General features: G+C 37.6%; 1 protein-coding gene across 1 annotated transcript; it reads right to left on the reverse strand.

Annotated features, from left to right (window-relative positions):
* Positions 1–48,962: 48,962 nt before the first annotated feature.
* On the reverse strand, positions 48,963–220,414 carry TTLL7 (tubulin tyrosine ligase like 7). The gene is made up of 21 exons (XM_012931648.2): positions 220,185–220,414; positions 173,800–173,988; positions 172,322–172,453; positions 166,433–166,554; positions 165,164–165,231; positions 159,524–159,682; positions 154,992–155,208; positions 147,719–147,883; positions 142,831–142,989; positions 133,966–134,060; positions 125,419–125,566; positions 125,261–125,334; positions 123,829–123,964; positions 109,273–109,359; positions 99,059–99,245; positions 94,724–94,923; positions 93,398–93,532; positions 90,765–90,845; positions 77,322–77,482; positions 71,586–71,759; positions 48,963–53,970 (listed from the first exon to the last, which is right to left on the reverse strand). The coding sequence occupies exons 2-21, from the start codon at positions 173,822–173,824 to the stop codon at positions 53,865–53,867; spliced, it is 2,631 nt and encodes an 876-aa protein (XP_012787102.2). The 5' UTR covers positions 173,825–173,988; positions 220,185–220,414; the 3' UTR covers positions 48,963–53,864.
* Between the last annotated feature and the right edge of the window lie 47,158 nt (positions 220,415–267,572).

Consider the following 267,572-nt stretch of genomic DNA (forward strand, 5'->3'; position numbering starts at 1 on the left):
GTGTCATCTCCTCAGGATGGTGTACAGTATTGTAGGTGACTTATGAGAAGCCGGGAGTAGAGAGCTAGTAGTCTTGAGAGGGAATTTATTGCTTTCTTTTCTATTCACTTCAGAAATCAGGGGAAATGCATTATGGGTCAGGACCAATAGAACACTGATATGCTTTGGATGCTAACATCCCACCAGCTTCCTTCAGAAAAATCAGATAATGCCTGAGTCTCACTTGATCTACATTGTATCAGAACTGTTCCCATCACCACTTTCTTGGGGAGCCATGAATTACTCTTTGCAGTAAAAGAAAAACTCATTCATTACTTCTAACCAGGTACTTACCCAGGGAGCTGAGGTGAGAACAGAGTCACTTAATTTTTTTTTTTTTGCTTATTTTTTTTTCTTTTTGGGTCACACCCAGCGATGCTCAGGGGTTATTCCTGGCTTTGCACTCATGAATTACTCCTGGCGGTGCTTGAAGGACCATATGGGATGCCAGGGATCGAACCCAGTTTGGCCACGTGCAAGGCAAATGCCCTACCCGCTGTGCTATAGCTCCGGCCCCCAGAGTTGCTTAATTATAGATACAGGTGGACAGTGACCTCTAATTGAGTCTGATTGAAAAAAAAAAGTATTTACAAATACCAAGCCATTATAGACTGGATAATAATAGACTGGATAATAAAATAAATAATTAATTAAATAAATAAATAAATCCATAATAGACCGGATAATAAAAATATTTCATATAAAGATTTAGTAGCTCTTATAGAGCAATCCATTCCTTAGAATGGGGCTATCCACCACAGAAACCTTGAGGTTCCAGAGTAGGGCATAAGCAACATACACAATATGCACTAGTATTTACTTTCTTAGGTCTACTAAAGAAATAAAAGTTAGGTCTAAGGAGAATAGTAAGTTTTTTATTTTAAAAATGATTTTGGCTCCTTTTTTTTTTTTTTTTTTTGCTTTTTGGGTTATACCCAGCGATGCACAGGGGTTACTCCTGGCTCATACACTCAGCAATTACTCCTGGTGGTGCTTGGGGAACCATATGGGATGTTGGGAATCGAACCCCGGTCTGCCGCATGCAAGACAAATGCCCTACCCACTGTGCTATCGCTCCAACCCCTGATTTTGACTCCTTGATAAGAGTAGGTCAGTTAATTTTCTGTCAGTCTTGTCACTGGTTGATGTAGACAAAACTAAGTTTATCCTAGAAAGATTAACCTCATGAGAAATTCTGTTAAGTTTTAAAGAAGTGGAAAGTTCAGGATACCTTGGTCAGGTACCTTCTACTTACACAGTGCTTAATCCAAAGAAGATCTAGTTTTTCAGGATTTTAGTAAGACCCAGTTATCAGGCTGAATTTTGGTGGGGGTTTCTATAATTCTCCTTGGGCTGAGACAAAACTGCATTTCTATAGCTTCGAGTTGCCTGCTGTATTTTTTTATATATGAATAACACACTTAGTTAATTCTAAACTTTCTAAGTCTGGTGAAAAATCTGTTTTTAAAATAGGACTACAATATAATAAATTAAAGGAACTTAGTTGAAGTTCTACCTTGGAGCTATTCTGTAGCTGTAAAGGGTTTTAGGCAAGAAAGAGAGTCACAACTCAGGATCTCTTCAAATATTTTACTAGTACTCTTAAGGTATGATTAAAATTCTCCATCTTTCCTGATGATTTGGGATGCCAGGATAGATGTAGTATATAATTAATCTTTAAAGCAGAAGCTGAAAAATGAATTACCACTTCGAAGTCAAAGAAGTTACATTGTCACTCTATAATGACCTGGGGGTAAGCCAAATTGGGTAAGCCAAATTTCCTTAAACAAGATTTCTCTGGATTTTCCAGTACTGGGCAAATATACCTCTACCCAGTCAGTAAAGGTATCAATAAGAACCAATAAATAATTGAATATGAATCAGAGAGTTAGATGGATGTCAGGTGAACTGACAATGAATTCTCAGAAAAATCAAGAAGTGATTCAAAGAAGTTACTCTGTCACTAAATTAAGCCAAAAAAAAAACAACATGAAAGCCAGACGAAGGCTAGACCCACTTTGCAAACTGGGGTGATAAGTCTATAACCAATGTTGGTTCTGGCCCAGTAGAGGCTGGATTCTCTCCAAAGAGGAGATGCTTTAGAAGAACCATCTTCTAAATGTGATAAGAAATTGAAGTGAACCAAAGAAAAAAGTTCAAAGGTCTTTCTCTTGTCTAGTGCCGTAGCAACAGTCTCTTGGCTACATGGAAAGCCCAAGGTGGAGGCAGGTGGGGAGCAATCTATAAAAGAAACTTGACAAAGGTAAGCAGCATGCTTCTCTATTTGGGGGAATCGCCTGTATCTCATCCTGGGATATGTAATTCCTTTATTTTACTTTATGGGGTACTCTCAGCTCGCTCCCCTCTGGAGAAGCCTGTGCTCTCTCTTGAACACAATACTCTCTTTCTTTTCTTTGTTGTAATCTCAGAATAAAGCTGTTTCACTTCACTATTCACTTTCTCCTGAAATTCATTTCTGCAATGGAAAGTGACAGACATATAAAGAACCTGTACAGAGGCTAGGACTGATTTTCCTTTTCCTAAGAGTAATTCCTCACTTCAGCCTAAGTTCCACGGTACTGTGAGAAATTAGGTGAAATAAATTTTCACACTATATAGACCCAAGTAGAACTCAGACATGACTTGATGATTGCTGACTTGTCAGAAACAAGTGTTCACCCTGTAGACATGCTCCTGGAAGACTATCAGTGCTGTGACCCTCCCAGGTACTTTCCTGAGTGACCAAGGAGGATAGAGAGTAAAGTGACAGATGTCTGTCTCAACGCTACTGTTACTTCTCCCCATTTGACATAAATCACTGTAGTATAACATTTTAGGATTGGTCTCAACCTACTTTTATACCCTCATCTTCTTCATTTTTATATTTATCTTTAATTGCTGTCATCTTCATCTTCAACACACGTTGAAGTGTTGAGGACCTCCAGAACCCTGCCACAGCCATGCTCAAGGCCACTCTTCACACTCTTGGAGAGCTTAGCAAGCTAATGAGAGTATCTTGCCTGCACAGCAAGTCTCACAATGGAGATGTTACTGGTGCCCACTTGAGCAAATCAATGAGCAATGGGATGACAGCAACATTGACAGTGATGTATTTGTTTGAGGAGGAATGAACAGAGTCTCTTGCCCCTGCACCTGGCTATCTTCACCAGGGCCACTCGGAGGGGGTGGTTTGAATCTCCCTCCCTGCCCCAAGCAGAGCCCCAGCAGCCAAAGACCTCTGGAATCCAGCCACAGCCATGCTCAAGGCCTATCTCCACATGTTTGGAGGAGCCTCATGCATGAAGGAACTGGCAGAGGAACCCAGGTGTGCGGGACCTGGGGCTGAGATCTCCAAGCCTGCTTGGATCGGGACTGGGCCTCTTTGCCCAGAACCCCCATTTTCCAGTAGCGAGGAGGTCACACTCAGAAACTGCCCCTGGCACCATAAAATCCCATCAATGGCCAACATCCAGAGACTATAAAACCAAGCTCCCAGAAGCATGAGACATCTTATAGCCTAGTTCTCCGTCTCGGAGAACCTGCAAGCTACCGAGAGTTTCCTGTCTGCATGGGAGAACCTAGCAAGCTCCCCATGACATATTCATATGCCAAATACAATAACAATGATGGGTCTCATTCCCCTGGCCCTGAAGAAGCCTCTAATTCGGCCCCATTTGGAAGGATGAGTAAAGAGAGACTGCTGAAATCTTAGGGCTGGGACAAATGGAGACTTACTGGGCCTGTTCAGCAAACTGATGATCAAGGGCATGGTAGTGATAGTGATAGTGATGTATTTGTTCCCTTTTGTTACTATAATAGATTATCACAAGCCTAACGCCTCACTGTAGTGCATATGCATTACCCTTTGTGTAGCGGAGTTTAGAGTCAGGACTAAATTAGACCAGCAGGGCTGGTTTCCTTCTGGAGATTAACAGGAGAGTTCATTTCCTTGTTTTGATCAGTTTCTGAGGACCACACTTCTTGGTTTATGACCTTTTCTTCCTTCTTCAAAGTCAGCAGCAATACCACATCTTCAATCTCCCTCTGACTTTGTTTTGGTCTTTATCTCTCTTCCTTTGATTGTGACATGGCTATACTATAACATAGGGATAATCCAAATAACCTCCTATCTCAAAATCTTTGGCTTATCACGTTGGCAAAGTCCTTATACCATGAAAGGTGACATGTAGTTTCTGAAAATTAGGACAACTTGGGAGACTCTTAGATTAAGAAACAGTGTCATGGAAAGTACATTAAGATTGGTACTGACTTTAATTGGACTGGAACGATAGCACAGCGGGTAGGGCATTTGCCTTGCATGTGGCCAACCTGAGTTCAATTCCTCTGTCCCTCTCGAAGAGTCTGGCAAGCTACTGAGAGTATCCGACCTGCATGGCAGAGCTTGGGACGCTTCCCATGGTGTATTCGATATGCCAAAAACAGTAACAATAAGAGGTCTCATTCCTCTTACCCTGAAAGAGCCTCCAATCGTTGGGAAAGATGAGTAAGTAAAGGCTGCTAAAATCTCAGAGCTGGGGTGAATGGAGATGTTACTGGTACCCGCTCAAGTAAACCAGTGAACAATGGGATGACAGTGATGACAGTGATGATGGGTAATCAATCCCTACCATGATTTCTGGTTCAGAGGGTAAAAAATTAAAATTTATCTGTTGGTTAAAACTGAACTGATAGTTGCAGATGTGTGTAGCATCTCTAAAATCTGAGTGTGTGACTTACTCAGAAAACAATTATTCCATTTAAAATTTCCCAGAGAAAGAAACTTGCTCCACCCAGTGTCATTCAGAACCTTAAATAACATTGCTAAACCAGGTCTAGAGTAATGAAAACTCCTTTCTCTTGTTACCTGTTAAGACTGGTTAGTTCCACTGCATTGAAAGGCCAATTAAATGAGAGACAAGATCAAGAGAGAACTTTCTTGAGGACATGCTGGCAAGTTTGAAGATGGTAGATTCATGTCTGCATGGTCACAAAGAGTTTTTGTAGGGGAAGAATAAACAGTGAAATGGGGGCAGCTGACCAACAAGAGCCAGAGAGAATGGTAAGAAACCTTTTGGGTGTGGTTCAAATCTAAACAAAGAGTAAGACTTTTCAGGGAAGGGTAAACTGAGGTTAAGCAGTCTTTAACTTCAGGCAAGGACAGTTCACTTTGTCTAATGTTGATCTTTTACCTGTCTTTAAAATGATACTAGAATGACACTGGAATCCTAGTGTCTTCAAAATGACACTAGAATCCTAGCCACTAGACCTGTCACAACAATTTAAATATAATGCAATGGCCAATTAAGAATTCTTTGAATAAGTGTTAAAGGTCAGGAAAACAAATTGGTCATAGGTATGTTTCCTGTCAGCCTCCCTGGAATTTCCATTTTTCTTTTCCTTTTTTTTTTTTTTGGTGTAGAGTACAGAAATAAGTTGCTGATTTGGTTGATGCAAGTACATTCTCAAGCAACTTGAAACTACTTCAAACACCAATGATCATGTTCAAGGAAAAGAGATGAAATGTAGTTCATAGGAAGTAAATTTTTGATTATGTTGGAATGAAAGGGTATGTGCTGCACTCTTAAAGTTTACAGAGAAGAGCACCACCATGCTTTACTTCTGTGTTAGACACAAAGCTGGTAATTCACTGTGTAAAATAAACAGATGGAGAGGAATAGAAAGATGGTATCTCTGCTTTTTAACTATATTCTTCAAGGGTCATCACAGAGAGGAAAGTAATAATACAACAGTCTTCTCTTGCCTCAAAAGCTTTATAGGCAAATTGTTTACTGCTAACTTTTGGGGAAAGACTAGTTTAAGTATATCAAAGCTTTATGACCGGAATGGGATCCATTACATATAGAGGCTGACCTAACTGTTACTCATAAGGAGACCAGAGACTGGTATTCAAGAAACAATATTGTTACCATTGCAAAGAGGGACCAGGATTGTCCTAGGAGATCAGTTTGAGTAGCCAAAGAAGTAGTTTCCTTTAACTTCAATATGCAAGGGCAGTAAGTGTGGTAGGGGAAGGAAGGAAGGAAGGAAGGAAGGAAGGAAGGAAGGAAGGAAGGAAGGAAGGAAGGAAGGAAGGAAGGAAGGAAGGAAGGAAGGAAGGAAGGAAGGAAGGAAGGAAGGAAGGAAGGAAGGAAGGAAGGAAGGAAGGAAGGAAGGAAGGAAGGAAGGAAGGAAGGAAGGAAGGAAGGAAGGAAGAACTTCTACAAACACTACCCTGAGAATTTTGTGGGCATATGTTTAAGGGCTAAGTTACAACTACCATTAGTCGTTCACTTCAAAGGGTCACAACCAACGCAGATGAAATAAAATGCAAAACAATTAGATCTAAACTTTGAGTAGCTAGTTTTCAGCTATTTGTTGAGCTGTTAGAGACACGTGAATGGTTGTGTCTTAATCCCTTCTTGGTTTTCTTAATCCCTTCTTCATAACAGGAATAGTAATTGATCCTTTTTGTTCATTTTCTTTTCCCATGATCCCCTTTCCACTCAGCCCAGGCATTATCACTTCAGACCTGTTCCAGAGTCTCCTAAGGGAACTTCTTCCTAAAAAGACTTTCTTTTTGCCCATCTCTTTTTTATAACCTTACCACAACTGTCTCCTTAAACATGATTTGAATAACATCAGCTCCCAGCCACTTTTTTTCTTCTAGGAAACTGTAGCTTTTTTATTCTAACCATATGTTTCAAACTACCTCCTGAGTTTAGTGGAGATATAGAACTTTCTAGGAGTTACAAAGAGTCTTGTGGGAAGGGGGGAACTCTGGGTTGCAAGTCTAAGCATTTCTGTGTAGGAATTTCTGGTAAATTGTTTAAAGAATTTTTAAAAGACAGAGATCTGAATCTTCAAGGTTCCAGTAATAGGTGAGCTTATTTAGTCATTGTAAATGATTTTTCTTTTTTATACTTAATTTTACATTCATAATTTATATTGTGGGTTTTTTTTTGACTTTTTGGGTCACACACGGCGATGCACAGGGGTTACTCCTGGCTCTGCACTCAGGAATCACCCCTGGCAGTGCTCAAGGGACCATATGTGATGCTGGGAATTGAACCCAAGTTGGCCGTGTGCAAGGCAAATGCCCTGCCCACTGTGCTATCGCTTCAGCCCTATTGTTTTTCTTTTTTTTTTTTTTTTTTTTTTTGCTTTTTGGGTCACACCTGGCCATGCACAGGGGTTACTCCTGGCTCTGCACTCAGGAATTACCCCTGGCCGTGCTCAGGGGACCATATGGGATGCTGGGATTTGAACCCGTGTCGGCCGCGTGCAAGGCAAACGCCCTACCCGCTGTGCTATCTCTCCAGCCCCCCTATTGTTTTTCTTAAAGAAGGACCTTAAGTTATACTAGGTCTAAGCTAATGTTACAAAGCAATTATATACGTAACTACATTCTCCTCCAGGAAAGGTTTCATTCCAGCCACATTCCATAGGATGCCCCTTACCACATGTTTTCTGAGTTCCTGGCTCCTCACCTCCATGTCAGTCCTTCATTGTCCTTCACTTTCCACTTTCTAACTTAGTGGCCTTTGACTATTCTTTAGGCCTTGAAATGCCCTTTTTCTCACCTGGGTCAGCCAACAACTCTTACGTTCCTCTCCTGCTAGAAATCTCATTTATTCCTTGAGATTCACCCAAACAAATACACCCAGATAGCACAGCGAGTAGGGCGTTTACCTTGCACGCAGCCGACCTGGGTTCGATTCCTCCGACCCTCTTGGAGAGCCCAGCAAGCTACTGAGAGTATCCCACCCACAGGACTGAGCCTGGAAAACTATCCGTGGCAAAAACAGTAACAACAAGTCTCACAATGAGATGTTACTGGTGCCTGCTTGAGCAAATCGATGAACAACTGGACGACAGTGCTGCAGTGCTACTCTTTCTTCACACTTTGTAGAAACTGAATAAATATTCATTTGATGCAACTGAATTCTAATCCATAAGGATTAGAATACTTATGGGAACTTGGATATGTTACCTGCATGTCAATATTTCTCTCTTCTTCCTGAAATTTTGGAAGTTGGCCTCTCTTCGGCCCTTCTCACTGCCTCCTACATAGTGAGAGTCCAGAAAACAACTGAATTTCATTAAGCAGATGTGCTCATTAATTGCTGTTGATTGACTAAAGAGTGAAGATTTCCAAAGATTTCTATTTAGGGAGATATTTCCTACCTCAGCTTCCTGGTGTATGGCCGTGGAGGCAACTGTTTCCATTTATCAGATTCTTCCTCTTTAGCAAAGGGAAGCACACAGTGGGGAAACCAGCATAGCAGTCTTGCACTCCCTGGAGCTGGAATTGAATTCCTGTGCAAATGATTTCCCTTTCCCTTAGGACTTCAGCCAACAATTATAACTCATTAAGCTCCTTTGAGTCCCTACAGGGACTGAATGTTGTTAGTTTGTAATATCTCCCTGGCAATCAATATCTTACTTAGAACTTTCACTGAACAAGTCCTGCTGGAGGATATGAAAAGAAAGGCACTGCCAGAGGACCTAGGGGTAGATGGGAAAGCCATGTGTAGAGCAAAATCTCTAAGGAAATAAATAGCAGAACCAATCCTGATTCAAGGCATGTCACATAGAGTTATCTGGGGTGTTTTGTTAACCACATTTATCAGTTTTATTTGTTGGGGGGAGAAGGGGGAAGTTATTCAGGCAACTTTAAGACCCAGACTAGATGGCAAGGCTTTTCCTGTGTTGTACACACCTGTTAGGAGGATGTTGTTTGCAATAGAATATTTCCTGTTTGAGTTTGAAATCTGAGAAAGCGGGTTCCTTTTGCAAGTTCAGGTTACCAGCACAAAGGAGGCAATCCCATTTCCAGTCAGCCTCAGGTACCTCACTTAGGATGGAGGAAAAGTATTTCAGACTGGCCAGGGCATCACTGGAATCACCTAGCAGAAAGACAAAAGACTTGAATTCAACTTCTGCCCAGCCCAGGAAGACTGAGTTTGCTCTCAGTGTTGGAAGAGCTCCCAGAGTTTAGTGAGCGCTCCTCTTCCGTGCTCTGCTTTGTTACATAGCAAAGAATTTCAGACCTTAAAATTGTCCTGCTTGACCCCGAGCTCTCTCTGTAACAGCAACTTTTCCTGTTGCTGTTTGAACATTTTCCCAATAATCCTTTTCATATCTGTATATGAGATTTTTGTTTCAAATGAAGGAAATAATGCTCCATTTGAGCTGTTTACCAAGTGTCCCAAAAGATTTATCACAGGTGCATAGAGATTCACAGTCATAAATGTGCACTTTTTGTTCTTGTCTATCTGTCCAGTTCTGAACGCCTTCAAAATGCCATTCCACTTAGAGTTAGCCTATATGGATCACCAGTGCTATTTGACAAGCAGAAACTACCTTGGCAATATCCTTTTTTAATTTAGAATTTGGTGGTCTGATGAACTCTAAGAGACATAGATTAGTCTTCTATATAAATTGGATTTAGGCATAAAACTGCATTTGAATGTGTGCTCCAATTACTTGGCCAATTCACTTCATCTCGCTGCCATTTACTTTTCTCTCTATAAAATGGGAACAATAACACGACCTATCCCATAAGGTTGGATTTTAAGTAATAAGTATGTATGAAGTTTTTATTATGTTTCTAGAACATGATACCACAAAAAATAAATTGTGTCATCTCATTTGCAATAAAAAATTTACAGATGTTGGCTCCTGAATGGCCATGATCCTAGAGGCACACAAACCAATCTCGGAACCCAGCAGCTTTTGGCAGAAATGCATCTGGACTGTGCATTAAACATGGGATGGGGGGTGGAACCAGGCCTCCTCCCCGCCCCGACGAGACCTCGAGTTGCCACCACGAATGGCTCCTCCGGCTCCTGAACAGCCATGATCCCAGAGGCACGCTAACCAATCTCGGAATCCAGCAGCTTTTGGCAGAAATCCCTCCAGACCTAATTACTAAAATATCAGAAATCCAAAATCGCGTGGCTGCCATGACATCATATGCTCTTCATAATCAGCAATAGAAAACAAATTATCTAATGATGCCTTTTTGGCAGGTCTGTAGTGGGAGCACTGTGATGGGAATAACCTAATAAACCTAAACTACCTGAGGCTATGTTATCCTACATATAACCATCATCCCTTTATATATACTACCCATAATTCCATAACTTTTAATAAAAATGTTAAAAAGGTTCATATACCACAAACAAAACAGAAAGTTTTAAAAAATAAAGATAAATTGCAAGAATACTTGTTCATATAATAAACTCATAGAAAAGTGGCACAAGAATTAAACTATTTTTGGGGGGCTGGAGTGATAGCACAGCGGGTAGGGTGTTTGCCTTTGCACGCAACCGACCCGGGTTCAAATCCTAGCATCCCATATGGTCCTCTGAGCACTGCCAGGGGTGATTCCCGAGTGCATGAGCCAGGAGTGACCCCTGTGCATTGCTGGGTGTGACCCAAAAAGCAAAAAAAAAAAAGTTAAACTATTTTACTTAGAGAAAGTACTCTCTTGTAGAATAGAGAAGATAAAATACACACGTGGAATAGAAGAACTATCTTTATTTTTCAATGCAAAAAAAGCTTAGAAATAATTTCTTTAAAAGTGCATCACCAGGTGTGACTTTTTAAAATACAACTTTAAAATAATATATCTTAAACACTTATTAATACTAATAATTAACAATATTATTATTTTTAAATCTAAAATCACAAGATTTTCTCTATGTACAAAGATGTGAAAACAAAGTTATAGCATTCAATTAATTATAAATGGATTAAATACTTAAAAAGCTCCTCGGGGTTATTTCAACTTATCTACGTTTTTTTCTGTTAGCTTATCTCTTTGTCATTATCTGAGCACCCTCTTCATAATAATTTATTTTCTAAAATTTCACTCATGGAATAATTAAAAAGAAAAACAAATTACTAATAAAGTCTTAGAAAAAGTAAAGGAGACTTCTAAAATCTTATTCATTCATCCTTAAGAATTTGACAATTCCTTTTCAACTTATATTTCCCAGAAAAGATACTATGTCATTAGTATATCTCTAAGGTTAAAAGTAAAATCATACATGTGCGAGAAATAGGAATAATACAATACAATGGCATTAAAATTTCCATAAATTATGTGATCCAGAGAAAAACATTACACAGATCCATAACTTAATCAGGAAGTTTAGAAAATACAGAGAAAATTTGGGGCAACTCATTGCATATTATAAATGGGGATATATAGACTGCTAGCCTGCTAGCTAACCAAATTAGCTGAAGCAATTATATAAAAAATATATCTTTAATCCAAGAAACAGGAGCTGAAAAACAAATCTCTTCTGAAGAATATAGTTTAAATCCCTAGTTTTCAAAGTGACAACTAAAAAGTACTCTGAGTGTACATATTTGAGATAGAGAAGAATAACCTTTAACAAAAAAGCATCAGATTCTACAATTAATATGAAAATATATTCCTAAGTAAGTGTCATTCCAAAACCAGAATGGTTTAGAATTAATTATGAAGCTGATGGTGTATTAGTACTTTTGTGACAAGTTCAAGAATAGGTTTATAATCATTGGGACAATTTGTGTATAGTCAGTAGTTAAAGTGTTGGTAATGATTTAGAATCGGTATATTAAATGCTCTGACAGATTTGTCTTGTTATTTTAATTTAAAATATGTAATTTACTTGTGATTTCAAGTTGAAGGTATATAATTTTAAACTAAGTTTGTAAACAGAATTATATGTTTAAGGGAACTAAATTTACTCTATTTATAAACTTAATAATTTATTAGTTGAAATGACTTATTTAAATTCTCAAGTCAGTTTTACCCATTAAATACATATATTTGTCTGGTCAAGTACCTAATGTGCTTAAAACAAAAACTGAATATATTACATTTATAGCAGACATTTAAAATATCCAAGCCTGTAGCAAGGTTGATAGCTTAAAATAAATTAACTGCTAAGTTAATCAAACAATTATTACTCAGTTCTTATTTTTAATTTTCAATTACATACTTTAACAATAATAATATTTATAAAGAACTTCAAGATTTGGGAAAATTAGATTAAATTTATGAATTCAATATTAATAATATTGAATAATAAATAACCTGATACAAAATTTGCTACATTTTAAAATTTGTCTGTAATTCCCTGAAAAATTTTTCTCTTGAATATGTTATTTAGAGAGTCAGAACTTTCTGAAAATCAAATAGAAATAAGAAGACCTAAAGATGGTTCCAGCCTGAGGTGTGTCAATATTAATCAAGTATATTTTGAGTTCTCTCTGTCTCTCTCTGTCTGTCTCTCTGTCTCTGTCTGTCTGTCTGTCTCTCTCTCATACACACACACACACACACACACACACACACACACACTCACTCCACAGGAAATAAGAGAAATAGTGAAAATCTCTAGGGAGGAAAAAGGTTTGAAGCATCCCTCTCTACGAGTAATCCACTAACAAATTGGATAATGTGAGGTGGTCATATGCCATCACTCTAGTTCAAGTTATTCAAAGAAAGACTCTTAGTTCCTCTTAGAGGAAAGAACAAAAATTAGTAATCAAAAGTCAACCTGAGATTGACTGAGTAAAGGCAACTCTGCATAAATTAAGTAAAGGTTTAACTTTTTTAAAATAAATTGAAAACCTTATCTCCTCCTAGGCAATTCATTGTATTACTGTATCACTGTCATCCTGTTGTTCATCGATTTACTCAAGCGGGCTCCAGTAACGTCTCCATTTTTCTTTGTTGTTTTTAATTACCTAGGAGAGTTAGGATTCGGTGCTCTCTTACGCAATTAAAAACAAATTAAAAAATAATTTCAGTATAAGGTATTGTTTTACAACTCCTCTAAAGGAGACATAGAGTCACAGCGACTAGTATGTGTCTCTGAAACACTGGTGACCAGACTAAATCTTTCAGGAAAGACAAAATCTTGACATTTAGTATGGCTGAGCTCAACATCCTGTAAAACTGCTAGCATCTGACTTTGTGGTTTTAAAACAAAAAGCCTCTAGGATTTTTAAGACCTCAAGAAATGAATGACCAGTGTTTCTCTGGTGGGAAATGAAGTGCCATCAGATAATGTAAAAGCATGACCTTAAAGTCAGATTGCTTGGGTTCAAGGCTTTGCTCAGACACATATCAATTCAGTGACCTTGGACAAGTCACTTAATAGATTTATAGGTAGAGAAGGTAATAACTATCTCTTAAGGTTGTAAAATATCTTAAATAGCTTAGCATCATGACTAACACTCTAAGAAGCAATCAGTAAATTACATTACTGTTTTCATCAAATTTTACAAATAAGAAGAGAGAAAACAAGTATACAATTAACATTATTGTACTTTTCTTTTCAATCTTCATAATCTGACCTAGTAGTATACAAAACTGTTTTACATTAAGTTTGTGTTTCTCATACTGTTTAAAGCAAGTTGTCTCTTTAAAAATCAAGAATGATGCACTGTCATCTGTTAACTATTTGAAAAAAAATGGCATGAATGCTGAAGGCTTTTATTAAAATGTCTCTAGATATGAAATAACATTCTTCTTACTGAATGGTCATAAATTGAGAAGAAAGAGGAAATCCAGCTTGCACAGCTGTGAGTGTTGAGTTATTATAAACTAGAATTTGTCTTTTCAAAAGTTTTTCCCATTCATGCAGCAACTTCAAAAATTATTAAAATGTGGAGAAGTTTTAGAGTATTAGACATGATTTTATTGTTTTAGAAATGGCCATGTCGTACCTTGCAATCAAATTAATTCTCACTTATTAAGACTGATCAATTTAAAACCTTAATAAAATGTGGGGCTGGAGCGATAGCCCAGCGGATAGGGCATTTGCCTTGCATGCGGCCGATCCGTGTTTGATTCCTCCGTCTCTCTTGGAGAGCCCAACAAGCTACCAAAAGTATCCCGTCTGCACGGCAGACCCTGACAAGCTACCCATGGTATATCCAATATGCCAAAAACAGTAATAACAAGTCTCACAATGGAGATGTTACTGGTGCACGATGGAGCAAATCAATGAACAACGGGATGACAGTGACAGAGATAATGACAATAAAATGTGGACATACCTTGTGTATTGTTAGATAAATTTGGGGATATGGGGAGGACTATCCAAATCAATCTCATCCGAAATTTCTAAAGCCACCCTGGTATAATAAAGCTTCTGGAAAATCACCACCTGGTTTACATGTACATACCAAGGTTTCAATGAGAACAGTAGCACTGTAGCACTATTGTCCCATTATTCATCAATTTGCTCGAGCAGGCACCAGTAACGACTCCATTGCTCAACAAATGTTTATTTAAGAGATGTTTGAAATTTCAGTGGTAAAGGGCATTTTTCAAGACAAGGTGTCAGCAGAATTTCCGTAAGTGTCAACTTTTGCTAAATTGGAAAGAACTAGAGTTTCATGATTTTAAACAATTTGAATATTTTAAACAAAGATTTTAGGATGTCATTTTAAAATCAGAGTTAGCGGTAAGACTATAATGAACAAAGCAACTTTATACAGACATACTAGTTCTTTCTTCATGTGGAAGGAAAAAAATTCAATCACAAAAGAAAGTTCTTAAACACACAAGATGTTTAGTTACTGAAAATAACTGAAGACTTATGAACTTCATTGTCCAGAAGTCATTCAAAGAACAATCCAAACTTATCTTCTATGATAAGGTTCTCCTGGGCCAAGTGCCATTATGAATCTAAATATCCCATTTCTAGTAATGTACTGTGAGGTTTTTCTGTGTCCAAAAACTGAAATTCACTGTTTAGGAAAACATTTGGATTATTAAACACTGTAGTAAAATAATGAAAGAGAAGACAGATATATTTAAAAACAATCCTGTTCACAATAGTGCCTGAAAAAATCAAGTAACTTGAAATCAGCTTAACTAAAGAGGTGAAGGACCTATATAAAGAAAGCTAAAAAACACTACTTCAACAACTAAAAGCAGACACTAGGAAATGGAGACACATCCCCTGCTTATGGATAAGGATGATTAACATTGTCAAAATGACAATACTCCCCAAAGCATTATCCAGATTCAATGGAGTCCCTGTAAGGATACCCATGACATTTTTCTAGGAAATAGACAAAACACTACTGAAATTCATATGGAGAAATAAACCACTACAAATAACTAAAACAATACTTAGGGAAAAGAAGATGGGGGGGCATAACCTTCCCAATTTCAAACTATACTACAAAGCAGTAGTAATTAAAACAGCATGGTATTGGAAAAGCAAGAGACTTGCAGACCAATGGAACAGAGTTGAATATTCTGACACAGCCTCTCAAGTATATTATCACTTAATCTTTGATAAAGGAGCAAGAAATGTGAAGTGAAGCAAGGAAAGCTTCTTCAATGAGTGGTGCAGGGAAAACTGGATAGCTACCTGCAAAAAAAGTGAACTCAGACCCCTATCTAACATCAAGCACAAAAGTCAGATCCAAATGGATTGAAGACCTTAATATCAGATCTGAATCCATAAGGTACAAAGAGGGAAATGTAAGCAGAACCCTCCATGACATTGATGCTAAAGGCATCTTCAAGGATAAAATACCACCGACCAAACGAGTGGAAACAAACAAGGCATTACATAAAACTAAGAGGCTTCTGCACCTCAAAAGAAACAGTGACCAAAATACAGATAGATCCCATGGAATGGGAAAAATTATTTACACAATATCCATCAGATAGTGGCTTAATGTCCAAGATAAACAAGACACTGGTAGAACTTTACAAGAAAAAACCCTGCAAGCCTATCAAAAAAAATGGGGAGAAGAAATAAACAGAAATTTCCTCAAAAAAGAAATTCAAATGGCCAAAGGCACATGAAAAAATGCTCCACATCACTAATCACCAGGGAGATGCAAATCAAAACAACAATGAGATTCATCTTACACTACAGAAACTAGCACACATCAAAAAGAATAAGAACAACCAGTGCTGGTGCAGATGTGGGGAGAAATGGACTCATTCATTGTTGGTGAAAATGGCAACTTTTTTGGAAAGCAATAGGGACATTTGTTCAAAAACTAGAAATTGGCTCCCATATGACCCAGCAATACCACTTCTGGAAATATATTCCAGAGATGCAAAAAAAGTGCAATAGAAATGACACCTGCACTTGTGTGTTTATTGCAGCACTGATTACAATAGCCAGAATCTGAAAAAAAAACCTGAGTGCCCGAGAACAGACAACTGGTTAAAGAAACTTTGGCACATTTACACAATGGAATACTATGCAGCTATTAGAAAAAATTAAATCATAAAATTTGCATATAAGTGGATGGACATGGAAAGTGTTATGCTAAGTGAAATGAGTCAGAAATAGAGGGACAAATATATAGAATGACTGCATTCATTTGTGGAATATAAAATAACATAATTGGAGACTAACATCTAAGGACAGTAGAGATAAGGGCCTGGAGGATCGCACCATGGTTTGGAAGCCGGCCCCACATGTTGGGAGATAAGGCAGCTGGGATAGAGAAGGGATCACTAGGTAAATGATGGAGGGATCACTTGGGATGGGAAATGTGTGCTGAAAGTAGACTATGGACCAGACATGATGGCCTCTTAGTACCTATATTGCAAGTCATAACACCCAAAAGGAAAGAGAGGAAGGGGGAATGTGCCTGCCACAGAGGAAGGAGGTGGGGGGGGGTGGAGGTGGTGGGACGGATACTGGGAACATTGGTGGTGGAGAATGGGCACTGGTGGAGGGATGGGTGTTTGATCATTGTATAATTGAAACTCAAACATGAAAGCTTTGTAACTGTAGGGGCTGGAGCAATAGCACAGTGGGTGGGGTGTTTGTCTTGCATGCGGTTGACCTGGGTTCAGTTCCCAGCATCCCATATGGTCCCTCAAGCACCACCAGGAGTAATTCCTGAGTGCATGTGCCAGTAGTGACCCCTGTGCATCAACAGGTGTGACTCAAAAAGCAAAAAAAGAAAAAAAGAAAGCTTTGTAACTGTATCTCATGGTGATTCAATAATAATAAAAAAATGATAATTATGACTCAAAGAAATATAAAGATCTATTATGCAGTGCTAACACATTCTCCACTCAAAATAAAGTACATTTAATCAGCAGCTTTAAAAAAAATGCTGGACCAGATGGCATTTCTGCCAACAATGAAGGAGAGTCCCTTTCTCCCAACACTCATGCCAGCGCTAGTTGCTCTTGTTCTTTTGATGTGTCAGTAACTCGTGTGAAAAGATGTCTTATTGCTGTTTTGATTTGCATGTCCTGGTTGATTAACTATGTAGAGCATTTTAAATGCTATTTTTAGCCATTTTTATTTCTTCTAAGGGGTTAATATTCAATATGTATAGGTGTTGGGGACTGCTCAGGACCCTGAACAAAAGAGGACCCCGAAACCTTTACCCTGGACAAACTGGAAAATTCCATTACCAGCTTTGCTTGACCTGAGGCACAGGTGCCCTTGTGACAAAGGAAATAGCCAAACTCAAGAGGTAAAAGTAGCCCAGGGCAGTTAACTAAGAGACCCCAAAAAGCCCGTAAGTAGAGTGCCTTCCTCTACACTAAAAGCCTTGTGCATTCCTCCTGCCAGATGCTCCTGCCAGATAGACCCTTGCCTTCCCCTCCCCACTATTTCTCAATCTACTCTTGGAGAATGTTGTAAGCCCACCTAATACACCCCGAACCTTTCCTTATTTGGTCTGAGAAGACACTTCCCTGATGATTGACAACTTATGTACCAACCCCCTGCTAAGAAAAGTATAAAACCAGCATGGCAGTTAATAAAGTTGCCCTTGATCGGCATGTGTAGTCTTGGGCCCCCTATTTATTATCCTCACTAGTTTTATTTCAGGTCGGAACCGCTCACAGAACCCACCCAATTAGGAGCGCTTTCCACTGTTGTCTCTCCGCGGGCTGGAGAGATCTCCAGGGGAAAGCGCATATAGGCACTGGTAGAATTTTACAAGAAAGTGGGGACATCCAGCCCCATCAAAAAAAGGGGGAAGAAATGACAGAAACTTCTTTAAAATATATACATGGACTTTGATTCATTTGTTCCTAAACTATTTCTGGTTTTGCCATATACTGTTTGAATACTGATGATATATTCACAAACAAATAAAGGACAAAGGTCTGGTCTTGGTAGCCTAAGTCTAGTCTGAGAATAAAGTCAGCAAATTAGCATAAATAAAATGCCAGGTGATAAAAGTGCTATACCAAAAAATATGAGAGGGGGGAAAAAAGGTAATTTGTAAATGTGATAAAAATATTATCATGGTTATTTTTTTAGAGAATTGAAAGTCATAAATGAGTTGTATAGATATCTAGAAGGGGAGCTTAATAAACAGGGAATAATAAAAGTAAAAGTCTTTGGATTGCTCAGTACATAGTCTCAAACTATAATTCTACACACATTAAACAAGCACTTCCCTTTTTCTTCTTGTGTCTACATTTTGGTAATCTATCCTCTATTACTACAAAGTGGGTTTTTGTATATATCTCATAGAAGTGCGCTGGAGCCATAGCGCATTGGGTAGGTGTTTGCCTTGCATGCAGCTGACCTGAGTTCGATTCCTCTGCCCTTCTCAGAGAGCCTAGCAAGCTACCGAGAATATTCTACCCCACACGGCAGAGCCTGGCAAGTTACCTGGCGTATTTGATATGCCAAAAACAGTAAGAACAGTCTCACAATGGAGATGTTACTGGTGCCTGCTCGAGCAAATCGATGAGCAACAGGATGACAGTGACAGTGACAGTGATCTCATAGAAGTGAAAGCATACAGTAATTGTCTTTCTGTGGGACTTGTCTTGTACACAGCTGATTTAGGCTCTCTCGATTCCCAGCACTGCATACGGTACTCAGAGGACCACCAAGAGTGGCCTCTGAGCACAATCAAGCGTAGCTCTACCAAATTAAATATATATGCATATATATATTTCACTTATTTCTGATGAATTTCACTTAGCAAAGTTTCGTCAAATTTCATTCAGATCGTACCATGCATCGAATTTTATTTTCTTAAGGGGCAAGTGTTTTATGGTGTAAACGTTCAAACATTTGGCTGCTGTGTATAACACTTCTATGTTCCCCACCTGTGCAGAGAGTGTGCAAGGGTTCTAATTGCTCTATGTCATCATCAGTACTTATTATTTTCTGTTTTTTACATTGTTATATTTATATATTTTATATACTGGAGCGATAGCACAGTTGGTAGGGCATTTGCCTTGCACTGGCCGACCTGGGCTCGATTCCTCTGTCCCTCTCCGAGAGCCCGCTGGCTGCAGAGGGTATCCCACCAGCATGGCAGAGCCTGGCAAGCTACCTGTGGCTTATTCTATATGCCAAAAACAGTAACAACAAGTCTCACAATGAAGACGTTACTGGTGCCCGCTCGAGCAAATCGATAAAAAATGGGACAACAGTGCTACAGTGCATATATTTTATATATATTTATGGCTTTTATAATATCTTTCCTAATAGGTAGATAGTGGAGTTTTTTTCTTTGTTTTTCTTTGATTTTGATTTAGTTTTCCAAAAATTAGTGATATTGAGTGCCTTTAAGTAATCTGTATATCTGCTTTGGAAAAATATTTGTTTCATTTCTTCATTAATTTTGGGGGTCATTTTATTTTATTGTTGAGTTATATATTTATACATATTCTGGATGCTAATTTCTAGTAAAATATAAAATGACATGTAGAAAATTTTCATCCATTCTATTGGTTGTATTTTCACCATATTGATCAGACTTTATCCATATTATATCACATTTAATCATCTTTTTGCAGGGGAGGGGCACACCTATCTGTGTTCAGGACTTACTTCTGGATGGTTCTGTGATTAGGAATCACTCTTGGTAGTTCTTAGGGTAACATATTAGTTCCTAAGTATCAAATCCAAATTGACCACATTCAAGACAACTTTAACTTCTTTGCTATACTTCTGGATCCAAAGAAATAGATACTAAAAGAAAATCTCAAACATACAAAGATGAAAATCTTGAACAGCCAGAGGTAAACTCTCAAACATCCATAGACTAAATAATATGCTTCTTACACAACTCAACGGCACAAAGTCAAACAATCCTGTCACTGTCACTGTCACTGTCATCCCGTTGCTCAGCAATTTGCTTGAGTGCCCACTCAAGCAAGTAACATCTCCATTGTGAGATTTGTTGTTACTGTTTTTGGCATATCGAATACGCCACGGGTAGCTTGCTAGGCTCTGCCATGCGGGCAGATACTCTTGATAGCTTACTGGGCTCTCCAAAAGGAACGGAGGAATTGAACCCGGGTCTGCAGCGTGCAAAGCAAAGGCCCTGCCCGCTGTGCTATCTAGATAGCACAGATAGATAGATAGATAGATAGATAGATAGATAGATAGATAGATAGATATAGATAGATAGATAGCACAAGCAATCCTACCCCCCCAAAATGAGCAAAAATACTTGAATAGACATTTCTCCAAAGAAGCATATAGATGGCTCACAGACAAATGAATAAAATGCTCATATCATCCACTATTAGGTAAATTCAACCAAGAGTGAGATATTACCTTTTACCAGAATTAATGTTCTATTTTTTTTTAAATGGAAACATGTGTTGGTGAGGACTTAAAGAAAAGATAACTTTACAACACGATTGGTGGGAATATATATTGATGTAATCACTATGAAAAACAACATGGGATTTTCTTTGTAACTAAAAATGAAACTACCATGGATCCAGCAATACCACTTCTTGACATTTATCCAAAGAATACCTAGATGAAAAGCTATTGCATCTCTATGTCCATAATATGCTCATTATCCCCATGAGGCAATAGAATCTACCTAAATACTCATTGACACACAACTGGGTGAAAATGCTGTGTGTCATTTGCTGTATATGTACTCAACAGCATACTATTTTGCTATTAAAAAGATTAAATTATTCCTTTCGTGACAAATGGATGGATCTTGAGGTTATTGTACTAAGCGAAAGAAACAAGAAAGTTAAAGACAATTGCTAGATGGTTTCATTCATATGTGAAATACAAATAACTGAAACAAGTGAACTGACGAAAACAACAGAACATAATGAAACTTGGTAAAAACATGTGTTTATGGACAGAAATGAGAAGGAGATGTGAGGAATGGAAAGAGGGGTCATTTTGTGAGTAAGATGACACCAGAAATCTGTTGGTGAATGCAGTGAGTCTTATAAATATATAAAGATATGAACTATGTTCTTGAAACTTATTGGTATTGTATACCAATTGTAAGTTATTAAAAATTTGTTAATATATTTATTAAAACATAGCATAAAGGGGCTGGAGTGATAGCACAGCAGGTAGGGTGTTTAACTTGCATGCGGCCGACCTGGGTTTGATTCCCAGCATCCCATATGGTCCCCTGAGCATGGCCAGGAGTCATTTCTGAGTGCATGAGCCAGGAGTAACATCTCTGCATTGCCAGGTGTGACTCAAAAACCAAAACCAAATAATAATAAATAAAATAAAATAAAATAAAATGTAGCATAAAGAAAACGTGGATCAAGGTATGTTGTTTTTATAGTCAGGTGATACTTCAACATTTTTTACAATGATTCAGAAATGAGGGAATATGCCAAGATGCAAAAAAAAAGGAAAGACAAATATAAGGATACATTCTTGAGAGGACTGAGGGTGGGGTATCTTTGACAAATAGTGATCACCAGAAGAGAGAGGAAAAGAAAATGGATAAATCAGATATAGGTGTTCAATTGTATCCTGAAGAGTAGAACTGAATTTTTTGTTTGTTTGTTTTCTTTTTTGTTTTGTTTTATTGTTTTTCCTCCTTTTTCTTTGTTTAGTTTTTCCTAGAAAAAGAAAGAGCACCAATTTGGGAGAAGGATTTAAGATAACAATAACTCTTGTAACTATTCTCAAAAGACCAGTTCAGTAAAGAGGGGAAATACATGAAACATTTTGGTCCAATGCAGAGTTAAGAACCAAATTAAGGCCACAGTAAGGTAACTATTACTTATCCATTCTTCATTTTCTTTTATTTATTTTGTGATGCAGGAACTACATTAAAGAGTTGGGGACCAGTGATTATTCTCACCTTTCTCCACTTCGTACAGGTTGAAAAATTCAACCGTAATATAAATGATACATATGAATTAACAGCCTGTGATTTCTGTAAGCCTCACTTATTTAGAATGTTATTATTAACATATATAGACCTACTCACACACAGAGCGGGAGGGGGAGAAGGAGAGGGAGAGAGAGAGAGAGAGAGACTATGTCTACAAATAACCAGTTTGAGATTAGTAATCAGGAATTAAAAGGATAGGAACCTTTGATAAAAGCTAAATGTAAATGTCAAAGTGGATTTTTAATATGAGAAAGAACAACACTTAACTATATTTTCCTACTGGAATACTTTGTCGTTTTGCCTCTATTTTTGCTCCTAATTGTTCCTATAGGTAGTAGGTTAACATGTAACTACTTAGAGAAAGAAGCAATAGAATATGACAGAGATACTGAAAGAAAGGACTCAATAAAAGAGCAGCATGTGCTCTAATCTGGCCTTTTACAACATCCACTATCAAAGAGCTTTGGGGGTTTAAGGGGATTAGATACCATAACCCATCTGTCAGGTCATTATATAAGAAAATGTCCCTGCTGTTTTCAAGGGGAGATGTCCTACTGTATATTATTATCATTAAGCATTTGTGGAATACTTTAAACTGACAAGCACTTTCAAAGCTCTTTTTTTTTTTATCAGTTTTTTCTTTCAGGAAATTGTCAACTATAAGAATTATTTACAAATAAAGAGACTAAGGTACAGGAAGATGATGGCAAATGTCTTAATTATCTAGGGAATAGCAGGAGCTGTGATAGGAACTTGAAATTTTGAATAGACAGAACACCGCCTCTCTCTCTCTCTACCTAAAAGTATAGCAAACTGCCTCTCTCTCTCTATACCTAAAAGTATACCAAACGGTCTTATGTTTGTTTGCTTGCCTTTTCAAGTCAAGACCAATTCTCATGTGTTTTCCTGGGCTCTTATACATTATTCTATAACAAGTACTTATGGGTTATTTTCTGTAGACACAGAATGCATCTCAACAATAGTTGTATATCATGATTGACACTGTTCCATATGGGAGGAGAAGCAGGGTGCATTCAAGCATGTACATGTGTAAAGATGGACTGATACAGCTTAACTATCATTTACCAAACTAGAGATCCCAAACATAAAGCATAATGAGGCAAAAATAAAATACTACATGCCCATTCATCCATATTGTTTATAATTTGCTAGAAGTAATTTAGTATTCCAGTAAACCCTAAAAAGCAACTTCGAAAACAGAGAAAAAGGAAAATGCCTTCTGGAAAATAGAAGCACCAAGATAGGTTCTCTGAGAGCTCTAATGCCTGAATAATAAGGGTTTGATGTCTGAAAACACTTATTTTTTCGAATATTTTCCCTTCTATTTAAAACAGAATTATGGGTGTCATTTTATAAATTTGTTTCAAAGGATGACAATGTTTCTTTGAAAGAGTATCTAATCCATATATAAAATAAAGTAACAAATAGAATGGAGATATTTGTATCAAAATGTCTGGAAATATATTCCATGATTGGACAAAATAATACAAGTATATTTATAAGATTGGAAAATACATATTTTAAAGTTGTGTTTTCCATTAATTAGAATATTCTTTAACCATGAGTTGTCAAGAATTACTATTCACTAATTTATTATCAACTGACAGTTACTATTTGGTATATATGATCTCTTTTCTAGGAGTTCATGTCCTAAAAGAAGTATGATGTATTTAGAGATCCCTAATAACAGTATCATAATTTCATAAGTATAAGTGATTTATGGGCAAATTATTTACTCTGGAGCTAAAGGAAGTTCTTTGGATAGGATTTGACTTCATTCACTGAAAAATACAGGTGTGAGATGTGGAAGAGCTTTGTATCATAGTTTTTAACTGTCATCCCACTCATTGCCAATCTGTAGAAATTTCCTACCAATTTGCAGGTAAAGTTATCAATGCTTAGCACATGTAGATCTCAATCTTTTAGTGGTCTATCCACCCCTCTTGGAGAACCCGGCAAGCTACCGAGAGTATCAGAGTATCTTGCCCCCAGGCAGAGCCTGGCAAGCTACCTGGGGCGTATTTGATATGCTAAAACAGTAACAAATAAGTCTCACAATGAGAGACGTTACTGGTGCCGGCTCGAACAAATCAATAAGCAACGGGATGACAATGACAGTGATATTTATATAAAAATACATGTTGGTATATATCCTTATTATAAACAATGACTTATTTCTTCTTAGCTGTTCATGAAATATTTTTTCTATTTTCACCAGTCTGCAGATGTAAAAAGGTTAAAAATCACTGCTTCATACTTCAGATTTCAATTAAAGTGGTTGTCCAAGGATGTGGAGAATTAAGCGAACAAAGAAACAGGAGCAGAAAGTGGCACACATAAAAAGACAGGAGCAGAGAATGTGTGAAAGGCCATTGATGAGGAATTGACAATCATTTACTATTATTTAAGCTAGACATAAGTATGTGTAAGAGGAATTAAGAGAGGAGGCAAAGGTAGACCAATCAGTGCCATAGTTTGGAGATTTGTTTAACTTGAGATTCTGAGTAAAGTACTCTCTTCACAGCCACAGCCTTTGATTACGCCCAGAGCATTCAGAATCTCAAATCAGAGCTGGGTAGCACTGAAATTTCTCCTTATGAAGCATGTTTTTCAGGGTCCAAGAGTGTAGCTTTGTGATAGAGAGTCCTGAGTTCAATACCCTGAAAAAAAGTGTCTTCAAATATCCACTGTCACTACTTATTTTAGGTCCCCATTTCCTCTCACCTGGAAGGTTGTAGCAGTCTCTTGACTCACCTTCTTATTATATGCATTATCCTTCCTACTCTAAAACTTTGATAGATGTATGTTGCCTATTATTTGAAGGGAATGGTATAGTAGGTTAACCAAAATTCAAGCTAATCCATCTTGCTTTATCTACTTCCATCACAAAAGTATATACACACATGTCCTCAACATTTCGTAAAGCCAATTCAGCCTCTATTGGAATTCCCTATACAGACCTTCTCTCCCACCAGAGATGTTTCTTTTCTGGAAATCTATTTTAAATTATCTGAAATGTGTGTGAGAGAGAGAAAGAGAGAGAATTTTTCTTTATACCCATTTCCTATTATTTCCCATCTTACTCTCTAACTCAGTCATAAGAACTTGCAATTTTCATGATCTTCCTTCCTTTGCAAATAGCCTTCCTCTATTTTCACTTCTGTTGAATTCTCTGTTTTTCACTATAATAACCATTTTAGTTGCTCCTTCCTTGGAGTCATCTCTGTTTTTCCAGATATTTAGCTGCTACTATCACCTGACTTTTATAGTACCTGAACATCTCTCTTCATTATCACACTCATACATGGACTGTAACAAAAACATACTATCTTTCACTCTCTAAACCTCAAGGGCTCAGACAACAAGAAGCTTCTCTTATCTAGTTGAGTACTTTATCATTAGTATTGAGTCGACACTTGTAAAGAAATTAATAAATGATTCAAAGAAAGAGTCATGAAAACTTAAACTGGGTGTTTTAAAGACTGTTGCCTGTTAAATGTGAATGGTGAAGCAAAGAGACATTTTGAAGACAAAGTCAAACCAGGTGGTGGTAGTTTTAATAGGAAAGAGGATACTCTTGCCAAAAAAATCAGTAAATGCAAGATAAGACTTTGAAAGAAAGATATTGAGAAATTTAGCCTGGAAGAAGGCAAGAAAAAAGAACATTATGAATTCCATGCATAGCTGTATTAGACATATGTGTCCGCCCATTTGTGCCTCTTTGTAGAGTGGGTAAATGTGAATCTTTTCATATTTTCCCTATAATCACTCTAATTTTAGCTTTCATGATGTTGATACACAGTGAAGCTTGCCATTATTCATTGTATGACTATGTAAGAATCAATAGATGTATAACCAGTTTATTGAAAAGACTGAACATATTAAATATGAACAAGAAGCATCTGTATTTTTCCCCTACCACACTGCCTTTCAGCCTGTCAGTTTCCTTTCCTATACCCTAATGCCATTTAAGACAGCTCCTATAACACTCGGTTCATTTTCAACAACAAAAAGATCAGCCTCATTTCAGTAGTAATGATTCACTTCTAGGTAGAAGAAGGTTCTGTTAAATTCAAGGCCAGTAGACCACAGTGGTGGTCTCCTCAAAGCTCAAAACTCAGTCAGAACTTCTCTTCTGTCTCAAGCATAGTTTCAGGCTCAGCTAAATTCAGGCTCCCAAAGATATTGGGCCATGTTCTGTTTTTGCACTCTTCCCTTTCTCTCCTCCATTTATGGGCTCTTCTAGAGTCTGTTCCATGAAAAGGAGAGTTTAGAGAAGGGCAAAAAATTTTCACTTCTAGGTGATGTCACTTACTGTTTTTTAATAATGATCCCTATTTACACATCATCTGGATGTCTACATATTACTCTTTTCAGGGTCTATTTATGGGTATGTAAAAGTGTTCTACTTTGCTGATGCAGCATCTTAGGATTCGCACACACACACACACACACACACACACACACACACACACACACATGAGGGGCCCATAAAAGCAGCTAGATTCTATTACTCTGAGCACTTCTCCATTGAAACACATGTCACACAATCCCCAAAACAGCTTCCATAGTACTCTCTCTTCAACTTGCACAGGTAACACCATAAGGCCCACATAATCTTGATGAACCAGTAACAACAACAATAATAATAACTAGTGTTAACATGAAGACGAACTCAATAAGTGAATAGCCCTCTTTATCCATGGAAGAGAAGCTTTGTAATAGTAGAAATGAAAAGAAAAAATAAACAATGATGTTTTTCCATCTGAAAGTAGATTTATGAAATTGATAACAGAGATAAATATGTGAAAGCTTGAGTTTTTTTCCCCGAAGAACTAGGGTTGGTTTTTGCCACTCTAAATTAATTCAAAACCATGACTTAGGGAATTGGGTAAGAAATAAAAAGGAATAAAAATAAATAAACAAACAAATAATAAAAATAAAAAAGAATTAAAAGAGGAGGTCAGACAATAAAGTTTACATCAAAATCTTCAATTAGAAAGTCCAAAAGAAAGCCAGGCTATGGCACTCTGGAGAGGGGAAAAAGACTGAGGGCTGGAAGAGGGAAGGCAAGAATGGATGACAGTATTTCTACGGGGAAAATTCAGTGCAGTGAAGCCCAGGATGGGGGCCTGAGTAAGAAGAAGAAACATAATGGACACTGAAAAGACTCAAGTTTTGCCATATCAGAAGCTCAATGTAATCATAGAGCCAAAGAAAACCATCCGACTTCCATTCCAAATGGACTACTAGTGCCTCTTGTGTGCTGAAAAATTCCCTCTCTTGTCCTTTCCATTACATTTCAGGGAAATTTACTACCCACTGCGGTCTACTTGTCACCTGGTGATCATGCGTATGTATTCAACTGTTTCTGAATTTTCCTTTGTGAACAATTCTTCTCCTGTGTCAAAACAAGACAGCTTTAAAATGTTTCTCTTAAAAATACAGCTTAAACACACCTTAATAACTGTTTCACCTACTTGAAAAGCATAACAACAGTGGAAATAAACCTGGTGATTTGGCAAAAGCAGAATAAGGCTACATAGGTTTCCATCTCTGAGAAAAGTAAGAAAAAATATTTTTTAAGAAAATATGTTATGTCATATAGCTTCTAGGACTTGTCAAAAGAAAGTAAGAAGAAAATGTACAGACAATGGCTGTGAGAAGCTTCAATATCAAATCAATACAAGTAATGAGAGGCACTCCATGTTGAATTCGATAGTTTCAAAATTAGATACCTAAAATTTACCAAGCCATAGAAAAATCTTAGCAGTGTAGTCTACATTTCTTTGGATATTTATAGATAAGGATTTCAATCTTAGATTATATTTCAGAAGGTGTTTTGAAATGTATTTATATTGACCATTTCAGAACATAAGCAGTGCTGACCTTAACAATTCCAGCTCACAGCTCTATTCTTTCCATGGCTTTTCACATCAATAGGCTTAAAACACAGGTAGAAAAATTCAATATTCATTTAATTTCTTCCAATCCTGAGAGGAGTGACTAAAGTTTATATATTCTATTTATGCCGATAGTTGCAAAGTACCTGTAGGTTTTGAGATGCTGAATTGAAGAAATATAAAATGTATTCACAGGTTTTCAACATTTTAACAAAAACATTTACTAGCAACCTCCTCTGTGTGAAAGGAGCTGAAAATTCAAAGATAAATGAGAAATAAGTCTTGACTTTAAGGAATTCATAATCCCTTTCCTTTAGTGTATTATATGTGTATTCTTTCTTTTTGCTATTCAATTTATGCAGATAAAGAGGTGTTGATGTTAAACTTTTCATTCTTTGTTATCTTACTGTGTTTGAAAGAGAGATCAGATTATTCCTTTTTCTCCAGTTCTCCATATGAATATTAGAAATAATAGAAATATTACAAATCTGCCCCCTGCTTTCGTTCTCTCCCTCCATGAACCTCAAAGTTTCTGATATTTGTCCTATTCCTACTAAGTGAGGATAATTTTGTTTCATATTTGTTAGATCTTATTTTTGTGTGTGCTTTAGTTCTTTTTGAGAGGGGGACATCTGGGTGTGCTCAAAGTTTACGTCTCCCTGTGTCAGGGAACCTGTGCAAGGCAAGCACTTTACCCACTGTACTATCTCTCTGGACCCAAGATGTGTCAGGTTTTATGTTTCCCAATCTTGCCCTAATTTTTACATGTAAAATTTGTCTTTACTAATGCTCACATAGCCCTTCTTTAATTTTCTCCCTTTACTTGATAGCACAGTGGGTAGGGCGTTTGTCTTGCACGTGGCCGACCGGGATTTGATTCCTCTGTCCCTCTCGGAGAGCCTGGCAAGCTACCGAAAGTATTGCACCCACACGGGAGAGCCTGGCAAGCTATCATGGCATATTTGATATGCCAAAAGCAGTAACAACAAGTCTCACAATGGAGATGTTGCTGGTGCTCGCTCGAGCAAATCGATGAGCAACGGGATGACAGTGACATGACAATGAACAAGTTCTCTATCTTCTGGTTAATGTTACTGATTTATTACATTATTTGTGTTACAGGTGTAGCACTGTAGCACTGTCGTCCCATTGTTCGATTTGCTCAAACGGGCACCTGTAACGTCTCCATTGTGATACTTCTTGTTACTGTTGTTGGCATATTGAATACGCCAAGGGTAGCTTGCCAGGCTCTCCGAGAGGGATGGAGAGATTGAACCCAGGTCAGCAAACGTGCAAGGCAAATGCTATTAGTATATTTTATTCTCCCTTATCATTTGCTAAGGGTCAGTGCTAAGGATTCTTCTAAGCACAAAGTATTGCTTTTGCCATTACCATGCTCAAGCACTTTAGCTAAGACAGAAAAGAACATTGGTCTTATAACCTCCACCATTTCTGATCTGGGAAGAAAAGTTGATCTTGAGCTCTCAACCCCTCAGAGCTTTTGCTGTCACCCTCATCTCAGCCTACAGGAGCAGAAAGCAGACTGAAATCCCAGTTGCAGCGAGGAAAGTCCCTGACCTGATAATAATGAGCCTAGCCAAAGACTGTTTTCAAAAACCCCAGTAGCCCTTCTGAGTGAATAGTCTGCATGAATGAAGAAGAGCCTTCCCCAGTGTGTTTGAATCCTCTTGGCTTGGAGAAACAAAACAACTCTTCCAACTTGAAGTCTATTGAATAATCCTTCTTTTATCAACAGCAAGAACCCCACTAACTGGGAAATTTTCTGGGTAATATGAGTAAACTATGAGGTATAGAGATAGATAGATAGATAGATAGATAGATAGATAGATAGATAGATAGATAGATAGATGATAGATAGATAGATAGATAGATAGATAGATAGATAGATAGATAGATGATAGATCGATAGATAGATAGATAGATAGATAGATAGATAGATAGATAGATAGATAGATAGATGATAGATAGATAGATAGATAGATAGATAGATAGATGATAGATAGATAGAGACTTAGCTTTTGATGTTTTTGTTTTGTTTTGTTTTGTTTTGTTTTGTTTTGTTTTGGAGGGGTCATACCCTGTGGTGTTCAGTGCTTACTCAGGCTCTCTGCTCAGGAATCACTGCTGGCAATGCTCAGAGGATGCTATGCAATGCTAGGAATCGAACCCAGGTCAGCTATGTGCAAGGCAAATACCCTTCCCACTATGTTATCGCTCCAGTCCCAATAGACTTAGCATTTATCCCCAAAAAGGTCTCGTTGAATACACCACTCACAATAATGGTAAGATGATTATGTTCAATTCTCGTTTCTACTCACTTGTATGTTGTCTCACTATAATTCTTATTAGGTTTGATCTGTGTTCTTTTTTTTTATAGGATGTAGGCCAGGGTAAAAGAATTTAATTTGAGAGAAATAAGAAAGATTATTAAAATAAATCAAGAAATGGACAGATTGTGAGCAAGAAGAAGAAAAATTCTATAATACCTAGAAAACAACACTGACAATCATGACTCAATAACTTTTGGGGGTGGGAGGGGGGTTGGGGTCACACCTGGCTGTGCTCAGGGGATGATGTGGGGTACTGAGGATCAAACCCAAGTGAGCTGTATGCAAGGCAAATGCCCTACCTGCTATATTACCACTTTGGTCCCAGACCCAATAACATTTCACTTTATGCCATACCCCTGCGTAATTAACTTGATAGTAGCACTGTAGTACTGCAGCACTTTCTTCCAGTTCATTGATTTGCTCGAGCAGGCACCAGTAATGTCTCCATTGTGAGACTTGTAGTTACTATTTTTGGAATATCTAATACACTACGGGTAGCTTGCCAGGCTCTGTCGTGCCAGTGGGATACTCTCAGTAGATAAGATCCAGTTTTCAAATATATTAATTACACACTATTTTAGAAAACTCCAGTATTCCAAAGTCAACCCTATAATTCACTATATTCATTCTTGAGGACTTTTAACTAGGAACACTTAGCCTTAGTCTGAGCCCCAGTATGGAGTGAACATATTATCAACAAGAATCGTTGCCTCTCTCCAATCTGCTATATGTGACCATGTGACCTTAGCCACAGCTGTCGATTGTTGTAGCTCCCCATTTCTCTAAGGCTACACACCAGGTCTACTTTCTTTCTGCAGAAAGATTTAATCCCTTTTTCCGTCAGCTCCATTCTTTGTTGCATGATAGGAGGAATGTCAAAGCTTTTTGGTTATGTATATGCATATGGAGTTTAAACTGAGAAGTTATGCTGCATTTGCATTCCTACCTAGAACATCTGGGCAGTCACACTTTCCCTTCATTCTGCTTATCCCATCCCCACGTGTCCTTACTTGAGGCTTGACTCACATAGCAAGTCTAAAACAAATCAGTTGAATTGTTTGGAATGCACACTCTGTGCCACACATTGTTAGATATTATATATATTTTTTAATTTTACCTTTTTTGGGGGGAGGGGGGACTGTATGCCCCAAAAGGTGCTCTGGGAACCTAGGGGGGTCTTTTAAAGTATTCCTGTCAGCCAGGTCAGTGGTTTAATGTGAGTTTCTGGGAATATGGTGCTCTTCAGATCTGATACTGGCCACTCTGGGAGTACTCGAAGGCCGCCAGAGCTGCACCTGCTGGTACTCAAGGAACCATGTGTGGCGGGAAATCAAACCAGGATCAGTGGCACCCAAAGCACGCACTCTTTAACCCCTGTTTTCACTCTCCTATCTCCCTCTAGATCCCTCCTCCTAACATCTTCTCAGGTTTACTGTAGTTTTATTGCCAATGTCCACCAATTTCTCTCTCTTTTTTCTATCTCTCCACTCCCCCTCCCTTATTTGTTTTGCAATTACCAGGCATCTCACTCTCTTTCTCTCTCATTCTTAGTCTCTCTTGCTCTCTTGCTCTCTCTTCCCTCATATCTTAACCAACACTTGTTGCTTTTGATGTCACTAATATTGTGTTTGGAGAAACACAATAAAAAAGACAAGAACACTGTTTATTTGAATAGCAGAGCAAACTGTAACTATCACAGAAGCAGTTATGCATCTTTAGAAAGGCACACAAACTTTAACATAACAGACAAAGACAGCTCTGAATGGGGATAGGTGAGTCCAGTGGAGATTTGGATATATTTCAGGAAAAGGGAATGTGATTTTACCAAAGAGGAGGTCAGAGGATGAATAGTAATACTTCTAAGGATAAGTGAGGGGGCAGAGCGATAGTACAGCGGATAGGGCATTTGCCCTGCACAAGGCCATCTGGTTTCCCATTTGGTCTACTGAGCACCATCAGGAATAATTCCTAAGTGAGAGCCAGGAGTAACCTCTGAGCATTGCTGGGTGTGACCCAAAAGGCCCCAAAAGGCAAAAAAAAAAAGTTAATAAAAATAAAAATAAATTAAAAATGAATAAGAATAAATGAAAAAGCATACATAACAGATAAGAAAAGATCAGATCTCTCTCTCTTTCTCTCTCTCTCTCTCTCTCTCTCATTGTGGGGGCTGCCAAGTGGTATTCTGGGGGCCTAGGGGCCACTCCCAGTGATTCTCAGCCAACCAGTCAGCAGTTCAATGCAAGGGACTATGGATGTGGTGCTGCTCAGAATCTGCAGTGCCAATGATCAAAGGGCCATGCTAGCAGCGCTGAGTTTCCATTCTACCCTGCAATGCCAGGGATCAAACTAGGGCTGGCCACATGGAAAGCATGTGTCTTCACTATCATGCTATCTCCCCCTCCCTGTGAGAGCCGCTTATCTGAAAGGATTAAGATAATCTAACTGGTATTAGATTTAGTATGCAGACATACTCAGGATCTTTCCTCCTGCCTGCCTGCCTCAGAAGAGCAGGCGATTCACTCTCCGTATGACATCTATGTGGCTAAGCCAGAAGCCTCCCTGGTTCTCTGTCAGTACCCAGGGTTTCTGCTTTATGTTCAATCTAGCTGAAATTCCCTTTGTTCACCCACTGAAATTGCTACTGTTGAGGTCACAAACAGTCGCCTATTAACTAATCCATCTCTTCTCATTTTACTCAGGGCAGCTGTCATCAGTCTTGAAGCAGTCCGACCTTGTGGCTGCCATTGGCCTTCCAGAATTCCGCTTTTCCTGGAACCTCAGTGTTCCCTGGCCTAGTTCCCAACCGCTTCAACACCTCTAACACTTGAGTGTCATGCTTGCCTGCGCATCTCTCCTCTGCACAAATCTTTTTCTCTAGAGTCAGCTCCTATCACCCCACTCCCACCTCCAGCCACCCACCCACAGTTTTTAATACCTCCAACGGTTTGGTTTTACTGGGATTTATCTTGCAGAGCCTGGCAAGCTACCCAGGGCATATTTGATAAGCCAAAAATAGTAACAATAACAGGTCTTATTCCCCTGACCCTGAAAGAGCCTCCAATATGGCAGCATTGGGAAAGACGAGTAAGGAGAGGCTGCTAAAATCTCAGGGCTGGGACGAATGGAGATATTACTGGAACCCACTCGAGTAAATCGATGAACAATGGGATGATAGTCATATAGTGATATCTAATCCCTTGCTTTGTTTCTTTATAATCTGTATGAGAGTGATCATCTGGCATATTTTTTCTAATTCGCTTTGATTAATATTACCAATTTTTACATGTAACTATCTTCCCAAGTGTTTAACTTGTGCATAATATTAAGCACAGCCTAACTGAATTCTGTATTTCCCTAACTCCTCATTAAGCTACATTGCCCAATTTCAATAGATGACTTTATCATACACTTAGATTCTCAAGACAAAAACTAAAAACATCCTCAATTTCTTCCCTTTGGTGATTTCCAGCACCAGCAAATCTCATGTTTACCTCCTTAAATGTATGTACCTTGAGGGGCCAAAGTGATAATACAGTGGGTAGGGCATTTGCCTGTAAGCAAATTACCTGGGTTCAATCCCAGCATCTCATATGGTCTCCCAAGTACCGCCAGGAGGAACTCCTAAGTGCAGAGCCAGGAGTAACCCCTGAGTATCGCTGGGTCTGACCCAAAAAGAAGAAAAATGTTTGAACCTCAAAAATCTCCAGTTATCTTCACTTATCTTTACCATGCTAATCATACAATCATCTTCTCTAACTTGGGCAATGTTACTAGCCTCCCAACTGATCTTTCTTTCTGAATTTTTGCCAAACTATAAACTATTTGTCACATAGATGCAAAAGTTACAGCAGTTTTTAGGATTACAGGTACTTCTAAAAACCTTTAGGTCTGTTTAAAACCATTATGTTAGACAGTGACGTGGCTCTGGATTTGACGAGGCCCTGGATTTGACTGCATGGTCCACTAACCACCACCTGAGCAATCCCAAGTACAGAGATGGGATTAATCTTCAGGTAGTACTGAGTGTAACACCACCCCAGAACAAAACAATTATTTGAGACACAGAGATAGCTCTCTGGGCTAGGTGTGTGTTTTGCATGCTGGAGGCTAAAGTTTAGGCATGACATAGTGCCCTGAGCAATGCCAGGAGAGACCACGGAGTTCAAGCCTAGGGGCAGCCTGTGAGCACTGGCAATGTGGCCCCAATTCTCCCCTTAAAAGTTAAATTTTAGGGGCTGGAGTGATAGCACAGCAGGTAGAGTGTTTGCCTTGCACGCGGCCGACTGGGTTCGATTCCCAGCATCCCATATGGTCCCCTGAGCACCTCCAGGAGTAATTCCTGTGTGCATGAGCCAGAAGTAACCCCTGAACATCGCTGGGTGTGACCCAAAAAGAAAAAAAAGCTAAATTTTAAAGTCAAAATCTTCAACTTTTTTAAAGTTTATTTTTAAAAATGTGTTTAAAATCACAATCACACAATCACAATATCCCATTAATCACCGATTTCTCGGGCGGGCTCAGTAACATCTCATTTCGTCCCTTCCCTGAGATCTTAGGAGTCTATTTCGACTCGGCCCTCCTAACGATGTTGCACTGTGGGCTCTTCAGGGTCAGGGGCATGAGATCCAGCTTGTTACTGGATTTTGCATATGAATACACCATGGGAAGCTTGCAAGGCTGTCCCATGGGGGCAGGAAACTCTCAGAAGATTGCCAGTTTCTCCTAGAGGAAGAAGTAGGGTAAAGATATCTGGTTCTGAGAGCTTGCTTTTAAGTCTCTCTCTGGATGTTAGCCGTTGATGGGATTATACACACCTGGGTTCCTCTGCTGTTACCTTCATGCATGAGGCCTGTCCGAACGTGTAGAGAGTTCGAACGTGTTTAAAATAGGTTTTAAAAAACTATTAGCTTGTTTCCTCTTATATTTTATGAAGAAAATAGTAAAATAAGTTACTTTTCTCAAAGTATATATGAGTTCAATAGCCAAAGGCATGTGTTATTAATAGAAAAAACAAAACCTGTTCTACTAATCTTAAAATCTGAGCTCCACACCAAGGCCTACAAAGTTTTGTGTGAAAAGTTTCTTCCTCTCCATCGTGCTCTCTTCCCCACCTCCAGGACTCGTTACTGTGTTCCTGAAATACACCTTTAGACACCATTCTATAACCTATGAAACTCAGTGAAATGTTCTTCCTTTCTCAGAGATCTTTCACCATCTCTGAGATGGCATACATTATTATATATTATAAAGAACTTTTTTGAAGTACTGTGCTAGTTTGCCGAATACATGAAATTCCTTACATTCTAAAGTATCTTGCTAAATGCATGAAATTTGTTATATTCTAAACTAACCAAGGGGATATGGTGCTGCCAACAGGTCAGCTTGCACCTGTGTTGCAAGTGCATCAGAAGCCTGATGGTGTCTTCAGGCTTCCTGACACCCCAAAATTGCCGTTGTGCCTCTGGCCGGACCCCAATAACTTGGGACCAAGTTTACCAAGAAATTAAGGAGCCAAAAGTTGAGTATGTGGGAGCCATGCCCACAAACCACCTCCGGCTCAGCTATACAAGCTTATTTATTGGCCTTCTTTCAGAGACCCATAGATAAATCTTGAAAGAGATCAAAAGCCCTTGCTACATGCCAAGGGGAAATGCATGCATAATCATCAATCCTTGCTTCAAATACAGTATTACCCAACACAGAAATAGACATAAAAATGAATCAATACAATATTACTAGATTTCAATGCTATCAATAGAAGAGGATAATAAAGTTTTCTGACTTTAAAAAATAATAATAAAAAAAATAAAGTAACCATGCCAAGTGTAGAATTAAACCTAGGATCTAAAATACAGTTGTAGTTTTAACAAAACTTCATATGAAAGGACAAGTATTAACAGACCTTGAGGGGACAACTGCACAGGGCAATGCCTTCCTCTGATGTTAATATTCCTAACACGTGTCTGTCAACATTCCTACAGCAAGCCACAGAAACCATGAGAATATTTACAAAGAATTTTTTAAACTACACGTTTCTTCTGATAAAGATTTCTAAAATAAATATTTAAAAAATTGATTTTTCTGTCTTTTGATTGTTTCTGAATTTTTCTGTTTAAATGCATATGAAAATAACATTCTTAAAAATCACAGACCAGATGCATTTATTTGAAACCATGACCTTTTTTTTATCTTTTTCTTTCCTCACCTGGTAAATGCCCCCCCTGAGATTGACAAGTATCTAAAGATACATAAAACACAACTTTAATATGTACATAAATCATTTCTCACTGGCGTTTTTAAGATTTGGTCTTATCAAGTTTTAACTGATATGTTTTGCAGGTACTCTTGCTGTTATATGGAAGCAATATAAGTTTAATACTTAGTTACTGCAACGTAAAAACACATGTTTTACTGAAGTATGGAACTCTTGAGAGGCAATTGTGTCCCTAAAATAATTAAGGCAATATTTTAAACCAAAATTCTAGCAACATTTCTAATGAAATTATAACATAATTAACTTTTTGAAAGTACTATTTTCATTGTGTGTCCAAGTGCCACCTGCTTACGTTCAAAACTGCAGTATATTTAATAGTACTAAGATCTTCCTAGAAAAAAATCCAGACTTAGTTATTCTCTTAAAATTGCATATTACAAAAAAATCCCTTATTATAAATGCTATTATTTGAAAGTAGTGCCCCTTCCCCAAGTACAGTGTTCAGTATATCTGAACACTGAAAATATCTTCAATTTTACCTTGCTTTATTGTGTGAGGTACAGAAAATGCATTTGTTGAAAACCCTTCCTGACAGTAAAAACAAAGTCAATATTCAGAAATTCATAAACACGGACAATAAGTGAAGTCATCAAGAACATATTGTGCATAAAAATGATCAAGACAAAAGTATGATCTCTATGGAAGTCAACGGTGCCTGTTAAAATCCTAACTAATCACTGAACTCTGTCCATCAAATTCAAAGGCAGGAAAGTAATAGATTCCTAGCAAAGCTTAGACATGGTGCTCCCATGTATAATGTAAAAGGGCCACTTGAATGTATTTTTGTAAAGTGTGCTTATATTGCTCTCTCTTGGTGAAAAAGTAGTACTGTTCAAACTGACTGCTCCTGATTTTTACTTTTGAAAGGATTTTCTTTTTGGAAAAAAAAGAGTATGTTTTTGATGTAGCTTTTTTAGTGCCATTTGTACAAATTAAAGTGCTAATTGCGAACCTTCAAACAGCTAGAACTACTTTAAATAATTGTGATTCTCTAAATTGATGTGAATTAAAAGCCATTTGGAATACGCACTCAGATGTTTTCATTTGTGGACTCCCAAGAAATTTTGTTTTGTCATGAAATATAAAGAAAATCACAGGAGAATACAAAATATATTTTTAAATCAGCTTTAAAAACTGAATTCACTGAAGAAGGGTAACATATTTGTAAACTCGTAAGTGCTCTAGCCATGTACATACCATATACATATTTGCAGAAACAAATTACAATCCACCTGAAAAGAAAATTTTCTGGACAGACATCAGTAGTAGCAGAAGTTCAAATGTTTAAAAACAAACCTGTCTGAGAAGCAATTTTAAAATTAGCACCAGAGGTTTGTGAGAGTCAATTGATGCCCGTTTGCAAGAGCTGACTATTCAAATGACTTCCCAACTTCATGGTCAATGACATAACTTTGATCATTGAAATGTGTCATGGTAGGAGTATTTCCCATACAAAAATTATCAAGCACTCTCTATCCGGGATTTTGCTTTGCTTTGTGCATATGTGCATGTCCCTCTTGTCACGCATACACTTAAGGAACTATTATGAAATGTGTACCCAGCACATTAGAAAAACTGAAGGGCATGCCAAAAGAAGACCTTTTCCTTTGACTATGATATCTGACATATAACTACAAATTTTATTTATTGGATGTTTAGAAATGATGAATAAAGACTTGCAAAAAAGAAGTCATTACATACAAAACAATTTATGAGTAAAATCACACTAAATTTAGTGTCATCTACTAACTCAAAGGTTATCTTTTTCCCTCTTTAATTCACTTATAAGTCAAACCATGTCTAGCATTATACTGTCAGTGTAGAAAAACTAATCACGATTGCCCTTTATTTCCTCATTTCACCTCCTCTAAATCAAATATTTTCAGAGAGATACTCCAGCCATATTTTCAACCAATTTTCTACAGTAGTCAAGTAGATCTGAGTAAATGTGGGAGGTTTATTGTTAATTTTTTTAATTTTTATTTTGTTTTTTGGGGTCATGCCCAGCAGTGCTTTGGGTTTACTCCGGGCTCTACATTCAGGGATTACTCTTTGTGATACTTGGAGGACTATTCGCAGTGCCAGGGATCAAACCCAGGTCAGTAGCTTACAAGAGAAGTGCCTTGTACTATCTGTGCTAAATATAAGCACCATACTCTCTCTCTGTCCCCAAACTTGGGAAACTGAAAAAAATTCAAAAAACACTCTCAAAGAAAATATTTTTTTAGATTTTAAATATGATACCAAATAAGGTGGATGATCATGGTAGTAATGCAATCAAAGTGTAAGCAAAGTTATCTGGCAAAGAGTTGAAAATGTTCTATATGCCAAACCCTGCACATATTCATTGGATTACATTCACCTTTGGTAGGTGAGATTTGGGATTGTCAGTCTTCCTCTTAGAAGTACTATCCATCAGGTTTATGGAAATAACCTAAACAAATTTTTATATTTAAAACCTTAGAGCAGGATTTCTTATCTACAAGACTTGAAAACTTCACTTTTAATGTATCAGAATCTTTTAGCCAACACATGTCAAAGGCAATAAAATTAATTCAACACATCATTTGGTGACTTATATTTTTAAAGCGCAGCTCACTGTATGGAGAGGATTATCAAGGGAAGCTTTGTTTATTATTTTTAGTTATGCACATGGTTTCAGACCCACTTGAATATATTATAAGATGACTATTTTACTGAAAAATAAATTGATTAATAATTTCATGTAAATATGAGAGAAACTAAATCAATGTTTCAATTAAATAGCTCCAGCAATGCAACAATGCCACTAACAGGTACAGAACAGTTGAACAATTGATACAACAATACTATCATCAGGGGCAGAAAGAAAGGCTTTTAAATTAATTTTATGTATTTTCTCATAATAGATGACACTAGCAAAATCCTAGCTTAGATAAAAATATATTAAAAATATATATAATCATTAAACCAACAAGAGTTGTCTCAGTCACTTAAACTTCAGAAAGAAATCATATCTGGTAATATGAGTGTTTCTAATATTATTGACAGAAGCACAAAAAGATAATCATACCAGCAATATAGAAAGAATAATCACACTGCAAAGAACAATCAATGGGAATGCAATTTTCAATATTAAAAGTCATTAAGTTGAAGATATAAGAGAATCAATTTTCAAAATTACATATAATCAGAACCTATTGTGAAGCAATATAATAAAAATAATCTTTTAAATGTGCCAAGTCAATAAGTCATTTAATAAAATAAAAATATGACACCTCTGGTATAGTTATTTTGAAGGTTCGCTAACATAGGGATGAAAAAGGGATTTCATCTCAATGATGACCATAGAAATATACAAATCAGTCTCCACAACTGATGAGCAATGTCATAATCATCCCCATTTTACAGATAAGGGGAAAAGAAACAGGCACTAAGGAGCTTATTCATGCTAGACTAACAGAATGTGGTGTCATTGATTTCAAACCCTAGCAGTTCGAGCAATTGATTGTCTTTTAGCAGCTTTATTGCACACCTCTCATTGCTTGAATTAAAATAAAACTAAAAATTCTGAAAATTCAGGACCACTTTCTGAAGTGAGGGTTTATCTTTAACTTTTCTTTTTTCCTTTCTAACATCAACTCTGCTTTTTGTTAAGCAAATCACTTATGATATCTGGTACCTCTAAGAACTATTTTTTTCCTGGAAACCAGAGAATTTGGCCCTCATACTACATGGAGGTACAAACAGTGACAGTAGATTACATAGAATTTCCTGTATAAACATATTTTTCATCCTTGATATGTTCCATGGTAATTGTTTAGAATGATTTTTTATTTTAGTAGGAATGGAGTTGTGGAAAGTGAGGGTTTCTTCTTAAAGTTTGATTCTCTGTTATATAGCATAGTTTTTGACACACTGCTGATATTCAATGCATCTGTCAAAATGAAATTACATGCCATAGTAAAGAAAAGCAAGCTTGAAAAGAATAATGCTAACCTGCATATTAAACAATCACTTTTATACTGAGTAAAAGTTTTCATAACAATGAAAAAAAATTGACAATTTTTTTCATTCCTCACACAAAACAGGTCAAAGATACCAAAAAGAAGAAATATACTTTTGTCATGAATGTCTCAAATCTGGATTGCTCTCACCCCCCACATAATTGGAGGCCCTCTTTCTAACTGCTTGCCCTCACCATTGTGTCCTTGTTACCTTCCTGCCATCAGCTGTACTTGGAAACACAGTGTTCCTCCCTTTTAACAAAGCCAAAAGAGCCAATTCCATATACAGCAGAATCCTACCTATGTTTTTGAATATGTTATTTTAAATATGGCTATTGATTCCACTTTGTGAAAGATATAACTCAACTCAGAAATATGCATGTAAAAATCCTGTGGCTTGCATATTTCCATCAATGCTACACTCCTATGCATATTGAGCCACACTGAACTTCTCTATTCCCTGAGACACTCTGGTTGGTCACATGACATCACCTTTGTTGGAAACACCTTTTCCACTGTTGAAATCCTGCTCTCATACTAAGACCCCACTCAACTGTTTTGTGCGACACCATTCCCAGCTGTATTCCACGGGGGACATTCATTAATTCTGCTATATTACCTTAAATCACTCATCTCCACTGTCCCACTTGTCTGCATTTATATTATTTCACAATGACTGTGTGTCTTTCCACCTAGCATGTGAGCTTTGTGTTTTAATTTATTTTTTATTTTTTTATTGCATCACTGTGAGATATACCTTTACAAATCTGTTCATGATTAAGTTTTAGTCATACAGTGTCCCAATACCCATCCCTCCACCACTGTACATTTCCCAGCACCAGTGTCCTCAGTTTCCCTCCCGTCACCTCCTCTTCCCCCGCCAAGCCTGCCTCTCTCCCTCTCTCTCTCTCTCCCTCTTTCTCTCTCTCTCTCTCTCTCTCTCTCTCTCTCTCTCTCACACACACACACACACACACACACACACACACACACACCCCTCCTTTTGGGCATTGTGGTTTGCAATACTCATACTGAAAGCTTATCAGGAATTCCCTTTACCTACCTTTAACACTCAGTTCTTGTCCAGAGTGATCACTCCCAGCTATTATTGTCATACTGGTCTTTTCTCTTTCTTACCTACCCTCCGCCCCATACACACTTGTGGTTGATTTCAACCATTGACCAGTGCACGTGAGCTTTTTATACCAGAGTACAACACAACAGTGTTTGGCAGAGAGTAGCCCTAGTGTTTATGGCACTAAGAACATTCATCAAGCCCTACTGAATAACTGATTAAAAACTTCCATCAGAAATACTACAGCAGTAAGTGCCTGAGGTGGCTCTGACCTTGTAGTGCTGGGGACCACCAGGGACAACCTGGTAGTGCTCAGAATCCTCCAGAGTCACATCTGGCAAAACTTAAAAGGCATGTGGGGCCTGGGACCAAATCTGGGTTGGATTCTAGCATTAGCCCAGCAAGTAAATTGGCTGAGTATCACCAGGAATGTGATACTCAAGTTCCCCTAAATACTTCTTGAGAGGTCCCTCTACACCAAATGAAATGCAAATTTCATAATGATTTTTCTACATTCCAAAACGGTATAAGCCTATGTTTAAACTAAACATTTTCAAAGAATAAATTCTGAACAACTTCATGCAGATGGTACAATTCTTCCTTTTATTCAATGTCTGATACATCTTGCTGGAGAGAATTTGGGGGGAGTTGAAGGATGGCACTGTTCCCTTGTCCATAGCTTCCACATGATTAAGAGCTAGAAAGTGAGGCCACTGGATGTGTGATGAGAATGAATGAATTCCGAGGGAAAGACCGAGAAAATCATATTGGTATTGGCAGCTCTTAATCCTAAAATACATTGACAAAATTTTAGTTTTCTAGTGATAGAAGAGACAGGGATTATGTGGAAGTTAAAACAACATTTACTGGAATCACATGCTAGATTCTGAACTTTACATAGACTATACCAGCTACTTTTCTTACAACACAACAGAGGGGAACCCACACTAACATACAGAAACGGAGGATTAATCATTTTTTCCAGGGGCCCTGGGTATCTTTGATGTTGTTTCTGCTGTTGTTGTTTGGGGGCCATACCCAGCAGTACTCAGGGCTTATTCCTTGTTCTTTGCTCAGAGGTCACTACTGGTGGGCTTAGGGAATCATATGGGGTGCAAGACAAATGCTCTATCCACTGTACCATTGCTCATACCCAGGCTCTGGGTAGTAAACCCAGGTCACTGGGATCTCAGGCAACTCTTATAACCACCATTTTACCTTATTAGGACTAACAACATCTGGGATTTTGCTTTATTTCTTCTAAAATTTCTGGATATGTAATACTTGGTTGTTACTTTGTTTTGTTTATTTTGAGGGCTCACGCAGCCCAACATTCAGCACTTCAGTCTGAACTCTGGGAGTACGTATCTTTTCTTTTTTATATTCAGTTTTTTGGCCACACCCGGTAGTGCTCAGGAGTTACTCTGGGTTCTGCACTCAGGAATTACTTCCTGTGGTGCTCAGGAGACCATCTAGGATACTGAGTACTGGACCCAGATGGTCTATATGCGAGGCAAGTGCCCTAGCCACTGTGCAATGGCTGGGGCCCTAAGACCATTCATTCACTGTGAGGCAGTAGTGGGATATGAGAAATACTTTTTAAAAAATACTTTTAAAAATTATTTTATTTATTTATTATTGAGACAGAGTCTCTTGCCCCTGCACCTGGCTGTATTCACCAGGGCCCCTCAGAGGGGGGCAGGTTGAGTTTCCCTCCTCGCCTGGAGCAGAGCCCCAGCAGTCAAAGACCTCCCAAACCCAGCCACAGTCATGCTCAAGGCCACTCTCCACATGCTCGGATGAGCCTCATGCATGAAGGAACCGGCATAGGAACCCAGGTGTGCAGGACCTGGGGCTGAGATCTCCAAACCTGCTCTGATTGGGACTGGGCCTCTCCACCCAGATCCCCCATTTTCCAGTAGCTTGGCAGCCACACCCACAAACTGCCCCCGTGTCATGTAATCCCATCAATGGCCAAGATCCAGACTATAAAACAACGCTACTGGAATCGCGTGGCCACATTTGCGGCTTCATAACCTCTTATAGCCTAATTCTCCCTCTTAGAGAACCTGGCAAGGTACCAAGAGCATCCTGCCCACACTGCAGAGCCTGGCAAGCTTTCCGTGGTGTATTCAATATGCCAAATACAGTAACAATGATGGGTCTCATTCCCTTACCCTGAAAGAGCCTCCAATGAGGCACTGCTGGGAAGAACGAGTAAAGAGGCTGCTAAAATCTCAGGGCTAGGACAAATGAAGACATTGCTGGCACCTGCTTGAGCAAATCGATGATCAATGGGATAACAGTGATACAGTGGTACAGTGATTTATTATTGAATCATCATGAGATAGAGCATTACAACATTGTTCTTGATTGCATTTCAATCATACAATGTTCCATCACCCATTCCTTCACCAGTGTAATTTTCCAGCACATGTCCCCAGTTTCCGTCCCACCCCTTGAAGCCACCCTCCACCCCAGCCTGCCTTTGGCAGGTACCTCTCCTCCATCTCTCCCTCCTTCCCTCCCCCCCACCTTTCTCTCATTTTAGGCATTATGGTTTGCGATATGGATGCTGAAAGGTTATCATGTATATTCCTTTAGATACTTTACCTTGTAAAACTCTAAATCTAAACTAGGTGAGAGGATCAAAGGTTACTCAGAGATAGGATGACTACTACTTGGCAACCCATTTTTTTCAGTACCAGTCTTAGAGATCTGAAACCCAATGTTACCCACAGGATTTAGAATTCTGACAATCAGTGGAATATCTTATAGGAAAGGTTTATTTGGTTTGGGGCCACACCCAGATTGTGCTCAGGGCTTACTACTGGCTCTACCCTCAGGGGGTTGTTCCTGGCAGCTTGTGAGACCATGCAGGAGACTGAATCTGGATTGGCTACGGGCTGGGCCCGCACTCCACTATCTCTCCAGACACTGTGGAATAATTTTTAAAGCAAAATATTATTTTACTTTATTACAGAGAGTAGCACTCAATTTTCTTTGTAACAAACCTCTCTTGAAGACAAAGTGACTTATATTTGTAGGAAACAAAGACCTGGCCTCACCAAGAAGTTAGTTCATAGCAGAACCAAGATTGAAAATCACCTCTTCCACTTGTTTTCAGTCTATTTCTATACATTTTTTAAGTGTCGGTAGGGTGTTCCCCTTTCACGCAGCTGATCCGTGTTCGAGTCCTCCGCCCCTCTCGGAGAGCCCGGCAAGCTATGGAGAGTATCGCGCCTGAACGGCAGAGGCTGGCAAGCTATCCGTGGTGTATTGGATATGCCAAAAACAGTAACAAATATGTCTCACGATGAGAGACGTTACCGGTGCCCACTCAAACAAATCGATGAGCAACGGGATGACAGAGGTAAGATACTGAGGAATATGATAGAGAATCCAATACTTGCAAGAATCTTCATTTTATTTTCAATGCCTTGGAATTACTTAGCCAGATGTTACAGCACCAATGGAGTCTTAAAAACCCTAGCCCTGGCATCTGATAATTAAGTATCTCGGTCAATTAAGTATCTGAAAACTGATGCAATTTCTAGCTTGTGTAGGAACAAGAAAAATTAGAACATTTTGGATCCAGAAGAGGGCCTTCATAATTTAGGGGGATATATATTCTCAAGTAGTCCGTATAATTAAGAGATGTTGTAACCAATTACCAGCTGTTCAGAGAAATAGAATACTATGACCATGAGCCAATTGCTTAACAAATGTATTCTTCCAGTATAAAAAATATCACAAAATTGGAATATGCCTTTTTTCTTTCCATACGTGCATGGTAAATGTATTTCATCATTGTTCTTTATTTGACTAAATTACTAAGAACTCAGTGCTTAAATCAAATAACCAGAACAAGCAATTTCACTTAGTAAAATTATAGTGGGAGTAAGTGGTAAGACTTCACCTTCAAAAAGGGACCTTGATAAAATGCAGAAACTTAGAAATGTTTAGGACAAGAACTCAAACTGCAAATACAAGCAATATTTGGCTGAGAAGTCTGAGGCTAAAATAAAAGTCAAGGTAATTTCTAAGAAATCTACTTGTTCTTTATGTGTAGTAAATGTTTTATAACATGTCTATTGCTTAACTTAACGAAGAATATAAACCATCATGGAATTAGATATTTATTTTTAAAATCTCTTTAATTTCTTGCTCAAATTTGAGGGGTTTTTCCTGCATTATTATATAAAAGACCTAATGACTAAAAACCAATTTGAACTGAAATACTAAGTTTTGATGGCCTACCAATTTTTAGCCTAATAATTGATATTAGAAGTTCATATTTTCATCATTTGAAAATGAATATGCTGAAATATTTTCTTTACTATATTATGTCTTATATACTCTAGACTTTTTTTGTCTGTGGGCCTGATATCTGGTGGTGTTTAGTGTTGACTCCTGACTCTGCTCTCAGGAATCACACCTGGCAGTGCTTGAGGAAAATATGTGGTGCCATGAATTAAACTGGAATTGACTGCATGAACTCAGATGGCCATCAGTGCTTCTAATTATGTTCATTATACAAAGCTATCATCTGCTGATGGATGACGTTACATGCTTCTTAAAAAACTTTCCTAATGTTATAACCAGGACACAGTATCTTTTATAAGCAAATGCTTTAATCACATTCTTCAACATTTATGTTACATGTATATCACAATTATGTTGCAAATGACTAATGTAAATCTTGTTTAGCACTAAGGTTATCTATTTATGACCTTTCTTCTTTTTAAATATTTTTTTATTTTTAAAACTTTTTTATTGAATCACCGTGAGATAGATCATTACAAAACTGTTCATGATTGCATTTCAGTCATACAATGAGCCAACACCCATCCCTCCAGCAGTGTAATTTCCCAGCACCAGTGTCTCCAGTTTCCCTCCCACCTTTTCAAGCCACCTCTCACCCTCACCTGCTGCTATGACAGGCACCTCTCTCTGTCTCTGTTTCTCTGTCTCTGTCACTGTCTCTCTCTCATTTAGGCATTTTGGTTGACAATAAAGCCACTGAAAGGTTATCATGTATACCACTTTGCCTACTTTCAACACTCAGTTCTTGTCAACAGTGATCATTTCCAAAAGTATTGTCATAATGGACCCTCTTCTTTTTTTTCACTTTTTTATTGGATCACTTTGAGATAGACACTTATAAAACTGTTCGTGATTGGATTTCAGTCACACAATATTCCAACACCCATCCCTCCACCAGCGTACATTTTCCAGTACCAGTGTCCCCAGGCTCCCTCCCTCCCCCACCCGCCACCCCCACCTGCCTCTATGGCAGGTGCTTTTCTTCTCTCTCTCTCTCTCTCCTCTCTCTCTCTCTCTCTCTCTCTCTCTCTCTCTCTCTGTCTCTCTCTCTCTTCCGCCCTCTTCCCTCCCCTTTTGCCTTTTGGGCATTGTGGTCTGCAATATTGATAATGAAAGGTTTTCAGGAAAATCCCTTTACCTATTTTTAACCCTCAGATTTTGTCCAGTGTGATCATCCCCAGCTATTATTGTCATACTGGACTCTTCTCTATCTTACCTATCCTCAGCCCCACAAACATATGTGGTAATTCCCAACCACTGACCAGTCTTCCTGGTACATTTCCCCTGGCTTGGATATTAGTTTCATACTATTTTTTAAAAATTATCATTTATATCCCACAAATAAATGCAGTATGACCTTCCTTCTTAGGTCAGATTATCCCTGATAAAGCTTGGTTCAAACATTTCTCCTGGAAAAAGATTTTTAACATTTGCATAAGTAAATCTTTGTATTGTGAATATTTATGGTTTTGCTAGAGTATATTTATCAATGCATCTCCTAGGGATGGTCTTCTACTGGCCAAACTTTGAAAACAGAAAACTAAACCAGTAATTGTACAATAAACCAATAACAATAATTATATAATTGTTAAATACTCTGAGATATTTTGAAAGTCAAAAATCAGATTCTAATTTTTATACCAATGTTTTCCAAATTTACCATACCATGGTGAAGGATATTGTATTACCATATCCCATAGGCACATGATGAATCACTGAAACAACATCCCAGTAACAACTTAGCTTAAGGATCTTAGTTTTAAGATCTACTGTCTTACTCTACAAAAGGACTAAATGCCAATATTGTTTTAGAGCATAATATGACACTTTCAAAAATAAAACTATGTCAGGATAATATATTCGTAATCTAAAAAGATTTTCAATCATTTGAGAAAAATTTTAAATTTATATAAATACATGACTTTGTATGTAAATCTATACTTAGTACCTGCATATAAATATATTGTGCATATTCTTATACATTATAAAATAAGGAAGCAAGTAACTTAGCTTTCATTTTATCTTTCATTGAAAAGAACAATTCAACTTTTTAAACTTCTATAGAACATTTTAACTTTATAAAACACAAATCTTTTTTTAAAAAATATTTTTAATTTTGCATTTATGCTATTTATTAATTTCAAAATGTATGTCATACATGCCTTAATATCCCTGCTACATGGTAGAATTTTTATTGAAAGTGCTCTGTTTCATTAAAAAAATAGTGTGTTACTTTACATAAGTACAACTTAATGGTATTAATGGCAAAGAAACTAAGAGATATGTGGGTCTGGAGTGATAGTACCAGTGATAGTACATGGATGACTGGCCTTGCAGTCATCAGTCCTTGGTTCAGTCTCCTGAGCACCTCTAGAAGTGATCTCTGAAGACAAAGCCAGGAGTAAGTCCTGAACACAGTCAGGTGTGGCCTCCCAAACAACAAACAAACAAATAAAAAAATATATGTTCCTATTGAGGTTTAGCGTGCTAATTTTTAACAATGATAACAGGTAAGTTCTTGGGGGAAAAATCTTTATGGCTGAGATAATAATATCATTTAATCAGACAGTTGACATTGTTGTTATAATCTAGGAATCTAGGAAGACGTAAAAGTGCCATTTCTAAATTTTGAATAGTGTGCCTTCCGGCTGAGAGAGGACCTGACACCAATTCTATTTACTCGACCTGACTTTAATAGCAAAGAAAGTTATCCCCAAAGTACTATTTTGTCTGCACCACAGAAGAAAATTACTGTGAAAAATATCACCTTGAAAGCTTAATTGAGAGTCAATCTATTTTGTGCTGAGAAACCTGTGTTTGTGTGTAAAAAAAAAAAAAAACAGAAACAACCATTTGATGATATATTGTAGTGTTCTTATATCAAACATTTTTATTATAATAGCTGAATAATTAGAATAATTTCACTATACAGACATCACATGCTGAAGCATGACAATGCAATGTTCACTTTTCAGGCATATTTTTGTAACATTTTCATTCATATACACATGAAGTAAGTCACACACATGAATATTATTTGAGTTGTATTTCATGTTAGGAAATGCATTGCTTTTAGGCTAATCTTCAATCCCAGAATCTTTAGCAAATCTAGTAATATTTGATGTTGAAGCATGTACTCCAGTTACTCTGCGAACCAAATAGCTCATGACCAAGAATTGTTGTCAGCCTTTGAAAGAGGAATATCAGCATTATCGGATTACGATTGTTATGTCCTTTATATTAATTGAATAGATTATAAATGACTATGAGTTATCTTACCAGTTTTCAAGTTAGCGAGTGTATAAAAATAAAGCTATATAGCTCCTCTTAGATAATACAGCCCAGTTAATGCAATACGTGTTACCTGTATATTTCTCTTCCCATGTCCCATAAAGCCATTTATGATACTGCAAATAAAATGCTGCAGAAAAAGGGGACAGTAATCTAAAGGATGCATTAAGTTGTAGTACATCATTTGGGGGTAGCACAAGACTATTATTGAAGAAATATATATTCGTTCATATGGACCCAGACAATTAATATTTTTCAGTCATGGAAATTTCAACCTAGTCTTAGAATCTCAGCAGAAAAACTGAACTTGACTCAGTAATACATTTTATCTAAGTTTTATTGTTGTGACAAAAACAAAACCAAATATACAGCAAAAACCATTTTTTATAAAACAAAATTCTCTTTTCTTGACTTTGTCCATGCATCAAGTACAACTTCAATAAAACTTAAAATTTAAAAGAGAGGAAAAGAAAGTAGTATAAGAAACAAAGTTTTGACTATTAATATATATCCAACCTTAAAATTTATTCATTATTAACATTAGCCCAAATATTTGGGTAACTAATTCAGTTCTAAAAAAAAATTCAAATTAAAGAGAATAAAAATAATCATCAGATCACAGAAACATAATTATTTGTACTTAAACATTTTATTATTAAATCCCTAGAGCCAAACAAAAGCTTAAAATAGAAATTAACATTATAGAATAGAAAGGGAAGGTATTTTAAGTCACTCTTCTAATCTATTTTCTATTATTTTTAAACATACATTAAAGAATGAATTAGTTTTATAGAAAATTAGAAATAATAAAAAATTAAAAGCTGTCCTTTTTGGTATTTTGAAAAGGTCAAGTAATGATTATATTTAGATTTAATGATAATTTTTAATGGAATGGCTTTGACATGCTTTTTTAAAAAGCATTTACACTATACCAAAGCATCTGAATTTTTTGTTTTCGTTTGGGGGCCACACCCCTCAGTCCTCAGGCTTACTACTAGCTCTGAGCTCAGGGATCACTCCTGGCAGGGATCAGGGATCACTCCTGGCAGGGACCTTTAGGGTACTAGGCATCAAACCCAAGTTTGCTGCACTCAAGGCAAGTGCCCTATCCACTGCCCTAACTCTCCAGCCCTAAAATTTTAAGTTATGACTTAAAAAATTATATAATCACATATTGGATTCAAATTAAAAGATAACTCGAGTTAAATACTTTTTTTAGTACATATAAGCCATTAACTATGATTTAGTTGTATGTGAATATTTGAGGAACATAACATTGTTTAATTTTAGGGAGAAGAATCCAAGTTTTATGTATTTATATATCACTGACATGAAAAATCTGTATAGATCTTTACATCTTATTAGAATCAGATATGTTCAACTATCTAGAAAGAAGTTACTATTTTCCATATTTCATCCTGTTAAGAATTTATCTTTATACATGCAGATAAATTAAATGCAGTAAAACAAAGTCTGTTGCTAGTAAACAATCATAATATGAATCACAATAGTTTCTTTAACAGGTTACATAAAGCAAGTAGTGATTTAATGCTGGATTTTTAAAATGAAAATTAATCTCATACTACATTCATAAATGATTTAAAGTTACTTTGTATACAATCCTGGAAGCCATTTCAATCATATACAAGTCTAGAGAGAATTGCCATCTCAGATTTGCAGAATTATTAAATACTTTTTAAATAATAAAACAAAAATATGCTTTTATTTAAGTAAATCAAAATCTCTATTTAAATCTTCTTGTCAGACTAGTAGGTTTGGGAGTTTTTCAAATGAGTTATTTTCTCTCCTTGAGGAGAAAGTGTTAGAACCATATTATCACTTCTATGTTTTAACTTGATAAATTAAAATTGTATAACAAATTTGAGGACTATTTTATACCTCTAAAACATTTCTATGAACAGTAGATACATCCATGGATTATTACTATCTCTTAGTTTCTCATTAAGGAGTAAGCAGTAACAGTACTCTGAAACTACCAGGTAGTATAAATAAATAATGAACACATGACCTTTACTCAAAACTTTATCATATTAAACTAAATCATATAAATTGGAAATGTGGGCATTAAAAGTATAGTTCTCAAAAAATCTAGAGCTAAGTTGCTAGACCAATAAAATTTGTTCATCAATTAGTTGATATTCATATTTCATTTCTATTTTTTTAACATTTTTGTGGGTTATTCCCATGAGGGTGAAGTTTTTTTACCCAAATTACACATTTATCTTTTTTGTTTGAAATTAAAATTTTACTTTTGCACAATTAAGAATATAAATGTCAAAAGTTAAAAATAAGTAACCATTTTTAAATTTAAACCAATGTAAACAAGCATTCAATAAACACATATACTTTCAGTTGATGCGCTCATGTTGAAATCATTTAAAGAAAAATTACTAAAGCTGCTCTGACAGAAGACCTTCTTGCAGATCATTTTTATAATAATATCCCAATATTCTTATGATTTATTCCAAGAAATATAACATATTTAGGAATTCATAAAATGAAGTAGGTAATAAGCACTTCAGGTTGCTCTGCAAGTGTCCCTTTTCTTTTTGTACAAAGTTCTTCTTTTGGGATACATTCATCCCAGAAAGTAATCTACTAGAACATGAATATTAGATGGTCATAAAGAATCAAAGCCTCCAGTTGTTGGGAAAGACGAGTAAGGAGAGGCTGCTAAAATCTCAGGGCTGGGAGGAATAGAGGCGTTACTGGTCCTGCTTGAGTAAATCAACGAGCAACGGGATGACAGTGATGCAGTGATAAAGAATCAGAGAGTTAGCAATAATATGGGGAGTGTAAATTCACTTCTGCCTAAATGGCCTCAGAATATGACTCTAAAGACAAAATGTATCTAACTTACAAATTTGGGTTGCCACTTATCCAACTTGAAGATTAAACCAATCCAGTTTGACTCTCAGGTCCCCTTCTGCTTTGTAGCCAGTTTTTGATTTACTGAAAAAATGCTCAGAGGACAGTGAAAGAAATTCGTAAAAACAAGTAAAACATTTACGAATTTTTCAAATCAGCATCAAGGAAAAATTATAGAGAGAAGTTTAAGAAAACTTCTGAATGGTGAGTGACTATTGCAATTTCTAAGAATTTCCATTTCAGTGATTGTGTGGATTATGTGTTTTATGGAAAACTTAAAACTTACTCATTGTTTTTGAAAAGTAAGCAAGACAAGAAAGTAAACTGTCATGAAACATGCATAATCACTTTGAACAGGAAGAAAACTTCGTATTCCGTTTTGATTTTTAAAAAATTCTCAAGGGTGTATCAGTAATGACTAATAATGCCAAGTAATAAGAATCTTCTACTGCAATAATTTAGCCTGTTTTCTATTATACAATGTGACCTCTACATTAGACAGTAATGAAAGTAGGTCACAAGACTGAAAGATTTAAAGTGTAATGCGTTGGCCTGTAAGACTGAAATGAATTTGAAATGCCAGCTCTTTTATTTCAGAAAAACAGAAATAACTATTTATCCATTGGACATATACAAATTAAATTAATTGAATAGTTTGAGATATTTAAAAAATCATATAGAAAGACTTTATTGTTGTTATCATTTTCTCTTTTTCCGCTTTTTGGATCACCCCCGGCAACGCACAGGGGTTACTCCTGGCTCATGCACTTAGGAATGACTCCTGGCGGTGCTCAGGGAACCATATGAGATGCTGGAAATCGAACCCCTGTCGGCTGTGTGCAAGGCAAACACCCTACCCGCTGTGCTATCACTCCAGCCCCTGTTGCTATCATTTTCTATTATGTAACTCCTGAGGAAAATTAAAATTAAAGTTAGTTCATGTTTATTCTTGACCCTCTAGATTGTCTTCCATTTTTGATAATAATGTGATTTTACCTGATCTTTACTGAGATATATATTATCAGAAGTACATTAATTTCCAGAGAAAAATAAAAATGATCAAGAATCAGGTTCAAATCTTTATAGCACTTTATAGTGTGCTATAGTAGTGCTAGACCTGTCTTACACTTAATCCTATCATCAAGCAACACCATTTCTAATTTTTTGTATTAAATGGCTATAATATATAATAAATAAGTTATCAGATTATTAATGCTCCAAGTCAAAAGATGTGTTTTATAGAAAATAATTTAATACTGTAATGGAATCTTCAAGATCAATTGTTTTATATACTCTGCAGCAAAAATAACATTTCTAGTAGGAATTAATTATAAACCTAGCAAATTCTAATCAACATACTTTTGTGAACAATTTTAACATACTTTATTATATTTCAGAAATATTATCTTATATCAGTTATGCTAATTATTTCACATTTCTAATAAATATATATCATTATGTGCATTGTGTATTATTTCACATATATCTATGTCATATATACATAAAACAGCACTTAATGGCCACTTTGCATGTTAAAATTAGGGGGATAAATTGATAATATGTATAACCCATATGATCTCTCCATCTGTTACACAAATGGTCATATCAGGATGTAAACAAAACACTGGAGCGAGTCATTCCAGGTGAATTGTATTTAAAATTGTAGGTTGGTGTTCTCATGAAGAACTGTGTACTTCCTGGTAGCAAATACCTAAAAAATAATATTTTAAAATTAGACTTTTTAAACAAATCAGTATTACATTTTATTAAAGAATTATTTGTAGATGCTACATTAGAAATGAAATAGAGCCAGAGATAGTACAGTGCGTGGAGTGCTTGCCTTACACACTGCTTACCCAGGTTCAGTCCCTGGTACCCATGTTCAGTCCTCCACGTACTGCCATGAGTGCAGAGTTGGGAATAAGCCCCATGAACAGTGGATGTGCCCCCAAAACCACACACACAGAACAGTGACACAGTAGTTGGACCCAAGATATAGTTCAGCAGGTCAGGCAATTGCCTTGCATGCTACTAACTCGTATTTGATCCTCTGAACCAGAGATGGTGCCCTGAGCCCTACTAAGAGTGATCCCTTAGGACAGAGCCAGGCCCTGAGCAAAGCTGGGTGTGGCCCCCAAATGAACAAATTTTAAAAAAGAAAAGATAATAAAAAGAAAAGATAATGCCTTATACATAAAAACCTCCTGTCTCAGATTGAATAGGGAAGTAGACAGGGTCACAGGACTTTTAGAGTTGAGTAATATATGGTATTAGTATGGTAATGTAAGGCATATAATATTAGTAGCCCCAGTCTTTCCAAAAAAGAGGTATTGTCTCCAAATGCTAGGAAACTGTTTCACCTGAACTTGGAATTCATCATGAATCTCTATAATTAATAAGTGAATTCAGTCAGATACTCTTTTAAACATGTGAGAAAAATTTGGCTGGTCTCATAACCAATAAGTATGTCACGAATGTTAGAATCGGTTATGATCAATGAATAACCAAAAATAAAAGTTAAAAATTAACATTCTTAGGTTATGCCTGTTATATTCTTTAACCACAGGGTGCTTATTATTTCACATATCATCAAAAAACAATCCTGATTAAAGATTGAACATAATTCCCACAGATATATGAGGTAAGAGTATATTTTCAAGATTTTTGGTTGATAATATGAAATGTATACTATACACATATAACATCTTCATTTGTAACAAATCAGATTTCATGTCAATTGATGGAAGATTTGGAAAAACTTTGTTACTTTTGTTTTTTTTTTCAAGCTCTGGTTATTAGAAATTACCATCAGACAGGCCATTATCTGTGTAATCTAATTTCCTTGGAAAAAAAACCTTATTAACATTAGACTGGTCCAAACTATATGTCTAGTTAAATTAATAAAAAATTCACATCAATAAATAAAAGTAAATATTACTATTAAAAGTTAAAAGACATACTATAATGTCAGGACGAAAATATCTATAAAGAATTTTAGGTGTAGAACTAAAAACAGGTCATTTGTAATTAGCTTAAGAGTAGTCATGAAAAATTAACAATGGTAGAATATCAATTTATTGTTTTTATCTGATGAAAGATTATTCTAATGCCGGCATCATGTTTCATAGATACATGAAGAAACTGATGACCAAGAGCACTCTTAGCTACACATTATATATTATTGTATATAAATAATACTTATAACTACTCTATACCTCAATGGCCAATTAAATTTATAGTTATATGATATAAATTTCATAGACCATGAATTCATTATGATGAAAATGCTTACAGCATTCAGATTAAAATGGTAATATAATCTATAATATTCAAAAACATATTTTCCTCCTGAACAATCTGATTATATATCCTAAATCTCTTGCTTAATATCACAAACTATAATTTCCCAACTCATTAAGTAATAAAACATTAAAATAATATACAAGCCAAATTAAATCAAAATTGTACAATAGGTGACAAATGATAAAAGAATTTCTTACATTATAAATTTTAAAATTATTTTTTAAATTTAGCTTGGGTAATTTATATGAATCATTGTCAGGAGAGAGTGTACTTATAGTGATTGATAACTTCTGACATGTAAAGACCATCTTTCCTATTTAGAAAAAAGGTGCTAAAATTTAAAACTCATTGTTTGATTAAAGCCCATAGCTCTGTTTTATATTAGTTGAGCTTTATTGTATCTTCCATTAAATTGCATGCTGATTATACTAATAATTACCACAATAAACAGTAACTTCTATCAGCTTTCAATTGAAGTATTCCCTAGAAAAAGTTATTATTGAATAATATTCTTAAGTCCTTTGAGTTAGAGATATCCATCTACCAGTTGAACAAATTAAAACACAAATATTATGGCTATATGGTGGCATATTCGATATGCCAAAAACAGTAACAGTCTCACAATGGAGATGTAACTGGTGCCCGCTCAAGCAAATCGATGAGCAATGGATGACAGTGATAGAGTGATCATGGCTATAGCTAACTTATTCTACTTTATTTAACAATATTGAATATTTAAGTAATAAGATCTATGTGTCTGGCACCATTTTTATCGCGTATAAATTAATTTAGTCTTTGTAATAATTTTATACAAGATATATTATTGAAGATTCTATTTTACAAAGAATTAATGAACATGCAAGGTGATTTATATGGCTTGCCTACATAAGTGACCATTTGAATAGCCACTTCAAGTATTTGAAACTGCTTCACATAGTGCTCCTCACAACTATAGTATGTTGTTCATTCTGTTTATGAATTTCAATTTTTATTATAAATATGATTTACTCTTTTTTTAGAAATATGAATTCTAAAATAATCATACAAGTATAAAATATTCTGAACTTTTTTTTTTTTGCTTTTTGGGTCACACCTGGTGATGCACAGGGGTTACTCCTGGCTCTGCACTCAGGAATCACCTCTACTGGTGCTCAGGGGATTATATGGGATGCTGGAAATCGAACCCCGTCGGCCACATGCAAGGCAAACACTCTACCCGCTGTGCTATTGCTCCAGCCCCATATTCTGAACTTTTTAATAGAAAAACTGATAAAACAAAAGGTAAAAGTCCATCTTTTTAAAAAGGTCATCTTAAAAATGAAGCTTTTTAAGACCTAAAAAAAAAAATTCAGTATGCACTAAAAAATGGTGTGAAATTACATAGAAAGAAACACTTTTCTTTCCTAAAGCAAGTACTGTGAGATATTTTAAAGCATTATAGGAAACCACAAAGGATTATTTGCTTTAACATTTCCATTAATATCTCTGGGGAGATCCCACACTAGCTAAATATCATAGATTACTTTTGAAATGTTCTTTGCAATAAAGTCAAATAATACAATTTGGGCTTTTTAGTAGGAAGAATATCTCTAGGAATTGGATTTATAGACTCTATCTAAAGAGGTTGTGTAAAGTACCAGAAAATGTGAAAAGTTTTACTTTTATTCTGGTATACTTTTAAGATACAGCTATCAAGCCAGCTAGCTAACTAGCTAGCTAATTTTACTAATTTGAGCCAAGTAGAAATATCTGAGTAGCCTATTTGCATTACACACATGTTCACTCTTCTCTGAGGCTAGCTATGTACTTCTTTATATATCAATCTATGAAGACCTTAAACATTGTCTAAATCCTACTTCATGTAGATTGGTTGGACTGCCAGGTACTGACGTACTGATGACCATAGACAATCTCCAGACTGGCAAGCAATGAGCCTAAAAACTTAAATTACACCCACCTTCTGAGCTCCCTTGCAAATCAAAAAAGATCAAGACCTCTAAGCCCCCAGAATAAATTCAGCCTCAAGGTTTGGAGAACCAGGGGATTAAAAGTGCTGTAATATTTGTCCTGTATTTTAAAAATCACTTTGTTGTGGTAAAAATATGAGTGTAACATAAAACTTGCTAGTTTCTCACCTTAAAGTACATAATACTGGCTTGGTAATCTTTATCACAATCTATCTTCAGAGCTTTGTCATTATTTCCAACAGGAACTTTGCCCCCATTAAATACTTCATCCCCATTTCTTCAGACCAATACCTAGTAATATCACTGTCACTGTCACTGTCATCCCGTTGGTCATTGATTTGCTCGAGCTGGCACCAGTAACGTCTCCATCGTGAGACTTGTTACTGTTTTTGGCAAATCTAATATGCCACGGGTAGCTTGCCAGGATCTGCCATGCAGGCGAGATACTCTCGGTAGCTTGCCGGGCTCTCCAATAGAGGCAGAAGGAATCGAACCCGGGTCAGCCGCGTGGAAGGCAAATGCCCGACCGCTGTGCTATTATCGCTCCAGCATCAATTTTACTTATTTTTATGTGTTTATAGATACTTCAGATTACTAGCATTGTATTTGATTCTTTTGTGTCTGGCTTATTAAATTATTGTATTTTAAAAGATTTTTTTATGTTGCAGTATATACCAAAATTCCATTATATTGTATATAATGGATATAGATAGCATTATTCTTAATTCATTCACATATATACTATGGTCATCTGCTGATGGGCTTGGCTTGTTCTCTTTTTTTGCTACTATAAATAATGTCCCTAGGAACACAGGTGTACAAGTATCCATGAACCCTTATTTTTCTTTTTTTCTTTTGGGGAGGAGATTCTATAATAAGAAGCAGAATTGCTGAGCTGTATCACAATATTTAATTTTTTGAGGAAACAGGATTTTTTTTGTCAAACTGTTTTCCCGCCAGCCACACCATTTTACATATCAGCTTTGAATAAGAGGTATGACTTATTTTAATGTCCTCACCAATACTTTATATTTTGCAAGTTTTAATAATAGCAATCCAAATGCATTCACACTGTCCTGTAGTTTTGACTTTGGTTCTGAGTTGGGGAGCAGGAGATGCCTAGTTTTGTGTCTTCCTATTGTCACATGTTTACATGAAAGAGTCCCTAAATCCTCAATGATCTTATCAGTGAAAAGTCTAAAGGTTTCTGGCATGCTTGGCTCACAGAGCATTCAAGCACCGAAACAGAGCACTTAGATGAAACAGTATTACCTAGGAACTGGGGCCCATTACAAACTATATAAGCAAATGTACAGTTTGACAAGTATTATAGAGTACTGTCACTGTCATTGTCACTGTCATCCCGTTACTCATCAATTTGTTCGAGCGGGCACCAGTAACATCCTTTGATTGTGAGACTTATTTGTTACTGTTTTTGGCACATCCAATATGCCAGGCTCTGCCGGATGGGCACGATACTCTCGGTAGCTTGCCAGGCTCTCCGAGAGGGGCGGAAGAATCGAACACGATTGGCCACGTGAAAGGCAAATGCCCTACCGCTGTGCTATCGCTCCAGCCCATTATAGAGTATTAGTTTTAATAATTGTTAGCCAGATTAAATGGACATTCCTAGTACCCCAAAACCCTTGTGTAGCACTTCTCTCCCCATAAACTTAACCATCATTCTGACTTTCACAGTAACTACTTCTATGCTTGCCCTACACATAGATATTTTACAAATATCATAATATGAATTTGCCTGTTTTTCACTTTTTGAAAGGGTGGGCAGGGGTGGGCCACACACAGTGGTGCTTGGGAGTCACTCCTGCATTGTGCTCAGGGATCACTCGAGGTAATGCTCAGGGGTCCCAGGTACCTGGGACTGACCCCTGGAAATCATCTCCAAAATAGAAATGTTTTTCCTTAGAATTTGTAAGAGTTCTTAAATAGTCTATATGAAAGTCAGTTAGAGGTTATATAGGTTGCAAATATCTCCTTCCATTCTATGGTTTGCTTTATCACTCAGCGAGAAATTATTATGCATATGGTTTATTAATACTGATCTAGTAAATTCACTTTCCATTTCTGATATGTACTTTTTTTTCCTATTTTTTTATCTTTGCATTCCTAATCGACATAAAATATCTTATATTATTATCTTCTGGGTGGAGAAAGAAGACTCCATCCAGATCCCCCATTTTCCGGTAATTTGGCAGCCACACCCACAAACTTCCCCTGGCACCATATAATCCTATCAATGGCCAAGATCCAGAAAATATAAAACAACGCTCCTTGAAAGCGCGTGGCCTCTTGACCTCTTATAGCCTAGTTATCCCTCTCAGAGAACCTGGTGAGGTACCGAGAGCATCCTGCCCCCACTGCAGAGCCTGGCAAGCTCTCTGTTGTGTATTCGATATGCCAAATACAATAACAATGATGGGTCTCATTCCCCTTACCCTGAAAGAACCTCCAATGCAGCACCACTGTGAAGAACGTAAAGAGAGGCTGCTAAAATATTAGGGCTAGAACGAATGGAGATGTTACTGGCATCCGCTCAAGCAAATCAATGATCAATGGGATGACAGTGATACAGTGATACAGTGATGTTATCTTCTGAAATAGTTTAGTCTCACATCTATGTATTTAGTTCACTGGAAATAATTTTTATGTATGATGTAGGTAAAGTTCCTTTTTATTATTCAGAAACCTAATTGACCCAGCACTATTTACTCAGACAAATCTCCTATTTCCATAAGTAATAAGCTAAATATATCTATAAATCAAGTCTTAATGTATGACTCATCTATTAATGACTTTTCTGAATTGTTGCATTGACCTTTTTTGCTTATCCTGTAGAATTCTTACACTGTCTTAAATCACTTTAGTTTTATTACAAGTCCTAGTACGTTGTAGTTAATAAATCCTATCATTTTATTACTCTATTTCAAGTGTCTTTTCTATTTGTTAACCTTTGCTTATATGTATAGATGTTATGAAAAACCTTGGTCAAATACTGTACTCCAAACTAACTTCTGGAATTTGTTAGGATTACATGAGCTTACAGATATAGCACCATTAGGACATAAATATTGACATATTGATAACACTGATTCCAATGATAAATAAGGAAAATCTTTTCGTTACCTATTTTACACATTTTATTACTTTCATTCCTAACAATTATTTTTGATGTTACAACAAACACCTAAAGTTTCATACCCTAATTATTTTTATTGACATAGAAAAAAAATTTTTTTAATTCTCAATACTGAGTACATGAAGCTAACTATTTACAGAACAGTATATATATACATATACATATATATATTTAGAGATTAAGGAACAAAATTACATTTGAGAGTATATAAAGCTTTAGTTCTTTCAAAACTGATGCCTTTTATATTTAAACCTTTTTTCACTAAACCAACCAGGTTTGCTTCAATACCAAAAAGAAGTGATAATACAGATAATCTTGTGCTACTTCCTATCTAAAAGGGAAAGTCTTCAACACTTTACCATTAGGTATACTTGTTACCGGTTTTGGGGTATTTATCCTTTGTCATGTTAAGAAATTTTTCTTTTGCTTTCAAATTTGTTATGCACTTTTAAAAACATGATTATATAAAATTTGATCAAATGACTTATTGTTAGCTTTTAAAACTATTTTTATTCAGGAGAATGGGCAGTGGTGGAGGGATGGGTACTCAAGCTGTGTATGACCAAAACATAAGCATGAGAATATGTAAATCTGTATTTGTACCCCCATGGTAATTCATTAATAAAAAGGGAAAAAAAGAAGTAAAAAAAACTCTAAAAAATGAAAATTTAAAAAATTTTTTAAAATAAAACTATTTTTATTCAACTATTATGCAACTTTCATTTGACATGATATAATATCAAGTTTAAAGTTTATGGGTTCATTTTATAATATTTTACTTATACTTTTGGCATCTAGTTTTACGAGTGATATTTGTCATTATCCTTCACTATGATGTACTATCATACTATCAGTTTGAAGGAGCCTGATAAAACAAACTCAAGGCTTTTCCCTCTTCATATTCCAGATGAATTAATAGCACTGGGTAGTAGAAACATTAATCTGGGGGGTTTATTTTATTTTGTGGGAAACTTAATTATTAATTCAATTGTTTCACTAGTTAGTATTGTCAAAAGTTTCTATATCTTCTTTTGTCATTTTGATAAGATCGTGTTTTTTGAGATTTTGTTTAATAACCAAATTTATCATCCTGAAAATTTTCATAGGTTTTAATAAAAACTTTAATGATTATAGGTAGAACTTATAGGATACTTTCTGTTTGCTTTGATATTACCTATTTCTGTCATCCATCTAATAGGTTTTTTCACTTCAATTTTATTAGTTTTTTTTAGAAATGCAATTATAGACATGTTGAACATATTTATTCTGATTTTTGATTATTAATTTTGTTATCATTTCATTACTCCCTTTTTCTGTACTCGTTGGGTTAGTTTATTTTTAAAAATGCTTTCTATTGGACCACATTGATAAACACATTTATGAAGTTGATCATGATTGAATTTCAGTCGTATAATGTTCCAACAACCATCCCTTGACCCGTGCATTTTTCACACCACCAATGTTTCCCTCCCATCCTCCACCCCCATTTCACCTGCCACCATGGTAGGCTCGATATCTCTCTCTCTCTTTCTCCCTCTCTCTCTCTCTCCCTCTCTCTCTCCCTCTCTCTCTGTCTCTCTCCCTCTCTCTCTCTCTCTCTCTCTCTCTGTCTCTCTCTCTCTCTCTTCTCTCCCCACCCCCTTTTGGGCCTTATGGTTTGCAATACAGATAAATACAGATAGTGTAAGCTTATCAGGATTATCCCTTTACCTACTTTCAACACTTAGTTCCTGTCCAAATGATTATTTCCAACTATCATTGTCATGCTGGTCCCTTCTCTATCCTAACTGTCCTTTGCTCTACACACATTCTTGTGGCAAGCTTCTAAGAATTGACCAGTCCTCCTGGCTACTGTTTACCCTCCCCTTGGATATTTGTCTCATTATATATATCCCACAAATGAATGCAGTTATTCTATACCAGTCCCTTTCCTTCTGACTCATTTCACTTAGCCACTCAGCATGATACTCTTTATGTCCATTTTGGGTTTATTTTAATGTCAATTTGTCACTTCTTATCTTGGTTAATTAGCTTATTTACTTTTGTCTTTCCTCTTTTCTATATACTCATGTCTATAAGCATTCAGATGACTTAGCCACATATTGCAAGTTTTATTTGCAATATTTATATGTCGGTTTAATATATTTTCATGGGTGAATTATGATTTAGTCTTTGATTCTGTATTTTTAAGTATTTTTAAAACAGAACATGATTGTATTTCAATGTAGAACTCCTGAACAAAAACTAAACACAGTAAAATAATGGCAAAAATCATGGTATTTTATTTGCAATGCACAACAAATGGCAAGTGTATTAGTCAGAAATGAAAAAATAGAAATTTCAAACAGAAACAAATATTCTAAAAGAAATGAAAAATTACAGGAAAGTTAAGTAGCAGAAATGTATATTATTAAGGATATATAAAATTTACTAGCTGAACATTAATCAAAAAAATCACACTTTTTAGTAATATCTCATTGTCAAAGATTAAAAACACTGCTATCCCCATAGTTTTAGGAAACAAACTTATCATAAGCACTAGGAGATAATTTTGTGGGGGTTGGGGGCCCTACAGCTGGCAGAATTCAGGACTTACTCCTGACTCTGTACTCCAGGCTTACTTCTGGGGGAAATTAAATCCAGGTCAGCAGCATACAAGAAAAGCACTTTCTTCACTCTACTATCTCTTCAATGCTGGGAGACAAGATTCTAAGTGTTGCATTATCTTTCAAAAGTATTTTTGAAGGGCTTTCTAGCTATACTTTACTATTCTTAGCTTCATGCCATGTGGCCAGACAAAAGTACTCTGGGCAAGGTGGTAAGGGGAAAGTTATATAGTACAGCAGGGTGCTGCCTTACACCTGGCGATGCATGTTCAGTCCCTGGCACTCTATATTGTCCCCCAAGCTCACTAAGAGCTATTCCTGAGCACACAGTCAGAAGTAAGCCTGGAGCACTGCTGGGTGTGGCCAGAAGTTGTACCCATCTGAAAAAAAACTCTTATTGTTACAACTTTCTGAAATTAGTTGATAAATGTTTTATTATTTACTGCATGTTCATTTTTTTCACTTTGATTATGAGTTGTATTCTAAAGAAATGGGTTTACTACAATACAGGAAAGCTAAATTTCTTAATTATATTATTAAATTTTTAGTATCTGATACTTTTTTGATAATTTTAAGTGCAAAGTTTGTTCTATAGTGAATGGGTACTTTTTTCCTTGTAATTCTATCAACCTTTGCACAAATGCTTTGCACAACATTTAGAATACTGATATTTCTAGGGATTATTAGTAGTTACCAAAGCCTTCATCTTTGGTGTACCCTGAGCACCTAATAGTTTTTCTTGTAGGTTCATGAATCTGTCAAAAGCACTACTCAGAAATAACAAGTACTTACTAAAATGTACCTGATTAACTTCTTGGCGTCTTCCAGCAATTGTTCGAATATTTTGTCCAGGTTTTCTAGTTGTCATCAGAAGTATTATTCCAAATACCTAGTACTTCATTTCCAGAGGCAGAAGTTCTAACTCAGTGGTTTTAAAAAAATGTTTGAAGCCATGGGACCCCTTATGAAATAATCTTTTATGGAAGTTCAATACATAAAAGATAGACACATAGAGATGGTGATATTGAAAAATATTTGGAGACCCAAAGTTTCCCCAGATAAGCCTAGTTATAGAAAAATACTAAACTAATTTGAAAAACCCCAGCATCTTGAATACTTTATTTTTATAAAGTAGCAAACCACATGTATCTATCTGTCATCTCCATTTGCTTAGTTATGAGTCAAAATGCTTTTGAGAAATAGACATTAAACTTGGCATCAATTATTTTTCAGACAACAATGTTGAAGGCCAAGTCTCTTTTGTATAATAGGTACCATAGACTATTTATAGTCTTTAGAGAAATATCCTGAAGACTACTGCTAGATATAAATATGTCCCATGGGGGCTGGAGTGATCATATATACAGAAGAAAAGGTTCTTGACTTGTATGTGGCCATTTGATCCCTGGCACACCATCTGATCCCCAGAGTAATGTTAGGAGTGATTCCTGAGTGCAGACCCAGGAATAAACCCTGAGCACAGCTGGGTGGGGCCCCCAAACTAGTAAATAAACACATAGATAAATAAATATGAATCATAACCATTTTATTTCTAGTTTCTTCTAATTTTATATGTAAGTTACTACTTCTCCTGATAAAGTGTTTCTCTATACATCACATTTAAGTATCTTTTTATGTATATATTTTTATAACTTATGTTTATAAATTTCACTAAGTATATGCTTTGAATGAAATTTATCAATGTATTAATAAATATCAAATCAAGTGACTTCTACAAGTAAAGTAAGATGCCTTAGGAAATCAGTGTACAAAGAAAAAAAGATATGGCCAATTTTTCCCTGATTTTGAAGTAATGGCTCATTAACTTGGGTTTAAATATAAAATTATTGGGAGGAAATTGTCATCTCTCCTTAGTTTCTGTATCAACAAGCTTTCACCAAGGGGATCTTTCTGGTTTCTTACTAGAAGTGAGTTAACTGATTTGCAGGTTTAAAAGAAGGAACCACCTTAGCCCCTTTTATTCTTTTGATCTATCTGCAGAAAGGTTATGATCTTATTTTCTCTCCTACTAACACTAACAGAACTATCCAGGGTATTGTAAGTGAAAATTTGGGGTTCATCTGACTGAAAAGATGCATTAAATAGTGAAATTCATTATTAGATAAAAACAACTGAGGCATATATCTTCCACCATATCCTGTAATGTAGTGTTTCTCAGGAATGAAGTTACATTACACAATCTTCTGTCAGGCTCTCAAAAGGTTCTCAACTCTCAAAGAAAAGATGTGATTATAGACATGCACACTCCCTCCCAAATACCTTATAATCACAATACTGGGGCCATTCTGAGCATCTAGAATTAGCTTAGTGCCCCTAATTTTAGGACAAATATTCTAGTATACCAAATATCTTTAATGACAACCAGAATAAAGAAAAAAAAGGAAAGATCTGCAGCAGCTATAAAGTATAGCTTTCAGCACATAAATAACAATGCTAGGAAAAGTGAGAGTGGGCTGGAGCTGAGAAGCAGGCATCTGCAGCCCAGCAGAGTGGTGGCTGACCAAGTAGGATTCATCCCGGGGATGCAAGAATGGCTTATCATTTGCAAGTCAATCAACATAATACTCAATATTAATAAAAGAAAAGATAAAAGCCATATGATTATATTAAAAGATGCAGAGAAAGCATTTGACAAAATCCAGCACCCATGCATGAAAAAACTCTTAACATAATGGGAGTTTAAGGAACTTTCCCCAATATAGTCAAAGCCATCTACCACAGCCCATATCAAGCATTATTTTCAATGGGAAAAAGCTAAAGTCTTTCTCCTAATATCACGCACAAGACAAGACTGCCCACTCTTACCACTCCTATTCAATATAGTACTGGAAGTACTTGCCATAGAAATTAGGCAAGAAAAAGATATCAAGGGAATTCAGATAGGAAAGGAAGAAGCCAAGTTTTCACTATTTGCAGATGACATATTACAGTTAAAAAATCCACAAGAATCTACAAAAAGCAGACATGTTTAGTAAAGTGGCAGGTTACAAAATCAATACTGAAAAGTCCATGGTTTTCCTAATAGTAAAAGAATAAATAGATATTAGAAAAACAATCTCATTCACAATCATGCCTCATAAATCAAGTTCCTCAGAATCAACTTTACTATAGAGGTGAAAGACCTATATAAAGAAGACTACAAAACACTATGTCAAGAAATATAAGAGGACACAAGGAAATGGAAATACATTCCCTGCTCATAGATTGGGAGTATTAACATTGTCAAAATTTCAGTACTCCTCAAAGCATTATACAAGTCAATGCAGTCCCTATAAGGATACCCATGACATTTTCAAATAAATGGAACAAAAACTATTGAAATTCATGTGGAATTCAAGTAAACCATCAGGAACAACTAAAGCAATGCTTAAGGAAAAGAAGGTGGGAGGCATCACCTTCCCCAACTTCAAACTGTACTACAAAGCAGTAGTAATCAAAACAGCATTGTATTGGAATAAAGACAGACCTTCAGATCAATGCATTAGAATTGAGTATCTGGACACCAACCCTCAGATATATGATCACCTACTCCTTTATAGAGGAGCAAGAAATGTGAACTGGAACAAAGAAAGCCTCTTCAACAAGTGATACTGGGAAAACTGGACAGCTACATGCAAAAAAATGAACTCAGACCTCTGCCTAACACCAGGCCAAAAAGTCAGATCAAAGTGGATTAAAGATCTCAATATAAGACTTGAATCCTTAAGATACTTGGAAGAAAATGTGGACAGAACCCTCCATGACACTGAAGCTAAAGGAATCTTCAAGGATAAAACACCACTGACCAAGCAAATGGAAATAAAGATAAACAAATGGGACTACATTAAAGTAAGAAGCTTCTGCACTTTGCAAAGACAGCACACAGACTGGGAAATATTATTACTCAATACTCATCTGATAAAGGGTTAATATCAATGTTATACAGGACATGGTAGAACTTTACAAGGAAAAAACATCTAATCCCATCAAAAAAAAATGGGGAGGGGAATTGAACAGAAACTTCCTCAAAGAAGAAATCCAATTAGCCAAAACACACATGGAAAAAATTCTCTACATCACTAATCATGCAAATCAAAACAACAATGAGATATCAACTCACACAACAGAGACTGGCACACATCAAAAAGAATAAGAGGAAAATTGGGGACATTGGTGTGGTGGGAAATGTAACCTCATGGGGGGATGGGTGTTGGATGGGTATCAGGCTTATCACTGAAACCCAACCATGAACAGCTATGTAATTCTGTATCTCATGATGATTCAATAAAAATAAAATTTTTAGAAAAGCAAAAAAGCTCATGTCTTAGCTGGGCCAAAACAAAAGCAACAACAAAATGATTCCTATTTTGCTTACCTACAAAAGTTATAAGATTATGTAAAAAAAAGATTATTACAAAATACAAAATTATAAAAATGACATTAAACAGCCTGAAACCATCCTTCCTAACCTAGAACTGTGAGCTTCCTGATCATACTCTCAGAGCACGACTTCTTAAAGAGAAGCCTCATTTATACACTTAAATATGTTGTTGATTGAGTCATTATTATTACTGAGGCAATATAGTTTGTTTTGGTACCAATATTTATGCTTTAGGCATACAATGTTACTGTGCCACACCCACCACCAAAGTGACAGCCAATCAATGCTCCTCCACTAGTGTCTCTAGGACCCTTCTTGCCCATTCCCTCCCTCACCACCTCACCCCTGCCCTCCTTGAAAATGTTACCTGTTTTCAGGATCTAAGGATTGGTTTTCATTAGCCATTTTCTATTCTTTTGCTTTGTTTCCTTATGTGTCTGTATGAGTGAGATCATCTAGTATTTGTTATTCTTCGACTTATTTTGCTTAGCATGACACCCTCTAGCTCTGTCTTTTCTATTGCTGAATAGTGTTCTAGTGTGTACATATACTATGCTTTCCTTACCCACTCATAACTCTAGTTAGCCATTTGTGCTGTTTCCACATCAATGAACATAAGGATGTGTGCATGTGTGTGTGTGTGTGTATGTGTCTTCTTAATTGACTTTTTGTATTCTTGAACTAGATACAGAGGAGTGGAATCACTACATCCATGGCCATTATTCTTTTAAATTATAGAAATAATAATGAAAGTTTTAGTTCAGTAATTTTCTTCAGTAAAACCATAAAAATCAAATACTTAACTCTGATATGTATGTATTTTAAATATCATGGTTAACTTTACCTCTGCCATTACTATGTTCAATTAGATTCTATTTATAGGGAAAACTTCCTGTTGCTTATCGATTTGTTCAAGTGGGCACCAGTAAGGTCTCTCATTGACAGACTTATTGTTACTGTTTTTTGGTATATCCAATACACATGGATAGCTTGCCAGGCTCTGCAGCACGTGCTCGATACTCTCGGTAGCTTGCCAGGCTCTCCGAGAGGGGTGGAGGAATCCATCTCGGGTCGGCCGCGTGAAAGACAAAAGCCCAACCACTGTGCTATCCCTCCAGGTTAAGGGTACTCTGACAACATGATGACAAAATTGAAGACAGTAATTATTAAAATAAAATTCCCAACATTTTTTTAGAAAAAGCTTCCCTAGTTACTCAGCAATTTCATGTCATTTGTATAAAAGGCAGCTTTATTTTACTCATTTTAGTCTGTTTTATCTTGTTTGAGGACCACAGAAGGTAGTGCTTAGGATTTATTTCTTACTCCTGGTGGTGCTCAGAGAACCATAAAGGGGTGCCTGTGATTAAACCCAAGTTGGCCACATGGGAAGCAAGTGATCTACTGCTGTACTGCTCTTGTGTGTGTGTATGTGTGTGTGTGTGTGTGGTGGTGGTGATGGTGACGGGATGATAGGGCCACACAAGGCTATAGTCAGGAGATCATACTCAGTGCTGGGGGTTGAAGGTGAGTTGGCTGCATTCAAGGCCAACTTAACCCCTATATTCTCTCTCAAGCTTCTCATGTTAGTATTTTAAATTTGTCACTGTCACTGTCATCCCATTGCTCATCAATTTGTTCGAGTGGGCACCAGTAACGTCTCTCATTGAGAGACTTATTGTTACTGTATTTGGCATATCCAATATGCACGGGTAGCTTGCCAGGCTCTGCCGAGCGGGAGCGATACTCTCGGTAGCTTGCCAGGCTCTCCGAGAGGGGCGGAGGAATTGAACCCAGGTTGGCAGCATGAAAGGCGAATGCCCTACCGCTGCGCTATCGCTTTGGCCAGTATTTTAAATAAATAGATAAATTTCTAATTTTTAACAATCAATTTATAATTTTTAGAGTTCATGCCATAATGTTTACATAGTCTTCATTTAGTTATCTGTTAATTAAACACTATCATCTGTTAACTATCAATCACTTTTGCAAAATCATGGCTGATTTTCTGCTTTGTGAGTAGTACCAAAACTCACACATACATAAGCATAAGTAGCATTCAATTGTTATTCTTCTTGGATTGTTTTTTGTTTTTAACCATACCTGGTGGTTCTCAGGACTTAAACACGGCTCTGCCTTTATCAAGGATCACTCATGGTAGTTCTTAGGGGGACCATATGTGGTGCCAGGATCAAAATGAACTAGTTGCATGCAAGGTAAGCACTCTACCCACTGTACTGACCCCTACTTTACTTTTATTCTAGTTGGAATTATGATTATCTTGAACCTGATAAGGTATGCTTCTTGTTTACTCAGTGTATTCATGCATCTTAAAAGCAATATTATTTTTTCATGCTTTTGTAAAATGATGTATTTTAAGTGGTTAATATTTATAAAGATTCAATTTTTAAGTGAAGTCTAAAAATTCAAGTCTCAAAGTTTTCTCTGGTGATGGAATAGTGGAGATGTATCAAACAATAAGAATAAAACTGATGGCATCTAAAGACACATGAAAGAATGCTCTGCATTGCTAATCATCAGAGAGATGCAAATCAAAACAACTATGAGATATCTCACACCACAGAGACTGGCATATGTCAAAAAGAACAAAAACAAGTCTTGGCACAGATGTGGGAAGAAAGGAACTCTGATTCATAGTTGGTGGGAATACCTACTGGTCCAGCGTTTCTGGAAAAAAATATGAGCATTCCTGAGAAAACTAGAAATTGAACTTCCATTTGACCAATGACCACTTTGGGGAATGTACCCTGGGGGCCCAAAACCACACAGCAGAAATGCTATCTGCATTTCTATGTTCATTGCAGCAAAATTCACAATAATCAGAATCTGGAAACAACCTGAGTGCTTGAGAACAGATGAATAGATAAAGAAAATATGGTATGCACACAGTGGAATACTTTGTAGCTGTTAGGAAAAAATAAGTCATGAAATTTGCTTATAAATGTGTGAACATGGAGAGTATCATGTTGAGTGAAATGAGTCAGAAGGAGAGGGACAGATATAGAATGACTGCACTCATTTGTGGGATGTGGAAAAAAAAACCCGAAATATGAGACTAATACCCATGATCAGTAGAAACAAGACCAGGAGGATTGGTCCATGGTTGTAAGCTTGCCACAAGTGATGGGGGCAGAGGGCAGTTAGGATCCAGAAAGAACCACTAGTTGAAAATGATCACTCTGGACAAGAACTGAGTGCTGAAAGTACGTAAAGGGACAAACATACTAACCTTTCAATACCTGTAGTGTAAACCATAATTCCATAGAGACAGAGACAGAGAGAGACAGAGACAGAGCAAGAGAGGGAGGGAGAGAGAGGAGAAGGAGAGAATAAAGAAGAAAGAAAAACTCCTGTCTAGAAACAGAAGCAGGCTTGGCAGGCAGTTCAGGTATGGTGGCAGGAGGGAAATGGGACATCGGTGATGGGAAATGTACACTGCAGGGACAGTGTTGGAACACTGTAGTCAAACCCAATCATGAACAACTTTATAACTTTATATCTCAAGGTGATTCAATTACAATAAAAAGAAAAAAGAAAACTAACAGCATCCTTTCAATTATATCAGATTGCTACGCAAATGCTGCAATATTTATGTTTCAGATGCTCTTATTTGTCTGTCACTAGAAAGAAAAATACGTAAAGTGAGTAATCTTATTCCATATGCTTTTTACTGTCCCCTTCGGGTTTGTGATTACTGGTCTCCTTCAGTGCTTCAAAGGTAAAGATTGTACAAATTTAAAATATGTTGTAGATGCTAGCATGTGTAAATTTTTCACTTTTCAGCTTTTCTTTGGTCGTGCAAACAGTTTTCAATTTCAATCTCCATTGTAGCTTTTTTTTTTTATTATTTTTTTTTATAGAAAATGCACTGAGTCTAGGAGTGTGAACCAGTACCTGGAATTACCCCAGTCCGGACCACTGCCAAAGACTGAGCCTCGGGTTTCAGTTGCATACTTGTAAACCACTAGTAGGCACTGTTTGCAAAGCTCCACCAGGCGCTGGCAACACTGAAGCTGCAAAGGAGTCACCACCTCCTGACTTTTATTGAAAATATTCTCCCACGATGATCTGTTGGCATGGAAACAAAATTTACTTCAGGTAGCTGTTTAAAATGGCAACCAATTTAATCACTTACCTAGGATATGTACATGCAGAAACACACACACACACACACACACACACACACACACACACACACACAGAGCCCTTTCAGTTCACCTTTGAAGTGACATAGATGGTTGAAAGGTACAAATCAATACAAGGTCAGAAATTAACTCTTATACTAAAAAAAGCACAATTCAATACCATTTGCTTTTAAATAATTGATTGCTAAATACTTAACTTCTGTGGGAGCTAAAAGAATGGCTACCTAACACCTTTCAAAAAGTTGGTTACTCTTTATTAAAACATTTGGAGCTAATATTTTTGATCTAAGTTCTCAAAAGTTAGATATATAGGAATGTATGGCTTTTTAGGATGCTATATTTACACATATGTTAATGATGATCCCACACCATGATTAAAGTTTGGTATACCTTATTATATGGTCTCTATCTGAACTAACAAAAGTTAGGTTATTCCCTGGATTATAACCACTCCTTTGAAAAAACAGCTTTAAAATAAAATTGTTTTGCATTCTTAGAACACTGGTTCTACACACTACAAGTAATATATCCCAACTGCCCTGCAAAGTATTGCTCTGCAGAACCCCAAAAGGTAGTGTCCCCCTCCATTAGCATATTCTGACTTATTCTGAAGCAGGAAGTACTTCATACTACCCTGATAATCTTAATTTGAGAGCCTGAGATATAGCACAGTGGAGGAACACGTGCCTCACGAGTAATGTTCTACTGTATCTCCTGGTGATGCAATGAAACTTATTTTTAAAAAAGTATTTATTATTACATAAAGTCAGCCCTCATTAATTTCAGCTACATTTTAAAATTATATATATTTAAGGGTTAGGATAATTAAAATTTAAGTTTATACTCTGAAAAAAGTGGTAGTTAATCAAATTTATATTGTAAACAACATTATCAGAAAAGATGATGAATTTATAAATAGCCTAAGAACAATTTTTATGATTTCTTTAAACAAATGTTTATATTAATGGGTTCTCAAATACCAGTGAGCTTCATCAATTTCTTTACATAAAGACCCATATGAGTTCTATCTGAAACAATTTGAGAATAACTTGCTTAAGTAACTGTGTACTTAAGAAAAGTAGGCTGTGGGGGCTGGAGCGATAGCACAGCGGGTAGGGCATTTGCCTTGCACGCGGCCGACCCGGGTTCAAATCCCAGCATCCCATACGGTCCCCTGAGCACGGCCAGGGGAAATTCCTGAGTGCAGAGCCAGGAGTAACCCCTGTGCATCGCCAGGTGTGACCCAAAAAGCAAAAAAAAAAAAAAAAAAAAGAAAAGTAGGCTGTGTATCTTTAAGAATAACCTATTCTTAAACTTTTTATGCAGAATTGTCTTTGCTCCTGTTTTCCAAAATGATGACTTAAAATATTAAAATTTGTGCTCTATAATTTTTGGAAAAAAAATAATGTTCTAAATTGACCCGGAGTACCACTCCGGCAAGTCTCACAATTATGTGTAGTTGTGATAATATATATGATTTATAGTCCTGAAGTTCTCAAGGCCTAAATGGAGAAGGTGGGGTGTGTATGGGGAGAGAGGAAGTAAGTGAAAAACTTACTTTCTTAGTTTAAATGCCTTTTTAAGCCTCAAAGGGAAAGTTTGGTTTGAGACTTGGTAGTGGTTCAGGTCTCATTTTACATATACCAATTTGCTTAATCCCCCGAGGGAGAAAAGATTTTTCAGAAAGAAAATATATTAAGCAAAGCATTTTTCTGAAAATGTGGGCTTCCAACGGGAAATTCAAAGACTCCATTTTCAATCTTCTAAAGATATTTGATATCGCTGAATAGCAAATGCTTTAGAAAGAATTGAAAGATGCTTTAGAAATTCAAAAAACTATTTTTCAATAGAAAAGCTACTGTTTATTTTTTTTCAGGAACAACATGGTCCCAGAAAGTCAGTATGTCATGGTGAATTAAAGAGTTCCTTGTTATTGAATAAAATGAAAACACTGAAAGGAGTTAAGTGCCTTTCATGTTCTCAGATACTAGCACTAAATAAAATTTTTATAATTATACATAACGTTTATAATATTTTTATTATTAATGGAGGAACAATTTTTCATTCAGTATGCTAGTTAAATTAACACTAACAACAAAAGTTATTACCAAATATAAGAAATTACCAAATGCATGAGTATTAAATTTTATATATTTTTGATGTCCAAATATACATAAAGTTTATATATACTTTATTTGACCAATAAATATTTAGGAATTAATATGGTAATGCTTATAATTAATATGCATTAATCTACTATGCCCTAAAAATAAATATTGTCAGATAGGAATAAATACACACATATAATATCCTGAGTTCAACCATCTGAATTTTCTTTTCTTTTCACTGGAGATCCTAAGTATTCCTACAAATGTCTATTTCTATCACCACCTTCTCCTCTCAATTTGGATATATTTTTCCTTTGAAGTCATTAGGTTGGAATTAATATAATTGACTCACTTTAAGATAGCTCTTTATTCCCTTACTTAAGAGTGCAGAGATAAGAAAACAAAAAATAATATAACATTCTGAATATGAGCTATATCATCTTTCTCCCTAATAGCTAAAATTAAGCATTAAATCAAGATACTTATCCCATTCAGGGTGTTACGTTCATAACCACTGGCCAAAGTCCATGTTCTTTTTAATGAATGCATGTTTAAGTGTTGGATTGGAGTTATAGCACAGCGAGTAGGGTATTTGCCTTGCATGCAGCTGACCCGGGTTTGTTCCTCCATCTCTCTTGGAGAGCCCGGCAAGCTACCTAGAGTATCCTGTCCACACAGCAGAGCCTGGCAAGGTATCGTGGTGTATTCGATATGCCAAAAACAGTAACAAAAGTCTCACAATGGAGATGTTACTGCTGCCCGCTCGAGCAAATCAATGAACCATGGGAGGACAGTGCTACATATTTAAGTGACAGCACACAAAAGTCCATTTATTAAAAAAGGAAAAATAAGATGAACAGGGCTTGCTTCATCTGGCACTTGGCTAATGGTTTTTCTTGTGGGTCTGATGTGGTAGCATATGTTTTGAAGTCATTAAATTGTACCCCTAAATATCTGTAATTATATCAGTTTGTTACCCCAATAAATAAATGTAAATAAATTTTAAAGTAAAATTATTGAAGACACTTTCCAAAAAGTCATGAGTTTGTTTTTCTGGAGCAGCATTCAGGTAAGAGAGAAATGTAAGAAGACAAATGAAAAAAGAAAAATCAACATATTTAAGTTTCACATATTTAGATTAGAACTTGAGTTTTAGGATAAATAAGGAGAATTACTAGATTTTTTATCAACTAATACTGAAAGTATGATGCATAAAGAAAAAAAATGGAAGCCAAATACTTAGAAATCTATTCATTTCATCTAGTTCTTCCACAAAAAGTTTCCTTTTATTTGATATCCAAAAGTATGTTTCTACAATTTCTATCCTCTTAATGTTAAGGAGGTATTTTTTATGGTGCAGCATATGGTCTATCTTGGAAAATGTTTCATGTACATTGAAGAAGAATGTATATTCGCCTTTTTAGAGATGAAAAGCCATATATAATACACAATAGTAGTTATGTAATGTCTTTCTTCAGGTCTATTAGCAGTTGTTTTAAGTATTTGCTGGTCCTTCATTTGGTGTATATACTTTTAGGAGTGTGAGTTCTTTCTAATATGCAGATCTTGATCATTAAAAAATTACCTTCACTGTCTCTTATAACCTTCTTCAGCCTGAAGTTTCTGTGTCTCTTTTATAATGATCCCTTGTGTATGTATCTTGTTCTGTCTCCTAGAGGAAGTAGCACTTATCTGTTACAAGCATAAGCCTGTGACTAGGTTGTTAAGTTCAAATCCCAGCCACACAAAGTCCATCAATTTCCTTACCTATAAAATGATAGTGATCATAAAACCTGCTTCAAAATGATGTTATCAGGATTAAATGCTGGATGCGTAGAATGTGTTTAGGACAATGCCTGACACATAAATCACATAACCTGAGTCACTCTCATTTTTTAATTTCCTTAGGAAGGGCCTAGGTCAAATTCAACATCACATCTCCAGAAATATTCATCACAGATTGAAAAATGTTTATTTTTAAAAAGTGACGCCAGCTTGATTAGCAACAGTGGATATGTGACAGAAAAAGGAAATTTAGTAGAATTTAGCATGTGATTAAATAAACTGAGGGAGAAGGAAGCTGAAGATATCAAACCTCTCTGACTAGGAGGATAAAATGGGATTAAGGGTGTTCACATGGGAAGATATTTTTCAATAAGAAGGAGATAAGAAGCATTTGAGTTTGGATATCCTGAGGAGTAACTAAAAATGAGTCACAACAGCATTGGCAGGACGAAAATTCTGAAGAGGAGCAGGAGGTAAGTCATAATTTTGGAAGTCAGCTACTTAAAGGTAACAGCTAAAGAATTTTCCAGATACTGATTTTGTCATTGAAGTTATTTGTGATTTAAGATCAACTTCTGGGGACCATGGAGAGAGCATATGGCTCAGGGCACATACCTTGCATATATCAGCCCTGAATTTGATCCCGAGTAGCACATGGCCACTCAAGCATCACCAAGTAGAGCCCTGGAGGCCCCCAAGAACCATCAATGTGGCCTTCGAAGCCCTCTGAGCACTCGGGCTCTAGAATTGAACCTGGGGACTGGTCAGTTACATGTTGCTGGGAATTGCCCTAGGATGCTCTGAGAAGTCTTTGAGAAGCTCCTGGACCAGCCACATGCACAAGGACTCCCTTCTTTTCACAAATTTAGAACTGATTAAGTGTTATTGTCTCCCTATTCCTCGTCCCATCAAAATCAGCTACAGGGGACTGAGGAGATGGTTTAGATGGCTAGAGCATATGTTTTGTACATGGGAGCCCCAATATCAATTCTCAGTACTATATGATCCCTCCACATACACACACAACTATTGTGATTATTGTGATTAACCCCTGAGCACCAAGCAAAGCTTATCTTCAGCACTGCCAGGTATGGGTTAAGAAACAAAACAAAAATTAGAGCTATGTATTATTTTAAATAACCAATTGAGCCAGATGGGGCCGGAGTAGTTCCTGAGTGCAGAGCCACGGGTAACCCTTGATCATCACTGGGGGTGACCCAAAAGAACAAAGCAAAATAGAAAGAAAAGGGAAAAAAAGCAATAGGGCCAGAGAGACAGCACACAGTAGGGCACCTGCCTTGCATGAGGCTACCCCGATTCAATCCCAGCACCACATACGGTCTCCAAGTACCACCAAGAGTAATCCTTAAGCAGAGAGACAGGTGTAAATCTCAGGCACTGCCAGGTGTAGGCCCAAAATCAAATAAACACACATACACACACACATACACACACACACTTGCACATACATGCAGTAAAAAATTCATATTTTTAGAGACATTAAGAAATTTTATTTATTTTATTAGGTTATCTTCAGAATTTGGTATTAACATAATAAAGGTGAAAATATTAAAAGATAATTTGGAACTTACCCTGAATCACAGAAACAGTTCCACAGTCCTTGGCCACGATTCCATAGTAAGCGACTAAAAATTCGCTTGAAAATCTGATACAAATTTATTTCCTCAACATCAGGTACTTTCCAGATGTGCGAAAGAACTGAACGAACACTTGTTTTTACTATGTCCAAAATCTAGTGGGGAGGGAAAGAGTTTCAAAATCTAGATGACTATATACATTCCTGAAATTCAGAGATGAGTAAATATGTGTGTGTATACACACAATTCAAAGATAAACATACACATGAACTGAACAACTGTACAGAATAGAAAGTCCAGAAGTAAACCCATGCATTTTTGAAACTTTGGTGTGTGGCAAATGACAAGTTAGACCACTTGAGTATAAAATGATTAAGCTGAAATCAAATTTAATTAATAGATATTTTAAAATTGCAATCTCAAAATATGAGGACAAAATGTGTCAGAAAATATAATAAATTCCCCAAACTTACTAATATAAAAATCAGTGACTTAATAGAAACTGAAAAGGAGTCTTCAATAGGAAGCTTCTTACCATGGACGGGGGGCTGGAGCAATAGTACAGCGGTTGGGCTTTTGCCTTTCACTCAGCCAACTAGTGTTCGATTCCTCCGCCCCTCTCAGAGAGCCCAGCAAGCAACCGAGAGTATGGAGCCCTCACGGCAGAGCCTGGCAAGCTACCCGTGCGTATTGGATATGCCAAATACAGTAACAATAAGTTTCTCAATGAGAGACGTTACTGGTGCTCGCTCGAACAAATCGATGAACAATGGGATGACAGTGACAGTGACAGTGACCGCAGAGGGGAATAGAGGTGTGGAGGACACGGGAAATGGTGGAGGAAAGACTGGTGGAGGGCGTGGTGCTGGAAGTTTTATGTATAAAATCTATCAAACACTGTTTTGTAAAACTCTGGTGCTTAAAATAACAATTTTTAAATAACACTAAAAAATTAAAAGCATGTCACAGTCTAAAAGATAAAACCAATGACTTAATAGAAAAAAATGGGCAAAATATGTGTGCAAGCATTCATTAGAAAGAAAGAAAAAGCCCAGATAAACAGAGAATATTCAAACGGTAGAAAAACAAAAACAATACATAAGTTCCTGTCATGTCACTTTTATCAAAAGAGTGGGATTAGGTTTTGCCTCCTAATGTCTATACAAATATTTGGGTTCAGGAAACATTATGGGTCTCACTTTACAGATGAGGAAAACTTACCATAAAGCATATAGGTTACTTGTTCAAGATTATAGAGAATAAATGAGCTATATAATCAGACCCGTGCTTTTAACAACTACCCAAAATGGATTTACAATTAACTTGTCTGTCCACGATTGAGAGCAAAATCCTTGAAGAGAGCCCCATTCTTTTCTTCTGTGATTCATATTCACCTCTAGTCAAATAACATTTGGAAAGATGGAGTGGGGGTTCTATGTATAAACACAGGTGCAGTGGCAGGTCCACCAGTATTTGGACCTGAGAGTAGAGACTAATTCGCTTGAACGTATAAACAGATGAGAAATCAGCAACTGCACCTTTAGCAGAAAACCCACTGGTTTCAGGAAGGCTGAGAAGGCCAGCAAGCAATAGGATTTGAATGAGGAAACAGTGGCTGCCAGTTCTATTTATCATGCTACATTGCATTTCTGAGAGCTTTCAGATTAGAATAAAGGAGATTAAAGATGAATAATTTGTGAAACACAAAAAGAAATGGTGAGGACTTAAGTAGAGGCTCACTTATAGGAATCCATTCACTGACACTCTGGCTTTTAAAAGCACCTCAATCCAACACTGATCTCTCTATGGGGGGGAAATGTAAATGGGAGGATTCAGTCAATGAAAACATTAATAAAGTAAAAGAATTTGTTTTTCCACATGAAATATAGCATATTTGAAGGCACAAATCACACAGACAAATTCATATTTTGTAAGAACATACAGATGTTGAATGACAAACTGCTCCATATGGCTGAACAGTTGGCCCTAAATTAAAATAATGGCATGAGGTGACAGAGGTTTAGAAATAACATTAAAACCACTACATGCTGTTCTAATGATGCGTGCAGCAGTCATGGCTATCGGGGAAAAGCACCTCTGCTGAGGCAAAATGAACGGTTCTGCATGGCATGTATGTCAGCCCAAATGAAAAAGAAAAAAATACCAAAATGAATGCAGAAACAACTGCAGAGATATTAAAATGAAATAGCTATTTGAGAATACTTGATAAACAAGGATCTTTTAGAAATGAATTTATTTCTAAAATAAATGTAAAAAGTAGAACCTTAGTAACATTACTTTTTCTCGTCATACTCCAATTTTAGTTTACGCCTAGATAAAATGTCAGAAAATAAGCATTTCAGCAAATTTAGCATACTTTATAACTTACCAATGCTGAAATATTTTCATATTTTATATATGTTCTTTACAAACTATATAAAGCAAATTCACTCTTGGCAGAAAACCAAATTATGTAAATGTGCAGCTACTGCAACATGGGATTAAATAAGATTTTAACTATTTCCATTTTCACTTGGTGAGGATTCTTTTTAGTACTTAATTCCACATCCTTGACCTTTAATTTTTACACTCACTAAGGAAAATATGAAATAAAGCAAATAATTTTCTTTTATCTCCAAACACACACACACAATGAAAACCATTTGGAAGAGTTTGTGTGTATGGCATTTTAATCTTAGAATTTCACAATATTCTATGGAGCAACCAGCAGTATTGAAGCAGAAAGTTAGATACATATTTCTACAGTGTTCACAAAACGGAATTAAGTGACTTAATGGGAATCCAATGCATTTCATACCTTAAGGATATGATAAGACTGTAATAAATACCTGTTGCATTATATATTTGAATGAGAAAATAAATTAATGAATGAATAAACCACACAAAATCCTAAACAGAACATGGTATAGTTCTTGTTAAAAAAAAAACTGGCAATCCAAAACATTTGTCAAATTAAATTACATCGTTAACAGTTCTGTATCAGCTATGGAGACTGACCACGTGAAACAACCTGCTTTTAAGTGTTTGGTTCGGTGCCATCCTACCTATTCAGAACCGGCTACAACAATCAAGCCAATTTCACATACTCCCCAAAATGTTCCTGAACAAGAACTGAATAGTGGTTGGAATACCAATGAGAGGCTAGTTCTGCCAGGTGCAAATTCTTCCCTTTGAAAAGAGACCTTTGTTGAGGGTTTTGTTTTGTTTTGTTTTGTTTTGTTTTGTTTTGTTTTGTTTTGTTTTTTAAAGCCCAAGGCTTTCTCAGAACTTCACTGAAATCTGTGCTTCTCACATTTCCCTAGCTTCCACTCAGAGGTGTCAGATTGACACTGCACTCTAGGAACAAGACACTTCTCAGTCCTCAATTATCTCTCCTACATGTTGACTCTTGGGCAAGAGCAATAGCACAGCTGGTAGGGTGTTTGCCTTGCATGCGGCTGACCCCGGTTCGATTCCTCCGCCCCTTTAGGAGAGCGTGGCAAGCTACTAAGAGTATCTAGCCTGCACGGCAGCGCCTGGCAAGCTATTCATGGTGTATTTGATATGCCAAAAACAGTAACAACAAGTCTCACCATGGAGACGTTACTGATGCCCGCTCGAGCAAATCAATGAGCAATGAGATGGGATGACAGCGACAGTGATAGTGACGTGTTGACTCTTACAAATCTTTCTCTTCTAATTCTATTCCAAATACGTCTGCTTCTCAGGGAAGTGAACTCGCCTTGCAGTGTTTCTGGACTATTATCACATCCAAAGAAGCATAGTTCTAATAAATATACATTTAGAAATAAATTAGTTAGTTCCCTGGCCTCCTAAACAGGTAACCTTTCATACTATCTAATTCTATATTTCACAATTGACCGACCCACATTCAAGATTTCTTTTTTTTCTTGAATATGTCTTCTTCCAGCGTTACAAGGCAATAGTATCAGTTTCATGCAAATAAATGATCAATATATAAAAACCTAACAATTTTATTCTCTCCCTACTTATCCTCTCCCTACTCTACATTAAATAACTCTACATTTTAAATTTTATTATGAGCTTGAGCGATAGTATGGCGAGAAGGCTGCTTGCCTTAGCCTTACATGTGGCCACCCAGCTTCAAACCTGGTATTCCACATGCGCCCTGAGCCATACCAGGAATGATCCTTGAGGCAGTAGTAAGCTCTGAGCATTGCTGGTGTAGTTCAAAAACAAACAAAATATAGCACTGTAGCACTAACATCCCTTTGTTCATTGATTTGCTTGAGTGGGCACCAGTAATGTCTTCATTGTGAGACTCGTTGTTACTGTTTTTGGCATATCGAATATGCCACGGGGAGCTTGCCAGACTCTGCTGTGTGGGCAGGATACTCTCAGTAGCTTGGCCGGGCTCTCCCAGAGAGACAGAGGAATCAAACCCGGGTTGGCCGCATGCAAGGCAAACACCCTACCTGCCAGACAGGAGTCTTTAAAATCTGATTCTGTTTTCTCTTGAACCTTACCAAATGCTTTGCTTATTCCTGTACTGAGAGAGAAGCTGTACCTTTATGCAGAGGGCCTGATCTTTACAGAGCTGGGACACAAATGCATTGTCTTCCATTACATTGCTCAAAAAATACTCTTTTTTTTTTTGCTTTTTTTTGGGTCACACCTGGCGATGCACAGGGGTTACTCCTGGCTCTGCTCTCAGGAATTACCCCTGGCAGTGCTCAGGGGACCATACTGGGAATCAAACCCAGGTCGGCCACGTGCAAGGCAAATGCCCTACCCACTGTGCTATTGCTCCAGCTCCCATCAAAAAATACTCCTACTAAAATAAAAAAATCTTAGAATCAGTCCTGAATGAAGATTATTGATAGGAAAGAAGATAATCAGTTCACATGCTTTATCTAGGCTAGACACCTTCCCACATTCTCACACAAACTCTCTAGAGTCAATGCGACCTATCTCCAAACAACTTCTCACAGTGCCTGCTCTGGGGAAAGTACTAAGGCCAAGTTCATCTGACTACATGTTTGCTTACTGTTTCCTCTACCTAATAGTATTATAAACATATAAAGTTTTTGATATTTTTTCAAGTGCACTCTTCAAAATATTACGTGAGCTCTACATTCAGACATTTTCTAAGTGGATTTCACCTCTGAGTTCACCCGGAACAAATAAGAAAGTGGTAAAAGAAAAAGCATTCATCTTTTATCTCCCAATTTGTATTGTGACTCCATGATTCACAATGCTGTTAATAAGAATTTCTGGCATACAATGTTCTGACATCACATCCACCATGTTTTTCCACCAATGTCTCAGATCCCCTTTCTTACCCCAACTCTTTTAAGTAAACTCCATTTGTAGTCTGATTCTCAGCATCTTTTACCATTCTCCAATTGCTCTTATGTGTGCTGAATTTTAAGTATTTTGCCTAAAAAAATTCTAAGCCCATCAAAAAAAAAAATCCGTCCAAAATTAAAAAATATCTCCATTGATATCAGTGTTCAATACCTTCATTCCTGGCTGGCTAAATGATTTGCAGTGATGATGTTTTTCTTAGACGATTTTCTTAGTGTGACTATAGATGAATCTATCAATTTGATGAGGATGAATTTATAAAAACAAAAAGTTAAAAAAAATTTAATTTTGTTATTCAAAAAATTATGGCGAAAACTCTTAAGTTACTCCTGTAGTGTAGGGGAAGAGAAAAGAGCAATGGCCCAGAAACAGCTGTTCTTTGTCCCTTGCTTCTTTCCTGAGGAGCGCGCGTGCTTCCTTTCACCAAGTAGCTGAGACTTTCACCTACTTAAAAAGCTTCTCAAAGAACAATGTGTTTAAGGAAAGAAAAGGAACAGTGATCATAGACACAGTGACAAAAGCAAATAAACTGCACAGGTGTAAACACGGGCTGCTAATGACAGCCAAGGTCTGGAGTTCCTTAGGCACTTTTCAAGGGCCTCCAAGGAAGTAGGCTACTTTGCAAGGTAAATTGTTTTAGGTAAGAGCCATCCTCAATGCTCCCAGAGAGCCAAAATTGATGTTATGAATTCTTCCTCTAAGTGGACTATTACCTTGTAAAAGAACAGTTGTAACCGCTAAGATGTTGCAAACTACGAGACTTTCATAAACTTTGTGTTGGTGTTTAAATATGGTATTAGTATTCAGAACCACAATACCTTTAATTTATGCCAAAAGAGAACAAGTTAGGATTTGGAAGAAAAAGCACTAGGTATGTAAGCTTCAGTAAACCATGATCCCTCACTTAGTGTGTCTACTTCCCAACATAAAAATTGAATGATAAATACAGAGGTGGACGTACATTGAGAACTAGAAAAAAATCAAAGCAAAAAACAGTATTGCACTCTCAGCCACTGCTGGTGGGAATGTTTCCTAGGGTACTGACTAGAATGAAAAATAATATGGAGAGTTCTCAGTAACACTTAGTATTAAACTGCCATATGACTCAGTAATACAACTTTTGGGCATCTATCCCCAGACCATGTAAAAAAAAAATCTCTCTCAAAAGAACATATGCACTCAGTATAATAGCTAAGATATGGAATCAACGTAGATGTCAATGACAGATGAACAGATTATGAAGATGTGGTATATATACACACTGGAATATTCAGCCACAAGGAACAATGAAATCATGCAATTTGGTTGTAATTAGAAGTTGGCATGTTGAGTGAAGTAAACCAGAAGAAAGACAAACGGGGTGATCTCACTTCTCTGTGGCATATAGAATACTTGGTGAAGAAATATAGTAAAAGAGGGATACTGAGATCATCATTGATCCCAGTAGTTAGAGAGGAGGAAGAAAGAGAAAAAAAATCAAGGAGGGAAAAAGAGAACTGGAAGTAAAGATTGAACAGGCATCTCGGCTTCAGTTATACTGTTGTTGTGGGTGACTAGTATAGCCATATGTCAAAAACACACTCAAAAAACTGAAAACATGAATGAGATCTAAGTTGCAACCTCTGAAACTTTAGGATGTGTCTGTCAAGTTGACAGATGGGATAGGGTGGGGATGAGTGTGGAGAGGAAATATGGGTACACTGGTGAAGCCGACACTGGTGGTGGCATTGGTTTTGAAATATTATATGACTAAAACTCAAGTATCAATAAATTTGCAAATCACAGTTCTTTAATTTTAAAAATTGGGAAAAAATAGTATTCCACAAAGAAAATTCTGAAAATATTCTTAGAGTGAATCAGGAGAGTAGATATACTATCATAGTACTTGCTAGCAAATTTATAATTAACCACTTATTTTTACTAAAGATTAATCCACTTAACCTTATAACATGGAATTATTTTTCTGATGTATAAAGGTTATTATATTTACAAAAATCATTTAATTTATCATTCTGTGAATATTTAACAGGCCTTCTCATATCACGTGTGAAAAAAACAAAACGGAATAGTCTTATTGCAATTTGGTGACTTTTGTTTAATAAACACATGACCCTGCATAGAAGCACAAGTGCAGAGTGAAGAGGCTAGCTTGCTACTGACAAAGTTCATAACTGATTCTAGAATTGCACCAATTAAATCTTTAAAGAAAGCCTTTTAGAGGTGAGTAAAGACAAGCTCTCTGGCTTTTAAAGAAGCAGGAAAAAATGAAAACATAAACCTCTCAAGGGAGATCGTAAGTGCAACGGAGTGAAAAACAACTTTCAGGTTTATTTTAGAATAAGAAATATTATCTGGGGCTGGAGAGAGAGTATAGTGGGAAGGCTGCCTGTCTTCACACAGACCATATGGGCTCAATACCTAGCAAGATATGATTTCCTGAGCCTACCAGGAGTGATCCCTGAGCACAGAGCCAGGAATAAGCCCTTAGCAACCCTGGGTGTGCCCCAAAAGTTAAAATAATAATAAAATACTATCTGTTGTAAGGGAATCCAGACAGATTTCACAGAAATGTCTCTGTCTCCCTGCTCTTTCTCCATCTAAAAAAAGACTGCATTGATCTGAAAAAAATATACACATAACAAAAGGAAAATGTCATCATTTTCTTTTCTTTGACTCAATAAGTAAAGCTTCCAAAAATAAATTATCCTGATAATTTTGTGCCCAAATTTTTAAAAATTTTAATGATATATATTTTCAAAATAAAACATACACAGGGTCATATCACTGCGTGACTTGCTTATTTATTATTTTATCTCTTTAGGAAGGTACAAAGAATGGACAAGTTGGCAAAGGTTCTCCCTCTAAGTTATCCAAGGCAATGTGACCTCACTAGATATCCTTGCAAACTCTTTTTATGGAATTTTTCAGCAGGAAAATAGCTGATAGCATTCCAACCTAAGAAATGATTTAGAAAACTAAATTTGATCTGTGTACGCAATATGTTGATGCAGTAGTCACTAGGCATGTTTGGATTTACATTACTGAAAATTAAAAGTTCCATTCCTCCGTCACAAGAATCACATTTCAAATTCTCATTGAATGGCATTATGCATATGTGTCCTTCTGAAATGACTACACTGCGGATATGTGCAGCAACATTCATAATAAACAAAACAGAATTCTAACTTCAACAGGCTAGAGAATGAAAGTTAATCACAAAACCATACGAATGACAAATCGAGAACAAAAATAAAGTCACCCAAATATGGGAGAGTTCCTCTGTGCCAATGTGAGGCCACATACAGTTAGCATTTGTCACTCTGAACTCAGAACACTACCAAGAACGAGAGAAGAGACACCTTTGATTTGAAGGACTTACAATCTCACAGATATCATGGACCTGTAGTATTGTAGGTCCTTCACTCCAGATTAGTAAAGTTTGGTTAATTTTGCTAACGTATGTTTGGTTCGTATAGCATGTCATGTCCTGCTGTATCTTGAGTTAATATATATGATTCCAAAATAATACCAATTCAAACAAGTAAATAGTATGGTCTTACTTTAATGTTTCTAACATTATTTTATTGATTGACATTTAGGCTAATTCAAAATGTTTGCTTTCACAAATACCACTGCAATGAATTCTCACAGACACTAATGTTTTATATACTAGCACTTTATCCAGTGAAACAGAATTTTGGAAGTGGTTTTACTGTGTCATACAGTTATGAACTTTTGAAATTTCAATAGATATTGCAAATTACCTTTCTCCTTAGATGTACCACTGTACCCGTTGAATGCACAGTATTTTTTACTGATAACGATTTCCACCAATGAATATTATTTATTAACCTTTGCCAGTCTAATGATTTTTTTTCTTTTTGGGTCACACCCAGCGATGCATAGGGGTTACTCCTGGCTCATGTACTCAGGAATTATTCCTGGCGGTGTTCAGGGGACCCTATAGGATTCTGGGAATCGAACTCAGGTTGGCCACGTGCAAGGCAAACGCCCTACCCGCTGTGCTATCACTCCAGCCCCACCAGTCTGATGATTTTTACTTGCTTGCTTTTGTCATGAGTAAGGGCAAGGATCTATTTATATCATAACTGGCTACATAAAGCTACATTATTTGTCTTTTCATACCCTTCCAACACACCTTGTTATTTTACTTATTAATATTTTAGTATAGTTTCTCTTTTGCAGAGTTATTTGTTGGAGGTATGCATTTACAAATGAAATTTGTATTTTCCTGTGATGCAAATTATTTCTCCTCCTCTATCCCTGTTTCTCTCACCGCTTCTACCTTCGATGTGGTGTGAGCAAGTTTTTTTCATGTGTTTAGATTTTATGTAATCAAGTATATCATTCTTTTCTTTTAAATACTCTGGGTCTTAGATCTTTGTTGAGAAATTATTTCCCCATTCCAAGATTATAAACATAGACTTCTATATTTTCTTTGAAATAAATGTTTTATTTATAAAACTACCGTTCATCTTGAATTTATTTTTTGTATATGGTGAGAGATAAAGCTCTACTTAATTTTCCTCTAGTCAATTTTTTTAGTATCATTTAGTAGAAAATTATCTTTTCTCCACTGATTTAAAACATCTCATTTAGTGTGTATTAATATCTGTAAAATACTGAAATCTTTTTCTGGGTATTTTGTTAATTAACAACTTCTTTAGACTGAGGAATCTTCAATATCATAAAACGAAAATACACGACTTGAGGAAATGTGTGGTTCTAATTCTAATAAAATTCCTATCTTAATTAATCAATGCCACAATCAATGGCTTGACAAACACATATTAAGAGCTCAAAATATGTTTTGTAATATACCTGTTACCATTCCCACCTCACCAGGAGCTCAGTATTTGCACGTGGCAGAACACCAAGTAATTATTTGTTGAATGAGTTAATGTGAAATCGCTGAGTTCAGTTTAGCCAGATAAAATCAGGCAATTTAAAAGTCATCATTGGATCAGTGTTAAATTTTAGCTTATTACTATGCAATCCTACAAAGAGGAAATGATAGCTTGCATTACTGAAGGAACATCATGTGTTAGTGAAGTTACTAAAATTGCTTATCTCTCCAAATAATGTTGCAATGCATTTGATAAATCCCCAGGGCTTCTTGCCACTCCCGTTGCAACTCTCCACGATAGATGTTACAATGTACTCCTTTCTCCAATCGTCAAAAACCCGACACCCATCTGAAGAAAATTTTCACATATTCCCATAACAGAACTGCACACACTCTGCTTTCCCTTCTATTGCCCCTTCCAGTTTTACTTACTCAAAGACTTTCCATCACTTCTTTCCCATGCCACTCCTCTCTTCCTAGATCACTCTCAAGAATACATAACTATAAATATCTTCATCCCTTAGAAAACTCCAGCGTTAAGTCTCAAATCCTTCTCCAGATGCCACATTTCCCTTTCCCCTCCACAGCAAATTCCTTGACCTCGTGTCTACACTGGGCTGGAGCTATAGCACAGCGGGTAGGGCATTCGCCTTTCATGCGGCCGACCCGTGTTCCTCCACCCCTCTCGGAGAGCCCAGCAAGCTACTGAGAGTATCACACCCACAGGGCAGAGCCTGGCAAGCTACCCGTGGCGTATTGGATATGCCAAAAACAGCTACAATAAGTCTCACAATGAGAGAAGTTACTGATGCACGCTGGAACAAATTGATGAGCAACGGGGATGACAGTGTCTACGCTGGCTCTGGTCCTCTCTACCTTTCATTTCTTGAACCTACTTCACTCAAGCTGACTGCCCACTGTGTCAATGAATTTGCTCTGACATCATCACTATTATCCTCCAGGGTGCCAGAAACAACAGGCAATTCTTTAAAAAATATTTTTTTAAGTTGAATCACCATGAGATAGAGCACAATCAAGCTGTTCGTAATTGGGTTTTAGTCATACAATGTTCCAACACCCATCTCTCCACCACGTTTTTTTTTTTCTTTTTGGGTCACACCCAGCAATGCTGAAGGGTTACTCTTGGCTTTGCACTCAGGAATTACTCCTGGTGGTGCTTGGGGGACCATATGGGATGCCAGGGATTGAACCCGGGTTGGCCACATGCAAGGCAAACGCCCAACCTACTCTACTATGGCTCTGGCCCCTCCACAAGGTTAATTATTTTCGTGCCTATCAGCGACACTAACTCACTTCAGTAGAATATTTTCTTTTCATGGTTTCAGGGACATCTAGTTCTCAAGCTGCTTGCCCACCTTCCCAGCTTCTCCTCCTCCTCAATTCTCTTGGATTAATTTCTCATCACTCTGATTTCTGCACATAGGAATGGATCTGGCTCAATCCCCAAAGCTCTTCTCTAATGATACATTCTCTCTAGTCATACAGCTATAAAATACCCCACAGACTTTTACATTTTTGTATTTATATATATATTTTTTCAATACCGGAACTAAAAAATTCACATGAACAGCTACACAATCGGCATCTTCAATTGGCGCTCTAAACAATGTATCAACCTTACCATCTCAAAAAAAAAAAAAAGAAATCAAAGTAAAATATCATAGGAATCCTGCAGGAAGACTCCTACTCTTTCTCCAGCTTCCAGCCACTCTGAAACCATTAAGTTTTACCTCTAAATACCTTTCCTCTCTACTTCTACTGTGCCACTGTCTCTCCCTGACAATTCTATTCTTCATAAGTATTTCTCAAGATTAATTTAAATTATAGAATAGACAATGCAATTCTTCTGCTCACAGTTTGACAATGGTTGCCCATTGCTTCAAATAAAGCCCACAGCCAGGCTTCCTTGGCCCCTTACACTGTGATCTGATGCTTGTCTATCTTCCAGCCTCATCTTTCATCTCATTATCTAACCTGGTCAGCACAAATCAACTACATTTAAATGTAAGAAAGTAAGATTGTGTTTTCTAATTGAGACTCAACAACCTCACTTTTACCTTAAGGACTTTCTATCTTTCCCTCTCTCTGATGGACTTTGCATGCTAAATGTCATTCTAATTTAACTTAGGGCACTGCTTAAATGTTCTATCTCTCTCCCACCTTCTCTCTCTTTTCTCTCTCTCTCTCTCTCTCTCTCTCTCTCTCTCTCTCTCTCCTCTTTTCTCCTTCTCTTCTCTCTCCTCTCCTCTCTCCTCTCCCTCTCTCTACACACACACACACACACACACACACACACACACACACACACACACACACACACACCAGCCTGTGCTCAGGCCTTACTCCTAATTCTGAGCTCAGGGATCACTCCTGGTGGGGCTCAGAGACCATATAGGGTGCTGGGGGTCAAACCCAGGCTAGGCATATGCAAGTCAGGCGCCTTACCTGCTTTACTATCCAGCTCCCTTCTTATTAAATAAAAACACAAAACACAAAACAAAACAGATGTATTATTCTTCATAGTTAACTGCAGTGTGAGTCACTCTCCACCATTCTCAACCCAGTGGCACTCAGGGGACAGCAGGGCTATCCCTGGAGGTATTCAGACCACCATTAGATACTGAGGACTGATGCAAAGGCCTTGCATATGCAAAGCATGTGAACTACCATGTGAGCCATATTCCAGGCCAGAGAGATACCTTATGTTGTCATATACTGCGTATCATTTATGAGAGCACTTTTTTTTCTTTCTTTCTTTCTATGTTTTGGAGGGTCTCCCAAGTACTGCTCAGGGGCCTAGGGCAACTGCCAGTGATACTTTTCTAAACTGTGCAGGCCGGATAGTTCAATGTTGGTCAGTGCTTGGGCAGGCAATACAGTCCTGCTTGGTCCTTCTTGGACCCTGCAGTGCTAGAGGCAGTCAGGGCTATACCTACTGGTGATCAGAAGACCACAAAGCACCAGGGATTGAACTGGGACCTCTGCATACACTGCTCCAGCACTTGGAGCCCTGTGTGTCTTTTTATAAATTAAACTAGAACAATGTCCAACTACAAAATAGATATACAAGTATTGACTGAAGAAATTGGTGAATGAGTAAATGCACATGAATAATTTATGAATGTAGCGTAATCAAAATTGTGTGTATGTATATATATATATATATATATATGTATAATTCATTTGGGGACATTACTCACTTTTCGCTGTTTTCCGGAATCCAATTTTATGAGCCAATATGAAGCCACCTTCGACTTATGGTATTTCCAGTTATCCATGATCTATTTTGAGGTAGAAAATTTTAAAACTAAATTAGATTTTTTTTTCAAGTAGCAAAATGTAAACAAATTGGTTGAGATCATTTTGCCCACTCAACTGGGAAGCAAACACATTCAATTACTTGAAATATATGTATATATATATATATATACACATATGTATATGTATATAAAAAGATCACTTTCAGGGCAAGAGGATAATCCCAGGAGTTATTGCTTGCACAAGGCAAATTTATCACCGCCCCCCCCCCCACAGTACCATGTGGTTCCCCAAACTTCCCTACAGGTGTGTAGCCCAGGTGTGACCAGCCCTGTTGGACACTATTCACTGCCAGGGTGGTCTGGTAATCACTGGAACTAAAGGGCCCATGCTCAGATTCTCACATTAAATTCCTGGACCAGATCATTTGGCAAGGCCTCGGGCCTCCTGTGCACTGCTTCAGACCAAAGCCCACACACTTGCCCACTCTCCAGCGCCTTTGCCAAAGAAAAGAAAAGAAAAGAAAAGAACTCCTTGCACCATAAAACGTGTACAGGAGCCTGACAGATATTACAGTAGGGTGCTTTTTCTGCATATGGTGGGTCCAGGTTTCTTCTCTGGCACCATCTATGGTTCCCTGAGCACAGATCCAGGAGTAAGCCCTGAGACCTCAATCGAAAGTTTTCTTCTTCTATTAACCAAGTACACAATATCTACTGAGTAAAAGTTAATTGTCTTCAGGTATATAAGGTTTGAGGAGAAATGCAAAACACCAGAATTAATTTTAGTTCTAAGACTTGTACATACCACACAAAATAACGGATACTGAATTAGAAGATTAGAAGATTGTTCATATAGAATTAGGATTATTTTGGGTTTTTTTGAGTATTTTTGTACAAATACATATGTATTACAGGAAGCATGAAAATGTTTTTACATGTTAGATATAGTAAAAATTTTAGTGTCTGGTATAATAATTTTATAAGTTACAGAACCTTTATATTCTTCACAGAACAATGACATTATCCATAGATATTAGTTTTAGTTTTTATTATATGATTTTTTCTGATCATTAGAACTAATATCCAATAAATTTGAGTAAAATATCTGGCACAAGGTCATTGTCTTTAATTAGAATAGAAATTGATTAAATAAGGTTATGAGTAAATTAAAATACATAGAGCATGTCTTACACCTAATGCTCAATTTTCTTTTCCCATGGAAATAGCAGAGTTTGGAGTCTTAAATTATAACCAAATTATGAAATAAAAATGTCACTACTATTTTTTTAAATAAGAGGATAGTTTTTATTGTTATTTTACTTTGTTTTATCACAAGACTCTTGATTTGGTCAAGTTTAAAGTAGCACTGTACTCCCGTTGTTCATCGATTTTGCTCAAGCGGGCACCAATAACATCTCCACTGCAAGATTTGTTGTTATTGTTTTTGGCACATTGAATATGCCACAAGTAGCTTGCGAGGCTCTGCAGGGCGGGTGGGATACTCTTGGTAGCTTGGATATTCCAAGAGGGACGAAGGAATTGAACCTGTGACGGCTGCGTGCAAGGCATATGCCCTACCTGTTGCGCTATCACTCCAGTTCAGTTTAAAGTAATGCTTAAAAAAATAAAAACTGACAAAAGCACCACAAAAGTAGGTTTTATACTACAGTTGGCCACTAGGTGGTACCTTCTCCTCTATTCAAAAAAAACAAAACCAGACACCCCGCCCCCACCCTCCCACCACCGCCCCCAGCCTCGCCCTCCAGAAAACAACATTGAGAAAGCATCCATTCGATGCTTGAAAAAAATGTCTGAATAAAGAAATGGGATGTTATGTGAAGAGACTGTGACCAAAATCTTTGAAAACTAAAGTAAGAGTAAGCCACTGACTTTAATTTTTTTTTTTTTTTTTTTTTTGCTTTTTGGGTCACACCTGGCAATGCACAGGGGTTGCTCATGGCTTTACACTCAGAAATTACTCCTGGCGGTGCTCAGGGGACCATATGGGATGCTGGGAATTGAACCCAGGTCGGCCGCGTGCAAGGCAAACACCCTACCTGCTGCTCTATTGCTCCAGCCCCACTGACTTTAATTTTAAAACTATGCTGTTTTAGAACGTTCTACCAGGTGATGCAAACGTGCTTGCAAAAAATATATATATGTGTATATATATATATATATATGCAAAAAATCCATTTCAAAATCTGGCCCAAACCATTGCTAGGGATGCCCCCCCACCCTTTTTTTTTTTTTATGATCTCATTTCATGTTAGAGCTTTCTCAAGTGTTTTATAATTCCTTTAATTAAGAACAATTATTTAACACTACTTACTCTAAAGCAGTAGTATCATTATATAAAATTAAACACTAAAATATATTTTGCATTGCTAATTATAAACGTGAACTCACTTTTAATAAATCATTATAATTAAAATAACCTCTATTTTTTAATCTTGTAGTGGTGAAAAGAACGTCAATTTACTATGTCATTGAGAGTGCCATGATAAAATACATTTTAAGAAGAATAAGAATGTATGGGGCTCCTTATAATTTAATACATGTCAAAGACTCACATTTCCTATCAGATGTTCCGATTCTGCCTCTGATTTTCCTGGAAACCGGATCTTCATGTCCTTAAGAATAAACAAGGTCTGACTCATAAGATGATCTTCTTGTTCTTTTGTTCTTGGTTGCCGCAAAGACTCACTCTTAAATTTGAAAGAATACAGATATTTGGAGGGGGTCTTATTTCATTGTGCCACAATAATCTGAAAGATATTTCTAGGTGAAAAATGATGTACTTTTAATTGAAATAAAATTATAAGAAAAAATACATTTATTTAGGATTAGAGAATTTTTCCAAATGTCTTACATACTTATACACAGCTCTATTTTTGTTTAGCTCACTGTATTAAAATAAAAATATGAGCGCTTGAGAAGACTTGCTACATATGTATTTTAGCAGCTCTTGATTACATTTTTTAAATCATTCATTCTTAAGCAAAATTTATTCACGTCGAATTCCCAGACTCTTCACAATGAAGACATCATCCAGAGGAGATAAATATACCCCTGGTGTCTGAAAATACCTGAAGCTATCTATTTGAGTATCTATAAGTAACATATAGAGCAAAATTAATTCACTGACTCCTTGATACTCAATATCCGGGGGCCAGGCAGGGCAGTTGCTCAAGGGCTAGTGCACATATTTATCATGTAGGAGGCCAGGTTCAACCCCTACCACCACATGGAGCCCTGAGCTGTAAGTGATCTCAAGCATGAAGTCAAGATAGAACTCAAGCACTCCTACTGTGGCCCTAAATTAAAAAAAAAAAATTCAATTTCTGGGATTCATGTCAAGGACAGAGCACTATAGATTAATATAATAAAAATATTATAAATAATTTTGTGTTTCAGTGCTCCAATGATAATTTAGTGGTTTATTTTTTAACCTGCCTATCAAAAGTCTAATTAAGAATTCACACTTCAGAGATACATTTACACATTTACAATTTACAAAAGTGTAAATTAAGAATTTACACTTCAGAATTTACATTTAGAGATACACAGCATAATATACTGCAAAACCATATAGTTACTCAGATATTTCTAAACACAATTATGAGACTCCTTCAGCAAATGGAAAATAGAATGTCCTTCTCAACGTCTATCCTTGAGTTATATGATATACGAAATGTGCTTTTTAAGAGTTCATATCAACATAGACTATTATCATTTTATTCTATTAAATAGTAATCTAAATTCCAACAGACAATGAGTTGAATTTAGAAAGGATCTGAGGTTTAATCTGTCCTTCTTCTAGCTAACCCCTTTGCCAACCAAATCTTTTGAGTACAGCGATTCCTATGATCTAAAAGTAAAAAAAAAAAATGACTTACCGTCTGAGAGCTGGAGCGGGCATTGTTATTCTGAAACAAATGCCTTCCACTAGCGTTTGAACGGTTTAAAGAATGTGACCGACACCCTATGGTTGACTGGCATACTGGCATCACTTGAGCAGATAAGGGACGGTGGTCAGTATTGCCAGGGAACTGCGCAGAGATAGAACGAGGGCAGCTAACTGAACGCTTCATGGAGCCTATTGATGAAGGAGAGAAAGGACAGCAGAGAAACAGCTGAAGTTTCCGACTGTACTAGGTCTACATGAAATAATAATTAGACCACAGAGTGGCAGGGTGCCAATAAATGTAGACACAAAGAAAGCACAATAAGAACATGAGTTTTGGGGCCAGAGCCATAGTACAGTGGGTACGGTGTCTGCCTTGCATGCAGCCGACCCAGGTTTGATACCTGGCATCCCATTATGTTCCCCTGAGCACCACCAGGAGTGGTTCCTGAGTGCAGAACCAGGAGTAAGCCCTCAGCTTTGCTGGGTGTGACCCAAGAAGGAATTTTTTTTTAAAAAAAATGAGTTTTGGAGTTAATTCTTCAATTTAAACAGTAAACCCATCAAGGAACCCTTTTTGTGTATGAAGAAAGACTATCAGAGAATACTTACATAGTACTTCTATGTTATGTGCTTGAACCACATTAATTCAAAAAAGAGATAGGCGAGAAAAAAAGGAAAACTAGTACTTGTGATGCATCTTCTTTAAGGCAGGTGCTATTCTTTTTTAAATCCTCACGGAAATCACTGGTAGTATAAGTCTTTGTCTCCCGGATTTTCTAAGAATTTACTCGAGACCACAAAAGAAGAAAGTGGCCAACCCCAGATTTTATTCCTAATTTATCAAATGTCGAAGCCCTCCCTGTTTCTATAAAACTGTGTTGCCATTCGTTATCTTTGAGTTAGGCTGATCATTTGCTAGAATCTTGTGTACAGATTAAAAATAAAATGCTTTACATCAAGATTCTGAGGAGAGAGTGGAAGGCATTTGAGAATGCCCAGGCTCAATGAGTAAGTTATAGAGTTTTGGGCCCATGAGAAAAAAAAAACAAAACAGAAGGAAAAAATCATACTTAGCTTAAAATAAATCATTGGTTATTAGAAGAGTAGTATTAGGTCATCATCTTATTCATAGGAGAGATTTAAATTCCCATGGTCAAATATGTAAGTGAAGAAAAAATGTCTGCATCTAAAGGGTACATCAGAAGCAGCAATGAGGTAAAAACAATTTCTTCCCCAGTACACATGGAGAACGTTCTAAAAAGAGAAACAGCTTTTCAGGTAAATTTTGGTTCTTGCTATAGGGAAACAGTAGCACTTGCTATTATCAACATTCGTAATTTTAAATTTTATATATTCTATATGTCTGATGTTCTACATTTTACTTGGGAAATATATCAATACTTATTAATTAAATAATTTAATAAAAGTCACATGAAGGCTGGTTGAACATTCAAATATTTTTCTAACTTTAAAAAAAAACCAAGCTTTCACAGAGGCATTGAATATGAACTTCATATTTAGAATGCATTTCTAAAGGATATTTTAAATAGATTATAAACCTAAGAGTACTCATTTAAGTTGATAATATTTAAAATATATACCCATTCAAGCTTTAGTACTTGCTTTTTTTAAACTTTAAAATAAAGGGGTTTTTTTAACTTTAAAATAAAGCTTTTGTTTGTTCTAACCAATAATGTGTTCCAACTACTTTTAAACTGAGAATCCATTTCTTTAAATGACTACTTCAACTGTAGGGAGCTTACTACTAAGATCCATCTTCTACAAAGAAAATATTCCCAAAACATGTGCTACTCTGGTGAAGGGATGGGTATTCGAGCATTGTATAACTGAGATTTAAACCTGAAAACTTTGTAACTTTGTAACTTTCCACAATAAAAAATTAAAAAAAAAAAAAGGAAAAAAAAGAAAAATGTAAAAAAAAAAAAAAAAAAAACATGTGCTACTACCTACACCTTTGTTCTACTCTCTTCGAGAATGAAAGGTTGGACATGTATAACCTGACTATAGAAACAGAATGAAAGTATTCTTTTAAATATCTATAGATTCACATTCACCCTGCTCCCCCATGCACTGCAAGCTCAGACAAAGTATATAGTAGCTGGACATGTCAATGGTACTTAGGCATATTAACAATAATGATTATATATGTACACCAAACGAAGTGAGAAAAATGGAAAATAATTGTAGGCAGATACCTTATATCAAGCATACATATATATGTGAGTATATATATGTATATGTACATATATATATGCACTACAAAGAGTTTTACTTTTGTCAGTAAACTCTCTACAACAGAAAACGTTAGATGTAATCTAATTTTGTCCTCAATCATCAGCATCATTTTAGAGACACAGCCGACTGGGATTTGTGGCTAAGATGCTCGTTACTGCAAGATTAAAAAGATAATATAATATAAAATCAAGTGAAACTGCAATTCCTTGCAATTGGTTCAATTTCTAATGACTATACAAATAAAATACAATAAGGAAAATTACATGTAACTGAATCACTCTGGGTCTAAATGGAGGACTCCCATTTAAAAACATATTTAAAAATCTATTTTAATACACTATTTGCCTAATATCTATTTATTAACCTATTGATCTGAGCAAAAAGAATAATCCTAGAGCTCTACTAACTTTAGCAGTTTTTCTTACCCGTACCTTTATCCTGTGTCCGTTCAAGCTGCTAGAGATGCACAACTAGCCCAGGGCTTTCAATTGCAAGGCTGTGAGTGGGTACTCTGCGCAGGTGTAGAAATGCTGACACTGGGGCCTGGGAGACAGCTCAAGGGCCAGAGCATCTATCTTGCAGGGTCCCCTAGTACCCCATAGCCAACACTGCTAGGCATAGCCCTGGTGGCTTCTGAGTGCCACTGAGTATGGCCTATGTGAGCACTATTTGGAATACCCCTCAGGGGGAAAATAAAAAGAAGAAGAAGGCTGAAAACCACTGCACTCACCTAGGACAAGGGAAGTGGTTAAAAAAAAAAAAACTGTCAAACTGGGAAGAAGAGGGTCAGACTGTAAAAGACGAAACGGCCATACTTAGAGAGCTACACTGAAAATACTTCGAGCATCTTTAAGAAAGAAAAGATGAGATTAATAAAAACAGCTTACAGACTCTGGAGCAGATGTTCTATAAACTAAACGGTGATTCAATAAATTAAATGGAACATAATACATTATTTTCCTTTCAGTCACATCAACCCTCAAAAGCAGAAATATCAGCATGCATCTTTATGAGATAATTTGAAAATAATAGAATGTCCATTAAAATAGTCATCCACTGGATCTGTTTTCCTCATGCATTTTGCCATAAGCAGGGAAGCCAGGTGTCAAACATATGCAATAGGGAAAGCCAACTCCGTAACCCATTGCTGGAGATTAACAAAGGCTCACAATTGTATTTACTGAACCAGCCACTTCAGTGAAACCCTGGAACAACAGAACACACGGCAAACAGAGATGTGACAGAAAAAAACGGCTGACTTGGAGGCATGCCAGGAAAGTGCTAGAGAAATAGTCAAACTACAACTGAACATTTAGGGATGAAAAAATAACTATAAATGCAATAACAGATTTGTGAAACTAAAGAAGAATTGAAAGATGGAAGGGAAGGAGGGTGGAAGAGAAGGATGGAAGGAGGGAGGGAGGGAGAGAGGAAGGAAGGAAGGAAGGAAGGAAGGAAGGAAGGAAGGAAGGAAGGAAGGAAGGAAGGAAGGAAGGAAGGAAGGAAGGAAGGAAGGAAGGAAGGAAGGAAGGAAGGAAGGAGATGGTTAGTGACTCTCCTAAAACCCACAAAAAACTCTGACTTCAGTGCTTAGCCATGATGAAAGGGGAGGAGGGAAAGAGCTTCAACAATATTATAATTAAGTAGTTCCCAGATTAAATTAAATCATATTGTCTGAAAAACAGACAAGACTATGAAAAAAACCTTGAGTAAAGTAGGGTGGGAGCACGAACACTGGAATGGAATGAGACAGTATGCCGGCTCCAAGAAGATTGCAATCAGCAGGTCGACCAATGGTACATTTTATAATACCCACGCAAGACCTAAGACCCAACTACAGCTGTGGCATCAGAAGGCAAAGCTATAGATACTTGACATGCAGCACCTTTTTTCTATCTGCAAGTGACTGAGGCTTATGCATAGGTCCGCTTAGGGGAGGAAGCGGGATCCAATGCGTGTTTCCTCATACATGACTAGGGTTCATTTGACCCAATAATTTCTTATTTAGAGGGCATATTCAGTTTCACTACTCTTCTTAAGAGAGTTATATCAGAAGGAAGGAACTTACCGGAGTGCTGGATAAATTTGGAATGGTCTGCCTGCTTATATGCAAGTTGACTTTCTCTCTTCTGACTTTGGTACTCTTCTTGTTCATCGGAGTCTGAGGAGCTGCAGCTACTGCTACAACTGCTCTCACTGCTGTAACACTTCAGTTTTTTCAGTGTATCAGAACTCTCTGGCATGGAATTTAAAGGCTAAAATAGAGGAAAGATTATTGTTAGACTTTTAAAAAGAATTATTGATACTACTACTTTCAATTCCTCATTTATACTTGCAGCTTCTTATTAAAGGCTGATATTCAAAGCACTATTGATAAAGTCTGCAACCATTCATTGATGGCTCTTTTCCTGTAAAATCATCTTTCCAAAATGACTATAGTATGTTCTGTTCTGATAAGAAAGACTTTGCTTTCTTAGTCAAGTACACTATAGCAATATCCACTAAGGGGGGGGGTGGCTGTAGAGATAGTACAGCTTGCACTATCCCTTGGGCCCCAATTTGTAAATTTAATACGTCGATGCAGGCAGGTGCATGTTTGTCAATATGCAGATTGTTACAACATGCCAGTAGACCAAAAGCTTACATTTGGTAGACTGGGAACACTTGTAAAGGCGATTAGAGGCCGCCTGCCCCAAAAGCTTCCATCCCTTTCGGAGAGCCCAGCAAGCTACCAAGAGTATCCTGCCCGCACGGCAGAGCCTGGGAAGCTACCCGTGGCATACTCGATGTGCCAAAAACAGTAACAATGATGGTCCTCATTCCTCTGATCCAGCAAGAGCCCCCAGTACGCCATTGGGCTATACTAGCATGCGAAAGGGACGAATGGAGATGTTACTGGCACCCGCTCGAGCAAATTGATGAACAACGGGATGACAGTGATACAGTGACACTCTTGTAAACTAATGTTATTTTATAAAAAATGAATACTGAGAGAAAATATTCACCAAAATTTTTTAAATAATGGAAAATATTACAAAAATTAGAACTATAAACACTTTTCCATAGTTAACAAGAATCAAGAAATGCCTTTTTGATGCCTCATTTATGCTGAGTTACTAAAAACAAGAACAAAAAAATGTGTGTAGGTTATTGTGAAGAGAGAAGGAGGGAAATGAGGAACCCAAAGAAAAAGAAAGCAGTCAAGCTATTATAAATAAGATACATCCAGAAAGGCAAAGGATAACCTCACCTGAAAACAGAGCTTTTGAGCTCAAATAAGATATAATAAGAAGAAAAGGAGTCTCACAGAATTAATTTTGTATAGAGATTTTTATACAGAAAACTGATTTACTGCTCATGGATCAAGGTGCTGATGTCTCACATGAGGCTGACACCCAAGGACTGTAGATACAAAGGCCAGGGGGATTGCCCCATATCTGGAAGACTGCTTCATGAGCGGAGGGGAGAAGGCAGATGGAATAGAGAAGGGATCACTAAGAAAATGATGGCTAGAGGAACCTGTTGGAATGGGAGATGCATGCCGAAAGTAGATAATGAACCAAACATGATGACCTTTCAGTGTCTGTGTTGCAAGGTATAATACCAAAAAGTAGAGAGAGACTATGGGGAATACTGTCTGCCTTAGAGGCAGGGGGAGGGTGAGAAAGGGGAGGTATACAGGGATATCGGTGGTGGGGAATGTGCACTGGTGGAGGGATGGGTGTTTAATCATTGTGAGATTGTAACCCAAACATGAAAGCTTGAAACTATCTCACGGTGATTCAATAAAATTTTAAAAATTAAAAAAAAAAGGTGCTGATGTCTTTCAGAGGAGGGTTCCTGAGCCTCATACAAAGAATCTGGCTGTAATGCAGTAAACTTACTTTTCAGTGGTATTGCTACATAAAAAAGAGTGGTATTATGTAAAAATAAGTACGGCCTAAATTTTTAGAGAGTAGCGCCATGGAGAAAAGTAAATCTGTAAAAATTTAAATACCATGAAATATGTATATGGATATACTATATTCAAATCACTTGTATCACTTGTTATCCTTTTGTTGATCGATTTGTTCGAGTCGATGCCAGTAATGTCTCCATTCGTCCCTGTCAGGTGCTCGTGTAGCCCAATGGCATCTGCTTGCTCCAGGAACAAAGAGCCTCAAATCATTCATTCAAGGTCTTGACAAAGAAGTCTGACCATCTCACAGGTGGGCGGTCACGCGGTCTTTTGACTTTCCATGGAATCTGGTCAGTAACAGCTCTAGTCCAGCATTCATCTCTAAATCGCATTATATGAGTGGCCCATCTGATTTTAGACGCCTTGGCAAACGAGACAGTGTCCCTGATTCTTGATCAACAGAGGTCAGAACTCCGGATTCCTTCTCTCCCTTGAGTGAAACGTGATACTCCAAGCATAGCTCTTTCGATTGCTCTTTGGGAGACCCGAATAGCATTCTCATCCTGTTTTTGTAGGGCCCAGGTCTGAGGCGTATGTTAGTACGAGAAGAATGGTGGGATTGAAAAGATGTGCCCGGAGCCGGAGGTTCTTTGTCCTCTTAACAACTTCTTCAACGCTCTTGAAGGCATTTCACGCTGCTCTCTTCCTCCTGCAGAGTTCAGGTGCCAGGTCATTTGTCATGTTGAGTTCTCAACTTAAGTACACATAACTGCTGCATTCGGAGATGTTCATTCCACTGAGGGCAAATGGAACATCAGGAACTAGTCCATTTCTCATGAATATTGTCTTCGTGAGATTCAGCTGCAGTTTGACCTTTCCACACTCACGGTTAAAGTCGGCCAGCATTCGTGCCACTTGGCTGATATTTTGTATTATTAGAATGATGTCATCAGTGAAGTGGAAATGGTATAGTTGCTGATGGTCTATCTTCACTGCCATTCCTTCCCATTTCAGTTGTCGCATGATGTTCTCAATGGTGGCACTGAAGAGTTTCGGTGAAATGCTATCCCATGCCAAACCCCTCTCTTTACATTGATGATCACTTCTTTGTAGAATGGTGAGATCCTGGTGGTGAATCATAATACAGCTCATGGAGGATCCTGATGTATAGAGGATCCTGATGTAAAACGTTAGAGCAGCATCTTGAACTCTCAAGAAACCTCAATGAGCTTGGTCACCATGTGGATATGGTCAGTCATGCTGAATCCTTTTTGGAACCCGGCTTGCTTGCATGGTTGTCCTTTGTCTAGTGTTCTGCCAATCCTATTCAGGATGACTTGAGTGAATAACTTGTAGATGATGGACAACAGGCAGATCGGGCGATAGTTGCCAATGTCGTGGATGTCTCCCTTCTTGTACAACAGGACGGTCCTTCTGGTTTTCCATTGGGATGGAACCTTGCATTCAGACAGGCAGCATGTGAAGTGCCGAACCAGTGTATTGATGAGTACTGGCAGCAGATTCTTCAGGTGTCCAGGTCTGACCTTGTCTGGAACGGGTGCTGTACCTTTCTTTACCAATGAAACGGCATGTGGGATTTCAGAAGGGAGAACGCTGGGAATGACATATCCATCCTTTGGAATTTGATATGTGGGCAGGTGGATGTGTCTATCAAAGAGATCCGAGTAGAAGTCATGGATTACCTTTTCCATTGCCCTTCTGGAAGATGTGATAAATCCATCAAGACATCGGAGGGCAGTCATTTTGGTCTTATACTTGGCGAAAGACAGGCGAGCGTTGTCAATACTTTTCCCGACTTCTGCTGCATCGGCCAACACTGCCGCTCTTCTCTCTTTGAGGTCGTCCTTTATCGCTTCTCTGCACAGCTTTGTGAGCTCAGACGTTAGCTTGTGATTGTCTGAGGCTTGCACCAGACCATGTTGGCAAATGAGCTCGAGAATTTCTAAAGACAGGTGACTTTTTGTGGCTTTCTCTCTCTCCACATTCTTCGCACAATCATGGAAGTGCTAAACCAGTTGATCATATTCCTTGTCAACGTTGTCAATGATGGCATCTTCCCATTTTGCTGCAAAAGTGCCAAAGAGCTCCCAGTAGGTGGTCATTCTGGGAGTCCTCTTCTTGAACTTTGCAGTCCTTTCTCCCCACTCTGTGAAGTAGAACTTCATACGAAGAAGACGTGTGAAATTCAATGGGTGGTCTGATCCCATTTGGAATTTTGGGACAACAGCAACATAGGTCAGGCAAAACCATCGATTGAATATGATGTAGTCAATTTCATTGTGGAACTGTCCACCGGGTGACTCACATGTCCAACATTTAGATTCAGCCTTCTGGAACTGCAAGTTACCATGGATGGTCTTGGTTAACATGATGAATTCAGACAGTCTCTCACCCTGTTCGTTCCATTTTAGGCCGTGGGTCCCGATGTGGAGTTCTTCAGGTGACCTTCTAAGTCCTATCTTGGCGTTAAAATCACCGACAATGACTTTGTAGAAGGTGTGGTCTTCTTTATAGAACTTCTCCAGCTCCATGTAGAACTTTGCAATTTCTTCATCATAGCTGGATGTTGGTGAGTAGATGACAAAGACAGAAACTGCCAGCAACAAGCCACATATATTCAAATGTAAGCATTTGATTTGGGTTGTTAGGCATTCGAATGAATCAATGCTCATGGCCAAGTTTGTGTTGATGAGGACACCAACACTACTGACCCCTCTACTGTTGCATTTTCCAAGGAACAGTACTTCTCCAGTGTCGAAAATGACATGATGTGTTCGATGCCTTCTCGTCTCGGTCAATCCAATGACATCGTACTTGATCTTCTGCGCTTGCACTATCAGGTCCTCAATGGATGCTTCTGATGCCAGCGTACATGTATTATATTCAAATATCCCAATTAAAATCATAACTTCAAACCAAGGAAATCAAACATTAAAGCCAGATAATGGAAAGACAGATAAGGAAATTTGGATAGTTTAATTCAGAAAAAATTAGGCAAGCCAAAATTGACCATAGGCTGAATACAAAATAAGGGTCAATAAAGTCAGAAGACTAAAATCATGTAAGGTATCTTTACCAGTCATAATGCAATAAAAGTAGAAATGAAAATAAATCTTGGGAAAACTTAAATATCAGTAAGCATAAAGAAAGCTTTTGATAAGATTCAACACTTACGATTTTAAAAAAATTCAGTACAATGGGGATAAAAGAAACTTAATTTACTATAGTAAAGCTCAGACAAAACAAATTCACAGCAAAACACTAAAACTTTTTCTATAAGATCAGGCAATACAAAGTTAAAAATTCTTTCTATTATAATGTTAACATTATTAACATGATAATTAGCTATAATTATTATTCATTACAGTATTAGATGGACTAGGGACAGCAATTAGGCAAGTAAAGAAAGGGATTCAAATTGGAAAAGCAGTAAAATCATCACTAATTTTAGACAATTATTGAAAATAATAAATCAATATATAAAGTGATATATAAAACCAGTATAAAATATATTTATTCCTGTTGGAAATGTCTCTGTGGTTCAATACTGGTGTTGTGTCTCTGTTGTATCAAACAAAAATGCTTTCAAGCTATCAGATGCTTAATGAAATCCTTGGTTAGCAGGGATTTCACTGAAATAACGTATACTCTCTTGTGTAACAGTGTAGGATGAAAGACAGAGATAATACAGTGGGTATGGCACTTTCTTGCATGTGGCTGATCTTAGTTAGTCCTAAGCATCATGTATGGTTCCCCAACTATGACCAGGAGAGACTCCTTTGCACCACCATGTATGGTTCCCCAACTACCACCAGAAGAGAGCCAGGAGTAATATAAAAAAACTGTCAGGTAGGGGCCAAAAATAAATTTTAAAAAAAGTAAAAAGAACCAAAGCATGAAAGTAGTTATCAGACTTTCAAGTTGTAATCAGACTTAGTAATACCTTCTTTCATGTAGGAAAACAGCTCTAAGCTTACTAATAGGTTGATTAAATAATAAGCTAATCATTCCTATAAAGAATAACAAGGTCATTCAACAGGGAAGAGGCCAGGCATTCTGGTGAGCAAGGCGGCCGGAGAAATGCTCCGGACCCAAAATTGGGCCAACAACACAGGGGATCCGGACGGAGGAGGTGCAGCCACAACACCTTCTCCCGATGGAGCCCTGGCGACACTGAGCAGCAACTAACACGGCTCCAGCTTGCGGGACTAACGCGGCCGCGCTACCTTTTCTAAAAACTGAAAACATACAATCTTTTAATGAAAAACCAATTATCAAATGCTTCCTCAGTAGGGCTGTCTTTCTTCGGGGGAAACTCCAACAACAATAGTGAGTTTTGTGTTGCAATATGGAACGTAATCAAGGTAAAGAGAAAATAAAGTGAAGTTCTTCAGTTATACAGTTTGGGGTGGGGGGGCAGGGGCGGTGGGTAAACTGGGGATTTTGGTGGTGGAATATGGGCACTGGTGAAGGGATGGTGTTTGAATATTGTATAACTGAGACATAAACCTGAAAACTTTGTAACTTTCCACATGGTGATAAATAAAAATTTTTAAAAAAGAATATGGGAGGCATCACCTTTCCCAGCTTCAAACTGTACTGCAAAACGATAGTGATTAAAACAGTATGGTATTAAAAAAAAGAATAACAAGGTAAACTGTAGCTGAATCTTTGTCATATATATAGTTTGAACTTTTAAACCAATATCCTGTTGGAACAGCAACAAGAATTCACAGAGGCACAGACTCTAAATAGTGCCTCAATAATAAATTAAAATTTGTGAAGTGGCACTGAGTTATGATATAAATCATGCCACTTATATTTCTATTTAATATTATTAACAACTGGGTCACTGGGCTGGAGAGATAGCACAGCAGGTAGGGCATTTGCCTTGCATGTGGCCAACCCAGGTTCAATTCCCAGCATCCCATATGGTCCCCTGAGCACCGCCAGGAGTAATTCCTGAGTGCATGAGCCAGGAGTAAGCCCTGTGCATCACCAGGTGTGACCCCAAAAGCAAAACAAACAAAAAAAAGAACTGGTTCACATATATATCCATATGTATGAATGTGTGCAAAAATTATATATATAAAGAACAATAAAACAATACCTATGTATTTATCATTCAACTGAAATAAAAGAACAAAGCTGTTCCTTGATTTGGTACGTGTTACACATGCAACTAATTACTATTTATTAGCTTCTAAAATAAGTGCAAATATATTATTTCTCCAAGTAAAAGTTTCATTTATCCTTGATTATTTGCTATCGGTCTTCAGTAGAGTCACTGGAAGTTAGTGTTTAGCATGTAATATCATCCTTCTGATAAAGAAAGGCAACTCTGAACTCTGGTTTATTCCAGATCCTTAAGGACCATACTTAGCCATGAAATCACTGCTCCTTTGGACTTACTATGAAGATCAGATCTGGTTTTAGTAACTGTAGCTGGTTTTGGTAACTATTATGAACTATTCAGTATAAAATATGAGACTAACACCCAAGGACAATAAAAAGAGGGCCAGGAAGATTGCTCCAAAGTTGGAAGCCTGTCTCATGAGCTGGGGGAGAAGGCATCTAGGATAGAGAAGGGATCAGGGATCACTAAGTCAATGATGGCTAGAGGGATTGATCGGGATGGGAGATGTGTGCTGAAAATAAATAAAGGATCAAATGTGACAGCCTCTCACTATCTGTACATCAAACCATAATGCCCCAAAACAGAGAGTGTGGGGGAACCTGCCTGCCACAGAGGCAGGGGATGGGTGGGACGGGGGCAGGGTTAGAGATACTGGGGACATTGGTGGTGGAAAATGTACACTGGTGTTCGATGGGTGTTAGATGGGTGTTCGATCATTGTATGACTGAAACTCAAACAAGAAAGCGTATAAGTGTAGCCCACAGTGATTCAATTAAAAAAAAAGAAAAGAAGAAAAAAAAGAACTATTCAGCTCATTTCATTTCAATAAATACCTTGTCCTTCCAACACAAGTATTCCAACAAACACTTCTCCATACTTGTTTGGAAGAATGGTAAAAAAAAAAAAGTCACACAATAGATATTTTGCCCTCTATAATGTTCCATTTTAATTATGATTATAAACTTTATTTGGATTTTGCAAAATAAAATATAAAACTGTAGAGGCTGTCTCAGGATTCTTGCATCTGCCCCTCTGCCATGAATACTGTGTGCCTGACTTTGTTAGTCTACTAGTGATACAACAACATAGAGAACTTAGAGACTTCCCATGGTTTTCAAAATGAATCTGTGCTTCGTGAATACATTCACTTGTACATATATTTTAAAACATCTTAAAATATAACATAATTCCAAAGAATATATCAACATCACCAACAATTCTTCAACTAGATCACAAATTCAAATTAATAACTGACATCTCTTTGCTCTCTGATCACCACTAGATCAAAATCTTTCACCAGCACATTTTGCATTTTTTACTTGAAAACATTTTCTCACTTGAGTCATATCAATTCTTCATTGTTTCTCCAACACTATCTACAGTGTCACACATCTATAACTTTGCCTTTCATGGTCCCCTTATCCTGAACATCCTTCCATTCCTCCTAAATATTTAGGGAATTATTTTGCAAGACCAAATTCGAATAACTTTATGATAACATACACTATTTACCAATCTCCTTCTCTAGCTCCTGGAACACATTCTACTCCATTTACTTATTTATCACTTAATAAAATATGCTGGAGCTATAGCACAGCGGGTAGGGCATTTTGCCTTGCACATGGTTGACCCGGGTTTGATTCCTCCATCCCTCTCAGAGAGCCCAGCAAGCTACTGAGAGTATCCTGCCTGCACAGCAGAGCCTGGCAAGCTACCCATGGCATATTCAATATGGCAAAAACAGTCACAACAAGTCTCACAATGGAGATGTTACTGGTGCCCGCTCAAGCAAATTGATGAACAATAGGTTGACAGTGCTATAGACAGTGCTAGTAAAATATACCCTTGTTTGGGGCTTACCTGTTAATCCACTAACCAAAATCGTCCTTGGGGATAATTTTTAAAAGTCAACTAGTGGTCTGTGAGCAACTAATAAGTACCAGATGTTATGCTATAGCTATATAAAGATGAAATGATATTTCATACCCTTCAGGAATTTAGAACCCCACAGTAAAGCAAACATGCAAACAATTATTCATCAAAGCTACTCTATGAAAGTGTTATCAAGGTACCAGTGGTACAGCAGGAGAGGGAAATAAGATTTAAGTCTAATTAGGGGAGGGAAGAGTTCACAAAGGCAGCTGTGGTTCAGCTGGATTTGAAAGATTTCCAATAAAACAACAAATGAATGTTCTGGCTTGTGTTTTAATAAGCAGACATTCCAGATACACGGAAAAAAACATGAAAGTATGCTATTGCATGATTTGTGTAAGGACATCAAGAGAGCTTTATTATTTAATAGGTAAATAGTAAGAAAAAGTAAATAGAAGATGAAAACATTTTTCAGTACTTTTATGACATTGACTCTTACTTGCCCTACTAGCAAGGAGTCTGACATAAAATGAAAGACAACATGGATGTTGCAAAGCAGATGAAAATAAAGCAAGCACCTGTCAATATTTTGCTGACATGACAGCTTTCTGTTTATTTCTAGAAACAAAATATTTTAATGACCACAATTTCCCTGTTGCTTGGTCAGCAAACAATGTGGCTCCCCATAAGAATCTTGAGAGCCGTCATTTGCCTTATTTATAATTTATAATCAGAAACAAACACATGTTTCAAGACATGAGGAAAACTCAATATTGCAAGTAAAATAAAGGGATGGATTTGAGGTCCCTCTTGGTCCTAACTCCTGGGATTTTCAGAAATTAGAAAAATAATTTTAAAATGTAGAAAACTGATAACAAAAACCTTTGCCTGATTATAAGAATATCATCTTCCCAACTCTATCTGCACTGCCTACTTAGTTCATATAATTCCTTGAAAGTGGCATCAATCATTCTTATCATAAGAAATACAAACACAGGACTTTGGAGCTAGCTCAACAGTCAGCAATTTTAAATTCCAGCTTCGCACCACCAGGTATAGCCCAAGAAGCCCCCAGGACAGTTTGGTATAGCCTAGAGGCCCCTGAGCATCTCCAGAGTGACCTTGGTGTCCCCAGGACCCAAGCATCACCACATCCTCAGGCTCTAGATTCGACCACCCAACCTGCTGGGCTGATTGCTGGAGGGAGTGGACTCCAGACCCTGGGCACTCTATGAGAGGGCTCTTCCAAAAGGAAATGGGTAAAATACTGTATTCAATATATTTTAAAATAATAAGAAATTAAAATCTGCCTAGTAGCATTAACTTTGATACTTAAGGAGACAGAGAAATATACCTTTGGTCCTCGAGGCTTGGGGGTTTTGCCCATCAACTTTTCATCATCAATTTCACATTGCTCCAAAAGATCCAAAATATCTTCCTCCTTTAAAAAATATTTAATAAAAATTATGATCACTGATGGACTCTAGAATTTTTCCCAGTCGAATAATCTCCAAAATATGACATATAACACAAACTCCTAGTCACATAATGATTGTTTAGATAAAATAAGAAATGAAGGGTCATTACAAAGTTAGAGGCTTACAGTCAATTATAATAGACATTATAATAAAATAGAAATACATAGATAAAACTCATTAAGAATTATCATAAACGGGCTGGAGCAATAGCACAGAGGATGGGGCATTTGCCTTGCACACGGTCAACCTGGATTCAATTCCTGGCTTCCCATATGTCCCCTGAGCACCACCCAAAGTAATTCCTGAGTGCAAAGTCAGGAGTAACCCCTGTGCATCGCTGGGTATGACCCAAAAAAGCAGAAGAAAAAAAAGAATTATTATAAACATATATCTTTATGTTCTTCACACAACAAAAATTCTGAGTGCAATGCCCTTTGGATGCTTTAATATTTCTAAAAGTTTGAAATATAAATATTAAAGAGAGATAGTACAGTGGGTAGGATGCTTGCTTCGCATGCAACCAACCTGGTTTCAATCATGTGTCACAAATGGCCCTTGTCCCTGCCAGGAGCCTGAGCACAGAGCCAGGAGTGAGCTCTGAGCACTGCCAGTGCAACCAAAACAACATACCTCCAAAAATTTTTGAAAAGCTCAATCCAATTTTCCAGACAATATCACTGATTATCTTAATACTGATTGGTGCAAAATACTAAAACTTTAGGGGCTGGAGAGATAGCACAGCGGGTAGGGCGTTTGCCTTGCACGCGGCCGACCCGGGTTCAAATCCCAGCATCCCATATGGTCCCCTGAGCACGGCCAGGGGTGATTCCTGAGTGCATAGCCAGGAGTAACCCCTGTGCATCGCCAGGTGTGACCCAAAAAGAAAAAAAAAATACTAAAACTTTAGACAGAAAGTTTATAACTGGCTTGGTAATTTTATTATGGTATAATAAAAAACAAATAATTTTATGCAAGAAAAACATTTAACATTTTATAAATGCTTTTTATTCTATAGGGCTAATATCTCTCTATATGCTCTTCTAGAGCTATTTTGAAGTCAAAGGAAAAAGTTATAAGGTCATGTACGTTATGAAGTCATGTACCCAAGTGGCTGAGCATAGCAATTTAATATGAATACAATAGCAATACTTAAAGAGGCATAACCAACTGCTACATTGACTTATTTATTAAACTTATAAAAATGTTGTATATGGGGCCGGAGTGATAGCACAGCGGGTAGGGCATTTGCCTTGCACACGGCCAACCCGGGTTCGATCCCCGGCATCCCATATGGTCCCCTGAGCACCACCAGGAGTAATTCCTGAGTGCAAAGCCAGGAGTAACCCCTGAGCATTGCTGGGTGTGACCCAAAAAGCAAAAAATAAATAAATAAATAAAAATAAAAATAAAAATGAAAATGATGTATCTTTCTGTGTTTGCAACTTATAATTCAGTCTCTCTTCAAAAAGTTTTTAGTGAAATATGAAAGGACACTGCAATGAAAATTTGCAAAATGTATTAGCTCTTTATATAAGAAACTAAGTTGTTAAAATACAAAAAGAACAGTTAAAGAGATAGAACAGCAATTAAGGCTGTATTGTATATTTCAACCCTGGTTTGATCCCCTGTACCAGATACTGTCACCTGAACAATGCTAAGAATGACCCTCAAGCTTAGAGCAAGTAACAATCCTGAGCACCACTGGGTATAGCCCCCAAACACAAAGCAAGACAATAATTTAATGGGACCTGGATAGAGTACAAATGTTAAGTTGCTTGGCTAATATGTGGCTGCAGTCATCCATTCAGTACCACATTTGATCTTCCTAGCAGTGCCAGGGATGGGCCTGAACACAGACCCATTTTTGACCTAGAAGCAAGAAAAAGGATCGGGGTAGTGATTTTCCACTCCAACCAATCCAAAAACCATAGCCTGATCTCTACAGCTGAGAGATATTTCTAGCTGATAGTGACCGCTTCCTGTTTTAAAGTCATGTCTAGACACAGATAGAGCCATAGAGTCAAGTGCAACTTTCAATTAACATGTAGGTAGATTTGCTACTCTTAATTTGTTGGTTCTGTGCAGTAGTGCACATGTACTGAGGTACATCTGAGTGTACATGTTTCAGTGTAAAAGAATGAAGGCATGGATGGAAATTGAGAAACACTTGTCTGAAGTGATACATATCCTTAGATACCAATAAAGAAGGAGGTCTGGGTGCCGCGAGGAGATAGCTTTGCATGGGCAAGAACCCAAATCCAATCCTTAGCAATATGATGCCCTCCCACCCTGGCACTGCTGGGATTGGCCTGAAGTTCCCAGCCAACCAAGTCTAAGCAGCACTGAACCAAAGCCCTATCACGGAACCATGCAATGAGGCTGGCAATATATTTACAGAAATGGTCTCAAGACTCCTTAAGCATTGCTTGGGAAGCCAACCTGCAAAATAATAAAGACAGCATCATGTTTGTTTTTGCTGTCTTTGCTTCAGGTGTCAAATCATTGAAGAAACTGCTGAGGTCCATTTCATAGAGTTCTGCCTGTTTTTATTGTATCTTATGGATTCTGCTCTAATCTCTCAATCTTAAATCTAACTTTTATGAACATAGTGGCACTCAGTTCCAGTTTCATATTTTTACATGTGGCTGTCCAGTTTTCAAAAAAATTACCAAAAATATATTCCTTTCTTCATTTCATGTGCCTAGTTCCTTTGTCATAGAATCACTGTTAATAATTCTGAAGGTTTATCTCAGTACTCTCAATTCTATTCTATTGGCATATGTCTGTTTTTGTTCCAATATCACATAATGATCATAGCTTTATAGTACAATTCAAGTCAAAAACTGCAATAGGTCACAACTTTTTTTATATTAGAATTGCTTGGCTAGCAATTCTAATATAAAAAAAAAGATGGGAGCTATGCAAGTTTTTGGTGATATAATGAGAAAGAAACCCTCATTCATTCCTGATGGGAATGCCAACTGATTTAATCACTATACAAATCAATATGAAAACTTGTGAAAAAAAAATAACAGAACTCTCTTAAAACCCAGTGATATCAATACTTGGCATCTGTCCTCTGAACACAAAAACATTTATTTAAAAGGATATATGTACACCAGTGATCATTACAGTGCTTAGTGTAATAGTCAGGATATGGAAACAAAATGTCCAACTATGGGTGAATGAATCAAGAAGATGTGGTGTGGATACACAATATAATACTAATTAAATTGTAAGAAAAGTTGAAACTGTGTAGCTTAACTTTTATATGGATGAAACTACAGCATATTATGCTGAATGAAGTCAGGAAGAGAGGGACAGATACAGAATGAGCTCTTTCACTTAAAGATCTTTTAAATGAGAAAGATACAGTGCAAGCGAGTAACAACCAAAGACAACGGAATTGGAGACTTAGTCTATAGAACTGAGCTTACTTAGTGATCTGGTGGGGGAATATGGGACATTAGTGGAAGGAAACAAGCACTCTGGTGGTTAATGTAGTATTGGAACAAAATATACATGAAATTATCATTAACAGTATTATAAATCAAAATAGCACAATAAAAATGGAAGAAGATAAAAGAAAGAGACCTGAAGATATTTCCCCTTCAAGGCGTTTAAAAACAAAACTAAACTAAAACTACTACAGTCCAGCCTGGAGTCAGTTCAATTCCTCTTCTTTTTTATTTAATTAAAATATGTGATATATAACACTACATAAATGTAAGCTGCATGTTAGGTATGATACGTTGAGTACCTACATTTATACATCATATAATATAACTACCTTTATAGTGACAGCTTCTCTAAAGTGTAAAAATAATTCTCTTTCTGTTAGAAAAATTAAGATCCAGACTCTGAGCAAATTGAAGGCTCTAATACATTCTTTTTATCTATATTCACTGTGCTGTACATTAAATCTCTAGGACTTATTTACTATTAGATGCAAATATTCCCCTATTCACTAAATCCTAGTAGCAACCATTTTACTCAGTTTAGCGCAAGTTTGTTTTCTTTAGATCCCATATATGTAATATTGTATAATTTTATAGTTCTCTGTAGGATTTATCTTATTTTGCATAATGTTTCAAAGTCTATTCTCATCACAATATACTGGATTCCCTTCTTTCCTATATAACTGAAAAATATTTTATTACATGTATATAGTAGATAGGTCTATAAAGATATATATCACATCATCTTTCTTTAGTCATTCATCTACCAACAGGCATAGAGACTGCTTTCATATCTTGGCTACTATGAATAATACTTCAATAATCATGGGATGCATTTTCTCTTTGATACTCTATTTTTTTACCATCTACCCAGAAGTAGAATTTCTGAACCACATGATAGATCTACTTCCAATTTTCTGAGGAATCTCCAGATTTTTCTCGATAGTGGTTGAACCTATTTATATTCCTACGAATAATGGATCCCTTTTCCCCACATCTTGGCAATTCTAGTCACCTCATCTTCCTGATGATAGTCACACTAAACCTCACTGTGAGTTCACACTTCCCTGATGATTAGTAATATTAAATTTCTTTTCACCTACCAGTTGTCCACATGCATATCTACTTTAGGAAAATGTATATTCAATGCCTCTGTCCATTTTTTTAAATAAGATGCTTTACTTTGTGTTGTTTTTATTGCTATTGGGTTGTGAGGTTCTTTATTTAATTTAGGTATTAACCTCTTTTCTTATATGTGGTTGGATAAACTTTTCTTCCCATTCTGTACATTGCCTTTTCATCCTATTGTTTCATGGCTGTGAAGAAGCTTCTAGGTTGGTGTAGTCCCATTTATTGATTTTTGGTTTTGCTGAACTTTATTTTTTATTTTGCTCCAAGTGATGCATTCCTCACTCTAACACCTGGAAAGAATGAAGGTATGTGTTCTTTTTGGATAAAGTATTGTTTAAATCTTCATGATTCTAAAATAAGCAGTGTTTTAAACAAAAAAAAACCAGCACATTCAAAATAATAAGAAAATGTGACCTAAAATCAAAAGGGGAGAAAAAAATCAGGAAAATGTGCCCACAAATGACAGAAACTTTAAAACAGACAAGAGTTTACAATAGTATCACATGCATGTCAAAACTGATTTTAAAATAAATAAAATGAATTAAAAAGCATAATTTCAACAATGAAACAATTTTTAAAATCAGATGAATATTTTATAATATTAAGTAGTGACTATATAGGCTTAGTGGAATATTGGCCATAGCAAAAATATATCAAATAAAATAATCAAAGATGAAGCATAGAAAGAGGAAAAAATGAAAAGGAATACAGGGCATACAGGACATAGCTAAGTTATATGTGTAACCTGAATCTTGTAAGGAGACAGTATGTAACAACTTTCAATCTCAAATAAGGAGAAAGTATGCATTACAATACAAGCAAAAATACCTGAAGGAATAATGAAGAATTTTCAAAACTCAATGAAGGATAATAATGCACAGCTTTGGAAAATAAGGAAAAAAAACTACAAAGATAAATAAACAGACACATCAAAATCAAAATGTCAAAAATTAAAGAAAATAACGGTTGAATTCAGAACAAAAATAAAGAACAAGACTAAGACTTTAATTAGCACCACTAAAAATGCTGAAATACATAAGGTGAGAATGAAAAAAGTTTTATACCCAAACTACAATTTTTTTTGTGGAGTGGGGATGGACTCACAAGCAGTACTCAGAAGGCCTGGAGACCACCTATGGTGATACTCAATTAACTGGGTGGTTCAATGTTATAGCCAGTGGTTTGGGGGTAATGGGGCTACACCAAATTGTGCTAGGAGGTAGGAAAAGGTAAAGGGGATCCCACAGACTGGACTCAGCAAGGCATTTGCCCTTGACTTCTCTTCAGCCTACTAAACTACTATTTTTAAATAAAGGAAAAATAAAACACAATTTCAGAGCAATAATTTTTTTAATAAAATAAATAATAACAGAGAATTCAGCACCACTGCACTCATGCTTTAAGGACTACTAAGACAGTTTCTTCAAACTGAGAGAAGGTGGTTCTGCCAGAAGTCTGAATCTGCATGATGAAATGAAGAACACAAGAAAAGATAAATATGTGGGTAACATGAAAGACTATTTAGAAAATTATTAAAGGTCGCTGCTTTGCTAAAATATTGTATTTAAAAGTTTTTAACATAAGTAAAAACATGATTACAGCACAAAAATTGAAGGGAGGCGTTAGCTTAAACTAAGCTTACTTGGTCTGCAAATTGGTAGCCTATTACAAGGTAAACTATTATAATTTAAGGATACATATTGCAACTTACTTTTTTTTAATTTTATTTTTTTATTAAAATTTTATTTTTTATTGAATCACCATTGCAACTTACTTATTAAAACTTCAGTATTATGCTACAAATATAACTAAAAGTCAATAGAGGTAATAAAGTAGTTAAATGATTTTTATATGCTGATTTACCTAAAAGGAAAAAAGGAGAAGTAGCAAGTGAAGAATTCACTAGCAGAAGGAAGAATTAGACAACAAAACCTAAGAGATCAGACCATACTAGTAACTGCATTAAGTGAAACTATATAACAAACGCTACTCTAGGAATATAAACTAGTGTGACTATTTTGGAACATGTTATAAAGTTTCCTCAAGAAGCCAGAGATTCCCTATAACACAAAGAATAAAAGGATGTTAACACTGACACGTTATATCATCGGCCAGAGAGAGGTGCAGGGGGTAAGGTATGTGTCTTGCATGCAGCCAACCCAGTTAAATGTCTGTCACCATATGGTCCCCCAACATTGCTAGTTGTCACCCTGAAGATCCTTAAGCACTATCAGGGTGATCCGAGTAGCCTCCAGTACTGCAAAGCCAGGGCAGCACTGCACCCTCAATACAAAACTACCAGCCAGGCTGTCTGAGAAATTGCCAGGGCTTCCCAAAGACCGTAAGCAAAGTCTAGACAACCTCTAACGTTACATACACCCCAATGATTTTGCAACATTATTTTCTATAACTAAAGTAAGGAAATAACCAATGTACTCAATATTGGTTGTACAAAATATTATCCGGCTATAAAAATATAGATATGGGAGAGAGAGAGAGAGAGAGAGAGAGAGAGAGAGAGAGAGAGAGAGAGAGAGAGAAGAAAAGCACCTGCCTCAATGGTGCTTTTTTCCCATTGAGGCAGGTCAGAGGTAGGAGGTGATGGGAGGGAATCTAGGGACACTGGTATTGGGAAATGTACACTGGTAGAGGGATGGGTGTGAGAACACTGTACGACTGAAATCCAAATCCAATCATGAACAGCTTTGTAATGGTCTATTCAGTGACTCAATAGAAAGTTAATTTAAAAAAGGAGAAAAAAATAGATACTATTTCCTATTCAAAGAGAATGGAAGGAGCTCAATGGAATTATTCAAAGTAAAATTTATCAGAAGAAAAATGATAAGTACTAGATGATTTTACCAAGTATGTAATTTCAGGATATAAAATTTATGAACATACAAAACAAAGTACAATGACAAATCAGTGAATATTGCTGAGAAAACGAGGTATGGTGCTGCCAACAGGTTAACCTGTATCTGTGGGGCAAGTGCATCAGCAGCCTGATGGTGCCTTCAGGCTTCCTGATACTCCAAAATTGCTGCTGTGCTTTTGGCTGGATCCCAACAACTTGGGACCAAATTTACCAAGAAATTAAATGGTCAAAAGTTAGGTATGTGGGAGCCACACTCACAAACTGGCTCAGCTATACAAGCTCATTTATTGGCCTTATTTCAGAGACCCATAGATAAATCTCGAAAAAGATCAAAAGCTTCAGTTACGCTTGGACCCACGCATGGCTGAACAGACTGGGGAAAATTGGAGAGGGGAAGTTTGGCCTGATAGCCTGCCCAAGTAGAGCCCCCGGCAGCCACTTGCTTCCACAATCCAAAATCGCCACCATACACCCGGCCTGACTCCACCTGTCTCAGGATGGACCTCACCAAGATAGAATCTGTTGAAAATTCTGGCGTGCGGATTTTGTGACTGAAACCTCAGGAATTTCTTGGGCTCGGATGGGCTACCTCCCCCTACCTCCCTGTACTTCTGGAAGCCTGGGCAGGCACATCCCCACCCCAAAGATTCCACCCAGTTGAAAAGCTACTCCGGCCTTACTGTCCCAATAAAAAACCGAATGCCCTGAACAAACACTGTGACCTCTTATCACCTGCATTGCAAACCAAAATGCATAAAAGGAAAAGGAGAGAGAGCAAGAAGGAAAGTACCTCCTATAGAGAGAGAGGTTGGGGGGGGGTAGAGAAACGGGGAACATTGGTGGTGGAAATGTACACTGGTGGAGGGATGGATGCTGGATCATTGTATGACTGAAATCCAAGTATGAGCAGCTTTGTAATGGCCTATCTCACATATATCCAATTAAAAAAAATTTTAAGAAAAATAATGTGGCGTTCATTCAACCAGCTTAATCAATGACTGAATAAATAACAGTACTCCTACATTAAAATATATATATACATACATATATACATATACACATTGCTAACAAAACTACAATGATATGAGACGGAATGATGATAATGTGAAGGACTGTTTTTAAAAATTACATAATTATATAATATTTACCATAATATATAAATTACAAGGATACAGAAAAGTTCAAAATAGATGGAGAGAGAAGATATGATAGTCAAACTCCAATCATAATGTAGAAAGTAATGTGACTAGGTGAATCACACAAAGTAAAATTTAAGACAAAAAATATCACCCAAGAGAAATACAAGAATTCCATAGTAATTAATTCATGAGAAAGACACTGTAATAACCTTAAAGGATGTAAAATAAAAATGGACAGCACTAGATCCATGATTTCATTTAGAAGTCTTAAGAGTTATCTGTCAATAATTATTAGAACAGTGGAATAAAACAATCCAAAAACATATTGAAGATTTGAATAAATAGAAGCCAAATTAACTTCAGTGAAATGCATAAAATCCCAAAACCAGTAACTGTAGCATATTCATTATTTTTAAGAAGACTTAGGACATTCACTAAAATAAACATTAAATTGAGAGAGAAAGTAAGGTTTAACTTAGTTTCTAGGACTGCAACTAAGACATATTTCTAATAAAGAATTAAACTAAAAATCCTTAGCAAAAACAAAACTTCCATATTTTAGATAGGTGGAAATGAAGCAAAAGGAAATGAAGCAAAAACCTTAAAATAACAAAAATAAAAATCGGAAAATAAGTTGAACTTGCAGTTAATAAAAATATATAAATATTATTACAAGGCTAAAATAGGTTGCTCAAAAGTAGTGTATGCCTGAGATCGAGCCTCAACACCACACACATACACACACAAACACACACACACACTAGATAGAGGCACATTATACAAAAGTAATCAAACTTACAATAACAACAGAAAAAGAAAACATTTAAAAAATTATATTAGCAATTATATCTATCTATGCTGATAGACAAAAATGCATGCCTGATGAATCAGTAGACTCATTTTTATTAATTTCCCAGAAATTACTCTAGTTTTCTTATGGTATCAATTAAATTCCCAGAAAACATTTTTAACTGTCTCAAGTCAACTCTAAAATTTATATGGAAATTTAAAAGAGTCTAAAATACAAAGCAGAAGTAATGAAGATATTATGATATTTGTTTAAGAATATTCTAACAAATACCACTTCTTGGCATGTATCCCCAAATACAAAATCATTAATTCAAAAAGGATATATGCATGGCTATGTTCACTGTCACTCTTTAGTATAACAGCCAGATATGGAAACAACCCAAATGCTCAACTATGGATTCAAAAGTTGTGTTTTTTTTATACACACGCACAAACACACACACACACACACACACACACCATGTGCTCTAAGAAAGAACAAAATTATGCAATTTGCAACAACTTTTATAGAACTAATACTGAGTGACTAATCAGAAAGAAAGCGGTGGATACAAAATAACCTTTTATTTGAGGGATTTAAATCTACACAACATATAACTAAGACTTAAACCTGAAAGCTTTGTAACTTTCCACATGGTGATTCAATAAAAGAATAAAATTTAAAAAAAATAAATAAAATAAAATAATAACTCTACACAACAAGTAGCAACAAAGAGAACACAATGGGTGACCTGATCCAACAACTGAATTGGAAGAGGATTGGGGAAAGAATTGAAAAGGAGGGGTACATTCCCAGAAGTGGTATCACAAGGGTGTAAAAAAAGCACAGTAGAAATTACATTTGCACCTGTATGTTCATTGCGACACTGTTCACAATAGCCAGAATTTGGAAACAACCTGAGTGGTTAAAGAAACTTTGGTACATCTACACAATGGAATACTATGCAGCTATTAGGAAAAATGAAGTCATGAAATTTGCTTATAAGTGTAATGCTCATGGAGACTATCATGCAAAGTGCAATGAGTCAGAAAGAGAGGGACAGATCTAGAATGACTGCACTCATTTGTGGAATATAAAATAACATAATATGAGACTGATACCCAAGGACAGTAGACAGGGGTTAGGAATATTGCTCCATGGCCTGTCTCATGAGCTGGGGGAGAAGGCAGCTGGAATAGAGAAGGGATCACTACGTCAATGATGGTTGGAGAGTTGGAGGGATCACTCGGGATGGGAGATGTGTGCTGAAAGTAGATAAAGGACCAAACGTGATAGCCTCTCAATAGCTGCACTGCAAACCATAATACACAAATGTAGAGAGAGAGTGTGGGGGAAGCTGTCTGCCATACAGATGAGAGGGTGGGGAGAGGGATACTAGGGGCATTGGTGGTGGAAAATGTGCACTGGTGGATGGATGGGTGTTCGATCATTGTATGACTGAAACTCAAACATGAAAGCTTTGTAAGCGTTGCTCACAGTGATTAAATTAAAAAAAAGAAAGAAAGAAAGGGAGGGGTGTTGGGATCCTTGGAGGAGGGAGGTGGGTACACTAGTAGTGGTTGCAGTGTTGGAATTATGTGCATGAGAAACATAAACAAGTTGTAAGTCACAGAATTTTATCAATAAAGTTATTATTATATATTTTTAAAGAATAGGCTTGCAGAGAAATTGTCTGCCATAGAGGCAGGGGGAGATTGGGATGAGGAGGGGATACTGGGGACATTGGTGGTGGAAAATGTGCACTGATGGAGTGATCGGTGTTTGATCATTATATGACTGAAACTCAAACATGAAAGTTTTGCTACTATAGCTCATGGTGATTCAATAAAACAAAAAAAATGTTTAAATAAAGTACTGTAGCACTGTCTTCCCGTTGTTCATTGATTTGCTCAAGCAGGCACCAGTAACGTCTCCATTGTGAGACTTGTTACTGTTTTTGGCATATCAAAGATGCCAGGGGTAGCTTGCCAGGCTCTACCGTGCCGGTGGGATACTCCAGAAGTTTGCCAGGCTCTATGAGAGGGACAGAGGAATCTAATCTGGTCAGCCACGTGCAAGACAAATGCCCTACCCTCTGTGCTATCGCTCCAGCCCAATTTTCTAAGTTACTGAAAAATGTTTTTTTTTAACAAAAAAAGGGGGGGGGAGGACAGGACTAAGTTTTAGCCTTTTAGTGCACATTAATCAATTCTCTACCGGTTAGCAATGTTTCACTAAACAATACAACTAGGACCTCTAGATAATACTAGTCTGAACACTTAGTAACACAGTCAGTAAAAATACTGACTAAACACTTATGCTATGCTTAATACTTATCATTCTTTAACCTAATTTTCATGCTATCATTTTTTTCCATTTTCAATTCTCAGTGAGCTATGGTTACATGTCAGGAAGTGAGGTAGAAACTAGTATCACTCTCCTAACCTGAGCGTGAAGGAGACTCAATGAAAGTGGTAAAACAATTGGCCTTACATCACACAGTGAGGAAAGGTGTGTTAGAACACGTACCCTGCAAAGAATGTTCAAGGAATACGGCACTTAGAGACTATCTAAAACATGCTGCTATTAAGATTATTTGTGTATATATTATGTTTTAATATATTTACATCACTTTTTAATCCAGCTTGCAAATCAAGCAGGTGAAATAGAACAGGTGAAATGGTGCCTTTTAAACTGGATTTTGAATAATAAAAGGAAGAAAGGAATTTGATTTTCATCCTAATAATTAGGTGCTATGTACTTTACAGTCTTTCATCAACCTTGATTTTATTTTCACAAACAACCCTTCAAGGTTAGTTTTAATACTACCATTTTAGTAATAAGAAAGTAGTCATCGAATACTTTGATTATAAAATCAACACAGATAGGAATTAGAATTTAATGTAATGTATCTTTGTTTCAAAAATCTGTAAGTTTTCTAGCAGGAAAAAAAATGGAGGTAGGAGAGGGAGTAATGAGAAGTAGAAAAAGACCTGACATTCATAGGAGGATGAAATAATATTACAGAGTAGGCAAAGGAAAAGAAACAAATATTTCATGATTTGGGTCAAGAAAAATGAAAGGGCCACAAATGATAAGTCTAATGGTAGAAACACCTGCATATGTAAAATAGGAAAATCTAAAGTAAAAGAAGATAGGGGATTTTTTCCCCCCTGAGGTCAAGTCAGCTTGAGAGTGGCCTTATATTCTTCTGATTATTCTGTTGCAGAATATAAGTGGAAACTACAGCAAAAAACAACAACATAAAGAAAAAAGAAAAAGAAATCCTTTCGGTGCTGGAGCGATAGCACAGCAGGTAGGTAGGGTGTTTGACTTGCACATGGTCAACCTCAGTTCAATTCCCAACATCCCATATGGTCCCCTGAGCACTGCCAGGAGTAATTCCTGAGCGCATGAGTCAGGTGTAACCCCTGTACATCACCAGGTGTGACCCAAAAAGCAAAAGTAAATAAATAAATAGATAAATAAAAAGAAATCCTCTCCACAACAGCTTTTGTTGTAATTGACATATATATGTGTATATATATATATATATTTTTTGATAGGGTGGGGGCAGGATACACCTGGGTACTCCCAGTGCTAACTCCTGGCTCTGGGCTCAGGGACCATTCCTGGAGGTGCACAGAGAACCATATGTGGTGTTGATCAATCAAGTTAGCCCCATGTAAAACAAATGACTTATTCTCTACAGTATCTCTCTGACCCCTATTATGACTCTTAAATCATGCTCTCTAACAAGGAATCCAAGACTCTGTGCTGTCACCATAAGGAGATAATCAATAATACAAAGTTTTATTTATTTATTTACTTTTTTTTTTAGGTCACACCTGGCATTGCACAGGGGTTACTCCTGGCTCATGCACTCAGAAAATACTCCTGGCAGTGCTCCGGGGACCATATGGGATACTGGGAATTGAACCCTGGTTGGCTGTGTGCAAGGCAAACGCCCTACCCACTGTGCTATCGCTCCAGCCCCAGTAATACAAAGTTTAAATAGTCTACATAAACGTATTTGTCCAGTAAGATGTTACAAAGCATGATTCAAGGACTGAACTAGCATTTGCATACTGGGCTTGTCTTCTTGAAATGTTCACTTATGTGAACACAAATTACCATGCTAAGATATCTGATGAAGGGGCCAGGAGATATAGAGTGGTTAGGACACATGCCTAGCATGTGCCAGATCCAGGTTCAACTGTCAACACCATATAGTCTCAAGCATGAGAAGTCATATAGAGAAACCATGTTGAGATACCTCTCAGCTGTCAAGATGTTCTAACTATACAGAATTAGAAAAGAAAAATATATAATGTTACAGTCCAAATAGTGAGAGCATCACAAAACACTAGGCTAATTCAACATATTTTCAAAATTCAGTTATACAAATACATCTCCGAAATAAGATATTTTTATTGTAATAGATTAATATGACAATATGAAAATCCACATTCTCTACTGCAGAACCAAAGAGATAATGGGGATAAGCACTTGCCTTGCATGTGGCTGACCCCAGTTCAATCCCTGGCACCCCATGTGGCTCTCTGACCATAATCAGGAGTCACAGCTCGACAGAAAACCAGGAACAGCCCCTGAGCATTGCTGGGCATTGCCCCAGAGCAAAAACAAACAGAAAACATTCTCTCCTGGCCAATTTTCCCCATGAGATAATATTTCTTTTATAAAATTACTTAATAACAAAATGGCCCCAACTATTAAAATGGTAAGAAAATACATCTTAAAACTAAATTATTTTTACATGTGGGACGAGGTGAGTTGTTCTGAAGGACATATTCCTGGGGTGGAGAATGGAAAGGGTTGGAGACACACTTTGCAGTGCTCAGGACTACTCTGAGCTCTACTCTACTGCTAGAAGTAACCAGGAGATCCATGTAGTGCTGAGGAATCCAAGGTGGGCTTCCTACATGTAATAACATGTGCTTAGCCCGTGGACTAAGGCATCTTAGACTTATGTCTAAGGCTTCATTTTTTTTTATCTCTTTATAAGTAGCTCTATTTACCTTCATCCTCTTCAAAGGATTATTCATCTCTCGCTGGAATGAAGACGCTCTTCCCGAAAGGAAGGTCTGAAAGGCAACAGCCAGCAAGTTTTCATACTTTGCAAGCAGTGTTTTATCTTCTGGGGGATAAATTCGTCTAAAATACAAACAGAACAATTTGTTTAATAGAACTAGCAGCACATAAGTTAAGTCAACTGTCACTGATAATCTCTACATACTTAGTGCCTGTCACTTTGCTATGTGCTAGAAATAAAGATTAATTAAAATTATGATAAATTTCACAGATGTACATTTGTTACCCATACAGAGTCTGAAGAATAGCCACTAAACAATGAAGTTTCAGAAAACACTGAGTAAGAGGAAGTTGGTTAGAGGAAGTTTGATTGGGAAAGAAATGCAATCGGGCATACTTCTAAAATTAAAATTTTATGGGAGAGGTTTCAAGTGATGGGGAATGATTTGGAAATGTTGGGCATAGTGTGATCACTGAAGTATGTAAGAACATAAAAATTACGACTAATGATGTCTTTAAAAGTAATGAATTTCCCTCTCCAGTTAAGATAATTGAAAAGAGTTGTTTCTCACAACTACTCGAGCAAATCAACGAAAACAGGACAACAGTGCTACAGTGCCTCTATTGATGGTGTTAAGACAACAACAACAAAAAAATTCCTACTAGTAGGGAAATAATCTCTTTATCCTCAAGCCCTTGTCAAGAATTTGGAGAAGCGGGGTCTAGAGCAATAGTACAGTGGGTAGGGCGTTTGCCTTGCACACGGCTGACCCGGGTTCAATTTCCAGCATCCTATACGGTCCCCCAAGCACCACCTGGAGTAATTCCTGAGTGCAAAGCCAAGAGTAACCCCTGTGCATCGCCGGGTGTGACCCCAAAAAAGCAAAAAAAAAAGAAAAAGAAAAAGACTTTGCAGAAGCATTATTTCCAAAATCACGGGGAGCAGAGAGTCCCCCTTTCATACTGTCAATAGTGACTCCCTGGAGCTCCCACTCAGAGCATCCACACCCATCACTCTTGTCTCTGACCTGAGGCCTTCATTTGTTATATTCTGGGTCCCGGTATATTTGATTTTAGAGCAAAGTACAACAACTACTTTGAATTGATAGAAAAAAATACTTGAATATCTACAACTGATATTCTAAAAAAAACACTCTAAAGGCAAATCAGGCTATCAGTTAATATCTAGTTTTAAAAACCACACCACTCTAGAAAGGCCAGCAAAAGCCCTCCTAAATTTAAAGCATCTACATGCTAGTTATCTTCTCTTTCTGTAAAGTTAAAAGAAAAAGCACTTTCTCAAATTGAATGGAAAGATGGTCAAAATAGATCTAGAAGGTTAAAAACATGGAGATGGAATCCTTATTTCGACACTCCACTTCTTCAATCTGTTTTTTAAAAAAATGGAAGCACAATTACCTATAATTACCCATATGTCGATTTTCATGTTCTTCTTTTGAGACCTGCTTTCGTACCTGGGCAAGTCTTTCTTTCTAGAAATAAAGAAATTTTACATGTAAAATGTGACAAATAAATTATGCAACTCGGATTTGGGTGCAATGTTAAAAATTTCGTACCAACTCTTCTTTCCTTCTCTCCAACTGGTGTCTCTGTTGCTCCCAATCTGAGGAACCTGGTAGGAGCTTTCTCACTGAATTTTTACCATAAAGCCTCTTTTGGGCCTCTGCTTTTTGTTTGGCCAAGTTTTTCCTTTTATCACTGGTCCTAAAATACAAAATAAAAGACCAATTCTAGGATTCAAAACTTCTGATCTTATTATACCTGTGCGGGGAATAAGCAGAAAGAGGGGAAAGGAGATGGGAATCAATGCTTAATAAGTTGATATATTTTTATACATAGTATCTGTCTAATCAGAATACCAGATATGGATTTCTATGTAATAAATAGGTTCTGAGATATCAAGGTAAAATGGAAATAGTAGAAGTTTTGAGAGCAGGTCAAACCTGGTTTTATTTTTCATCATCACAGTTTATTAGGGGCAAAATTTTAGGTCAAGCTATTACTGAGTAAGTGTCCCCATCTATTAAATGTTAACAATAATGTTTCCTCCATAGAACTTATATAAAGACTAACTTGCAGTAACACTCGCAGGTCCTTAACAACTGTTAAATTCTTTGCTCTGCCTTCATTGATTCTATTAATGGTTAAATATTTTTATACTGACCCCTCTTTTTGCATGTGGTCAATTCTTACAGAAATCCTAATGTAACAATCATTCTATGAAAACATCTGCCTGCTAATTCTAATTTCTGCCCAGTCACAAAAATGTAGATGAGACCATTTTACATTCTTAGGAGAGTTATTATTGGGAGCCTGATTTCATTTGAACCTCTCTTCTCTCTCTTCTCCTTCCATGCATCTGTTTCTCTTCTCATTTCCCTCTAACATGCACTCTTCACACCTCTCAAAAGGGTCTGACAGAAACAGGGCAAACTTCAATAAATAAGACCAGGCACACATAATTCTGCTTGAAGTCCTAGAAATGAAAACGTTCTTCTTGAACTCAGGTTTCCATGTCTTCTACTAACAGTCTACTGGGATCCACATGGGGGTATAAACTAAAGGGACATGTACAAGGAGACTAATTGGTCAACTCCATGATAAGAGAGGAGCTTAATTTTTCATGTAATACCATTCACTACCCAGGGACTATGAGTAGATTAATATTAGATTAATATTCTTTCGCCTTACAACTCACACTAATAGAACTTGCAGGAATGTTAGAAAACTTATCTACTCTCTCTTGTGACAAGATTGAGATCTCAGGTAAGAGTTCTACAGATGGACAGAGTAAAAGATATACTTTGAAAAGGAAATAAACGCTTTCGGATTCTTGCAAGGTATTACTCTAAGTAGGACTATGCATGAAAGCAAGAAATTTAAGTCAGATCTGACTTTAGTCAACAGAGAGGTGGTGAAATTTTAATAACAATGAGCATGTTTTACGTGCATATTTTTAAAGATTATCTCCTTGGAATATAAAGTAGCTTAGAAGTGATTAATAAAAATGAAGCAGGAAGTTAAAACAGTGCAATGGTCTGAATATGTGAATGTTGAAATGCAATATCACTCTATCACTGTCATCCCGTTGCTCATTGATTTGCCGAAGTGGGCACCAGTAATGTCTCCATGATGAGACTTGTTGTTACTGTTTTTGGCAAATCGAATACGCCAAAGGGAGTTTGCCAGGCTCTGGCACACAGGCGGGATACTCTCGGTAGCTTGCCTTGATGGAGGAATTGAACCCAGGTTGGCCGCGTGCAAGGCAAACGCCCTACCCGCTGTGCTATCACTCCAGGACTGGAATTGAAATGCTAACTCCCAAAAATAATGGTGTTGGTCGGTGGTGCTGTGAGAGATGGAACCTTGAAACTTCTTCAGAGGGATTGGTGTTTTCTGAAAGAGGTTCCAAGTAGTTCCACGACCATCTTAAACTATGTGAGGACACAATGAGAAAACTACGATCCAGGCAAGGAACCTCACCCAAACAAGCAAACATCATCTTCTTAAATTCCAGACAAGTGTTAAAAAAAATTACTTGGTTATACACTCTCAAGTGGTGGTGTTAGGGCAACGCAAACACACTAAACCAGATGTCATTTCATCATCGAGTATGAATGCAAAGGTCTGCACCAGGGAGGCACCAACAGAATTAGAGAAGAGGGAGGAGTTTAAGGATTATTTTAGAAGAAAAATGAACACCGTTGTTGATGAATTAATAAAGAGAGAAACAAAAAGGGATGAACTTAAGTGACAATATTCTGATTTTAACGACAATCTTTAAAAATTATCACTTTCCCAAGGTACAGGGATCATTCAGTGGTGAGGTGCCTGCCTTGAGGGCATGAAGTGATGAATCCGTACTATGGCAGAATCTGATACCAGCAGCAGTGCTATTGTGATCCTCAGCATCACAACAAGCTTACAATCCAGGACATACCTCCATGAAGTGTGTGCAAGCATCATAGCTGGAAGTTATGGTGAGCTCAAGGCGAGCACCACAACAGAGCATGTTGTGACTTTAGACAAGTATTGCAAACTGTGCACAAGCATCACAGTTGAAGTGTGTGTAACTCCTGGGGTGCAGAGATAAGCCCCAAAGCTAGTTATAAGCCATTCCAAGTCATCACAATAGCAAACACAGCAGAGAGAAATGAAGGAGAAGAATTTTTCCAAAGTCCTAGCTGAGTTTCCCCTAAGGAAAAAGGGATAGGGCATGGTTTGATACCTATTAATTTAATTTTACTTTTGAAGGAACTCTGGATCTCTTTCAACAATCCTTTTCATTTTATTTGCAGCACTCATGATTAGATACTGTTCAATTGAAAGAAAAGACAAAAAGGGAGTAGAAAAAAAGAAGAAAATACAAAAGATGAATACAAAGAAACAAAGATTAAGCCTAATTTATTAGGTAAAAATTAGGTAGAGGAAGTAAAGAAAAAGGAGTGACACAAAAGTAGAAAAGAATGAAAAGGTGGTTGACAATGCCAAAAAGAGATTACTGCGAAAGCAATGAACCTACGCCCCAGCATGTCCACAGCAAGCAGGACACAGTCAAGGACACTGACCACAAACAGCTCTTAACATGTACAAAGAAGATTCACAGGAACAAGCACACACAGAAGCTCCATCAAGCACATTAAGAAAAAGGGAGAGTCACGAATAGTAGAGATAAGTACCAGGAGGATTACTCCACAGCTTGGAAGCCAACCTTACTTGCTAGGTGAAGAAGCAGCTCTCATAGAGAAGGGATCACCAAGCAAAAGATGCTAGGCGGGCCCACTAGGAATGGGAGATACTGGCTGAAAATAGACTATAGACCAAACATGATGCCTACTTAATACCTCTGAAGCAAACCACAACACCCAAAAAGAGAGAGAGAGCAAATGGGAATGCCCTGCCACAGAGGCGGGGTGGGGTGAAGGGGACAGGGTGGGGGTGGTTGGAGGGATGCTGGGATCATTGGTGGTGGAAAATGGGCACTGGTGGAGGGATGGGCACTCGATCACTGTATGACTGAAACATAAGCATGAAAACTTGTAAGTCTAACTTTGTCTCACAGTGATTCGCTAATAAAAAAAAATTTTTTTTTTTAAAGAAAAAGGGAGAACCAGTAAGAGCCACTTTTGTCAGGGATTCAATGTTCCCATGTTTCAGACTTTCAGGAAACTGTCATCCAGAAAACATTTCTATTAATATAAGCTGACTATTTTATCGCTGGTTTTTTTTTCTGGTCTGATACCTCACAGACCAGAATAAAACTTTGAGATTAAAAGATTCCCTGGCATTTAAATCACATTTTTTCCATTCTGCCATACCCACACAATGACCTAAGGAACTCTGGATCTCTTTCAACAATCCTTCCCATTCCTCACCATCATGTGATTCTATCCAAAGGATTTGCTAATCTCTTCCCTCACATGCACACTATGCTCCCATCATACAGAATCACCAGAAGTTCCATGAACATTCAGTGCTTTGTCTCATTTCCTTATCTTTCTGCAAGTATTTATATTTGAATGAACGGTCTTTCCTCCACCCTTGACTTTAAACCCAATTTTTTTTTGCACCCAAAGATAAGTTCTTCACTGATATGCCCTGAGGACACAAAGATGAACTGATAAATGCAATGTCCTCACAAGCCCATAGCCTCTGGGGTCCACAGGTCATAGATACTGGCATATAAACAATGCATAGTGTACAATTACAGGTGAACAAATACACAGAGTACAATGGTGCTATTTTAAAGCTGAGAGCAAAGCATAATAGAAAAAGTAAATCACTAAGCCTCTACAAAGAATTAAAAATAAAGGTTCCGAAGAATGAGTTCATAAAAATAATGAAAGGGTAAGGAGCCCAGAGCAATAGTACAGCGGGTAGGGCATTTTGCCTTGCTCGTGGCCAATCCTGGTTCAATCCCCGGCATCCCATATGGTCCCATGATCACCACCAGCAGTAAGTCCTGAGTGCAGAGCTAGAAGTAACCCCTGAGCATCTCAGTGTGTGAGCCAAAAAGCCAGAGAATAAAAATTAATATTTTTTTTAAAATAGTAAAAGGCATACAGTGGAGTATTACTCAACCTTCAACTTAAGGAAGAAAATTCTAACACTGCTGCGATGTGTCTAAACCTTAAAAAGATCGTATTAAGGGCTGGAGCAATAGCACAGCGGGTAGGGCGTTTGCCTTGCACGCGGCCGACCCGGGTTCTAATCCCAGCATCCCATATGGTCCCCTGAGCACCGCCAGGGGTAATTCCTGAGTGAAGAGCCAGGAGTAACCCCTGTGCATCGCCGGGTGTGACCCAAAAACCAAAAAAAAAAAAAAAAGATCATATTAATAGGCAAGAGAGATAATGCAGCAGGTAAATGTGCTGCATGTGGCCAAGGCTGGTTTGATCCTTGAAACCTCAAACTGTCCCTGCATACCGCCAGAAGTAATTCCTGAACACAGAATCAGGAGAAAGCCATGAGCACTGCTAGGTGATCCCCAAAACCAGAGCCAAAATAAAACATTATGTTAAGTCATATTGCCTCTGCTTCCCCTTACTCAAGGTCCCTAAAGTATTCAAATTAACAGAAATAAAAAGATAGTAGAGAAACCACTGGTTGCCAGGAGGAGGGGGAGCTGTCCTGGGAATGAGTACAATGTATCAGTTTTGTAATAGTTGTGGAAACCAATGATGGTGATGGCTCACAACCATAGGATGAACTGAATACCACTGCACTACATATTTTTAGAAACAGCTAACATGCAAAGAATCAGAATGACACAACAAAGCTAAAAGACTTGTCCCCTCTCCCGACCCCCTCCCCTACTTTGACACTGGGAATAAAAATTAAGGTCTCACAAGTAAAACAGAATTCCCCTACTGAGTTTCATTCTCACCCCAAAAGAAAGTTCAGATGAGAGCAGATGCAAAAACATGGTCTTGTGAAACAGCACTAAGGTTCACAGAGAAATCAAATCAATTCTCAGACAGAAAAAAGAGAACAAAAAACCATTACATTTTAAAGAGATGGAAGGGTTGAACATAAAATGTCTTTTATAACATCTAAAGATGGAAAAGAGCCTTGTAGTCAATGTGCTGGAGCCGAAAATTCAACTAATGATGTGGAAAAAACTGATCATAATATCAGAAGTTATAAATATCTCTTCAAATGTTGGCATCCCTGGGGGTTCTGGCCCTACCCCTCTTTATTTCTCAATATATTATACACTCCACCTGTGCGCCCGCATCCATTAGGCTGAATAGCAATCAATATCTTCATGTCAGTCAAATAGATATCTTGGCCTCCTGAGCTTCAAATTTCCTGAGTTTCAAATTTCCCATTTAACAATTCTGCCAACTGTCTTAAAGCCCATAGAAATTAGCATGTTTAAAACTGATTATCTCTCTATACAATCCCCCAATAATTCCTCTAAGTCTGATTCTGATCTAAAATCTTTATCTCAATAGATGGAATTATCAAACAAGTCATCCAAAGTCAGAAATCTAAGAATCAAGAGATACTTTGAATTCTCTATACCTAGTGCAATAAATTATGGGCACACAATATATTTGTTGATGACATCTGAAGAAATACAATGGAAGGTGCAAAATGAGGTGGAGATTAGAGCTGGGACAAGGAAGGAAAACAAAAATCGTCCAGAAGAGAAATAAGAAATTGTTGGGGCTGAAGTGATAATACAGTGAGTAGTGCATTTTCCTTGCACGCGGCCAATCTGGGTTCAATTCCCAGCATCCCATATGGCTCCCCAAGCACCACCAGGAGTAATTCCTGAGTGTAGATCCAGGAGCAACCCCTGTGCATCACCGGGTGTGACCCAAAAAGGGGAAAAACAAATTGTCAGACTTGGAGAGGACACTCTAAAAGTAAATAGTATTGTATTACTAGTGACATACTTGATAGGATTTAGATTATTCATTATAAAGGAAGAAGATAACTCCCAGTTTTCTATCCTGATTTTTGTATTAATGTATGCCATTAACTAGCAAAGCAAAGCAAGATAGACACTAGGTTTCAATGGTTATTGTTGTACTGTACTTATCTGTGAACACATAATTTCCTTTTTAATAACAACTATTTTTAATGTCTCCCGGAAGAGAGCCATGCAGAGAGTCTCTTGCCCAAGCGCCTGACTGTCTTCCTTTGGGTCCCTCAGAGGGGATGGGTTTCAGCTTCCCTCCCCGCCCTGAGCAGAGCTCCCTCGGGCAAAGACCTTCGGAGCATTAGCCACAGCCATGCTCAAGGCCCCTCTCCACACGTTCAGACGAGCCTCACGCATGAAGGTACAGGCAGAGGAACCCAGGTGTGTGGGACCTATGGCTGAGACCTCCAAGACTGCTCGGATCAGGATTGGGCCTCTTTCGCCAGATTTCCCATTTTCCAGTAGCTAGGCAGTCACACCCAGGGACTTATCCCAGCGCCGTGTAATCCCACCAACAGTCAACATCCAGAGACTATAAAACCAGCTCCCCAAAGACATCTTATAGCCTAGTTCTTCCTCTGGGAGAGCCTGGCAAGCTACCGAGAGTTTCCTGCCCACATGGGAGAGCCTCACAAACTCATTGTACATTCATATGCCAAAACCAGTAACAATGTTGGGTCTCATTCCCCTGACCCTGAAAGAGCTTCCATGAGGCATCGTTGGGAAAGACGAGTAAAGAGAGTCTTCTAAAATCTCAGGGCTAGGATGAAAGGAGACATTACTGAGACTACTCGAGAAATTCGACGATCAACGGGATGATGATGATGATGATGATGATGATGATGATGATGATGATGATGATGATGATGATGATGATTTTTATCTCTCTCTTCTGTTCATTCTCTATCTCTAGCTTCTAGCCCAATAAATGCCCTTTAAGAATGTCGGTTAGAGGCAGTGAGATGGTCAAAAGACTAAAGTACCTGCCTGCCATCTAACCTTTAGCATGTTGTCTATGGGGTCTTTTAGAGGCAGGGATCAGGCATTTGGCGGGGGTGGGGGAGAGGGGTGGGGTGGTGGGTATACTGGCCATGATCAGGGATTAGATCACATGCTATACTTAAGAGATTGATCCCAGCTGTGCTTAAACCATCTACAATATGCAAGACAAACACCTTAACCCCTACACTAGCCCACCAGTCCCCAAGCATATTATCTAGATGCTAAGGACTATGTCATCTTCTCTTACAGACCACTAATGAAAGAAAGGAGGATAAATGCCAAGTCTTCCGTAGTTCACCATTGTTGTTATAACTGTTTTGAGGTACAGTTTTAAGGTATACACTTTCACACCATTTCAAAACGTATGTTCCGCCTTCAATCACACTAAAATGCCATTATCTTTCTCAGTTTTGACTGCAAAATTCTTTTTAAACTGTGTATATCTCAACTTAAAAGAAAATAAGTCTCTCTTTTTTTTAATAGTTCACTTGGCATACTCAAGGCTTACCCATGCTATCATAATTAGAAAATTTTCCTTCTTGTTTAAGGTTGAAAAATAAGCCATTGATCCAGCAATCCCATGTCTGAGTCTATACTCTAAGCTGAAATCAGGAACTCAAAAAGATATCTGCAGTCCCAAGCTCACTGCAGCACTGTTCAGAACAGCCAAGACATGGACACAGCCTAACTGCCCACCCACAGACAACTAGGCTAGCCAACAGGCTAGGAAAGTACTGATTTAACAATGGCCTCAATTTTCTGTGTAACTGGATTATATGATACCGCAGAGGAAAAAGAAATTCATACTTGGGTTATTTTTCCCCCCTTTCTAAACTTTATCTCTGCTTTAGTTTCTTCTTTTATAGTAAGGAAGAATAATAATCTAGGGGATTTACTAAAATACTTTACAACCTAACCTCATACTCCATATCAAATAACTCTATCAATACTGTAACTACATTTAATGTTGGTAAGAGCATCATATGTGAAGAAAAAAATTAGTATGTATACACATGTACTATGTATTATGGATATATATATTTTTATAAAAAACTGGCTTAAGAGAATCAAGAAATGCAACTAGAAAAACTGTACAAATAAATCCCACATGAAAAATATTATTTATTTCAAAATGGAGAAAAGTTTCAGGAGATAGAGAAAAATACTTGACCTGATGTTTAGTAGCTTCAGAGCATTCAGCAGGACTCCCCTTTTGACATCATAGTCTATTTTCTGGTCAGTTCCAAAGCTTGGGGCACGATTGATCTATAATTTACAAAGAGAATAATAAGAACAGACAAATATTGTGAAAGACCAATGAATACTTAACACATTTTGTTAATCTAATATGCAATTCTATAGCCAGTAGAGCTTTATAAGATAGATGGCCCAGAGGATCACTGTCACCCCTCCCTTCCCAATCAACCTAAGACAAGGAATTGCAAGTGATTCAGACCGACACCCGCCTCCCCTGTGCAGTCTTTGCTTTAAGGCTCTTCTGTCAGCTAACATGGCCATTCTCCTCTTTACTCTCCAGCTTTTTGCCAAAAGCATCCTAGATTCCAAGTTTAAAGAAGAGAAAGCAATTCATCACGACAAAAAGATATGAAAAATGAGTAATAAAAACATAACAGAAACAGGGAGCCAAAAAGAGATTACAACAGGTAAAGTATATACCTTGCCTATGGCCAACTAGGGTTTCATCCCTGGAACCTCAAATGGTCCGCTGAACCCATCAGGAATGATCCCTGAGTGCAGAGTCAAGAATCAGCCCCGAGCACTACTAGGTGTGGCCCTCAACCAAACAAAAGAAAAATAAAGCTTATTTATGTGAATAAAAAACACAATTAACATGTATGCATCTACCGGGCACATAAAAAACAATTAGTGTCCTCTTTAGATCCGGATGAATTGATTTATCGATAACTTTAAAAAAGTTTTTTTCTTTCTACCTGGCTCAAATAAGGATTCCTCAATTTTCATCTCCAAAGTTCCTGAGCTTTTCTAGCTGCACAAAGACTCACATGAATAAATGAGACATTTGGGGCTGTCCTATTTCCACCATCACTTAGAGGATTCATTAAAAAACTGAAATGATAAGTGGCTTCTGTGCAAAACACTGCCATCTCAGAGCAGGAAGTCTGGTATTTAATCAACTTTTATGAAAATACAATGAGAATAGCTGGTATTTATGAAAAGTCTTTAACTTACCTGATTAGAATACTACTAAATTTTAAACTACAGCTTCAGCTTCATGACCAACTAACTACACACAGACTAGACTTAAAATTCTGTATGGTACTAGTATTAGAAGGACATTCTATTATTCAAATCCACCACAAGAGACAAAACCACTGGAAGAAAACCATATTATACTTTAGCCATTTCAGAATACTAATGCCTCTAATTAGAAATAGGGTCAAGGATCACTGCAGAAAAAGAGTGAATAAAAGCTCAACAAACAACAGAAGAGTCACCTATAATCAATGCCACTACTAAGTATATTAATAGCAACTCAGTCAGTTGTATTTCAGATACGTTCTATGTATATATATTTAATTTTGTATACACATAAATATTTTTTACCTTCTGAAGATATGGCTTAGCTGAGTATACTGCTTTCATTTTTACTGCATTTATTCTATTTATATTAAGCCACCACTATTTACAAATTTATTTTTCTATACACATATATTCTTTATCTTCTGAATATGCTTTAAATGCCTTTTATTGTATTTTATTCTATTTATATTGTCATTGCTATTTACAAAGTTATTTAGCGTTGAGTTTCAGGCATCAACCCCAACCAACACCCCTCTCATCACCAATGTCAACTTCCTTCTACCAATTCCCCAGTTTTCCTCCAAAAGCCTCCTTGACAGGCACATTTTTGATTATTAGAAATTTAGCTTGTTGGTGTTGTAATTCCAATCAATAGATATATCATAGTTCTACACAGTCAGTGTGTCAGAGGACCCTTCCTCCTGCCCCTATACTTCCTCTTCGGCTTTTCTTACTCTCCCACACTTGATTTCTTTCCTCTGTTGTTCTTCTCAGTACTCTGCTTTCACATCCAACATTTTTTCTTTATGTCATAAAAATCTTTCATTTTATGAATACATGTTACTTCTGTATGCAGATATGCCATGTATTTTGGTTCATGTGCTGATTTCTGATTTACAGAGTGAGAGACATATTCCAAGCTTTGTGATATGGTCTCAAGAGAAGGGAATAGCTTATCTACTGCAAGAATATTCATTTATTCAAAGTAAAATTGGCCAAAGAAGGTGTTTAGAAATATGCTACTTTGCAGTTCTAGAATTTCCTCTACAATGGCAAAGACCAAAGTAATATTTGATGTTAAAAAAATAAAGATTCTAATCATGCTATCAGCATCAGCATACAATCCTGTTGCTCATCAATTTGTTCGAGCGGGCACCAGTAACATCTCTCATTGAGATGTAACTGTTTTTGGCATATCCAATACGCACGGGTAGCTTACCAGCCTCTGCCACGAGGGCTCGATACTCTCAATAGCTTGCTGGGCTCTCCGAGAGAGGCATAGGAATCGAACTCGGGTCGGCCGCATGAAAGGCAAAAGCCTAACCGCTGTGCTATTGCTCCAGCCATGCTATACTGATTCAAATCTCTGAAATCTGTAATACAACTAGATAGTACTGCCTTTACAGGTAATCAGATTATAAAATAAACATTTAGCGGGGCTGGAGCGATAGCACAGCGGGGAGGGCGTTTGCCTTGCACACGGCCAACCCAGGTTCAATCCCCGGCATCCCATATGGTCCCCTGAGCACCGCCAGGAGTAACTCCTGAGTGCAGAGCCAGGAGTAACCCCTGTGCATCGCCAGGTGTGACCCAAAAAGCAAAAAAATAAAATAGAATAAAATAAAATAAACATTTAGGGATAGATGATTTAGTGGCTCTCAGAAACCTGATCTATCTTGATAGAATTTTTTAGGGTGTTCCATTTAAAAATCACTGACTGGAATTCTGCCAGGCATATACCTCCTTCAGTACAGTGTTGATGTACTGTTACAAAAAAACTTTAAACTCACTCTATTTTTTTTTAACATATTCTACCTTCTACCATTATAAAAAAGAACCTCGGGCTAGGCTTGGGCTCAAGTATCAGGAAACATGTGTAAAGCTCTGGGTTTAATCTTTGGTGTTCTGTAGTCCGCAGTACACCACTAAGTATGACCCCAGCCCCTGAGTTCTCCTTTCGTGTTCACATCATAGACAAATAAATTGGCCTATGAAAAAATTTATCCATACAGATTAACTGATATTTGTATGTAGAAAAGCAGAAAATGCTTTTGTTTTCAATTTAAACATCCAGATTTTTTTTTAATTTTGGAAGAAAACATTTTATTAAATAATCATGAATGTCTGACAGAAGAAACTAAAAATCAGACAGGGCTTTTACCCCATAATATTGAATATTTCTTTGGTTCCCATTACCTATACCAACTCAAAGCTGAAGCAATAGCACAGCGGGTAGGGCATTTGCCTTGAACGCAGTCAACCAGGGTTTGATTTCTCTATCCTCTGAGAGAGCCCGGCAAGCTACCAAGAGTATCCCACCCACACGGCAGAGCCTAGCAAGCTACCCATGGTGTATTCGATATGCCAAAAAATAGTAACAAGTCTCACAATGGAGATGATACTGGTGCCCGCTCGAGCAAATTGATGAACAATGGGACAGACAACAGTGCTACAGTGCTACACCAACAAAAGGCAGTAAATGTTAGCTTTTTTTTTTATTTTTTTTATTTTTATTTTTTTTTGGTTTTGGGGTCACACCTAGCTATGCACAGAGGTTACTCCTGGCTCTGCACTCAGGAATCACTCCTGGCGGTGCTCAGGGGACCATATGGGATGCTGGAATTTGAACCCAGGTCGGCCGCGTGCAAGGCAAACGCCCTACCCGCTATGCTATCACTCCAGCCCCCAGTAAATGTTAGCTTTAAAGTGTAGCTGCTTGTAAATGCATACAAAAAAATGAAAATCATTAGACAAATAATAAGTTCTATTTCATAGCTGGTGAAATCATAGCATTATTATCAAGCAAAAACAGTTATTTCATATACATGTCCAAGTCTCCATCATAGATTCTGTGCTCCTATTCTCTCTGGCCAGTGTTGTTCCTTCTGGTCAGTAATTCAGTTCCCTCCTCGCCATCACCACCTTAAAAGTTGCAGCACGTCACAGGCATAATCTCACCTTCTACAGTCTTAAATATTATTTGTTCAACTGCAATCCCTGTACAAATTTTTTTCACTCTCAAATACACACATGTACAGGGAGAGACCAGTCACTCTAGTATATGGGCTAGTTCCCCATCACTTTCTTTTCATTCTCAGAAGCAACTTCTACTTTATTCCACTTGATGGCGCCAAAAGGTTTTTAACGAATATATCAGACTAAGATTGCAGATGGGGGAAAAAACAGACATTTAGAGACAATAAGAAAGATTGTTTTAATTTTTCTTGTTATAAAGATTAATATATATTAAAATTTATAATACTGCAGATGTTTTTAATATTTCTGATCAATTTGGAAATGAAGAAAGACTAGCAAAAAAGTTTGTTTTGGCAAGTAATATACTTAGCTATTGGTTACTGTGGCTTTTAGTGGATCTTACTGATCTCAAAATGATAGAGACAATAAACTATAAAAAACATTAATAGAAATAAGGGCATTTTGAGATTTTTAAAAATTAACTTCAATTGGGGCTGGAGCAATAGCACAGCGGGTAGGACGTTTGCCTTGCACAAGGCCGACCCGGGTTCAATTCCTAGCATCCCATATGGTCCTCCGAGCACCGCCAGGAGTAATTCCTGAGTGCAGAGCCAGGAGGAACCCCTGAGTATCGCCGGGTGTGACCCAAAAAGCAAATAATAAATAAATTAACTTCAACTGTCCAGTCAACTCTGATTTACCAAGCTAATGAAAATCACTAGCTGAGCAAGTGCTTTAAAAAACATCCTTTTAGACCAGGAGGTTTACTCCAGGCTCGGAAGCTGGCCTCACATGTTGGGGGGAAAAGCAGCTCAGATAGAGAAGGGACCACCAAGTAAAGGGTGTTCAGAGGACCCACTCGGGTTGGGAGATGCGTTCTGAAAGTAGACTCTAGAATGAACAGGATGACCACTCAATAGCTCTGTTACAAACCACAACACTCCAAAGGAGAACAAGAGGGAATGAATGCCCTGCTACAGAGGCGGGGTGGGGAGGGGTGGGGTGGGGGAAGTGGGAGGGATACTGGGATCACTGGTGGTGGAGAATGGGCACTGGTGGAGGGATGGGTACTCGATCATTGTATGACTAAAACGCAAGCACGAAAGTTTGTAAGTCTGTAACTACCTCACGGTGATTCACTAATAAACAAACAAAAAAAAATCCTTTTAAATTCTATAATCTTTAAAACTGCTGGAGGCCACATCCAGCAGTGCCAAGGGCTTACTCCTCACTCTGTGCTCAGGAGTCACTTCCGGCAGTGCTCAGGACACTCACTGTTACTGTCATCCCGTTGCTCATCGATTTGTTCAAGCAGGCACCAGTAACGTCTCTCATTGTGAGACTTGATGTTACTTTAATGTATGGGAATCGAATCCAGGTTGGCCACATGTAAGACAAGTACCCGCTCACTCTACTGTCTCTCCAGTCCCTAAAATATCGTCGTACAAAGTCATTCTTCCCTCTGTCCTTCCCATTCCATCTCAGTCTTCACTTTTCCCCGACTGCATCAACAACCAAAGAAAGATAGCTGGAATCGGGGGGGGGGGGGTAGGGAAGGAAAAACTATTACTAAAAAAAGACTGCAAACAAATCAGTAAATCTAAAGAAGAAAACATCTGGTAATAAGGTGAAAAGACTGTACTAGTTCTAGGACCATTTTTAATGACTATATGCAGAGTTTTTCCCATGCCAAGCAATTTTCAAACATTAGCAAATGTTCAAGAATTCAGTTCAATTCTGATTTTCATCTACCTGGAGAGAACATCGGATACAAGGGATTGAGAGCTTAGTCTCCAGAGGTGGCCTTGGCAAGCCCCAGATTGTTCCCCAGGCTTCTGGTCAACAGGCCTCCTCCTGAGACTTAAGGTTCCAATCCAGAACCCTGATTAACTGTGATTCTGACAGACCATCTATGAATGAGATACTCCTAGGACACTGTCCTCAGGTTTGATTAATTTGTTGGGGCAGTTCTTGGAATGCAGAGAACCCATTTACTCACTGTAGCAGCAAATTATTAAAAGTAATATAACTGAGAAACCTCACTGGCAAGATAAGGAGAAAAGGAAAGTTGCTACTATGAGCTCTTCAGGCATGTCATTACACCCAAATCGCCACATGTTGGCTGACCTGGAAGCTCTCCTAGGCCCTTCCTTCTGGGCTCATACAGCAGCTTAAATAGATAGTCTAAGATTAACCCTTTGGCCATTGGCCACTGAATTCAACCTCCTGTTTCTCCCCCACTCCCCAAAAGTCAGAGGAATCGAACTAAAATTCCAACCTTCTGATCACTTGCCTTGTTCTCTAGCAACCAGCCCTCATCCTTAGGAGCAGCCCCCAAAAGTCATATCATCAACATAAAAGTCCCTTTTAACATGATAGGACTCATTCTCAACACCTAGGAAATTCAAAAGTTTCTGGAAGACTGACCAGGTACTGTGGATAAAGGACAATTACGTATGAGAAATACATTATTAATTTAATTATCTGCACTGTAGCACTATAGCACTGTCGTCCCACTGTTCATCGATTTGCTCAAGCAGGCACCAGTAACATCTCCGTTGTGCGATGAGTGGCCAAAAAACATATATTTCCCACAAATCACAATATCACACGCTCATAACATAGTCAATTGATTTTATATTCAAGAATTAAAGAAAAGTGAGGCTGGAGGGATAGCACAGCGGGTAGGGCGTTTGCCTTGCACACGGCCGACCTGGGTTCGATTCCCAGCATCTTATATGGTCCCCAGAGCACCGCCAGGAGTTATTCCTGAGTGCAAGAGCCAGGAGTAACCCCTGTGCATCGCAGGGTGTGAACCTCCCAAAAAAAAAAGAATTTAAAGAAAAGAAATAAGTGACATATTTCACATCTGATTTTTTTAATACAGGTAGAAGCAAATAAGTTTTTGATCACCTACCTAGAAGCTCTGTAACTGATTGGAAACATAATATATATTATTTGTTTATAGTAGATGGGATACACTCAGACACACAAACAAAAACTTTGATCCTCATATCTGAAAAATGTTATTAAAAACATATTCTAAAGTCCTGGTCTTACCTATCACTCAACTTGTTTTAGCAAAATTGATTTGCAGTTACAGATATGTAACTTTCAGTTTTAAATTATTAACAAAGAAGAGACCATTAAAAGGAAATATAGAAAGATATTTATATCTCCTACAGAAGTAGAGTCCTTAAAATGCAATTCATCTAGTAAACTTTAAGGGTTTGAGTAACTGCAATTTTTCGGATGGAATTTCCTGAGAGTATTCTTCTAGGTAGAGAATCATAGAATTTAAAAATATTTCTCTGAATAAGTACCAGGAGGTTGACTCCATGGCTTCGAGGCTGGCCTCACGTTCCGGGGAAAGGTCAACTCAGAGAAGCGATCACCAACTACATTGTAGTCGAAGGCCATGTGGGGGAAGGGAGTTGCGGGCTGAATGAGGGCTAGAGACTGAGCACAGTGGCCACTCAACACCTTTATTGCAAACCACAACAGCTAATTAGAGAGAGAGAACAGAAGGGAATGCCTTGCCACAGTGGCAGGGTGGGGTGGGGGGGAGATGGGATTGGGGAGGGTGGGAGGGACGCTGGGTTTTCGGGTGGTGGAGAATGGGCACTGGTGAAGGGATGGGTTCCCGAACTTTGTATGAGGGAAGTATAAGCACAAAAGTGTATAAATCTGTTACTGTACCCTCACGGTGATTCTCTAATTAAAAATAAATAAATTAAAAAAAAAAAAACTTCCAGTACTATATTGAATAGTAGTGGTAAAGGTCAGAAAACTTTTCTTATACTTGAGCTTGGGAGAAAGCTACAGTGTTTCACCATTGAGTATCATGTTTGCTATAGGTTTGTTTGGGTCAAGTGGCTTTAACCATACTAAAGAATATTTCTTCAACCCACACTATATTGAGAGTGTGTATTATGAACTGGTGTTGGATCTTATAAAATGTTTTCTTTGTTTTATATATGATATGATGATATAATATTTATATTTTCCATGTATTGATATAAGACTTGTTGTTTCTGTTTTTGGCATATTGAATAAACCACGGCTATCTTGCCAGGCTCTTCCATAAAAAAAAAAAAAATATTTCTCTGGACAGAATATAAATATAAACAGTATTGGATAAAAGGACAAAAACCCTAAACAAATCAATTTTTATTCCTCCTTTCATTTTCTAAATTCTCAGTGAGACCTTTCGCTGCCTTTCATAATAGCACTGAGCACACCCGGGACTGTCAGCCTATCTGAGGCATACAGTTGACAGGCTGGATGAGAGCGGAGTCCAGATATACAATATGTCTTATCTGAGGATCCACAGAGCCTTGGGTGTCAGGTATGGAACACTAACTAATAAACTGGTTGAAGTCTCCCCTCTTGGAGGGCTTGAAGAGTGCTACATTGAAGGCAGTGGGATTGGTCCTAAAGCCTGCGTATATACAAAGCAAATACAACACCCAAGCCAAGAAGCCAAATGACTGATAAAGCAGTGGAGAAAGGAGACAGACAGCAAATCTGTCAGTCACACATAGTCAAAGGTCCAGGTCTTTAAATTCGTAATACTAACTAGGGAAAAGCATATCAAACACATATTGATTCATCCATCAAACTCTTCAATTCCCTGAACTTTTTTTCTCTCTGCCCACATACTCAATTTATGCTTTTTTTTTTCAGTAAAAGTATACAAAGCGTACATTTAAAAACATTTGTTTAAATACCCCCGAAACAGTGAACACTTCTCTTTCTTCGTCAAGAAACGCCTTACCTCCAGAAGCCAGGGCTTTAGTTTTCTATCCAACAAAATGTCAAATCCCAGGACTTCAAAGCAGACACTTTCACTTCCTGGAGGCTGACCAGGTCGGCACATTCGATATGCGTGTAGGACATGAGGTTCTGCTACAATCAGAGTCTTTACCACCAATTCCTATAAGAATTATGATTTCTTAAAGGTGAAACATGCCTTATTTGTGTGTGTATCTCATTTACATATGTAGAAATAAGACCTGGACTTAGAAACTAGTATCTTGGTCAAGTTCACGTATTCTATGGCATCTGGTCCCTGCTGCCACTCTAACTTTATTTCAACTGATGCTTCCCATCCCGAAACATTCAAGCCCTATATGTCCTCTACAAGGGCCCTAAGAACTAGTGTCCCTTTCTCTAGAAATACTCTTTCCAACTCATACCTAAGTCTGGCTCCTTAATATTCAGATCTGATTCCCAAGTCAGTTATACCTAACACTTACTTCTCACTGCATTATTCATACAACAGCTATATGTTTTCTTTTTCTTTTTCTTTTTTTTTTTTTTGCTAGAGCAGGGTCCACATCTTTTACTCACAAACCCACTCCTACTGCCTATAATACTGTCAGAACTTAGAAGATGTTAAAAAATTAATGGGAATCAGGGAGACTGCTAAGCCACACCTAGCAGTGCTCAGGGCCTACTCCTGGCTCTATAAGTCAGGGATCAATCCTGGCTGTGCTCAGGGATCCTGTGGTACTGGGATCAAACCAGTGTCATCCCTTTGGCAAAACAAGTGCCTTAACCTCTCTATCTTTTAGGCAAGACACATGCCTTAACCTCTATCTTTAAAGCCTCTCAAAAGCATTTTTGAACACTGAGTAAATTAAAGTTGTTAACATGGCTTCTACTGGTTAAGTAAGCGTAAATTCATTCATTGGTCTTCTCAGAAACCATACCGAAAGGGAGAAGGAAAAGAAAATTCCAATGATGGTAGACTATTCCACAAACAAAATGCATGGTCTGTATTAGAGAAGGGCTCTCGGGGCTTGGAAGGCAATCTAGGAAAGCTAAGTTTATTAGCTCAGAAATGACTTTGTGACCCAGTAGTTTATCTGAGACAAGAGTTCAATAAAAGCACTTGATATCGATGATTTCTATGAGAGCACAAAATGCCACTATTAATGCTTTTTTTCTTATTTGGTTTGAAATTTGAGAATAAGTCTGTGATCAAGAAAATCTGGTTTACTTGCTTTTACTTAGAATGCATTTTCTTTTCAATTTCCTCTCTACAGGTGTAGGCAGGATGCCAGGCAGTTAAGAATTTGGCTCTAAAAAGATAGTTTCAGGACTAATTTGTGACTTTGCTACTCCCTACATGTACGCATCAGATGCCAGGTGAAGTAGCTCTCAGAAAATTTTTTCAAAGTGACAATATTCATAAGATAAAAGACTAAAAAGCCACTGCATAAAAGTTTTTAGAGATACTGCTCAAACAGCTAAAAATAGGTAGGTTAAAACCTATATGAAGTAAGCAAACCTATATGAAGTTGCAAACCTGGTGGCAGTTTCCACATAAAAACAATTGAATTTTAGGAATGTAAAAACACAAGTGCAGTTATATTTTAAAATGAAGAGTGGCATTACCCAACACAAACCAAACTCCATTTATACTTCTGAGATTTCCAAGTGTCATTTTAAACTTTGATTTAAAGAATTTTTTACCTAAAGTACATTTAAAATATTCTGAGTGAATAAAATAATATTTAATCTTCTTTTTCAGATTTTCTATTGATCTTTACCCATCTTGACCAGTACAAAGCACAAACATCTGTGCTTTTCAAAGGGTACTAATCTTAGTTTTATTTTTAAAGTTATATTTTGAAAAACCTGTGCCCCCCAAAAGGTTATTTTTAAAAATCCTAAGTCAAATTCACAAATATTATAAAGCATGGCCTTAAGGAAAAACTATACTGTCCTTTTTCTATATTATCCCACTGATTCAACTAGAACAGATTTCTTAATAAAATAAAGTGCTAAGGCAAAATTTTAAGTTTTTATATAAATCACCTAGCTTAATAAGGTAAGGATATAAAAACTATTTGGAACGTTAAACATATATTAATTGTTAATTAGATACATTGATGTACATTATAAGTGCGGTACGAAAGAACAATGAAAAATTTATCCTTTCAGAGGAAAGGTTGTGAATATGTCAGGGTATAACAGGCTCAAAATGACTACATCAGGCATATCTTAAAATTATGTATTAGGGGGGTTGGAGTGATAGCACGGCGGGTAGGGCATTTGCCTTGCACACGGCCGACCCGGATTTGATTCCCAGCATCCCATATGGTCCCCTGAGCATCGCCAGGGGTAATTTCTGAGTGCATGAGCCAGGAGCAACCCCTGTGCATTGCCGGGTGTGACACAAAAAGAAAAAAAATCAATGTGTGAGCCAGAGAAGTAGTACAGTGTGTCAGGTGCTTGCCTTGCATGCATGCAACCCCAGTTTTAAGTCCCAGCAACCCCAGCACCACCCCACTATCTGGTGGGATCACTGAGCACAGAGATAGGAGTAAGTCCTGAGCACTGCTAGGTGTGGCTGAGTACTCCCACCCCACCCCAAAAAACTTCTAAACATCTCCTAAATCCAGACACTACTATAGGCAGTAGGAGTGGATTTGTAATACAGCCAGGTATTGCCCCCAAGCTAAACAAAACAAATAAACCCAATGTGTGTGTAGCTAATGCTGCCTATTTTGCTCTCAGGTGGATTCACTCCTCAACAAGATATTCCATAGGTTTCACTTTTTTTTTTTAATAAGGAAATCCACAATGATTCACCTGAAAGTAAAAGTTGTCAAAGAAAAAGATTATCAGACGGCAAATCAGACTTTCTTGGTCTTATTGTGCTCATTAAATTGAATAACTGTTAAGAAAAATATAGCAAATTTCACTACTTCAATGTTCCTGACCCAAGAATCAGTAAATGGTCCTTACTAGGCAGTTATTTTGGAATTTATACAAAATAGGCCTTCATAAAACAAATTATTGAACAGAGCATTACTGTACTCAAATTTCTTATCTGGATGTATTTTGTCCTTAAAATGTATATAATAGAAAGTTAAGTCAATAGGCATAAATTCTGATGACTTGGTGAAGCCAAAAATATCTATTTTTAAGATATTTAAATGTGTTTCCAATGTTTACAAATCCATATGTTTATGGCTTCTATTAAAAAATTAAAAGACTAAACCACACTGGGCCCAAAGCTTTCTGTGGAGCAACCAGGCAATTGCTGATGAATCTCAACCCTCTTAAGACCTTAAAAGCTCTTTAAATTTCCAGTTTCCAGACACCCTTCTATGCAGGTCACATCACTCCTTTTCACTGTCTGACACTAAAGACCTTCAGATTTATATTCTGCGACAGAGAATATAAGGTTAAAAAAGAATTGACTAATAAAATTAGTCGACTAATAAAATTCAACAATAGGATAAATAAGGTACTGATTTTTCTCTCTTTTCTCAAGAGAACGAAGCTCAACTATGTATTTTCATGTTCATTTTCCATAACATTTAAATGACACCATCTGTCCCAAAAGGAAGATAGAGCACACTGTGGAGTGCTAAGTATGGTAAGTATTTACAGTAGAGACACCCCTCTACCTGTGAATACTATTTCAATATCTGAGCTATAATTAATAAAGGATCTATTTCAGTTCAGTTCTATTCTCATATATATATTTACTTTCACCCTCACATTTGGAATTTCATCCACTTCTGTGGATTTAATTATCAATTACATCAATTACAAAAACATAATTGTAACTGCTTACTTCACCTTTCTGTCTGAAACAGCATTTTCAGGTCAACATATATAAAGTAAAACTCATTATCAGAGAGATTCATGAAATTTTGAAAGTTCAGTTCAGGTATCCAAGCCTAGAGAAAGGTCTCCTTCTATCTTTGCCTACTAAAAGTTCTAAAAAGTGATCTTCCTCTGTACTCAGTGCATATCTTCTGATAGACTTGCTACATTTCAATATGTTAACAACTTATGTGAAGGTTTTTTCTTATCAAATTCCAAGCTTTTATACATCTTCAAGTTCTCAGGTTTATGTTATAGGTTCAATAATGTTTATAAAATAAATGAGTGAATAAATGAATAATTATTTTCCTCTATGCAAAATTAATTCTACATATCACAATAAATTCCTTTCTACTCCTCCTATCTAGTTCAGATAATTTCAACACTATTTCTCCCTATGATTTACCTCACATTGTTTGGGGACACTGCTAAATAGTTCTCCTTCCCCATTCTAGATATTCATTTAACCTCAGTGTTACTGCAATTATGTGTTGTTGTTTTTTTTTAACAGAACTTTATATCAATCCACTTTTTATTTAAATAATAACTTCCCAAGCACCTATTCTTAGTTTTTACTCTAACCATCCTTTCCTTTTTTGTTTTCAAACTTATCTTTTAAATTTCTAGTCTTTTACCTATCACTCCTCTCCTTAAAAACAGAATTATCTTTACTATTAAAAAACTCCAGTTCTAATGCTCCACCTAAGTTTTTATCTCCATACCTCTTTTCAACTTTACAAACCTATGAATTACCTACAAAAACTGAATATGCCAACCTAGGCTACTTACCCCAATTCTCATAGCTCCATGCTTTTTCTTATGCTTTTGCTGAAACTGAGAATTTCCCCCTCTTCCTCCCTAATAGTAAAGATTATACATATCTACCAAGGTCCATCACAAGCTCCACTTCCTGTAAGAAACTAATCTTGATCTGTCCAATCAATAATGAAGTCTATTTTATAATACTTCATGCTTGACAATTATTGTAATGAATCCCAGAAAAGACAGCAATAATTTGTGCAATAGGATAATCTTACAGAAATATCACTCCAAAACTTGGCCACATCGTGTTCATTTGCTTGTAGGAATTCTGTAAACCATTTGATGGAACGCTTGCTTCCTTTGTTTTCAGTTTCATCTCTTTCAAAATGCTCATTGTGCTTGTTCACAGAGTAGTTTGTCAAATGCATGTATAACTGGGTCTGTAACAAGAAAGAAACTTTTTTATCACACTGGGGACCCTGTGATAGAATGTCACAGAAAATAAAATCCAAAGAAAATTTTCAAGTTCAAAATATAGAAATAACATCTTTTATAGAATTTATAACTTTCAAATAAAATGGAGTAATCTGACACCCAGTTATTACCTTAGATAGGATTGCTGCATTAGAATGAACATATTCTTTATGTGATGATTATTTTGATTTGTTAATAGCAAGCCATTTTAACATAATATTTCACTTTCCCTAAATTAAAGAGATCTACTTGATTAAAAATTTTGAAGCAAACATGCAAATTTATCTTTTGAATTCTTGTTGTTTACTAACCCATGTGCCTACCACTAACCAATTTATTTAATGAAAACAGACAATATTTAATGAGTGTCTATTATATGCAGTGCACAATGGATGCAAAGGGGAAAAGGAGAGATACAATCCTTACCCTTATAAGTTTAGAAAAAAAATTTAAATTAAGTTATATCTAAAAGAAAGCACAAACATAACTTGTGTATTTCACTTTATTTTTTTCATATCCTAATCTTGATATTTAATCATAAAATTTTAGAGATCTATGAGGAACACAGACACTTATACAGGAAAACATTGTTTTTCATACACTAAAAAATCAAAGCCAGGAGATTATGTGATTCAATAGCACTAGGCAGAGTACAACCTAAAGATAGAATTTCCTGATGCCCAGATTTTCATTGTGATTACCTAATCCAGTGTACTTAGGCAAATTACATGCATAAACTCAATAGAACAAATCACTTTATCACACAAAGAGATTCCAAATCTTTCAAATCTTTCTTAACTCTTTCCTAGTCCTTTCCTTACTCTTAACTCTCAAAAGGTAACTATCTGCCTTACTAAAATATACATAATCCATTCTTACCCACTCGAAATACTTTAATTACAACCTATGAATTGATGAGTCACAAATTATGCCTGCAGCTCAGATCTCTTAACCTCACATTTATATTACATGAGTGTCTCTAGTACTGACTTGTTAGTGGTTGCACAGTCCTGTCAAAGAAAATAAATCAGCTTTCCAAAAACGTTTAATAGCTCTTTGATATTATCTATCACACTGATCCCGCTCATTGCCCATACCCTTAATTGCCTACGTGAAAACCCTGATTTTTCTCTTTAGCTGAATCACCATTGGAAACATAGCTACAAAGTTGCTCACAATTGGGTTTCAGTTATACAATGTTTCAACATCCATCCTTCCACCTGTATACATTACCCACCACCAATGTCCCCAATTTGCCTCCCGCCATAGCCCACCCCCAGCTTCCCTCTAAGTTAGGCATCTCTCCTCCTCCCTCTCCTCCCTCTCCCTCTCCCTCTCCCTCTCCCTCTTTCTCTTCCTCTCCCTCTCTTTCTCTCTCTCCACGAAGTTCTTATGCAGAGTGATCATTTGCAGCTATGATAATGGTCTGCTCTCTAACCCAATTGCCTTCTCCTCACCAGCACTTAAGGCACCATCTGTGGACCAATTCTTCTGGCCCTTGTTTCTACTGTCCTTGGGTGTTAGTCTCACAATATGGGTTTTGTTCTTTTTATATACCACATTAAATGTAATCATTCTATGCCTGTCCCCATCCTTATGACTCAGCATGATACACTCCATGTTCATCCATCTATAAGTGAATTTCATGATGTCATTTTTCCTGATGTCTAGGTAGTATTCCATTGCGTAGATGTACGATGGTTTCGGGTTTTGGTTTTTTATCCCATAGTCTGTTCTCAGGCACTCAGGTAGTGGCTATACCTGATTCCAGATTCTGGCTATAGTGAATAGTGCTGCAATGAACATAGAAGTGCAGATGATTTTTCTGAAAAATGTTTTTGGGCCCACAGGACATATTCCCAGAAGTGGTATTGCTGGGCCATATGGAAACTCAGCTTGTAGTTTTTTGAGGAATACCCATATTGTTTCCTGAAAAGGCTGGACCGGCATTCCCACCAACAATGAAGGAGAATTCCTTTCTCCCCAAATCCATGCCAGCACTGGTTGTTCTTGTTCTTTTGGATGTGTGCCAGTCTCTGTTGTATGAGATATCTCATAGTTGTTTTTATTTGCATCTCCCTAGTGACTAGTGATGTAGAACATTTTCTCATGTGCCTTTTGGCCATTTGAATTTCTTCTTTGAGAAAGTTTCTGTTCATTTCTTCTTCCCATTTTTCAATGGGGTTGGATTTTTCTTATAAAATTCCACCAGTGCCTTATATATCTTTGATTTAACCCCTTATCAGATGAGTTTTGGATAAATAAATTTTCCCATTCTGGGACTCTCTTTGCATCTTGGTCACCACTGCTTTTGAGGTACAGAAGTTTCTTAGTTCAATAGAGTTCCATTTGTTTTACTTTGCTGCCATTTGCTTGGTTAATGGTGTTTCATCTTTGAAGATGCCTTTAGCTTCAATGTCATGGAGGATTCTGCCTACATTTTCCTCCATGTACTCATGTACCTTACAGATTCAGGTATGATATTGAGTTCTTTGATCCATTTTTATCTGACTTTTGTGCCTTGCATTAGAGAGAGGTCTGCGTTCAGATTTTTGCATGTAGCTCCCCAGAACCACTTGTTGAAAAGGATTTCCTTGTTCACTTCATATTTCTTGCTCCTTTATCAAAGGTTAAGTGATCATATATTTGAGGCTCAGTGTCAGGATACTCAACTCTATTCCATTGATCTGCAGGTCTGTATTTATTCCAATACCATGCTGTTTTAATTACTACTACTTTATACTACAGTTTGAATTGGGGAAGGTGATGCTACCCATCTTCTTTTTCCCAAGGATTGCTTTAGTTATTCCTGGAGTTTAGTGTTTCATATGAATTTCAGGAGTGTTTGATCTGTTCATTGTAATATGTCATGAGTATCCTTATATGAACTCCACTGAATCTGTATAATGCTTTTGGGAGTATTGCCCTTTTGACAATGTTAATCCTCCCTATCCATAAATAGGGGACGTATCTCTATTTCTTCATGTCTTCTTTTCCTAAAACCCTGATTTTTATCTTCACTATGTCTCTCTTTTTCCTCTTGCTACAAATCCAACCATGTTATCCAAAATATATCTTTAAATCTATTCTCTTCGCTGTAGAAGCTCCTGACCCCACACGAGGCTGTCTTCACCAGGACACCTTGGGGGGGCGGGGGGTGGGTTAAGTTTCCCTCTCTGTCTGAAGCAGAACCCCAGAAGCCGAATATCTCCAGAACCCAACTTCTGCCTGCTCAAGGCCACCCTCCACATGCTCAGATGAACCTTACCCAAGTGGGGTATGGCAGAAAAACCCAGGTATGAGGGCCCCATAACTGAGACCTCCAAGCCTACTTGAATCGGGACTGGGCCTCCTCCCCCCAAGTCCCCAGTTTTCCAATAGCTTAGCAGTCACACCCACAAATTGCCCCCGGCGCCATGTAATCTCATCAATGGCCAAGATCCAGAGACTATAAACCAAAGCAGAATTTCCTGGAGCACATGGCCACTTCATGGCCATGGGACCTCTCATACCCTACACCTATGTACCAAAAGTAGCACACATTTGTTTGGTTTTAACATACCTGCTTGTATTCTCTTATATCACTATAGCACTGTATCACTGTCATCCCATTGTTGATTTACTGGGCACCAGTAAAGTTTATTCCTCCCAGCCCTGAGATTTTAGCAGCCTCTCCTTACTCATCTTTCCCAACAACTGGTGGCTCTTTCAGGGTCAGGGGAATGAGACCTATTGTTACTGTTCTTGGCATATCAAATATGCCACAGGTAGCTTGCCAGGCTCTGCCCATGAGGGTGGGATACTCTTGGTATCTTGCCAGGCTCTCTGAGAGATGTGTGTGTGTATGTGTGTGTATGTATGTATGTATGTATGTGTGTATATATATGTATATATATATATATTACTCTATGATTTGAGTAATAACAGAAACAACAACAAAATAAGAAGCAGAGGCTGAAGCAATAATATAGCTGGTAGGGTGCTAGCCTTGCACAGAGATGATCCTCTAAGCCCGACCAGAGTAACTTTTGAATGATGCTGGGTCTGGCCCCCAGACAAATAAAACTACATTAAAAAGTGAGAGGTCGGGGTCAGCCAGATGGAACTCAATAGGCTGAAGCGGGTGCTTTCATACAGGAGACCCAGGCTCACTCTGAACACTGCATGATCCTCTGAGCACTAAGCCAGGAGCATCCTCCACCCCACAAAGGTATTTCATTCATCTCCAGAATGAAATACGAGATACACAACTCAAAGGTATTTCATTCATCTCCAGAATGAAACACAAGATACATGACCTTCAAAACAAACCAAAAAAATCTATTGTCTTATTTTTAGTCCAGAGTTGTGGCTTTTTCTTCATATTAAGTGATCTTTTCTCTCATACATGGTCATTCTAGAATACAGCTTCTAGTGGCCTTTACTCAATATCTTACATCCATGTAGACCCCTTCTCACAGTTCCCAATTTGCCTTTTTTATTGGGAAGGAGAGGTTGGGTCACACCCACATGTGCTCAGGGATCGCTCCTGGCAGTGAGCAACTACATACGGTGACAGGATTGAACCAAGATTGGCTGTGTTCAAGGCAAGTGCCTTACTCCCCATAATATATATTCAGCCACCAGTCAATGTTTATTCAGAGTTTTCAATCTATCCCTTCTTCTTAAGTTAAATTCCAAAACTATAGACCCAGCCTTCAAAGTCCTGAAATAACTGGTATTTCTAGGACTTTTCTCATACTCATCTCTTAATTTTAAGTCTATACTTAATTTTTTAAGTCTATACTTAATTATCAGTGTATGTTGAATGTTTCTGCTTACTCTAGCCATGCCATACTTCCTCTTCTTTTTTTGTTGTTGGGGCCACACCTGGAGATGCTCAGGGGTTACTCCTGACTCTGAACTCAAGAATTACTCTTGGCAGTGCTTGGGGACAATATGGGATGCCGGGGATCAAATCCGGGTCAGCTTCAGGCAGGGAAAGTGCCCTACCCACTGTACTATCTATCCAGCCCCATCCTCTTACTACTAAGGCCATGTTTTTGCCTTGAACTCTACCCCAGGCCACTTCAGTCCCACCATGGTTAGTTCCTTATTCAAGTATCTCATTCCAAATTCCCTCTCTAATCTTCATCTGCAAGTAAGGGAAATGCCCTTGTTAAGCACTGCCTTAGCTCACTCAGTTTCTCAGAACATCACACTCGCTGTCAGTATTATAATTACTTGTGTTATTTTCTGCATTTCCTACTAGACAGTTACTTCTATAACTGTCCACCAAGATCAAGATCAATATCTTGGTCAATGTTTTTCCAAAAATTGTGCTGACAATGCCAAACATTACTTGATAGTTGGTTCTATCCATACTTTATATTTATTTTGGTTATATTTTTATTATTTGGGGCTTTGTGTGCTACACCAAACTGTGTTCAGAACTTATTCCTGTCTCTGCACTTAAGGGTCAATCATGCCTGGTGGTGCTAAGGGTCTACATTCAGTGCCAGAAATCAAATTGGGGTTGACCACATGCAAGGCAAGTGCCTTACCCCTGTACTATCTTTCCAGCTCCATTCTTTGTGATCTTAGAAGATGTAATTCTTTTTTATCTCCCTTTACAGGTTTATAGCATGTATTAGTTAATGGAACACAGCACATTTATGATCATCACTTAATTTATAAATATGATACCTATTAGTGGAATTAATTATATGCATAATATTGTAAAACAACAATCAAATCTTTGACAAAATGAGAAACAATCATTAATTGTAATTAATTAGTAATTAATCTTGGTATAATTAGTAGATTCAAAATTTAAAATGTTAAGTAAACCTTTAAATAAGAATAGTAAGTTATGATTCATCTTTCACAAGCTACAAATTGCATTTTATAATACTTTTAAGTACATATATTTTTATATACTTTCATGATAAATTATAATGGTTTTCTATCATAAGCTATAAATTACAGTATTTTATGACTACACAAAGAAAAAAGTAAAATCTTTTTTTTTTTTTTTGCTTTTTGGGTCACACCCGGTGATGCACAGGGGTTCCTCCGGGCGGTGCTCAGGGGACTGGTGCTCAGGGGACTATATAGGATGCTGGGAATTGAATCCGGGTCGGCCAAGTGCAAGGCAAATGCCCTACCGGTTGTGCTATCGCTCCAGCCCCAAGCACAAATAAAATCCTAATAAAAAAGTATCTACAAAAAGTACCATTAAAAAAATTGTTTTAAAAGTACCATTAAAGGACTTTAAATTGCATACCTAACTTCCAATTTATGGCTCCGCTTAACATTTAGCCAGTCTAAATATACTATCTTCTCTTTGGTTTCAACAAAAATTAATCTCTACTTTTAGCCAACTTGTGCATTTTCTGTCTCATATCTGCTCTCCTGACTTCTACAAGTTTACTTGTTTAGGGCAGTGGGACTTAGGCACTACTCCCTGTGCTTCTAGGGCAAGGGGACAGGTTCAATGAGAGGTCCGGGGGATAATGTGCAGCAAAGGTCCTGCAATGTTAGGGATTACCCAGGATACTCTGGGGTTGCACAGGAATCCTCAGAGCCACACCAGCTATCCTTGAGATATACAGGGCTATACCTAGCGATGTTCATGGGAACACACTAAACTACATCATAATCCCATTATGTTTAAATCCTATTTTCTGTACAAAAACTGTACTCAAATACCACCCCCCTCATGAAGAGCTGAACTGAGTCTGTCTACACTCAATTCCATAATACCTTATCTTTCTCAATGACACTATGTTCTATTGGTAGTTCTATATAAGCTATTTCCATAGAAGGTCACTACACACTAATGTCCTCAAAAATCCTTATTTGTGAGCACAATACCCACAGGGGTGTGCCTTTTTCCCAGACTTTCTGCAGAAAATACAATTTCTCCAGTTTTCCCAAAGTTGCCTCTAAATTATAAACAATCTAGCTTCTTTATATAAACCTTATTTAAAAATCCTAAAAGGAGAGACTGACTCACATAATCTTTTAAAAAAAATAAACAGTGCTTCAAAGCTATGTTGAACAAATTCATAGATTCTGTCTGCTTTCACTTACCAAATTAGACTCATTAGGTGGAATATACTTTTCAGTTCCCATCCGCACAAGTCCATCATGGTAAAGAAATATTTTTAGTGGATCACATGATGTGACCAAAATATAAACTCGTAAATCAAACTTGTAGCCTTCCATTAAAAATGGCTTTTCAATGTATTCTTGAACAATCAAGTGGTCCTGAGATGGAAGCTTGTCACCATTTCTTATCAAAGAAATCCTAAGTTTAAAGAAAAGAATTAAGAGAATAATTTGATGTGGAATCAAAACATTTACAAAATTGTCAGTAACATTCTGAAAGGCCAAAAAGAAACAAAAGCAATGAGTGGTTTTTAAGAAGTGGTCAAAATCACCATCTTTGGAACTATGGAAACCAAACCAATGTTTGCAACCAGGAAAATTCAAACAACAACAACAAAACGAAACCTGTGGTTGTTTATTTTTTATTATTTTAGCCTCCTTTTAATGTTTTTACTGATATCAACTGAAAATAGAAGTTTTAAATTTGGATATGATCAGGTTGGGGGTTTTTTGTTTGTATAGGGTAAGGACTTTAATTCAATATTTATATATATATTTTATATACCACAGATGAATGCAGTCATTCTATATGTTTGTTCATTTTTTAATTTGGGAGGTTTGGGCCCACATTTGGGTTGGCGGTATTCAGGGCTTTGTGCTCAGGGTTCACTCCTGAAGGTGCTCAGAGGATCATATCTGGTGCCAGGGATTAAACTAGGGTCAGTCACATGAAAGAGAAGTATCCTATCTCCTCTACTATCTCTCTCTGGCCCCAGAGCTAAAAGGGTTGCTTTTGTTTTGGGGCCACACCCAGCAATGCTCAGGGGTTATTACTGGCCCTGCACTCAGCGATTATTCCTGGAAATGCTTCGGGAACCATATGGTTAGATGGAGATTGAACACAGGTCAGCAAGTGCAAGGCAAGCATACTACACACTGCATTATTACTCCAGCCCCACTGTAAAAGATTTTTTAGGCATTTTTACATACTATAGTCCCATCTACAATTCAGCAGTGGCCTTAACAACAGCTGATGTTTTCAGTGGGTACCGAGTCTTGAGGGGCAGAATAAACCTTATTCTTATGGGTTTGGTTTGGTTTTAGTTTGATTTTGGCAGGTTTTTGTTATTGCTGTTGTTGTTATTGTTTTGTTTTATTTTCACTTGTCCAATAAAGAAAGGTAGCTGGAGGACCTCAAAATACTTCTTACCTAAGAATTATGTGTCTGCTTCAGTCGCTATTTGAAGGCAATTATCAAAAACATTTCACGACAATTAGTCCTCATTGTCTAGGAATTATAATAATAATTGGGGGAAACAATAGATGAACTAAAATGACTAGAAAAAAGGTTAATAATGAACTATTCAGAGAACAAGGGCTGGGTTTCAAAATACTTTGATATATTTCTCAGAATTTAGAAGGCAGTATACATGCCTCAGACTCAGCACAAAAGCAAGAAACATAAGAGAAGGGACTCAATACTCATCTAGACACAGTTGGGCCTTGCTCGTGCATGCAATGAGCACTAGAGCAGAGTTCTGAATTTCCTGACTGACTGCCCAGCTCCACAAACTCACACACGCGCACACACACACACACACACACACACACACACACACACGCCATCCACAGAAATTGCAAAGTTTGGTGGGAGGAAGGAGAGGTGTTCTTATATGGTTTGAAGTGTTTAAACAAATATATATATACATATATGTGTAGTACAAATTGTAGTAACTCTCCAATTAAAAGAATTTGGTAGCAGACATTTAAAAAAATCATTCACGTATATACAACCTACAAGAGACTCACTTTATAATCAAAGATTTGAATAGGTCAAGTATTAATGAATGGAAAAGATATTCTAGACAAACTGCAACTGAAAAAGTACTTGCATAGCCGCAGAGTGACTGTCTTAATATCAGAAAAAACAGACTGAGATAAAAAGTAGAACAAGATAAAGAAGGGACATTTTATGAGAAAAATATCAATGATTCAAGAAAACAGAATAATTATAAACAAACATATGCATAACAGTTTTCCAAAATATATGAAGCAAAACAAAATAAAAAGAATAAAAATGGACAGCTCACTAATACTTGAGGTGTTCACTACCCCATTTTCGCAAATAGCTAGAAAAATAGAGAACCAGTATGAAAATAAAGACAAGCCAGGTATCTTTTACCGATGTATTAAATGCATTGTATGAGATAAACCTTGGCAGCCCTATAAACCTCAGCATATACACAATATTACCAAGTCTTTTGTGTTCCTACCAATTATATTACTTCTTTGTGATATCCTTACATTAAATATAGATGTGTATATATAAATATTTTAATATAAAAGGTTAACGTTGTAAAAAATATAAACTTCAATTATCCTTCAAAATATTTCGATACAAACAAAGCAAACCAACTTTAACTATGAAGTTCAAACAACACTACCTGATGTACACAATTTAAAATGATGTATGATTACCTTATTCCTAGAAGTTTAAAAAAAAACTGTTGAATAAACTACCAGGTAGCTTCATTTGCAAATATCTTTTTCTCCTAAAGCATTTTAAAACAGGAGAATAAAATGATCTGTGGTTTTATAAAGAGCAGCCTCAGATTTTCTTTGAAAAAAAATACATTCAGAAAATATAAGCAAAAGGAGACAAAAATGAGAATGCTATAGTCTCATCTAACATTTCTAGTTTTCGCCACATTCACATACCTAGTTCAAAATGTTCTAGAACATCTAGAACAAAATGTTCCATCATTTTAAATCCGATTTCATGACCACACAATGAAAAGCTTACTAAGTAGTGGACCTGGTACATCATTTGTGGAAAGGGATGTTACTCAACAGAGCCAGGGGAAAGGGTCAGGAGGGAGTAGAGACTGAGATCCTGAAGGTGGCAGGTCAGGAGGTTCTGTGGTGCAGATTAAAGGTCACACACCACTTAGCAAGCTAATGAAAGCAACAGTGAATGGCTGGCTTGTCAATGTGGCAGATCAGATTTGATGGGCAGCCAATCAAGGAAACACACACCTGCACAGGTTGGAAATGGGAGGATCGAGATACAATAGATGTGTTCCAGACGCAAACAGGAGATGTCTGCGAATGCAAGAAACCTGCTATTTTGTTCCAGAACTCTGTTCCTCCCGACCAAGAAGACAACTCAGAAACTGTCCTTTTGTTCCACCATATTCTGATGATCTTTCAGTCATTATTTCATTATACATAAAGGTGAGACTATATGCATGCCTGTATCACAATAGTTCTAACAAAATGGACAAGGGCCTGTTTGTGATTGACATGGAAATGAAATGGAAAAAAAATACTGGTTCTGTGAAAATACCCGGATTTTCCACTGGTATTGTGTATGTTCAGCTGTTATCTTTCTAGCCCAGTAGGTTATTTTGCTCTTAGTGTTTAACGACAACAATAACAACATCACCATCAAAACATAAAAATTATTGCAAACTTCCTTTGAGTAGAGAACTTCAATATTTTTTTTATTTATCATTGTAAAATCAGTTCAAAATTTCTAACATTTTTATAGTTGACTCTACAAGTACAGAAATATGCCTTTATTCTAAAAGAAATAAATCCTAGATGATTTTCAAATGTCTTATTGTTTAACTAAACTTCTGGTTTAAAATAGACTTTGGAAAATTATTCATTAAGCAAGGAAGATATATTTTGTTTTAAGTTTTTTTTTTTTTTTTTTTTTTTTTTTTTTTTGCTTTTTGGGTCACACCCAGCGATGCTCAGGGGTTACTCCTGGCTCTGCACTCAGGAATTGCTCCTGGCAGTGCTTGGGGGACCATATGGGATGCCGGGGATCGAACCCAGGTCGGCCGCGTGCAAGGCAAACGCCCTACCCGCTGTGCTATCGCTCCGGCCCCTATTTTGTTTTAAGTTTTACTTCTAGCTACAAATGGGTATCTCCTTTTCTATTTCTTTTTCCAGTTTAACTCTAATGGGTATCCTTATTTTTTATGAAGTTTAATCTTAAATTATTTAAAAATACAAATCTTATTTGTATTTCAAGAAAAACGTTTAAGAAAAAAATAGAAAACCTTTTTTTTCTCTGTTATAGTAGTTTCACAACTTGTTGATTTAATTTCAAAATGAATAAAGTCGAGGGGGGGCAGGATAAAAGAGCTCATTTAATAGTTCCAAAAGGCCATAAAAACCCATTTTATTATTTTTCTCAAATTTTTATTTAGTTGTTATATTCCAAATGGAGGGCTGGAGCGATAGCACAATGGGTAGTTAGGGCGTTTGCCTTGCACTCGGTGGACCCAGTTTCAATTCCTCCGCCCCTCTCAGAGAGCCCAGCAAGCTACTGAAAGTATCCCACCCACAAGGCAGAGCTGGCAAGCTACCTGGCATGTTCGATATGCAAAAAAAAAGTAAAAACAAGTCTCACAATGGAGACGTTACTGGTGCCTGCTCGAGCAAATTGATGAACAACGGGATGACAATGCTACAGTGCTATATTCCAAATGAAAAATACCTACCCATGACCCATCGCACCATTAGCTGGTTTAACTATAAAAGTTTTCTGCTTTCGTTTTTTCTTCAGTTCCTTCACATAATTCTGGAATTGTGTATATTCTGCAGGAAAGATCCAGGTTCGAGGAATAAAGGTATAATCCAGCGGCTGGGACTTGATCATTCTACAAATTAGAGATAATATCAAAGGTCACTTATAGTAAAAATCTTCAAAACACCCTTTCTCTCTGCTACTGACAATTACTGCAAGAATTTAAATTTCCATCAATTAATTTAGAGTTTAAATGTCCACCAGCACCTGTTACACCTCTGCTCCAGACACCTTGAGAGGTGAAACTAAGGTTAAACAAATAGACAGGAATCTCTGCCTTAGGTGCTCATTTACATATCAGTGATTCAAATATTTGAGTACAAATACTATGTGCTGAACAACGAAGACATTGAGATGAATTAATACAGGCTCTTCTCTAAGGAATCAATACATAGGTTACTAGTTAAATACATTATGATAAATACAGTATAGAGATGTAAGACAAAGTGATACTATGGAACAGTTCATGAGCACACCTCAAGGATACAAGAGAGCATTAGGAAAGGCTTCACCATCAGGTGCCATCCACATAATTTCTCTAAACATAACTAAATCCTCTGAATCACCAGAAGGGAAAATGTGCGTGTGTTTTTTTTTTCGGGGGGACACACGTGCCCTGGGATCCCAGGACTCCCAGAAGCAAAACATGCTCTTTGAGCCACAAGCCAGTGTGCTTTTTGATCAACTATTTTTTTCTCCAGTGGCTTTGGGGGCTTAATGACTTTTATGAGAAAGCTACATGAAGTCTCTAAACAGTAGGTTTTGTTTCCACGAATTACATTCCTCTACTTTTATGTAGCTCTTATGGCTACATTGCAGTACTAATACTTTTGTGTTTGATACAAATTAGGCTATTTGATACTAATCTTAGGGATAGTATTAGGTCTGTTGACTTTTAATCAGGCTCAACCATTAGCTATTTTGTAATATACCAATTACTAACAAAACTGAATTAGAAACAATTTAAATAGTATCTACTATTTTTCAAATACATCTATTTTATAAGTGTATGTTTTTATAGATGAGCAGATAATGTCCCAAAATGATATTAATAAAAACTAAAATAGGATAATAGTATGTGGTATATACGGGGGTTGAGCCTAAACTCTAACACTAGGGTATGGGATATATAACCTACTTGACATCGACAGCTGAAGGCTTGTGTGCTTACTAGATTTCAAGTGCACTTTTATAAGAACCATGTAAAGAAGTTATATTTTCACGATGAAAAACAAAAATTTTACCAACTGCATCTGTGAAATTCAGCATAAATCACCAAGATAACTGGTTTGAAGACACACATACACACACATACCTGAAGGAAGTGCAATAATAGCGCAAATATCCTGTTTGGATTTTTGTTTGCTTGTTTGGTTGGTCAGGGGCTACACCCAACTCATGCCCATTTGCAGAGTACTCAGAACAGGCACTGCTGGGGAATCAAAGCTGAGCCTCCCACATGTGAAGCACATGCTCCAATTTTTGAGATAATCTCCCTCGCCTCTAATGTCTTTCTTCTTATCTCCAGTATTTTAAAATGCACTCATTGTATTTCTCAATTATATGAAGGCAAGTCAAATTTTTTATTAGAACACTGTAGCACTGTCGTCCCATTGTTCCTTGACGCCACGGGTGGCTTGCCAGGCTCTGCCATGCAAGCAGGATACTCTCGATAGCTTGCTGGGCTCTCCGAGAGGGATGGAGGAATCAAACCCGGGTCGGCCGTGTGCAAGGCAAACGTCCTACCCGCTGTGCTATCCCTCCAGTCCTTTATTAGAACAAAGTATTTTAAAACTGGGGCCAGGGGCTAGAGCTATAGTAGAGTGGGTAGGGCGTTTGCCTTGCACAGCTTACCCGGGTTCAATTCCCAGCATCCCACATGGTCCCCTGAGCACCGCCAGGGGTAATTCCTGAGTGCAGAGTCAGGAGTAACCCTTGTACATTGATGGGTGTGACCCCAAAAGAAAAAACAAAACCTGGGGCCAGTGAGATAGTACATCGCGTAAGACACTTGCCTTCCAGGCAGCTGACCTGGTTTCAAATCCCTGACTACTACACAGAGTTAGGTAAACCCTGAGCAACACCAGGTGTGAACAAACAAACAAACAAACTAATCATGCAGTGTGTATAAATGGTATCACTTTTTTCATAGACATTTAGAAAAATCCAAGTCTATTTGGAATACTTTACTCATTTTGAAATTAAATCAACAAGTTGTGAAACTACTATAACAGAAGAAAAAGGTTTTCTATTTTTTTTCTTAAATTTTTTTCTTGAAATACAAATAAGATTTGTATTTTTAAATAATTTAAGATTAAACTTCATAAAAAATAAGGATACCCATTAGAGTTAAACTGGAAAAAGAAATGGAAAAGGAGATACCTATTTATAGCTAGAAGTAAAACTTAAAGCAAAATATATCTTCCTTGCTTAATGAATAAGTTTCCAAAGTCTATTTTAAACCAGAAGTTTAGTTAAACAATAAGACATTTGGAAATCATCTAGGATTTATTTCTTTTAGAATAAAGGCATATTTCTGTACTTGTAGAGTCAACTACAACAATGTTAGAAACTTTGACCTGATTTTACAATGATAAATAAAAAAATATATATGTTAAAATGCATAGCTTCAAGAGACATGAAGTCTTGCTTAAGAATTTAGGAAACTTTTTCCCCCCCTTGGGCCATACAATGATGCTCAGAGATTACTCCTGGCTCTGTGCTCAGAGAGTTCAGGGATCATTCTTGGCAGGGCTCATATAGGGTGACAGGATTCAACCCAGGTCTCTTGTGTTCAAGGCAAGTGCCCTACCCACTGTACTATCTCCCTGGCCCCAAGAGTTTAGGAAAAATTTTTTTACTTACAACTCTGTCATGGATTTAGTAGGTCATAATTTTTATCTAACCATTTTTCCTTTGAGGCAAACTCTAAAGAGCCCATAAAATAAGAAACATCTTGCTATCACCTGCTTAATGGGCCTCTATTGATCCCTGACTACAAAGATAGTTGTGTTCTACCACGCTGCCAAAATGAAATTTTCACATGGAAAATCAGGTCATATTACCCACTTCATCAGCCTTAACCTCCCCTAGCATTAAAGATGGAAACTGCCTTCCTGAACATCACCATTCCGGTAACAGCTCCACCATTTCCCATCAGTCTCCCTGTGTTTCAGTTACACTTGGTCTGATTTCAATTTCCTGAATATCTGTATTTTTTTTCCATCATATGATCTTGACCCATGCTACTCTTCTTGCCTAGAAATTGATTACCTATCATATTCACCTTTAAACTCCTATTCATCACTCATATTCCGCCTCCCTTATCACTTCCCCATGGAAAGACTCCACTGCCTAAGACAAAAGTTGCACTACACACTAACTCAGATCTGTGTACCACTACTTCACGGCACTTCACAATTCACAGTCCAAAACTATATAAGTTGTGAAGCTGCATTTGATTACTCAGGTATCCAGAACCCAGCAGAGGACCTGAAATATAAATATACTTAGAAATCTGCAGGTCAAGAGATCATTCAAAGTCTGGAATGCATGTTTCACATGTAGGAAGAAACAAGGGTTTAGGTCCGTGGCGCCATATGCCCCACATCTGATTCCCAGAACTACATCCTCTGAGAACTGGTAAGGGAAAAAAACCAAGAGCTCAGCAGGAGTAGCTCCTGAGAACTTCTGGGTGTGGCAGCAAACCAATATATATTTGTATGTATATATATATGTGTGTGTTGAAAGAAAATAACTGACTTAAATAAAAGACATATTTGAAAATTAATGTGATAATGTTGTTTTCTCTGAAGTCCTTTGTTTCCTAATAAATATTTAGTTTAAGAAGACCCTATCATAGAGGCAAGCTGGTGTGTGGGAGGAAAACTGAGATGACTAGTGGAGGGACGTGGAGAAGGGTCTCTAACAGTGCATTCCTGAAACTCTACCATGAATAACTTTATAATTCATGGTGCCTAAATTTTTTTAAAGAGGAAGTTTTCCTACATACTTTCCTTGTAGGGATTCTTTCCAGAGAGAATTTTGTTTTGCTTTGCTTTGTCTGGGTACCATATCCAGCAGTACTCTGGGTTTACTCCTGGCTCTGCACTCAGGAATCACTCCCTGCAGAACTCAGGTATATGAGAAAGAGAACCTGAGTTCCCTGAGTGAAAGGCAAGAGCCCTACGCACTGTTACTATTGCTCTGTATTGCTCCAGGCTCCATCAAGAGTGAATTTACTTAAAACATATCATTTCCTGGCTATAACCCAGTAAGTAACTCCTTATTTTGGTTAACCTCATCACTGTTAAAGAAAGAATTTAAAGCACCAATGTCCAAATTATCGAATAAAATATAACGATATGGCATATATATGCTAGCCTTTGAACTGATTTCCAGCATCACTTGAGTTTAAATCACCCAGAATACATGCACAGATGGTTATATAATCATCAAAAATGTTTAAATTTCTACATGTGGTTTTTTTTCATACACTTTTTCCAAATATTTTCTTCTTTAAACACCCTTTGCCTTCTTTTCAAACAGATGTTGGTAAACTTTGTGACATCAATTTCATCTGTTAATTTCCAGTAAATGATCTCTGTTCTCCTCAGGATGATCTCACCTACCATCTTTGTCACTGTCTGTACTATGGCACCATTAAGCAGCTTGTACCAGTCTTTCTCTCTAATAAAATGTAAGTTTTACCCAGGGGCAGATCTTATTGATCATGCTAAAGTGGTCTGTTAACAGAAGTTCCAGAAAAGGAGATTAGTACTTTAAATCTTGATTCATAGATGAATATCTGGGCAGGCATACTCCTAATGAGCCAGGATTTTTGTTTGCATGTCTGTGCAGACCTATACCCCTTAAAGTCTGTGATATCTATTACTCATAAGCATTATGACAGGTCACTACACATAGCATATAATGCAACAAATTTGTTCTTAGGAGATAACTATAGATGAACAATACATATTGAACGCCAGGGCCAGATATCCTTTGAAATTTAAGGAAAAACTTTCTTTGCTAGAAAAAGCAAAAGCTGTAGTACAAAAAAATCCTAGGATTATGGAAATAGGAATTTTGTTCCAATAATTTGTTTAATTTGATGTGAGATATTCAGGATCTTTGACCCTCAGTAATATCCACAGAAAAATGCAGGATTAGAATTTGGGAACTTTTAAGATTATTCTATCTCTAAAGATATATATATCAATATATCAATTAAAACCGGTGTAACTGGGGCTGGAGTGATAGCACAGTGGGTAGGGTGATTGCCTTGCACTCGGCTGACCCAGGTTCGAATCCCAGCATCCCATATGGTTCCCTGAGCACCTCCAGGGGTAATTCCTGAGTGCATGAACCAGGAGTGACCCCTGTGCATCGCCGGGTGTGACACAAAAAGCAAAAAAAAAAAAAAAAAAAAAAAATTAAAAAATTTTAAAAAAATAAAATAAAACCGGTGTAACCCTGTGAAATATAGCACTGTAACATTCAAACTACAAACTTTAAGCAGGTCTTCTCTAGAGTAAAAGAAAATGAAGATTACTTGGTCATATTTCTTGCCAAGAAATCCTTTCTACAGATCTCCCCCATTCCTGGAAAATGGTTGATCCTCTGTAAAACAAAAAATACATATTAATATACTCAACAGGTTGAATGAATATCATCATACATACTACAATACATTATAATACCATGATATAGTTACATTTAACCTTTGAATCTTATGTTTTGATGTGCTAATCACTGTAAAAATATTTAAAATTTAAATGATCTTCAATGAATTCATGGAATAAAAAATCTATAATAAGAAAATTAAATTTCTAACTTTTAAAGATATAATAAAAGGAGTTTATGTGGATTTCAAAGTTATATGTGACATAATTAATAATGGGAAGTTCAATATTCAAATTATTTTTGGTATTATAAACTTAATATAACCATACACGTTGGTATCATAGGAAACCTCTGAAAATGTACTTAGTTTACTTCATGTAGTGAATTTTGCATTACTCTTATTATCAGCTTATATTCCATTTAAAAAATAGAAAAATAGGGGCTGGTACAGTGATAGTACAACGGGTAGGGTGTTTGCCTCACACACAGTCAACCCAAGTTTGATTCCCGGCATCCGATATGGTCGCCAAGGACCGCCAGGTGTAATACCTGAGTGCAGAGCCAGGAGTAACCCCTGAGCATCGCTGGGTGTGACCCAAAAAGCAAATTGTTTTTAAAAAATAAAAAAATAGAAAAATAAAGTTTGATTTGCACAGTTAAAATTACAAGATATTTCCATATCTTGATCTCCCTACATAATCTGCTCAATATCGCTCTCATCTTTGAGCAAAATATAGAGTGCCAGACTTAAAACAAGTTTTTTTCTAACACTTTTTCTTTAAAGATGGAAAGAGGTTCGGGGCTGGAGTGATAGCACAGTGGGTGGGGCATTTGCCTTGCACGTGGCCGACCCAGGTTCAATTCCCAGCATCCTACATGGTCCCCCAAGCACCACCAGGAGTAATTCCTGAGTGCATGAGTAACCCCTGTGAATCGTCGGGTGTGACTCAAAAAGAAAAAAAAGGAAAAAAAGATGGAAAGAGGTTAGAAGTTCAATTTGAAAGGATGTAGGCTTCACGAAGTCAGTACTACTGAATAACAACAACAACAACAAAAACCTATGCAGGTAAGTCAGGTGAAATATTTAGTAAGTTGATATATTAAGAACCCTACCCAAAGTAAACTGAAATGCAATCACACAATTTTCAAAAAACAAAAAAACTATTAATCATCATTTATTTCATGATCAATTTCTTACCTGGTAATTTTGCAATTCTGCTATCTTCTCCTGCTGAACTGCAGCATCGCACCATATAAGGTTACTTGTTTCATCCTCATCTGGGGCTTTTATAAATCCCATCTCATCTATTACTAAACGAACTGCAAATAAACAGTTAAACTAAAATTTAAAACCCTCTGAGATATATCAATTGCGGAAACATTTTTGGCCTGTAAATTTTTAATTCATGGTAGTTCATCTGCAAGACGTCCATTAGTTATAGTAGAACTTTATTTTTACATACAACTATTTGCCAAATTAAAGAATACATTATTTTACATTATCAGAAATGGAAAAACTAGTATGTGCCTTCATTTTAAAAAATAGGTTACCTATAAAGGAACTAAAAGAAAAAAAGAAAAGAAGCAAAAATCAGGTTTATCTGTTCTTCTCAAAGGGGAAGATGCAGAAGAGATATGAAGTGGGTCAAAAGATCAGGGTCAAGATCCAAAATGGATAGAGAGAAGCAGTACAGGTGTGTGACACATCAGAGCATATTTTATTATTTTTGATCGTGGATACCTTGACATCAGTCATGTATTGCCTAAAAAGGGGTCTATTTTGTACTCATGACTATAAACAGTCCCAGCAGGAGTAAGGAGGATTATGAAAAAATGTGTACCTACTGACTAATAATATGCTCACTAGTAACAGAACTATTTTTAGGCCCTCCCAAATTCTTAGTTTCAGTTCTTCTAATATGTAACAGATACACAAGACAACTAGAATTTAGTCATTATTCATGGCAGAATGAAAACATGCACATAGCTGAGGCAACACCTCTTCTTGGAAAATGCACTTTGATGGATTGTTGTGATCTTGTATTAGGTACAAAATAAAAATGATAAAAATATCATCAGAACTATACTACAATTTCCACCTCCCCAGTTCAGATCATTTTTAGAAGTTAATACTAATTCAGTCATGTTGACTCAGGCTATTAAATAATGAAGCCGAGTTTGTAGTAGATATTTGAATTCTGATCTTCCTTTCAGCTACAAACTCTTTATTCTTGCTGAAAAAAATATGCTCAGAGTATCACTGTCATCCCGTTGCTCATCGATTTGCTCGAGTGGGCACCAGAAATGTCTCCATTGTGAGACTTTTGTTACTGTTTTTGGCATATCGACTACTCCACGGGTAGCTTGCCAGGCTTTGCCGTGCAGGAGAGCTTACCAAACTCTCCAAGAGGGGTGGAGGAATCGAACCTGGGTTGGCTGCATGCAAGGCAAACGGCCTACCACTGTGCTATGGCTCCAGCCCATGCTCACAGTAAAGCTTGTATTTCAAACTATTGATATGCCCTCTATTATGTGCATACCAAAATTAGCACACTTGAAAATAGTTTATTTTTTCATAAAGTTATAAATTTTATTAGAAGTCAAAGTTTATAACAAAAGTAAAATAACCAGATAAATTTTAGTTTCAACATTTCTGAGTACTGACAGAATGATGTATCTATCATATAGCTGTCTACTAGCAGCCAATGTTTTATTTTTTTCCTTTATCCTTTATTGGTACTTTCCTTTATTGGTACAGCACACATGGGCAGAATGTTGAAAAGGAATCAATTGTTTGAATTTACTTGGATCAGATATAAAACTAAGGAGCAGATACTGTTGGGCTCAAGTTCTGGGGATTCTTGATTGTTTTTTGGTTGAAGACAAAGAAAGGACCTTTTATGCAATAGTGCCTAGAACACAAACATGAAAGAAATGATTGGGAGTGGATGAGATGAGAGAGAGGATTGTAGAGTTGAGGTTGGTATTTTCCGCGAGAGTCTGATTAAACTTGGGATTGTTCTGAAGGCCCAACTGACAAATACAATACAAAAGTTGGCAAAAGAGCAATTCCTCTCTCTTGTGTCACAAGCCACTATGTTGCATTGGCATCCTGAGAACTCCCAACCACTGAACAAAAGCAAATGACACAAAATCCTAGCACCCTGGGAAATAAACTGTCTCAAAGGTAAATGCAAATGAGGAAGCCAGAAAGTCGAAAAGCCGACCTGTTGCTCAGTCTGTGACAAGCACTGCCCAGAGCAGTAAATAAAGAGGAATAAATAGAAAAACCTTAGAGACAGAACCTGTGGTATAGTCAGAGTGAACTACTACTATTAAAATGAGTATTATTAAAATGAGTATTATAAAACTACTATTATTATTGAGAATTATTCTGTAGAGAGCCAGTGAGTAAGAAATATCACATACGAATGGAAAATAACATTTTTTTACATTCATAAAATTATATTTGTAAAGTCAGTTTTATGTAATATCAATTTTATTAGGAAATTCAAAGCTTGGAGAACTGCAAAAATTGAACTTCAAAAAAAAACTACAACCATGGGTATCAAATTCACTTTTTTGTAACTGTACTATTAAATCACACATATGCTTGAATTGAAGTATTTAAAAAAAGCTGGCTCCATTTTAAGGACATCATCCTTCACATCACAGAAAAGAAATTACTGGGGACAGAGAGAGAGTACAGTGAGTAAGGTGCTTGCCTTTCCTATGGCCAATCAAGATTTAATTACTGGCACGGCATATAGTCCCCCAGTCCTACCAGGAGTGATCCCTGAACAGAGAAGCAATGAGAAAAGGAAAGGAGAGAAGAAGTCGGGAAGGAAGAAGGGAGGGAAGGAGGGAAAGCAGGAAGGAAGGAAGGCAGGAAGGTAAGGAAGAAGGGAAGGAGGGAGGAAGGAAGGAAGGAAGGAAGGAAGGAAGGAAGGAAGGAAGGAAGGAAGGAAGGAAGGAAGGAAGGAAGGAAGGAAGGAAGGAAGGAAGGAAGGAAGGAAGGAAGGAAGGGAGGAAGGAAGGGAGGAAGGAAGGGAGGGAGGAAGGGAGGAAGGAAGGGAGGGAGGAAGGGAGGAAGGGAGGAAGGGAGGAAGGGAGGAAGGGAGGGAGGGAGGGAGGGAGGGAGGGAGGGAGGGAGGGAGGGAGGGAGGGAGGAAGAAGGGAGGGAGAGAGAGAGAGAGAGAGAGAGAGAGAGAGAGAGAAAGGTGGAATTCCTTTAAAGTGACAATCCCAGATGGTTGACAGCTAAAGCCAAATCAGTCATTTTAAATGTTGGTCTTTCAGAAGATATGAAGATCTTCTGAGATTAGAAGATATCATTAAAAGATATGAAATAATTGGTAAAATAAAGATAATCATGCAAACCATTTTTTCACATTTCTCTGAATACTTGAGAATCCTCTTCCCCAAGTTTTTCTGTTCTCATTTAAAGAAACTACCATACAATAAATTCCTCACAAATTTATCCTACTTTTTTATTTTTCCTTAAATAATAGAACTTTTAGAAGCTGTTTTTAAAATAGGGTCCAAGCATTATTCTCTAAAGTTTAGATGCAGAATTCACTTTAATGTTCCTCATTATGAACTTCAGTTCATGTTTTATTTAGAAACATAATAATTTCAAAAAAGATCAGTGAATTTAAATCAAATAATTAATTCAGGTTCATGTTCCACATTTGCCATCTGTGTGACCTTGCTTAACCTGCATGACCTCACAAAGCTTCAGTTTTTTCAGTTGTGCCATAAGAGACATTATATAAAATAATTATGTGAAATGTTATAATGTATTAATTCTATGAATGCAATGAGAAGTTACTTCATTATTCTAGAACAAGTTATCATGTAAAATTAAGAGGAAAACTTATCTCAAAAACATGCCAGAGAAATCATACAATGGGGTGGGTGTCTGCCTTGCACACAGCCAACCCAGGTTCAATCCTTGGCACATCCCATACAGTCCCAAAAACCAGCAGGAGTAATTCCTGAGTGCAGAACCAGGAGTAGTCCCTGAGCACCACCAGTTGTGGCCCCAAAACCAAATCCCCACCCCACAAAATACCCTCAGGAAAAGACAATCTTATTTCCTTTAAATAGCAGGTAAATTTTTCTTTTTTACCTTCTGGGCCACTGTTCATTCCATAGCTGACTTTAATTCAATATTTGTTTTGGTTGCCAGGTAACAATGAATCAAATCCACATGCATCTCTATCAATGATCATATAGACTATCAATATTTTATTTTTATCAGCCCAGCAGTGCACCTTATTTTATTATTATATTTTTCCTTATTTGCTTTCTTATAGCTACTGGACACTCCAAATTTATTAACAGAGGGAGGAAAGACAGAGATAAAAGGGAGCAATGGAACAGCACAGTCCATTGCAGATTTATTTGTATAATTAAATGAAGTCATGTGTGTGAAAATGCTGGGTCCATGGTTCAACAGGGCTAATATTAAAACTGGTACCAAGAATTCTGCATGCAAAAATAAGGCACCACCAAGATGAAAATACACATATCCTGACTCTGGATTGATTTATTTATGTTTTATTATGTGACCTGTCAAAGGAACACCTATCAAATTTCAAAAAGTAAGCAATGGCATATCACAGGGTTAAGTAACAGAAAAGCAAGATAGCCCCTTCTCCTTGGCACATGGCCACATCTCTTTCTCTCCTCCGTGCTTGCTTTTCTCCTCCCAACTAGCTCTGATCCAATCTTCCAAGCCTAATCTAGCCATGAGTTCTACTCAGCAGTGATGTACACTACTGGGTAGAATAAAAAGTGGTATGAAATGTCTCTGACAAAAGCTAATAAAATTTCATCCCTTGAAAAACTTAAACTAGTCCCCTTTAAATCAATGGTCCCTAGTGAATCCCAACAGAACCTTAAAGCTATAGAGCGGAAACTGAACACCACTCACAAATCCCTTTTACAATGGTACCTTACCATTGTGCTTTCCTGCTAGAAAATAGGTGCTAGTAGAACTCTGGGAGTTTCCCACTAAGTTGGAAAATCTTCTCACTAAGTTGCTTCAGGTATGTTCCTCTGAGGAACATTTGTTGGGAAAACACTGTGGGACTTCAGTTCTAGTGAAATAGTTCATTGACAACTGAAAATTGACGAATTAGTATAAATGGAGCTGAAATTCACAAGGTAAGAGAAAGAATAATGAATATCCTTAAGTTCCTAATTTTTCTCAATTCTATTAATTTCTACGTATTAAGAAGAGGTGACAATTATTTGAGTACAATCGCATTTATAATGACTTTTGCAATGCTGGTCAAAAGTATATCTATAGCAATTGATTCTTTTATATGCTTTATAATAAAGATGCTACTTAAATATAAAAACTAAAATTCCAATTATTCAAAGAACAGCATTAACAAAGGATTGTTAAGCACAAAGAGATACATTTTACTCCTTATACAAATTAGACTCCCATTTAATAATTAAAAAACACATTTATTTTACTTTTCATTGGGCTTTTAATACTTTGTTTCATAAAGTTACAAAATAGCAAATAATATAAATTAAGCATAACTTTGCCCCATAAAAGTACATACAATTTTTCTAAATACATAAATATACAAAGATCAACTTAAATCTTGGGTTTAGACCTTTGTATTTTTATAAATATTTATTTTACTTTTTTTTAAAATTAATCAAGCTATTGTATTTAGGGGCTGGGGCGATAGTACAGTGAGTAGGTCATTTGCCTTGCATGTGGCCGACCTACGTTCGATTCCCAGCATCCCAGTTCCCTGAGCATTACCAGGAGTAATTCCTGAGTTCAAAGCCAAGAGTAACCTCTGTGCATCACCAGGTGTGACCCAAACAGCAAAAAATATACACATATTATATTTAATCCTAATTAACTAAAGCTTTTTGTTTGCACTGAGGTTCTATTTAACTATTGATAAATAGACAACAAAAGCATGACAAAAGAAAAATTTTAAGGCATTTAAAAATTCATTACACGAGAAAACATCTCTCTGAATTTCTGTACTGATTACAACATCAAACTATTTTTCCAAATTTTATGAAAAATCATGATTTCAAAGAGACCTACCAATTTCAAATTTTGTCCCAGCAACATTTGCTGTGATGGTTCCCTTCTTTTTCTTCTTTCTCACTTTCCCTTTTGTCTTGTTTTGATAAGGCAATTCTGTATTCAGATCCAAGGGAGAGGATCCCTGGATAACTATAAAAGAAATGTAAAGTTCTTTAAACTAAACACTATTGAAATTGTACCATAAGTTATAAATGCCATCCCCCAAAACTTATAAAATTATAAGTTTTAAATCTTTAAGAATCTGAGTAGTTTTTAATTATATATATCATCCTCCCAACCGAATGGTGGCACTGGAACCAGGCAGTTCCATTCCAGCTCCCAGTTGCCCCTGACGCCAGAAGTCATGCCCACAACCCGCTCCGGCACCATCTAGCCACACACAGGAGTGAAGAAACCCGGCGGGCACCACAATACCAGAGAATCCTCTGGGCTCCATACCAAGCCAATATTTCCTGGATGCCCCAGATGGAGCAGGTGCAGTCTCCCCGCCTTCTCCAGATGGAATCCCCGCAACCATGAGCTTCTACAAGCATGACTCTGGTATGTAGCTATCAGGACTATTCCTCCAAAGCACTCGGCCACTTACGGCCATGCGACCTTTCCTGATATGCAGAGTGAGCAATGGAAAATAAATGACCTAGCGTCTGTCCCTGCCCAAAACTAGAGAGAGAGTGGAGACATGCATTGGGGATGGGGGATGGAACCACATGGGACGGGGAATGGAATTGGCCCCTCTCCCCGCCCCAACGAGGCCCCAAGTTGCTGCCCACGAATGGCTCCTGGCTGCTGAACAGCCATGATCCCTGAGGCACACAATCTCAGAACCCAGCGGCTTCTGGCAGAAATGCATCTGGAATGAGCATTAAACTACAGCACCATGCCACCCTGGGTGGGGAAAGGTGTTTGTCCCTTTTGCCTTTTCTCCCCAGTGATGTGGTGGCCGCCACCTTTTCAGAGCCTATTGGACAGCCAAGTATGATACTGCAGTGACATGACACGCACACAAACCAATCTCGGAATCCAGAGGCTTTTGACAGAAATCCCTCCAGACTTATTACTAGAATATCAGAAATCCAATATCATGCGGCCACTTAGCGGCCGTGTGATATCATATGCTTGTCATAATCAGCAATAGAAAATAAATTATCTAATGATGCCTTTTTAGCAGGTCTGATTGTTGGGGAAAATTCCAAATAATAATGGTGGATCTTTTGTCGAAATATTGAATATGATCAAAGTGGAGAGAGAGTAAAGTGGATATCATCTGCCACATAGGCAGGGGGAAGGGTGAAATGGGGGCTATACTGGGGTTCTTGGTGGTGGAGGGTGTGCATTAGTGAGGGGATGGGTGTTTGATCATTGTATGACCGAGACTTAAACTGGAAAGAGACTTTGTAACTGTTCTCACGGTGATTCAAAAAATAAAAATAAAAATAAAAAACCCATACTCTATAACATTAAATAAATCTGCTTACCTGTTTCTTGAGGCAGAGATGGCATTATTGCCAATTACCAAGCAGTGTATACTACCAGACTTAGCTCCTGAGATATCTGGAAGGTCTACATTGGTTTAAGTTGGATATGACCCCAAATCACTGAAACTTATCATTATCTTGATGGAATCCTCAGATTTCAGGAACAAAAGTAATAGGATGAGAAGATACCTGCAGGGATCATAAAAGAAAGTCACTCAAGAGCAAATTTCATGGAATATTTTTAATAAATGTTAACAATGCTATTTTTTGAAAATGCACTATCCACTGTACTATCTTTCCAGACCCCATTTTACTAGAATAACTCAACTCCAAAACCTGAAAACTACTTTTTTGCACTGTCACTGTCACCCCGTTGCTCATCGATTTGTTCGAGCGGGCACCAGTAATATCTCTCATTGTGAGACTTATTGTTACTGTCTTTGGCATATTGAATACGCTACGGGTAGCTTGCCAGGCTCTGCCGAGCGGGCTCAATACTCTCGGTAGCTTGCTGGGTTCTCCGAGAGAAGCGAAGGAATAGAACCAGGGTCGGCCGCGTGAAAGGCGAATGCCCTACTACTGTGCTATCGCTCCAGCCCAGTGTACACACGAGGTCAAGGAATTTGCTGTGAAGGGGAAAGGGAAATGTGGCATCTGGAGAAGGATTTGAGACTTAATGCTGGAGTTTTCTAAGGGATGAAGATATTTATAGTTATGTATTCTTTTTTTTTTTTTTTGCTTTTTGGGTCACACCTGGCGATGCACAAGGGTCACTCCTGGCTCTGCACTCAGGAATTACCCCTGGCGGTGCTCAGGGGACCATATGGGATGCTGGGAATCGAACCCGGGTCGGCCGCGTGCAAGGCAAACGCCCTACCCGCTGTGCTATCACTCCAGCCCCCTAGTTATGTATTCTTGAGAGTGATCTAGGAAGAGCGGTAGGGCGTTCGCCTTTCATGCGGCCAACCCGTGTTTGATTCCTCCGGCCCTCTCAGAGAGCCGGGCAAGCTACTGAGAGTATCGCACCCGCACGGCAGAGACTGGCAAGCTACCCGTGCGTATTGGATATGTCAAAAACAGTATCAATAAGTCTCAATGAGAGGCGTTACTTACTAGTGCCCGCTTGAACAAATTGATGAGTAACGAGATGACTTTCACTCTTTTATACAGACCAACTATTTAAACACACTGCAATGAAAATTTGAAATCCTTTCTCTCTAGCTAGAAAGACAGCTCAAAGGATAGAAGTCTATTTTTGGCCTAAAGAGGCCTGAGTTCAATCCCCAACACTGCCTGTTCCACCCCCCACCTCCACCCCAGCATTGGTATCCCCAGGAGTGGTCCCTGGTTAGTCATCATACTACTTAAGAGATCCGAAATAAACTGAATTAAATTAAATATCTTTTACACCTCAATAAACAAACCTGGCACTTAGGTATCCTTTCCCCCAGTTTTCCAGATATGAATACAGGATAAACGGGCAGTTTGGTTGATAGATAGATAGATAGATAGATAGATAGATAGATAGATAGATAGCACAGCCATTAATAGAAAACACTGACTGTACACCCACTGCTTAATTCACTGAGTTTCACTTTTTTCAGACATTATGCAACATACCATATAGATGTAAAAATATTTTTGCAATCCTGCTACATTTCATACTGCAAGATATTGGTATTTTTCTGAATATTTCAAACTAACAAATTAAGAAAAAGAAAGCAGAAATCATCCCTAATTTATTCTTAGTGTCCAACAATTAGCTGAAACAGACTATTTAACATTTCAGAATGAAAAAAGAAAAGTGGTTTAAAGCTCAGCTTAATCACTTTCTGGAAGTTCTCTGATACCTTTCGTTGGTAACTATTTGAGTTCACAAATCCTTGGCCAACATCCTGTTAGAAGATCAAACAAAGATCTCTTATGGTACCAGAGTATTGTTACATTAAAGTAGGTGACAAAAATCAACAAATGTTTGAGTAATATATTTCCTTGACTATACTAAAAAGAAATTCTAATTATTATAGACTGTAAAAACTGGTTTGTTTATTTTTTAGTAAATCAGTCAAATGACTTTTATTTGTACAGAGTTCAAACAGAATTTTAATCTCTTTCCCCATCCATACATAAATTAAAAAGTCTGAAAGTTATTTTATTCATACATGTACTCATTTAATTCCATTTTTGGTTTGGTGAATAACTATAAACATGCTTTTAAAATTTCAAGGACTTGATTCTACAATCCCATAATCCCATTTCTAAACACTTCAATTTATTCTGAGTATGAAAGTCAAGAAGACCAATTAGGAGAAAGCAAGTATCAATTAACTTTGAAATACTTGGAGCCACTGGTTTTCTAATAAGTAGTAAATAACTAATAAGCTATTCAAAAGAGTAAATATCAGAATAGTTATCACATAGTAAGGGAGCAACAAATAGCCAAAGACAATAGAACTGGAGAACTGGTCCACAGAATTGAGCTTATTAGGCAGGATGGAGAAGTGGAACGGGAAGGCCTTTGGGATCTTGGTGGAGGCAAGTGGGTACCGGGTGACAGGAGTACTGTTAGAATGATGTGTGCACAAAACTGCCATTAACAGTATTAGAAATTCACTATACCTCAGTACATATTTTTCCAAAGTACAGTATGTCAACATTATTGTCTTCATAACAAAATGAAATTTTATATTTAAATTAGATAAAAATAATTTTACTTTGTTTTATGTTTTGGATTTGGCGGTCACACCTGGCTATGCTCAGGGCTTACCCCTGGCTCCACACTCAAGGATCATGCCTAGTGGTACTCAAGACAAGATGGGGTGCTAGATTTTGAACCTAGGTCAGCTGCATGTAAGACATGCACCTTAACTGCTTTACTATGTCCAATCCTTATGTAAAAAGTTTTATTCATATAAAATGATACAAAGAACATTAAAAAAGTAATTTTTTTATTTTTATAATAATGAATAATTATTATTCATTACTCTGCCACTCATCAAATAGAAGGCTTAATTTTTAAAATATGTAGGAAAAAAGAATTAATCAGAACGTGAGAAATGGAATTCAGTAGGAACCATGCCACGGGAGTGGGCAGGAGGACTGAAGGAGGGGGCAATGTCTGTGGCAGAAGGAAGGTGGTACTGAAAGGCGATTAAGTAAGTATTGTGTATGAAACCCTACCACCAATAGTACCATAAATCTTATTGCAAAAACATATTTTAAAAAAAGTACAAGTGCCTCTTGTAAAAGCAGTGTAGGAAGTAAATAGGGCAGGAGGTGGGGTTTGGGACACTTGTGGAGAAAACTGGACACTAGTGAAGGGATCAGGGTTAAAACATTGTATGTCTGAAACCAAACCATAAAAAGAAAAGAACTAACCATTTTTTCCTTTAAAGTATAAAATGATAACCAATAAGGATAGTATTGTTAGAACTTTTAAAGACAAAATCAGAAGACAAGACATATTTTGTATAAATAAAATATGAGGCAAATTTAGGCCTTTTCCAACAACCCTATTGTAAATCTAAGTAGTAGTAAATGCTAAGTATGAGTTCCCTGCACAAGTTAACCATTGGTTGGTTACTAAAACAATCTAATTAAAGTCAGTCTTAACAAAAAAAATAGGATAAAATTTTAAAAGTATTATAATGTAAAATAAGAATGCATTCGAAACCTTTGATGGTACTTTGGAAGGGAAAGGCAAAGGAACCAATACAAAGCAAGAATACAAGGAACTAAATACAAACCAAGAATACCAGGAACTAAGCTGTTTCACATCATTTCATTTGTATTAGTGAACCAAATATGCTCAGGTTATTTTATTCCAATTTTGCATACGGAAAAATTTAGAGACTGTGGCTAAAGTGCCACCTAAAATAACAATAAAATTATTTGTCTCTAAATCCATATGCATTACTACTTCTAGTGCTCACCCACAAAAACTGAGCCTTTAAACATGGCATGCTGATGGTTTTGCATAGAAGCTTAATTATGCTTGACTGGTATGTTTAAAAGCTGGGGATCAGGAGTAAGACAATAAAACTGTGGTTTAAAATGTGGTCTAGGTCACAAAATTGCATCAGATTTAATCTGTCTTCTTGGAATAGCAAGGTAGCTATTTTTATCCAGATCATCTTCCTGTTTATCTTTCATGAACTGTACTCCAACTCAACAAATACTATTACATACCAGGCACTGTCCTTGGAGAAGAAAATACATTAAAAATATCTTTCTAGGGTGGGACCAGAGAGATTGTACAGCAGATTAGGGGGGGTTGCCTTTTACGAGGCATACCCAAAAATGATCCCCTGAGCCCACCAGGAGTAATCCCTGAGTGCAGGGTCAGAAATACAGTCAGTGTGAAGGGAGGAAGGGAGGGAGGGGGTGGAGGAGGGAGGGAAGAAGGAAGGAAGGAAGGAAGGAAGGAAGGAAGGAAGGAAGGAAGGAAGGAAGGAAGGAAGGAAGGAAGGAAGGAAGGAAGGAAGGAAGGAAGGAAGGAAGGAATCAAAATATCTTCCATTGTAATGCTTGCATTCTAGAAAAGGAGATGTAAAAATTTGCTAAATGTGTGCTTATAAGTGCTAAGAGCTATGGAGGGAAACAGATTAGAAAATCAGATGTACACTAACTGGAGATGGGGTGAGGGGCACGGGGCATGTGGTAGGAGGCAGAAGGACAAAGACAGCTATTTTAAATAACAACATCCAGGTAGGACTTAGTGGTGATGTGGTATTTCAAGGATTGTAATGACTTGTCACAAGTGGGGTTTATAAAACTAGAAAGCATATATGCCCATATTAGCATTTATGTAGGGGTGTGAACTTGTGATGCTCAAGAATGGGGAAATGTACTACTTTCTGTGCTACTAAACTGTTAGCCCTCCAATATGGTTCTTTGTCCCAAATCTTGGTTTTCTGGTCTATTTGTTTTCTACCTATTTTTTGATTACTGTTTTCACACGGCCAACCTGGGTTCGATTCCTCCATCCCTCTCAGAGAGCCCGACGGCAAGCTACTGAGAGTATCCACCCGCATAGTGGAGCCTGGCAAGCTACCCGTGGCATATTCGATATTCCAAAAACATTAACAACAAGTCTCACAATGGAGATGTTACTGGTGCCTGCTCGAGCAAATCGATGAAAAACAGGATGACAGTGCTACAGTGCTACACTCTTGTTGACTCTTTGGTCCTTGCCTCCTAACCACATAGGAATGCTGTGATGATCAACATTCAAAGAACAAATAACAAATGATGAATCTCTATTTGCCTGAACAGGTTATATGACACAACAATAATAAGTAACCCCAAACTGGGGCCAGGGCAATAGTATAGCAGGTAGGGCTCCTGCCTTGCACATGGAAGAACTGAGTTCAATCCCCAGCATGCCATATGGTTCCTCGAACACCACCAGCAGTAATCCCTGAGTGTAAAGCCAAGAGTAGCCTCCGAGGATCACTGGGTATGACCCAAGAAGCAAAAGGGGAAAAAAAGAAGGAAAAAAAATAGATGCCAACAGTTAAATACAGCAGTGTTTATATACATGGAAACGCGGTAAGATTCCTGCAAGTGTGTTTTAAACAACCCCAAATCTATGGACTATAAAGCATCGAAGGTCTATTTTTCAAATCATCCTATTTAAATCATATCCACTGAAAAATGGAAGGATGGATGGAGTCCATACATCGCAGTCAGACGAGAACACAAGCCGCCAGCAGCCAGCAGCCTATCAACAATAGTCACGGTGCCAGAGGGAAAGAGAATTCTGGAGAAGCACCAAATGACATACAAAATTTATACTTAAAATTCAATGGCCTAGAGTGATACATGACTCTTGTCATCAAGAGCTAGAAAGTACAATCATTTTGCAAGACCAGGAGGACAAAAGAGACAGTAAGTAAGAGCCATCATGGACACCTTGATTTCTCTGTATTTGCACATAACAACCAACGCACAGACATGATTTCCTAGCTCTCCATAGCTCCACTTATTCTTCTATTCACATATTCTCTATGGTATGAAAAAAGTGGACTATATTCTGGGTATAGTCCACTTGGCTTTATAGCTGGTAATTAAACTGAACTACTAGGGCTTAAAATGCTGATGATCACAAAGTGCAAAACTTTTTTCCCAAAAAAGGAATTAAAGAAAGGTAGAGTAGTCACTAACAGAAGATGTACTATGAGCCAGGCACTCTTCTAAGTTTTTATATACAAAACTCTGACACTTACAACCCTAAAAATCCATTATAAAGATCTTCATAGAGAGTTGTTTTAAAACGGTATAATTAACTTTGCAATGACAATGGAACACCGATAAGAACAAACCCTCCAACCAAATAGGACAATCCTCCCTCACAATGCTCAAGGGGTCTTCGGGGCCCACTCCAGGCTGGAAGGTTCAACACAAGACCCAGAAATATGGGAATGTTTGGGTCCGGCGGTTTGGGGGACTATATCCAGTAATGATGGAGATTAAACTCAGGTTTTTCACACGCAAAACTGAGTTGACTTCCCGACCCATAAGAACATTTTAAAATGCAAATCTGATTGGGGAGGGTGGGAGGGACACTGGGTTTACGGGTGGTGGAGAATGGGCACTGGTGAAGGGATGGGTTCCAAACTTTGTATGAGGGAAGTATAAGCACAAAAGTGTATAAATCTGTAACTGTACCCTCACGGTGATTCTCTAATTAAAAATAAATAAATTTAAAAAAAAATGCAAATCTGCTTCAAGATAATCATCCTTGAATTCTAAATTGTAATTATTTTTACAACTTTCAAAAATAAGGGAGGAAGATGGAATTTTAGATAGCACTTAAATAGAGATAGCACTTGCAGTGCACATGGCCAACCCAAGTACAGTCCCTATGCAACACCTGGACCAAGTGATCCTTGAGCAAAGCACCAAGGGTAAGCTCTGAGCACCACTGGGTATGACCCAAACCATCTTCCACCTAAAAGGTAAGAAATTGAGGAATATGAATTATATATACAATAGTGTATCTTTGCAATGGATTTTTATTTGGAGTAGCAGGAATCAAATATACATCTCATGCATGTGAGGATGCTGCTCACTGAATCACATTCCCAACCCTGCAATAGTGCAGGCTTAAAATCAAGGACTGGAGAAAGAGTACAGTGGAGAAGGCACTTGCTTTGCACAAGACTGACCTGGGTTAGTATGAGTTTCAAAGAAAAAGCACAGGGGCGCAAAGGGGATGAGAACCGTTTCTCTGGCCGGCCCACAATGACAGATGGACGAAGGAGTGGGGAACAGAGAAACAGGGGAACAGGGCCCCAACTTGGTCCATAGTCAGTTTATTTCTCTTTCCTCCCCAGTGTAGTCCAATCTTTCCCTTACGACGCCATCGTAGTCATAGTTTTGGTCGTAGTTCCAGTCATCACAGTTCCATCACCTTAGTTCCATTCTCAGAGACCTCAAAGTCCTCTACCAGTCCTTCTATTTCTAGTCCTTATCATAGTCCTAGTCCTCCTTGGCCTCTAGTTCTCATCTGGTCCCCTCTTACCCCTTACAGCATAGTTATATAGAAATCATGAAGGGTGGGGTTACACATAGGTGGGGTTGAATATTGTTTTAACAACAAAAGGAGGTAAAGCCACTCCTTCAGGGAAAGTTCTAGGGGATTAACTCAAGGATAAAATCTCACCTGCTGGTTCCACACTCCAGATTACTAGGAGATCTGCTTAAGGGCGGAATTCCATCTGGGTGTATTGCTTTCTCCTTTCCTCAGCTAGTAGTCCATTTAAACAATCATAGTAAATTTACTTCTGATAAAATTTCCAGTCATTTTGTATGAACACAGTAAGCTATATATTAAGCTTAAAGGTTGACTCTTCCTAGGGACATCTTGCTATGTATCCCAGACTACAGTCCTCAGGCCAGGTTAGTCTTTCCTAAGCCTAACAGGGTCCTTATTCAGTTACTTCTTTTTTGGATCATGACAGAATTCGTCCCATGACCATGCTCTTAACTTATACTTCTTATGGCACTTAGCTTATCCTCTTTCAATGCCAGCTTATAGCTGTGCCCTGGGTCCATCCAGTCCCTTCATCGAGACCCTCCTTTTGGGGCTGTTAGGAAGTAAGGGCAACTGAAGCTTAAGTCAGGTAAATATGATGGATGCACAGGAATAAATATTATTTGAAGTCAATTAACTCCCATGTTACAAAAGCATAACATCAACTGTCTTCCTGTGTCTATACAAAAAGGATATTGTGAAACCATGCAAATGACATAAAGGAAAGAGAAAAGCAATATAGGATTATTAGTGCCTGATGGAATTGGGTGTGCCTCAGGAGCACTATTGTTTGAGTAACTCAATAAATTTAAGCTCCCTGTGGGAGGAGCAAGGATAATGCAATGTTATCCAACAGGTTGGATCCCTGGGACCACAAATGGTTCCTCTAACTCTGCAATGAATGGTCCCTAGAGGAGAGTCAGGAGTAATATCTGATCAACACTGAAAGTGGCTCAAACACACACACACACAAACATGCGCACACACAACACACACAAAGTTTAATAATTTTCAAAATAATAACCACATACACATATATTTCTACAGACTTCTAGGTAGAAATATATGTATATCAGTACATTTATTAGTGAATTATATGTGCAGACTTATGCTTGTAAAATATGTTTGAGACCTCTTGAGATATCTAAGTTTGATGCCTCTTAAGAGAAAAGAGGGAAAATGCAACAGCATACTACAGAGTGCATGCACCTATATTCTTTTGCCTTTATTATGTTTTACCCTTTGAATATGCAGAAATGCAATATTCACTAAAATTTTTTTGAACCATATTATTTCTCCTTGAAAATACTGTATTCTCAGTAGTCACAATGTTAATGCTTAGTTTAAATCCTCATTCATAATAATAAGGAGTCAGTAAAGGGTTTAAGAGGAGTAACACAGGGGCTGGAGCAATAGCACAGCGGGTAGGGCATTTGCCTTGCATGCAGCTGACCCGGGTTCGATTCCCAGCATCCCATATGGTCCCCTGAGTACTGCCAGGGGTGATTCCTGAGTGCAGAGTCAGGAGTAAACCCTGTGCATCACCAGGTGTGACCCAAAAAGAAAAAAAAAAGAGGAGTAACACAACCAAAATCTTCTTTTGATAAATAAAACTGAAATACAACTAAAAAATATGTATCACAGGGATTGGCAGAGAGGGTAGGAAATAAAGAACTTGTTTTACATGTGGATGGCATGACTTCTACCTCTCTGGCACTATATATGGTCCCCCAAGCACTGTGAGGCGTGATCTCCGAGCACAAAACCAAGAGGATGTCCTAAACACAGTTGGCTGTGGCCCCTAAAAAATTTTTAGAAAAGTGTACAAAAGTCCCAGAAATATGGCACTAGCTTGATCATAGAAACAACAGACATATAAGAAGAAAACAACTGCTCTTAAATAACTGTAACAAAATTTGGTGATTGAGAAGGAAAGTACTCAAAATTTGGTGATTGAGAAGGAAAGCAGAAGAAAACTACTGCTCTTAAATAACTGCCACAAAATTTGGTAATCTCAATGATGTTCAGAATTTTTGGTTTAGGAGAACTGGTGGAAGACAGCACAAATCATAAAGGGAAGAGAGATAACTTTGAGCACGGGAAGGTTTCTGTTTCATATTTACAAAAAAAATCTTAGGTGGGGGAAATAGAAAATAAAAATATTAAAGAAATGATTGACTAGAGAGAAATAATACTGCTAAATCTTTCAATTATTTCTAATTAAACTTAGAAAGATCTTTTCCAGAATCTCTGCCAAGAAATAACAATAGGTTTTCAAAATGTCCAGCTGCCCATTGGGTGAAAAGATGACATCATCCAAACAACTGGGAGAACAATGATACATGAGCACCACTTACAGTGTGTTCATATTACAGAGGATTTTTAGAAAATCTATGTAGCCTATGAACACAGAAATTTTTGTTTATCTCAGACTAGGTATAGTGCTGAAAGCTCTTGGCCTGAAGAATATCATTTTATGAAGTAGTTCGTAAATCTTACAGAAATTCAGCATATATTAAATAAAAAATGATAAAAAGAAACTATTAATTCATTCTAATAAAAGGTAACATTGACTTTGAGCATAGCAACTTCTCCTAATCACCGTTTACTTTCTAAATTGCATCATTACTGGTATTTGTTCAATAGTTATGATTAAATGAGAGCCTTAAATAAAATGTTTCCTAAGGTCTATGAAATTGTTTTGGAGTTCAGGCTAGTGTGACTGAAAAGTACACTAGTCTAACAGTGTGCCTTGGAGGCAATTCCCCTTATTAACAGGTATATTTCCAGTACTTTGAATAATAAAACAGGCAAAAAGCTCACTAAGAGATTGTTGAACTAAATAAAGTTCAAAGCAAGTAATAGCTATCATTCAGTTATTAAAATGACATGCTAAGTGATACAATAATGTAACTAGTCAAATCTTTAAATAGAGAAAAAACCTCTTGGGTACATTTCTCATAGAATATAATGTTGCACTTCTACATAAATCTCCAGGAGCATAGACAAAAATCTCACTTGATCCTAAAAACAGCATGTGATGGTATCAGTTTAACTACTGCATATAACACTCTTTTCAAAAAAAAAAAAATGCCTACTCTCATTCCTTTACCCTGCAAAGAACTGTACCAAATCTAAGATGCTCACATCCTCAAAACACCCAATCTATGTTTGACTACACAAAGATCCCTCTTGTTCTAAGCCATGAGGTTGAAACTGAAGGTCTTTTGCTCCCAAGCCTTTCTAACTTTCACTAAACTAGATCACAGGTGAAAGACAGGGACTGTCAGAACCAAAGAATTTCTAAAATATTCAGTTCATTAGTTCTGCCAGATACACACAATAGATAACAACATGTGCAGCTGCTCAGCTGGTGAGCAAATGACATCACCCAAATGTCATTTGATGCCAGCATTTAGAGCTTTTAGCATCCAAGATTTAACCTTTAACTTCCACGAAAAACCTGGGACTTGTTTTATATTCCTTATTTCAGTAAGGGACACCATTCTATACCCAAATCTTAGAGAAAGATATGAATGAGAACAATTTCTTTAATGTTTCCTTCGACTTTCTTATTTGCTACTCATTCAATATACATCTTGCTATAATATCGAATGACTTAAAATAATTATTATCTTTAGGGGCTGGAGTGATAGTACAGCGGGTAGGGTGTATGCCTTGCACATGGCCAACCTGAGTTCAACCCCCGGCATCCCATATGGTCCCCCAAGCACCGACAAGAGTTATTCCTGAGTGCAGAGCCAGGAGTAACCCCTGAGCATCACTGGGTGTGACCCAAAAAGAAAAAAAATGATAATAAAAATAATTAGCTTTAAAAAAATAATTACTATGTCTCCACTATTTCTAAAATGAGTTTTTAAAATTGTAAATATATAAAATTCACTGGGTTGTAAAATAAGACTACATCATCCATATCTGTTCATAAGTTAACTCATGTTGAAAGACTACCAGCTGCCTATCTAAACATCACCACCAGTTCTTCCTTACAAATGAAACACCTACTAGGTTATTATTAAAGGTGGCATTATGCTGATCTAATTAACTATATTTCTCAGACTTATCTTTATGGATGCATTTAGCCATGTTCTGTTCAGTGAGGTATAGCATAAGTTGTTAGTAAAACATACTAATAAAACACTTTAAAGGACATGTACGCAGTCTATGTACACACATTTATTTGCTCTTCTTTTTTCCAGAATGGCATATAAGTGTGATTACAGAAGCTATAGCAATTCAAAGTAACACTGGTTTTGCAATAGAAATCCTACCACACTCCTGGGCTGCCTATCTCCAGAGAAAAGAGAGTTCATTTTGTGAACTTATTATGATTTTAAGTTTCTGCTATCATCAGTTAGATGTACCTTCTGAGAGACATTCTGCTTCAAAATTACACGGACAGTATAAAGCTGAGTGAAATGAATCAAGAAGGGGACAGACACAGAATGATTGCACTCATTTGTGGGATACATATTAAAAAAAATAGTATGAGACAAATACCCAAGGACAAAAGAAAAAAGAGTCATGGTTGGAAGCTTGCCACAAGTAAGGAGTCGAGGAGGAGGGGAAGGGCAGTTAGGATAGAGAAGGGAACACTATGATAAAGAGAGTTGGAAATAATCACTCTGAAGAAGAACTCAGTCTGAAAGTAGGTACAGAGATATACATGATAACCTTTCAGTATTGTAAACCATATTCAGTATTGTAAATCATAATGCCCAAAAGGAAAGCAAGAGAAAGAGGGGAAAAAAGAAAAGTGCCTGATATAGAGACTGGCTGGGGTCAGGGGAGTGGGGAGGAGAAGTAGCAGGAGTAAACCCGGGGAGACTGGTGGTGGAAAATATACACTGGTGAAGGGATAGGTTTTGGAACATTGGATGACTGAAACCAAATCATGAACAGGCTAAGCACATGATTTGTATGGAAGAGTCTGGGTTTGACCCCCAGCACAACATCGTCCCCAAGCAATACAAGGAAGAGCTTCTGAATGTGAGGTCAGGAGTACTCCCTGAGCACTGCCATATGTGGCGTCCCAAAATAAAAAGTACAATTTAGATGAAAATCCTTCTGTACTAAAAATGACTGTACTGTGCTAAATGCAAAGCCATTAGCACAATGACTTTGGGATTGTTCTTCCAACAGCCCCGTTTTAGCCATTTCCTGTAAATAATAATCTGAGTTTCCTCTTGTGGAGCCCTACTCTCCCCACTCTCATTCCATGGTTTTGGATGTGTTTGCCATTGATCCCAGCTCCAAGGGTAAGCAAATGACTGAGGTCTAAATCTATGAAATCCAATCTTCTTGGCTGTGGAACTGACTGTGAGATGCAGGATCCAACTCAGGCCAGCCAAATTCAGGCCAGCTGGAGTTCAGATTCTAAAGAAGAGAAGCTCTGTTCTGACCTGCACTTGAACCTGAGAAGACATACCTATACTTGTTCTCTTATCTTGCCTTAACACTCTGAGAGTGAAGTCAACACAGAGACAGAAAGCAAAAAAAGACAGATGCCAGGATATTTTGGTAACAAGCAAAAAAAAAAAAAATCCCTTTTTTATTTGTTTAAGCCAGGTTCCTACTCAATAAAAATAATAATAAACATAAGTTCTATTTTTCATTTTGTTTTTAAATTTAAAAAATCACTCCATTATGTACTTATAAAAATGCCACAACTCAAGAGAAACATGTGGCTTCTAATGTTTTCCTTCGTAAAATTATAAATAGCCCCTAAGCAGCACCTTTTACAATGCCTATTAACATCTCCAACCTCAAATACTGAACCTAAAATACAGAAATCAAACTGCCAAGCTAACATATCATAGGGATAGACTTGGACAGATTTATAAATTTGACATACACAAATTTCAACCCTATCTGGAATAAATTTGCTACGATTTTTATATCCTTCTTAATTAAACACCTATAAAAATAAGTCATGGTCTGTCATGCAAAGTTTAGAAGATTCATATGGATAAAGGAAAATCCAAAGGCTTGATTCTATAATGGTATGTATACCTCCCTCAATTAAGATGCATGAGTAACCATAAAATCTTAAGGAAGGAAAAAATAATAAGGCTATTTTGGTTCTGAAAAACTCACAAGAGTATTAAACTATGCACAAAGTAAACAAGAGTAGTCTTTGGCAAAAACAAAATGCTAATACCTTTTTATCTAAGAATCATTCAAAAAATCAGTCAAAATACTTTAAAAATAGAACCTATCAATTTTACTCTTGTGGGCATCAGTTGCTTTTATAGATACAGAAGAAAACACTATTTTCCCCTTTATTCTGACAAAAAAGAATGGAATACAGAAAATTGTTGCCTGATCATTAACCTCTATACAATCATATAATAGCCACAGATATGATACTCCCAAGTAGTATAAATTTATCTGTTAACTATTCTTTCTTTCGAACTCTTCCATTTTTTCCTACAGTAAATAAAGACTATAAAACTGCACCAGCAATTTCATTTTCATAGTTAAATTATCCCTCTGTTATTTCATGAAAATTCTAAGTAAGGCATTAAACTTTTAAAAAATTATCATTGAAACAATGTACATTATGGCCAGAGATCTTTCCAGACTCTGTACCGAGCCAATTCCACCCGGGCACCTCAGATAGAGTGGGTGGGCCCTCTCCACCCATTTCAGATGAAACCCCGATGGCCACACACTTCCAGAAGCAAAACCCAGGTATGCAGGTTCAAGGGCTAAGACTCCAGGCCATATGGCAGCAGCGGAGACAGGCCATCCCTACCTGTCTCCCCACCTGCTTGGGGTCCTGGCTGTCACGTCCACGACCTGCCTCGGGGTGCCATGTCAGTGCATCAACAGCCTTGATCCAGAGGCTCCCAAATGAATCTCAAAATGGATTAGCTCCCTACAGAGATGTCTCTGGACCTCACCCATTTACAATTTTGGAATCCAGAAGACCTCTCATGATATTCATAATAAGCAACAGAAAATAAATTATCTAGCACCTGCCCCTGGCAGGCAGGCAGGTGGTGGGAAAATTCGAGCAAATCATAATGCCCAAAAGTATCCAGAGAGTATGGGGTAAACTGTCTGCCATAGAGGCAGGGGGAGGACTGGGATGGGGGGAGGGGGATACTGGAGACATTGTGGTGGAAAATGTGCACTGGTGGAGGAATGGGTGTTCAATCATTGTATGACTGAAACTCAAACATGGAAGTTTTCTAACTGTATCTCACAGTGATTCAATACAAAATAAAAGGAAAAAATAATGTATATTATAAAGCTATATATCCTTTGGCTCATCAGGTACAAGGCAATGATATTCACTTTCTCCACTATTATTCAATTGAAGATTTGTGCCACAACAATTAGACAAGAAAATAAATCAAAGCATCACATCAAAAACTGTATCATTGTATCACTGTCATCCCATTGTTCATCGATTTACTCGAGCCAGTGCCAGTAATGTCTCCATTCCTCCCAGCCCTGAGATTTTAGCAGCCTCACCTTACTCATCATGGAAAACTAAGAAGCTTTATTTTAGACAATAGGACACTGTATATAAAACCTTAAAACATTTTGAAATAATAAATACCAATAAAGCTAACTAGTAGGCTACAAAATTTTCCATGCATGCAAATAAGAAACTGTAAGGGAAAGACATCAAAAAGATAATTCCATTTAAAACAGCATCCTTAATACCTATGGAATCATCTTAACTGGGTCAGAGAGATAGTTCAACAAGTAAGCTACTTGCCTTGCCCATGGTCAACCAGGTTCAATCCATGGCACCCTATATGGTAGCCTGAGTCTCACCAGGAGTAATCCCAAAACACACAGCCAGCAGCCAGTTCTGAGAACCATTAGGTTTGGCCCAAAACCCAAACTGAAAAAACCAACTTAATTAAGAAGACATAAATACCACTTGGAAGAAATTTTAGAGACTACCAGTACATTACATGGAAAACATTCTGTCATCATGCATTAGAACTAAATTGACACAATGACTATCTTATCCAAATAATTAGAGAAATTCAATGCAATCCCATCAAAATACTGATGGCATTGTGCAAATGCTACTAAAATTTATATGGAAATCATAAAACTCCTTGAATAACTAAAGCAATTCTGAGGAAAAAATAAGATAAGAGGAACTGAATTCCTGATTTTAAATTATACTGTAAAAGTATAGTAATTTTATAGGACAGACTTGAATTCATACAGACTCTCAAATCAATGGAATAGAACTGAGACCCCAGAAGAAAAAAACACTGCAAAAATGGGCTAACAAAATCAGTATACAAAAATTGGCTGAACTTCTATTTTCAAACAATGAACTGGAAAAAAATCAAAAAGAATAACTCTACTTATGATAGTGTCCAAATCATAAAAATCAACTCAACAAAGGATGTAATGTCTTTTACAGTTTATATTAAAAATTATAATGCACTTTAAAAGAAAAACTGTATCAGGAAGTGAAAAATGTTCAAGGTTCATGTATTAGAAGAATTATCAATGTTGAAATGATAATCTATCCAAAACATTATATATATTTAATTAAATCTTTATCAATATCCCAATAAACACAAAAAAATTATTATTCAATGACTTAGGAAAAACACTACTATAATTTGCATGGATTCATTAAAATTCCCTAAGTAGCCAAAGCTAAACTGAGAAAAAATGATGGGAGTTATTGCAACTCCTAACTGTGTAGTACTGAAATGAATATAGGCTCTTAGAATAATGAAATAGAACTGAGAGCCTAGAGATAAATCCTCAGATTATGGAGAGTTAATGTGTGACATTTGTGCACAGATTGATGCAAGAAAAGCCTCTTCGACAAATGGAATTGGAAATCTGAATATAGTCACATGCAAAACACTGAAACTATATCCATGTCTCACAGCATATGAAAGTTATTTCAAATCAGAATAAAGACCTTGTGGTTAAAACAGAATCCATTTAAAAAAGAAGGAAAAAAAAGGTAAGGAAAAGAGGCAGAACTCTCCAGGACAACTCACGTCAGAGATGACTTTAGTGATTCAATTACCTTGACAATGATCACAAAAGCAAAAATAAACAAATGGAACTGCATGAGATTTAAAAGTTTCTATATGGAGAATGGGAGAAAAACACCTGCGCATGATACATCACATGAAGGACTAATATACACAAGATATAAAGTACTCACAAAGTTCAACGACAAAAATACCAATAGCCCAATCAAAAACTGAAAGGAAAGGAACAGACATTTCCCTGTTGAGGACCAATGATTAGCCAGTTAGTATGAAAAAGTGTCCCACGCCAGTAAGAATGACATCTACCTGAAAGACTGAAAATAGTCAGTGCTGGATAGGATGGGGTGAAAAAGAATCCCCACTCACTGTTGGGAAAAATGTGTCTGGTTCAGCCTCTGTAGAAACAGTATGATAACACCTTTAAAAACTAAGAAGAAAGCTTCTATACGACCCAGCAATCCCACATCTGCATATCTATCCCAAGAACACAAATGTATTAATTTTAAAAGGATGCATACACACCTATGTTTGTTGCAGCCCTAAATACAAAGACCAGGATATGAAATCAATAACCAGCAACAGGATGAATAGGTAAAGAAGTTGTGGAATATATGCACACTGGAGTACTATCAGCTATAGGCAAAAATAAAATCTTACGATGCACTTCAAACTGGATGGTATTAGAGAACACCATGTTCAATGAAATAAATCACAGGAAGAGAGCAAATACTGGATGATCTCTTATCTACTTCATATAAAGGAATAAAGCAAGGAACAGACTGTATTGAATGGGGATGAATCCTTGACCTTTGCAGAAATGAGATTACCAAGAAGAGGGGGTGTGGGGAGGACAGAAGAGAAGGGCTAGAGTGGCAAAAGAATAGGAAGGTCTAGAGAGCCCTTTGGTGGTGGTAAAGGAAAATTTTGTTCATCAAAATCCTCTAGCTTACAATATTATGTCACCTGTCACTGTCACTGTTACTGTCATCCCATTGCTCATCGATTTGCTCGAGCGGGCACTAGTAATGTCTTCATTGTGAGACTTCTTGTTACTGTTTTTGGCATATTGAATATGCCACAGGGAGCTTGCCAAGCTCTGCCGTGTGGGCAGGATACTCTCAGTAGCTTGCCAGACTCTCCACGAGGGGCAGAGGAATCGAACCTGGGTCAGTTACGTGCAAGGCAAACGCCCTACCCGCTGTGCTATCGCTCCAGCCCATTATGTCACCTAAACAAAATTTTTTTAAGTATACTTGTTTTCATCAAGAACATGAAAGAGAAGGCTCTTATAATAGCAACAGACACTTGATGTATTTCAAATACCTCTGAAATTTTATGGTGTTTTTTTTGTGTGTTTGTTTCGTTGATTTGTTGATTCAGTGCGTGAGTCTGGCCCGATAATGCAGTGCAACTCACGCCTAGATGCGCCATGAACATGTTAGACCATTAGACCAGCAGTGTTTGGTGTGTCATATTCCATTTTCTTTCTTTTTTTTTTTTCTTTTTGGGTCACACCCGGCGATGCACAGGGGTTACTCCTGGCTCACGCACTCACGATGCTCAGGGGACCATATGGGATGCTGGGAATCGAACCCGGGTCGGCCGCGCAGCAAACACCCTACCCACTGTGCTATCACTCCAGCCCTGTCATATTCCATTTGTCTTTGAAAATATGGAATATTTTAAAGTAAATATATAAAAATTATTCATTATAACCTATCCAGTCTGCTTTTACTACGTAACATCAGTAAAAGTCTATCAAAATAATCTGAGAAATTAGCTGCTTCTAATAGAGGTTGATTCCTAAACAGTACACAAAAATTCTTAAGCAGTACACAAAAAACGTGGAATTACTTTTTGTGTTTACTTTGGTACTTGGAATATTTGCAAAACAACCTCTAAGGTTAACACTTCTAGAGCAAATCAAAATGCAAACTAGCTGATACCAGATTTCGGGAACTGATGCCAAGTCTCAGATCATCAAGTAAAAATAACTAGTAGTGAAATTAGAGTCCATATTATATTTGCATGAGGTGCTATTCACACCCCAATCAAAGAAATTCAGAACACATAGCATGCACAAAATTTACTAAAAGGAGTTTCCTTTGAGAGATGAACAGAAATAAAAGTACAAAAACAAAATTCTCAGAAACTTTTGCCCAAGCAATGCGGGAACAGTTTGCTTAATTTTAAGCTCTGATTTTAGTTTTTAAACTCTGATATCAGAGTCTCTTGCCCTGGCTGTCTTCCCCGGGGGCCCCTCGGAAAGGCTGGGTTCCAGTTTCCCTTCAAGCCCCAGCAGAGCTCCCGCAGCTGAAGACCTCCAGAGCCTAGCCACAGCCATGCTCAGCGCCCTTCTCCACACGTTCAGACAAGCCTCACACATGAAGGAACCAGCAGAGGAACCCAGGTGTGTGGGACCCGGGGCCGAGACCTCCAAATCTGCTCAGATTGGGACTGGCCCTTCTCCGCCCAGATTTCCCATTTCCCAGTAGCTAGACGGTAACACCCAGGGACTGCCCCCTGCGTCGTGTAATCCCTTGTCTTTTTTAAAGATAAGGAAGTCTTGTCTAAAAAGGCATCCAGAGACTTAAAACCAAGCTCCCAGCATCTTATCACCAGGTTTTTCTCCCTCTGGGAAAACCTGGCAAGCTACAGAGAGTTTCCTGCCCACATGGGAGAGCCTCACAAACTCCCCATGGCGTATTCATATGCCAAAAACAGTAACCATGATGGATCTCATTCCCCTGACCCTGAAACAGCCTCCAATGCAGCACCATTGGAAAGGACAAGTAAAGAGAGGCTTCTAAAATCTCAGGGCTAGGACAAATGGAGATGTTACTGAGACTACTTGAGAAATTTGATGATTAACGGGATGATGATGAGGAGGAGGATGAGGATGATGATGATGATTTCAGTTTTGTAATGTCAGGTGTGAGATCTCAGCTCACAGGACATCCAAGAAGACATTTCAGGAAATTGGGAATTAATTGACAACCAAAAACATTTGATTAGATGCACTTCTTCTCTCATTTGCCTTTCGGTTGTGGGTACGATGACAGACAAACTATGTTAGTCTGTCATAGTTTGGAGAAGAGAAAAGGATGGCTGGGAAGGGGTACAACAGGAGAGTGAGGCAAGGAAGAGAAAACAGCCAATTAAGGGATGTCATAATGTCAACTACATTGTGGGCTGCTTTCCCTAGAAACTGAAAATCCTAAGAAACTCAGAACCAGTGTAGAAGGCAATCTGTTCAGAGTCAGTTCACACCGGGTGGGCGATCATTGATGAAGGCTGCTGTGGGGGTGGTACAGCACTCTCTGCACTCTTGAGAGGAAGTCTTGTCTAAAAAGGCAAGGGCTGCTAGTTCTATAGCTCCCATGAAAAACTCAAAGGTCAAAAAAATGTGCTAATACTATTAATATTGAAAGGCAGCTTTGTTATGTCAACAGGGAGAACATAACCTTAGCAAGGTAGTAGGGATGTTGGGAGGACAATGAGGACAACTACTAAACAACTATCCCTAAATTACACTATTTTGCTCATTGGTTTTCATTGTAGCTCATCTGATAATGGATCCTTTCCATGGGGGAATATTTATTACTCGGAGTGCTCATAATCAGTGCTCAGGAAGCCCAGGACCCCAGTTGGAGATTCTCAGCCTTAAACATTTCCAGTGGTTCAATGTCCAAGAAAGGATACTCTGCTACTCAGACTCTGCGGTGCTACAGATTTACCCAGGACACCGTGGCTGGTAGGGCCTCTGTGCCTGCATCAGGTGATGCTTGGAGGACTTCATGATATCAGGGATGAAATGCAGGTTGGGTGCAGCCTAAGGAAATGCCTTCACTGCTGTACTATCTTCCAGTCCATAAAGGAGACTTTTAAACTAATCAACCAACCACCTATCATAAATAAAAATTAAAATATCAACATCTGTTCTTATCAGGACCTACGACCCAGCTTCTCTATGGAATATTTAGGAATGGCAAACTGCTTGGGGCAGGTATGTTGCAAACTGGCTAGAGCAAGGTTACTATAGTTGCTTTTTTGGTTTTCATAGAAAGTGCCCTCTGTGGCAGAAGTAAAGAAGAAAATAGTTTCTCTAAAGGAACAGTTTATGGAACCATATGAGTATTATGTACCAAATACTTAAAGGAAAAAGACCACAGAGTGATTATAATACTAACAAAAGCAGAAATAATGATTAATCAATTACTATTTGGGTGTATTTGAGAACCAGTACACTAAAAAATAGCTAAAAATATATGAGAAATAAAATCAAATGCCTTATCTAAGGCATTTTAATTATAGTTATAATGATCTAACTATTTACTCACAGGCCAGAAGCATAGTCACTGCTGGGTTTATAAAAAAATATTTAGTGGAACACAGCTACCAGCCCTTCCCATTTGTTTGTGTATTCTCTGAAGCTGTTTATCTTTTAAAGGCAGAGATGAATAACTGAAAATAGAAATAAAACACAGAAATATTTACTGGAGGTAAAAAAAGAAGCTAGAAAGATATATAATTAAGAGAGATAGAAAGGTTAACCCTGGGGAAAGAGTAGAAAGCATGTAATTATGCCAAAATAGTGGGAAATGAAGGGATATTAAAGATAAGCCCATCCTATGACAGAGAATCAATAGTATACTGAGCACAAACAAGTAGATCATAACTGGCTTCAGACTCCAACAAAGGAAGTCAACAACAGGAATACTGAATATTTCTAGTGTTAATTCTCTTCGCAATGGCTAATACAAGTACCATACTGCTCATGGATAATTCCATATGAATATTCTCAATTTCACCCCAAACTCAAAATACCAAATACAAATTCATGATCTTAGCTTAAGCCTTTTTTTTTTTGATACATTTCTCCTTTATCCTTATCAATACTAATTCAAGTCCTGCTCTCCTTATCTTCTGAATATCTCTAAAACTCAGCTACTGGTTTCCATCTGCTCTTCCTAACCATATGAGATTCACCATATCTCCTGCCATTTGACCCCAGTAAGTTCCTCACAAGCACTACTTTCTTTTCAGGAATCCATAAATGTGGTGGAACAACATCATTTCTGATATCTAACATAACAGCAATTATCTGTACCTTAAACACGCAGTGGTATACAAAAACAAAAATATTCTGGTTTGTTTTTCCATAGCATCATTTCAACATTCCTCAAGCCCTTTCATTTTTTTTATAAAGCAGGAAAAGAGGTATAGTACAGCAATTTTACATAAAAACATTTTTTTCAAAAAGATACAGTTAATGTTTCATAAAGAAGTAGAAGGAAAAATGATTGAGGAAAGAAAGAAAACGGAAGTGGTTGGGAGGAACAAATTCAGACTTAATTTTTTCAATGTTGCAAAATAAATCCTTTTTTTACTCTCATGGGAAGTTGACTTTATTAGGCTCTATAAAATATGCTTAGATACCATTCCTAAGTAAATCCCATATATTCTGATAATTCTGTCCCCAAATCTATCAGTGTGATGCGTTCTAAATTTCAATTTTGATTCACAGGAGCTAGGTGACACTCCTAGATCCATAATGTTAGAAGAAATCAATGGAGAATGACAACAGCAGAATGAGAGTAAAAGCAGATAATTCTGACAACATATATCACTTCATAAAATTATATTCAATAGTACAAATACTTCTAATCAATCCTAGAATCCCATCCAATGTCTTGCCTAGGCCTGGGTTTTATGTCTAAAAGCTTTGAAATTTGCCTAATGTTATATTTAAAAATATTTCCTTTGAAAAGTTTTTTGGTGATATTGACTAAACTTAATTTTGCATCTAGAAGGCTACCAAAATAAAAGATTACACACTTTGTTAATCTTACAATTCTTCAGGGATTTTTTAAACATCCTTATTATTAAAGCTTTTTAAACTAAATTATCTGCAAAGTATTAAAAAATGCCCTGCTTCCTGGAAACAAGCACTTCAATTTTATTTTTTTTATTTTTTTTAATTTATTTTATTGAATCACCAAGTGGAAAGTTACAAAGTTCTCAGGCTTATATCTCCGTTATACAATGCTCAAACACTCATCCCTTCACCAATGCCCATATTCCACCACCAATAAAAACAAAAACAAAAGCAAATAAAAAAACAAAACAGTATACATCCCACCCCTCACCCCCCAACCCCCCCCTTGCGTGAGTGATAATTTCACTTCCTTTTCTCTTTACCTTGATTACATTCCAGATTTCAACACACGACTCACTATTGTTAGAGTTTCAAAACAGACTCACTATTATTGTTGGAATTTATCCCCCAAGAATACAGCTCTATTAACAAGGAAATATTTGATAATAAGTTTTCCACTGATGAGAATGAAGAGACAAAATGTCCGCGGCCGCGCGGTTTACAATTTCTGTATTATAGTAATTAAGTCCGCGGAGATTTAAGTTGGAAAATGAATCATTTCCCTTCCTGGACCAGCATGTAGCAAAAGCTTAGTTCACAGTCTCCATACATGGGTGCAAGCACTTGCTGGAACCCCAAATCCTAAAGCTGTCTCTGGTTCCCGCTCGTTCCACATCCACCGGCTGTGCAGAGGCATGGGCACCCGGGCCGAAACCCGGCCGGAGCCCAGCACCGGCCCCGGCGGGGACTGCCCCGGTATCCCGCGGCTGTTTCAAGTTCAAAGCACTTTTTTATTTTTTCCCTCGCCAAAAGTTCATACCTTCTCAACGGACCCACAAAATGTCGGACACCACGCCTTCTCCCGGAGGGGAGAGAGACCAAGAAGGAAGGCTATTTCCTCCGTTAGCCAGCGTGGGGCAAAAGCTTAGTTCACGGTCTCCATACATGGGTGCAAGCACTTGCTGGAACCCCAAATCCTAAATTGTCTCTGGTTCCCGCTCGTTCCACATCCACCGGCTGTGCAGAGGCATGGGCACCCAGGCCGAAACCTGGCCGGAGCCCAGCAAGCACTTCAATTTTAAATGTCCGATTTCAATTTTGAAAATACTATGCTTGTTGGTATATCAAGCATTTCATTTTTATATCCACTGACAAGCCAGAACCAACTCTTATTCTTAAACTCAAAATTATTTAAGTTCTCTATCATAGAATCTATAATTAATCTGTTTACACTATGCATTTTTATAAGTCACTGTTAATGGATAATGATTAATATACAAATAAGAATCAGATACTATTCTAAAAACCCTACATTTATCAACTCATTTAATTCAAGATTATTAGTGTTCTACAAGTACTTTAATAATGAAAGAAAATACACAAAGGAAAAAGCATGATAAGCATGTATTTCCTCTAAGCAAATTTGATGTTGATATTTACTAATCTATTTCCTGGGCATTTTTTATCTGTTATCTGAACATTTACTAAATTGAATGAAAACAGGAATCCCCAAAAAATAAAAGAATGTTTCCCATCACCATTATAGAAACTACCAGTGAAAACTAAAATACAAACTAAAGACTATGACAAAAATGAGTAAACTCTTATTAAAATGCAAAGAAAGTAAATCATTCACTTAATGTTCTTTTAAAGCAGTCATTATATAAAATAACTGAAAATTATTATAATAATATACTCTAGAAGAAACACTGAAGCAAACAATAATAGCAAAATGCACACAAGCAAACTACTCAGAATATTTACTTAAGACAGTGAAAAATATAGGCCATGTTAATTAACATTAAATTATTCTTTTGTGTGTAGTTATATCTCCATCTTAAAACAGCTGCTCATCATCATGACAGATTTGGGGACGAGGGAAAAGAACTAATGGACCGAACTCATGCTTTGCATGCAGAGGCCCACAATACCACATGGACCCCCATAAGCCCTAGGAACTGCTCCCAAGCACAGAAACAGAAGCAACCTCCCCGCCCCCCTCCCCACAAACACCCCATCCCTTCACCAGGTGAAGTGCCAAAAAAGGGCACAAACAAAAAGTATAATAGGTTTTAGCATCAGGTGAAATTGAACCTTTCTTTTAAATAATATCTAGAACCATATACCAGCTGTAAGTTCATACACGGTGACAGTGTATTTCTGCAAAGCTAAGAGATAGTACAGGAGATAAGGAAATTGCCTTGTTTGCAGGGGACTCCAGCACATTCCCTCTGGGAGCAAACCCCAAGCAATGAAATAACAGCAGACCCTGAGTACTTCCAAGTGGGCCCCCCACCAAAAAACAATACCATTTAGGATTTTGAAGATGTGGTACACATACACAATGGATTACTATGAAGCTTTGAGGAAAGATGAAATCATACAATTTGCTGAAACCTGGGCAGAAACGAAAGATACTATGTTGAGTGAAGTAAGACAGAAGAAGAAAGACAAGCAGGGTAATTTCACTTATTTATGGTATATAGAATAACTAGGGCTGGAGCGATAGCACAGCGGTTGGGCTTTTGCCTTTCATGCGGCCAACCCGTGTTGGATTCCTTGCCCCTCTCAGAGAGCTCGGCAAGCTACCGAGAGTATTGACCCCACACGGCAGAGCCTGGCAAGCTACCCGTGCGTATTGGATATGCCAAAAACAGTAACAATAAGTCTCTCAATGAGAGACGTTACTGATGCCCGCTCTAACAATTCGATGAGCAACAGGATGACAGTGACAGTGACATAGAATAACTGGATAAAGAAATGTAGTAAAGGGGGGAATGCTGAGACCACCACTGACCCAGAGATCAGAGAGGAGAAAGACAGAGAAGGAAAAAAATTAATGGATGGAAGGAAGAAGAGAAAGGGAAGCAATGGGCAAACAGGGGTCAGGGTTTCAGTTATGAGGTGATGTAGGAGAACGGGATAACTATGTATCCAAAACACACACTCAACAACACTAAAACATAAGACCTAAGCTGTAAACACTGGAACTTTGTAATGTGGAGGAAAGTTGACACTGGTGGTAGGATTGGTGTTGAAATATTATACGCCTAAAGCTCCACTATCAATAAGTTTGTAAATCTTTAACCAAATAAAAAATTATCTTATAGAAGAATGCTTGTGGGCCAGAGGAATGGTATAGAGGGTAGGGCATTTGCTTCCATGTAGCCAAGCATCCCATATGGCCTATAGGTCCACCAGAGTGATTCCTGAGTGCAGCGCCAAGAGTAACCCTTGAGCATCACCAGGTGTTTCGAAAAGAGAAAACAACAACAACAACAACAACAACACTTGATGCACAGAAGTATCAAGTGCTCAGATTCCAAAAGTAATGATTTAAAATACTTTACTTGCAGAGGCTGACCCGAGTTCGATTCCTCTGTCCCTCTTGGAGAACCCGGCAAGCTACCAAGAGTATCCCGCCCGCACAGCAGAGCATGGCAAGCTACCTGTGGTGTATTCGATATGCCAAAAATAGTAACAACAAATCTCACAATGGAGACATTACTGGTGTCAGCTCAAGCAAAATCAATGAACAATGGGACGACAGTGCAGTGCAGTGCTACATGGAGAAAAATAACAATAAAAGGTTTTTGCTTTAACACATCCAAAAGAACAAAACCAACCGCTGTTGAAGAGGATGTGGGGAGAAAGGGACCCTTCTACACTGCTGGTGGGAATACCGACTGGTTCAGCCCTTCTGGAAAACAATTTGGATGATTCTCAAAAAATTAGATATTGAGCTCCCATTTGACCCAGCAATACCACTGCTGGGAATATATCCCAGAGAGGCAAAAAAGTATAATAGAAATGGCATCTGCACATGTATGTTCATCGCAGCACTGTTTACAATAGCCAGAATCTGGAAAAAACCCGAATGCCCTAGAACAGATGACTGGTTGAGGAAACTTTGGTACATATATACAATGGAATACTATGCAGCTGTTAGAAAAAAGGAGGTCATGAATTTTGTATTTAAGTGGATCGGCATGAAAAGTTTCATGCTGAGTGAAATGAGTCAGAAAGAGAGAGACAGACATAGAAAGATTGCACTCATCTATGGTATATAGAATAACAGAGTGGGAGACTAACACCCAAGAATTGTAGAAATAAGTACCAGGAGGTTGACTCCATGGCTTCGAGGCTGGCCTCATATTCTGGGGAAAGGGCAATTCAGAGAAGGGATCACCAACTATAATGTAGTCGAAAGCCATGTGGGGGAACGGAGTTGCAGGCTGAATGAGGGCTAGAGACTGAGCACAGTGGCCACTCAACACCTTTATTGCAAACCACAACAGCTAATTAGAGAGAGAGAACAGAAGGGAATGCCCTGCCACAGTGGCAGGGTGGGGTGGGGGGAGATGGGATTGGGGAGGGTGGGAGGGATGCTGGGTTTACTGGTGGTGGAGAATGGGCACTGGTGAAGGGATGGGTTCCCGAACTTTGTATGAGGGAAGCATAAGCACAAAAGTGTATAAATCTGTAACTGTACCCTCACGGTGATTCACTAATTAAAAATAAATAAATAAAAATAAATAAATTTTTTTTAAAAAAAGGTTTTTGCTTTAAAAAGATTATATCATTCATATGGAATTAGGAAGAACAAAAAAAACTGAAAAATTGTAAGAAAAAATACAGAATTTAAAACCCCAAACTGCTTCTAAAATATATTATACAAAGTTACAGTAAATAAAAGCAGTGATAATAAGATACCACCTAATAATACTGGTATTAAGACAAAGGATAAAAACTAATGAAACAGAGAACCCATTTTAAGTAAAAAGAAAAGTAAAATTATGATTGATCTTCAAGAAGGATTTTGAGAATAAACAGAGAGAGGGGCCAGAACAATATAGTATAGTACAAAAAAATATAGTACAGTATAGTACAGTAGAGCACTGCCCTTGCACACAGCTGACCCAGATTAGATCCCTGGCATCTCATATGATCCTTAGCCCACCAAGAGTGATTCCTGAGAGCAGATCCATGAGTAATCCTGGAGCCCTGCTGGCTGTGGCCCAAAAACTTGTTGTGCTCAGTTCTGGTCGATGCAATGCTGCTTAGACCCAACAGTGCTAGGGGCCAGCAACACCATCCCAGCTATGCTCAGAGTAGTGCTTGGGCATGTGATGTCAAGAAGAGAAGTCCGGGTCCCCACGCATGCATGACGTGCTCAAGAGAGACAAAGGAAGAACTCATTCAACAATGTTGAAGAAACTGAATAGTCACTTACAAAAGAATGGTCACATACACCCTTATCTTATAGTCATATGCAAAACTTAACTCTGAATACATTACACATATGAAATTATAAGATTTGTAGACAAAAACATAGGGGAATATTTCATAATATTGATCCTGGCAATGAGTTCTTGGATATGACAATGAAAGGAAAGATACCCAAGTAGAACTACATTAAACTAGAATGCTTCAGAACAGAAAAGAAACCAATTCACTTAAATATTGACACAAATTAATTTTTAATCTTTAAAATATGTTTATATATTTAGCAACATATGACTTTAATTTTGTATATCTTTGGGCAGCTTAAAATTCAACACAATCAGGCTAGAGTGATAGCACAGCAGGTAGGGCATTTGCCTAGCACATGGCTGACCGGGTTCGATTCCCAGCATCCTATGAGCACCCTGAGCACCAACAGCAGTGAGTGCAGAGCTAGGAGTAACCCCTGTGCATCGCCAGGTGTGACCCAAAAAAGAAAAAATAATTCAACACTATCACCATGATCTGAACAATGAACACATTTAATAGAATATCATTATTCACTGTATCTAGTAAATAGTATCTATACTAGATATACCTAGATACTATCTAGATACTATCCACATATATCTAGATAGATACATAGAATATATCTATGCTAGAAAAATTCATTGTATCTACAATGAAAATACCATAAAAATGTAGATAAAGTTAAACCGAAATTTAGACTGCACAAGAAAAACGGTCACTTGAAGTTTTAAAAGGCTCGGAACAAGAATTAAAAGTGAAGAGTGCCAGAGAGCATACTCCATAAAAATCTATTTCAGTAATCATTAAAATATTTTGCCAGGTTTTCTGCAAGCTTAGCCTTCCTAATTTCTTAGTTTAAAACACAATCTTAAAAGGTAAGAAAAAAATGAAAATCACATATTGTTTTAAATTTCTGCTCTATTCAAATGATTGTATGGTCTTAATCTATCTACACTACAAGTTCAAGGGCCAGTCTAGGTGGTGGCTGGAGCTGACAGGCAGTCAGCATTGCTGAATCATCTCAGGAAAAAACAGGCTGCAGCATGCACAGTTCTGATGATGTCCAAAGAGGGTAAGGAATTGGTCATAAGCAAAGTATTTCCTCTTGGAGCAGAGTCAGAGGCAGGAGAAGTAGACAAAATAGGGCTTGCTACATTTTAATTTCAAGTTAAATGTGGTTCGATGGGATGAGAAAAAGTGCCCAATAGGAGAATACAAATAATAATTTGCAGATCGATAATACTGTGATGCTTAGATTGGCCAATTTAGGTATCTTCTAAAAAGTACAGCAATGGTTTTCTTATTTGTGTAATTCCATTAACAAGATTCATGTAACTGTTTCATCTGGTCTGTGCTAAAAATTGTACAGAGAATGAATCTCCTTCCAGTCAGCCGGAAACCAAACAATGAATTTACTATTTTCCTGATTTTAGTCCATTTAGTTTTTTACATATATACAATATGTATCACCTACTAAATATAGAACTAAACATCACAAGTAAAAAATAATAATCCTTTGGGCTGGAGCTATCTAGAAAAAGGACCATAAACTAGAATCCTCTCACCAAATAAAGTGGAGGGAAAGAGGGAGAGAGGAAAAGGAAGGAAGGAAGGAAGGAAGGAAGGAAGGAAGGAAGGAAGGAAGGAAGGAAGGAAGGAAGGAAGGAAGGAAGGAAGGAAGGAAGGAAGGGAGGTAGGAAGGGAGGGAGGGAGGGAGGGAGGAAGGAAGGAAGGAAGGAAGGAAGGAAGGAAGGAAGGAAGGAAGGAAGGAAGGAAGGAAGGAAGGAAGGAAGGAAGGAAGGAAGGAAGGAAGGAAGGAAGGAAGGAAGGAAGGAAGGAAGGAAGGTTGGTTTCTTAATCATCCTCTAGGACACTGGAAATTCTATGCTATAGAAAAAATATTTGCCAAAGTCAAAACATTCATCTAGCTTTCCTCTAAGAAACTAAAAATTCCAATCTTGAAAGCAAGATAAGTACATGGTCTAAGGCTAGTAATAAAATATTTCAATAGTTTATAACTGACTTTATAACTTTTATAAATAATTTTTAAAGAGCAAGTCTAAATCAAAATTATGTCTCAAGGAATTTCAATGAAAAAATTATTTGATGTTTGTAGAAACAAGAACTAGAATTTATTGATTATTATAATACTTGAAAATAATAGATTAATTTTGAATAAATAATTCTATGATTTGCTATATTACATATTAATAATATAAATATAGAACACTGTTTAAATACAGAATCTAATCCGGTATTGACAAAAAAATAGAAATTCTTAGTATGCAAGAATTTAAGACTTCCAAATTAACATCAATTAATTGCTTTAATTTGCTTTAATTAATAATTTCAAAATAGTTATGGAGTTTCATTCATTCATTAGTAAAATTCAGGATCAAAGTACCTAACTGACACCAATCCTAAAACCATGATTTTCCTATTAAATTCCTTTGAACTTTAGGAACCAGAAAAGATTATCCTCTCGTGGCAGCATCCTGTAGACACCATAGTGAGTCAGCTGGATGGCCCTGAAAAACTCTGATGACATGGAAGATGTGTAGAGATTGCAGGCCTTACTCAGGCAAATTCTCAATGGATTAGTCACGTGTCACTTGTCACTTGTCACCCCGTTGCTCATTGATTTGCTCAAGCGGGCACCAGTAACATCTCCACTGTGAGACTTTGCTGTTACTGTTTTTGGCATATCAAATACGCCATGGGTAGCTTGCTGTGTGGGCAAGATACTCTCAGTAGCTTGTCAGGCTCTCCGAGAGGGGCAGATGTATCGAACCCGGGTTAGCTGTGTGCAAGGCAAATGCCCTACCCACTGTGCAACTCAAATATTTTTGAAATTCAAACACCATTACAATGACCTCATAATTGATTTTTTTTTCCACAGGAAGTTTGGGGGCCACACCCAGCGGTGCTCAAAGTAGCATACTGGCTGTCAGGGAACAAGCTCAGGTTGGCTGCATCCAAGTCAAAGGCAATATCCTGCACTATCTTTCTAGTCCTTCCAAATGTATTATAACCAAAATGGCAAAAACCAAAGGGAAAGGTGGACTCCTTATAACAACCAGTAAGGAGGGATACTACATATGGATTAAGGGATCAATAGATCAAGAAATCTTAGCAATGTACTTGCACCAAATAAACGTGCAGCAAAGTTTAAGGAGCAGTGGGTAATAGACCTTAGGAGACACAGCAAGAGCAACACAATAGCAGGGGTGACTTTAACAGCCCATTCTCATCATTGAATAAATCATATATATAGGGGGGAAAATCACCTTTAAATTAGGAAATGGCAGAACTGTGATTAATAGACATGTAAAGGACAGTCCACCTTCACTTCTCCAGTTCATAGAGAACATGCTCCAGGATAAACCACACGCTGTGGCACAACTCAAATATCCATAAAGTCACAAAAATAGATATTACACAAAATTTGTTTCACACTACAATGCCATGAAGGTAGGAATAAAATATAAAAAGAATTAAATATAAATATAAAAAGATTTTATAAAACACAAAATGTAAAAATACAAAAGAATTAAATATAAAAAGGTGAAGAAGCTCCAACATTTGGAAATTAAACAACATACTTTTAAACAACCACTCAAAAAGGAAATCAAAGAAGAACTAAAATGCTGTAGGGGACAGAACTGGAATTTTTGAGCGTGAACATAATTTAGTATATACACAATGATTTTCAGTGATGCATACTTGAAACATATAACACACAATGGTACTTCAATTTTTTAAAATGCACATTGGAGACGCTGGGGAGGTAGCTCAGTGGCCTAATGCACATACTTTGCATGCAGGAAGCTTACATTCCATCTCCTACATCACTGAAAGCAATCTGTCCACCCCCCCCCCAAAAAAAAAACCCAGCATAGATCTGAGAGTAGTTCCTGAATATCACCAGGCATGGCCCAAATATAAAAAAAAAATCTTAATTTTTTTAATAAATAAATTATACTTCAGGGACCATAGAAATAGTACATCAGGTAAGATGCTCACCTTGCACAGGGCCATCCCAGATTCAATCCCTGTACCACATATTTGATTCCTCACCAAGAGTAAGCCCTGAACACACCTCAAGGTAGAGCTCAATCTTATATTCATTAAAATCCTTGCCCTTTCCACTGCTTGTGGTCAGGGCTCGTGTTCTCTCCACTCAACACCCATTCTACTGGAAGATCCCACCTACCACCACAGATGGGATTAGTTCTTCCTTTTTCCTGACTCTTGCCTGTTGGTTACCTCCTCCTTTCCTAACTGTATTTTCCAGTTCCTCTCTAAAGTCAAATATGTTTCAAATAAAATTCATTACATGTCCTACTATGAAAAGTAATAATCACCTGTCTTAAATGAATATACTTCACTAGTTACAAGCCCTATTTCTTTATTATTATTTGTACTATTATTGTGGTTACATTGTTACAATAGTATTAAGGATTATGCTGCTGATATACTTAACAACTGAGCTTTATAGGGGGATTATTTTGAACAATTTTACTTTCAGGTGACATTGTGTTGTTCCACTGGTCTGGTTCCATATTTATTCTAGAAGAGGAAAGTACACATCAGTGAGTCAAAGTGAAGCAAAAACAGCTCTTGTGAGGTATCAAAATATTAATGAAGAGGAGAATAAGTAGATGAAACAAGTGGATTGACATGTTGATGCCATTGCATACCATTAGTGGCTCACATTTGGATGTCATATCAGACAAGCTGTAACACCAAACAGGTACAGCAGTCTGTTAAACTGAATTAGTAAATAGAAAAACACTGTCACATAAATGGAAAATGAATATTATTATTGATGATTTTTAAAATAACTTGTATTTATTGAAATAGAGTGGGATCTGTTTAATGAACCCACCAGAAGTGTGACAGGCATAGTATCTGTATCCCTCACTTCACCATTCTCCACTTCTTGGCTGTTGTAATTCAGTAATACACAATTTTTTTGATGTTGGAACACTTGCACTCCTCACATTTTGTTGGGTTTCATTTTTGTGGATGATATCTAACAGTATCTACCCTCTAGACACTAAAACTGATAAACAATTAAAATATTTTCCTTTTGTTTTTTGTTGGGTGGGGGAGCATACCTGGCAGTTCTTGGGGACAAATTCTGGCAGAGCTTGGGGACTGAGAGGTCCTGAAGATTGAACATAGGGCTCCTACATGCAAAACATGCACTTCTTTGTATCATTTCCCAGGTACCCCTTTTCACTTTTAATTAACAATAATAAAAACCAAGATGTTAATAAAATTTTTATCTTAAAGTAGCTGTATTTTAAATGATTAAGAACATTATTTTATATATTTTTAATCTCATATCTTGATAAACAGAAAATAGATTTCATATCTATATTCAATCTGATCAACTGGTTTGGACACAGAAAAGTAGTTGGAAAAGGTTTCGCAGAGATATGGAGCTGAAAAAGAATTTGTTTCAGTAGCTTTTCATGTAATTGTGTATATTTGTTTTCAATACTACATTCAAACTCAACAATAGTTTCTTAGGTGTATTAAAATGTTAAATTTAAAAAGATAATATTTATTGTGTTACATTAAAATTTCGTCTTATTTTACATTTAGAAATTTCTCAATGAACGATTCTGTAATATTGTGGGTTAGCCAAACAAAATAAGTTTATCAGCTTTGCAAATGGTAATAAATTTTATTTTAAAACAACTTTGAATAATTTAATCAGAAAAGTTTTGAAATATAATTTGTTTCAAAATTCTGATTTTCACTTGCAAACAAAAATTTTGTATCTGGCAACCAAATGCTATCAGTAGTTTTATTTGAAGTAAAAGGCTCAGTGTTTTCATTTTCAAGAAAAATACTTGCCAAATGCCCAAGTCAAAAATAAAAAGTGACTTGGCTCTTTGTTTTTCTTTCAAATAAAAATGCAATTCCATGAAAAAAGGCAGTTATGTAAGGTGACAACTCAAAAAAATTCAACAGATGGATTTATTAAAACATCATACATTGATACAAAGCCTCGGTGTCATATATGCAGTTTTCATTGAACTATCAGTCTAAAAGAAGGCATGTGACTTCATAACCAAATTATATACAATCACTTTTACATACTAAAAATTCTAACTGCCCTGGGAATCATGTAGCAGGTAACTAACTATAAAAGGATTTTGATATCTAAAAGCAAGGAAGCAGATTGGTTAGAGATTTCAAGATGGGGTGTTCTAATGTGCCAAGTCCTCCCCTAAAATATTAAAAAGTAATACATTCTCAGAAGTTATCTAAAAAATTAAAAGTATACCACTACACAGATGGTAGGGCGTTTGCTTTGCACTCGGCCAACCCGGGTTAGATTCCTCCGTCCCTCTTGGAGAGCCTGGCAAGCTACTGAGAGTATCCCACCCTCACGACAGAGCCTGGCAAGCCACCCGTGGTGTGTTCGTATGCCAAAAAAACAGGAACAATGCGTCTCACAATGGAGATGTTGCTGGTGCCCACTCGAGCAAATTGATGAGCAACGATATAACAGTGCTACCACTAAAATATACAATTGTTAAAATAGAAGCAGGTTGAATGTTGTCAGTTTTAAAGACAGAAAAATGAGTTACTGAATGTGAGCCACAGCAATATTATTTTTATTCAAACACCATGAAAAATCAGCTTAGAAAAGAACAACATATCTACAGAAGCTGTAGGTCAAAAATTAAAAAATAACATTTATATCACTGGAGTTCTTATAAAGAATGCTGTTTTGAAAAACAATGTTGGCAAAAGATACAACTTGACAGATTCAAAATTAAGTAAATCCCACAGAAAATAAGCTCAAAGAAATCTATAAAACACATAAAAATTACACTTCTAAAAGCAAAAGACAAAAAAACATCCTTAGAAAGTCACGATAAATGATACCTTATAAAAGATCAACAATTCAAATAGAAAATAATTTCTCATTTGAATTCATGGAGGTCAGAAATCATGACATATTTTTGGATTTTCTTATGACACAATATTTTTGAGGTGCTGAAAAATAATTATCAATCCCATCTCCTATATCAAGAAAAAACATTCTTCAGGATTAAGTGGATTGATAGATATTTAAGCAAAAGAAAATAAGAAAATGTATTACTGGCAGACCAATGTTTAACAGAAGATAACTCAACTCATAGAAAATGATAAAGTAGTATAGGGTCTTCAAAAAGGAAAAGATAGAAGCAAATATAGTAGATTAAATTTAACCTCATAATTTTTCTTAACCATTTTAGGATAGAAGCAAGAGTATAGCATTATATGATGTGGGGTTTAAAGAAGTATATGGAAGAAATAGTTAAAACAATCAGACTTTTCAAATGGAGAAAGTAACAAGACTAAAATGGAAGTGAAATTTCTATATCTCACTCAAAGTGGTAAAATATCAACAGTGGCTGTGAGAAATTGCACATATATGTGGTAATGCCTTCAGCAATTGCTAAGAAGCTACATAAAGTGATAAGACAATGGAAAAAGAATATTTTAAATAAAACAAAACAGAACTCTGAGAAATAAGAATTGAAAAAAGATAAAAATTGGCAATGGGGGCTGGAGCAATAGCACAGTGGGTAGGGCATTTGCCTTACATCCGGCCAATACGGGTTCGATTCCCAGCATCCCATCTGTTCCCCTGAGCATGACCAAGAGTTAATCCTGAGGGCATGAGCCAGGAGTAAGCCCTGTGCATCGCCTGGTGTGATCCAAAAGAAAAATAAAATTGGCAATAGATCTAAGAAAACACAAACAGGAAAAAGAAGGCAAAATTGAAAATTTGATATATTTCATTCACTGTATCACTGTATCTACTGTCACTGTCATCCCCTTGTTCATCGATTTGCTCAAGCGGGTGCCAGTAACATCTCCATTCGTCAACATCACGTGCTAGTGTTGCCCGATGGGGTATTGAGTGCTCTTTGGGGTTCAGGAGAATAAGGACCATCATTGTTACTGTTTCAGGCAAATCGAGTACATCACAGGTAGCTTACCAGGCTCTGCCACTTATAAAAGGGCTTAAGGTCCCTGGGTGAAATACAACAATCTTCACATATGCCATTATTTTTTAATTTTTTTTATTTCAGTCACCATAATATACAATGCTGCTAATGACAGGTTTTCATGCATATAATGTTCCAATACCACACCCTCTAGTGTCCACTTTCCTTCACCCTGCCTCAGGTTCTCCCCTACTCCCCTATGTCATAATATAAATGGTTTAAATATACAATTAAAATATGGCAGAGAGGGGCCAAAGAAATAGATAATACACCAGGTAGAACACTTGCCTTGCATGTGGCTGACTTCAGTTCTATTCCTGGCACTAGTGGCACATGGTCCTCCAAGTACCACCAGAAACGGTCCTTAAGCACAGAGTCAAGAGTAAGTCCCAAGCACCGCCAGGAGAGAGAGAGCAAAAGGGAATGTCCTGCCACAGAGGCAGCAGGGGTGGAGAGGACGGGATGGAGGTTGTTGCTGGGACCATTGGTGGTGGAGAATGGGCACTGGTAGAGGGATGGGTACTCGATCATTGTATGACTGAAGCGCAAGCATGAAAGTTTGTAGGTCTGTAACTGTACCTAATAGTGATTCACTAATTTAAAAAATTTAATTATATATATGTGTATATATGTGTGTACACATACATATACACATATGTATGCACATATATGTATATATGCATAAACATATACACATACACAAATATATGTGTGTATATATATGTATAGAAAGAGAGGAAAGGAGGAAGAGATAGAATTTCAAAGTGTAACCCACCTAGACGCTGTTTTCAAAATCCTTACTTCACACATAATGAATTAAGTAGACTAAAAGTGAAAAAGAGAAATCATATAGCATGCAATTATTAATTTTCTGAAGGCAGTAGTTGCAATATTAACATCAGTTAAAAATAGATCTCAGAGCAAAGAAAATATCTAAGGTAAGAAAGACCATTATAAAATTATACAAACCTCAGTACACCAAGAAGACATAGTAATTCCAAAAACATATGTACAAACTGCTTCAAACTACATAAATGAAGGTAGGGTTGTCAAAAAAAATAGAAAAAAATCACAAATAAACTCCCCTTTCAATAATCAAGAGATTAGCTAGACTTATAATTAACAAGGATATGAACAAACTCGAATATATCATACCATTAATCAAGAGGATCTGGACAAAATTAGAACACGCTCCTCAACAATAAAAATGTAGGGCTAGACTTTTGGAAAACAATATGGACGATTCTCAAAAAATTAGAAATTGAGCTCCCATTTGACCCAGCAATACCACTGCTGGGAATATATCCCAGAGAAGCAAAAAAGTATAGTCAAAATGACATCTGCACTCATATGTTCATCGCAGCATTATTTACAATAGCCAGAATCTGGAAAAAACCCGAGTGCCCTAGAACAGATGACTGGTTGAAGAAACTTTGGTACATCTATACAATGGAATACTATGCAGCTGTTAGAAAAAATGAGGTCATGAACTTTGCATATAAGTGGATCGGCATGGAAAGTATCATGCTAAGTGAAATGAGTCAGAAAGAGAGAGACAGACATAGAAAGATTGCACTCATCTGTGGAATATAGAATAACAGTGTAGGAGACTAACACCCAAGAATAGTAGAAATAAGTACCAGGAGGTTGACTCCATGGCTTGGAAGCTGGCCTCACATTCTGGGAAAAAGGCAGCTCAGATAGAGAAGGGAACACCAAGTAAAATGTGGTTGGAGGCAAGTGTGCTGAATGTAGACTAGAGACTGAATACAATGGCTACTCAACACCTTTATTGCAAATCACAACACCTAATTAGAGAGAGAGAACAAAAGGGAAGACCCTGCCACAATGGCGGTGGGGGGGGATGGAGGGGGTGGGAGGGATGCTGGGTTTATTGGTGGTGGAAAATGGGCACTGGTGAAGGAATGTGTTCTCGAACTTTGTATGAGGGAAACATGAGCACGAAAATCTATAAATCTGTAACTGTAACCTCTGTGGGTACAGTTACAGATTGTAATTCACTGTGACTCACTAATAAATAAATTTTAAAAATAATAATAATAATAATAAAAGAATGTAGGACTAGAGTACAGCGGGTAGGGCCTTCACCTTGCACACGCAGACCTAGGTTTGATTCCCAGAATCCCATATGGTCCCCATATGAGCACCACCAGGAGTAATTCCTGAGTGCAGGGCCAGGAGTAAGCCCTGAGCATCACTGGGTGGCCCAAAAGCAAACAAACTATATAAAACATGCAGACAACAGACATTCTACAACAATATTACAGGGAATTTAGTCTCTTATTACTAAGTACAATGCCAGCCCCAGGGCTCTTATAGATGGTTTTTATTAGGTTGACAAGGTTTCCCTGCTGCTCCTAGAGTTTTTAAATGCTAAGAATGGAACCTGCCGTCTCTGAAGGCAAGGCTCTGGTCCTAGAGTTACCTCCTATTTTTGACTTATTCTGGTTTATTTTTTAGGCCACACCTGGTGATCGCAGGGAACCATCCGGTGCCAGAGTCTTTTGGGAAGCCAGGCCTCCCACAAGCAAAGAACACACACTGGTCCTATGAACTATCTCCTGGCACTTTGATGTTGGGGTTTTTTGTTTGTTCCTTTGTTTGGAGGCCACACCCAGTGGCTCTCAGGGGTTATTCTTAGCTTTGTGTTCAGGAATTACACCTGGCAGTGCTCAAGGACTATATGGAATGGATATCAAGGATCGATCCCCAGCATCTAATATGGTCCCGAGTCTGCCAGGAGTGACCCCTGAGCACAGGGCCAGGAGTAAGCCCTGAGCATCACTGGGTGGCCCAAAAGCAAACAAGCAAACAAACTAAAAACATGCAGACAACAGACATTCTACAACAATATTACAGGGAATTTAGTCTCTTATTACTAAGTACAGTGCCAGCTCCAGGGCTCTTATAGATGGTTTTTATTAGGTTGACAAGGTTTCCCTGCTGCTCCTACAGTACTGAGGCTTACCTTCAGAATATATGGCAGATTCTACAAATGCTTAATCAATGCATCAACTGATAGTGGAAAACTTAAATTTGTTGGTATTAAGAATTATACTTATTATTGTATCAGCTTTTAAATACAATAAAATCCACTTGGTATTTTATATCAAATGCATGAACAGCCCACCATTCAAATGACAAGAATATACATAGCTATATAGAAAAATCCTTTAGAGATACCATTACATAATTTTACTTGGAGATTGAAATATTTATATTTATAGAAATTTCCAAGTATATTTGTGTAATTTTGTTCCCAGTTGAAGCTACACTTTTGGACCTTCCCTTCATCCTACACTTATTATTCTTATTCCTTATGAAACCTAAAAACAAAATTCAGTTACATGCTCAAGCAAACTATAAAAACATGCAATGCTATAACTAACAAATAACATATCTGTCTGCAATTCCTTAGTCAAAGAAAATATTTCTTGATACATATTCTCTACCAAAGTTACACTTTTAAAAATGAAAATACCTCCTATTCTGAAATTACAATTCCTTAACATATGCAGCAGTAAGCTCTTCTCTCAGCCAAAAAATGTTCATTTGGCACTGACTTTTGGCAAGTGGGAAAGCTCCTCCACTTATAAACACTGTACTTGATTTTAAAAGCACTGATCCACCCAATTCAAACTTTTCCTTAGCATTTGCCTATTTGCATTATAGCAAGTTTCAGAGGGAAATGCTAAATAGTTCAATAATAATGAGTTGAAACCTATTATATTGAAACCCATTGTAAAGTTGATACGAACTCAAAAGATATATCAGAGGGTCAGAGAGAGCACAGGAGTCAAGGCGTATGTTTTACATATGGCTGGCACGGCTGGAGTCCCAGCACCATCAGGATCGACCAACGAGCACAGAACGAGAAGTAGCCTGGTGCATCGACAGGTGTAGCCCCTCACTACCCAAAAATTAGACATCAGAAATTGGGGGGGGGGGAGAGAGCTGCCACTTGATATTAAAAGTTATCTTTTTCTCAAATGCCATTGAATAAGTAAAAAAAAAAATTTTTTTTTTAATGTCTGTATGTAAGTTCATCCTTTAGTTTACATATGACAAAAATTCTGCGCCTACTGTCAAAATAACTGAGGGGAACTGCAGACCAATTTCTAATAATCCAACTATAATTCTTCATGAGAATGTTGCCATTTTTGCTTTTTTTGAAACAAAGCTTGATTTTTCAAATTGTTAAAATAGATGAAATAGTATCTGTAAATCTTTAGGATTCTAGACAAAGAGATGCTAAGTAAAGATTTTTATCTTGGATCTGATCAAACCTAAGGCTAAATGAAAATTTCCCCATCTGGTTTTTATGTAAATTAAGCTGATTATAGAGTGTTCAAATTCTATCTTTCCCCTACATTAGAGAAGTTAACACATATTTGCTGGCTAACTGATTCTAAATAAAAACTGAGATGTGGGCTAAAATTATCCTTGTTTTTTAGTAATCACTATGAATATCACTTGTGGTCACAGATTTTATTTGTGGAATGCCTTGAAAATGCATCTTAACTAATAGCAATAATAAAATTACCTGTGAAAGTTTCCCCATAGAATCTAGTGATTCAAATAAAATCCATACTTGCTAACACTTCCTACTAATACTTCATGTAATCATTCATATATCACAAATCCAGACAAATTTACTAGTAGGACCACATTGATTAAAGCAGATTTTGCACAAATAATGACTTTGGTTTGGAATTCTTTAAGTATACTTGGGCAGGAGTAAAGGCTGAAGTTCCCCCAAATAGTATTTGGGAGGTCTGGGGACCATTCCTGGCAACACAGGCCCAGAGGAAGGGACCAGACAGTTTAGGTTAATGATGCTGTGTTACTCAGGGACGACCACAGCTACTCAGGGCAGTAATGGAGGGTGGGAGAGGAGAGCAAAATGGGGTGTAAAGGAATCAACTTCATGCCTAAGATATCTCCCTGGATCCTGCACAAATAAATTTTTAGTGAGCTACATTTCTTTAAGAAACAAACATCATGCTCCCTTAGATGAGAGGTCTACCAAGCAACCATAAAAGTCAAATCTAAACAAGAACCATAAAATATTCTTGAAGCTGTTACCTAGATGACTGCTCATCTAACCTATAAATCTACATATTTTCAATTTACTTAAAATAAAATCAACTTTACTGAAAATACACTAACGAATAATTTCTTTGTTTTCTGTTTTGAGACTACACAAGTGATGCTCAGGGCTCACTCCTGGCTCTGTGATCAGGGATCATTCAGGGTGGAGCTCAGAAGACCAGATGGGGTGCCGGGGACAGAACCCAGCTCGGCTATGTGCAAAGCAAGTGCTCCACCCACTAGAGTATGGCTCCAGTCCCAAGAAGGGAGAAGAATTTTTCTAAAAAAAAACAATACTGGTATCTAACTGAATAGTTGTGGCACCAGTTCAGACTGTAAAACAGCAAAAGAAATAAAATGTTCAGAATAAATCATTTGTCAAACATAATGTTCCATTTCACATGCCTAAGCTGAGGAACAAAAATAACACAGAAAGCTGAGTGCCACCATTAGAAAAATTAAACAATGTGCATGGCTCTGCCTACCCACTAGACCAATAATATCATCATCAACTTCAAAAGAAAGTTCTCAGAGAACTATGGGTCAGCTCTGGAAGGATCCTGTGGCCCTTTGACCTCCTAAGTAAATTTTCAAGGAGGCAAAGAAACACAGGCCAACTAACTAGTTCTTTGCAAGTATAAAAATGCAGTGAAAAAAGACTAGATCATTCATCTTCCCAAAGTCTAAAAAAAACTCTAACACTTTGCTTGTGTCAACCACACTGTGAACTATGAGCAGTAAATTCAAATGGGAAACTAACACAGAAACAAGGAGTCATAAATAATAAATAAGCAAACCTATTTTAATTTACATTTTCAAGTTTAACTGTTAATGTCGCCCTAGAGAAACTGTTGTTCAAGATCAGTCACAAAAATACCCCTCTTCCCTCCATGTTGGGCTGTCACAGAAATAATCTGTCAGGTCTGGGAGATGGGACCTCTTTAGGATTTGTAATGTGATACCTAAATTTTCTATTTCCTATAGTGGCAGATAGCAAGGACTAGAGCCATATAGCACAGCGGGTAGGGCATGTGCCTTGCACGCAGCCAACCCGGGTTCGATTCCTCCATCCCTCTCCGAGACCCTGGCAAGCTATGGAGAGTATCCCGCCTGCACAGCAGAGCCTGGCAAGCTACCTGTGGCGTATTCGATATGCCAAAAACAGTCACAACAAGGCTCACAATGGAGACGTTACTGGTGCCCATCGAGCAAATCAATGAACAATGGGATGACAGTGCAGTGCTACAGTGCAACGGTGGCAGATCATTGAAACAATCTTTCTGCTCCCTTATCGTGTCCTCAGCAGGCTCTTATAGCTTGACTCCCCCTTCCACCAGCAATCAGAGAACCTCAGTGAGCTCCCTGCTCATTATTTCCCACTTATTCATTCCCTGGAGGAGGAGAAACTTGAAGGAAAGTCAGGCAAGTGCCTGGGGAAACAAATCAGGGTCCCTGGCCAGTGTACTTGTCAAACATTAGACTCCTGCTCTCAGATCCAAGCGTCCCTACTGATAGGAAAAACTGAGGCCCATACTTTCTCCTCCATAAGACAAATTTCCTCTAGTAAAGGGTTCTAGGAGTGAGCAGAGAGGAGCATTTGAACACAAGAAGGGGCTGCTGGGAATGTTGGAGACATGGAGAGGAGTGGGGCAGGGAACTTAATATCCATGGCATACCACTTAGTCAGATTCAAAGGACTTTCGCTAAGAATTAGGGGGAAGTCCAGAATTATTGTGTGGATTCCCCAAATTACAGAGCAAGAGAGGTCTCCTATTGTAATCTGTACAGTCAGGATACAGAAGCTCGGAATCTGGTACAGGAAAACAAAATATGCTAAAGATTGAAAGAGTAAGATATTGTGTGGGGAAAGAATAGATGCTGGAGGCAAAGAAGGGAAACTGAGGTTCCCAAATAGAACATTGGACCTGAGTATGTGCCTCCTATATGGCTTATGCTCTTATTCATACTGAAACTTTCCTCTAATTTAATTTCCACCTTCTCACCACACTGGCACTGTTCGCCTTTAGAAAGTCCTTACCCTGCTTAATTTAACTAGTCATGTTTTTCACTTACTTCTTTGTTTGTACCATAAGCTTCCTTGTTCAAGGAATTTTTCCCATCTCTGTGCTCAAGAGTGACCCCTGGGGGGGGTGGCTAGAGCAATAGCACAGCAGGTAGGGCGTTTGCCTTGCATGCGGCGGACCCGGGTTCGATTCCCAGCATCCCATATGGTCCCCTGAGCACCACCAGGGGTGATTCCTGAGTACCATTGGGTGTGACCCAAAAAGCAAAAAAAAAAAAAGAGTGACCACTGGGGTGTTCAGTGGAACATATATGGTGCCAGGATTTGTTTTGTTTTTTGCTTTTTGGGTCACACCTGGTGATGCACAGGGGCTACTCCTGGCTTTGCACTCAGGAATTACCCCTTGTGGTGCTCAGGGGACCATATGGAATGCTGGGAAGTGAACCCAGGATGGCTGCGTGCAAGGCAAACACTACCCGCTGTGCTATTGCTCCAGCCCCATATGGTGCCAGGATTTGAACCAGGGTGATGGCCAACACAACTGTATGCAAGGCAAGTGCCTTTTCTCCTATACTATCTTTCCAGCCCTAAGCAGTCTAAGAAAAAATATATGTCTCTAAAATAATATAATCTAAGGATAAGATGGAATTATAAATTATTAATGTACAAAATTATATACTTAATGGGTAAATATTCCAAAGAGAACATATACAATGATTTCAAAACTATTTGCTTGGGACAGTAAGACTAAAAACTTAAACCCTTTCACCCATAAATTTTATGCAATTCCAGTGCATGAAATTAATTTCTCGAGTCTAGATAAATAGTTCAGGGGCTAAGGCACTTGTCTTGCACAGAGCAGGATCTACTTAGGTTCGGGAGCTGAAAACGGCCCTACAAGCAGCACTGAGTGACAACCTAAGCAAAGAGCCAGGAGTCAGCCCTGATCATTGCCAGATGTGGCCCTGGGTTCCAAAACAACGAATCTCTAAAACATTGAAAAATTTTGGCTAATGAACAATGTATTAATCTCAGTGCAATGTATTGCCATAAATTATATTAGCAACAATAATTAGGAAATTATAGTATCTATATAAAAGAGAATTATATGACCATTTTAAATGTTCATGGTACAGTTAAAACTTAATGTAAAACCTCAAAAAGTAAAACTACAAAAATTCAAATTAAACAAATCATAAGTAACAATTAAAGTTATGCAAGGAAAATATGGAAGGAACTACATCAAATATTAATAGTTATTCTCTAAAATGATTATAGTGAGTTTTTTCCTTATTCTACTCTATATTGTTCATGATTGAAAATGATTAAATCTTCTCTTTTGGAAAAAAGAGAAAGCAAACTTTCTTGGGACAAAAAAATATTCTACTTCCATAGAAAACTGTCCAGGTTTTGAAAAAAACTACCCTTTTAATACCAGTCCCCAGGAAATATACTGTTTTCAGCAAGGAAAACAGTTGCGGTGTTGTATTTCTTATTAATTATTCATACCAATTCTGCTCACCCTCTTTGAATTATATAACTTGAACTTGAAAATGAAATCAGGATAGAGTCTATGGCTAAATAAACAAGAGAAAATGACTTCCTAAGAACTGGAGACTTATTATAGGATGCAACTTCTCTCAAAATCTAATCTGAATAATGAATAAAGACATGTACCTCCATCTTGTCACCTTATTTAGGCAATGGGTTTAATGTATCAATAGCCCATTAACTTTCAAAAAAAAAAGAAGAAGAAGATTCTACCAAATAGATGGTTCAATACTTGAGAACTGATGGACTGACTTGAGTGTGTTCCTGTCAGCCATCAAGTACTTTCACAGTACTTAAAGATAATGAGCGTTTGCATTTTGCAATCTGACTCCTGAGCCATCAGAAAGTTGTACATCTTAAGTGAAAATACATGAATCATAAATGAAAACAAATCACATGACAAAGCAAGAGACAAAGCAAACACCTAGCATCTACAATTTCTGCAAATAAGAAAAACAGCACACAAATCAACATAACGTGATGCTGAAGGGTCGGGCAAAATAAGTCAATTCACTTTCCCACTTGATAATCTCACACTTGGCTGCGACACATACACACTCTCTTTTTAAAGAGATATCTAACACCCAAGAGTCTCTACTTATCCACATCCCACCACTTACTTGTTGTATTTTTTTTTTCAGTGATTTGGCTTTAAAATAAGGTCTTGACAGCTATGTCAAATCCAGGTTGGAATGAATTACATCAGCGAGCTGTACCTGTTAGTACTTTCATTGAAAACAGTTCACACACCCAATGAACTAGTGGCTGTTTTTACTGCCAGCATTCCCTTGAGGCTTTAGTTTGTTTTTGGAGCCACACCCAAAAAGGACTTACCCCAGCCCTGTGCTCAGGGATCACTACTTGATGACCCCTGGGATCATCTAGGTCTAAGCATCACCGAATACTACCACCCAAATCACATTGAGCATCTCCTGTTATTACTTCTTTGGACTATGCTATGCAAATATTTTTTGACATATGATTTCTAAGAAAATAGGAATTTTTTTCCTACATGATTCAGAATTCTCTCACTTTCACACCAAACATTTAGTCTGCACACAGGAAGTTTACAGCTTGTTGCTGCTGTTTGAGATTGCTTTGAAAAGCAATCATATTATTAATGTTTAATAGACAGTACATAGGCACTGTTGGACACACTATTAATACAGCGTAAGGCTTGTGATCCTTGGCGACTGAAAAGCCTTATGTTCAAATTCCTATCTTGTGACCTTGAGTGGATACATTTAACTTCCTATCTCCTTACTTTGCACATTTGGGTTGTTGCGGCGACTTAGTGGAATAACAGATGTCTAAAAAGCAAGTGCCTCGGCTCTAAAACGCTTTATTTCAAACCTCCCTTAAATCTCTTCCTCCTGTGACAGAATCAGCCCCATGCAGCCTAAATACAACTTGGAGACAGCATCCTGCCTGCTTACACAGTAGCAGCAGAAAGCGGGGCGCTGGGAAACTGAACGGATGATGGCCATGAAGTCAGCATCCCAAAGGGCAAGAAGTAGAGAAACGGAGAGGCCCCAGATTTTACAGGCAGGTGCGAAACAGACACCAGCCTGACACACTTTGAAGACGGCACCTCACCCTCCAGGGGATTTGTCCCAGGAAGAGGCACCAGGCGAGATTTCGAGACCAAGCGAGCAGGGAACAGCCTGGCCCTCTGGGCCTGGCCCGACCCCTCCCGCCCTGACTGATCTTCGGGAGGCTGGAAATCGGGTGGGGGGGGTGTGGGACAGAGCGCGGCGGCAGGCCGGGGGGCCCCTCCCCCCATCGGGCAACCCTCCCGGGGCCAGAAGGGTGCTGAATCACGACCACTACCATCACTACCTCCGGCGGCAGCAGCAGCAGCTGCTGCTGCAGCAGGAGCCCGCGGGGGATAGAGTCCCCGGAGCAATGATTGTCCCGGGCGGGGGGGTGGGGGAGGCAGGTCTCAGGAGCTGGGGACGCGGAAAGGGGGTCGCTAGGATGGGGCAGAGGTCCTCACCAGGGAGAAGACAGCCTAGCCCCGCTCCTCGCCTCCTCGCATCCGGCGCTCCCGCTGCCACTCTCGGGCTCCCCGCCTCCCCGCGGGCAGCCCCCCGCGGCCCAGCAGCTGGCACCGGCGGTCCGCTGCTCCCCGGCGCCCGCGACAGCCACCGCTCGGGCTCTGGTGCTCCGCCCGGAGCAGCTGGAGCAGCTGGCACCGCCCAGAGAGGTGCGGCCTCCGCGGGTCCAGACCAAGGGCCGGCCTGGCCCGGGGGTGCGCGACGTGCGGGGCGGAGCGGACGCCCCGGGCGCGTGGGGCTGGCGACGGCTGGGAGGAGCCAAGCACGGGGGCGGGGGGACCCCCGCACCCCACCGTACCCCCGGCGCGGAGAGGGCTTGGGGCTCCGGGGGCCGTGGAAGATCAGCAGCTGTCGCGCTGTGTTTGGTGACGGTCGCGGTTGGCATTTCCCGGGCACACCCCCCCCCTCCGGGCTTGCCTTGGTCCCGCTCGGGGCGCCTTTAGAACGCGGCAAACAGAGGACCTAGCAACCCGAGCGCCGGGGCGGGGTCCCCAGCCGAGGCGATGCAGAGGGGCGCAGAGCGCTCTGCCTTCGCGTCCCTCAGTGTCGGTCGTGGGGTCCCCAGGGCCGAGGCCCCGTGCACAGCGCCCTGGAGACGTGCCGCCGAGCGCCACAAGGGCAGGTGGAGTCCTTGGACGCGCTGCTGGGATTTTGTATCCGAGCATCGTGGAGTGCCCGGGAATCCAAGGGTTGCCAGAGCGATTTAGAAAGTTAGGAAAGAGAAGCGCTTAGTGGGAGGGGGGGGATCCCATTCCTGTCGCTGCTCAGTGGCGACCGGACAGCGAGGGGTAGTTCTGAATCAAAGCTGCGATACTGTAAATATCACGATATTTAGAGAACGGGGGAGAGAAGTGCCCACAAAGGCATCCCTTAGATGTGGGGAAGTGCTCGTATTAGTCCCTGGCTGCTGCTGCACACGCAAGCAAACTCAGAAAGCTTCATTCCCCGTCACGGAGGCTTCCGGTGCCTGGACAAGTTTGCACTCTTCTATTAGAAAAGTGTGTGTGTGTGTGTGTGTGTGTGTGTGTGTGTGTGTGAGAGAGAGAGACAGAGAGAGAGAGAGAGAGAGAGAGAGAGAGAGAGCGCAAAGTTGGCATCTACCTGTAAAATATAAGGAAACCAAGAATTGAAGCCCTCCAATTGCCTTTTGAACTATACAATATTATCCAATTAAACATACACACACACACACACACACACACACACGCACACACACATTTTCTCTAGTTATGGGTTTGTCATCTTTTGAGTAAACTAACCTAAGTCAAGCACCTGGACCGAACACGGCTGAAAACATTTCCCATCTCACTCCCATCTCACTCCATCGTTTATTCTTCTAAAACCTTCTGGGAAAGGATGGGATGGTTCTTGTTAACTAGGGAAACTGGGGCCCAGAGAGCTTGCTGTTTTGAGTTGCCACGTCCTAGACTGGCAGATCAAGCATGGTAACTGGAGTGTTTGACTTGTGCCTTTGCTCTCTGGGAAAGACAGACATCACAGATACGTATCACATCTATGACTGGCATTTAAGTGTCAGAGTGTCTATCCTCTGGGAAAGTTGGGTTCAGTGGATTGTAAAGAAACGGTAGGTGCACATCACCTGATTTTATAGTTGAGTGGTAAAGCACTTGCCTCATACCTGCAAGACACTGGGTTCAAGGGCCCTGGTAACACAACAATTTTTAAACAGATATTTTAAAAGAATCAAGAGCCCAAAGAGGTTAAACTTTACACATAAATAACTTAGAAACACCATCATCAAAAATGCATTATTAGGGGGGCTGGATCGATAGCACAGCAGGTAGGGCGTTTGCCTTAAACGAGGTCGACCTGGGTTCAAATCCCAGCTTCCCATATGGTCCCCTGAGCACCGCCAGGAGTAATTCCTGAGTGCAGAGCCAGGAGTAACCCCTGTGCATGGCCAGGTGTGACCCAAAAAGCAAAAACAAAACAAAACAAAAAACACTATTAGAATCATTTAAGAGTGAGAAAAAGTTTTCCATTGGCTTTTTGTTAATCATTTTTACACTATTATACACTGTATATTATGCTTCACAGTATGTCTGTCATTACTAGGTTTTACTTTACAGGATCTTCTAACATCAAGAAGCATGAGTATTTAAATAGACCAAGAATCAGTCCAGGAGTAATCCCTAAGCTCTGACAGTTGTAAGCCCTGAGCATTACTAGGTATAGCCCCCAAAGCATACAAAATTAAATGGACTAAGAAAAAATACAGCAGGTAAGGTGCTTGACTTGCACACAGACAACCCAGTTTGATACCCAGCACCACCATGACCCCCCTTAGCACTGCCAGATGTGAGTGTACCCCAAACACAGGAGGGAGGGAGGGAGGGAGGGAGGGAGGGAGGGAGGGAGGGAGGGAGAGAAAGAAAGAAAGAAAGAAAGAAAGAAAGAAAGAAAGAAAGAAAGAAAGAAAGAAAGAAAGAAAGAAAGAAAGAAAGAAAGAAAGAAAGAAAGAAAAGAAGGGAGGGAGGGTGAGGAGAAAGAAATAAAAGGAGGAAGGAAGGAAAGAAGGATCCAATGCACTTTGTTTTCATGGGCCTTATCAGTATTTAAAGAAAAATCACAAATAGGGCCATTAGCAATCCCCATATCACCTTAAGCATGCTTCTTGAAGAAATCAAAAATAAAATTAAGTTGGCCCCCTACGTTGTTCCTTTGCTGTTATGTTTGTTGCTCTCTGTGTTCCCATGTGAGTGCCAGTACGAGAGATCCCAGGGCTCTCTGTTGGTGAGAAGCCAGGGCACTCCATCCCCAGGGACACCAGGCACATGTGACTCAGGGTAGCCCTCCTTAGCCTAAGAAATGTGTGATTCTTTTCTCCAGGCTCAGTTGTTTCACTTTGCAATGAGACAACATAGGACTCAAATTAGAGTAGAAAAAAGGAACTTTTCAATTTATCCTCTGTCTGAACTGCTTGACAGGGCAATAAAACTGCCTTGAGGTCTTAAGTAGTTCACCTGACCAAAGGAGACATAAAGCCTTCCTTTGGTTGTTTATAAGCCTGATGGACTGGTGATGCCTCCAGCCTTGGGCTTATATAAATAAATCTTCTTAGAGTTGATAGTTGTGAATGAAGACGGGAACATTTTGTACTGGCAGCCTTAGAAACAGAAGAAATAAGAGGGTGTGTCGTCCATATTCCCTTTTCTCCCACAGAATCTTCAAATGGGTTTGAATCCCTCGGGGAAAGAAGTTAAGGCTAGAAAATGAGAAAACATTTTCACAAAACATTTTCTGGAATTTCATGTCAGAGAAGTATTGCTTTGAGCCCAGGTGATAATACATCTAAGACTGGAGCCCATTGGCTCACCCGGCCTGTCCAGCCAGGGAGCAGCTTCACAAAGGACACTAGTGACCAATACAACTTGACAGTTCTTCCAGAGCACTACAGCATGAGTAAAAAAATATTTCTGAGCACCTGGGAGATAAAGCTGTGGATTTCCTTATAATAAGTGACAGCCTGGATCAACAGAGATGTTAAAACTTAAAACATGAGGGGACAGAGAGAGAGAGAGAGAGAGAGAGAGAGAGAGAGAGAGAGAGAGAGAGAGAGAGAAAGTATAGATGTCAAAGTACTTGCCTTACACATGGTAAACCTGATAGTGATCTTTGAGCATAGAGCCAGGGGTAAGCCTGAGCACTCCCACAAAATAAAAATAACATAATTATTAAACCATTTTTAGGTTGTGGTATTAAGGTGAGCTCATTTGGGAGCCAGAGAGAATACTAGAGTAGTAATACACTTGCCCTGTATGCAGTCTCTTTGGTAGTGATTATGGTTTGATCCCTGGTAAGGCATTCCTGGTAAGATCTCCTGAGCATCGCCAGGAGGGACCACTGAGCACAAAACCAGGAGTAAACCCTAAGTACTGCCAGGTATGGCCCCAAAACAAACAAAAGAAGTTGACTAACTTATATTCATAAACATCAATATAACCTCCAAAGGATATTATTTTTAATTATTTGATGAGCACTAGAGACAGAATACTTAGTGTGTCTTTGATAAAACCTTGTGGTCCAATGTGAGTCACAACATGCTGAACTTTGATTATTAAGTTCCTATAGAATAGTCGGTACTATATCAGTAGGAACATTCTTAGCATTAAATATATATACTATAGGGACTATATATACTATAGGGATAGCATCGTGGGTAGGACATTTGCCTTGCATGCGGCTAACCCGGGTTTGATTTCCAGTATCCCATCCATATGGTCCCCTGAGCACCTCCAGGAGTAATTCCTGAGTTAAAGCCAGGAGTAATCCCTGTGCGTTGCCAGGTGTGGCCCAAAAAGCAAAAAAAAAAAAGTATATATATATACTTTTTATAATACTAATATTATATAGTATTATATACTATATAATAAGGCATTTGAAGAAATTAACGTCCCAAGTTACATTGTCTGTGGAGAGCATTTAAAAAGTGCTGTTTCAGCTTGGTACTGGAACAAAGGCAGAGTGGCAGACCAATGGAACACGGTTGAATACTCTGACACCCCCTTCCCCAATATATGACCATCTAATCTTTGATAAGGGAGCAAGAAATGTGAAGTGCAGCAAGGAAAGCATGTTTAACAAATTGTGCTGGCAAAACTGGACAGCTACATGCAAAAAAATGGGCTTAGACCTCTACCTATCACCATGTACAAAAGTCAGATCAAAATGGATTAAAGACCTCAACATCAGACCAGAATCCATAAGGTACATTGAAGACAAGGTCGGCAAAACCGTCCACGACATTGAAGACACTGTTATCTTCAAAGCTGACACACCACTGGCCAGGCAAGTAAAAACAGACAAATAAATGGGACTATCTCAAACTAAGAAGCTTCTGCACCTCAAGAGAAACAGTGACCAAAGTACAAAGACAATCTACAGAATGGGAAAGGATATTTACGCAGTACCCATCCGATAAAGGGTTGATAACAAGGATATACAATGCACTGGTTGAATTCCACAAGAAGAAAACTGCCAACCCGATCAAAAAATGGGGTGATGAAATGAACAGAAACTTTGCCAAAGAAGAAATCTGAATGTCTCAGAAGCACATGAGAAAATGTTCAACATCACTAATCATCAGGGAAATGCAGATCAAAACAACCATGAGACATCATCTCACACCACAGAGACTGGCCCACATCCCAAAAAACAAAAGCAACCGGTGTTGCCGTGGATGTGGGGAGAAAGGGACTCTTCTTCACTGCTGGTGGGAATGCCGACTGGTTCAGCCCTTTTGGAAAACAATATGGACGATTCTCAAAAAATTAGAAATTGAGCTTCCATTTGACCCAGCAATACCACTCCTGGGAATATATCCCGGAGAGGCAAAAAGGTATAGTAGAGATGGCATCTGTATTTCTATGTTCATTGCAGCACTGTTTACAATAGCCAGAATCTGGAAAAAACCAGAGTGCCCCCAAACAGATGACTGGTTAAAGAAACTCTGGTACATCTACACAATGGAATACTATGTAGCTGTCAGAAAACATGAAGTCATGAAATTTGCATATAAATGGATCAACATGGAAAGTATCATGTTGAGTGAAATGAGTCAGAAGGAAAGAGACAGAGATAGAAAGATTGCACTCATATGTGGAATATAATATAACTGAGAAGTACAAGTTTGCAGTGATGCAATTTCTGGCAGATATTTCTCTGGACTTAGTTACTAAAACACTAAAATACAGAAACCCAAAACCGTGAGGCCGGTAGTGCGGTCACTCGACCTCATACCTCTTCATTCTCAGCAATGGAAAACAAATTATGAAATGCTTCCTTTTCAGCAAGTCCGACTTTAGGGGGGAGAAACTCCAAACAATAATAGTGAGTTTTGTTGAAATACTGAATGTAATCAAAGTGAAAGTAAAGTGAAATTTATTAGTTACACAGGCAGGGTGGGGGGCTAGAGGTGTAAGGGGGCGGGGTGGAGCTATACTGTGATTCTTGGTGGTGGAATATGTGCACCGGTGAAGGGATGGGTGTTCGAGCATTGTATAACTGAGACTTAAACCTTAAAACTTTGTAACTTTCCACATGGTGACTCAATAAAAAAATAAATTAAAAAATAATAATAAAAAAGTGCTGTTTCCATTTGACTTTAGTTACTACATTAATGATCTCCTACTGAAAAAGTATGCTTGAGTAAAGTAACATTACCAAGGGACTTACTATTATAATCTTCGTTATATAAGTAAACAGAATTTTAATGATTTGCCAAATGTAGAGGCAACACGGGGTTTTCAACTCAAATGAATACCTGTGATTACAACAAATTTATACTGTCTCCTGCAACACTAAAGCAACAGGCATATTACATGCTTCTCTGCAATTAAGAAATGATTTCTATTTATTTTTATAATTCATTTTCAACTCCCATTCCTAAAAGGAAACGAGTCATACCAAAGAGGGAAGACATTAAAAACATCAGGAATCCCAGTAAAAACATTAAAAACATGAGGAATCAATTTTTAGGTTTCTGTACTCAGAAAACTGACCTCGAGACAATCTGTGATCAATGTAATCAGAGATCATTGCAGCATAGACCAGGGACAATGAATTCTTTTTTTTTTTTTTTTTTTTTTTTTGCTTTTTGGGTCACACCTGGCGATGCACAGGGGTTACTCCTGGCTTTGCACTCAGGAATTACCCCTGCCGTGCTCAGGGGACCATATGGGATGCTGGGATTTGAACCCGGGTCGGCCGCGTGCAAGGCAAACGCCCTACCCGCTGTGCTATCTCTCCAGCCCCACAATGAATTCTTGCTACCTATTTTGTTTGCAATCTGTAGCAACTCAGAGTGAATCCTGAATTTATCTTCTTATGAAGCACTATAGATTATTCCAATGCCCAACCAAGTTTGACCAGACCTCACAAGAGAAAAATAACCTGGGCTCACAGTTACTACTAAGCCATCGGTCTTCTAGATTTAACCTCTTAATTTCAACATTTATGGAGGAAATAAAATGGAATGTTGGCAGGGCTCAAAAACAAAAAACAAAAAATTTTCAAAAAGCCTCAAATTAAAGATTAGATACTACATACAATTACTATTATATGTAGGTAACTTGAACTTAAAACTCCTTTGAACTAGCATGTGGTATTTATATAAGAGAGCGATTAGAAGCAACAGCATTTTTATGTGTTAATTTTGGAGAAACTGTCATAAGCCATTGCAACTATTTCTTTATATTTTGACTTGCATTTACAATAATAATTGTAGTTTTGTTCATATATGTTTTACAACTTTCTAACTAAATTCATGCTAAATGATTTTCCCCATTTCTCTTTTGAAAGAAAAATTCTTCTATTAACATTTCTGGGTGCATTTATTCAGGCAAGTCCTGAATAAAGAGAGATTGGTGATTCTTGTAATTTATTTTGCATTCATCCAACACACCAATTTTTTTTTATTACTTGCCTGTTTATAATTTTTTTGGTTTTCTGAGGGAACTGGAATATCATCAGCACCAGAAACTTTTCAATTTTTTATCCTTTATATTAGGACTGGAGCGATAGCACAGCATTTGCCTTGCACATGGCTGACCCGGGTTTGATTCCTCCATCCCTCTCGGAGAGGCCGGCAAGCTACCGAGAGTATCTCACCCACACAGCAGAGCCTGACAAGCTACCCATGGCATATTTAATATGCCAAAAACAGTAACAACACGTCTCACAATGGAGACGTTACTGGTGCCCGCTCGAGCAAATTGATGAACAACAGGATGACAGTGCAGTGCTACAGTGCATTAGTTACTTTATATTAGCTAAAATCACCAATACAAATGATTGTGGTGATGACTGTTTAATTCTTGACAGTATCATATGAGACTACAGTTTTTAAGCAAGACCTAATTTTAACTATTTAAAATAAAGTTGTTAGCTGGGTTTTTTTTTATGCTTTCCTTCTGTTCCCTCTGTTTTCATGAGCACTTTTGACTTAGCTGATGTCTTTTTTCCATCTACTAATAATGGCTAGCCTTTTTCTCTTTAATTTTTAATGTAATCAATAGATATTACATATATATTATACAGACATCCTGGTTTTGAAGCACACTTTCATTCCCTGATAAAGCCTGTTTTGTCACTGTGTATTACTCTTTTATTCATCCTTCTATTTCATTCTTTAATATATTATTTAAATATTTAACATCTTTAGTTATAGTTATGGCCAGAATTTTTCATTGTTGTTGCTACTTTTTCTTTCTTATGATTTTGAATTCTGGCTTCCTAAAATTAACTGGAGAACTTTCAATCTTTTTCTAAGATCAATTATATTTGAGTAATATTGGAATTACATACTTATTCTTCAATGACTAGATTAAAAATTCAGCTAGGAGTCTATCTGCCTGCTTCCTTTTTTCAGTAGGAGATCATTAATCATTTCTCCAATCTCTTCTATAATAAATCAAGTTTTCACTTCTGCATCATTTGTAATTATATGTAATTTTCAAAGAAAGTAATAATTTCTTCTAGTTCTTTTTAAAATAAATGTACTACTGGAGAATCCTTTTAGTACTTACTTTAAAATCTTTGGATATCTTTCTTAAAATTGACATTTTGATTTCATTCTCTTTTCATCAAGGAGTTATGTGGTACTTATCTATTTTGTTGGACACTTTAAAAAATCAGTCTTTGGAGAGCTAAGTATGTAGTTCAGTAGTAGACCACTTGCCTTGAATGTGTAAGGCCCTTGGTATAATTTTTGGCTCAAAAACAGAAGATATACTAAAAATCCAATTTGATTATTTTCTACTACTTTATGTGTTCTCGTCATTCCAGATATTCTCATCAGTAATTGTCTGTCCTTTTTTTTTTATTTTTCCTTTCCTACTGGGTTCTGTGTGTGCGTGCCTTTGTGTGTGTGTGTGTGTGTGTGTGTGTGTGTGTGTGTGTTTTGTTCTTACTTGGATTCAGAGATAAATATAAAATTCCTTTATTTTTAACTTTCTAAGTCCACAATTAAAGGTGACACATTTCCCTTTGAGTTGTTTCTTATAGCTCACTGTACTATAAAGTGTTTATTTTTTCATTGCTTAAGAACATTTCTATACTTCTTCTTGCTATGATCCAAATGTATGTGCCCTTCCCAAATCCTAATACTATCATGTTGTATATGGCTATTGTCCAATCCTTTACTCTCATAAGTCAATATTACTAGACTAACCTATGAAAGCTAGGCATTATTTTCCTAATCAAGATACTATATTTCATCCTTTTCCTCCTCTATTTGAATACATTTTTTGAGCATTTTCACTTTCTTACTCTTTCCACTTTTCTTTTTCTTTCCACCTTGAGATTTCTACCCCGATCTATGTTTTTGTTTAGCTAAAGCTTTTTTTAATATAATTTTTCTTGTTAAAGTACATAAATAGTTCTTTTTGTTTATCATTTATGTCTTTCTTTTGTAAATAAAAGTAAACAATGTCTTGCCCAGGTGGTAAATTCTTTACTTGTCATCTTATTCTGAGAGTAATATGTGGCTTTAAGTTCATTTTTGTTTCATGGATAGCTCCTTTTTTTTTATTTGGAATAATAGTTTTTTTAAAATTTTTTTATTGAGTCACAATGTGGAAAATTACAAAGTTTTCAGGTTTAAATCTCAGTTATACAATGCTCGAATACCCATCCCTTCACCAGTGCACATATTCCACCACCAAGAATCCCAGTATAGCTCCACCCCGCACCCCCACACCCCTAACCCCCCCACGCCCCAGCCCCCCCACCCTTAGCCCCCCCGCCTGTGTAACTAATAAATTTCACTTTACTTTCACTCTGATTGCATACAATATTTCAACAAAACTCACTATTATTGCTTGGAGAGTCTCTCCCCTAAAGTCAGACCTGCTGAAAAGGAAGCATTAGATAATTTGTTTTCCATTGCTGAGGATGAAGAGGTATGAGGTCGAGTGACCGCACTACCGGCCTCACGGTTTTGGGTTTCTGTATTTTAGTGTTTTAGTAACTAAGTCCAGAGAAATATCTGCCAGAAATTGCATCACTGCAAACTTGTACTTCTCAGTTATATTATATTCCACATATGAGTGCAATCTTTCTATCTCTGTCTCTTTCCTTCTGACTCATTTCACTCAACATGATACTTTCCATGTTGATCCATTTATATGCAAATTTCATGACTTCATGTTTTCTGACAGCTACATAGTATTCCATTGTGTAGATGTACCAGAGTTTCTTTAACCAGTCATCTGTTTGGGGGCACTCTGGTTTTTTCCAGATTCTGGCTATTGTAAACAGTGCTGCAATGAACATAGAAATACAGATGCCATCTCTACTATACCTTTTTGCCTCTCCGGGATATATTCCCAGGAGTGGTATTGCTGGGTCAAATGGAAGCTCAATTTCTAATTTTTTGAGAATCGTCCATATTGTTTTCCAAAAGGGCTGAACCAGTCGGCATTCCCACCAGCAGTGAAGAAGAGTCCCTTTCTCCCCACATCCACGGCAACACCGGTTGCTTTTGTTTTTTGGGATGTGGGCCAGTCTCTGTGGTGTGAGATGATGTCTCATGGTTGTTTTGATCTGCATTTCCCTGATGATTAGTGATGTTGAACATTTTCTCATGTGCTTCTGAGACATTCAGATTTCTTCTTTGGCAAAGTTTCTGTTCATTTCATCACCCCATTTTTTGATCGGGTTGGCAGTTTTCTTCTTGTGGAGTTCAACCTGTGCATTGTATATCCTTGTTATCAACCCTTTATCGGATGGGTACTGCGTAAATATCCTTTCCCATTCTGTAGATTGTCTTTGTACTTCGGTCACTGTTTCTCTTGAGGTACAGAAGCTTCTTAGTTTGAGATAGTCCCATTTATTTATCTCTGTTTTCACTTGCTTGGCCAGTGGCGTATCAGCTTTGAAGATCATGGATAGCTCCTTATGTTACTGTTGCAAAGTAGCAGTCAGATTAAAAGTTTGATATTTTTCATTTACAGCTAATTTGTGAACAATTTCTTAGAAATTTATCATATTCCCACTACCCCTATCTCAAGTCTTTAGCATCCATGGATGTTATCCAGTTGGCTTTATCCATTTGACTCCAGCTAAGGAATTTTACTTTTCCTGATCATTTTAGACTATTATCTTACTTCTCTCCCCACCCCCAACTCATTTTGAAATTTAAAACATCCTGGATATCTTTAATATTACTTTTATTTCCTTTCACAGTGTTTTACCTTTTCATTTAAAAAATTTTATTTATAAGGAGCTGGAGTAATAGCATAGTGGGTAGGGCATTTGCCTTGCACATGGCCAACCCAGGTTCGATTCCCAGCATTCCATATGGTCCCTTGAGCACCGCCAGGAATACTTCCTGAGTAGAGAGCCAGGAGTAACCCCTGTGCATCGCAGGGTGTGACCCAAAAAGCAAAAATATATATATATATATTAAAAAATGTATTCATTTACTTATTTTCTGTTTTAGGACCAAACCCAGCAGTGCCCAGGAACCATGCAATGCCAGGTATGAAACTCATACCTTCCACATATAAAACATACGTTTAGCACATTAAGCTACTCTCCAACTCATTGCCAAATGCTCTGAAATATTTATTTACTAATGGCCTTCCAAAACACTGAATGAGATTTCAATAGAGGCTATATACCTTTCAATACTTCCCCCAAATTATTTTATGTGGAGAATGATATTTTTCATCTTAAATATGCTGCTTTTCAATCTTAATTCAAGAAGTCATACTCTACTCTGGCATCTTTTTATCAGTGGTATATTTGTCCTCATGCCTGCTCTTCTCTCCTCTACAGGATGGATTGTTTGTCTATACCAAATCAATGGCACTCAGATGCTGAGCACAGGAATCTCACAGCCATAAAAATTTAAAAAATAAATATTCAACTCTCTCTAACCATAGAAATCAGTGATTTTAAGCAGAGTGGTTTTTCAGCCCCTGATGATGTTCCAAAAGGAAACTCCTAGTATACTCATAGCCTGACAAACAGGGAAAACTTGTCTTTCAGCACAACTTATTTCTTTTTTTTTTTCTTTTTGGGTCACACCCAGAGATGCACAAGGGTCACTCCTGGCTCATGCACTCAGGAATCATCCCTGACGGTGCTCAGGGGACCATATGGGATGTTGGAATTCTAACCCGGGTCGGCTGCATGCAAGGCAAATGCCCTACCCGCTGTCAGTACAACTTATTCTTAGCCTTTCAAGAACAAGATCTGAGCCGACATTGCCTTCTGTCTGCAAATCTACAAATCTCTGACCTCCCAGAATTCCTTCAAAATGGCTGCTTTCAGTTCTCACTAGTTCCCTCATGACATTTTTGCCCATCATATAAAGGAAGACATATCAGATGTGTAGTAGTTTTCCTCAGCTACTCCATTAGCATTTCCACACAGCTACCCAAGTAGTCAACAATCAACAGGTTCTTGGAGGACAGATAGCCTAGAGAGGAAATTATGTCAACATGAGTTTCTTCTTTAGGTCTTGCTATGTTTTTCCTATAACTCAACTTTTTATTTAAGCTTTTTGCACTCTGTCAAGTAGTAAAGAATTTAATCTAGGCCAGTTCACGATCCTCCTTTATTTTCTTTGGAACTAGGTCATGGTTCTGGAGTTCTGACATGTTGCTAAGATATTGGATCAGGAAATATGTCCATGTGAACTGAGTCATCTACCCATTTTACAGGCTCCTCTTGCACAGAGACAGACTGTCTATGTTAGTTATTATTACATGCCCCAACATCTATTTTCATGTGGTAAAGAGGATATGTAAAGAACAATGAAGCTAGGGTTCCTGTCTGAACCATGGTAGTTTATTCTTTGAAGCTCAGTTAGGGCTTGTCTGAAAGACAATAATGTCTGCCAAGAATATGATTTTATAATTGGATTTGAGAGACTACAAGCCTATCATGCTATTAGCAAAAAGTGATCTTTAGTCTTGAGCAAAGTTCTGATACAAGATGATGTTTTGAAGAAAGAATTTGGCTCTTCCTATCCAATGCAACGCTATTTCTTCACACTGTCAAAAATGCAGCTTAAGATTTTCTGCATGTTGCTCCAATAAGAGATACGGTTCTTTTCATATTCAATTTGAAAATCTTGCTATTTTGAGCCAACACTATAGAATATTTTGCTGATGTTATGAAAATCAATGTGTGGAAAATTCATCTTCAAAAAGAAGTTGTAAACAGGGCCAAAGAGACAGCACAGGTATTATGGCACTTACCTTGCACACAGCCAACAGTGGTTCGATCTCTGGTGTTATATTTAGTTCCCGAGTACCTTTAGGAATGATCCCTAAGCACAGAGCTAGGAGTAAACCCTGAGCACAATCAACTGCGGTCCAATTCACCACCAAAATCTCCCACCTATAAACAACCCAACGAAATTATCTGTAGATGATCCGAATTGATTGTTATAGCAAGGGAGCACATAATAATAATCATTGTTTTTGACTGACCTTCCAGTAAAATCAGCACACTGTAGTAAGCACTTCATTGGCTTTATTCAAATCCACGAAGAGACAATATTACTCTCATTTTTATTCGAAGAACCTGAAATTTTAAAAATATCAAATAATAACTCCCAATCTTTCAAAGCTAGGACTTTCTAAAGTGAAAGACTAAGTTTGTCTAAATAATGTACTTGTTAGATGCACTCAAAGCTGGAGTTGCCTACATCTAAGCTTTGGGCGCTCTCTCTTTCTCCACACCCCCTCTCTTCCTCTTTCTCTCTCTCTCTCCCTCACTTCTCCCTCTCTCTGTCACTCTCTCATCTCTCTCTTCCCTCTTTCTGCTTTTTTTCTTGCTCTCTTGCTGTCTCTCTTCTCTTTCTCTATCTCTTCTCATATTTTCTAAATAAAATCTACCTAAAAATGGGCTGAAGCGATAGCACAGTGGGTAGGGCGTTTGCCTTGCACGCTGCCAAACCAGGTTCGATTCCCAGCATCCCATATTGTTCCCCGAGCACTGCCAGGAGTTTTTCCTGAGTGCAGAGCCAGGAGTTAACCCTTGTGCATTGCCGGGTGTGACCCAAAAAAGCAAAAAACCAAAACAAAAAAATCTACCTAAAAATGAAAGTAGCTGTTTGTGATTACTTAGTTCAAACTGTTACTATTCTACTCTGCTGTATATGAAAGCAAAGCTAGTATAGTCTATCTCATTTGTGGACTCAAGCAGCCTAAAGGTAGGACATTTTATCAAGATCTATTTATCAAGAAAACAATAAAAATCAAATCTGCAAACCTGAGTAAGTGAGGAGATAGCTCAGAAATCACAAGCACTATAATTTCTGCATACAAGCTCTTTCTTCAGTCCCCAGAATGCTGCATGCTGCCCCGTATGTCCACATATGGCTTTTGCACCTCCTTTGACCCAGTCAGTGCTGCATCTGAGAGATGCTTGGGCCCTAGTATTAAGCTGTCTGACTTGGCTGGCGAAGTATCCCAGCTTGGATGCTCTAAGCACTAATTAGAGACCCCTCCATATATATATATATATATATATATATATATATATATATATATAGCACAGTGGTAGTGCATTCGCCTTGCACGTGGTCAACCTGGGTTCGATTCCTCCATCCCTCTCGGAGAGCCTGGCAAGCTATCGAGAGTAGCTCACCCTCACAGCAGAGCCTGGCATGCTCCCTGTGGTGTATTCGATATGCCAAAAACAGTAACAAGTCTCACAATGGAGACATTACTGGTGCCCGCTCAAGCAAATTGATGAGCAATGGGGTGACAGTGACAGTGACATGTGTGTGTGTATATATATGTGTGTACATATTTATACACACATATACATAAATATATATATGTGCATACATATACATACACACATATTACTCACAATAAATTATTCTATCCAATATACTGTCTCTGGCTTTGTCTTTTTTGCTTCAAGCTACTGTCAAAAATTAATATACAGTAATACTCTCAGGACAAATAACTGAAATTCATTTAAATATATAAACATTTTTAAAAAGTATTTTTGTTCCTTAAAAGAACGTTTAACTTCCCATGGTTACATTCTTTTCTTTAAAGCATAAATAATTTGCATGATGAGTTTTTATTTTCAACAAGTAAAAATAGGTTCCCTGGTATTGTTCTCTACTCTTCCCTTATAACTTACTGTCAAAATAAAGATAAATATATATATATTATATTCTCATTATTATCCTAATATTCAAAAATAAAACAGAACATTGAAGTGTCAAAAACGGTTAAATATATCTCAAAGTTAATTATTTAAATTACTAAAAGTTGCTTATTTTGTGAATATTTGCTCATAATACCAGCAAGAACATTGTCTTTTATGTAACTAATAAACAAATATATATATATTTTTTGGTTTTTAGGTCACACCCGGCGATGCATAGGGGTTACTCCTGGCTTTTAACTCAGGAATTACCCCTGGCGGTGCTCAAGGGACCATATGGGACGCTGGGATTAGAACCCGGGTTGGCCGCGTGCAAGGCAAACGCCCTACCCGCTATACTATCACTCCAGCCCCAATAAACAAATATTTTTAAACAGAAAAGTAAAGTCTTAATTATAACTGGCCAATATAATCAGTATTCCAACACTATCTAAAGACAGAGCAGAAAACCACTTTTGTTTATTTTGCCTGCTTCAAGCACTATTTCAGTGGTATAAAATCTGTTAGCATACTTTGTATAATTCCTGTCTTCCATTTGTGTAACCATGGTGTCTTCCTAAAACCTAGAGAAAAGTTTGAATGTATGTCCGTATTGATCAGTCAGAACTTCCCATACCCAAACTTTGAATCTTGTGAAAGTAGCAAGTTAAAATTTCTTCTTTTTAGTAACTGTACCCCCAACAAGTTTGTGCAGTAGTCCTTGGTGCCTAGACTATGTTAAAAAAAAAAAGATTTAAATCAGTATATGGTAAAACAGCATACCCTCCTGCCTCAAAGCAAAGACCTGGGACACCAGAGGAAAGAGTAGAAGCAAATTTCAGTTGTTTCCATAATAGAAACAGGGGAGAAATCATCTTGGATTTTGAATTATATACTTACATCAGTTAGAGTCTTGTTGCCACTGGAGGGAGAGAAGCTCTTTCACAAGACTCGCCTGATATAAATGGCAGAGTTTGGTTGCCTAGAGTATAACACATTCAGAACGTTACAACTCCAAGACCCAACCAAACACAATCTCCCGAAGAGAAGAGCTAGAGCAGAACAGAGAACACCTTCCCACATGGCATTCTATTGCTGGGGGAGGGGTAAGAGCGTGGGCAAAGTATAAAAGCTAAAGGAGAAAAACAAGGAAAGAGTCCCCCTCCCCCACCAGTACTGTCTTTCATCCTAAACACAGGCAGAAAGGAGCTAGGGACTTCAGGACAAGGAAACCTGTACCACTCTAAACACAAAAAAGACAATAAATACCAAAGTCCAGTTTAACTTCTGATTATACTGACTCAACATCGTTTTAACAACTGACAGAAGAAAAGGTATTCCACATCAGGAGTAAACACAAATTATCTTGCTCTTATTTTCCTATGCATGATGTCCAGCGCTCAAGAAAAAAATTACAGAACTATAAAACAGGAAAACCATAACCTATAAGAGGAGAGAAAGCAATCAATAGAAATAGGTTCAGAGGTAAATTAGATGTTCGAACTATGAGACAGAATCATTGAAATTATTATAATGAATACTTTATAGGATCAAATGCAAAAGTAAGAAAACATTTAAAAAACAGTCATTAAATTTAGCAGAAGAGTGGATCATGAATCTTCTAAAATACTAGGTAAATTATATTTTCAGAGACCATTAACTCTGACTGTAACAACATTTAACTAATTGATATTTAAAATAAACTCTGGCCTCCTGAACTTGTACTAAGGAGGGGTGAAAAAAACCCTGTAAAAGCTTGGGCAGGGCTTTCCAAAAGAGTTTGCTGATGGATCAGATTTGGGACATGAAAGAAAGAAGAGAATCAAGAAGTCCCTGTTCATCCTGACTCGTTAGAAATAAGAAATGTAGATGAATGAAGTGACCTGTAAAAGCATATTAAAGCAGAAGGCAGTGGTGCTACAGGAGTGGGATTTATTGTTTCCCGTATTTTTATGTGTTAAACTTGAGATGTTTCTTAGATATCAGAATGAAACAAGTATAGCATTGTATGATGTTTAGAATTTGAATATATATATATATATATATATTTAAGAAATAAGGGGGCTGGAGCAATAGCACAGTGGGTAGGGCATTTGCCTTGCATGCAGCCGACCCGGGTCTGATTCCCAGCATCCCATATGGTCCCCTGAGCACAGCCATGAGTAATTCCTGAGTGCAAAGCCAGGAGGTAACCTCTGTGCATTGCCAGGTATGACCCAAACAGAAAAAAAAAAAAGAAATAAATTTAGAGTTAAAAATATATAGATGCGTGTTAGGGATGTGTCTCAGCAATAGAGCACAGAGCATTTACCTTTCATGACTGAGTCCCTGGATTCAACTCCTGGCACCATCAAAACCAAACCAAAACAAACACAAAACAAAAACTGATGACAATGCTAAGAAAATGAATATTCATAGAAACAGTGAAGTCCCAAGGAGCCTTCCAGCATTCTAAACTTACAAGATCAAGAAGATGTGGAAGACCCAGCAAAGCAAATTGATCCATTAACTCCAGACATGCTTGGTTGTAAGCGTGATTGTATAATCTTATCATCTCTAAGCCCTATTGACACATCAGCTTTAAAAAAAATTGAGAGTATGGTTTTAAAAAATAGAAATTTAAAAATTGCTTTCACTTAAATAATTTTTATTAAAAAAATAAATCATACCCAGAAGTCTAGGTGTCACAGGGCCATACCCTGGAGTGTTTAGGGGTTCTTGCTGTGTTAAGGATCAAACTCAGAAAATGCTTGGCATGTGCCGTTTGAACTATCTTCTATTCCCCAGATTAAATCAGGTTCCTGACCTATTTGTTTTTGCCACAGCCAAACAATGCAGCACTGTAGCACTGTCGTCGAGTTGTTCATCAATTTGCTCGAGCGGGCACCAGTAACATCTCCATTGTGAGACTTCTTGTTACTGTTTTTGATATATCGAATATGCCACAGGTAGCTTGTCAGGCTCTGCTGCGCGGGCAGCATACTCTTGGTATCTTGCCGGGCTCTCTAAGAGGGATGGAGGAATGGAACCTGGGTCTGACATATGAAAGGCAAACGTCCTACCCACTGTGCTATCACTTTTTTTCATTTAGTAATTTTAACATAGTGATTAGCTTTGAAACAATTTGCATGTAGCCAGATGTCATACTACTATATAAATCCTTAAATTTAAAAAGACGGAAGCATAAATAAAGTGCTTTGCAGCCTTTAGACTTACGTAAAAACGATGCCAAATGGTGCTTAAGTAAGTGGATCTGCCCATAAAACATGATAACTTCTGCATACAGATGAGAATTGAATGTTTTTCAGCTCTGCAGCTATTAGTATACATTTTGATTCTATTTTCTCATTGTCATAAAGTATGGCACATTTTTGCATAATAGCCATTTTTTTACCTACTATGTTTTGATGCTTTGACATTTGGGCCTTGTACTGGCCTTCAAAGGACTCTCTCTCTCTCTCTCTCTCTCAGGCATAACTAATTTCTAGAGGAAGCACAGCCCACAACTGTTGGTGTGTCTTTCATGTTGGAAACCACCCATCCAGAGTGCCCCAACCACCTTCTCTGTGGAGATGCCACAGGCAGGGCCACTATTACCCAGCTCTAATTGCTACTGCTCCAGATCCCAGAGTGGAATGCCAATCGCAGCTGTCTTAGCCCCAGGGCCTCTTGCAACTGTTCAGACTACCTGGTTCTATCCTGGTTTCTCCGGCATCACCCTTCCTCAAGAAAAAGCAGTGAAATTTCTTATCCAATTTTTCCACTTACCTCTGCCTCCTGCCCAACCATCACAATACTCTCTTATGTGGCTCTGTGGGGTGTGCTGTGCTTCCTCTTGTCTAGGAATCTGTGAGTATGAAATTCACTATCGCTGTGTCTATAGCTTACCAGACATGATTAGAACAATTTTCACTTTATCTCACGGTGTAAGTTTTGTTTTGGTTTTTTTTTTGTTTATTTGTTTGTTTTTTGCTTTTTGGGTCACACCCAGCGATACTCAGGGGTTACTCCTGGCTCCGCACTCAGGAATCACTCCTGGTAGTGCTCAGGGGACCATATGGGATGCTGGGAACTGAACTCAGATTGGCCACGTACAAGGCAAATGCCCTACCCTCTGTGCTATCATTCCAGCTCCCCACAGTGTAAGTTTTAATGTAACACTACCCCTCAAAAAAAAAAAACTATCTCAGAATATGCAAAATCCTCCCAATTCTTCAATTCTTGCCTTTCTTATTATTTGGCTGGCTTTTTTTTATTTTTCCTTTTTGGGTCACACCTGGCAATGCACAGGAGTCATTCCTGGCTCATGCACTCAGGAATTATCCGTGGAAGTGCTCAAGGGACCATATGGGATTCTGGGATTCGAACCCGGGTCGGCCGCGTGCAAGACAAACACCCTACCCGCTGTGCTATCACTCCAGCCCCTTGGCTGGCTTTTTACTCTGGGAGAAAGTACTATATTGTCATCTGAGATTTGCTGCAGATAGTGAAGAGCAAGGCTTTCCGTGTTTGTCATGCAACATGACAGATCACCAGGCACTTTGAGCACTCTTTTTCCCCCTTTTATTTGAGCATAAAGTACTCTTCTTTGACAACACTCAGATCCTTTTGTCATGGTCCTGATGGTAGGGGTGGGGCAGTTAGCCCCCTGGCTGTGATGCTCACATATTTTGATCGTGATGCTAGTGGAGTTGCATTCTTAGATGTAGCATTGGCACATTTTGCTTGTAGTGCTTGCTAGGGGTCACTGTGCACAGCTTTGCCAGAGGTTACACCTCCTTGCTATGGTGTTTGCACAACTTTTCAGGTGCAGTATTCAAGGGGGTAACATCCTTCTGTGGTGCTCACATATCCCTGACTGTGGTGCAACGGGAAATCATTTGTACAGACATTACTGGTAGCAGAGTTGGCAGTCCCCGACTCTGCAAAATGAAGCAGCATCCTGATCCAATCACCACCAATGTTGCAAGCTAGTCTTCTAATCACCCAAACCTCAAATCTAACTTCAGTTTTCTTTTCTGATGTTTCTGAGCAGCTGCTTTATTTTCACTCATCCTAAACATGTTTCAAATGAATGTAAGTTTAGTCTACTGAATTGACATTCTCCTATTGAAGCCATTGATAGGGAGAGTAAAGATATATAATTTTATTCATTTACCCAAAAGATCGGTAGCTTTGCCCCTAGCACATCTCTTTTTATATAATATTTAGGCAGTCAGAATACTTTTCTTTTGTGAATAGTTCTTCCTTCCGTCCTTCCACCTTTGCCTCCTTCCTTCCTTTTCTTCTTTCATTTTGTTAATGATAAGATCTACAGGCATTTATTTACTTCATATGGTAACATTCATATGATACTAGGTTGGAGCAATAGCACAGTGGGTAGGCATTTGCCTTCCACGTGGCCGACTCGTGTTTGATTCTTCGGCCCCTGTCCGAGAGCCCGGCAATTTACCAAGAGTATCTCCCCCGAATGGCAGAGCCTGGCAAGCTACCCGTAGTGTATTCAATATGCCAAAAACAGTAACAACAAGTCTCACAATAGAGACATTACTGGTGCACACTCGAGCAAATTGATGAGCAACAAGATGACAGTGACAGTTAGCATTCTGAAATCACTCCCTAAACCCTTTTTCCTCAAGATAGTGAGAAAAGATATCCTAAGTCTCCAGAAGATTTAACTGAGGACAATTCTAGTGAAGTTCTTCTGGGTCTCTGTCTTTCCCATTTCAGTATCACTCAAGCCATGTGCTGCATCTCCAAAGACAGTGGTCCCACTATGTGCCAAGATGTGCTCTTGTGTTCTAACTTTTGGTCAGTAATTGAGTCAAACCCATTGACTTTTTCTGATTGTTGGGATAGTTGGGGCTGAAATCTTTATAAATTGTTGTCGAAACACCAATAGTAATTATGACATAAATGTCAGTATCACTTAGAAATTTGCAAACAGATTGGCTGAAACTGGCTAAGAGAAGGATGAACATACTTATCTGAACGGAAAGCAGAATTCATTACCGCTTTCTTTTTACTTTTATAGTAACTTTGATTACTATTAAATTTAGAGACCTTTGTCAAGTTACTGGGGTTTTCTGTGAGTGAAGATGCTACTTAAAGGAATCCTCAAGACACTGAAAAAATTCATCATCATCATCATCATCATCATCATCATCATCATGAATTTTTCATCATCATCATACCGTTGATCGTCTAATTTCTTGAGCGGTCTCAGCAACATCTCCATTCGTCCTATCCCTGAGATTTTAGAAGCCTCTCTCTACTCAGCCTTCCCAAGAATGCTGTATTGGAGGCTCTTTCAGGGTCAGGGGAATGAGACCTAGTTTGTCACTGGTTTTGGCATATGAATACACCATGGGAAGCTTGCGAGGCTCTCCCATTTGGGCATGAAAAAATTAGATTACAATTTTCTACATTTACCCATGAAGAGCTTTAGAAATAGAAGCTGATAAAGTATAGATTTTCAATTGGTTTAGATTCTGGGTTCATGTCAACGAGCTTATTATTTATAATGCTAGGGATCTAATTCTGGAATGGATTATAGTTTAGCTGTATCATATTCTGCAGTGTGAGTGTTATTAGAGTACATCATATCAAGTCACCTCACGTTAAATCATGTGATATATATATATACCCCATCATACTTATCAGATAAGACTGGTAGACAAAGGCAAGTTTCAGGCAACTGGGCCTAGTTTGAAATAATGAAGGCTAGGCTGACCAGAAGCTTTGGAGCATCCTGGAACGGGGATATAATTCCAGACACCTAATTTCCTTTCTAGTAAGACTGACTGAAGAGAGAGTGGCTCTGAGAATGAACAGGTCCAAGGGTGGAATGCAACCTTCTTTTACCTTGTTGTCTTTCAGGAAAAAAAATTATCTTCTTCCCTATGGATTGCTTAAAAGAATGCTTTGTTTTGCAGGTTTCTGTTTTTCAGATCACTGTATGAAATAAACTTAGGACTTTCCATTTTTTTTTATATCTTTCAAAAGAATGTCAATCAGTTGGCATACCACAAAATTAGCATTTGGGTACCTTTTATATGTTTCTTTGCAGGCAATAATAAAATATGAAGAAATGTTTTTCTCTGAAACCCTGCAAACATACCTTCTATGAGATACTGAGTTTCTTTTTCTCTTTCTGAAGCAGGAAAGTTATCCGCTCTTTAAGATTACTCTTTTTCTGGTAGGAAGGAATATTTTTAAAATAAAAGTTATGTAAAGGTATTTTTTCCCTAGAACTTCACTATGTGGTATTAATTGTCAAATGGCAAGCCATCGCTGCAAACATTGGGTGGTGCATCTAAATATAGTTTAAATATTTTTTCTTTTTATGCATCACCCTTCTTGCTCTTTTGATGGCAAAACAGCTTAATGTCTTGCTGTGTCCAGTGAAATGAAGTAGAAATTGTGATGACACCTCTAAATAGAAGTCTTCAGAATCTTTGTATGTCTGATTCTACAATTAGCAATGCCCTGATACAGACTGCTTTTTCAACTTGAACTTAAATATTAAAGGCTGTGACCCAGCATTTTAGTCAATGTTCAGTATACGGTATATAGAAAAAAAATATTTTTAAATCTCTGTGGTTATTTAGCCACCATGATCACAGAATAGTCTGCAATTTCAGCCTATTTATCATTTGGGTATATTTCTTTCTTTCTTTCTTTCTTTCTTTTTTGCTTTTTGGGTCACACCCAGAGATGCACAGAGGTCACTCCTAGCTCTGCACTCAGGAATTATCCCTGGCGGTACTCAGGGGACCATATGGGATGCTGGGAATTGAACCTGAGTCGACCGCATGCAAGGCAAGCGCCCTACCCGCTGTGCTATCACTCCAGCCTATGGGGTATATTTCTTGAACTCATTTAATGACTAAAATAGCTAATACACTTATAAGGAGCCAAGAAACAGAGAAGACTATGAAACACATAGTCTTCAAATCAAGCATCAAATCAAATTGCTTTGTGTGCTAGGCCAATATAATCGAACAGAACCATGGGTGCTTGAAGTTAGTGGTAGTCTGTTTGGGGCCTTACTCAGGTCACTATTGGGGAATAATAGGCAAATTACAGCAAAAGTCCTTAGAACATTGGAACACAGGCCTGATTCCCTTCACCATTAACTGTTCTCCTTTTGAGAAACAACTCATTCTCAGGGCCGGAGATAGTACAGTGGGTAGCACGCCTGCCTTGCACACAGCAGGCCTGGGATCATTTCTGGCATCCCATATGGTCCCTTGAGCATCACAAGGAGTAATTCCTGAATTAAGAGCCAGAAGTAATTTCTCAGCACCCCAAGGCATGGCCCCAAAACTGAAATAAATAAATAAACATTGCTTTAAAAGAAACAAACATTCTCCAGTGGCTTTAGTAGAAACTGAGTGTTTGATCATGGGCCATCAAGTTATCTTGCCACTTGAGCTGCACATAATTACTTAAGTGTTCCCTGACTTAACTCCAATCATGAAGTTGGGAGCACAAAATCAGTACTACAAGATCAAATGGGATTTGTGTATATGCAATTGGGCCAACCTGGAGTTTGATGCATGTTTCATGGAGTAGACCAAATGTCCATGGTGCCAATACCTTCTACACCACCTTCTCTATCTGATCTACACCTAGAACTTCTTGAGAAACTTCTCTGTGATCAGTTGATGGATTGAGAAGATTTGGGCCTGGACTACTGCTGTTTCCTTACCTTGTGTAGGCACTTCCTGAACTGGACAGCTAGAGTGCTATAGCCCTGTGTCCAGTATATTTCTCCCTAAAGAACAATGGAAAAAAATACTCTCACTAAACTAAACTTTGAACATTGTACTTGATTCTTGTTTAAAAGTAAAAATGAAAATATTGGTATTATATTCCAATTCATGGGTGTGGTTAGTGGTTGAGGAGGTCAAGGACACAGAAGGAACATAAATAAGAAATAGGTTATAAGAAAATTTGGATAAGATATGTAAACAGATTTCTCTGAATAGGAAAATATTAAAAGTTTTTGTGTATTTTCCTTTCCTTTTTGAGTCACAGCCGGTGATGCTTAGGAGTCATTCCTGGCTCATACACTCAGGAATTACTCCTGGCAGTGCTCAAGGGACCATATAGGATGCTGGGAATCGAACCTGGGTCGGCTGCGTGCAAGGAAAATGCCCTACCTGCTATGCTATTGCTCCAGCCCCAGATTTTGTATATTTATGTCCATAAGAATGCTCACCAATAGGATAGCATCAGCAGTAGAAGACCTAATAAATAAATGGAAAGAAAGATCTATTCTATGGTTGTGACTCAGCCTCTTTTCTAATTCTCCCCTAGCATGAACCAACTAGTATTCAGAAAGAGGTGAAGTTAGCAGAAATGATGGTTAAGCAAGGCTTCCATGGCTTCCATTCATTCATAAGACTCTCCTGATCACAACTACTCTTGAGTTCCCAGTTCACCAACAGCTTAAACTAACACTGACCCTACATTATGACACCATTCTAGGGTGATCAGTCAGTTTCCTAGTAGCAGATTATTTCAATGGACCAGTTCTATCATAGAAGAAATAGTACTTTGTTCTAACTGGAATAGATAGTGACTTTGGTATATATTTGCCTTCCTTACATCAACACATCTGCTAAATCTGCCATTTGTGAATTTACCAAAACGCCTTATCCAAAACACTCCTGATTTAGGAATTCACTTCAAAGCAAAAAAAAAAAGTAATAGGATGATGTTCACAATATTCACTGATCTTTCATAAACCTACAAGCAGCTAGTTTGAAGAAATGTCACAGTGGTCTTCTTTCGAAGCTTCAAATATGAAGCCAGAAAGTGTCAGTGTTCGTACTCAATATATAATGTTGAGTTATATCCCACAGTTTATCCCATAGTATCCTAAATTCAGGATTCAAGGGGTAAAATGGAGTTAGAGCATTATTACCCATATCACCTTGAATCTTTGCTTTTTGAGGTAGACTAAAAATAACATAAGGACATTGAAGTAGGGCATTGAGTAGACAGGTGGCAGTGAGGTGCAGTAGCCATATATCAAGGCCAGAACATTAACATTATTATAAACATATTACCTTAAAAGCAATAAGTATTTAAAAATTAAAAGATGTGAACAACTAAGCATTACTTCAGAAATGTGAAAAGGTGAACTTATAAAGTATAAATGACACATACTCACATATTGTTTTAATTCATTTTCATGTAGTTTTGTGCTCAATTATATATTTCCATGATAAAAACATTATTTTTAAAATGAATACTCTTTTTTTAAAATCATATAGACAAAAAGTATGAAACTTTGCACCATAAAAATAGATACATAGTAATATGAGATAACTTGGTGTCCAAGACTCGGAGAAGTAGTCAGCAGACTGTCATAGTAGCCCACTTTAGATAATTTTTCCAGTTTTAAGTTCAAGTTAAGCTCTTTATTCCTTTTATGATTTTCTCCTCACTTCTCTCTCCTGCAATAATATCTGGATGCAGAACAAATAAAACCCTAAAGCTACCAAATTCTAGTTAATATGAGACTTTCCGTTTTTGTACCTTCTTGACTCACTTTTGAAACTGAGGCTCAAAATTGCCATTTACTATTCACTATTAGTGAATATTGCCATTACCTGATGTGCCCCACCTTAAAAATAAAACTTAATAAATATCATAGGTAAAATCTTGATTCTCTCAGACTTGCTGAGTTCTGAATCTCAATTAAACGCCTCATCTGTCTCCCTCTATGGGCTGATCCACTTGTTAGTTTGTTTAATCTTTATTGAGTTACTGTGATGTACAGTATTACCCATGATGGTTCATTCATGCATAATTCCACCACCACATCTACCAACAGATTACCCACTTCCCTCCAGCAAGGTGTCAAAGCCCCCTTTCCTTTCAATCTCAGCCTGTTCCATAAGCTCAGTTCTGTGGATGGTGTGATCCATTTTTAGCTATTGCTATAGGGGTCGCTTGCCATTTGTTGTAAGACTCCCTTTATAGAAGCACTGAATTTTTAAATTATGAATTATTTTCTGTGCTGCTTCTGTCTAATTAGAAGACTAATTTGTCTTCTTTCCTGCTCAATATTTTCTGTCTTCTTTTTGGCTCAACTCTTATCTTTCATAACATCTATGTTCTAATCCTACAGGCTCTGGCTTTGATTATCCAAGTCAAACGTTTGTCGAAATCAAAACAAAACAATACCTCTGAAGGCCTAACCCTTATTAATCAAAAGCTCTTTGGTTTCAGGTTGTGATGCCTGCTGAGTGTTTTAAAAATTCAACTTAACAGATTTACAAAATTCTTTGCTGTAGAGTTTTATCTACCTTGCCCTTCAGGCAACTAATATCATATCAATGGATGGATAATTTAGGAGTAAAAAAAAACAATTTTATGGAAAGAAAAAAATCCTTAAATACTAGAAATCTGGTAAACATGAATTGGCATGCAAAAGTTAAACCATTAACACAGATATACACTATGAAATATAAAATGCATCTTTTAATTCATTGGTGAATACCAAATTAAGAAAAGAAAAATCTAATTTATCCCTACCCTGCCTCCCCACCAAACTAGAGCAAGAGAAAGGAAAAGCAAAATTCACAGTACCAAAACTGAGCAGAAATCAAAAAGCTAATATAGGAAGTTATAGCTTATAAGATAGTTAGGACAGAATGTTCTTTAAAAACAGAGATGCAGAATATATAACTTTAAGAAGGCAAATTCATGTCATGGGATAGCTAAGTTGAGGTAACTATGTAAAAGAAGGGGAATCTAGGTAATATAGCAGTTAGGGCTATGTTCTAGAACCAAATTTAACCCCCAGTACCACATGAACCCACAAGGTCCCTAAAGCATCACCTGTCTTGGAGACTCCTAGCTCCACAGGGGTGGCCCAGGTAAACCTGACATTGCAGGACCTGAACATCACTGCATGGAGCTCTTGCATTGAACCATCATTTGGTTGGCTGAGAATTGCTGATGTCTCCTTAGGCCTCCCAAGCACCACTTGGCAAGTCCCACCTTCGGAAGAAGAAAACTGAAACATTCATGCTATTTTCTCTCTGGACTTTCCAGTGGCACTGCAACAATAAAACAAAGCCAGAGCACCTCACCAAATCCTGCCTTTTATTTAAGTTCTTAGATTTAAATAGAATCCTAAAGTGGAAAGCAAAAATGTTTATTGAACTTAGAAGAAAAATTGATGATTGTTAGAAAAATTAATGTGGAGGCTAACTAAACCACTAAATCTCCTAGCATGGGTATTGGTAGGATATCATGCATTCTAAGAAAATTACAATATTCAAAAAGTAATTAATATGCTGAGTTTATATTTTGTTTGCATTTTTTTAGTTTTGGGGCCACATGCAGAGGTGCTCAGGGGCTACTTCTAGCTATTGCTTGCAAGTGACCCTTGGAGACTCACAAATGAATCTCGGAAGACTGCAGCTCACCACAGAGACATCTCTGGACCCCAATTATTTAAAGTTTTAGACATCCTATACTATTCATAACAAGCAATACAAAATAAATTATTTAGCATCTGCCTGTGGGACAGGCTTTAGTGGTGGTGAGAAAACTCGAAATAATGGTGAAAGGAAAGTGCAATGGCGTTGGGATTGGGGTTGAAATAATAAAATATTGGTTTTGAAATACTGTGAACAGCTTTATAAAAACAAAATTGAAAAATTATTTAAAAAAACATAAATGACCCTGGTGGGACTCAGAATCATACTCAATGCTGGGGACTGACCCAGAGGCAAGCCACATGCAAAGCAAATGCTTTATCCCTGGAACTATCTCCCAGCCCCCAATTTTATACTTTATTAAGAGTGATTTCAGTCATATTTTATCCAAAAATAATATAATTGTTCTTATAATTCTTTTCAATTTTCAAACTTTTATATAATAGCAACAAAAATGTCATGGTACCTTAACAAAAATATAATTTAAAATGTATAAGCTCCTTATGGAGAAAGTTATCAAACTTCATTAAGAAACACAATGATTTGACTGGACAATCAGAGACCTAGTAGTTGTGCAATTGAAAAACTTGCAACAAGAGCATCTCACATTGTTCCAGGGACCCTCACCCACCCACTCTACCCACATGGCAAGCTGCCACTGAAGACCACACTATTGCCCTATTCTGTTTCTTCATAGCTCACATATAAGGAAGGTCACTCTGTGTCTGTCCCTCTCCTTCCAACTTCGCTCAGCATTATCTCTCCAGCTCTCTCCACTTGCTAGGAAACTGCATTTCATTTTTCTTACAGCTGAGTAGATTTTCATTGAGTGTATGTACCACAGTTATTGTTTCAATTTTTCTACGAAAAGTGATATTGAATATTTTATAAACATTCCATTGAATTTATAAATGATTTAACTACTATGGGTATTTTTACATTGTTTTGATACACAAATGTGGGATAATATTTCTACTTATTTGTGGCTTTTCAATTTCTTTTATCCCACATTTGTGTATCAAAACAATGTAAAAATACCCATAGTAGCTAAATCATTTATAAATTCAATAGAATCTTTATAAAAATTTCAATATTACTTTGGCAATATTAAAGGGTTCTGTGCTCTATGCTCTATGTTGCTACTGTGGTACTTAGAAGACCATGTGATCCTTATAACATAATACTTGCTGTCTATATATAGCCATTGTAATTCTTGTTTAATACACCTACATTTTATAATACTGGGTGAATTAATATTTAATTTGTATCACTTGTCATCCCATTGCTCATCAATTTGCTCGCATGGGCATCAGTAACGTCTCCATTCATCCCTGTCCCTTGTTAGTGTAGTCCAGTGACATCTGCTCACTCCATGAACATGAAGAGTTTTAAACCGTTCATTCAGGGTTTTGATGAAAAAGTCTGACCATCTCGTAGGTGGGCGTCCATGCATTCTTTTGAAGTCCTGTGGAATCCAGTCGGTAACAGCTCTAGTCCAGTGGTCATCTCTAAATCGCATTATGTGTTCGGCCCATCTGATTTTTGATGCCTTGGCAAATGAGACAGCATCCCTGATTCTTGGTCGTCAACGGAGGTCGGAACTCCAGATTCCTTTCATTTGAGTAAAACGTGATTTCCAAGCATAGCTCTTTTGATTCCTCTAAGGAAGACCCGAATAGTGTTCTCATCCTGTTTTCGTAGGGCCCAGGTCTCTGAGGCGTATGTTAGTGCAGAAGGAACGGTGGAGTTGAAAAGATGTGCCCAGAGCCGGAGGTTCTTTGTCCTTTTCTTCAATGCTCTTGAAAGCATTCAACGCCTCTCTCTTCCTCCTGTGCAGTTCAGGTGCCAGGTCATTTGTCATGTTGACCTAGGTAGACATAACTGCTGCATTTGGAGATGTTCGTTCCGCTGAGGCAAATGGAACATCAGAAACTAGTCCATTTCTCATGAACATTGTCTTTGTGAGATTCAGCTGAAATACGACTTTTCCACACTCACAGTCAAAGTCTGCCAGTATTTGTGCTGCTTGGCTAATGTTTGGTGTTATTAGAATGATGTCATCAGCAAAGCGGAGGTGGTGGAGTTGCCACCTGTCTATCTTCACTCCCATTCCTTCCCATTCCAGTCGCCACATGATGTTCTTGAGGGTGGCACTCAAGAGTTTCAGTGAAACTTTTTTTTTTTTGGTGAAATTGTGTCGCTCTGACAAACCCCTCTCTTTACATCAATGATCACTTTGTAAAATGGTGAGATCCTGGTGGTGAATCCGTAATACAGCTCATGGAGGATCCTGATGTATTGAGTTTGAACACCCTGTTTGGCTAGGGCTTCGATGACCACTTCAGTCTCAACAGAATCAAAGGCCTTCTTTAAATCTATGAACATTAGACAGAGCGGCATCTTGAACTCTCGTGAAACCTCAATGAGCTTGGTCACAGCGTGGATATGGTCAATCGTGCTGAATCCTTTTCAGAACCTGGCTTGCTCTCATGGTTGTCCTTCGTCTAGTGTTCTGCCAATCCTATTCAGGATGACTCGAGTGAACAACTTGTAGATGACAGACTACAGGCAGATCAGGCGATAGTTGCCAATGTAGTGGATGTCTCCCTTCTTGTACAACAGGACGATCCTGCTGGTTTTCCATTGGGATGGAACCTTGCATTCAGACAGGCAGTGTGTGAAGAGCCTAGCCAGTGTATTGATGAATACTGGCAGCAGATTCTTCAGGTGTTTGGGTCTGACCTTGTCTGGACCAGGTGCTGTATGCTTCTTTACCGACGAAATGGCGTTCGGATGTCGGAGGGAGAACGCTGGGAACGACATTTCCATCCTGTGGAATTTGATATGTGGGCACGTGGACATGGCTATCAGAGAGATAGATGTTGTGGATAACTTTTTCCATTCCTTGAAGACGTGACAGATCCATCAGGACATCAGAGGGCAGTCATCTTGGTCTTATAGTTGGCGAAGGACAGGCGGGCATTGCGAATACTTTTCCTGGCTCTGCCGCATCGACCAACTCTTCTCTCTTTGAGGTCTTCCTTTATTGCTTCTCTGCACAGCTTTACGAGCTTGGACATTAGCTTGTGATTGCCTGAGGCTCGCGCCAAATAATGTTGGCAAATGAGCTTGAGAGTTTCCGAAGAAAGGCGTCTTTTTGTGGCTTTCTATCTCTCAGTGTTTCTCGCACAGTCGAGGAGGTGGTGAACCAGTCGATCATATTCCTCATCGATGTTGTCAATGATGGCATCTTCCCATATTGCTGCAATAGTGCCAAAGAGCTCCCAAATGGTGGTCATTCTGGGTCTTCTCTTCTTAAGCTTTGAAGCCCTTTCTCCCTGCTCTGGGAAGTAGAATATCGTATGAAAGAGATGGTGGTCTGATCCCATTTGGAATTTGGGGACAACAGTGACATCGGTCAGGCAAAACCATCTATTGAATATGATGTGGTCAATTTCATTGTGGAACTGTCCACCGGGAGACTCCTATGTTCAACGTTTAGATTTGGCCTTCTGGATCTTCGAGTTACCATGATGGTCTTGGTCGACATAATGAACTCAGACATTCTCTCACCCTGTTCGTTCCATTCTAGGCCGTGGGTCCTGATGTTGAGTTCTTTGGGCAACCTTCTCGGTCCTATCTTGGCATTAAAATCACTGACAATGACCTTGTAGAAGATGTGGTCTTCTTTCTAGAACTTCTCCAGCTCCATGTAGAACTTCTCAATTTCTTCATCGTAGTTGGATGTTGATGCATAGATGACGAAGACAGAAACTGCTGGCAATAAGCCACACCTATTCAAACGTAAGCATCCAATTCGGGTTTTCAGGCATTAGAATGAATCAATTCTCATGGCCAAGTTCATGTTGATGAGGACACCGACACCACCAATGCCTCTGCTGTTGCATGTTCTGAGGAACAGTTCTTCTCCAGTGTCGAAAATGGCGTGATGTGATCGATGCCTTCTTGTCTCAGTCATTCAGTGACGTCATACTTGATCTTCTGCACTCGCACCATCAGGTCCTCAATGGATGCTTCCAATGCCCGTGTATGTGCATTAAAAGTGCAGACAGTCATTTTAGTCTTTCTTCGTTTTGGCAGCCTATTTCAGCCCTGAGATTTTAGTAGGCTTTCCTTACTCCTCCTTCTTAATGCTGCTATACTGGGGGCTCTTCCGGGGTCAGGGGAATGAAGCCCATTGTTGTTTCTGTTTTTGGCATATGGAACACGTCACAGGTAGCTTGCCAGTCTCTGCTGTGTGGGTGGCATGTAGGGAGGTAGCCCCCTTCCTACTCCTCACTTATCTATAATGAATTAATATTTATGATTATTAATTCTTTTGACCCCACATATCATCAAATAATGATCTTCTACTTTTCTTACTTCTTAAAGCCAAAAGTATATTTTGTCTAAATAGCTCTCCCTGCTTTCTTTTATTTTCTATTTGCATAAAATACAATAACTTTTCCTATCTCTTTGACTTGAGCTTGATTTTTTTTTTTTTACTTGAAGTGTCACACTATTTACCGAATTGTGGTTATTTTATCCAGACAATCATGCTTTGCCTTTTGATTAGGTAATTCAGTGCATTTGCATTTAGAGTAAGTACTGATTGCTAAGTACTAACAATGTCATCTTATCTCCTGACGCTTTCTTGTTCTCTTATTCCCTTTTTTCTCTCTTATTGCCTTCCTCTGTCATTAACAATTTTACATAACTGTTTGCTTTGATTACCAGATCTTTATCTTTTGTGTGTTTACTATGTAGGTTTTTGGTTTACTGTTATCATCTTATACGTATAACATAATTATATACCAATATCTTCATTTCATACAAACACTATCCAGTTACTATTTGGATAGTAATATCCAAATACATTTGGATATTTGTAATATCCAAAATCCATTTCATACAAGAACTATCCAATTACTCCTCCACTTGTTTGATATTTGAGATACAATTCACTTTTAAATTAGGTCAGTACTTTATTATATCTATATTTTAGTATATTCTCCTTCACATTTATTTTAGAAGCAGCATCATATTACAGTATTAAAGTCATACAAATTTCACCATATACTTATCTTTACCAATGTCTAGCACATCTTCCTGTTTTAATAATATTAGCATTCTTTTTATTGTTTTAGACTGAGGAAATTTCAGTATTTCTTTCTCTTTTTTTTTTTTTTTTGCCTTTAGGATCATACCTGGTGATGCTCATGGGTTACTCCTGGCTCTGGCAACTTCTGGCAATGACTGGGGAACCATATGAGATGTCTGGGATCAAACCCCGGTCAACCGTGTGCAAGGCAAACACCCTACCCACTGTACTATTGCTCTGTCCTCAGCATTTCTTATAAGGCAGTTCTGTTGGTAATAAACTCCCTCAGGATTTGTTAGTTTAAAACAGTTTTTCTTTTCCCTCACTTCAAAAGTACAGCTTTGCCAGAAAAAGTACAATGGTTTACAGAATTTTTCAGCACTTTCAATATTTTAAAATTTCACTTTTTGCTGAAATTTCTATTTATTAGTACTATTGTGATTCCTTCATATGTTATCAGCTATACCCCTTCTTTAAAAATTACCTTTTTTATTTATAAAATTGTATTACATGTCATAAATTGGATTTAAGTTGTTTTCATTTGGTAATAGTTTCATGAATTTGAATAGCCAAGTCTTTCCCCAGATTTGGGAAGTTCTTAGCCATTATTTGCTTAAAAATCATTTATGCCTTCTTTTCTTCTCTTCTGAAACTTTTTCACAAATAGGTCATTTTGATTGCAATGTTTAAATCAAACAGGCTTTCTTCACTCTTCTATAGGATTTTATACTTTATTTTCCCTGAAAATAACATCTCTATGTTTAGTTTTTCAATCTCACTAATTTTGTCTTCTATTTGATTACATCTATAATTGATGCTTTTTATTACATCTTTTTCAGTTACAAATTGTATCCTTATTTTTTCCATTTATTTTTAAAAATTCAACCACAGTTACATTTTATAAAGTATTATGATTATACTTACTGAATTATTCTGCTCCAGAATTTCTTTTTGGATCTTTTTTTAAATGGCACCTCCTGGTAAACTTCTATTTTGTTCATGTTTTGTTTTCTTTATTTCCTTGGAATTATTTCTGTGTTTTCTTGTACCTCATTCAGTTTCCTTTAAAAGGCTGTTTTGAATTCTCTATTTAGTAAATCATAGCACTCCTTATCTTTGGGCTCAGTTACTGTAAGATTATTGTGATCCTTTGCTGGTGTTAAGTTGCCTTGAGTTCTTATGATTCTTTGTTTTTTTGGAGTTTGTGGTGCTCCCTTTGCACTTGAAGCAGCAATCAGTCAGTTCTCCAGAGCTAATCGTCTTTGAGGGAGAACTTCTTGCAGCACCTTTGCTGGAGTGTTTTGAATAAACTGCTCCATGCTTCTTGCTCCCTCTTGTGGAAGAATTCTTAAGATTGTTGCCTTCTCTCAATGGCAATATAAGGTCAAGTACTAGCAGCCCCTCCTTTGTTTTCCCAAAGGGCGTGTTAGAACTTCCATCTTGCTGTAGGTTTGTGCAAATTTGGTGAGTATACTTAATAGATATCTTCTAAAATTTACGGTTGCTTACCTTCAGAGCCTGTATGGAGGAAGCCAGTCTCAGAATATGGGGACGTCCAGCATATGATGTATTGGCATTGCCTGTTAGCCAGTTGAAGAGTTTCATAGTGGAGCTTTCCCATCTCCCACTCTGAATACCACTGTGAATCTCAGTTTGGGATTAAAGGACTTCTTGACATGGTTTACACACAGCTAGTTGTGTACCTGTCTCCCTAAAAAATTCCATAAATCTTATGTGATGCTTTTTGAGACTCTAGCCATATATCCACCCCAATTCATGGGCTGCTGTGGGTATGAGAGCAAAATGAACTTCTTGGCATTCATCAACCCCTAGGAAATTTGGTGCTCAGCCACACACTATCTGTGATAAAACTACATCTCCTTCTATTATTCATGTGCTCTACCACTTAAGACATCTCCCTGGACCCTTGTGCTTTTTCGTTGGTAATTTTTCTTTTTACAGTAGCCTCCAACAGTAATTCTACAAAACTGCCTAGTGCTCCTAAGTATAAAAAAACAGTTATGTGCCTTATGGAAAATATGATGTGTCCTAATAAATTTCACTCAAGCATGAATCATAATGCTTTTAGTTCAATGATAATGAATTAGAAGTGACCTAAGGGAAAAGAAATGTGATCCTCCACATTAACTGTGATGTCTTAGAACTTTTGTAAATAATTGTTTAGTCTTGTTGAAGAAGCTCCCATTATTCTTAGTTTGTTGGATGAGTTTTCATTTTAAAACAAGAAATGAAAACTGGATTTTGTCAAATAATTTTCTGCATCTATTGACATGATTATATGGTATTTTATGTTGCTGTTGATAAAGCATTACTGATAATATGGCAAGTGAAATACATTAATTTTCAAATGTTAGGCAAATTTGCATTTCTTGAATAAGCCCCACCTGATCAAGCTATATTATTCTTTTCACATATTGTAGTATTTGCTTTGTAAATTTCCTTTGAATTTATGCCTATGTGTTCATGATTGATATTGATCTATAGTTTATTTGTGATGTCTCTATCTGGCTTCAGGTTTCAAAGTCATACCAGTTTCATACAGTTAGCTGAGAAGTATTCCCTGATTTTCAATTTTCTGGAAGAATTTGATTGGAATTACTAGCAGTGAAAGCTTGGAGTTTGTGAACAGTGATAGATAAAAAAACAAATAAACAAACAAACAAAAATCCTTTTTTTGTTGTTGTTTGTTATTGCTAGCATGGTGGGAATCACTCCAGGCGGTGGTGGAGACTGGGGTTGCCTGAGGCCATGCTGAAGGGGCACCCCAGGTAACTTGTGATGCAGCTATGGCCACTCCAGGCTGTACTCCAGGGGTCACGGCCAGAGCCACAAGCACAACCAGCAATGCTGGATGAGGGTATGTGGTGCTAGGGATTCACACATGCAAAGGATGTGTGCTGTCTCATAGGTCACATCCTTCATGTGCCTTTTTCCCCAATTTTATTAAAATTAACATATGATCCCCAAAAGAAAAAGATCAATATATTCAGCTTTATAAAAATAAAGAACTTTTTCCTTTGAAATATTGAATAGAATAGAAATGAATTTGTGAAAACATGATTAGAGATTTGCATTTAAAATTTCTCTCTCTCTCTCTCTCTCTCTCTCTCTCTCTCTCTCTCTCTCTCTCTTTCTCTCTCTCTCAAGAAAGCACTATGGCAGTAGTTGTTAGGGAAATATAAATTGCAACCATACTAAGATTCACTATAAACTTTGCTAGAATATCTAAAATTGAAAAAGATTGGATTATGCTAAAGATACAATGTTCAGCATTGAAACTTATACTATGCATTTAGAAATATAAAGCAGTAAAATATTTTATAAAAACAATTTGACATCTTTCCTTAAAATTAAGAAATACAACCCAGCTACTTAATCTACTTCTACATAGTTAGGTAAATAAATGTATATGTTCATAATGAAGACTTGTGTTTAAAGATTATATAGCTTTACTATATTAATAAAAAGATGGACACAACTTGAATACTGGTCAATAGTATAAATAAAACCATATAATAAAATATATTAAACGAAAAAAATAAACTTTTGATGCATGAAAAAACAAGGATTAGTCTAAAGATAATTATGCCAGATGAAATTAGTCACTCAAAATAATACATGTCATGTGAGACTATTATATACAGTTCTATGAAATGTGGACTTATATATAGCAACAGAGAGTAGCTAAGTCATTTCCTGGAAGTGGGTTAAAAAGGAGAAGCAGAAGAGAAAAAATATAAAGGGGCATGACTAAATTTTTTAAATGATGGCCATATTCATGATCTTGATTGTGTATGTGTTTATAAGTGTTTTAAACTTTTTATGAGACTGACGTGCTACCTACTGCGCTAATGAGGCACCTAGTGTTTTAAACTTTTTAATATGCTATGAATTTAAATACAGTTGCTTATTACATATTCTCCAGAAAAGTCTATTAAAAACATTTTTTCATAGGGAAAAATAATTTTTATTTAAGTACATACATATTAATATGCCAATAATAACAGTTGTATTCTAAAAAAACTTCAGCGTTTAAAAACATTTTTAAAAAAGACTGAATAAATTTTGTCTGCTGGCTCTTTAATCTATAATTTTTTTTCATCAGTTTTCTGACCTTTTCTCCAGATCTGATTACTGGGATATTGATGAATTTTTATGTTGCTTAAGTCACTTTCACAAATCAGCGTCTCTGAAGCAAATATTTTAAGAACAAATGAAGAATTGATGCATGGGTAAAAAGAATATAACTGTCACATACATATATTACAAAGGACAGGATTCAGGAAGTACTCAGAATCAAAATCAATAAGAAAAAGGCCAAAATTCAATACAAAATTGGGTTACAGTAATGAATAAAAATTTCACATGAGGATGCATAAGTGGCATTCTCTCAATCATATGAAATTATATTCATTTTCTTCAGTACTTATAAATTACTAGTATTTTGCAGATTAAAGTTGAAAAGTTAGAAACAAGCAAATGAACAAGAACATAAAGAATAATAGAAACCTATTGTTATATATTATATTTGTATACATGAATCACTGTTGCTGTGTTTGTAAATACATTTATTATTTCCCAGAAAATTTAACACATTCAAAGTCTGCAACCCCCTTCCCTGTTGCATGATCTTACTATTAGCTATATACTTAGCACCTTCGTGATTAGAAACAAAAATGCTATTAGAGAGGTATAGTACTGTGGATAGTAGAGTTGATAGTACAGTGGATAGGGTGCTTACCTTGCATTTGGCCAACCTGGGTTTGATCACCACCATGAGTGGTCCCTAATCACAGAGTTGACCACAGAGCCAGCAGTAAGCCTGATCACAGCCATGTATGGTCCAGAAAAGAAAAAGAAAAAAAGAGGAAGGAAAGGCGAGGGAAGATGAAACATTTTTCAAAATAATTCTAGAAATAGTCTAAATATTCATTAGCATTACTGTACTATAAAATTATTCATACATTACTATAATAGTATATTCATAAGACAAATAAGCCTGCAAAACGAATGAACTATGTATAGCACACAAAAGCATGGTTATACTTCAAAAACAATGTTGAGTGAAAAAAGCAAGTTACAGAAGAGTTTGTACAAATTCTCAAAATTTCTAAAGCTGGCAAAATTGAAGAACGCATTTTAAAGAGCTATATATTTACTTAAGAAAACAAAATCAACAACTCCATCAACAAAACAGTTATAGAGGAGAGCAGGCTAATGATGACCTGATATTTTTTGATGGAGATCCTAAGAATGCATTGCTGAGGCCTGGTAATCTTCTTTCTATGGCTTCTATATATGTACATAGATTTGGGTTTGCCATCATCATCATGATTATGATATTCTTATCATCATAATCACTATCATAATTGTTATTGAATTTATACATTTATGTTTTATAAACTGTTTTATTAGAAATATGCTATTTCACAATTCAAGAATAACTAGAAGGGATGGAAGAAAAGATGGGCAATAAGAGATAGGTTACAAGGATAATGCAATTATCTACACACAAAAATCTGAAAACCAGAAACTGTTCTCTGGGAAGGATAGCTATTATAATTGTTTAGAATTAAATGAGTTTATGTAAATGTCTTACATAACATGGCCCAAACTGACTCTATAATTCTTTAATAACTTTTTTAATATTTTCTCATTGAATTCCCATTCCACATATGTAAATAAGTGGATTTAGTTGATAATTTAGTTGATAACTATAAAACCAAGCTCCCAGAAGTGAGATCTTATAGCCTAGTTCTCCCTCTGGGAGAAACTGGCAAGCTACTGAGAATTTCCTGCCCACACAGGAGAGCCTCAAAAACTCCCCATGGTGTATTCATATGCCAAAACCAGTAACAATGATGGGTCTCATTCTCCTTACCCTGAAAGAGCCTCCAATGCGGCACTATTAGAAAGGACAAGTAAAGAGAAGCTTCTAAAATCTCAGGGCTAGGATGAATGGAGACATTACTGAGACCACTCGAGAAATTCGATGATCAACAGGATGATGATAATGATGACAATAATTTATAATTTAATATGTAATATGAATTTAGTAGGTAATATGGAAGGGTAAATAAATTTTTAGTATCAATTTCAGAAGTCCAGTATTGTCCAGAGTAATCTTAAAAGGTTGTTTGACACAACATGTATTAGGACTATTAATTTGCAGCAATTAAAACTTTGATTGCAACACAACAGGGGAGAATTTCTCAACCTTTTTTATGCATAATAATCAAATGTAAGCATATAAGGATCACACACTCACACACACACACACGGTCAGACTTTGTTTAGAGGTAAGATTTTTAGAGCTCAAACATAAGATTCTGATTTTTTTTTCTTTTTGGGTCACACCTGGCGATGCACAGGGCCTACTCCTGGCTCTGCACTCAGGAATTACTCCTGGTGGTGCCCAGGGGACCATATGGGATGCTGGGAATCGAACCTGGGTTGGCCGCATGCAAGGCAAACGCCCTACCCGCTGTGCTATCACTCCAGCCCTAAAGATTCTGATTTAATAGCCTTTTTAAAAACAAACATTTCTGGGTGCTGGAGCGATAGCACAGTGGGTAGAGTGTTTGCCTTGCACTCGGACGACCTGGGTTTGATTCCCAGCATCCCATATGGTCACCCCGAGCACCGTCAGCAATAATTCCTGCGTGCAGAGCCAGGAGTAACCCCTGTGCATTGCTGAGTGTGACCCTCCCCCCCCCAAAAAATAAAAGCATTTCTAATCATCTCATAAGGGTGGTTAGAACTACACATTTGCAAACAATGATTATATGAAATTATATTTAGCTGATTAGAGTTCTGGGTATAGACTGACTTAGGTTCAAATAAATTATATCTACTATATCTAGTTCTTCATTTTCTAAATATAAAATATTTTGGATCAGTCATTCTATACTTCTACATCTCATTCTAATCCTGTAAAATAGAACTGCAATAGTTTGTATTTCATAAGATTCCTTGTAAATTATTAAGAATTTAGAAGTTTTATTTCAGTGTTTTGTACATAATTATTAAAATTGTTAGTGTTGTTACACTTGTTAGTGTCAGTAAAAGTAGAGTTTGTTTTGTAGTCCATCCAGCTACCTGACTCTATGAGATTAACTCAAATCCCTGTTATTCCAAACATGTATATAATTTTACATGTTTACAATTGGCTTACATTTACACGGACCCAATTTGCTCTAATTTCCTTCCTCTGTGGAATTTCTGTTCTTTGTTCTCTATCTTTTTAATTATATGCCATGAATATTAAGACAGAAGAGAATAGTCCTTTATACTTTATCATTTTATTAGAGCAACCACATATACAAAGGTCTTGCATGTAGCAGAAATGTAGCTGACAGTTTAGCGGCTACATGGGAAACACTTTGCAGTCATGTGTAGACTTTAGCTTCCCTTGGTTGCACCACTCCATAAATACCATGTGCCACACCATTCCTAGTATCCTGACATATTACTGATTCGTCCCTTTCTTCCTCTTCTCACTCCTTCACTTCTCTCCTTCACTCCCTATCTTCCCAAGTTACTTTGAAATTTTGCATTTGTCCTTAGATTGAGCAATTATCTCTCTACAATCTTAAATTTGTAATATATTATTCATAACAAACCAACATCTCTTATTTAGCACAATTCATAATCTCTTAAAGAATAATTATGGTTATATACAACATAAAATATAAACTAAAATGGTTCTAAGTGAATACTGAAAAATGTAGTTTCTTTAAAGAAATTTAATTAAGAAAAGACCAGGAAAATACCTCAAAGGGCCAGCCATCCAGATTCAATTCCTGGCACACCCTGGGTACCTCTAGGAGCAACCTCCAAGCACCAAGCTGCAAACAGCCTCTGAGCACTACTGGGTGTTTACCCAGAATTAAAAAAAAAAGAAAGATAAGAAATTTGTAATGCTCTCCCTTTAAGCCTTCTTTCTTTTACATTCTACATACTATATAATTATCTATTCAGAGATGCTGAATCTCATATCTGGGGCTCTCTAGAGGGAGGTGGATGAGTCCCACCACTCCCCCTAAAAGAGCCTGGGCAGCTGAAAACCTCCAGAACTCAATTGCCATCATGCTCATGGCTGATTTCCACAGACTCAGATGAGCAGAGTGGGTCTGCTAAAAAACTCAGGTATGCGGGTTTTGTGACAGAAATATCTGGGCTCTCGTGGAGTCAGGGATGAGGTGATCTACTCCCATTCCCCTGTTCTTCTGGGAATCTGGCAGTCACACCCACAAACTGCCTCTGACACCATATAAGCTCATTAATGGCCATGATCCAGAGACTGACAAATAAATCTCAGAAGAGATCAACAAGCTGCAGAGATGCTTCTGACTCCAAAGTCGCCATGCAGTTAAAAAATTTAACTCCAGCTGTATTTAAAATTATTTAAAATTTTAGAATTCCTGGAGATATCTCATACTCTATACCACTGATGTACCAGGGGTATCACATTTTGGATAGTATGTAAGGTAGAAGGCAACTAATCTCATTTAAAAAAATATTAGCACACAAGTCCCAACCTGTAACAGGTTAGTAATCTCTAATACAAGGGCTCAAAGTCTCCAGGGTGAGATACATCAATCTTCACACACTTTCTTCTAAGGAAAATTTTTTTTTATTATTTTTAAAGAATTATTCATAACAAGCAATGCAAAATACATTAATTCGGGCCTGCTCTTAGAGCAAGCTTGGTTGGTGGTTTGGAAAATTCCAAAGAATGGTGGTGGATAGGGTATAATGGTGGTGGGTTTGGTGTTGAAATATTGAATGTAACAAATTACTGTGAACAAATTTATAAAAATAAAATTTTTCAAAAATTACCTCTTCAATTCCCAAGTCATAAAAATGAGAAATTATATTTAATTTTATTCGCTTTGACATTGAATACTTATTTAACAGAATAATTAGGTAAAGAAATTGAGCTTTCTTTTTCTTCCTTAACCTGTTTCCAAGGAAATCAGCTTTTTTGTCTTTTTGTTCCAAGAATTTCGAACGCACCCATGTGAGACACAATAAACACTGACTTGGAACTATGGAGCCTATATTTTGGTTCTTATTTTGCCTCAGACAATTCAGCAAGTCATTTAACCTCTGTTTTCTTTATTTAAAAGAATGAGGTCCGGTATATTAGTTTTCTATTGCTGCTGTAAAAAGTTACCATAACTTGGCAGCTAAAAAGAACATAATTATCTTACAGTTCAATACATGAATTGTCTGAGTAGGTCTCTCTTGACTAAAACCAAGGTCCCAGCAAGAGTATACTCCTTTCTTGAGACTCTAGGAGTGAATGCTATCTTACTCTTTTCAGCTTTTAGAGGCTTCCCACATTCCTTGACAAGAACTTGTTTCTCTTCATCTCCAAAGTTGGCAATGGCATCAAGTCCTCGCATCACTGCTCATTTCTGACATCCTATTCTTCCCTGTTTCACGTCCAGTTATGACTGTTGTTTTGGGGGCACCGGGTAGGGTTTTAAACTCTGGGCTGCTACATGTGAAACATGCATTCTGTCCCTTTAAGCCATTACCCTGGATCCTATTTTCCTTTTTGTTTTTTTAGGTGGTGGTGTGTTTGGGTCACCCCTGGGTTTACTCCTAGCTCTGTGCTCAGAACCACTCAAGGGAACTTATGTAGTTCTGGGGTTAGTCACATGTAAGGCAAAAGTTCCTTAACTTTAGGTTATTTCTCTGGCCCCATTTTATATTTTAAAAATAGAGGCCAGATCTGTTGGAATCAGGGGGCTTAGGGACACCCCTAGAAATACTCAGTTGGGCACTCAGTGCCCATCCAGCTTAACCAGTGCTTCTGGAGCACTCCTGTCTGGGGCAGAGAGCATGTGGTGGCAGTGATCCATGCCAGCATGTATTTTATCATTTATGCTACATCGTAGTCCCCCTTATGTCACTTTAAAGTGTTCTTAAGAGTAGATTTGGGAAAAAAAGAGTAGATTTGGGGGGCTGGAGCGTTCGCACAGTGGGTAGGGCATTTGCCTTGCATGCGGCAGACCTGGGTTTGATTCCCAGCATCCCATATGGTCCCCTGAGCACCGCCAGGAGTAATTCCTGAGTGCAGAGCCAGGAGTAACCCCTGTGCATCACAGGATGTAACCGAAAAAGCAAAAAAAAAAAAAAGTAGATTGGGGCCATTAATGTAGCCCTGGATATTTTTTTTCTATTTTAATAGAAATTATTAATTCACAGCCTTAGCAACAGCTAACTCAAAAAACTCAGTTTCTTCCATCTTTAAACTTAATTTCACTTGTCAGGCAAGATGACATTCACAAATACTGGAAATTATGACAGGATCATCTGGGAGGAGGAAATTATTTTGCCTACCACAGCAACAGAATATTTCTGGTATATCATACCAAAAAAAAAAAAGGCCTGAGTTTTTTGTTTCTTTGTTTTTGAAGAGGGTGGGTCCCTGCACATACTGCTGATTGCTCAGTCTGTCCTGGTGAGACAGGTAGCCTTGCATGGTGCTGGGAACCCAATCTGGGTGGGCTGTGGGCAAAGCAAACCGGTACTCCTCACCACAATATCGTTCTGGCCTAAAGTCTAAATTTTGATGATTGATGAGGTCTATCTTTTTGTTGCTGTTGTTGATGGGAAGAGGAGTAGTTTAAGGCAGTTCCATGAAAAAAGAAATCTTTGTTTTCACTAACTCTGTTCATATTCTCTGTAGAAGACACCGCTTTTTTAATTGAGTGCTCAGCTTCTGTTTCATCTGTTCTTTGTACTGAGGCAATTCTATTTTGTGGCTGAGGATTCCTTTTTAGAATCTGAGCATGACTAAAAAAAACAGTATCATCTAGGTTTTTGTTTGTTTGTTCCATTGATTCCTTCGGGGGTTGGATATCAACTACTATTTAATTATTTATTTATTTATTTATTTTATTTATTTTTATTTTTTGTATTGAATCACCATGTGGAAAGTTACAGAGCTTTCAGTCTTAAGTCTCCATTATACAATGCTCAACACCCATCCCATCACCAGTGCACATTTTCCACCACATTTTCCACATACCAGAAGCCACAGTATACCTCTCCCCCCCAACCTCCCCCATGCCTATGTAGCTGATAGATTTCACTTTACTTTGATTACCTTCAATATTTCAACAAAAAACTCACTATTATTGCTTGGAGTTTCCCCCCAAAGTCAGACCTGTTGAAAAGGAACCATTTGATAATGTTTTACGACAATTAAGAGATATGAGGTCGCGGCCACGCAGTTTTGGATTTCTGTATTTTAGTAACAAAGTCCAAGGAAATTTCTGCCAGAAATTGCATCACTGCAAGTTTTTACTTCCCATTTGTGGTGCTCATAAAATGGAAAATCCGAGAGAGAAAAACCCTTCCCTCCTGATGCACATGGGGCAGTGGCTCAGTTCACAGTCTAGAGACATTTTTGCAAGCTGCTGGTGCCCAAAGTAGTTTCGCTGGCCTCTGGGATCATGCTCATGCAGCAGTGGAAAGGCCACACACGTGTGGCTGCTGTGCTTAAATCTCGGTGGAGGGTGGGGCCGGTACCACCCACATCCCAGGATCTCCCGCGCATCCCGTTGCTGCATGCTCATACCTCCTTTTTGTGCTCATAAAATGGTGATCACCATGCTGTGCCTGGGAAGGAAGGGCCGAGATAGAAAAACCCTTCCCTCCTGGCGCTGCATGGGGCAGTGGCTCAGTTCACAGTCTAGAGACATTTTTGCAATCTGCTGGTGCCCAAAGTATCAACTACTATTTCAAAGGTTCCCAAATTTATTTGGTGTGCCATAACCCTTTCAGAAAAATATTTACCCAGTGCTTCTTTTAGAGAAATCTATTAAGGGAATAAATGGAAAGTGCTCCCAATTGCAGGTTGTAGGGTACCAACACCCTGACCCCCATTATTCCAGAGCTCCCCATAGGACTGTGTCACCCACTTTGAGAAACACTGCACTCTTCCCACTTTGGGGAGCTTCCTGGTTCCTGAACAAACCAAGTTGGATTCTTACACTTTCTTTCCCTTTCTACAAACATCTGTATAGACTTTCAGTAAATGGTGCTACTTATATCACTTTTTTTTTCTTGCATCGTCAACCTAATTTACTTCTTTCTCCACCTCAATAACTGATAGTCTTGACGCTTTTTCAACATTACTGAGTGCTACAGGTTCTTACCACACCAGTCTCCTTTACAGACTCTCCCTTTGTCTTCAATTGCCCGTTTTCAATTGCTTCTTTTTTCTTTACACTTTTCGTTATTTGAGCTCTCATTCAGATTTGTGGCCTTGACTTATATTTACACTGAATTCACAATTCCAGTATTAATTTAACTCTACTTTGCCTGCTGTTCAGCATCCGCACAGAGTTGTCACATTGCTGATTTGAACTCAGTGTGACCCCAGTAATAGATTTCTCTTTCATTAAATAATGGGTTTTATTTTCTTCATTCCTGACCTGTTATTTAATTGCTCGGGAAGAAAAATTTATTGAGAACTTCGAATATTTTTTACATCCACTGTGCTGAGCATCTGTTGTTTTAACCTTCCCTGTTCCAGGTTTTTTTCTAGAAAATTATACTTCATTCATTCCATGTCAATCATAGTACTCTGCATCCTCTTCAGAGGGCTGGCCTGGTCCATGCTGGGCAATTAAGATATGTGGATAATGGGGAATAGAAGGCTTTTGTTCTTTGAGGTTAAGCTGGAGGATGTATATCTGTGAGGTAGAAAATCTACTTGGCTGAATATTGTCAATATAGAAATATAATTGAGATAACTTAGTAAAGTCACACAGACTTGAACTCTTGTAAGAATTAGATTTTCAGGTTTTTGACTCAATACATTCTGCTATTTATTTAGTGCCAGAATCAAGCCCAGGGATCACACATGCAAGGCATGACCCCATAGTCCTATCCCCAAGCCAATTCTGCTTCTTTGTAAGTTAGTTTACTCTGGATTTCATCACTTGCTAAAGAGCCCTACCAGTCACTACATTCTATTGATTTTTATATTTAATATCTCACATACACTTTTTCCATCTCTTTCATTGTTTTTGTATTATTCAAGAATTCTAGGAAATATTGTTACAACAGCTAGCTTACAAGTCAGCTTGCTTCTAAATTATTCTTCCAATCTCTAGTAAATCCTCACTTAGGATGGTAGTTTCTTAGAAAAGGCAATTTTAAGTGAAAAAAAAATCTAGGGAATTCAAGTCCCAGAACTTGTTTTGTTAAGCTTAGACTATTATATTTTCTTGTGAATTCTGTCATTCTTATAACATCATTCTAATCCATTACAATATTATATATAAAAAATAGAGAATGTTGAGGACCTGTGGTTTTCATCACACTGCTTATCATAGCTTGCTTATTAATAAAATATAGAATTAGATTACTCTTTTCTCAAGTATCTTCTTTGTTCCCAATTGCATAGAAAACAAAGCCCACATTTCTTAAACATATTGGAAGATTTTTTTAGAATGATGAATGTGTATGATCCATTAGACTACCATTTGCTCATTTACTTACCCTGTTCACAAATATATAGCAACATCTACTATGTGTCAGACATCACTCAGGAAAACCAGAGTGATGACGAAATGGCTTACATGCTAGCAAGGATTACAACTTCTTTCCGCAATTGTCATGTTGTTCTTTGTTCTCAATAATCTTTCCAAACCCACTGCTTAATTCTCTATGGGTTTGTTGACTTAACAACACTTCCCTTTATGCTTCCCCAGTGATTTGCTTGTATTTATTCAACAGAACATAATTGATTTGTCTTATTTTACATACTTGTCCATCTTGCTTTATACAAAAACTTCTGAGTCAGGAAACAAATTTATCTTTGTACCTCCAAAATGCTTTGTTCCAACACACAAAAGGACTTTAATTTTATATATTCATATCTGTTAACTGTTAAAGGATTGATAAGCATAAATGCTGGAAAACACTGAATGTTATTAGGGCTGGGACGCATGGTGGCATTTATTGAGTATCTATTATATAACTTTCTTTAGGTGCTTTTCACAGATGATTTCATTTAATCCATATAATTTTGCACTCTGGGAAATGAAGGCAAGGAGAGTTTTACATTAAAGTCATAGAAATAGCTTTACCAGAAAATAAACCCAATTTTCTGTCACCAAAGTTGAAATCCTTTCTATTTTACTACACATTCTTGTTTGTCACTATATTATCAGGAATATAATTTTAATTTAGTGGGACGAATGCACCTCTGTCAAAGTTGTACTTCAATAGTGAAAGCTGAGATTTAATGATAGATTTTTGCCTTATCTGTTTAGTGGTAGGGGAATATCATAAACAGATGCTTTATAAATTTGGGTACTTTTTTTGGGTGTATAAATATTGTCAACACACTCATAGTACAACACTGAAATAAGGATTTAGCCATAGCTTTTTAAAAAACAAACTAGTAAAAGGGCCGGAGTGATAGTACAGTATTTGCCTTGCACAAGGCCAAATCAGGTTCAATCACTGGTATCTCATAAGGTTGCCCAATCACTGCCAGGAGTGATTCCTGAGGGTAGAACCAGGAGTAACCCCTGTGGCCCCAAACCCAAAACAAAACAACACCTGCA

The sequence above is a fragment of the Sorex araneus genome, chromosome 5, assembly GCF_027595985.1.
Source record: "Sorex araneus isolate mSorAra2 chromosome 5, mSorAra2.pri, whole genome shotgun sequence".
NCBI lineage: Eukaryota > Metazoa > Chordata > Mammalia > Eulipotyphla > Soricidae > Sorex > Sorex araneus.

Excerpts from the sequence above, each read along its gene's own strand:
- TTLL7 (XM_012931648.2), bottom strand. The coding sequence starts at position 173,824 with ATGCCATCTCTGCCTCAAGAAACAG. Across the intron at positions 159,683-165,163 it reads TTGGCAAGAAATATGACCAA|AATGATCAAGTCCCAGCCGC; the intron begins GTAATCTTCATT and ends TCTAATTTGTAG. Across the intron at positions 142,990-147,718 it reads AGTTTTGGAGTGATATTTCT|GAATTGGTGGTAAAGACTCT; the intron begins GTAAGATTATCC and ends TAATTCTTATAG.